Source organism: Rhamphochromis longiceps, linkage group LG2, assembly GCF_057381845.1.
Source record: "Rhamphochromis longiceps isolate RC_006_pf linkage group LG2, R_longiceps_female_GT1.1, whole genome shotgun sequence".
Taxonomy (NCBI): Eukaryota; Metazoa; Chordata; class Actinopteri; order Cichliformes; family Cichlidae; genus Rhamphochromis; species Rhamphochromis longiceps.
In genome coordinates this window covers 8,249,922-8,538,279 of record NC_140558.1, presented here as the reverse complement: position 1 = coordinate 8,538,279, position 288,358 = coordinate 8,249,922, and the positions used below count along the sequence as shown (strand labels likewise).

The window sequence follows — 288,358 nt, the reverse complement described above, 5'->3', positions numbered from 1 at the left end:
ACGCTTGGGGCTGCAGGGGTTTTTGCCGGAACAGCGAGAGAGAAAAAAAATAGCCCCCAGTGACCTCCGAGGGCCATCTGAGATAATAAATCCATGACCCTGAGTTCCGGAGTGCTTTGGGCAAGGTTGGGGTGGCAAATTTCCCACTTCCACAATATCATATGTTAACGGTAATTCCTTTTAACCAATGTGTAATGGCACAGGAATGTCTTCTCCCCAGCCTCATCTAGGCCTGGTGGAATCTGTTGAAAATGTGTGACAGCTGTGAAAGTTGGCTAGCTCCAGCCTGTGAATGTATAAGATTTGGATGCGATTCAGGACCGAGGGGTGCAGGGTGAGGTGCGCTGAGGGAAGGAGGTAAGTGACGGTGGAGAGACTTGTGTTGTTATGGTGAAGTTCACTTGCCTGCCTACCGTCTCTCTGTGTTTTGCTCCTCCTTTTCTTTGACTTTTCTTTGCTCCAGTGTAACCTTGTTCTTTTTTTTCATCCATGACTTTGAAGAGAACCAACTAAAAAGGGAGACAGAGTGGATAGATGCCACGACAATATTTAATAAAGCAGGATGTCATCACTTTAATCTAAATATACTGTGTTGCCAAACAACACAATTCTATGTATCTGTTCTTGCTTTTGCAACAACAGCTATATAGGGGTCAGATAAAAATTGAGGGGCATGTTCTGGGGGCCTCTGGATGTCTGGAGTTTTGATCTCCTCCATACCTGCTTCATGCCCTGGAGGACGGTGCTGTGGCCCCCCCACACCCTCTAGCAGATCATTACATGAAGGAACCTTTTAAAAAACAAAAAACAAACGCGTCCATGCTCACAGGTGTACACACGGGTGATCACACCCACAAACTACACCCTTTTTGGCTCCTACCTCAAAGCACACTGTGTTCTGTTGATCTTATGTGCTGCACAATAATGTTTAATATTTAGTATTTACTGTCATATTCCCATATATCATTGTGATGTTGTTTATTCTATTACTCTTGTTCTCTTCTGCTTGTTTTCTTTTTTCTTTCTCAGCAGGTGACCCAGGTGATTGATATATGCATTTTTTTTCTTCTTTTTTTTCTTTTTCTGCTCATTCTGTTGGTTTTTGGTTTTTGCCCTTCTCCCCCGTCCCTCTTCTCAGCTGTTTCTCTTTCCCTCTTTCTTTCTCCCCTTCTTTCCCCCAGTCAAGTCTGTCCCATATTCAGTAAGTGAAAATAAAATAAACAATAAAAGGTGAATCAAATGGACCATTATGGCAAGGCTGGGATGGTCAATTTGGTAAAGTAAATCCGTTGGGCATCTTTCTTTGCCTTTAGACAACAATTCTGATGCAAAAGAGCCAAACGGGACAGGCAAAAAAAAAATAAAAAAAAAATTGAGGGGCAGATGGCAGTGAAGTGGTGACTGGGGCCACTGCACCAGCCCCGCCCACTACCCTCTGGGTAATGCACCTGCCTCCCAAGGCCCTGTGTGTGTGGTGATATGTTGTGAACTGTAATGACTAGGGTGTTATTATAAAGGAGGGTCGGTGCATGAAGTACAGCCAACAAAGCCACATGAATGGCCTTAGGCACTGTGACCTACGCAACAAATGTTGCAGACAGCGTTGTCTGTGTCAAGCTTTGACAAGCGTAACCACACCTGAGACTGCTTTCAGCCTGCTACCACTGCCATTGGCTTGTGTGTTTGTTGCTCCTCAGCATGTTGCAGGAGTGCTGTCACACGTTGTCACTCTCATCCAACCCAGATGTACTTTGGCACCATAAGTTGGCACCAAATATTTTACTGTGAATGGGCACTCAGTAGGACGGTCAGTATCCTACAAAGTATCAAGTATTAAAAAGTATCAGGTTAAAGGTCCTTTTTATAGCTGAAATATATTTCCTGTTGGTTTAAGTGGGGTAATTTAAATAAAGAGGGGATATAAAATGTATTCATTACAATTTTATGCATATACTCCACTATGCCAATTGTTCATTTTGTTATTGGATAACACTTCAATCAAAGGTTTCAAATACAGTTTGTCAAATGTTTGGGTGGATGTGTAAAATGTGTTACTGAATCTGCATGTGTATATAAAGCCTAGTGGATTAAGAAGGCAGTGCACACAATAGATCAACTGCCATAGGTACAGAGTTTAGCTACCTAACAGGGTGTCTTTGAAAAAAGCATTACCTTAGTTTTCAGTTGCTTTCTAAAAGACCACAAAACACATAACTTCCAAGATTTTTCACAGTTTCGCACACTGGTTCACAAGCAGTTTAAATAATGATGACAGAAACTAACTGTTCCAATGGACAAGGTTGTTGAGACAAGTTCTTCATCATCATTCTAGAAGGAATCCTGAAAATATGCTAACATGCTCAGAGGCTTAATTTGAAAATAATATCAAAATGTTTTAGTTTGGAATTTAGTTTAGACTTTGTATATCCTTAAGCAAAATCCCATAAATTGATTGCAATGGGAGGGTCTGGAAGGCATTTCATAGGTCACCTTTGATAGCAGAAATTTAAATGTTTTTCCAGTTGTTGCAAATTCTCAAGCTTGTCAACAGACAGCTGTTACCATCTGCACATTTGGAAAGAGGAAAAGCTCTGGGAGGAAAGAGGCGGGGGAGGGAGGGGGAAGTGTTGCTGGATCTTTGCAGATTCCACAGTGATTAGGAGCAACTTCTCGTAATGTCTTTGAAAGCGTTCTTGAGGATTACTAATTGGATTAAATAGAGCCAATGACATATATTGCACGTTTCAGCACTGTTACCATGTAATCTGACTGTTTATGGACCTCATTTTTTTAGGATTTTGAAACACCATGTTACAGTCAACACCAATAACTTATAGCTGTCAGATGAAGTTTGGGAGGCAGTAGGTACAAAGTGCCGTTGTGATTTTGTCGTGTTGTTTTTTCATAGGTTGTCTGTCACCCAAACAACATTGGTCATGGTCATTTACAAACTTTTTCTGTGGTTTTGTTCATCAAGATTTAGGTATCTTTAGTGTACTGGAAGTAAATCAGAATATATACAGAATATAGACGTGCAAATGATATACAGGCTGAGATGCACTGGATAATTACAAGTTCATTGTTCTTGCATAGACACTAAGAATTTACAATAGCTAGTTTTTTTCCTGTTTGTTCACCACATGTAAATGGAAGAAACCAACTGCAACAATTGTCAATGGATCTCTGGGATGTGGCACTGGTGAGGCGCTCTGCCACCCCTGCCCTACTGTCATAATCAGCCCAAGAGGCAGGATTTGGGGGCTGTAGCATCAGATAGTATTTCTCCTGGGCCAAAAGGCAAGGCCAAGACAGAGAAGTCTTTGTTGCACCCCTCTAAGAACAGCTTTCACTTTGCAATTGTGAAAGTAATTCCCAAGCTGTGCCTCATGAGCCCCCAACCCCACTCTGCTAAAATTGCAACCTGGAATCGGAAAGACCTTTCAGCCATGGTTGCCTGGTTGTCAGTTCTCAGTGAGTGCACAGTGCAGAGATAGTGTTGCATTACTAGAGAAGCTGAAGTTTCAATGCAGGGAAACTGTGGAAAAAGTTGTTAAATGGAGGTTCGGTTGCCAGATTAAACACCAAACACCTGTTTGATTACTCAAGTGAAGATTAGATAAAACACAGACTTATAAATCCTATGTGAAGTCTGGGAAAACTATTAAAAACACGCTGAGGCTCCTCTGCAGGAAAACACAAGCATCAAGCACTTTAAAATGAAATGATCAACACATTGTCGTTTTCAGCAAGAAGAATACTTTTGTCTGAGAAGAATCTCAGATAAAGGTAAAAAAAAAAAAAAAAAAAAACATTTGACTATTTCATGAAAAATCTTAGCTCATTTTGACCTTGGTGGTAGGAACGCATTTCAAAAAAGTTGGAACAGGGGCAACAAAAGACTGGAAAACTAAGTGGTATTGAACAGAAACAGGTGGAGGAACATTTTGCAACTGATTAGGTTATTTGGCGCCAGTAACATGTTTTGGTATAAAAAGACCATGTTGGAGTGGAAGAGTTTCTCTGAAGTGCAGATAGGCAGAGGCTCAGCAACCTGCAAAACATGTGTTTACAAATTGTGGAAAAATTTTAGAATAATGTAAAATTGTGAAGAATTGGAATATGTCATCATCTACAGTACATATTATCATTATACATAAAGATATGTTTAAAGATTTGCTCACAGAGTTTTCTCAAGATTCTCTAAATCTTGTATCATGGAAATAAACTGCATGTGTTCAGAAAACAACTGCAACATAATCAAACAAAAATACCACAAAGAACATCCAGGACAGGAGCTAGTTTAGTTAGCTCCGTGGGTGAGTGGGAGGCAATACACCACACGGCCAGAATGCAGTCTGACCTGTGGTCCTTTGCTGTGTGGCTTCCAATTCTCTCTCTGCCCAATTTCCTGTCTGTCTTCACTGCTCTGATATCAAATAATAATAGGATAAAATGCCCAAAAAACTACTTTAAAACAGGAAGACCCAGGACTGTTGAGTAGCCAGAATCCTCAATCAAACAAGAATGGGAGAAAGTTCTTCTTCTTAATCTTTAAATGTGCTAAATATGCTATACTTTATACAACTCCAATGATTGTACTGCTGTCTTTCTTGGCCTGGACGCTCTTCTAATTGAGATTTTAACAAGCAGATTATACAGCCCTACATATACAATGACTTTATGAATTAACTACTCCTTTTAGTCAGTTGTATATTATTATGTAATATGTTCCAGACAGTACAGGACTGTGTGCAATCTTAAAACGTGTTTAGGACAAGGTGTAACCAGCTGACCAGCACTCATTCAGTGTTCCATATATAATCATGACAAGAACCATGTGTACCAGTTTATCATGAAAGAGGTGTCGTATATCTTTCCACAGTTTACAAGAACAGCAGAAACTGGTTTTTGCAATCATCTTCCACCGTTAATCAAGCTAGTCATTAGTGTGATTCACACACATGGGTAGAACAATGAAAACTCTTCTGGCTCTGGTTTTGAAATCTTTTCAGCAGAACAAGCAGATTATCACACAATAGTCAAGATGTGAACAGTAAAATTTCAACAATAACAGAAGTGGGAATGTATACCAAGCATTTTTTTAAAATATCAGTTCAATTCAGTTTTATTTATATAGCACCAAATCACAATAACAGTCGTCTCAAGGTGCTTAATATTGTAAGATAAGGACCCTACAATAATACAGAGAAACATCAACAATAAGAAAAAACCCCATGAGCTAGCACATTGGCAAAAGTAGGAAAGACAAACTCCCTTTTAACAAGAAGAAACCTCCGGTAGAACCAGGCTTAGGGAGGGGCATCCATCTGCCATGACCGGTTGGGGGTAAGAGGACGGGAAAATGACAATAGACATGCTGTGGAAGAGGGCTGGAGATTAATAATAACTAATGATTAAATGCAAAGTGGTGTTTAAACACACAGTGAGTTAAAAAGGGTGAGAGAAGGAAAAACACTCAATGCATCATGGGAAGCAGCCCAAGTCTGCTGAAGTATAACTACGAGTGGATTCAGGGTCACCTGATCCACTCCTAACTATAAGCCTAAGACTATAAGGAAAGTCTTAAGCCTAATCTTAAAAGTAGACAGGTTGTCTGTCTCCCGAATCCAAGCTAGGAGCTGGTTCCACAGCAGAGGGGCCTGAAAGCTGAAGGCCCCTCTGCCCTGTAGCATCTCAGAGAACATTAAATCAATATGGCGGCAATTTGTAGAAACCATCGTACAGTATTGATAGGTTTTGATGTTCAGAACTCCATTGGTATACTTTACATCCACCGAACTCTTTCATACATCTCTTGCATTGTGTTCCAGGTGTACTGCCATGCATTCACCTGCCTCCTCTTAATTTCAAGCAATATTAGTTTTTGCAAATTTTATAATACTGTTAATAAATGCCATTCATCGCTACACTTACATGTAACCCTAACAGAGGTTGTAACAGGTTACTATGTTTTGGGCCTAATTTGTTATGTGAGAATGCTACATGGTGCAGCTTTAAAAGCAAAGTCTGTGTGGTTCGCATTTTTCAGAAGCCTCAGTCAAACTGACGAGAGGGCAAACCTGAAGACAAAGTTTCTGTATTTGTCAATTTAATGTGACCCACCAAGAAGTCTTATCATTCAGCACTAATCCATCCACAGTGTATTCCCCCACTTCCTACACAGGATGCATTCCTGGCTCACCACACCCAAGATCATTGAAATGAAAATTCCTGTGTCTACGCCAAAAGGATCCAGTTGCCACAGATCCTTTTATGGCACATCACCTGATTCCATGGCCAACGGAGGTTAGAATGCAGCTTTGCCAATGCTTAGAAGTGTATGAAACATGGATGCAGTATGTGGGGCAATAGTGGTTCAAACCCCATCTGCTGAACACATGATACCCTGACCCCTTTATTCAGATGTAAAAGGTACAGAGCTCCCCATTTCAAAGTATTCTGTGTGCTTCTGTCTACATTCCTGTATGATTTGTCTGACTACTGAAGAAAGAGAAAAAGTCTCATCATAAAAACAAGTTGTTTAGGACATACCAAACATTTGTGCCCTAGGGTCTATAACTTGATGATCGGGGCATGCGTAAAATGCAAAACCCTTACTCGATTAAAATTTTGTGGATCTCATGTTCATGTTCAATGTCTCCTGCACCTCTGGACAATTTTCAACACAGTGACTATTTTTAACTCTCTCAGTGAAGTCCCGTTGCCTTGAACTTTTACATCTGCACTGGATACTATCCAGTATGTCAGAAAGGCGTTCCTTCAACATTTTAATCTCCAGGAAGTGTAAGAAACTGCTGAGAGAAAACTTTGGCAAGTGGCCTGTTTGGTGAGTGAAGATCATTTGCACAGCCAAAAAACTCGCTGCACTCTGTGCAGGCATGAGACGGAAAGCTGACATGCAACAGTTTTCTCTGAATGCTCTGCCTCAGATACCTCAGGCCCATCTAATGGAACTTGGCACTGACATTGTCAATCTAGGGGATTAATTCACTATGCATGACCCAGTAAATGTTGACAGAAAATGCTCTTTGACTCCCTCTTAACTCACTGCTGCGAGGTGTGGAAACTGTGGGTTTTTCACCTGAAGACTGAAAAAAGCCAATGATCCTCCATAAAAATGCATTGTAGTCAGTTTGAAACAGCAGATGATCTTTGCTTTCTATGCAAGTGTCAGATATGTGCTGAGAGAACTGTGCAAGTGGTTCGAATCACTTCCAGAAAAAGCAGCTGCACTGAAAGCTGTCTGGACATGACTGAGAAGATGACCTTGAATGGGAGACTGGCCAAATTTAAATCACGTAAGGCTGTAAACCCATGCTCTGCATCATCAGTTTTCAATGCACACTCCACCAAAAACCTCACTGACAGGTTAAGTGTGACCTGGATTTTTAGAGTAAAAAATATCAAAATTACAGCCAACTCTACAGAGTCACACTTGAGACTTAAGAAAACATCTGGGTATTTTCCACAATAAGCAAAGCTAGAACAAACAGCATTACAATTAAATCATTTTGTCTTTCTGGCAAAGTATGAGTTACATTTGATTTTTATCACAGACTGTGAAGGAAAGATGTGGTCCATGTCCTTTTAGATCCAGCTCACTTAGAAAGAAGAAAGGCTGTATGTTTTGTGCATCTTCAGCACCACACGGCTCTATTAAAGATGTCTTTCTGATCTGGAATCTGATTTGGCCCTGCAGACACAACAATAAAGCAAGTCGACTGGTGCAAGGATCAGTTTGAAAGGGGAAATGGGATGACACACTGTTGCTTTCCCCCTTTTTAAACCTTCATTTGGACCTTTACTTGTTCTCTTCCATTTTTCACATAAGCTTCATATATTTTTTGATAGGCTTTACTTGTGGCCGTTAGAATAATCAAAGGTATGTTCGTTGTAGTGGTTAATAAACTAGACATTTGTCACTTGTTTCACTTTTCATGTTTCTGTTTTCGAAGACAAGCCTAGCTAATGTTTATAAACAAAATTTTGCATATGAATATACAGAAGAAGATGAGGAAAAAGATTTTTGGTTTCTATTTGTAGCCTCTATTTGATGGTCTTTTGGCCCCATCCACGTAAAGAGTGCATGTAGACGGGGAAAGAACACACTGGCTAAAATGCAGTCTTGAAACCACTACTATCATCTGACAATGATTTAACTTTTTATTAGTTTCTTTTGATATATCTGCCTTTACAGGCACCTCCAAACAAGCCATACTTGTTCGTTTTTTTCTAATTGTACTGTTACAAACTGTACATTTAACATGCTAACTGAGGCTTGTAGAGATATTTAGGTCTTTGGGTTTTTGCAAATACTCTGAGCATAGCATGGTATGACTTTGCAGGTTGAGACATCCACTCCTGGGAAGCTTCTGGCATTGTGCTAACACAGAGTACACCCGAATCCTTCAGAGCAATATTGTGCCATCTTATAAAGGGGGCCACATGGATTCTTCATTAAGTGGTGACTTGCTGCCAATCAATTGCATCCAAACAGCATCACTGATTACTACTTATCCTCTTAATTCCTACAGAACCAGTAAGGGTGTACTTTCACAGGGTTGGATAATGTCAAGTGACTTTTTATAGGACTGTTGAACTTATTTGTCAGTCTATCAGTTTTCCTTGGCAGAGTCTGTCTCGCTCACTGTTCCTGCTGAGCAGAGTTCTTGCTAAAACAATTGAGACTATGAAATGGAAGATTATGAAATGGTGCAACCACTCTATTAATACATTTTAATGAGGGGTTTTTTTTTCAGTCAAGAAATCAAAAGTTTGGGCACCCTAGATAATTTTCATGATTTTCTTTCATAAATCATTGGTTGTTTGGATCAGCAATCAGCAGATGAACACAATGATATTTGAGAAGTGAAATGAAGTTTATAGGATTTGCAGAAAGTGTGCAATAGTTGCTTAAACTAAATTAGACAGGTGCATAAATTTGGGCTGCCCAACAGAAAAATTACATCAACATTTAGTAGCTCCTCCTTTTGCAGAAATAACAGCCTTCAAACACTTCCTATAGCTTCCAATGAGAGTCTGGATTCTGGTTGAAGGTATTTACTTTACAAATAAGTAAATACAAAACATCTCCAGTTCAGTCAGGTTTGATGGTTTCCGAGCATGGACAGCCCGCTTTAAGTTAGATTTTCAATAATATTCAGGCCTGGGGACTGAGACGGCCATTCCAGAACGTTGTACTTGTTCCTTTGCATGAATGCCTTAGTAGATTTTGAGCAGTGTTTAGGGTCGTTGTCTTGTTGAAATATGCAGCCCTGGTGCAACTTCAACTTTGTGACTGATTCTTGAGCATTGTTCTCAAGAATCTGCTGATACTGACTGGAATCCATGCGACCCTCAACTTTAACAAGATTCCCAGTACCTGCACTGGCCACACAGCCCCACAGCATGATGGAACCGCTACCACATTTTTCCGTGGTTAGTAAGTGTTTCTCTTGGAATGCTGTGTTCTGTTTTCACCATGCATACCGCCTCTTGTTATGTCTAAATAACTCAATTTTAGTTTCATCTGTCCACAGCACCTTATTCCAAAATTAAGCTTGTTTATCCAAATGTGCTTTAGCATACCTCAAACAACTCTGTTTGTGGCATGTGCAGAGAAAAGGCTCCGTCTGCATTACTGTCCCATACAGCATCTTCTTGTGCAAAGTGCGCTTAATAGTTTAACGATGCACAGTGACACCATCTGCAGCAAGATGATGTTGCAGGTCTTTGGAGCTTGTCTATGGGTTGACTATGACTGTTCTCACCATCCTTTGCCTCTGCTTATCTAAGATTTTCCTTGGCCTGTCACTTCCGGCCTTAACTAGAACTGTCCCTGTGGTCTTCCATTTCCTCAATATGTTCCTCACAGTGGAAACTGAGAGCTGAAATCTCTGAGATAGTTTTTTGTATACTTCCCCTAAACCATGATGTTGAACAATCTTTGTTTTCAGGTCATTTGAAATTGCTGATCCAAACAACCAATGATTTATGAAGGAAAATCATGAAAATTATCAGGGGTGCCTAAACCTTTGCATACCACTGTATTAGACATTAATGATAAATATCACCTTTGGTGTCAGTGATAATGAATCAAAAGGGCAGCTCTCCCGAAAACACTGGTTTTACAAGGAGATAAGAAAAAGAGAAAATTCCTCCTCTTCACAGTAGCTTCAACAGAGAGACTGCAGTCACAATAAAAGTTGTGATTAAGCTGTGAGTAACTTGTATTTTCTAACCCACAGCTGGATACAGCGAGTTCAGACTTGCTCTCAGAGAGAATTCAAGGCCACTCTCGGAAATGTGGGAGTAGATTATATCTGTATATAAAGTGTATCTATAGAAAAATAAGGGGTGGGGTAAAATTGCCATAGATATTGGCTAAATAAACACACAATGTTTAAGTTTATTTTTCTTCCAGGTCTATCTTTCCCAGGATGTACCACCATATATGTTTTTCATCCTCTTTCTTCCTCTTGTTTCTGAGGGTTAAATAAAAGATGCTTTCATCTCCCCCGTCATCGTATGGCAATGAATGCTCTTGCATGGAAATGCATCGTATCTGATTTCAGCTTACAGATCCTGATGAGCAAAAAAGCATGTTCCAAATCTTGATTTAAAACAAGTGCGCTGCTAAAAGCATGGAGGAAATCACTAATGAAAACTTGGCATAAGGTAACCACCAATATATCACCCTCTCATAAATGTTACATGAGCTTTTAATTTACAACATTAAAACATGCTACGACTGCATTACTATTTACCTTTCCATATCCGATAGCCCCGGACAGTTGCCATGGGGTTTCAGTCATATCCAATCCCGGCCCCTTTGGCACACACTCTTATCTCTGTTTAAATATCCGGTTACTTCCCCCTCTGGTCCAGACACACAGAGACATGTCATTAAGAGCAGTATCTCTCCCCAGCCCAGGCTTCCTTCCTGTGCATGTGGTGACGGATTGATTTTCTCCGGTAGGGATCCACTGCAAGAAGTATTCATCTAAACAGGTTATTTAATCCATCACTGAGTATTCAAATGGCAGCCAACAGGAAATAGGAATGATTTCACTTTCTATAATTGTTTCCAGAGAGTATTTCAGCCAAGTGACATCACTTTGAAATAAATGGAGTAATCACCCTTTTTAGCATTTTTTCCAGTAATTTAGTGTTACTTTAATAAACTCGGTTGTTTTGGAAATTGTGTGATTTAATGATTCCATTTTATTGTGGAATTAAGTCATACTTAACTTATTTAAGCTCCAATAGTCAATGTGAAATTGCAAAACTAATTTAAAAGTTTGATATTGTAGCGTCCTGTAGTTTCTCTCAAACCATCTGGAGTGTAGCAAAACATTAAAACACACTCTGGTCTTCTGACTTTTCAGTCACTGGCTGCTGTATATCAGTGAAACTTAATTGCAGCTTTTTAGAAGGCTGTCATCTTAACTCATCCCAATCTAATGCCCAGAGCATCAAATATGGTCATTTTGTCAAAGTCATAGTTGTCTGTGCAGTTATACACCAGGTAATGACAATAGTGAGACTGCACTCACTCCCTGCTTGTCAGATATGGACACTTGGAAGGACTCCTATGAGTCAGCTCTAAATTATTTAAGTAAGGTTCAGTTTTCAGTCTAAAGGGTTGAGGAATATATTTTATTTATTTATTTTTTGCCCAAGCATATCAATGGGAGGAAGTACATGCAAAAGTAAGAAGTAAGTAAAAACAACCCAAATCAAAGTGACATCTTTGCTAGTTTAAAGAGCGTACTGTGCAACACCAGTAGCATCTGATAGAACAGCTGTATTTGGTGCTACTAAGTACCGAAGTGACAATTTTGTTAGTTTAAGCATTCCGAAGATTCAAAGTGCGTTTGGTGCTTAGAAATAAAACATTTCAAACTGATGGGACAAAATATGCCATGTGTTATGAGTGAAAGTTTTCAACAACCACCAGACTGGATTTTGGTCCTTGCGTGCTTCGAGTATTAATTGTAGGTGTACTCAGGTCATGAACAAAACATTCTTAAACTGAACTGTGTCAGCAGTGTCCCCTCCTTCTTATTTCCAGTGACTGAAATAGGATAGAAGTCAGTGCAGTGTTTTTTTATCTGAAAGAAAAGTCACTTCAGAAACTACAGTTTTTTTCTACATGGCCAGTGCCCATGTTTATCCTCACTGCTTTTATTTTATTTTACAGGATTGGATTAAAGTGAAAGTCTCACTCATTGCACATTTAGGGCTAAAAAAAAAGATTTAAGATGCATTTTTTACAGTGGAGTCTCGGGTCTGTGGCTTGGCGTCTGCTCTCTGCAGCAGCCCTTGGTACCCACAGGGGTCAAATCTCCCTCCTCTGTTTCTGAAAGAATAGAAGCTCCTAAGAGAAGCCAACACTCAAGTATCTCCACAAATCAATGGAAACACTTCCTCTGTCCTTGTCCTCCACAAGCACTAAGGACATATTGAATGCAGTATTTTATGTAATACATTCCTGCGTGTCCAGTCTGCTTGTAAATTTCGCATCCAGTGTTAAGGGTTGATGTGTTATTTATATGGGTCAAAACCTTGAAAGAGCTTGTCATACAGCATTTTTAATGCTTTACCAAACCCCCCAGTCATGCCTATGGAACTGTCTTGAGTCTATGGGGACAAAGGGTTGCCCTTACAGCTATCCACTGTACAGCTGTGGGGAGCGAACACACCAAAGACCACATTCATCTAGAGGTATAAAATTTTCTTTCAGCACCCCTGCTCTCCCAGAGGTTTTGTCACGATCGTGTTACATGTCCAAGCCATAGGAGCTTTGGAAGGGGGGGGCAACTTTTGCACATCTTTATCATAAAAAAATGTTCGCCCGTTGTACAGATGCCCTGGAGCTGAACTCTTAGGGAGAGTAAATAGAGGGGGGACGTCTATGCAGGCCTTTCCTTCTCTTTCAGCTGCACTAATGATGTTGTGCCGGGCCACAGCTGTTTCTTCATGGCAGGTGTGCAAGTAGGAGCCACAGCAGACTACACTCGGCCCGGATCGGAGGAATGCCAAAAACAAGACGGAAGGAGAGGAGACAGGGTGCATAGTGAGGCGGTGAAACGAATATCCACACAAGATACAGCTCCCCAAGTGCCCACAAAGCTGGATACAATATTCAATTGAAAATTTCCCCTCAACACCTGGCTACCAGCATAAGTAGGATATTGATGTGGGTCCCGCGCCAGAGCCCCACAGCTTGACTCATTTGAAATCCTCTGGCGATTTAATGCGGTATTTAGGCGAAATGCTTGGACAAGAAATCGTCTGGAGTTCTTTCCTGAGACAGGGGACATAGCCAGTATGCCTCGAGTATGTGCTCCGCTGATCTCAGCTATGAGGATAGAAACGGCCCCAAGATCATTTCCTGTTTGGAACTCTATTGGATCAGCAGCGCAGAGGGGAAAATATGAACAGAAAATTTGCTGTGTGGCTTGGAAATCATGGTCGACATTACCACAAGGCTATTGTTAGACACAGAAATTCAAGTTGATGGAGTGAAAGCAGGAATTATATATAATATATTACTTTAATAAACACAAAAACTACCATACATGCAATGAAAAACTTGCCATTTTGCAATATTTGCCAAAAGGGATCCATGGATTTGACTACAGCAAAAAACAAAAACAAAACATGCATATCATTCTGACCTGTAATATTTATTATCTCTTCTCCTTTCCAGTCTGATATGTTCTACTCAGTCATGTCAAATAAAGCAGTAAAGGCTTAAAAAAATAAATCTTTAGAAATTGCTTTTGGGTAGAAAGGGAGACCAGAGTGAAGCCTCTGTTCTCCCTTGACTAGCGCCTCTAGCTAATATTAAAGCCGAGGCCATACGTGGTAAATATTAGCTTTTCTCTCCCGTGTTGACAGTGTGTGCTTTTCCACACACACGGAACAAAGGTCTGCCATATTGCACACCCACCTGGGAAGTCAGATGGGACAGAGTGGAGGTAGGTGTTCACTGCTTAACAGTGGTGGCTTTTCATTGTGTGACTTATGATTATGCAGCTGAAAGGCCCCCGCAGACCGGATACGTAATGCTGATAATTGGAACAGGAGGCTCATTCTATTGCTGCTGGGTGCAGAGTAAACTGTGAGGGTCACAAGTAAAAATATTCTTTATAAAAAATATAACTCAGGATGCATACAGCCCCATAGACAGATAAAATAGTTTTCTCTGCCCACTCAGATGTTTTATTTACCTACCTGAAACACTTTGCTTGAAAAAGAGGCTAAAACTAAGAAGAAGAAAAAGGACTTTTCTCAACCATAAGAGTTTTAAATGTGAACTTAAATGCACATATATATGTATATTTATATATATATGAAGGGAAAGCATTCATCGTTCAGGTGTAAGCAAACAAACTGTCCCAGCATGCTTCTTGGCTCAGAGCACAGGAAAGGTCAAAAGTCAGTTCCTGAAAAGCCAAATACCAACAGCAGAGGTCCTATCAAAGTGGCAGTCCCTCTCCAATTCTCTTCCTCCTCCAGCCACCTTCCCTAACCTCCCCACCTCATCCTCCCACTTCCTCCCCACCTTCTTCTCTACCCTCTTTGGCCTGCCAGTGTGGTTTGCCTTGGCTGACTGATAATAAGAGACACAAAAATCCTCTTATCCCCCCCTTTTCTCTCCACTGAAATGAGTCACTTCCTTGCCAGGGCCTCGATAGCTGGATCACTGCCAGGAGATACCCTGCTATTTATTGCCACATTTCCACCCCAGAAGAGGGGAGCCTGGGAAGGCGTTTTCAGAGGCGTCCACACACACACACACACACACACAAACACTGAAACTTGTGTGCATCCACACAAATAAAAGTCCACAAGCACATCCACAAAGAGACACACATGCTCACACACACAGAAAAGCCAAGCACGCGCACACACACACGCTCACATACACACATAAACTTCCTGGCCCGGTTTAAGCATCCGACAGGACCCAGAACACGTTCTCCTTGGATTCCACGATTGATGTTTGCGTTCCTCCCCCGAGCAGCTAGCCTGCCTGCCTGCCTTTAAGGTCTCAGTTTTCCATGACGTCCCACCGGGTTCCAGAGAGATTTATGACCCGTCCCCGGCATTTTTCAGAAGGAAATGGCCCTGCTTTTTCTGACCACACGTACGATGTAACAAACACAGTCTTGTAAGGAGGCACACAAACAGTCTCTCATTATAAAAACAGCTACAACTAGATCTATAGCTTGACTATAGTCTGCTGAAAGTATGCATAATCTTTTTACACAGATGTTTTGCAGACAAATACCATCTTTCACCTCTATATCGTGTAAACACAGAGCGGGAAATCATGGCAGAAGACGCCTGCAAAGGTTTAACCGACTATGCAAAGTTTCATGTCGAATTCCTTCGCATACGTGGAACATAATAACCAGGGGTCAGTTCGTATAGTCATATAGTGCTTTACGGCACAATAATACACACACAGTCACACACAACCACACACACAGGATCCTTGTGAATCCAAAACATTCCTTTCAGCTCAAGTTCAGGCACATCCCCTAATAGAGGGGTTTGCATTTTATTCATAGGCCCTTCTTTGGAATATGGCTGCTTTATATCTATCAGCCTAGTACTTGTTGAGCCTCTTTCTTCACTACACTACATTGTCCTTCCACCATTGCTTTGGAACGCAGAGGATTGTGATTTAAATGGCTTTTGAGTACTCCTAATCCACCGGAGGCACATAAGTCACACAAAGGTAGCTCCAAAAGGCCGGGTGAATTCCACTGAGCAAAGAGGAAGTCTTAAATCCCAAGCTTCATTTAAATACCACTGAGGTGACTTATGAATGGAATGATTTTGACTTGTGTGTATAGATGGCCCTTGATTCAGTGTGATGGCCTCAGGTGGCTGGAAATAACACTAATACAGCGTGACAAAGGATGTGGACAAATAGAAATTCTTTGCTTCTCTTTGCTATTATCCAGAGTGAAAGAGGAGGAAAGGTGTTGCCAGTATAAAGTATAAAGTGCCACTTTGGGAAAGACAAAGACACGGAGACATGTGTATACAGATTCAGCCCCTAATGCACTGACAAGCACGTAGATATCAAAGATTTATTTCACATTTGTTTGTATCCATTTTAAAGACATAGTTACCAGACGTTTCCAAGCTATAGGTCCACCATTAAAGGATTTGGAAGTCAACTTTCAAATTTCTTTAGCAGATTTACAGAAATGATGTTAATATGGAAAAAGAATGTAAAGTTTCTAATGAAATGCTCCATAAATTGATGTAGCCCAGGTGGTGCAGGGGACCAAAAGAATGACCGACCATGCTTTAAAACCATTGTGCAAAATGTGATGTTGCGTCCTGAGTTCCTTTTGTGCTTCACTGCACAGACCTGTTTCAGAAAGCATGCACAAAACCTTATTCTGCAGCTCATTTAAGCCTCCTCTGGTTCCCAAAGGGTGGGGTTCTACCACAATCAACAGGACAATGTTCTCACTATGAGGAGGTTTTCATAATAAAATCAAAGCATTTGAAATGTAATAACGAAATGTCGTGATTGACAGCTTAGCTGACAATATCCCAACTGTCTTATATAAACTCCACCCACAAGAAGTGGTGGCTTGGTGATGTGATGCAAAACCAGCATCTAAATTTAGCAACACTAAGAATCACAATTTTTCTCCTCCCTCCACCTGTCCTCCTGGGAGCACCAATGAATATAATATTTTGGTTGTATGTCTAAAGAAAAAGCACTGTGGCAGCTTTCATCAAACAATGATATCACTATGATAATTAACTATGCCTGTCTCTCAAACCTATCTAACACTGCAGTGACGAGCCTGGTGAAGATGCAGTGTACAAACCGGGCTGATTATCATCTGATTTGGTAGGTTTAATGCATCTTGACAGCTAGGACAAATGATCAAACACTGGCCTTAAGCATTTAACCCATAGATTTTTAAACATACCATGAAGGATGTATTAACAGGGCTGTATTTTTTCTAAGAACGATTTGAAATAGAATCACTTGATCTTTTTCTTTTCTTTTACATTACTTTCTTCTGTTTCTTCTGATGATCTTGGTAAATCAGCGGATACCTGATTTATTCAAGGAGACAAACATTTCCATGAAAGATTTTCAGTTCCATCAGCTTTGCTAATTCAAATACCAGACATACCAGATATAATCATACATTTCTCCATACAATGCAATGTGTGAGAACAGAATCACAAGTAGGAAACGCAAAGTAAATAAAGACATGGAAAAGGTAAGATAAAGAAGAAAAACAGGACACGTAGGGCAGGAGTCGATTGTAGAAACCCAAAAGGTGGAGGGTGGCAGCAGGTATGGAGGAGGTTGGCGGTTAAATAGAAAGAACTTGAAATTTATTGTGCGCTTTCTTCGGTTATGGGAGCCATCAAGGTCAATTTCTTTCTCTATGAGATAAGATCAGTAAAATGAAAGCTCCTAGTGTGACTGGAGGGGGTTAACATATTTACTGGACAGAGATCAGCAGGGGTTTTTTTCTTCTTCTTTTTTTTGTCTTTACCTTGTTCTGGGGCAAAAACAGGAGACCTGCTGCTGTAACGGGCAGAGAAAAACTCCATGCTGAGGGAGGTGTTAGTGTAGCTAAAAGTTTTTTAGCTATTTTTTTCATGGCTGACCAACAAAAAAAATAAGTGCTTTTTTCATCGCAAGTAACAAATTGCAAATAATGAAAATGTCAACATAGTGTGTCTTCCGTTCGAAGCAGCCTTTGGTTTTGAACTCATGATAAGGTTAAGCTATAAACAGGCTCAGGTTATGTAACCATAAACCATAGGAACAGTAAATTACATTAGCTGTACGCTAATGAGGTGCAGGTATTTCAAATCAATTTGCAAGCTAAAACCTGCAATCAAACAGTAATGGTCTCGAGTTATGATTGTGTACATAAGTGCCATTTTATATAGTGTAATAATCTGTGCCACTATAGTGATGCTTTTTTAATTTTATCATTTTCATAGGAGATCATTTAACTCCACGTTGTCTTACTTTAACGGTGCTTTGCTCTTTTGAATCTCCGGGATTCACTTTTAACTGTGAGTTGAAATTTTATATAAATTCAATGTGTGTTACATTTAAATTACATTTTATAATTTGTATGTTGGGTTGGTCCAAATTGACTATAAAGTTTAACTGAAAGGATATTAGTTCATTATGCAAAGACCCTAATTCATCTGATTGCATAACAGTCGATATAATTAATATAATTTCAGCCCCGAAGGTGACAAAAGAAAAAGTCCCGTCTATAAATCACATTACTACAGGCCTAAACTGCATTCTAATGAATGTTTTGGGAAATCGGTTGGAATAGATTTTCTCCTAGATGAGATTTGTTTTCTTGGCATGTGTCACAAAAACATTTTTAATGAGTATATTTTTTTCCTGTTTTGCAACTGTAGCTCATTTGTAGGCAACAAATCAATAAATAAACAAATCAGTTGAATAAATCATCACTGAGCCCTGCATGTTCTACAAGTGCCGGATCACTAGCTAAATAGTTTTGGTGTCTAAACTTAACCACATACTGGCTGGGGAAAAAATTAACAAATGTCTTTAAACAATTACCCCACACTGAGCTGAACCCCACATCCTCTGAGTGACAGTCAAGCTTTTACCTCATGTCTCCAAAAGCCCCCACCAACAATGTGCTTTTATTTTGGTAAAAACAAAATTAATCACATTCTTTATCATCAGGTAATTTTTTGCAAAAGTTGCACTTCATGCAGTTTTAAGTGATTTTGGTAATATTTACTGACAGCATGTTGTTTACAAAGACAGCTCACTAATAATCAGGGTCTCGTAAACTAATGTGCTTTATCATTTTGTGCAGGATTTTCCAAAGAGGTCAGTTATTTGCTGGGATCTCAAAGAGCACTTAAAGTATAGGCGCCCACTGTGATGTTTTCTAAGTGCTTAACAGCTCAATCTCTCTTAAAATAATTACTCCTGAAAGGCAGAGATCCATCACAACTGCTCCAGTCTGAAAATTGCCCTCAGATGGGCACACACATACGCACGCACACAAACATAAACTTACACAGAGTGAACATTTGTAAGCCATTATATGACTTACTTCCTTACTTCCCTTCCTATTTTGCATCCTTTTCTTTTTTAAAAAAACCTATAGTCTGTAAATGGTTATGAAGGATGTGGTTGTAAACTGAGTAGGGTCTGAGTATATCTGTGTGCATCTTTGTGCTTTTTGCACCGTGTACATAATTCAGTTGCATTGGCGTTATAAATGTTGCATTCACTAGCAAAGTGGGGCGTTCCAGAAGAAAGGTTCTGTTCATTTAGCACGATAAGTTACTGACAGTTCCAAACTTAAGATTGGAAAAGTTAACAGCTAATGTTTAGTACACACTCTTCTGCCCTAAAAATTATAATCTTTAACTGTAAGTAAAAATTGGAAATTCTGTGAAGCTATTTATTAATTATTTTATTTTACAGCCTCTTTTCTGTCCTCAAACTGGGGTCCCAGGACCCACGGGGGTCCGCAAGCCATAGATTGGGGGTCCTCGAAAATGTATACATGTGAACATCCAGGGTTGAGCTAATTAGCAAAATGGACATATATTCAGGTCAGTCCACTTCATCAAATAATGCAAAAGCTAAACCAACTAAAGTGAGAAAGAATGACAACAGCTACCTCGAGTTTGGCTTTTGGCAAAATATGCTACTGTCAAATGTGAGCTAAAGCTAGGCCCAAATTGGGTGATGCAACAGGACAACGATTCCAAGCACAGCAGCAAATCTACAACTGAAAAAAAGGATCAAGGTGCTGCAATGATCCAGTCAAACTCCTGACCTCAACCCAGCTGAATGTCTGCAGCAGGAACATGAGAGATTTACATAAATGAATTCCTGCAAACTAATCCTAATGTATTTTAGATAGCATCTTTTCATTGTTTTTTATACTTGGTTGCTAGCTAAAGATTAATTTCTCTAGCTATCTTCAGCATAGCAACTGTGGACTTTTTTGAACAGCCACCATACCCAACCAACAAAAAACACTGACTTATTAATAGCAACTTGGCATAATATTATTAATAGCTGTATTAAATATAATAACAGTGTATCCAGGAGACTTCTGTGTTAAAGAATAACACTGATTTTAAATAACTTAAATGGTAATGTACAGAACGGGGAAAAAAACCTTCCAGAAACAGCTGCAATGCAGTTTTTTCAACAAGATTTTAATGTATGGTGTCCTTAAACCAAAAGAGCTGTAATCTGAGTTTTTTGTGGGCTAAACCTCCAGTACTGTCAAACTATCCTCCACTGGGAGATTAAATTAATACTTTACTAAACTGCTGTGCTCAATATACCACTGTGGTGGTAACTGTTCCAGTAAAAGTGAACCCTTTCAAACATATACTCAAGGCTTAAGCATTAGAGTCCAAGCGGCTGTTGTTGTGAAGGACTGCGATACAGAGCTAGTTAATGTTTACCCAGAAAATATGTAATTGCAGACTTCCCCCTAATAAACTGTTCCAGAATGCAGACCACAATCCTCCTCCTGTAACATTATTATTATCTACAGCCCTTGCGAACCACTATCCCTCTCCCTCACTTGCACAAATACGAACACGCGCACATCTTCAAATATACAGCGTTGAAATATATTTTACATTGTGACCGGCCAATGCACACAGAACCACACTTGAAAGAAAGAAGCAGAAGGAGCTAGTGTTTGCATATTTCAGAAAGTTGCATGATTTAACAAAGTGTAAAGTGTCAAACATTACACAATTCTTTTAAGTTATTCACTTTCTGCACTTTGAGTTTTGTTTCAGTGAAAGCTGCCAACTAACAAATAACTGAAATCTAATCTGTAGCTAATTATACATGACTAAAGTATTTAGGCCATAGTAGTTATGCTCTTTGAACTCTACATGATGAAATGTGTTACAGCAGCAAAGGACAGACAGCAGTGCAAAATCCATTTCTTTGGATTCCTTTATAAAGATAGACACAAAGTAAAATACAACACACATCCTTCTAGTTATTTTTTATAGTGTTATATATGCAATAATTGCTATGATATCACAGGAAGAACTTAGTGACTAATAGAGCTATTTGTTAGACTCCTACAGTCACAGTAGGGAAAACAGTGATTAGAGACCATGGCAGAGCCAAACGTATTGCAAGCATTTGCACTTGTGATACTGTTGCCTTTGAAATGGTCGATCAAGATGATGATAAAATGGCAATAAGAAGGAGTTAGTCTGCTATCAGTTTGAGATTGAACTGGGTCAAGTTGAAAATTATATGCAATCTGTAAAAACACAGAGACTGACTGTGATGAATCACCGAAAATAACACATCTGTTGGCATCTACACACAAATAGACACCAGGGTCTTATATTCAGATTTGAGTCACAGACCTTAAACATACATTGAGAGATTCCTCCACAAATAGTGATGTTGCACCTGTTTGATGGTGATTTGAGTGCAAAATGACATTGCACATGGTAACCTTGCTTTTATATAGAAATATAACCAGTTGGCAACCAGCTGAGTGGAGTCTCCTGTTGCAAAGAGACAGGACAGATGAGTTGCACTCATTCCTGCAATCTAGCTCAGAATGATTGCAACATCTGTCTATGTTTAGAAATTAGACAGCCATTATTTGCAAACCTTCCAATCCATCTGCCAGCAATGTCAGTCAGTCCAAGTCAGACTGTGGTTGTTTGGAGACAGGTTTCCTCCCACCAGGCAACCTGTGCAACTGCCTTGCAATTGAAAGTAGATGCCTTTTAAACTCTTTGGTGGGTTTTTGGTCCAAGCCACAGTAGGTAACTGTGGTCACTTGATGATGGCTGACGTAGTTTGGGGTGTGTTGGAGTTTAATACCTTTTGTGTTTGTGCTGCCTCAAGAACATCTAACTGCGAAGCAGAGTAAACACACTTTTTCTTGTTTGTGTTCTAAGAAATATACATTTTGCAGATATATGGGCTTGTCACAGAGTCGGTGATATTCGTGAAATGCAGTCTTAGGGTTTCGTCTGGCAGTTGTGGAAGAATGTTAATATATAGGTCAGATAAAAAATAAAACTGTGTGTTTCCGGCCACGACTGTAATTTTTAGACCACAAAGTAACACCGAAGATCCCAGCTGAGGCTGAGGTTGGCTGACGTCACTTACATTTAAGATTACTGTCGATACTATGTCTTTAAAAGACTATTTGGAGTGGAATTATTTTATTTTTACATTCAAGTTGAGCTTTTTGTCATGTTGAACTGCAGCTGGCTCCTTCATTTTCTCTTTTCCCATCCCAGACTTAAAGTTTCTGTTCTGGTTTCAATATAATAAGAATAGGCATCTGCCTCTAAGTCTGCTCAATTTAACATATAGAGACAAATTGCATTACCTCAGTCTGGGAACCACATAAACAACCAACGGCCGCCATATCATTAGTAGGACTTTCCATTGTAAAGTTACCCAGCTTTTGTCAATCATCAAAAGTATAAAAGCCTCCAAAACACCTATGATCAGAAAAATAGGAATGCTTCTTTCACTCACACAGTAAAATGCATCTAGAGAAAAAAAAACCCTCTACTGTGCAGGCTGGTCACTTTACTTATAGTCGATGTTAAAACACACACAAAGATGTGCACACACACTGTTTATACAAATGTGAATAACAGTAAACACTCTTGGACTGTTTCCTTAAAGCTTCATAGTGTTTTTGGAATTTGTACAAGCAAATTAAATAAAGTAATTGTGTTCAAATGACAGGAAGTTCAAAATCTCCACACATGTGACCAGTGGCTACATGAAGTAAACATCCGTGGTAGACTGCAGTTCGTGGAGCGTTTCATATTGAGACACAATACTGGAAGGATGCCCTACATGTGATTTTTATTTGCTGCTTGATGACTCAGCAAGCACTTGGATCACATAAATTTCATCTTAATCCATCAGATTGCTGTTGTTATACAGTATTTTATTCAGGAACAAACTGATCAGCTAACTATTATGGCTAACAGGGAGGAGAGACGGCAAACTGACTTGAACCTACCAAATGTGGTATTCCATCAATAATTCTTCCAAGATTATGAAAATCTGCAAAAGCAAAATAATGATTATGTTGTATGTCTGTGGTGGTTGTAGAGTTGTAGAGGCCTCAGTTTCATTATATTTAAATATGTGCTATGCAGTTGTGACATAGTCTTGAAAGCTAAGGTATGTAATACCTATACGATGGCTTCAGAAAGTATTGTTTACATGTGTTTTTATCACATTAATCTACACCCATTACCCTATAATGACATATGAGAGAATTTTAGGATTTTTTAGTGAAAAAACTGAAACATCACATTTATGAGAAGTCTCTATGCCTTGATTGAAATCTAGTAGTGACAAAAGTAGTAATTTAATTGACTGGACATGACTTAGAAAGACAAAGACCTCTCGATAAAAGGCCTCACAGCAGGTAATGGACATCAGAAAAAAAAACAAGCAATGAGGTCATGTAAACTGCTCCAGAGCTCAGTGACAGGATTGGGAAAAATCACTATAATGACCAGGAACCCAATTAACCAAAATGAGCTTGAGAAATCCTGTTTGAAGATGAGACTAAGTTCCAGAAAGTCAGTCACTGCAACCCTCAACCAATCTGGGCAGTTTTAAATGTTATGTCTGAAAGAACCCAGGGACCGCCTATTAACTGCCCATAGCATTATAACAGTGAAACATGGTGGTGGCAGCATCATGCTGTGAGGGTTTTTTTCAGCAGCAGGAACTGGGAAACTGGTGAGGGCTGAAGGGAAACTGAATAGAGCAAAGTAAAGAGATGTCTTCAATGAACAACTGTTTCACAGTGCTCAGGACCTCAGACTGGGTCAGACTGAATGATGACCCTAAGCACACAGCGAAGCAAACACAGAAGTGGACTAGGGACAACTCTGTGAGTGCCCTAGTATGGCCCAGCCAGAGCCCTGACTTCTAGAGAGATCTCTAGAAATGTCCATGATCTTCAGGCATTCAATAAAGAAAGAAACTCATATATTTCTGTCATGGAAATCACCCTTTACCCCCATTCAGAAACCACTTTCTGCAAAAACAGTTCCCAGTGCCATCCACAAATCCAGAGTAAAGCTCTACCTGCAAAAAAGAAGCTATATATGAACATGATCCAGAAATGCTGCCATCTTCTTTGGGTCTTCAAGTCTCATTTAAAACAGATTGAGGCAAAGTGGAAAACTGTTCTGTGGTCAGAAAAATCAATGTTTGAAATTCTTGATTGGAAAATACTGACACCATATTCTCTGGACTGAAGAAAATAGGGCCCATCCAGCTTATCAGTCTTCAATTAAATGCTTGCATCTCCGATGATACAGGGGCTCATTAGTATCTTTGAATAGAATAGAATAGAATAGAATAGAATAGAATAGAATAGAATAGCCCTTTATTGTCACTGTACATGTACATTGTACAGTTTGCATCTCTGCTTAGGCACCATCAGTGCTGAAAAGTATAGACAGGTTTAGGTCTTGGGTGTTTAGGTTTTAGATAACATATGCTCCCATCCACACGATGTGTTTTCTCAGGAAAGGGCATGCATATTTTAGACACATGCTGAAACTATTCCCACAGTATGGCTTCAAAGTAGAAGAGGGAACATGCAGCAATTGAAAACATTTGGAGCATCATGAAACAGAAAATACAACAAAGAAGACCCAAGACTGTTGAGACGCTAGGATCTTTTAGCAGATTAAAAAGATGTGACTATAACCTGCTCCCAAAAGGTGTTCTCCTCAATTCCCAGGCCTTTAGTGGCTGTTGTTAAAAGAAGAAAAAAAAATTAAGATGTTTTCTATTTTCTGTTGTGAATAAAATATGGGTTTATGAGATCTGTAAGTCATTGCATTTTGCTTTTATTTACATTTGACACAATCACCTTATTTTTCATTTTAATTTTTTTGGGAATTTGGTTTATAAAAAAATTTAGTCTTGACCATAAATTATTTTGTTAATAACAACTTTAACTCATCCAAAGTAAATTCTAAATTCTAGTTGTAAACTAGCCAACACTATAATCAATTATCTAAACCACCTTTATAAATGTTAAGCCAAATGTGGCCACACCTGAGAGATTAAATGTGAAAATCTTAATCGGTGGTACAATTTCATCCAAAAGGAATCACAGCCAAAACTACAAATGTACAATAATAAACTAGAAGAATTAATTCAAAGAAAGCAAAAGACATAATACAAGGAGAAGGTCAAATATGAAGCAATAAGGCAGAACAGGTGAGGATAACAATAAAATACAACAACCGCATGGCTTCTGATGCCAAAGTCAAATACAGAGAAGGGAGGTGAGGTCTGTGAGGAGCAGTGTTTTTCCTCCTCTCTCCCTGTGGGAAAAACGGGGCTCGGGACATGATGGCATCCCACTAAACACTGAAAAGGGGCGGGTGGTAGTGGAGTTGGTAGTGGGGTGCATTTTCTTTCTTTCCCCCGCCTTTCCTTTAACTCCACACTGCCTCACTGCCCTCAAGTCCACCCCTTCCTTGAGCCAGGAGGTGCTTGTGAAGTGTGTGTGTGTGGAAAGTGTTGGGAGGGGGCTTTTATTGAAACCGAACAGAGTGGAACCTTTCGCATTGTCTTTCCTCCTGCACCCCACCCCCTCGCTGCCTCACTCGCTGTCTCCCTCCTTCTTTCTCCACGGACAAAGAATGCCCTGAATGCCTGGCGTCTCCTGCAGTGTCAGATAACTAAAGGATAGGTGGAGTGGTGCAAGGGCCATGGAATGAAGAAGGAGAGGTAGAAGAACAAGTTGGATCAGAAGAATAGTTCACTCGATTATTTGTTAATCTTATATTTCTAAATAATCTTTCTATTCTTCATATGTTGCCAAGTCCTCATAGCTAAATGATGAAATTACAAAACAAGGTAGCTATACCACCTGCTATACCACCTGCTCAGACAACCAAACTAGTTTACCTTAGTTTGGTCAAACATGGCTAGAGACGGGTTAGCGACCCCTGAAAATGAGTTTTTCCTCAGTGGCAAGTGATTACTTGGAATGGCTGACTGTTACTCTGTGAAACTGTTTGCAAAGAGGACACTTCATCAAAAAGTTCCTTGTGATTGCTTTGGTCACAAGAAAATGGGTGTGGTCATCTTTGGTTTGCATGGAAGACACAGACTTGTCTACAAACACTTACTAACTGACCATCAAGCGAAAGTGAAATTTAAAAAGTGCAACACAAACCATAAATTTATGCACCCTATACCGCTTAGCAACCAATTTCCCCAACCTCAAGCAACCACTCAAATATGTCTGGAGAATACAACTTTATTCCTAACAACCAGTGGTTATCAAGGCATCACTGAATGGTTTCTAGGTCCGCATGACTGGACCTTTAACAGTGTCCTGGAATCACTCGCAACTATTCACGGAATATTAATTTTTCCATAATGACGGATGATTGCCAGGCAGTTGCTAACCAGTCTCTAGGCTTGTGTGACTAGCGCCTTAATTATAGTTGGGGGAAAGATGAGCAACCTGGTGGAAAAATATCACAAGCTTGACTGACATGACACATGAAAAGAGTAGGTAAGACTGTCAGACACATCTTATTCAACAGAATGCCTCAAATAGTAGGGTGTGAATAAATGATCAAAGAAGCATTCAGCAGAAATTGAAATCTGAACAACATGTCAAATTGCCTTGCAGTTTTATGTGTGTTTTGCCACATCGTGAAATGGTTTAATGCATACTTCTCTTAAAAATCCCTCCATTTTTTAATTAACCAGTCTGGGCTTTTGAGAATACCAACAGCAGTATATTATATTGGTGCTTCAGTGTAAATAACAACACCTGACAGGATTCTTTCACCAGTGTGTGAATGTGTGTGTGAATGGGTGGATGACAGGTTGTGTAAAGCGCTTTGGGGTCCTTAGGGACTAGAAAAGCGCTATACAAATACAGGCCATTTACCATTTACCATTTAGTGTTGATGTTGTCAAAGCTGCACCTGATATTTCAGGGATACACACAAGGTATTTCTTTGGCATTGGTGCCCTGACACAAAACTATCAAGAAATGTCACTTGTGCACATGCAGGGTTAATGTATGGGGTCAAAAAACACATATTAGGCTTTTCCTAAACTTAAACCTGTGTGTTTAGTTAGTAAAAAATAACCAAACAGCAACAGAATGGAAAAGTAAAAGGAAAGAGAAAATAAAACTAATCAGCTAATGAAAGAAAAGTGAAACAAAAGCTTCCAAGTATGATTCTAACTGCAGTTGTTTTAGTCAGCATGCTTACAGTAACATTCCAATCCAACTAATTAGGCACAATGCTTTCCAGGCTTGCCATTTTAGCTTAGCTTATCAACATGGCAACGTGATAATCAACTCAAAGTTATGAGCTACTGTTTATATTCTAAAAACCTAAAGTCATTAGGAGTCACCATCTTAGCACCATTAATGCTGTACCAAGTTTTCTTTTTCAGTTTTTCCTTAAACCAAGCTATCCTGTATTTTGATATTTTTTAGAATAAGTGTCAGAATTGACTTGCTGATCTTGCAAGAAAAACTCAGGCAATTACCAAATCAAATTCTGGGGTCCTCATATTCTCATTAATGGACTTTGGAGACCATCTGTATATCATCCAGTATTTTTCCCATAGAGTGTTGGACCCACAAGATAGATCAGCAGGGCCTGAAGTCATGAGGCTAGTATAGTCTAGACAAGTGGCAGAACCCCGATATACTGAAGGACAAAGTATTAGGCTTGGTATGGGTCACACATTTATGCACAGATGGTCCTTGAGATCCTCTCCCAACTTGAAACAACATTTATGTCACATCATCATTCATATCAGATGCTTTCTAAAAGCTTCCCTGTAAGTCTTTGCTTTCTTTCTGAATAAAATAATCCTTGCCATTTCACTGGCAGCAACAACTTTTTTTGTTTTTTGGCAATGTGTGTCCCTCATGGTGATGACATAATTTTTTTGAAAGAGCTGAATTGGACTAATCCTCTTTTGCTTTGATTAATTGTGGGAGTAGATACTTGCGATCCTTAATTTCATGCACCAAAATGAAATCCAATAACTCATTGGGTTCTCTGTCGTTTCCCCCACTGAACAGCTCCGAATTGTTTACTGGCAATGCTTAAGCGCATATTTCACTTGTCATTTATAACATTTGCCAAAGTACACTTGTGAAACTACAAGTGCGGTTTTAAAATTATGTCCTGTGAGGTTTGACATTCACGTCTAGAAACACTCACATACTCTTTTTCACATGCACACACCCACTTAGACACGCTGCATCCCTATCATATAGTGAATGTAATGGGTGACTGTACTAATTGCTGCAGCACTCCAAAGCAACAATAACAACATGGCCTCACAACCACATGAAATCATCTTATTCCACAACCAGTGTGTACAGAAAATACCATCCATCAAGCTGTCAAACTAACCTCATGCACTTTTCTAAAGGTGGAAGGAGAAATTCTCCGTCGCACACTGAATTATGACTTAACCTTCACAAGACACCATCCATTACAGGCTGCAGTTAGGAAGACACAAAGTCAAGCTTGACTTGAATAATTAATTTTGATTCAGTGTATTTGGAGCAGAGGATGGGAGGGTCTTATGATAACTAGAATTGGTCCAAATGTGCTTTTAGCACCAGAAGAGTCCAGTGATTTTATGTTCAGATTATTTTAGATTATTAGTAATGATTGTACATACCAGACCAGTAAGAAAAAAATAAGAAAAAATAGGATTTGGATTTGGATAATTGTAATAAGAACTACAGCACCAGTGCCCCATGGATAAGTGCTGCATTCGTGCACATTAATGGGGTGGATTAAACATGGGAACACCTCAACTACACAATAGTAAACATAGATCAGCAAAAACTTAATTAAAAAAACTTTTAATTTATTGCAGAGCTATTGTTTTACATTAGGGGCACATTTTACAGGTGTACTTAATAAATAGGCAGATATGTGTATGATTAAAAAATATACTTATTTATAATAACTGTATTTTTATCATAATCAACAGAAAGAAAACTTTTTAAACATGTCAGAAGGTTCCCAGGATTTTTTTTTTTTGTCTTCAGTAGAAACTGCTTTTGAAAACTATTCATTATAGGTGAATGGGTGTTGATGATGACACAGTTCTGGCCAAATCCTAAAACCAGTCAAGGACCACCAGGTGGCGTTGTGCAGACTCCATTGCTTTGGTGCCATTTGGCAGGATACCACCAACAGTGGCTTACCAGCAGAGACAGGAAGAAAGTTTGGCTTAGTGTTGATCGCTTGCGAGATACATAGCTGCTTTGCAAATGGCCCGTTCCACAGAGGAAAACTACTATGCTGGAGCATTAAGCTTTTTTTTATAAGTAAATCCGAATTTCTTTCATCTGTTGATCAAAACCATGGTGGGCTTGTGATACGAAGAGTCTGTGTAAAAAGAGTCGGGTTGGATTCAAGGGGTTCTGTGGATAAGTTTGGACTTTTCTGCAAAGACATTATCTATCTGTAGCTAAAAGTGGGAGTAGCATTTAAAGAAAAATTATAAATAAAACAAAGTGTCTTTTAAAAATTACCTTGTTGTTGTTGCAGTGCAAAAACAACGTTTGTGAAAAGCAAGATTTATTTTTATTTTCACGATTAGTAAAGGGAAACTTTGTGAGTTACATGACGACAGCCGTATGGATGCAGCAGACACACAGTGCTTGTATTGAGAAATAATCAGGCTGCACTTTTTCTGTTTTTGCTGACATGAGATATGATCTGCAGGATGGAGAGGGAAATCAGAGGGAATGGTTGAGAGCCAGAAATTAAATGTGCATGTGCATGAGAGTGTGTGTGTGTGTGTGTGTGTGTGTGTGTGTGTGTGTGTGTGTGTGTGTGTGTGTGTGTGTGTGTGTGTGTGTGTGTGTGTACACAAACACTATCACATTTTACAATGCTTTGTGTCCCATTCCCCCCTCCACCGGACTGGACTCTTAAAAAAGGACTGAAAATCAGAGAGTGTAACCTCAGGTCATGTGCCTCACTGCCGGCCTATCAAATACACAGTAGTTAAATCAAATGACTAGAAAGTGCACTTTGAACTCAGCCTCTGGCTGAGGTCTCATTCAAGCAGAAATGTAAAAGTTCCTGTCCTTGGTGGGGCCCCCTGTTCAGAGGTGTCCCCATAAAAGACTTATAGCTGGTTACAGCGGCTTGGAAAGAAGCCCATAGATGGCCCAACAAGCCTCGACCAGCATTATTTCCTACCGGTCTCTTTGTCTGGTGAAGCCTTTTTTTGGCAGGGTTCCTATTGCAGCGCTCGACTTCCCATTGAGAAAACAAGGCCCCCCCGCCACACCCCACTCGCCCCCAAACCACCCCTCCACCCACCTCCCGTGCATGGCACTTGCTATTCCACTTTGAGCTGCAAAAACCTGCATTTCAGCCCTTCTATTTTTTAAAACAAATTTCTTAAAGCTTATTTTTCATGTGATATTTTTCTTTATTTTTAAGTATTACAAAATGCATATTTAGCACTTATGCTTTCCTCCTCCCCTTCAGAATTGCCCGTGTAAAATGAAATAGCGCCTCCCGGTTATTGTTTTCACTGCTTTTTTATGAATGGCCCATGCAATCAAAGTTCACTATTGTTTTATTGTGGAGGTAATTTATCAGTGTTCCAAGAGTTAATGGTTTCCTTGCCTGTCTCAACAGCTTGTAAAGACCTGAAGCTCTTAATTAAGTTTGAGCACAATTTATACTCAACTGATAATATAGAGTTACCCTCTATTACCATACAAATTACCTTTAAAAAAAAGTTCTGTAAACAATTACAGCCACTTAACTTTATTCATCCCTTATGAACATTTTTGAGCAGAAATGACTCTTGGATGGTGCGCTGAGTCATTTAAAGTAAATGATCCGCGGGTTTAAAACAGGCTGGCATGGTTTGGCATGTCAGTCACAGTCCACAAGCAGAGCACAGTAGCACCTTTCCATGTTGCTCAGCTGCCTGTCAGCAGCTACATTAAGCCATTACACAAGTGTGGAAACCGCCCTCGTGGTTGGCCCACACCGGCACACATCCGCTCAGGGATACATGCCATAATTATCCCCCCACTTCATACTCATCTCCCCTGGTAACTGCAATCATACAGACCAAATAGCTTGGGCTAATTCATTACTTTGGTGGAGGGAAGTTGGCTGCCTGTAATGACACCAATTGCCCTGACCTAAACGCTGTAATAGGACCTTTCGGTACACTGGCGAGGAAATGGCTGCAATTGAGGCTCTTCCACTTCCTAGCAACCAAAGCTTGGGCCTACAATTTGAAGGGGGAAATGCTTCACATTACCTGTGCCCCGCAGCTTGAAATGCAACCTAATGAAGGCGAAATTGTACGAATTAAGCAGACTTCAGGGGGAGGCAACAAACGGAAAAGTGGAAGCATGTGTGTCAAATGGGTTTTGTAGTTAATGCAGTGGCTGTCTAACAGCGAGATTAGAGCCAACCGGAATTTGCCTGGTCGCGTAATCAGGAAAGACCAGAGGGGAAACAAACACAAGCAGTCTGTTTGGTCCCCACTGAACACAGAGGTAGGAGGAGGAGGACAAGAAAGGTAATGGCGGTAGTACAGAGGAGGGAGGGAGGTTCTCACTGCAGTTCCAAAGAGTAGAGTCCAATACTTTACAGCAAACTGCAATGGTTAGTGTTTCGCAAGAGTGACCTGGGTGAAATATTATTAGCAAATACTTTTTATGATGTTTTATACTGCTTGGGTGCCAGATGGAGAGGCTGCACAATACTGGACAAAGCAAGGGGGGGAAGAACATTCAAACAAGCAAGACAAAGTGGATCTTTCTCAAACTCTCAAGATACAACACACTATCAAAAGCAAAGCTCAGAAGAAGAGACTAGAAAACCAGCTAAAATCACCAATGTTGCTAATACAAAATCAGACGTGCTTTTTAATAATGATCTGCGTGTTTTGAGCGGTTGCTTACACGTAATTACAGGAAATTCTTTGGATTCAGCTGCTGATTTTGGGACCTAACCCAAAAAAAGCTAATGTAATAATGAAATTATAGTATCTTTTGATCTGTAATTCAAACGCAGCTTAGATTAGGTAATAGAACCTACAAAAGCAGATATTTCAAAGCAGATACAGCTCTGTAAACAAATTCAGAACAGCACTGGTATAATCAAAATGCACAGCACTGAAAAGAAAACTGAGCTGTATGCACACTGACATGCTATCCTCACACAGCATTACCTCAGCAAACACCACAAAACACAGGTTGGCCCGGTTTTAATGCTGGATCACATCTCGACTCTCCTATTGGTTGGCTCTTAATAAAAGCAGTGCTCTTTCTACAGGCTCATCTGTTGGAAAGCCTACCTGTGGGATGAGGTAGGGATCCAGGCATCTGATTGGTCAGGAGATAACATTATCTGGCTGATCTTCAGTCAGGCAGGATGAGGCCAAGCGCTGATGGAGCCAAAAGAACATTCCCAAGGTGGATTGGTGAGCAGATGGAAACCAGGAGAGTTCATCCTCTTGTCACAGTCCAGGTGAAGGCCTAGGTGAACTTCCTCACCCCTGTAAACATACAATATTTGCATGTCTTCTGTTAAACAGTAACAAAAGTTTGTATTGGTTTGTTTGTTGTTGTACACGACTGAGTGCAACTTTCTTAAACGTCTTGCAGTATCGCAGGTGCAGTCATTCTTCAAGCTGTCTCTGAGATCTTGAAAGCTGGAAATAACTGGAAAGATTAACTATCTGGAGTCAATTTCTTTTCCATTTTGAAATCATCAACAGGTGAAACTGTTACAGGCTTAAAGACATCAATGGGAAAACAAAGAATCCCAATGAGGTTGGCTGTTGATAGATAAAAACCACTACTCCCAGTGAAATAACCTTGTGAAGCAATTTCAGGTTAATGTCCTTCATCACTAATCTCCACAGGAAACAAGTGGTCTTTCAGTCACTTTAGAAACTGATTGTAGAATAAAATGTTTGTGCTTCCTGTTTTCAAATACACACGATGCTGTTTTTGATCTATGTAAACCAATGGAGCGTCACTTTTTGAAGAAGAAGCTATTCGATTTGGTAAAAGGTGCAAAGGGCCTGACTGTGCTGTGTTTTGGACGAATTGATCAGGGAGTAGAGAAGTTCAAGTAATGCATATGAATACAAAATATTAACCAAAACAAGAAAAGTTTGAACCTTTTTAGATGATAGGTTTGACTTTTCATATTTCTCAAATGAAAGAAAACGATTTCATTCAAATCCTGGTTTAAAAAATTATAATAATAACTGGACTTGTAGTGGTGGTCTTCATGCTGCCAATGGCCTACTTAGTAAAACAGCTGGGGTCATTAGTGGGTCAAGCAATGCTGCAAAATTTAGTTCCAAAGTTTAAAACATTTCAGAAGGCATATGCTTTGAATTTGAGATTTCATATTTTAGTCTTACTGGCTTTTACAGGATTTTTTTTCTTCATTATTTCTTTATAGGACACACACAATTCTCATTATTCTCATGCAACGCACTGTGAGGCCAAACTGTACATACACATTCACCTGTGCAATCAGAAGTACTTCTACATTCTGTTGGGTCAACTCAGTGAGGTAGGTTTACCAAGGGGAAAATAAAAGACTTTTTGCAGCATTTGAAAAAATAAAAACATGAAACTCCTTTTTTGTATTTTCCATCTGCAGGCTGAGTGTTTAGAGCCACTACGAAGTGGGCCAGAGCAGCAGAGGAGCCCACCATCAGTCACTTTTGGCTGCTTCAAGTCACATCACATAAACAATGGCATTTCATGGGTAGAGACTCATCTTCCTTCCTGCCTGGCTTCCTGTCGATCGTTCTGCCTGACTGGGCAAACTCAATGTGTCTTGCCCCCCTTGTCTTCCTCCTCCTTCACGCCACCGTTCCAGTCACCCAGTCCTATACCAGCAGACCTCCCTCCCTTTCTTTCTCCTGAATCAGACTGTAAAGTTGATCAAAACAGAGGAAGGGAAGTCAAAATGGGGGAAAAGAAGGAATGATACATTACCAAAACACTACAAGAGGCTTATGTGGAAGTGGAACATAACATGTCAACAAGCAGGCTCTATTGACATGCAGATACTAGGCTGAATGCACTGTTTGACACCTACAGTGCAGTAAATTTTAACCCCGCCCACGACCTCTAGCTCCTTTCTCATGCAAGCCCTTCAGACCAGATTGATGATAGTGGTGCACTTCCTCTGCAGGGAGCGTGACCTTTGTTTGAATAATTAGCTGACCATTGATTAGCCGGTCTCATTAACATCCAAGTCCAGTTGTCAACTGTGCTTCCCGTCTGGAAAATAGTGAACTGCTAAATAAGTTAAACTAACATGAAATAAGTACTTATATATAAATCATGATCGTTGAGAAAAAACAAACAAATTCTGAATTTAACATGTGATCATAGCTCCAAAAACAAGTTATGTTTTATTATATTCTTTACATTTTAATTTTACTCTGTATTCCTGTTGTTGATTAAGGATTACAAACTGCAAAAGTACCAAACCAGAAAAAATCGTGGGGGTCTTTTAAGATACATTCATCTGAACTTACTCCTAATATCTTCTGGAAAAACACTAACAGAAGTAAATCATTCTGTCAGCATAATATTGATATTTATAATCACAGGTGTCAAGGCAAAATTGGCTTTCATTTCATGACTTCTGCAATGTTACTCACTTTTAGGACCTGTAAAGTCTTATAGCTTTGGTAAGGTGTACTTCCTGAGGATGCAAGATAACTTATCTGGTTTATAGACCTATTTGGGTCAATACCAGGTCGACATGTCTGGTACAGAGTCAGAGAAAAGCAGAAACCTTTAGCATTCGAGCTCAATTTCATCTAGTCAGGAAAATTTACTTGCCACTTTAATGGCAACATAACAACTTTGTTATCTGCAGCTTGGATCGTGGATTGCAGACGGAGTCATAAAGTCCAAAGAATAACTTAGAGCAGCATGACTGACATCATCAACCAGCACGTCCACAGATCTGAGGAAAGCGTGATGAAGAGCACTTGTAGAAGACCGTTTTTTGTGTCTCTGTTTAGTGTTCAGCTCTTGAATGTCTACTTGTGGGTCAAGTTCAGTCCTGCACAATATTTTGGGGAAATAAAATGTTCTTTCTGCATCTTTTTTTCTGATTTTCAATTTTCCTACAGCAATACAGCTCAGTGTCCAAGAGTTATATAAAATAACTAAAAATAACAAAATAACTGCAAACCAGCATTTTTTTATTGTCAGCTATCATTTCAGAGTTATTTCTTTATATTCCTTTATAATATTTATCCTTTGTCTTAAGGTTATGGAAAGCATTTTATTGCATCTGATGCCAGGTTAATACGAATCTGACTTTTGCATTCCTTAATATCTGTTGCATGTCAACTCAAATTAACTACTGTCCGGGAATGCATATGTCAGACTCATATTAACCTGGCATCAGATGCAACAAAAATATTTCCTTGACATAAAAGTGATCCCATAAAGAGAAAAGTGAGGGGAAAAAACATAAAGAGGAGACATAGAAGCATTTATTTTTTTTTAACTGCAGGCATCCAGCCTTCCTTTAGTGTGAGCTCGTTTAAAGTTGCACCTGTATAGCACGGTGGGGGTACGTCTGGAGGCTTGATGTGGGCGCAGTATTTTCTCGACCCCCTCGGGAAGGGAAAGAATTAGAGGGAGCCTTTGTTGTCTACACTAGCTACACCTCATATACCTATATTTTTTTTTTAAAGACACAAATACAAGCGAGCTGTCTGACTCAGGCCCCTGACTCCCCTCAAAAATCAACCTTGGCTGAACATCTCTGATATTCCTGTAAAAGCTAATTGAGCATTTGATTGTGCCTAAACTTGAACGTGGTTGTGAGCGTTGTGCTGTCGTAATGATGAGGCACTTCCAGACAGCTGGTTTCACTTTTTCGTTCACTCTCTTCCTCTCTCGCTTTCCCTTTATTTGACCAAAGTGTTCTTCTTTTGATTCATCCTGAGTGATGGTGCGAGATTCGCAGGGCAACTGAAGTTTCCTTTCAACTTCTCACACAGCCTCCACAGTTGGCCATCTCCTGAGCAGGACCCTGGAACAGATGCAGATGAAGAAGAAAGAGCACTATAGGCCCCTGCGGAACAAGCTTTCCATCTGCTTTTCACTGATTCCCAAGGGAACAAAAAGTATAAGTAGGGCTTAGGATTATTATAAATCCAAGATTTTAAAGACATTTGTGGAACTCAATCCTTGTGACACCAATCACTGGTTTGTTGAGTACAATTTTCACGTTTTTTTGGAGTCAGCAGTGACAATATTTCAAGGTCATCTTTAGAATGTATGAGTGCATCACACAGAAGCTGCTACCTGTGTAATTAGCTGCTGATGCACGGTCTTCTTGGACAGTCGATCATACAACAATCCATAAAATTTGTCAGACTTGTGTATTAAAACTGCTACACCAAAAATATTGTTAATAAGTCCAGTTCAGTGGCATTAATTAGCCTCAGAGGTGATGCCTGGAAGGTAGCTAGCAACTTTTGCAGCACACAAAGTGACCTGGTCCCTAATAACGATAGCCTAAAGCCTCAGTACAACTGATGATATCTATAGAAACCAAAATAATTTCTGGTAACAGGATGTAAACATGTTATTTCCACTGCTAGACTGAGCATTTTAACATGGATGCAACTTCCATTGGTGAATGAAATTCTAGTACTTTAGTAGTCTTACACTTAGCACTAACTAGCTGATGCCTTGCTCTGTGCATTGTACATGCACACTTGCAGCTTACCATCCAACTTTGCTAATGTTAGCTAATAACTTGTTTCTTCACTTATGGCCCCAGAAAATAAATATGATGCTTGATGTTGAGGCTTCATAATGAGGAGTCCAAAATTCACAGTTAGCATCACAGTAGCTAGGTCCATTCAAGGAAATTCAATTTCTGGCACTTGGCTTTGGTTACATTTTCAGCCATCTGCTTCCATATCATTACAGTTTGTACGTGAATCCTGCGATCTGATAGCTTATCAAGTAGTGCCAAATTTGGCTAAAGTCTGTCTTGGTTAGAAAAAAGCAATGTTATTACCTGTGAGAATGGTTTTGCTAGGTGTCTTTGTCTGTTTTGTTTTTGATCCATGAACTGTAAATGTTAGAAACCAGAAATCAGTTTTCATACATCTATGATAAAAGAAAGATACCACAACACATCTGCATAACACAGTCTTCCAAAAATATGCTGTGCTTTTCTAGCTGATAGTGCAGGCCACAACATGACATATGGCAAATAGGGAAATTAGCATGAGTCCTAAAATACTCTGGAAAGAAAAGTTTAGTATGAAATGTTAAAACTGCCTTTTTTTTATCGGGCCAAACATTCCCGAGGCCCTGTGCTGCCAGGACAGCCAACTGAAACATATTATCTGCTGCTGATTTACTCCCCTAAAACCTGGAACGACCAGACCGGCCTGCACAGTAGTCTACAACAACAATTTTAAGTTGCAAGGAAAATTACTTTGGAAATTTGGGTCCAATAAGAGAGTTTGGAACCCACTGAGGTGTTTTATCTGTTCCACAGGATGGTGTGCAGTACTGCATATCTGCATACTGTGGTTCTGAATATATAATGGTCAACATCCCGTCTTGCTTTGCTACACTGAAACTGCTTTGTGTAGAAAATAGCCAACTTCGCCCATCTGCAACTTAACACTTGCACATACAACAATCTGGCTGGGCAGCGAGGTGGAAAAGAATTTCTCCTGGTGGTACAACAGCATTTCTGTATATTCCCACAGAGCCTGTATATGTTCTGCTAGGTGCCAATCATGCAATAGTTAACCATTTCAGAGCCTTGCAAGGATTGTGACTGACAGGTCTGCTTCTCTAAAGGGGTGTGGTCTCGGAGAGTCAAGCTGGGTTGTATTATGGAGAGACATACTTAATAAGATCTACAGCAGAGAAAGTGGCTGGCCTGCAGGTCCAATTTCCCCTTTGGCATAATAGTGCCATTGAAACACATGGAGATAGAATCACACCTCTTGCTGGGTTTGAAATTGAAATGTTAAAGACTGGACAGAATGGGAGTTGAAATTATTGATGTCTACTGGTTTTTTAATACATACAAGAATGCAAACCTGTAAGATAGAATCAGATAAAACAAAATTTTGGTTATCAGTGTGGAAACTTTGTGCTTTTGCCATGTTTGTTGACCCTTTTTTTTTTCTCACCTGCACTTATTTGTTGCTTGAAAGCAACCCTCACCACTCTGCATGAACACCCCCCACAATCACAGAGATCTGGAAAAAGAAATTGCCTTGATGAAAGTGGGAGCTTCAGTGGTCCAGCTCTGTAAATCCTTGACACATTTCTAGAACCCAGTGCTTTATCCTAAGCTTAAAATCAACAACAGATAAGCCATTTCTGTGTGATTCCTCTTTGATCTAGAGGCCCTTTTCCCCCACCCCTTCAAGGAGGGGAGGGTTCGTCAGCTTCCTGTTAAGACCCCCAACCCCCACTCTGGATTTGGGGTTTAGAGACCCTGGAGGCAGATGAGGGAGGAGTGCAGGACCCCTGCCAAACAGATGCCCTCAATCTTTCCATTGGGCTTGATTCGATCACTGTAATAGGCTGACTGTAAACAGTCAGTAATGCAATTATTTGAAGTATTTCAAAGGAACTTAATGCAAATCTTCTATCATCTATTTTGACGAGCAACTATTGATTTAAACAGTGGTGTGGGAATCTGTTCTGCTGTGATTAGATGCAGCACTACTGTCTGTCACATATCACTTTTTAAGGGTTTGAATATGCTGTTCATAAAAACAAGGGGAGGGATTTGACTCATTTTAGTTCAATATCAAGTTTTCTGCACATATTGTACACCTTAGAATTTCAGCTTTGAGATAAATGGTTCAGTTGTAAAGTATTTTTTGCAAGAGACAGGGAGGACAGGGTAGAAGAGAGAGGAACGTGAGGTCAGCTCCTTTATAGAGGTAATCAGAGTTGTCTTCCTGTCTATTCTTCTTCTATTCACAGCCTGGCTTTGGTTCACAAAATGAAACTGGACACCAAGGTTTTTGTTATGGGTTTACAGCTCAAGAGCACAAGAAACAAACAAGCCAGCAGAGAGAGAGAGAAAAGGGCTGCTTTTTACCTGAAGTTGTGGCATGACTATAAAACTGCCACTAAAATTAGAAAAGGAGTTTACAAAAAAAACACAAGTTGATTTTTTTCTCAGATTTGTTCCTTTAAAAAACATAATAACCAAGTGGTTTAGGCTTGTGTTGAAACGAATTAAACTACTTTGTGAGGTTAAACAATTGAAGAGCACAACCACAGTGGAAAAAGAGCCAGCGTTGTGGGTACATGTTGTGTCTCATATTGGGAAACTACCTAAATTGTACTCAGGGGGTTGAGGGGTGGGAGGGATTTGTAGTGTTTGATAAGGTTTCCACACTTTTAAATAATGTCACTGAAATATCAAAAAAAAAATTTAAGCAAAGGAAACAGCCTGACAAAATATAACTTACTGTAAACCACTCAGGGCTCTATGAGTGTAAACCCATCAGCACCTGTTTATTTCCTAAATTTCCCTAAGACCTGCTCAAACAATCGTTTCAAACATCAAAATGTTGTGTCTGCATCAAATATTTATAATACTATTAGTGGATGTTATTGCAGATGTAAAGCAAATATGAGAGAACAGTCTTTGCTCATTACCTATCCTTCTTGAACTTGAGCGCAGGGGGAGCTGGACAGTCCTAGGAGGAAGAGGCTGTCTGTTAATCCCTGTGTTTTAACATTCACTTTTATTTGCTGTGTCAGAGTGTAAACCACTGATTACTGCTTGCTTTAGTAGATTTTCATCTCCTTCAGACTAGAACTGGATATTTCTAAGAAACGGGATCAAAACCTGCCTGATCCCAAGTTCCACAAAGATCAAAACATCTCAGCAAGCCCACCTGTTGGTCGACCACACAGCAGCCTCAAAGGTCCACTGATAGTGTAGGAGATTAAAGCCTATCTCTGGAGTGGTTCATAAGGGTGGGAGGGGGGGTCATTGGGAAAGGAAGAAGGAAGAGGCTTTTTAAGGGTCAAAGGGTGAACATCCGGCAACTGGGAGGTTAACCATCGTATTGCTGATGGAATGGAAGCTTTAGGGGGGAGGGGGGAGGGACAAGGGGGCTGCAACTTCCACTCAGTGACTGGTTGACTGATGAAAAAAAAAATGAAAGTCCCTCATGACCCCCACCCTATTGCCCCCCCCAGCCGAGTAGAGCCGGACGGGACTAAAGCCCCCCATTGTTGTGCCCTCATACAGGATCACCAAGGTCCTGGCAGTATGAGAGGCATGGGGGGTTGGGTAAAGGATGGGGCTGTGGGAGGGGATGAATGGTGTGTGTGTGGGGTGTGGGGGTTGTCCCGCCAGCTCAAATACAATCGTGTGATAGGACTTGGCCCTATCTAATCAAGGGCAGAAGGTCACTTCCGAACAACTGGGCAATAAAAGATTATTTCCAGCCACATAACAGAGGAGCCGTTGAGGAGGGGGGGACAGAGGGGGGAAGAGAGGCTGTCTGTGACGAGAGGAAGTGAATTGAAAAAAGCCAGCAGACGGGAACCATCTGTCTGGATGCAGTCTAATCTTGAAAAAAAGGGAGAGAAAGAAGGGGGGAGGGAAGGGGGGGGGGGTAAAGAAAGAGCAAGCTTCCTCTTCTTCCTTGCAGAAAAATACACACAAATCTATTTATCTTTCAAACTATGTACTTGATGTTCATGTGTGATGCTTTTTGTTAGCCTTCTTTTGAGCTATCAAAAGGGAAAAACAGAACAAACGTGCTTGTAGGGGGCCTGGAATGCAACACACAAGATTGTCCCCTGGGGCTGTAAAAAGAGAAACAAGGGTGTGATCTTTTATTTGTGGAGGTGATTTTTATGTAAGGCAGGTTCTGATCTTCATCATTCTTGTCTGTTGCTGTCATTTTCACATATCCCTGGCTATAAACTACAGTCTTTTGATTATCTCTTGAATCGCTGTGAGCACATTTGGGGATCAGATCTAATGACTGTTGACAACTGCTGTTTCTAACAACAGTCTCCAATAAGAGCAACAGTGAGACAAACACCCTGCTGATTTAATTAGTGAGCGGAATACAAAATCACAAGTGAGTCTATTGGGGCCTGTGAGAACTGGCCCCAATAGACAGGCTTTTGCGCTAACTTTGCAAACACTTGGAATACTGATGAGTCAATAGGAACCATTGATCAAGAGCAAGTCTGTAGCAAAAATTATGCCAACCATTAATTTCAAAAGGAGCTCACCGAAAGATTGCCAAGCGCATTACACTGTATTGATCCATCAGCCTCCTCCTTCATAATAGACATCACTGTCTCCAGCTGGTCTTTGTCCATAAAATAGTAGACAAAGACAAGAGACAGGAAGGAGGCTCGGTTAAGAATGAGGCATCAGATGGCTTGTGATGCTGCACGGACACGTACTAAGTTAAAGGGGTGGGGGTTACATTAAGTTCCTGTGGGTGTGTGTATACCCAGAAGCAAGTGCTTAAAAGGGCTCAAACCCCAATGAAACACATCCGTCTTCAATAGTCCAACACCTGATAAAACACTGGGTTGTACCTACAGGCCCTTTATAGCTCCCAATGAGGGAAGAGCCCGCTAAATAGGTGCTGCACTGGTCATCTGACCAACAGGAAACAGCATCTAAATGTAGTTTTACGTAGTGCCACACAATACAAAAGAGTCTTTCTTGCTAATTGGATTATTTTGGTTTAACTTTCCCAGAATTTAATACAGTTGTCACTGTGACTTATGATTTAATTTGAAACAGGGAATTAACATTTAAGTGTGCTGCTCAAAACAGGAAACTGTTTAGGGGACTATTTGTTTGGACAAAGTGGTCCCATGTTAAAATGTTAACGTGTATTTTTAAAGTAGTAGCCACAATCAAACAAAAGCCTATTTACTCTCGTTGCTTTGTGAATTTCAAATCTCCCAGGTGGATGTGTCATTTGGAAAATAAATGACAAAGCGCAACAAAGGGGTAAATGAGAAAATGTCGTATTGTCTAATCTTTCTGGACATAGAGGTCAAGCAGGGTAACTGCAGTTATTTTTTTTTAAGTAGAAGTCTCTTTTTCTGGCTTTTTAATATCTATCTGTTGGCTGAAAGGTTCACATCTTCAGCTTGGGGAATTTTAGGTTAAATTAAAGAACCACAAGTTTTTGTGTGAGAAATTACTTCTTCCAAATCTTTTTTTTTTTTTTTATCACGTCAGCACTACATGGCAGTCAAAGCAAAAACATTGCTGCGCACTAAAATGTTTATATTTTGGAAAGGTTTTCATCTGACTGCAACAATATACTGTATTTTCCCCGTGTTTGGATACAGTAAACTCTAGTAATTCTGACTTTATCGGGACCTGCACTGAAATCTTTTATGGATACCTAATATCGTTCTTTTGTCATTTTAATCCTGCGGCGGCTGAGTGTGGATGTTGGAGCAGTTTCTAAACACTTCAACCCTCTCACATGTCGATCCAGGACTCTGAGATCAACAAAAACCAAATATCTGAGGAGATAACTTCCATAAACTTTGGTCGTCATGCTGAAGTCCAAAAAACCTGCCTTCCCCTCCAACATCCACCACCCCCATATTTCCCTTGATTGCTAATTTATATTTATATGCCATGAGGGGAAATAATGAAAACCAGATGAGCAGGCAGAGGAAAGCTGAAGCAAGCCTTTTGGTGATGAATGCTGTGGAGGAGGATGACTGTTTATAGAGTATATCCTGCTCCACTGTGACCATGCCGGCAGCAGTGCCCCGGCTAAGAAAAGGACTGTCCCAGTAGGATGTGTGGGTTGGAGCTTCCATCGTGACTCACTTGGTAGTCATGCATGTTTGCACTTGTATGGCCCCCAAAAAAACCCAAAGCTGCAGCTTGGGACCCGCCAAGCCTGACAACTCCAAATAGCATTACGTGGGTGTGTGGAGCAGCTAAATTTACTCTAAAACAAGTGCAAAGAAGGGGAGGAGGAGGAGGGGTGGTGGTTGTTACCATTTTTGCCATTGAATTACTTAATACTGACTCAGAATTCATATCTTTTTTTTCTCGATGGAGTGCTAGTCGTGTGACGAGTAAAATGTGACGCAGTTACGGAGCAGTTCACGTGGCAGGATGACTGAAAAGTGAAAGAAGCCATTCATGGGCCTTGAATGTTATTTTAGACACCTCAGCTGATTAGATCAGAGATTTAAGAGACGTGTTGCGGACTTAACAGAGCCAAGTTCTGAAAATGGTGGGAGTAGGATCTGTTGCCTTATTTGGCTTAGGCTGGAAAATATCAAGTAAACACTGTCTTCCTGTTCACCGCCTTCTGAATACAGTGTAGATCTTTTCCATCCCCCTCATCCATAGTGAGGAACGATAATGAAACCTGAAAAAAAAAAGAGGCCTCCTATTGTATGCTATCATCTAAGGGCCAGGAGCAAACAGGGCTCAAATTGCAGCTGTGAAAGGTAACAGGAAATTGACAAATCGCTAATCCTAACTACTCAGAGCAACAAAAGGTACATTCCACCAAGAAAAGCCCAGTGAGTACTCACCACCAACTTGAAGGGATGTTTTTTGTTTTGTTTTTTCATGTAAACTTATGATTAAAATAAGACTGTATGCTAGTGAGTTTACTATTACTTTTCTCGTCTTTAAAGCGCTTAAATAATTATTCCTTAAAAGTGCCAGAGCTTTAACAGTGGGTTCTAGTTTACTTTAGCTGAAGACGTTTTAAATAATCCAAAGATCCGAGGCCTGCTGCAAACAGCAACCAAGGCCACTGCGATCACTTGTAGCTGATAATAGACACGGTTGTGTTGTTTTGTCGCCAGCGCTGCAGCTCTCCAAATTTAAACTGCTGTATATTTTTTCCTTTGTCCAAGAGAATTTCCTGTTCACCTTTTGTGTTTCCCCAGCTGCTGGTATTTGTGGCTGACCAACCAACTCTCAAAGTGATGATCTCATCTCTTGGGGGCCCGGAGGTGGAGAAGTGCGCGGGTGTCAGTGGTGGGGGTGGAGGGGTTCAGTGGACTTCCCACGTGATAAATTCACTGACAAAAAGAGCTGGCCAAATGGGGGACTGCGGGTCACAGTGGGGGCTGGATTGGCCCCTGTCATTGCCTTTAGTGCAGGAACCATGCCATAAAAGCCCAGCATTGATAGCCCCGGTTTATTATCTTTGAACAGGTGGCCCCGGCTACTCGTAATGACCGCTCTCATATCTGATGGCACACACTCTTGGGTTTGCAGCGCGGAGACCATTTGGGAGTTTGGGAACATCCTGATCTGGCTGCGTTAAAGCCCAGGGAATAAACTACAGTACATAGTTTGTGGTGACTTGTTGGCGGGTGAGACGAGAGGGGGGTTTAGAGGGAGAGCTACTTCCTGTGAGCATAACTCACTCTGAAAACGTGGAGACTCTGTTGATGCTAGCAGCTTCGGGGCTAATCATGTCAATGACCTGTATTGTTTAGCTTTCAAGGTTACCGAGGAGAATCGCAGCAAAGAAGCCCTCCAAGAATGTAAACAGTCACATTTTGAGCTACAAGCTGTTTGTACTCGTAGCTTTAAAGAAAAAAAACAGGAATTCCACACCCAGCGTGAACACACACACACACACATGCATACACACATGGAACAGTGATTTGCTGTTCACCACTGAACTCCCAACTTAAGAAACAGACCCACATTCCCTTAAAAATCAGCCAGCGGCCATCCATCAGATTTAGTTACTGCTTCTCAGCAGGGCAATCAAGACACCAGACAGTGCTATTTTTTCATTAATTAATATATTTTCTGCGTTAAAGTTAACATAGTTTTCTTTTGTGCCACCCTTTAATTTTTCAGTAAGTATTTGATATTTTGTTATATTCAGACATGAGTAAATTTAAGACTGTCTCTTGCAATAAATATCATAAAATAATAGAGCTTCACATAATAAATATTTTTTTAACAAAAAAAATGTTTAACAGACATTTTTTTCTTTTAAAAAATAGCCAGAATTCCTCTTATGGATTTTTGAACATACAATTTACACAAGATAAAAGGAAAACAAAAAACATCGGAGAATATGCCACAGAATGTGTATGAAAGGTTCAGATGGGTGGAAGGAGAGAAACATATCCAAGTGGAGAATACTATGAGATGGATGTGCTTTCGTTAATGCAAAATGAGCATAGAAACCACGGTTTTAGTGTGGTAGCAACCAATAAACTCAAACATACCTGCTTGCTATGAATACCAGGTAACAGCTACATAATTGCCCTATAGTAGATCGTCCTTCACAGATTTGGTGAGAGGCAGATCCCACCGGGCACACAGACCCGGAGGAAAGTGCCTACCTAAAACGGAAGAAAAACTTTTCATATATATATAAAAAATAGTGTTAATGAGGAGCTGAGGATAGACATAGAAACAGTTAAGGCAAACACTGGTCTGTAAAAACATGGTCCTGATCCAGAGAAAATAAAACTAAAAATAATCGAGTGGTTTTCGTTACTCCTTTGCTTAGCTCCTTAGGGTTCTGCAGCGAGGAGGGGAGGTGGGTGGGAGGTGCTCAGAATGTCTGATAAACATTAATTTGTGACTATCATTATCATTGTCATCATAAGATCCGTTTCTAGAGTCTCCTGTGCACAGGCAATCACTGAGACCTTGGGAAGCGATCAGGAAGGCTTTTCCTGGGTCTGTGGGGCCCAGCTCTCCAGTTTACAATACACAGTGTTGGAGTTCTTGCAGCGACAGCCAGGTCTCTTAACCCGGTCATAGCAACCCTGGCATGCCTTCAGACACCCCTTGACAGGTGGGTAGCATAGCAGACAGGGGAAGAGTACCGACATTAATCCCATGCACAGGAAGCGAGAGCAGCAGTGGGAACGTGACAGTGAACAGGGGTGGTCAGCACATGAATCCCCCTCATCGTCATTGGAGCAGTGGTAGAAGATGCCCTTAACAAGGCACATACACGTGCCGTGCTCCAGTGCACTCTCAGCAGAGCAGAGGCACTGGCCATTACACGCCAGACATGAAGGCAGGCTCCTGGGTGCTGTGCAGTCGGTGCACTTGCACTTCCCACAGCGCTCGCAGATGAACTGGTGCCCAGCAGCAGCCACCACCTCGTTGCCAGAGCCAGAAAAGTCTGATTTCCCTTTGCCCTGGGGCTTGAGTGGAGCCTCTAGTGGAGGCTGGTAAAATTGAGGTCCCTGCTGGGGCTGTAAAAGGGCCTTGGGCTTCGGCTGAGTCCGAACAGGCCGATCCACTCGGTGGTGATGCTGTAAGCTAATGCCAGGTCTGGTGGGGGGTGAGCGTGCCAAGAGTCCCTGCTCAGAGGAGGCACTGCTGTTGCTCCCTGAGCTGGCGGCGCTTCCTGTGCTAGTAGAGCGGCTGAGCCCTGGTGCCCGAGGCCCACCATACTGCTGTCCCCCAACCAACACACTGCCCCCAGCATGATGGTGGTGACCTGATGACCGGTGCTCATAATTGTTGTTCACATTGACGAGGATGACCTCGTGAGTCCTCTCCTGCTTTTCATGGGGTCTGGAGACCATCCGGGGTGCAGGGGGCCTCCGAACCACTGAGGGTCCCTCAGTGTACTCGTTGCTAGAGCGGATGGCCTTGATTTGTTCCAGAGAGAAAATGCCGGCATGCTGGAACTCCCGCTCGTAATCCGACCTCTGCCGACTCTCTAGGGAAGGCTGTTGGATCACCACTAATGAACCGCCAGGGCCATGTTGACTTTGGAGCTCCATCTGGGGGAATCACCACTTCCGACATTCACCGTGGACATGCATCGGAAAACCTGCCGGGGGGGGGGGGGGGGGGGGGGGGGGGGGGGAGAGACAAGGAAGAGGCAGGAGATATGATCAGAAACAGTCAAGCAAAAAATAAAAATCCTTGTTCTAGGAAACACAGTCCTGATGGAAGAGGGGTTAACACAATCCCAAGTGTTTTTGGATTCAGAAATAATACTAATAAAAATCTAATACTAATATATCATTACAATCATTCTTGACGCATACCATAGCAGTTATTGCACAGCTATAACATAAGATGCTGACCAGTGTTTATAAATAAATGACAAATAAATAAGTCTTTATAGTTAATCCAGACCAACTGTCTTCACCCTGTCAACATGACAATATGTCACTTTTGAGCCCGTTAAGTGAGGCAACCCGGGAAAAAGTTGACTATTAACAAGACTTTTTGTACCTTCCTCCCCAACAGGCACACATCTAAACTTCAGCAGGCCCTACAAATACTTCCCCTGCTCATTTACATTTGTATGACTAGTTAACATTTAAATGCACCGCGGCGACGAAACGAGGACACTATCCAAGGGAACTAAATGAGCTGCCTCACTTAGTATTCTATTACTACATCAAAAAGGATTTCAGGGAAACGGGGACAAAAGTAGAGCTAAAAAACTAAGGTCAGATCAAGTTCCGACAAAATATAGACGGCAGTTAAAAAACGCTCGAAAATCGTCAGATTAAAACCTTATTTCAGTTCCGAGAAGCCCCCAATTTTTGAAGTCAATATGAACACACACACACACACACACACACACACACACACACACATTTATATATATATATATATATATATATATATATATATATATATATATATATATATATATATATATATATATATATATATATATATATCGTATTTGTATTTATAGGAATACGATTAGGAATTTGAACTTGAGTCTTTGGGGATGTTATTAAGCACAGCCGACCTGCAGGAGGCCGAAACTTACAGTTTACAAAAACATAAAGCCTAGGTGTCCCGTGAAGGGCTCCTTAAAACTATTAACGATTAAATAAAAATAAAAACTACTACAATCAAAGCAGAAAGATCGATTTTGCGGCTTTGCACATAAACAAACTCACGTTTCAACTACATTAAAAATATTTATCTATACATTTAATAGTCTATCCGTCAAATGGCGCACTTTAAATAGGATCATATGCACAGAACGCGCTCACATGAGAAGGCGTTGTTTGCAGTAATAAAAACAGGATCTTATAAAAACCAGAGCCGGAGATCAAGAGACATTACAGGACGCGTAAGACGGGCAAAACTTATGAATGAAAACAACCGCCATGGGGGAGGGGTGTTTGTTACAGCACAGCCTCGGAACAACACTGGCGTGGAAATCCATCAACTTCACCAAGTAGTCGCGATCAGTTCAACCCACAGCGGATTCTTTATTTCATGGCGAACACATGGAAAATAAGACGAAAAGTCTTTGCGCACAGCAAAACATTTGGACTTTATTGCTGCAGCGGCGCTTTCTAGGTAGCTACGTGCCCTACTATCGGGCAACAAATGCCCTAAAACCAAAGCAAAATGCGCAAAATAAGCGTAAAATCACTAAGAAAATGCATACCTATATGCAAGCATCCATAGCGTCGAATCCATCAACCAAATAATCTACCAAAACTCCATCCAAACGGAAGGGGCAATGTCCAGCTGTAGATTATGAGGTCTAATGCATAACATTCAGTCTGTTAATCCAAGTGCGAATGTATCCCTTTGCGTTATTCCCTTTTTATTTATTTTTTTCGGTTAAGTCGTACTGAAAAGTTCAGCGTGTGTTACGCGTGCATCTGTCCCAAGATAAAGTAAATCCACGGCGGAGCTCTGATGAAGAAGGCTGAGAGGAAAAAATAAATAAATAAACACGCGCGAGCTTATATCCAAAAGTTGCTCCTCCTCGCGTATCTGCTGAGAATTGTATTTGAGTTCTGGCTGTTAGTTATTGTTGCGGGATATCTGCGCTCTTGTGCAAAAGCGTCGTTATGTTGCAGACAGCGGTGCGCTCTCTTCTGCTCTGCGGGCCTGTTCAGCACTGATGAATGGGGGCTCAGGGCTTAGTGTTTGCTCGACAATCCAACTCCCATTGGCCAGCCACTCCGCTGAAAAAGGATACATCGCATCCGTTCCTGATTCATTGGGCAGATGTGGAAGGCCGGGCGATAGAGATGTGTGCACTGGTTAAGGTGGAACGGCTTTTTAAAAACGCAAACGTTGACTCAACGAGGGGGTTAGGGGAAGGAAAAAAAATACTAGTTTCCGTTCTTGTGGGTTATGATTAATGGTGTGAATGAGGGTGATGTGACTAATAGTGACGTATTAAACGCCGTATTTATTTATAACATTGCTGAGTTGTCATTATTGGTACCATACACACGCATCAAAAAAAAGGAAAGAAAACCACTTTACGTAGATTCAGAATTTCTGATTTATTTATTTATTTTTTGTCCATGTTTCGAAAAATGTGCACCCAAATACCACGATGGTCCTTATAAGCTGAAAAATAAACCGCATATTGTTTCAAAAGGGGCATTTGATATATTTGTACTGGGCACAAAAAATATTTTTATAGGATTTTAGAGGAAAATATGAGTAAGATTAACGACAACAACATCAAAGGTAATTATTATAGGGTTTGGATGAGAAATATAAGTTTAATAAATATGGTTATATTAGGTTAAATCTTGCCATGTCAAGGAACCTCATACGAATAGAGAAAAGTTTGTTATAGAAATAAGAAAGAATCATATATTGAGTAAAGTAGCTCCTAAACTGCAGTTTCATCGTGTCTGTGCTCTGTAGCTACCTGTTCACTGCTGTGAAATAGGGATCCATACACATCTAACTCATTAGTCTCTGTGAATTAAATACAGACTCGAGCCCAACCAGTTTCTGCCCACACAGCTGTGTCATTGTACAGACAACTCACAGAGGAAGCATCAACAGGATGTCCTCTGTCCTCTGTGGAATGTTCCCATTACGCACTAACTCGTGTCATCAGAGGAAACACAACGTGTGGCAATGAATGTTCAGTTTGTACGATTCTCTGATATGAAATCACTATCAGAGGAGTTCTGTGTTGATTTCTGTTTGGGCAGCGGTGGGGTGGGGATTTGCGGGGCAGTGTGCGCTGTAGCTTCAGACCACCTTAAGAAAAAAAGCTGCCCTGCAGCCAGGGGGGAAAGGCTCCCCTCCTCACTCCTGCCACCCCCCTCTTCTCTGTTCCTGACTGTCTGGTTTGATTGGTGTCGCGGATGCGCTACATCCGGATCCATGAGAAAAGGAAGTTCAATACAAAGTCAATTTATCCTATTCAAATGGAAAAATCAATAGATGAATGACCCCCAGTGCCATTTCGGGTCAGCAAATGTTTAAAAAAAGAATCGAACAAAAAGACCTGCGGAGTGTAAAAGTGACTCCGCGGTGCAATAATAACTTAGAGGTTGTTTGTTTTTTTCAGGCCCGATGTAAAAATGTAGCTTCTTGATGATAAAGAAAGCCCTGGTAGACCGACAGATGGCCGCCTGGATCCCTGCTCTCAGTGGTCTGAAGTGCGGACGGAAATCTCACGATTACAGCAATTAGTTGATTTTCCATGGGTAGATGTGATGAATATACCAGCCCGGCTGTTTTTTCTCCCCGTGGATGCGGAGCAGCGGTTCACCAAACTCGGGGTTTAGGAACCATCAGGGGTCCTTGTCTAATGCTGCTATTTAATTCCATAGATGTCCATGTGCCTGTGGAATATTCTGATTAGAGGGCTCACACTGCCCACCAACTGTATAATCAGTTAGACAACGTTTTTACCAATTTAGATTTTATTGCAGCTTTACCCAACATGTCCTGAAAACGCAGAAAAACCTGTGATTTGACTGGAGGAGTTATTCAAAATCCAGAAGAGCCACAACTCATAAATTACACAAAGTGGAACTGGAAACATGTAGGACGGGCAGATTTATAGGTGAATGTTAAGCTACAACAAACCAGAGCATAGGAGGTATTTAAATCCAATCAGATCTATAAGACTGCACTGCTTTAACGTGATTTGGGACGTGTTAGTTTACGGGTTTTCTCAGCACGCTGATACTGCTGTAAATTCACGGCTGGATGTCTTTAACAGTGCAAACTACCACACTGGCTCACCACTGTTATATGGGATTAAAATAAGGCAACCAAAGACAATAAGTGGATCGATGACAGTATGAATACATTATCATTTTTATTTGATCAAACATGACAGCACACCATATCCTTCAAAGTCAAAAAATAAAGCAATAGTGTCAATGCTGCAATAAAAACAGAGTCTTATTTTAAAGTCAGCGATTTACAACTGATGAGATTCTTTGGCCTAACGTTGTGGTTTGAAAACATTTAACACTGTGTAATGAAGCAGACTGGTACAGTTAACACATATACACAACTCCAAACTAATAAAAAGAAGAAAATCCTAATTTTGACTTTTTCCATAGCTGTGTGGTCAGAAGAAACACAGGCCACTGTGTTGCTGCTGATAGCTGATATACGACTGGATGACAGAGTCAGGGATTCGGGGCTTCACAGTGTTCAGGGCACTTTCAAAGTGTCTGGCTTCGATGTGCCGAGCTTTGATGTCCTCTTGCAGGGCCAGGAGGGCAGCCTCTCTACATACTGCAGTTATCTGGGACAGGAAACAGACACAGTTACAGTCAGCAGTCAGGCAAAGCACTCCATCCACTGAGCACTACTGAATCATATGAGGGGGCACATTTAGATGCTGATCGATGTCATGATAGACTAGTCATGTAGGTTGATGTGCTTCAGTAACAGAGCAGTAATTTAGTAAGAAAATCATACCTCATATCTTTTATGACATATAAAAGAAGAATCTGAGAGAGTGTTTAAGAAGAGTTTGAACAAAAACAAGATGAACACACTGTTTTTTGTTTCAAGTTTAGAGTTAATTTGCAAAACAACAATGAACCATGGTGAGTTAATTTCATAAAATGTGCTTCACTGCAGTTCCCTGGTGTAGTTTTCCTTCTCAGTGCTTGTCCAACTTTTCTGATCTGCCATGTCTAAAATATAAATACAGGCATTCTCCTGCAGCCTTGTTGCTACAGTACTGATGGAATTATGCAATGGCATGGAGGAGTGCTGCAGTCAGCGCAGGTGACCTTTGAGAGAGATTCTGCACACGCCAGAGGAGTGACTCACTTCCGAATTGGTGGCGATGGCTGATGAAGGCCAGGCACCTTTCCCAGCAGTGCCAGCCTCCTCCCTTTTGTTGAAGCATAGCTTTGTTCTCAGCCAGTGTAGCTTACACAACTCCCTCCAACTAGAAAAGCCTCGCAGGAAACTATTGCTGTACAACCACTGATAAGGTCTGGTGGGAGGTTAGTGGGACAGGTAGTCATGTGATCCTGGAGAGCTGTCTAATAATGAATGGTAAAACAAGGCATGTGTCCAGGGAAGAGACTGGCCACCCCCCTACAAGTACAGTATGATGCATGCTGGGTGGTATGCAAGTTGATTTTCTTTTTTTGTTTTTTAAACAATGAGCATTACTCAAAAATGGATAAAGGCATCGACTGACAGAGAAAATGCACTTACATGTAAAGATAAGGATACATTAAATCAGCTGATATCACCATGATGCATTTAGGACATCATCCTAGTAAGGTAGGCTTCAATATTTAGTAGAAAATACATTTTGAAACACATTTTTCAAAATGACAGTCATGGCGTTTTGCAAGGCATGAGAGTAAAATGAGGGGAGATAGCTGTCTGAATGTGCTCTGGCCCTGCTAGCATGCATGGCTCAGGACAGGTGCTTTGCAGATGTCAGGATGTGAGGCCCATTTCCCCCCACATTCTGTTTCAACCCAATGAGCAACATGATTTAGGCAGAGTAAACACACGGGGCTGGGTTAATTTTGTATGAGGGCTTCCCATCATTCAAGTCGTTTAGGCCTGTCAGTAATAATGATGCAAAACAATGAGGCCATGTATCCCAGTTGCATGTTTACAAACGCACAGCGGCTGAGCGAGCGAGCAGGGAAGAGGGCAAAAGAGAGAGTGTGAGAAGATGCCACATGTTGAACAATGTGATTTAGTATTGTTTCTAAGCAACATCCATAAACAGGAACAGACAAACATGGCTGGACAATCAAACTGTAATTTCTTATTTACAGTGAAACTTGACTTTAAGGACATGTTAGCTTTCCTCTTCCTCAATCGCATGATTCAATGCTTAATAATTATTTGCTTGTTTACTTCCATAACACTCCTTAGGTTGATTAGGAAAAAAAAGAAGAAGAAGAAGAAGAAGAAGGGGGAGGAGGAAATATCGCTCCTCTGAAGTACACAACCGATACATGCACGCGCGTGCGCACACACACAGGCCCCTTACATTCATACTGGCTGGGTTTATGAGCTGTTCTGTGAAGGCGATCAACAAGCCAGTGTTTCCTGCTGTGTGTTTGCCTGTACAGGCCTTGAAAAAAAATTAAAGCCACAAAGGCAAACAGGGTGAGCGAAAGAGCCAGTTTGTTTGTAAACGTGAAGGCATTTCCAGGCCGGAGCCAAAAGTCCTGTGCCGACTCCCCTCCAGGACTACCTTGATACCCCTAAACACCCCCAAAAAGCAACCTACCACCCCCTAAAGATGGGCCCCCTGTGCTACTGAGAGGGAAAAGAGGAGGGAGGCGAAATCTGCAAATGCACAGAAATGAGATGTGCGTAGGGGGTTTGGTGGCGAAGAGTGCTGACTTGTGGCAGGCCAAATAAATTATAGATCTCTCTTTTTTAATGTTATTGCAATGCAGACTTTATTTTTCATTCCCTTCATAAATAATGTCAGCAATCACTTAAATATATGGAAAGGACTAAGCTGATGCATTGCAGTGGCTGCTCTCTGGTGATGTCTTCATGGTGGTGGCGTGTCGCCAGTCATAAAGGCAAAGCAAGCGAGAAAAAAAAAAAGTAATCATCAAGGACCTCTCAGTTTGAAGACGTGGTAAAACTTGCTGACTCAAAATGACCCAAAAAGTCTGAGTCAAAGAGGTTTGATGACGAAGCAAAAACTGTGTAAAGTAACAATTTGTACAGTAAGGTCCTTCATCTGCCTGCTGGGTTCAGGTTAAAGGCAGCAGAAAAGTGTACTGTAACGAAGACCATAGTAGACAGTATCCATCTATATTCATGTATTCGTACATGAATTATTGGCAATTGAAGAAGAATCAACTCAGGACATTCGCCAAAGTTGGCCTGTTTTTCAGATCTGGCAATTTAGGACAGGAACCAGCAACTCTTGAGCTACAAGTGGCTCTTTTTCCTCATTCTTTATTGGCTCCCTCTGAGTTTGCCAAAAACTGATCATGAATACAAAAATGAACAACGGTTATTTTTAAAGATTTGCTCGTTTTCAGCAGCAAGGCTTGATCAGTGGCTTGACTCTAGTCACAATTAAAGTGAAACTTTATTATCAAAGTAAGCTACTTTCAGTTAGATTCATTTGTACTGCCAAAGACAGTCAGAATGTATTAAATGTAACAAAAACAGAGCAATAATGCAATAAAAATAACCAGTTAAATATCAAATACTCACATAGCCCACTGCAGAACAGTCACATCGGGTAAAAGATTTTAAATCACACATATTAATAATGTTGATAGACTAATCTATACTTTGTAGTCACATTCATTAGCAGCTCCCTACAGATTTCCTGGAGCACAAATTACTCAAAAATGACTCTTCTGGTGGTAAACATTTCCTGAATTTTCCAGAGAATTACTTTCACTGTTCTTGCAAGAGGCTAATCTGGTATCACATGAACTTACTATGTAGGTGCCTGCAGGGTAGGGTAATAGCGAGTGTTTAACATCTGAGCAAAATATGCTGTCCATTTGTATTCCTACATCCAGCCCCACCAACCAGGGTCAAGGAAAGTACCAGACACGTTACCTACGTGAAAGCCGTTTTGAAACCAAGCTTTATGAATCTGTTCAAGAGTGTTAGGCTGCTATGCACAAACAAGAGGAAATTAAATTTGCACAAAACGGAGTAAGGATGAAAGAACATGGAAAAATGGACAATAAAAATAAAATGTAAAAAAAACAAATTAGTATAATTGAAGGTGGACACGTTAGACTTTAGCCAAGCTGGAAAACCTATGCTTGAAATCCCATCTGTATCCGTGTCGCCACCATCGAAAATGTGCCGAATCCTTAAAACAGTCATTCCGCCTTAATAAAATGTCAGCTGTGGCTCTTTGACTGTAGAGCTTTAACATGGGTCGCTGGAAAAGTGATAGTCAATTGCAGCTCCTGCCACATCCTTGTTTCCACATATTCCTCTAATGACAAGTTTCCTCTCGTGGTTCTAAGACCTCTTTAAAAACCCAAAGGTCACATGCTTCAACCTACAAACATTTATTTCTCAACACTACAATGTATGCAAGGACTTATAGTAGGTTTACTGAAAAGATGAGAGAATTTATCGTGATTTCTCAGAACTACTGTAAATTGCATGGCAAATTCAGTGATGAGAGTAGCGAGACAGAGAGGGTCAGGCTCCCATAATGACATGCTTTGTGGAGGCTGGCAGGCACATTTACTTCCACAGGCCTGTCGGTCATCTGATGCTGACAGGAAAAGTAATTTAGATCTTCTTTTGATCTTTAATTGAACATTTACATCTTCAAAGAAAGAAAGAAAGTCAAAATGTGATTCTTGGTCAAAAACACTTAAAGTTTGATTTAATGTGGAACGTGAAGAATGTTCAAAACTTACACTCAGAAATTTATTACAAACATCATCTTAGAGGGGGCACATATCTGCAGACTGGAAAAATTATTCTTGAAAGAGCAGAAATAAACACATAGTTTGTTTTTCTTACTAAAAGTTCAAAAATGACATACTGCACTTAAAAATGTAAGAAAGATGAACACTATTGTCCACAGTACTGAAAGGTGGCCTATAATGCTCATTTCTAGCTCTCTCTATATTTTTTCATTTTTGGTCTCTAGTAGAATTATTTTTCATTATTCATGTTGGCCATGCTGAATATGAGGATCCATGACTAACTATAAGGGAAAGCACAACAGTTCTACTTTACATATACAAATAGAAAAAAGTGGGAGTAAGTACATTTGCAAGACAACTTATGTGAAACCACCCACTCTCCTTCGCTAATGATTCAGATTTTTCTTATAGCTGTGAGAGCTTTGTGGCTGATAGAAAATGAAAAGCCTATTTATTAGTTATTCATTTACATATTTTATACATGTTTCTTTATTATTAGTTAATATCTTTATGTTTCAAAATAGAGAGTATAGGAAAAAATTACTACAGGAAGAAATTGTAATAAATTTTGATTCAGTCTTGCGTTGTAACAGATAAAGCCAGAGGATTTTAGCCAGTGAAGCCATCTTAATGGGGTTACCAAATGAGGATGGGCACTTCCAGGGCTTACTTTTGCTCAAGGCTGCTAGCCACCTCTGGCCTCCTTGTGCGCTCAGTCATTAGGGTACCACAACATGAAACCCTGGATACAACAGCAGCCTTTATGCCCCACTGGTCACTGTACTGCACCTCCATTCCAAGCCACAACTACACCCTATATCATGCCGTTTCAGTGCACACTTTTAAAACATTGGATATATATATTGTATGTGGAGTGATATACTACGGCACATCCAGCACTGTATGTGAGGTCTTGTTGTCCTTCTAAGACAACGCAAAACTTTATTGACTTGCGAGAGGAAATTAAGCCGTTATAGCGGCAAATGGTAACAAGATACAGCAAAGAATAACAGAGTATAAATAAGAACACGGCAAAGCTCAGGTTAAACAAACACACCCGACACTTTTTAGCACTAGAACATGGCAGGAAACGCATATAAGTGGAATAAAAAAGTTATTTGAATATCAACATTTCCATGGAGATGGAAAACAGTAATCGTAATAATCAAAGCATACTGTGGTCATGGAAGAACTGGAAGTGAGACAGCACACAGATGGACGATACCGAAAAATTGAAGCGGTAAAATAAAGTTAAAGCTTACACTGTTTAGACACTGTGGAAAAAGTGACTGCATGTCTATTGACACCTACGTGTCTAAGGAGCGCTATGAGCAGTGTATAGTGACTACACTGTACAGGTGCAATGTAAAGAAGAATACAAACCTCGTACAAAAAGTATAAAAAGATGTAAATTTGAATCTGAATGCTTAACATTCGAGTATGCGCACACCACAAATGCACTGTACACATACACATCCAAACATGCAAACGCCTACAAAACCACCAAAGCACACTGTGACATATATTCTACACGTACACAGCCAAAAAAAAAAAAAAAAATCGGTAGTTTTCTCTGCAGTATTTCCCTGGTGGGGGTAAGAGGGGGGCGCGTGCCATGAGACAACCTGTTCAGCACGACAAAAATAAACCCTTCTCGAGGTGGAGGAGAGGGGGGAAAAAAGCTTGTGACTGCTGGCAGCACATACCAGCGTTCTCAGGTCAAATCTGTCTGGTGTACTTTTCGCTTCCTACTTCAACAAAAGCGCTCAGTGAGTGTATCAGACGGCCTTAATGAAGGGCTTGTTAGCCGGGCTACCGGCAGCAGATCCACTAGACCCGGAGTGTGTGTTTACTATCAATCGCCTTGTGTCTACAGCGGGCTACATCCAGTCCCCCCCCCCCCCCCCCCCCTCCTCCTCTCTCCTGCCTCACCCGCCCGCCCTCCCTCAAACACAAACGGCCACATTTACAGGAGCGAGCCCCGACAACTCCCCCTCCACCCCGCCTGCCACAAAACCTCTCCTCCATCACTCCACAAGTCCTGCACACATACACTGCAGTGCAGAGAGGCGCGGGCACACACCCTCTCTGAACACATTGCACTTTCCTGCACTGTGCAGGCATGTGAGCACACATATGCAACACACAGATAAGGTTTATGAGGTCAATATCGAAAAACGTACCCCAAAAAAAGAAAAGCTACACATGCGTCCTCACATGCATGTTTAGACAGAAATGCATGTGCACATACACATACATGTATCCAGTACATATACATATAGGTATTAACTTCATGCAAAGACCTACATTCTTGGTTACATAGTGTTTCGTAGAGCAAACATTTGCATGTTTGCTTAACAAACTGTTAAACGCTCATTTAACCTTCAGAAGTTGCAGCTAGAAGAAGCAGCTTATTCTTTTATCTTCATGACTTACTTATAGGTCATAACTGTAAAACAAGAATGCAGAATAGGCCACAAGTGCAAATTCTTAATAATCAATCCTATCCATAGGTTTGACTAATATTAGGACTGATGCAGAGCTGTCATACCTGATCAACATTTTATATATTTTTTTCTAAGTGAATACAAACAAATAGGGGGCAGTGATTATAATGAATGTATCTTTAGTTTTCTGCATTAATCAATTGCTCAATAAGATATCAGAAAAATAACGGCATTTGTTCATAAAAATTTCCCATGTTGATGTTTTTAGGCCCAAGTTGACATCCTGCGATATCAGTGTTGACTGCAGATTTTTGTGCTGTAACACAAGACAAAGGGAGTGGGGAGTAACTTACCTTGAAAATATATCCAATCTATAATTAAATATGAACAAAAAAGGAAGAAAAAAAATGTATAACTGGAGTTTAACTGAACTCATAAAACTTTGTTCACTCAGGAAGAAAACTAAATTAAACTTAGGCTCAAAGAGGTGCTCTTATTCAAAATAATCACCCCTAGCCCCACCACAGTATCATCCCCAACCCCTTTACTGGAAAAAAAAAAGGGGGGGGGGTTTCTGCATCCAATTTTCTTGGAGGAAATTAAATAATACATAAATCAAACGACGTTGGGGGTGCAGAGCCCAAACTCTTAACCAGAAATAAAACATTTCATCCTCCAAAGAAGCAAAGAGGAAGTGTCTGCAGTGACATGCTTCTGCCAAGAGAAACAAGGCCTGACCACAACTCCATGTGAAACCTATTTAAGATTACAAGGCGAGAGTGAGAGAGGAGGTTAAAGAGAGGGAGGTGAGGTTAAGCATGGAAGGAGGAGAGTCACGTGGGGAAAAGGGAGGGGGTGGGGGGCGGTGGGGGGATGGAAACATGGCACATGATCATAAATAACAGAGCGGAGGTGTGTGAGCTGTGGATGAACGTGCACATGCTTGTGCTCTCAGCAGAGGAATTTAGATTCCATAGAAAACTCCGATGATGAAATTGAACTCGTGCGGGCTTTCCTCGCCATATGTTACGGCTGAGACAACAGACATCAAGGAAGATATTACATATGTATTCCAGCAGGCAATCAACTCCAATTTTATGCTTTAAAATATTGGTGTTTGTAAAGTATTAACATTTTTAGCCTAAAATCTGAATAATGCCACGATGTTCACACTGTGTGGAAGACACAGTGGAACGTGGGACACTGTACTTCAGACTCTGGGTGGCACTTTTCAAATGTAGAGCCATCATTGTTTCCCTCTAGAGAAAGTCTGCAAAGTGTGTGCTTAATTCATTTTTTAAAAGTTGTATTTTATTGCATATATTTGATTTGATTTTATTGCATCACTGCCTTCATTTCACTCCCTGTTCCTGTGTAGCCAGTCAAGACAATTCTAAATGTCTGATTTCTGACATGGTCAGACTTCTCCCCAGTATTGAACTTTACGTTATAGCTTATACTCCTTGGACCTGTAAGTGTAAGCCAACTAACCGCCACGGTGACAGGTTATGACCATTAAAGAGAAAGTAATGTAGTGTAAATAAAAGTAGAGCAAATAAATTGAACAGATCAGTGGGGAAAAGTAGTTGCAACATGCCTTTCTTTCCTTCTTTTTATAAATTGTTGATTGCTGTAGTGTATATAACACAGCCTGTAACATAGCCTTGAAATTAAAGAAGGATTAAATATATACCAGTACTCAAACTGATATTATGTTATTATTTATATGACAAATGAGATATTTTTTTTCTTGCTCTTTTGTACAGATTACAGATTAGTCCCGCTACCTCTGCTTGTTATCATATAGTGAAAATCAGATAGAGTGAAAGCTCTAATAGTCACTCTGTATTCACTATGCAAATAAAGAAACATTTTCTGAACACGTAGGAAATGTTTGTAATGAAAGTGGTGGTTTTTCCTCTGTTAGATGACTCACTGATAATATTAAGAAACCTCCTACAAATACCAAATAACTTGCAGCTCAGGCGTTTCAGTGTTATCATATTAAGCCATTGTCCACTCTATGTTTTGGAACGACCCATGTGGGATAGCACCTGTGTTGGGGCTACACCCTGTTAAGGTGTTGTACGTGTGTGTGTGTGTGTGTGTGTGTGTGTAGGGTAGCATTGCTGGGCCTCGCCTTTAAGGGCACATTTGTCCTCACCCCTTAATCAGATGAATGAAAGCTTCGCATTCTCTGTGGACTTGGGAAGGCAAGGATGGCATATTTACCAAACACGCCCACAGTGAAGTGACCTGGAGACAGCTGTGATTGGGTACGTCTGTGCATGTGTGCGTGTGCATGTGTGGTGTGTATGCATTTTGTAATGCCAAGGCAGGTGAAACTCCAGATGTGTCATATGAACATTTGTCTTTCCTGTTTGCTTCATCTTTCACGAGATGCATACTACCTGCATATACACAGTGAATGTTCATGTTATAATAATTTGTTATAATATACAAATTTTCCACATGTGGGACTAATAAAGGTTATCTTATCTTATCTTATTAGTGGTATTACAACACTATACACATACATTATATACAAGTTCTAAATTTTAAGGCTTCTGAATGTGCTATTTAATATAACTAAATTTGCAAATCATTAAAATAAGTTAGACTGCAATTATTTAATTTCCAATAAATCTAGTTTTTAATTAAGGGACAGACTAAATAGGCTCTATAAGGGAGAGTTACCTGAGAAGCATAATATCCTGTCTCATGTTCATATACTAAATATGAAGTTACCGTGAGCAGCCGGCTAATTTAGTCTAGCATAGTGGGAGAAACCGCTAGCCTGGCTGTGTCCAAAGGCAACAAAATCTACCCACCACTGTAAAAATGACAAATACCTGTTTTACACAGGGTTAAGAGGCAGATTATTTCTTGGTCCTGATAATTTGCCAGACAACTGGACTCCAAAGAAAGAGAGTCTCCAGGAATTGAAACTGAATTAATGGTGTGTTCTTGTCACTGTCCATTTCCTTTTTGGCGTCCTCCTCTAGTTTTATTAGCTACTTTCAGGTAGGTAAGTGCACCCCTCTCCTCTCTTCTGTTTCTCCACAATTTACCATCTTCCTCTTCACGTGTCTCCTCTCTGTCCCTTTCTATGTTCCTACTCTCTTGCTCAGTTTCTTTCTTTTTTGGCTTTTGCTACCCACGTTCTGTCTTCTTTCCTAGCCAAGGGAAACAGCATGTTGGGTACGCTTAAGGGCTTATATTTCCCAGAAAAATTCAATTGGTGCTCACCATGTACTCAGACATAAACCACAGTGAAGGCTTTATATATAAAATGTAAAATCAGGGGCCAATTGGAGCCATTTCTCTCGCTGTGACATCTGGCCTTTTGCAGGCCACAGAAGCTGGCTGGCAGTAGCAGCGAGGGAAATGTTTTCTTTTTTAACCTTTCTAAAAACAACATGTTCACAATGTCAAGAGGTAACAGGCTTGCTGGGAAGGAAGTGAAGTGAGGTGTTTCACAGTCATGGAATTGCAGGGGTGTGAATGGCTTTTTCCTCGCAGCATTTGTTAAGCGCTTTCCATATCAACAAAGACTGCGTCTGAGTGACAGCGTGACTGTGTCGGCGGCGGTCGGTCAGTCACACAGAAAATAAAACGCAGACACATGAATGCAGTCAAGACAAGAAGTTAGAGCATATTTCGGCAAATACCTGCCAACTTCAGACCAAGTCAGATGCACTTTCCACAAAAGCTGACAAGTTTATTTGATGATTGAAGATCTTTTTTCTTTTTTTTCCATGGCTAATATCTGATTCATACATTGTGTAATGTCACTGTTATTCAAACAGCAACACGTTTTTGTTGATGCATTTTTTTTGCGCCTGTGTCCTTGGTGATAAAAATCTTTGCAACAACAAATACCAGGCCATAAATCAGACAGACAACACAGAGCCAGAGGAGGAACAGCCACAACCACAACAGGTGTTAAGAGGAAACCATTTGTCTTCCTGTGAGGGTGGTTTTACTATGTGTGTGTGCGTGTGTGTGTCTGTCACAATACAACAAGGCTGTACTTACAATCAATTTTTTTTTTTTTTGCTTTTAATAGTCGCATTGCAGCTACTGCAGATACTGCTCGCCTGCTCAGGTTTCTATTTTTAATGAATAATTTAAAAAAATCAAAACTACTTTTATATATTACAGAAAAAACAAATCACTGCTTCATCAAACTACATCATAATACACTCTGACTCAGTTGACTGGGGTGTGCAAATGTGCTTAGCTATCTTGTAAAGGGGAGTATTAAGCTTTGCAGGCTGCCGTTGATCTGCCTTATTTGTATGTCCCGCATTGGAACAGACTTGCTCTTGCCAGTGTGGAAGAAGAAAAAAAAACATTAAGAAAACAATTGCGCCAGTGAGTTTGAATGGATGTCAGCCAAGCGTCCCAGACACCTGGGCTTGGACCAAACAGCTCTCCCCCTGTTGGAGCGAAAAGACCCACCGCTATGGAGGTCGCAGCCGGTCAAAGGCATCTGTGGCTGAACACAAAGATATTCTGATACGGCTGAGCGCTGCAGCTTGAAGTTTTATTAAAATGCCTGAACAACCGTCCCCCAACACACCCCCTTTTTTGGACATGAATGTTACAGGGCTGTGAGATCAGCAGGAGGGCACCCAGCAGGGTTGGTGCTGCCTATCACTTGTTGCCACCTCTACGTGATCTGCATCTAAATACTTTGAGCTGTGTCCTTACTGTGATCATGCTGAGAAGTCTTGATATTTAGCTTTTTCTCAGCAACTTGTCAACATCTGCCAAATGCTCATTACTGCGGTGTTTTTATATTCCACTTCACGGAGGTCACTTTTCAATCAAGCACCACGGGGAGGTCTGTGACATCCAATGTTAATAGAGTACGAGCTGCGCACTCAGGGACTGTCATTACTCCTTTTAATGACTCAGTTCATTTCCTGTTTATTCAAAACACGTTGGAGAGAGAAAAACTTCAATACTGAGCATCTGTGGATTTTTCCAAGGAAAGAAGCCCTAAAAGCAAACTGAAATTTCCTATTTGCTCGGTTATTAGCAAAAAAAAACATGTATTTTCAAATAAATTTAGTCAAAGGCTGCTCATGTTTTAGGTCCGTGGCCCTTTCTGCCTTCACTTGTCTGACGATGCAAAACAGTGACAATCTGCACTGAAGCTTCAGGGAGCCAAAGCTCTGTCATGGAACCCGTTTTTCTCGTCTGGTAATCACAATAGTTCAAGAGTTCATTGTGTTATCCATTTTCAGTTAAGGTGAGGGTTACTTAGCCCTAATCAATCATTCACTCAAGTCATGTATCAGACACATTTATGCAATTTGTTTTTTTTAGCAGAAGCAGTTAAAACCAGCTTATTCCTACAACTAGCTGTGCAAAACACTGAATCCCCTTATCCCCTCCTTCCAAGCCATGATTAGCTAGATTGTCATTTCTACCGAGGAAACAGGCTGGGGAAACATACCTATAACTGAAAAAAGTTCCTGTGGGGTTATGTTAGGTGTTACCCTAAATACCACTTACACATCAAGACTAATATGACATCTTCCTAAAAGACGGAGGAGAAAATGTTGATTTAATAAAGAACATTCAGAGCTTTGAATGCCTTTCAGACCCCACGCTACTTTTATAATGCTGAGGTCCAGGCTCTGGGGCCAATCGATAAATTATAGCGTTTGATTGTTTTTTTTAGTTTTCTGTCCAAGTTTTACTGCATTGTCCATCTGTTTGGGATCATAGTCATGCTGAAAAAAAGTTATTGCCATTCAGATGCCTAATGGTTTTGCATGGTGGATCAAAAGCTGAAAGTACTTTTCTGTGTACCATATTTTTCGGACCATAAGGTACCGGATTATAGGCACACTGTCAATGAACATGTCTGTTTTCATACATAAGGCGCACCGGATTATAAGGCGCATTAAGCGAAACAAAACCGTCAGATAAGTCAATCTTTACTGAACTCGTTCTTCTTGCTTCCTGCACTTCCGTACCATTGATTTATTAACGCTGCATTCTCTCGCAGCTGCTCTATTCCTGCGTTGTTGCAGTATATTAATGACTAACCTCGTATTGTGGATGGATTATCTCAGTTGTTCTCCTGACTGAAGTTTGGTCTGTTTACAGCATCCTGCCATATGACTGCATTTGTCCCTAACCATCGGGAGCCCTCACATTAACTTTTATTGAGTGAAAAAAAAAATTAGCATTCATCCTCCAGCTTCACTGTGTTTATGTTACAATCAAGTAGCAAACATATACCAGCTAGTGGAACTTCGGTAACCCTACAAAAGTCAGCTGTTTAGTTTTCTGTTTTCATTTATGTTGGAAGTGATAGGTATATCATGTTTAGGTGGAAACCAGCTAGCTAACTTCCTCTCAGTGATGCTGCAGTGTTTGTTTGACTTTGGGACCTGAACCAGACGGAGTTTTGGACCCAGATCACTCCGCGAGGCTCCTGACTATGGTGGCCATAATGCTACGACAATCCATCAAGCGGTGCAGCTTCGTAGCTTACCAAAGTTGTAATAAAACATTTTTTGACAGATTTTTTCATCATTTCGAGGTCAGTAAGCACAACCAGAATTCATACATAAGGTGCACCGGATTATAAGCCGCACTGTCGATTTTTGGGAAAATTAAAGGATTTTAAGTGCGCCCTATAGTGCGGAAAATATGATAAATCCATCAATTCTGGCAATCTCTCCAACACCACTGTCCGAAACCGCAAACCATGACAGAGACTCCACCATGTTCTACAGACAGCTTTTTAAATGCTTGAATGATTCATATGTCAGCGTTAAGTGGTTGATCGGGGGAAAAAATCATAAAACAAAAAAACAAGAAAAAAACCTGAAATTTTTACTGTTTTTAAACAAATGCAAAGAAAGAAAAACAAAACAACTTTTGCCCTGATGGCAAACACTCATTCTGGAACGAACATTAAAGGAACACGAAAAACAGCTGTGAAATTTGATATGGCTTCTTTTTCTTCTTCTTTTAAATTAAGGTACAAACAAGGCCTGGAACTGACTTGGTACATCTGACAGGGTGCAATAAATCCCCGGGGTCTTTTCCTGTCAGGACTTGATCAGAAAAGGAAAAAAAAAATAGCATCACACTGTTTTTCAGAAGCAAGTTAAGCCCTTCTTCTCCTTCACGACAACACTCCGATTACAGTATCAAATGCTGCTTCTGTTTGGAGGAGCGATGGCAGAGGTGAGGAGGGAAAGCCAGAAGCAATTTTCTAGGATGAGTGTGAGTTAAAAGTGTGTTGAGGGGTGTTGAGGGTGGAAAGTTTAGTGGGAAGCTGAGGCTTGTGAAACCAGATGTCACTCCAGGCAGGTAGGAAGACAGGTGATTTTAACAAGCTTCTACGGCTGAGCAGACAACTACTGTGACCTCTTGAGTGACCTCCACACCTCCTCCTCTCGAGATCCTGCCTCCTCCTCCTCTCAGACAAGTTTGAAATCCCAAGAATGTAATTAAAGTCAAAGCTTCAAGTCGTCATACTGCCATCCCTGAGGACTGAATTGTACTGAATTCATCCATTTGTGCATTATTTCAAGTTCTATGTGAACCATATTTGATACGATAATATATATAGTAAAATATTCACTATAAAATTCCAGTTTTAGTGGCTTAATGACTGAAGAAATTGGACAACAATCAGGTGACCTGTGAACTCTGAACCAGATGGATAAATCTGGGGTGAACATATACAAGAGTTCACCAGTCTGAAACATACTGGATACTTAAACATGTGGTTTTTTCCCCCTTTTAGTTAAATAAACCCCATCAACACCAACATTTATTTAACGAATTACATTTTACTGATAGAAAATGTCTCAGCATGTCATCCATTCTTTTGAATGAAACTGAACTTTGCAAGGCCAGTGCTGCTGAAGAGTGAACCATTTTGGACTAGCATTCAGCCGTAACCAAAGCGCCATGATGACACCTCTATACGACCAGTAGACAGAGGGAGTGTGAGCTGAGCATGCACTCTAAGGAAGTGCGAACAGTCAGAAGGGAGAAAAAGCAGCGACAGTGTGTATGGAAACTAAAAGTGGACTCTGCTTAGTTGCCTCTAGCTTCAGTAATTATCTTGCTGTTGATTTATGAGGTTCCAATTTGTCCATTTTGGTCCCTGCCAGCATGAGCTCGATGCATTGCTGACCAGTGCTGTGGCTCACCAGGCTGCTTGCAGCATTGCCAGCAAGCATACCAGTCATTCAGTCACATGGAGACGGAAAGGTATTGCTACCCATAGAGTTGTAAAAGTTTGACCGGACTAGATGTGTGGTAGATTATTACAATGCTGGCTGAAAAACATACAAAAATATGTTTTCCATATTTCCACTGATTTAATTTAATGTTTGAAAGCAACACAAACATATCTGCTGCTTTGTCATTGCTTTGTCTGAAAGTAAGAGTGTTTGGACGTGCCCGAAAACCATCAAATAGTTCAGTAAGTTTTATGTTAAGCATGCGTTCAAGACATTTGTTCAAAAAAAAAGTCAATTCTAATAATGTTTCTAACCATGTGCAAAAATGTCCTGCCTCATATAAACAAAAGTTTTTTTTTTAATGTTTATTTAAAGTTGGTTTTCTGTCAGGGGGAGGTTTATTCTTGTATGTTGAACAAATTGGATAAAAATGAAAAAAGTTAATAAATTGTAAACAAGAAGTGGTTGTGAGCGCTTGTGTCCTGGTTGATTACTCTCCCCACTTCTTTTTGACAGCAAAGGTCCTTGAGCTATCAACAACGCAGACGGATCGAGTTTACTGTAAACTGTGGTGGATGTTGCCATTCTGAAGCATTTTAGGATTTATGGAAGAATAGTATGCAGGTGAAAAATCTTTTTTTAAGAGTCCTTCAGCATAAAGGCTGTGTGACCTTTTTGCACAAATGTTTTATTAATGTTCCTGTTCATTTGGGGAGCTAGTCACGTTGTCAGCAATCGACATATGTGTATATATCATTTACCTTTAGACGTGCTGTATTTCTTCACTGAAGCTTTGAAGCTTTTTCTTTCTAAACACACATCTTCAGTGCTGTGATGTGTTATCTGTATCCTGTTTCCTCACAAACTTCCCCTCAGTGATCAGGGGAGTCTAAAGTTTCATTTAATTTAATATGATCTATAGGACAGGTACGTAAAATAAAATGCAATGGTACAACAATGGTGAGACTTGGTTTTTTCCACCTATGAACTCTTATCAGCTTGACTGTGGCATGCCTTTGAATTTTTGTGTGGTTTCAAGAGCTCAGTGGCAAGTGACTGCAAACCTCCATTCCACAGATGAGACACTATACCAGAAACCCCGGTGTTAAACACAACACCTGATAGTAAGGGATTGGTTTCCTAACTGCATACCTCCTCCAGGTGTACGCCTGCTTTAGGCTGATTTTTAGGGTGGGGGCTGACAAGTTGGGAAGGAGGGTAGATGAGGAGTCTCTACTATAACCTCCTACTGCATATAGGGATGTCAAAAGTAAAAGACAGTTGAAAGAATAGTAAGGAAAGAGTGGGGTGAAAACAAAACAAAAAGGGCCGACTTGAACCCAGGCCCTAGCAACAGCCTTCAGCATATGGACCACCTGCTTAACCAGGTGAGGTGCACTGACTGCGTATTTGCGTGCTTGGTTAGTGAAATCATCTCAAGTCATATAAACGTTTTATCCTAAAAAAATTAAGAAATGTTCTTTGTCCTGTGTAGGTGTGGTCAGCGGAGTTTTGATTGGCAGAATGAACCCAAGCAATCGGCGCAAATGTATATTTGTTTTAAACTTCAGAGCGAAGTAAAAAATGGCCTCTTCAGCCAACTGTCTAAAAACAAAAGATAATCAGCATACATCAATTAAACAATGAGAAAAACAGCAGGCCTCACATCTGATAGGAGATGAAAACGTTTGGTCGTTTTTGCTTGTGAAATGACTCACTTCATAATATTTATCACTGCTCTACAATCCAGATCAAGGGTTGGGCAAAGCCTGAGGAGTCTTGGTTCATATGACATGTTGTGCAAGCGTAGTGGAAATCAAATGTTGTTTGCAAATGCTCCACATAGCGAAACTGACAGGCCGAATGAGATAATTGTTTAAATGTGGGAATAATAGAATCCATCCATCCGTTTTCTGCTTCTTATCAAAGTCCAGGTCACTGGGGCAACAGTCCCCGGACCTCCCTCTTCACAGCCACTTTGTCAGACAAGAGATGTGCTTTCTCCACCGTGTCCTGGGTCTGCTACAGGGTGTCCTCCCAGTCGGACATAACTGAAACACCTTACCTAGGAAATGCCAGAACCATGTTTGATGTGGAGAAGCAGAACCCCGAGAACAAGAAAGGATGAAGCCCTTGGTCAAAGGCTGAGTTGAGACACCCAAATTTCTGCTACCCGTGTCTGTGATCTCAATCTTTTGGTCACTACCCACAGCTTGTGGCTTTAGATGAAGATGGGAACAATGATCGGATAGTAAACTGACTGCTTCACTTTTTAAAAAGCGCTTTATGAATATTTAATTGGGTGCTTGAATTAGAAAGTACTGAAACTGAGTAGAAAGAGTATAAGCATAGCTCCATTCACTTCAACAGACTGGTAAAACATCCAGATTACTGCAGACACTGCACCAATTCATCTGTCAATTTTCTACTTTTTCTTCGACCAGAGACTTGAACTCCACTTCACTTCCAGTTACTCATTCCCATCCCGTTGTAGACACACCACCCTTTTCCATCAGAGAACCATGGCCTCAGGATTGAAGAGCTATTTCTTGTCCCAGCCATTTCACACTTCACTGCAAACCACCTGATTGTAAGCTAGAGGTTGTTGCTCAATTAAGGCAACAGAAGCACATGATCCACAAAAGTCTGACACGAAATCCTCAGTCCACGAGACACATAATAAACTTATGAACAGAACTGGTGGCAAGGGGCAGCCCTGGCTGTGTTTAACACCCACTGGGAATGATAACCATGCTCTTACAGTGGCTGGAAAGTGATGACCAAACAATCCCAACTCCAATCACCATTCTGCTAAAGCAGGGATAACCGAGCACCTTTTAAGACAGTTTCTCCTGAAAGGCTTGTTTGCTCTTGTGCGTGGTTGTTAATGTGTACTAGCAGTTTATGGAGTGAAGTGGGTGTTGTTTGAGCCATACACTGAAACCCTGAAGTTCTTAGACATTACCTGACTGAGATGCATTCAGAAAGAATGTCTGACTCAGTTGGTTTTGACATTAGCTGGTCTTTAATCTACCAGCTTTTTTGTGATGTTAGATTGTTTATGGCAAAGATGATTACACAGTGGATTTGTCCGGCCTTTGACATGCACTTTCCAAAGTGCACAGTGGGTAACTGCGACGTCTAGACCTGATTCTCCTCATATTGTCTTGACTTCATGTGTTAAATGAGCTTTAGCATACTGGAAACTTCATTTGCATGCATCTCAAATTATAGCTAAAGAAAAATTGCACGTAATAACACACAGTGGTATTAAGTGACAAACATTTTATTTCCTATCACGTCTATAACTTTTCAAGCTGAATTAAAGCAAAGTTTTACAATTAAGATTAAGATCTATAAACAGTATAAATTTGAAGGTCAAGAAAAAACAGGGATTTTTAAAAAAAATATCAAAAACTAGATCTTACAGAGGAAACAGTTTATTTTGGCCAAATTGTGATGCACTGGTTTCACAATTTCTCAGAACTTGTGAGTTACTTGTGCCATGGAGAACAGCAGCAATTTCTCTGCTCGAGACAATGTGAATCACGCGGGAGACAAATGCAGGGAGACAAATCTGTTACACAAAGAACTGTTTGTACGATTTCTCCCGGTCTGCTGTGAGATCACGAGGGTGCTCTGTGACACAGTACAGACACGATGCAGACATCACAGAAAAGCACAGTAACATCTTTCTGCAATTCTGGCTACACTCACAATTTCTTATTACGTGCCAGAAGTAGTAAGAATGGTGTTGCAAAACAGCAATAAAGCATCGATTTCTAAGTCAAAGTTATTCTTTTAGTGGATTGAGTCTGACATGTGGTAGAGAGATGCAGATATCCAAACAATACAACCTGCTGGGTAACTGCATAATTTTTTTTTGTGTCCCAATTGTCAATTTTGGTAACTGGTAATTTCAAGAATTTTTGTGTGTTTGCAAAAGACATATTGTCCCCAACCAAAGAAGACCATAGTTGTGATTTTATGTGCATGCAAAAGATATTCCTAAAGCTCACCTCAGCTCCGGAATAATTGTTGGTCCGAGTCACCAGGTGGTCAAGAGACACATTTTCAGCAACAGGCATATTACGAAACTGCAGAGAAAATATTTCCTTTCGAGTACGCGCATCTGGAAGCGGCACGTAGACGATTCGGTCGAGGCGACCTGGACGCATCAGAGCCTGTGGGACAGAAAAAAGACAGACAGCATCTGTTTTAAGGTCATATTTCAAAAATTGCGACACATAAAGGGTTTTAAAAATGTTTTCAGCATTATTGCTTTATTTCAACAGTGTTTCCTTTGTACATTGCCATTCTTATGTCACAAAAATACTGTCATGACACTATGTTTCTGACCTTTGACCTTATTGCTGGTTGCTTGTTAAGCTGTGAAAAAATAGTTCAGTCCACTCCTGAAATAATTGTACACCTATTTAAACAGGACTATAAAGCAAATGCCTGATATACAAACTGTGAAATTTGAGATTTCCACTTCTGGCGTCAGCATGGAGACAATCTCCCCGTTATCTGATAAACCTTCCACTTCCTACAGATCACATCTCTGTGACCCCAAAACAGTCCTTGAGTACCCAAAGCTGCCGCTGTCCCGCTTGTCAGACGTCATTAAGTGGCAGGCGCCTCTCAAACTCAGACAAGCAGACAGACTGACAAATATGTCCTGCCTCCATCTGCTGTCCTCAGCCAGGCCGTGACAAGCTGCAGTGTGGTAACCCATTTGACAAGCCAACTAGCTGAGGAGCAGTGGGTTTGGGAAAATAAATGAGCACAGTGTGAACTGGCATTTATTGGTAGCAATGGAATGAACTATAAACAGAAAACGAACATCAACTGAAACTCAAAGTTTCTTTGTTGCTATTCTCCTAAGAGTCAGTAAGTCCTGAAGGCCCTGGCTCTGAGCCAGACAGGCCACAGCGGGGCCAGACTCTGGCCTGTGGAGCCGAGACAGGAGATACTCACAGATGCAAGCCATACAGGAGGCCATGTCAGGAGTGATCAGTGAAGGTTGGAGGGACTGGACAAGCAGCCTTTGAACTGTTAGATACTGCGCTTCTACCTCTGCAACTCTCCTCTTTTACTTGCAAAGAATATGAGCATCTACTGTACGTCATGTCATCCTGTATGTTTGAGTAGGAGAACAGAACAATCAGCACATGCTACGAGTTCAGCTAACTAGTGCATAAGCACTCTGTGAATCTGGGTTTTAATAAGGTTGATATTTAACTCACTTAACAAGCAGAAATGCCAAACATCTGCAAAACCTATATTCCATAATTTAAAAAAAAGGGAACTCTAGGTGCATAGAATTTTCCAGCTTAAAAAAATGTAAGCAAAAAAAATCTTTTCTGCGTTTCATTTGAAGACCACCTGCTCGATAAGTGTCTTGGAGGAAATTTCAGGTTTGGAGTTTTGTTTTACGGTTTGCTATATTTCCCCTCTGGATAGCAAATTCCAGTTTACTGGGGTGATGGATAGTATCCCAGCCTTTTATCTACTGGTTTTCCTGTACATGTGTATGGAACATGAGAGGACAGAAACCGGAGACGAATGTTAGTAGCTACCTTTACGTATCCACAACAGAGTAATGGGTGACAAAGGAGCCGTGGCTCATGACAGCAAACGTTCTTGCTTTTCAGGTCTCTCGACTCTTACGCTTGATTACAGAAAGGTGGGTGGCTATCTGTGACGGTAGTGTAACAAAATGGATAGAGAGGAATAACACCACCCTCAATCGAAGCAGGAAAGGGGTGGCTGCTGCGGTGACATGCTGGGAGATAGATGGACGGATGGCTGGAGGGCTGCAGTATTAAATCAAAGATGTAAGGGCTTAAGGCCTAATAAGGTGCATCTGGCAAAGCAATTATAAAACAACACCTGTGGGATCAGGTTTGTTATTATGTTTCTTCCTGTGGGTTAACATATATTGTTGGTACAAAACTGTGCTCGAGGCGTGAGGTGATTGTAGTGGGAACTTTAATCTGTGATTGTTTGTCACAGCAAGTCAAGCCCGTTGCAGCACAGTATATTGCATTATGCAGAGGACGTGCCAGGGACACTTCCTGAGTTGCTCTCCCTGGAAGTATCGGGCGGCTGCATGCCAACACAAACCTGCTGACCCCGGACTAAATAACTCAGTCACTCCCACACACGCTGACAAACACATTCGCATATGCAAGCGTGCATGTAAGCACACATATATTCCAATAAACTCTCCTTGGACGGATCGTTTTAATTTCCGATCCATTTTCCTAGTGCAAAAACACCACTTTGCACTTTATCAGCTATTAATTCTCTCCGCACACATAATGGAGAAGTGCCTGTAGCTTCCAGGCACTCGGGCTCCGAGCGTTCCAAGACGCTCCCGAAAAAGCAGAGCCGACCCTCAGCTTTGAGACTGCTAAACTCATCTGACTGCCCTGGAGGGAAAGAAAGGCTTTTTTTCTTTCCTCCCAGCAAGAGCAGGGGGCCCATCCATCACTTAACAAGATATACTTCCTGTTCTCAAGGATCCGGGGGAGGTGGTGGTGGTGTGGAGGGAATAAGAGGAGGAGGAGGTAAGGAGGGGGGACCCCAAAAGACAAATACTTGGCTTGGCATGTCGGGCAAGCGTTGACGGGCTCTTTTCGTAATGGCATCATTCCACCTGAAGTCTTGGCTCCGTTGGCAGAAGGCAAGAAAAAAAGGAGTCAGGCGAGGAGATGAGAGAGGAGAGGACAAAACCAGCCAGACCAGGGCACTCAGACAACCCACTTGAAAGGACAGCAGGACCAAAGCCCTGCAAACAAACACAGATAAGTGGTGTGGGAGACAGCAAACCACCACAGACAAAACCCAGTTGTATAAATTCTCTGCTGTTCTAACATGAGTCTGCATGACGGATTGCATCCACCTTGTTGCACCACTGACATGATAGGCATCATTACACACGAGCCATTAGTAATTAGAAATGCCCCTAGGTAAAAAATACCAACCACCTTTAAGTCAACACAGAACCATTTATATACCACTGAATCTAGCAGAGTGTGCACTGTGGACTTAACCTCAGCAAAATGTATGTTGCAACGCTGAGAAAGTTTGGAAAAACATGTGGATCAGTCAAGCTGATTAAAAAGCAAACCAAAAAAAGACAGAGAGAGACAAGAGAGAGAAAAAACTCATCCATGCTTTCTGCACCAAGTTTCACTGCCGATAACAACAGGAATCATTCCAAGGCATTGCAATCCTCCACATGAAGTGATTACCCCCTAATGACAGACAACTTCCTATCTGCGAAGGCCGGTACCTCTCCTTAACCAATGAGGAATGCTGGGAATCTTTTCCTTAGAGCGTTGTTCCTAAGCACATTCTTGGCCAGCTTCAATCTGACCCGCTCTGAGCTACGTCTACAAACTGTTTACAAACGGACGCCCCCGCAATTCAGGTGTCTTATTCTTAGATAGAAACTTAGACTTGGTGTGACTAAATCAAGATCAAGATCTGCTTTGTTACTCACGACGCCTTCAGATCAAATGAAAAACGAAATGAAACACTGGGTTTGTGAAACTGAACATGATGACTAAGTTCTTCCCTGCACATCTGGTGCTATCTCTGTTTTTCCAATAAGCTGTTTTCAGTGGCACTTTTTAAAATGTACAGCATGATAGCAGGCTGTCTGCATGAATGAGAGGTTTGCCTGAGGAGACATGAGTTGACTTTGTTGCCTGCCAGAAGGCATTTGCTGTATGTGGCTTCCTAACCTGTCAGTCTGCAATCCTTAGAGGCCTTGGTGAGTCATACCGACTCGGAGATGGGCCACCCTGGATTTATTCCGAGCACACACAAAACAGAAAATGCAGAAAGCACGATGGGAACACAGAGCTCACAGAAAGGTCAGCATTCAGACGCAGTAATCTTAGATACAATGCACTAGCCGAATACCAGTAAATGTTACAGACTGTCAGGTGTCACTGGTATTCTTAAAGTCAAGATTGCTGTTATATCTGTGAAAGTAACACAAAATTGGGAAGATGAAGATTTTTTGCAACAGCTGTGATTCAGTGGATGTCCTCTTTCAGAAAAATCTGGTTTACAAAGTCCCAGCTCAGGAGCAATTTCCACAAAAACACAAATCCAGAGCCAGTTTGTTTCTTTCACAGTTTTCAAGGGAGCTTCCTTTTACAGATGAGAGACCTACTGAGCCTCACATCGATTGTGCAACATGCATGAGTGGAAGACTGCGTGGCATCTGTGGCACTTCCGTGAAATGTGTTATGTTCTGATCCTTCCACAACATGCCAATCATTAATCAAAGTGCCTTACCTTTCACTTGCTAAAGTGCAAAAAGGGAAGGAATTCAGTCAGTCATACCTGGGTGTGTGGCATGTCACATGCAGCAGCAAGTCATTAAAAACACTGCACCAGTGTTTTGTGGACTGTACTATGTGCAAAAATCAGGCACCTATAACCTTAACGTACTGCAATGATTGCTAGAAGAGTTATAGTTATTTTATGGATATACATTTCCGTTGTTCAATTTATGGGAGAAGGAACGACTTCCTCTCATATTTCTACCACAAAGTGAACCTGACTTGGATTTTTTTTAACCACCTGGATTCAACATATTCCTTGTTGTTCCCACTAAACTCTTGCAGAGAGTGGCCTCATTGTATAAAAACCTCTCCAAGTATGTGAAAATACCCTTGAGCTTTATTTCGTCACTCTGATTTATGTCAGAGTACAAAACAAGCTATCAGCCGGTTCTGTTTTTCAAATCCTTCAAATCACGCAAATCCGATTTGCATCTACAGAACATTTTGCCCAAGCTTCCTTTCACAAAGGTGACATAATTCTGATCGAGGCCACGCTGTCTTCAGAGAGACACTGGACCTTCTTTATGTCAGTCTTGATTTCGACGTGAGAGAGGATCAGAGAGAACTGGAGCGGAGGGAAAGAGAGAGTAAATCAAGGAGAGAGGGGAGGGGACAGCAGAGCAGAGAGGGATGAGAATGACAGAGGAAGAAAGTAAGTATGCGGTGAGAGGTGGAGAGAGAGAGAGAGCGAAAGAGAGGAGTTGGCAACCGCTCAAAAACATGAGAGGCTTTCACTCTGGATTTTGCCCTTGAGTCAAACTTGCATCCGGCAGGCGAGGCCACCGTGTCCAAGAACCAAATAACTCTGCCGCTGTTAACCCCCGCTGTCTCACATACTCGTGCACAGCCAAGAGGAAGTAAAGATTTAGAGTTTTAAAATAAAGTATAAACCATTTGAGCAAGTAATATTTTCTTTTAGAGAATAAAAAAAATCATTTTTTATCACGGAAAAAGAAAGCCGTTCGGGACAAAAGACACTTTTTTGAAATATTTAAAGCATTTGACTCCAAAATACTGTATGAACTATAAACTTTTACTCTTAGGGCCGCACAGCATAATAAATCAAGACATTTTCATCAAAGATAACATTTATGACTTTTTATGCCACCAAATGGAAGTCATTACTTCCGTTTCTATAGCAGAAACTCATCTAATTTTACAATATTTGTATATAAAATCAGTGGTGATTGCACCTTACCTGTTGACAGAAATAACACCCTGTGCCTACAAGTGTGTAAATGGTGTATAGAATGTGTTCCTTCACAAAAGATCGTGGGTTGGGTTCCAATAACACTCACTAATCTGGGGTTTTGTTAAAAGCCTCAATGACTGTTTGAATGCTTGCATTTCTTGTCCTAAAGCACAGCTTTTTTAGAAATGCCCCAGAGCGCCCAGATTTCAGGAAATTAAATTAGTTTGCTGTTATTATCATAAAAAATGACCCAAATTTTCCTTAACACACAGGCAGATGGTGTTTTTTCTAGAGTGTTGTGATTTTAGATTTTTATTTTCTTTTTTAAATTTGTAAACCAAGCAGGAGGCTCAAAACCTAGAAACAGTGCAGTCATGTGCATGCACAGTGTAACTGGGCAAATAATTATTACAGAATTAGATATCCCACCTCTTTTACCTTTTATGTGCGTTGTGTAAGCAGGTAAAAGGGCCACGATCAGGGAAGGAAGGGGGTAAAGAAGTAGCAGCAGCTGTGTTGTTGCTTCCTTTGGGTTTAGAGGGTGGGGATGGGGGGTGGTGTCAGCCTTACACCCCTACAGCTGTCCTGGAGGTCCACGATTGTGTTGAAACTACACAAAATGGCCAGCCCTCACACCTCAATGAAAATAACACTCTTTTTGGAAGGAGTAGGTAGGCAAAGTAAGTGCATGTATGTGTGTGCGTCTGTGTGAATGAGTGGAGGTGGGGGCGGTAATTGTCAAGCAGAAAAAAAAGTGAAGAAAAGCAGAGGAAATAAGACCATGACCATGTTGAAAAGTCGGCTCATTGGAGCCCAAAATAAAAACGCAGTAAAGCGCCTGCCATAAAACACATGTATGTTTGCTTTACAAAGAGGCGTTTCCTGTGAGCTGTCCACAGTTCACAGTTCAGTTCTATGCAGCCTTGCCTTTGGTGTAAACTCATCAGGGTCTGGTTTCCATAATGTGTGAGCACCCTCCAAACTCCCTGGTCCAGTAGCTGCCTCAAACAAATCAGCAGCCACAGCCAATGAGCAATGTTTCCCTACAGACACTTTTTCTGGCGTAATCCATTTGTCTCAATCGTGGCTTTGAGCTTGCAAGTGCTACTGTCACCCTCTGGTAGACTGCTGGTATTCTTGTAGAACACATGCTTGTGTGTCCATGTGCGTATGGAGAAGGGCCATCCAACAGACACAGCCAACAACAACAACTTAAACCTGCTGATTGCAGCACCACTATAAAATCTGAAACTGTGCCATCGCCCCAAGTTAGCCATATATAAAAAGGTAAATCACTGAAAAGCAAATACAACACATTCAGTAAAGAATTTGTGCAGTCTTCATAGTAAGACTGAAGTGATTATTTGATGGAGACATTTATCCACTCATCGTGCAAATAAAGACTCACTTTAATGTCATAGATTAAGAAGATTTTCTTTCTCACATTTCACATCCACTCACTGTTTGTTTATACATCACTCTGCATTTAATTACGAATTACTATTAATCTCTGGCTCTCTTTCACAGCATATCTTTTGTCCCGTCTCCCTCCCTTCACCCTCAACTGGTCACTGCATGCCTGCCTCTCCATCAGCCTGGATCTGCCTGAGGTTTCTTCCTGTTAAAAGGGAGTTTTTCCTTCCCACTATCGCCAAAGTGCTTGCTCAGAAGGGGGTCATCTGATTGATGAGATTTCTCTATAATATTGCAGGTGCAGGGTGTTTACCTAACAATATCAAGTGCCCTGAGGCGACTGTTGTTGTGATTTGGTGCTATATAAATAAAACTGAACTGAATTAAAATTAAAGGCAGTCAAGAACGGCAGATGCAAAGATGTTTCACAGAATTTCCCATTAAAACTAAAACATATCTATAAAGAATTTCATGAGCTGCTTAAATATCCTCTACAGAGGTTAAGTACAGTGGGGCAAAAAAGTATTTCGTCAGCCACCGATTGTGCAAGTTCCCCCACTTAAAATGATGACAGAGGTCAGTAATTTGCACCAGAGGTACACTTCAACTGTGAGAGACAGAATGTGAAAAAAAAATCCATGAATTCACATGGTAGGATTTGTAAAGAATTTATTCGTAAATTAGGGTGGAAAATAAGTATTTGGTCACCTCAAACATGGAAAATCTCTGGCTCTCACAGACCTGTAACGTCTTCTGTAAGACGCTTTTCTGTCCCCCACTCGTTACCTGTATGAATGGCACCTGTTTGAACTCATCATCTGTATAAAAGACACCTGTCCACAGCCTCAAACAGTCAGACTCCAAACTCCGCCATGGCCAAGACCAAAGAGCTTTCGAAGGACACCAGGAAAAGTATTGTAGACCTGCACCAGACTGGGAAGAGTGAATCTAACATAGGCAAGCAGCTTGGTGTGAAAAAATCAACTGTGGGAGCAATCATCAGAAAATGGAAGACATACAAGACCACTGATAATCTCCCTCGATCTGGGGCTCCACGCAAGATCTCATCCCGTGGGGTCAAAATGATCATGAGAACGGTGAGCAAAGATCCCAGAACCACACGGGGGGACCTGGTGAATGACCTGCAGAGAGCTGGGACCAAAGTAACAAAGGTCACCATCAGTAACACACTACAACGGCAGGGAATCAAATCCCGCAGTGCCAGACGTGTACCGCTGCTGAAGCCAGTGCATGTCCAGGCCCGTCTGAAGTTTGCCAGAGAGCACATGGATGATACAGCAGAGGATTGGGAGAATGTCATGTGGTCAGATGAAACCAAAGTAGAACTTTTTGGTATAAACTCAACTCGTCGTGTTTGGAGGAAGAAGAATACTGAGTTGCATCCCAAGAACACCATACCTACTGTGAAGCATGGGGGTGGAAACATCATGCTATGGGGCTGTTTTTCTGCCAAGGGGACAGGACGACTGATCCGTGTTAAGGACAGAATGAATGGGGCCATGTATCGTGAGATTTTGAGCCAAAACCTCCTTCCATCAGTGAGAACTTTGAAGATGAAACGAGGCTGGGTCTTCCAACATGACAATGATCCAAAACACACCGCCCGGGCAACAAAGGAGTGGCTCCGTAAGAAGCATTTGAAAGTCCTGGAGTGGCCTAGCCAGTCTCCAGACCTCAACCCCATAGAAAATCTGTGGCGGGAGTTGAAAGTCCGTGTTGCTCGGCGACAGCCCCAAAACATCACTGCTCTCGAGAAGATCTGCATGGAGGAATGGGCCAAAATACCAGCTACTGTGTGTGCAAACCTGGTAAAGACCTATAGTAAACGTTTGACCTCTGTTATTGCCAACAAAGGTTATGTTACAAAGTATTGAGTTGTATTTTTGTTATTGACCAAATACTTATTTTCCACCCTGATTTACGAATAAATTATTTACAAATCCTACCATGTGGATTCATGGATTTTTTTTTCACATTCTGTCTCTCACAGTTGAAGTGTACCTCTGGTGCAAATTACTGACCTCTGTCATCATTTTAGGTGGGGGAACTTGCACAATCGGTGGCTGACTAAATACTTTTTTGCCCCACTGTATGTGGCTGAGGATAAAAACATCTTATTGCACCCCCTACCTAAATACACGCATGTAGAAACATGCATCTGTAGAAAAACTCCATCTGCAGCATGCAGCAACACTTACACACCTCACACATCCCCATCCTGCACACATACACGGAGGCCCCACTTGCGCGGAGAGACAGACTGCAGGTGCCAGGCCCACCTCAGGGTCCCTGCCGGGCTCTCGTTAGGCCTGGTGCCATTCAGGCGGCTCCTAACACGCAACCCTGAGTGCTTTGTGTTTCTCTGACAGCCCCTGTCGTCCTCTGGATGTAGTGGTGAAAAAAAAGGAAAAGAGGAAAACTTCAGAGATTAGTGCTTTGAAGAACTTGACAGAGAGTCACTGTATGGCCTTGTACAGTTTTAAAGGAGTATGACAGTTTTGTTTGACTCATTTGCAACAAAAAATATCATAGTCTCTAACATTACTGTTATTTACACATTTTTTTCAAAGAATGGCATATATATCACTCCCAAAAGAATTAACATTTACTTGTCGGGGTATAAAGTTGCTTTAGATAAGAAAGAAAATGACCACTGATATTCCATCGTGTCTTTTTAATGCTTAACATTCACACAGTTGCATGCAACCTTCTTTGGAGCCCTTTTAGGAATTTTACATTGGTTACGCTGCCGATTTTTCACAGCAAAAAGGGGCTTACCGGTAATAGAAAAAAAGCAACAAAACAAAGAATATCTGTAACACCAAATTGTATTTATTATTAGAAATGTAAACTCTTCTGGTGTTAAAAACAGTCCCTCTTTATTATCAAGTTAAACCAAACCAGAACCCTAATCCTAAATGGGTCATTGGTACATGATAGGAATTCAAGGCTTTTCAAATAAGATTATAAATGATCCAAAAGAAGACTTAGACAAAAAAAAAACTTTGAAGAAAGAAATCATGTTTTCATAAACATCAGTACCAGCATCACCAGCTTCACACTTAATACCACGATCATAGTTATTTCCACCTCCATCATCTCTATCGCCCCAATCATCCACAACCTCATGAGTCCCTGCAACGGAAGAGATAGCTTCTCCCACAACGACCTGTTTGCAACTGCACTCTATGCTTAAAAACAAAAGGCTTTATACTCCTTTATAAGTGTGCACGCACGAGTTCACAAAAACTCACACACAGAGAATTTAATGCTCACATATGCTGCCACTTGCAGATACTTAACAAAGAGAAAAACATAAACAGGCACGTTGCTGAGTGACAGACTCGACTCAGCCAGATCAGTTTCCACTTCCGTGAAATCTAAACATTAGCTTGTTTACCCTGATCCTGAGCTGAGGCTGGGCCTGGGTGAGAGAGCAGAGTGTGTGTCTCTACCTCTTAGTGTGTGAGCGTAGGTCCACAGAAGACAAGAAACAGGGGGACATGCTATCAGAGACAATACCTCAAAGGTGGAGGAAGACGGAGAATAAAACAAAACAAAAGAACAAAAACAGTATACAGCTATTCCCTCTAATATTATGTAACCCATGATGTCTATTACATAGCTGTCAGGGGAGAGCAAACTGTAGAGTAAAAGCTGTGCTTATAGGGTTGGTTAGAAACTTTATTAGGTATGCTTTGCTATTACTGGACTGCACCTCCTTTTGCCATCACAACTGCCTTAAGTCTTCATGGAAAACAACGAGGTGCCGGAAACGTTCCTCAGAGATTTAGGTCCATATCGAAATGAGAGCATCACAGAGTTGCTGCAGATTTGTTGGCTGCACATGCACAATGATCTCCCGTTCCACCGCAACCCAAAAATGCTCTATTGGATCGCGATCTGGTGACTGTGGAGGGGATTTGAGTGCAATTAACTCATAGTCACGCTGAAGAAACATGTTTAACAAGTTTAACACGTTTTGGCTTTGTGACATGCTGTGATGTGCTGCTGGAAGCAGCCATCAGAGGATGGATACACTGTGGTCATACAGAAAGGGAAATAGCCAGCAACAACACTTAGGTAGGCTGTGGAATTTACACGATGCTCAGTTGCACCACCAATAGCAGCCTGAACCACTGATACAAGGCAGGATGGATGGATGGATGGATGTTTGCCATGGCAAGGTCCCTACAATACAAATGTTACAGCAGAAATCAAGACTCATCAGACCAGGAAACTGTTCTAATCTTTACCACTTTTGGCAAGTCTATGTAGCAGTCTGGGCATTCTCCTCTGACCTCAGCAAGGCATCTTCGTCCATATAACTCAATGGATATTTACTCTTTTTTGGACCATTTAGAATTTAGAGATAAAGTCAACCCCTCAAACTCATTGTAGTACTCCTCACATCAATCCAGAACATTTCTTGCTTTGCGGTAGAGTGCATTATCCTGCAGAAAGAGGCCACAGCCATCAGGGAATATCATTTTCATGAGAGGGTGTACATGGTCCAGAGTAATGCTTAAGTAGGTGGTTCACGTCAAAGTAACATCCACATGGATGGGAGCACCCAAGGTTTCCCAGCAGAACATTGCCCAAAGCATTACACTGCCTCCAGTGGCTTCTCTTTGTCCCATAGTGCAACCTGGTCCCAGGTGTTCCCCAAGTAAGTGACCGACACATACCCTGCCAGCCACGTGACGTAAAAGAAAACGTGATTCGTCAGACCAAGCCAACTTCTTCTGTTGCTCCGTTGTCCAGTTCTGATGATCACAGGCCCATTTTGGCAGACCACACTTCACTCCCCACATACATCAGTGAGCCTTAGACGCCCATGACCCGTCGCTGGTTTCTCATTGTTTCTTCACTTTTAATAGATACTGACCATTGCAAACTGGGAACACGGCTGCAGGAGATGCTCTAACCCAGTTTTCAAGGTATCACAACTGAACCCTTGTCAAACTCGCTCAAATCCTTATGTTTGCCTATTTTTTCTGCTTGTAACACATAAACTTTGAGGACAAAAAGTTTACTTGCTCCCACTGAATCCCACTCGCTAACAGGCGAGTGGTAAAGAGATAATCAGTGTTATTCACCTCACCTGTCAGTGGCCATAACGTTATGCCTGATTTGTGTAGTATAGATATATTACAACGAAAGAAATATCCTCTGACAAGCATATTAGAAGCTCTTGCACAAAACTTCTTTACAAAGTGTTAATCTGGGCTGATCTACAGAAGTAACTTGCTGGTTTTCAAGCAAAGTCAACAGTTAGTTGATTCATTATAGGTGACCTGAGATGATGGGCCTTCTAAGCCTAGGCAACTATGAAGAGGTTAATATTATAACAAAGTTTAGATCCAACTCGTAACCTAAAACTCACGCAAGAGTTTTATTATGAATTTATATTATATTATTATTATGCGCAATTTTATTACTTAAACTGCATGTTTAATAGTTTTAGCTATAGAAAACCCAATTTTGCTGAGTTTCTGTTTATCACTACATTTCCTACAAAGTACAGTAAACAAACAAACCAAAAAATATAATGACTACAAAATGCTTAATGCTGTTTCCTTCAAAAAAGTACCAGTTCCTTTATAACATATTTGTGTAGTGTTTTTCAGGGTACTCTTGCTTGTTCCAAGCATGAACTTTACTACAGCGTCTTACTTTTATCAGATTAAGATGAAGGCCTTTCTTGTGGGCATCAGTTCTTCTTGTTGCTCAGCAAGCGCCTCTCTGAATAACACCAGGAGCTTCCCTGATGACACCGTATGGAGGATAATCTAAATATTCAACGTGCCTGAAACCTGTGCACAGTACAGTAAATTATTTATTTAAGGTAACACTTGAATAGACCACCTTGATGGCACCAGTATGAGAACTTATTATCCAACTGCAAACCTTCCATATACATAACTTCATATGTATGAAGGTAATAATAATAAAAACAAGAAGAAAAAGAATCCTTTATTGCCTTTATGTGTTCACATATAACGAAATTTTGTTTGATATCTATATAAATGCATACATACATACACACAACCAACACTATAAAACATTTGAATGCACACTATTCACATGTGCAGGTGTGCAGAATAAAAATGTGCAGAAAGTTACAGATAGAATTTAGATGGATTTCATAGCTCTGGGGAAGAAGCTGCCTCTCAGTCTGGTGGTGCGTGTTTGTATGTTCCTGTACAGCTTTGGAGAAGGAAGCGGTATATGCAGTCCATTGCCAGGGGAGGTGGGGTCGGCAGCGATACGTCTAGTCTTCTTCTGGATCCATCCAGTGTGTAAGGAGTCCAGATGTGGGAGTGGACTTCCCACAATCCCCTGTGCTGTTTTCAGAAAGTTCTCCCAGCCAAGTTCTTTCTGTCTTGTGGTGTGCAGCTGCCGTCATACTAAGCCAGAGGATGCTTTCCATTGTGGCTCGGAAGAAATTCACAACCAGCAAAACAGAGTCTGGTCGGTTTTAGCTTCCTGTGGAAAAATAGCTTTTGTTGGGCTTTTTTCACCAGGTGCAATGTGTTGAGCAACCAGGTCAGGTCAGATGTTATGTGGAGACCCAAGAACTTGATGCTGTCCAGATGCTCTACTGCCTCCCTGTGTATGAGGACAGGAGCGTTTCCTTTCTTCCTGGATGTCCTGCTATCCACAATGAGCTCCTTGGTCTTGTTGGTGTTCAGGATGCACCACTGTGTCAGGTGTTGGATCTCCTCTCTATAATGAGTCTCATCATTGTCTGATATGAGACCCACCATGGTGGTATCATCCACAAACTCCACAACTGTTAATGAAGTGAGTGGCAGAACAATCATGAGTAAAGAGAGTAAATAGGGTCGGGCTGAGCACACAGCCCTGTGGAGTGCCTGTGTTCAGGATCAGTGTGGAAGATGTCCAGCTCCCCACTCGCACCACCCAAGGCCTGTCGGAGAGGAAATCCCTGATCCGGTGGTAAAGTGATGTCGACAGGCCCAGGTTATTAAGCTTCAGAGCCAGCTTATCCGGGATCACTGTGTTGAAATCCAAGCTGAAGTCAACAAATAGCATCCTAAGATAAGAGTTTGGATGTTTGAGGTTGGTCAGGGCTGATTGCAGTGCTGTTGAGACAGCATCTTCTGTTGAACAGTTCCACCTGCATGCAAACTGATGGCTGTCCAGACCAACAGGGATGATGTTGTTGATGTGCTTCAGAACGTGCTTCATAATTACTGTTGTCAGGGCGATGGGGTGATAATCGTTGAGGCAAGAGAGAGCTGATCTTTTTGGTACAAGCTCAATGATAGAGGATGTTAGGGAGACGCACGATAATGTTTGCAGCTGTGCAGCAGGACTTGTTTATGTATAGCGCTAAATCTCCGCCTTTGCATTTAGCTAAAGCTGCAGTCCCATCTGCTCAAACAGAGAGTACCTGTCTCCTCCACCGGGATGTTGTTATCCCGCCAGGTCTCTGCAACAATCGCCACACAGCTGTCCATCCTGCATGAGATGATCCTTAGCCGAAACTTGTCTGTTTTCTTGGCGAATGACTGAGCATTAGCGAGGAAGAGACTGGGAAAAGCCGGTCTGTGTGGGTTAGCATGTGGCTGAATGCGCAGGCTGCTCCTCTTACTCCATTTTTGTTTGTGATGTCTCCTCCGTCTCTTAGGCCCCAAATGGGGGATTGCCGGTACATTTTCCCAGTGTCCCACAATTCAGGCCTTCCATACTGTATTAATGCTGTCTACAACACCACATAAAATCCATGATTTTCTGTCATAACTTATTTGCATCACTAAGCAACATACTGGCATACGGTCTTCTAATTTGGCATGTCTTTAAAGGAAAAAAAAAAGTTTGTGGATGAATTTTTTTTTTTTTTTTCTTCTTAGAGAGGCTCACCTCTACTCATAGAATTACAGTTGGTTACCAATACTTAATTTTACGTCGAGCCTGGCAACCAATCAATCTGTTTCAGAAGGGCAGACAAGAGTAAAACTAGGGTGTTATTTACAGATGGCAGAAAGAGGTGGTGTAGTAACGTATAATATGAAAAAAATATTTTAAACATAAAAGCCTGTTAACATAATTTAATAGACCCTTAAAACAAATGAACGTGTATGAGTTTAATTTGGTCACTTTGATGTTATATTTATATCATTTTCTGCTAGATTTGGATTCTTTGCAGTGACAAATAGCTATATATTTGCCTTAAATATATAATCTTAAAAATCTCATTAAGTTAGCCAATTCCCCTGAAAATGATGTGGCTTTCCTAAAGTTATTTATAGCATTTGAGTACAGTTGAACCACATCCTGCTTTTATGTACTACTGCAATATGCACAATAAGAGCTGTGCGCTAAATCTAATCTACAACATCAGGGCAATTAGCCACCTACTGCAGGAGATAACAAGACAGGGAAAGGGGGAGGGAGGGAGAAAAAAATCCCCCACCCAGCATGTGAAAACCTGTGTCAGATTTCACCACAGACAAGGTCACCCGCTCTTGGTCTTGCCTCAATGCCCTGGCTTGGTAACCAGATCCCATGCAGGATGGCGACAAACCTGTTTCTGTTATAGGAGAGGTGCCCACTTGGCTGATTATGTTTGCAAAAACTTTACACTTTTATTTTTTTCCGCCTTGTTTTTCTTTACACCCAACCTTCAATTTACCTGTACAGGGATCTGAGGAGTTGAGCATAACTTTGTACAGCTGTGAACACCCTGGGAACACTTTACACACACTTGTGGATACAAACACCAAAAAGAAGAGAAAGAAAGAAAAATCTTGTTTTAATTCTAGAGCCAAAGCATCATCATCGGTGTTATGCTACACAGCCAAGTTAACACTTGGTATGTTTGTAATTGTGCTGCCTATGAAACTGCACTGTAATCCCTTCCAGCTGCCTCCCTCACTCACCCATCCACCTTCCTCTTCCCCTCCTCTTCCCTTTCAGAGAAACTGTAGCTGAGTATGTTTTCCATGGGCCCTGGTGGATTCATCCTGTTGACAGCGCCAAGCCTTTTATGCATCGAAAACACAGTATTCCCTTTCAGGTGAAGAGACGATGGAAGGGAGAAGGGGAGCTGGGTTGTGGGAGGTAGTGGTGGTGGGGGGAAGCCAAGGACGGTCCCTACAACAGACCTCAAACTTCAAAATCTTGGTCCTCATCTCTTCACAAAAAGAGAGTGAGAGACAGACAGTGAGAAGGGAGGGGGGTGAGGGATCAAGACAAGAAGAAGGGGAGGCAGGAGAGGAGGAGGGAGGGTAGAAAAAAAAAACAACGGCACAAAGGAGTGCGTAATTAAGACAGGAAATGGGAGAAGAGAGGAGGGCTCTGGGGGCTTTCAGAAAGAGGCTGGCTGGGGTCGCTTTTCCAGAGAACGGAGGAGTGGGGCTGATACCCGAGCTGTCTGAATGGAAATCAGATAATCTGTTAACACAAGGCATGGCCCAGATCCTGCCTGCAGACTGACATGGATAGGCCAGTTCCTGTTCCAATCCGCTGCTGTGGCACAAAGTGTTGCCAAGGCAACCAGCTGTTCCAGCCAAACTTTGCTTTCTCTCCGAGCCGGCGGCAAAAACGACAGGTGGGGCTACAAGGCTAGTAGAAGCAGCTCTGAGGTGCTTGTGAAAACATAAAGCTGGTTCAGTGGTGAGAAGACACGGTGGTAGGAATTTAACCATGCACAAGAAATTCTGCTGCAGTGACCCACCCCTCCAAAAAAAAAAAGAGAGAAAAAAATAATTTGACGGACATGCGTTGGGCAGGTGAAGCATCGGGCAAAATAAAGATATTACATTTCTTGCCCGGCTGGTGGAATTTCACTTTGTACCACAGAAAAGAAGGAGAAAAAGAAAAAAGCACCAGAAATAAAATTCTAATTTGCCTTATTGTATTCTGATATTTTTCTACTTATTGTGTGGATGTGGTATTGACCATAATCTGACTGATCTGTGTAAATTCATTACAGGTTATGCATCATAAAAATGAATTGTTTCTGCTCCCAGTTTCATTTATTCATTTGAGACATAATGCCAACTCGATTTTTGGTGCCAAAGAATACTAAATCTCATATTACTCCACATAATGGGTAACACAGAGCAAAGTTTTTTATGGAATCGTCAGATGGGTGGCTCAGTACGAGTAACTGCATTGAGCTGAGATTTGAAAATTATTACTAGGACAGAAAAAACCTCTGACCATTCAAACCTACTGAAAAAGCACGTTGACTTAATGCTGCTCTGATCAGTGCAGGCTGCTATCGCTGTCAACTAGCCAAATTGTCCCATCTGGTTAAAAGATTACATTTTGAGCATGTCTTTTGCTCCTAATTCAAACACATTCTACATTTACACAGTCCGAAACACTACAGACAACTCCTCAGCCAAATTCAACAGTCTCCCTTTTCCACACTTTCCTAAATAGAAAAGTTTACAACTTCATGCTCATTTACATTTTTGTGTGCTTTGTCACAGTATCCTTTGCTGCTGCTCTGAAAAAGGGCCAAAACCAACTGATCTACCAAACAGTGGTGTTGGTCCCAATGAGGTGTTAGGATCAGACTCTCCCAGCAGCACTATAAAAGTGTTATTTACAATGATTTGTACAACTTTATAGATTCCCCCGAAGGTGAATAGGAGGCCAAGGCTCTAAATCAAAGCCGGATAAAGATAGCTATTTCAACCTTTTTTCAATCTGAACCAAGCTCATATTTTAGTGTGGCGACTTAACAACAAGAAGGAACAAATCTCAGGCAATAAAGCCCTACCGCTAGACTTGCGTTGTTTCCCCAGACTTCTCTTTGATTATCAAATATCTGAGCAGAAGGAGATGAAGGGGGGAAAAAAACGAAGAAAATACACCTCCTACAGGACCTCCACCTCTGCCCCCACTTCAAGAGCAAGGCGGTGCGACATGCAGTGGCGTACCACAGCTCAAACTTCCCCTTCCTCTTGAGGGGAAGCCATTTTATTGTGTTCCACTGAGATAATTGCCAATCCCTTAAATGAAAGGGTTTTCTCAGTCCTCTGGTAATTACTAGATACGCAGCAAGGGTCTGGTGAAGGAGGGGGGAGGTAGAAAAAAAGAGAGAGAAGAAAACATGACAGGCAGGTATTAAAATTCAATGGGTGGGGCAGGAAGGAAGTCGAGAGAGGGATGTGTTGAAACAGAGAGAATGAGGGAGGGCTAGAGGGAGGGAGGCTTGTTGTGCTGCTGTAGCCTCCGTTTTGGGGTTGAGGAAGGACATGTTTATGGTCTGAGGGTTGGGCCTATTTTTTTGATCCGGCAGTGCAATCCTGTGCCAAGTGCCAAAGACACATCTGCTTCTGGGCAATCTCTTGCCATAGTAAGGTGATTTATGTGGTGATCGCTGACCTCTTTTCCTAAATCACTGATCTTTTTTTTTTTTCTCAGAGCTTCTCATCAAATTCAGAGCAGCTGAGTTGAGCTGAATAACTCTTTCAGACAGCACAAATTACACACTGCACTTCCTCTTCAGTGTGTTGAGGAATGTCTCTTAGCGATGATGGAGAGATTGAAAACCAAAGCAAAGCGTAACTGCACATGTAGTCGTACACCTCAAAGGTTTCTGGATATACTGGCAACGAACGGAGATGTGAATCACGCCAGCTAAACACACAGGGCATCTGAATAATTGTGGGGTGCAGTCATTGGAATTACACAGTTATTAATTATTGCTCTTATACCGTACGTTGGAAAATAGAGCCAAACTTTGGTTTCTCCTTAGTGCAGAGCAACAACAAAGACACAAATGTTGATTGTAGGGTAAACTTAAAATAGAAAACAGCTTTGTGATAAATTACTTCATTCATTGGCATGCTAGCATGTTTTTTTTTGTAAAAGTCAGTTTTCCAACATCAAAAAAGGTCTTTATAAAATGTTATAAAGATGTAGTTTAATTGTCCATGCATATATTTGGCAAAACAAAAGTTCTAAAAATGCGAAAATAGCATTTGCAATTTAAGAATCACTTTGAGTAGAACAATGGTATAGACGACTTGCTGTCAAAAGCAGTCAGTTGCTCCGCAGCTCTACTCCAATGCATGTTCTACAAATTTAGGAACTTACAGCATTACATTAGCATGCATTATAGCCTAAGTTTATAGTCACATCTTGCAGACAGAGACAATCTGCTAAGTGCACATGAGCCATTGTGCAATTCCTAAAATCCTGTGGTGAAGTTGTCCTGTAGTGCAGACAGGTATGCCTACTTATCAAATGATCTATTTACATGCCAGCCGGTATCATTTACACACTTTTCCCCTATGGTCCTGACTCTAGAGAATGAACGTTCAGAAGCCCGGAGAGGCCCCAGGCTTGTCAAAGACTCTCCTGTTGAGGTTCTGCTGGCCTGGTGGAAAAAGGTGTGCTCTTAGCTTGTTATGCGACACGGAGGGGAGACAGGCCAAAGGAAGGTGAGGAGGTATAGGGTGGGGGGTCAAGGCATACAACAATGACCCCTCTCAAGGCAGGAGGGCCCATCAGTTAAGTGTGTTTTTCTGCAATTTGAGAAAGTGGAATCTGGTCAAATTGGTGTCCTCTTGAGTTCCGACTGCTTAAGTTATGTGAGTGGGGGATGGGGGCTGACAGGATAGGGATAAGCCAAGGTCGCGTATGAGAAGGATGGTAGTGCCTTAATTGATAGTTTTAGCCCTTCCAAATGCAGAGAGAAAGCCACAGTAGAGCTAAAGAGTGTCATACAAGGTCTAACTGGCCATCTCTATGGCAACGACTGGGTGGGGAGTGGGGTGAGATCTTCCATTTATGGATGAGATTGGATGTTGGAAATGGATACTGGAGGGACAGGTTAGCACCGTGAGCTAAATAACACACTGATGACACAAGCTCACCAGGCTGAGGCAGCTTAAGCATCTTTCAGTGGAGCAAAGCGATTTGATAGGGGGGGTTTATGCAGAGGGTCAAGGGACATCAGGGCATCACAACCATAAATATACCCCTAAATGAAAACCAAGATGGTGGTGACTTATAGCCAATTAGTCTAAATTAGTTCTACAGAAGCTCTTTGCACCTGTGAAAAGATCTTTTTCCTAATATATATTTTCACTTACATTTCCTTTCTTTCTTATATCCTTTGAAAATAATTAATAGAAGACAGTTTGATAAGATACAGTGGAGGGCAATGTTATGGAGTTTCACTTGAGTTGACTTGATAAAGATTAAAAGCAACAGTAATCCAGAGGGATAACAAATATGGTTACATCGTTCCCTTGACTCACTGAGTAAAGACAGAATCTCCACCCAGTTACATGTTACATTTATGCAAAATAATTGCCACAGTTAAAATAAAAGTATCAGATCTAATACTGCCTGTTGAATGGTAGAATATGCTTTTCAAGCCTCATAAAATAATTAAAAAGGCTTCAAAGGGCACCATAAAAAGGTTGAGAGCTGTTATAATGAAAGGAAAATTAGATCAAGAGATAAATACAGCTTTTGTATCAGGCTTTAAATATCTTAATATTACATCACAAAAGTTGAGAATATTAGCTTGGGAGTTTATGGGGATTGACTTGCTTCTTTTTTATGATACTGTAAACAGAAAAATGTGTATGATATCCAGCCCTAGTACTGTGCTTGTACTGTCATAAGGACAAGGGCTTAAGTGTAGCCAGTCCTAATATACTCTAGGAGACAAAAATATTTACTTTGTGTACTACTAGCAACTCTTGAGAAATACCGCAGCATGATGTATAACTGTCTTTCTAGGTTTAAGTGGGTCGGTCACCTGATGATGAAAACAATCAATCACATAAAGTTGCCCCATCAACACGAGGCATTTAGATATCTCAAAGCAATAACTGCATTATGTACAGTCCTTTTTTTTTATTTAGCCAACTTAGCAACACCCTGTTTGCAGAGACATACATCCTTCCTTTTACAAGGGGATATAATTTTACAATCTCCTGACCTTGGGTACACGGAGTGAAACACAACACCGCCCACCGGTCTATTTCTGTATTTGTCTTACAGTAAGCTGCCTGTAATTGAATCATGCTCTCCAGGACTATGAAACATGAATGGTGCTGTAGACACATTAAGACTTAGCTACAGTGGTTAAGAATAAGGTATAATCTTATGCTACCATGTGACTTGACATGTTTGCTTTCTCTTCACTTTGTTTTCATACCTTCAAATAAAAGGGTTTATGTGCAAAATTAGGTTCTTTAGCACTGGAAAGCAACTGATCCATAATGAGATGATGCCTTGAGATATTCTTTTCACCCATTTCACAAATAGGCTCTTGGAAGTTGGCTTTTTATTCTCTTAATCCTAAAAGATACCTATATGGAAATCTCTAATAGCAAAACAAGCACACTGCATGGTTAACATCATCATGGTATATTTCTCATGACTCATATCTGTATGCCCTGTTTTTTGACAGATTATACCCAAGGGGTATTCATTGGAAGAAAAGAGACACACAAAATGTGAGGACACAAATATCAGTAGAGGTCAGCTGTGTTTCTAACTGATGTGAAAGAATGTGAATGTGAATAAAGGGAAGAAAAAAAACTTCCCAACCGATTCCTGTCAATCTGTTCGTAAGAAATCTGTAAATTAACCACACCTTTAGTTGTGTAACAACTCCGGATCTGGGTGATTCCCTTTGGCAAGAAAAAACAACCCTCAGTTTCTAAAGATAGATAAACTGGTCTATTCGCATCCTGTCAGCTGCTTAATCTCCACACAAATAAACCACAAACTGAAAGTCACTGGCCTTCCAGTAACGAATCTCTGTTCCTACTAATTTGTCATAAGTGTGAATTACTATTTCCAGGCATTATTCCTAACTTAGTTATCCCTTTCATTTCAAATGTCTTATCACAAAGTGGGAATGATAATAGGTTAACGGCAAATAAATGTAAACTAACAGTCCGTGTGTTATGTTATTATTCGTCATGTGTTAATAGAATTCCTCAAGAATCTATGAAGGTTACTGGGGAACTGGGACATTCATCCAGTTTGTTCATTAGTGAACAATTCGTTGTGGAATCAAGGTGAATATCATAGTATAGTCAACAGACGTCAGAAACTTCCCCAGCAAGCTGGCCTCCGGGTACTATTTTGGAGACCTTTAAAAAACCCCACACTGGAAAATTCACTTCCCTGTTACTGCAACTATCGTGCATGAGTGCTACAAGACTGCACAAAGGCTGGTGAGAACAGAGGGACAGTGCATCAATTACTATAAAATTAGAAGTTATTTGGTGCCTGCCATCTGTTTGCAATTTTAAGTAAAATCTATTCTAGGGGGCAAAAGTCCTCTGAGATAAGCATCTTTGGGGAAAAACTCTCTCAGATGAGGGTCCCCAGTCTAATTTGTATCCATTAGCTATATTTATGTCTTCTGCAGTGTAGTTAAGTGTTTGTGTAAAACCTGTTGGTAATAGCATTTACAGTAATGCATATATCTTGAACCGAGTTAACTTGGGGGGTCTTGAGGATTTGAAGGACTGAAAAACAGTTCTATCGCATATTCGTTGTGCATTCAGGTTTAGCAGGCTGTTGCAGTCCGGGTTGTGATTAGGGCTTTGATAAGTCATTGTTGATGGACTGTGGAAAAGCGTTTTATCACTGGAGCATAATAGCGTGCATAAAAGGCATGAACCTGTGCTGAATAAATAAGAGGCAGCACACACCCACAGAAAGACAAATGTGTGTACCCGCAAGCACATGCACGCACATATACACCTCATCTTTGCAGCGCCTTTCCTGCAGATTATCTCTGTGAAAGAATGGCGGGATCTATGGGTCTTTCCCTCCTCCCTGCCTACCCCTCCCCCCCCCCCCCCCCCCCAACACACACACATACACACACACACACTACTGCTAACTCAGTTTTTCTCTCTTCTTCCCTCCTTTCCAGTCTCATGTTTTCTTCTGCCATATTCCTTCTTGTGCATCTCTCCGTTTCACTCTCCATGCCTGAGTGCAAGGTGAGAATCACAAAAGGAACACCTGGCAAACACGGATGTGGTCCTCCTCATCTCATTGTCACACCACCCACTCCAACCCCCCCGTTGACTCCCTTTTCAAAGAGGCACTCGCAAGAATGGCAAACAAGGCTTTCAGCAGCAGGAGGAAGGAGGAAGAGGAGGAGGAGGTATACCCCACTACCTTCACCACCACTCACTCCCTTCATCCCTCTCCTCCCTCCCCAGCTCGCCTTTCACACGCCAGGAAGTGCTATTCAGACCAGGAGCTGCATGTACATGTTCCTCTCAACCAGTATCACCTCACTTCTTTCTCTTTCTCTGTGAGTGCACACACGTGTGTGTGTGTGTGTGTGTGTGTGTGTGTGTGTGTGTGTGTGTGTGTGTGTGTGTGTGTGTGTGTGTGTGTGTGTGTGTGTGTGTGTGTGCACAAGTATGTTTCTATGCCTTAGAACAAGAGAAGAATGAGAGAAATAGATAAGACAAAGGAAAAAAGGAGAAATGTAGAAGCAACTACCAGTCAATCAAATTTTTGTACAGATTTAAGTGTCTTGTTGTGAGAGTTCAGATTATGTTTCAAAACCTATATGATCCATGTAAAAACTTCCAAATGTTCAACTTACAAAGAATATACATCTTGTCCTCATCTTGATCAACACAAGCAGAGGCAAGAAAACTTTCCATTGAGATAAATTCAATTTAAAAGCAACACAAAGGACTGAATTATGAGGCTTTCACGTCTATCTTTGCTGCAGCCTGACACTTTAATGGCTCAACAAACACTACTATCAGTCTGGGAGAGTGCCTTTATATATATCTTAATACGATGGCCATGCACACTTTTTACATTTTTAAAACACTGCTTTGTATTTAACTTTAGTTTGACACTTAAGGATTAACCACATGCTCTTCAGGGTCATGCAAATATTATATTAAACTCATGCTAAACACCAGCTCTTGCTTATATTTTGGGTTGGACCTGATGTTTTAGTTTTTTCAATCACAGAAAACCTTATTGGTTTCGGTGTTTGAGTGATATGTTGTTATGGTTTTCAGCCAACGTGGTGATAAAACATGAGAGGCCCTTTGGCCTGCATACAAAGCCCTCATTGTAAAAAAACGAACATGCTGAAGCTAATATGAGTTTTTACATAACAGTGATAATGACGAGCAATGTAACATGACATTTGCCCATCTGCTAAAGGTTTCACATAAAAGATATTTTGTCTAACATAAAAACAAAAAAACCCCACATGCACACATGTTAAAACAGTGCACGAACCAATTTGTATTTATCATATCTCCCTTATGACCCATGCAGGACAAAGAAAACTAATAGCTGAAATTTTAAAATCCACGGGATAATTTCGCTTTTGATCAACTGAATATTTCTGCAGTATAAACTTGCCATCAGTGGGAAATCAGAGCCTGGGCTACAAAAGATGTCAAAGTTGTCTTTACATTCATTTGCCTCTGTAGACAACAAGCTATTGACCAGATGTGGTCACCGTTTTAAAAATGGCAACACATGGCTTACAACAGAGTGTAAACACACAGCTATCGTCAGAATACACTTGGCGAACCTTAAAAGATAATTCACACAGGAACTCATGAGGATGTGGCAGGAAAATTTGTTATCATAGAAAGTTTTCAAAACCAGGATATTAGATCACAGTGTTGTACAGCTCACTAGGCTCAATAAATTGGTTTTACATATGAAAACAAGTCAAATTAGTTACACCAAATTTCACTGGTTTGACAAATCTTGCCTACTTTCTCACCTTTTTTACACCGGGTCAGTTACTTTTCAAAGTGGTGCTTGACCATTTTGTAAAATTGGAAAATAAATGTCTAGATATCAGGGTGTGATGATTTCAGCAATCCAGCACCGCCTGTTTGAAGAATAATAGGCACTTAAGGCCTTGGATTTTTGGCCTCCTGTTTGGACAAAACACGTTTTTGCTTCCGTGAAGGATGATGGATACTATGAACACATTGCAACAATTTCTGTTGTAATGTGTTAAATCTTGTAATGACATGCCAGTGAAATCTGGCACACAAAGGTTTTTACTTTTAGTGCATGTGTTCTTTAAACTATACATTTTTTGTGGGGTGTGAAAGGACCCATTATTAAAATTAGCCATTCAGTCCTGCATGACAAGTTCTCCCTGCTGAATGTGCCTGCTCTCACCTGCACCTGGATCACTGACTTCCTGTCTGACAGGAGTCAGCATGTGAGACTGGGCACGTATGTCTCACACTTTCAGTCCATCAGCACAAGTTCTCCTCAAGGCTATGTACTCTCTCTCGCTTTTCTCCATGTATACTAACGGCTGCACCTTAAGTCACCAAACGTGGCACAATTAACACTGCACAATGGATTCATCATTCAAGGATTTTTTTTCCCCCCCAATTTTTGTACCAGTGTTTGCACCATGACACAAAGACAAATTCTTTGTTTGTGTAAAAACTGTGCAATAAATGCAATTCTGAGTAGGCTACTAACATTTTCAATAAAGTCACAAGAAACCACAAAAAATATGACTCCTTTCATGGTAACGTCACAGAGCTCCCAAAAGAATGACACAAAACTGTCAGGAAGGCGAGGCCTCAGCCTTTTCTCCTGTCCTACCATCTTTTATAAAATCACGATAAAAGGAAAGAAGAGGGAGAAAATAAAGCTGGGAAGAGAAAAAAGCCTTTGTTCATGTTGTTTGTAAAGGAAAGAATTAGAGGTTAAACATCAGTAGGCAAGTGAGCCATTCTTAATGAGCTCCTTTCACGTTTTAGTGCAGGTACCAGTATGTTATAGCTTTTAGTTTTAAAAAAATGGAAAAGAAAAAGTTGTTTTCACACATTTCCCGCTCCCTGTTCTTAACAGTCAGGGGGAAATGTGTGGGAAGTCTTTGTTAGGGTCAGGATGTTGTTATGAATCAATCACCCACCTTACCCCCTTCTCCAACTACAGATATTAGAGCTATCACAGTGAACCATCAGCAGCAGACAGCCTGCATATATTTGGGTAGAGGGGCATGCAGGTGAGGGAGTGTGGTCTGTGTATTATATTGGATGGTGGGGGTATGCAAGCCTTTTCATAACTGAACAAGTCAAAGCAATCGGCTAATTAAATCTACTACAAACTAGAAGAACTACGTAAAGAAATACTCATGTGAAAAAGAACTTTTTCACAGGGCTCTGTGGGTTCCTGTGAAAAACTTGCCTATTTATTGCTTTTATTGGAATTAAAAGGGTATGTAATAGCCAGGCGCTGCTAATCAAATACAGCAGATTAACCGATAATCAGCAAATACAACCATCGCTATTAAAATTATAACTTTTGGCACTTTCTGCTCAGGCTCTACTTTTAGAGTCCTCTTATCTCCCCAGCCACTTTTAATAAACTGAATTTAGAGAAAATCTGTTCAAATGTAGCAACTATATATCGAAAGTACTTGGCCACCCCTGTAACCTTCTTCAGTGACATGCAAATCAAGAAATCTTCATCATAACTTTTCTTTTGTGAGGCTAGCTTCACATCACCAGAAATTATTAGAAAATACTTGAGAGCTATGTGTTTCACTTACACGAGTGCAAGCTTGCTTCAGGAAGATTGTGACAGCTTTACTACACTGTCAAGTATTTATAACCTACAACCTTTTTAAAGCCCCTAACCCAGGGCCCAGTCTGCCTCTCTCTGTCTGAGGCCCTCACCAGAGCAGGCCCCTACTGTACTGTAACTCTACAGTAATTCGGGCTCTGTAAATCTCTCAGTGACTACAATCTTTGTGTGTATAAGGCTCCAACTGCTGCTATGACAACAGATGACCCATCACAGTCTTAAGAGCGGCTGTTTGCCTGTCAAATTTAACCCTGGCTCAAAGTTCGACTAGAGGTGGTTTTTTACTGTCACAGAAAAAGAACAGAAAAAAAAAAAGAACGGTCATTTCAGGGATGGAAAGTGGTGCATACCATAAATAGCTTGACTTTCACAGCTAGAAATCCCATTTTCAGTGGGAGGCATGTCTTTTTTTCTTTTTTGGTCTGTGTGCGGAAATGACTATTTATGTACCAAACACTGTGATGTGTAATTTGGGAGATCTTGTTTCAAGCCTTGTGTCTTGCAATTTAGATAATATACTACTTACGGTCTTATATCCTGTGGGTTGTTTGGTTTTATTGACACCCCCAAACACACCATTTTTCTTTTTAAACCCTCCTTAGTTCATTCTCTGAAAACCACAAGTCTCTGGTATCTCCATCTAACAAATCTCTGGTGTTCATGACAGGATAGTGAAGATTTATATGCAGTATCTTCACTTTTGTTCAATTTTAGCATCTCCGTTTACACTGACCATGCACAAGAAACTGTTTCTTCAGCAGCATATCTTCTGTATGATTACTTAATTCAATGTGCTGCTATGTGCTGTTTAAGACATTTTCTCCTTTATCTGTGCAGCAGATTTCAAGTTAAGTTTTTTCAGCCACCTACATCCACACAAAGGTCTCAGAGCAAAATAACGTATTACTTTTTTTTATGTTGTTTTATGACAGAAACTCTTCAGTCAAAGGTGTGCACTGTGTAAAAAGTAGCATGCAAACAGTTTTTCCAGTTATCTTCTCCAGCTATCATCTCTATGCTTCTCAGCGGGACTGCTAACAATAATTTATGCACACTGACAGCCATATGGTATACTGCTCTAAACCTCCCCAACACAGAGCCACCAACCAAGGGAGAATAAGAAAAAAGGAAAGACAGGGCCTCCTTCCTGCTATCTCAATGAGAATTCAAACATTTCAGACACGCTGGCAATCGCTCCCATATCAGTATTAAATCCCTGATTGAAATGTTTCCCTTGAAAACTGAAAGTGGTCTCTGCATCTATAATTTGACCATACATCTATAATTTGTCCATATCGAGTAACATTTTATTTATCCAGCCATGGACCAACTGTGTTTGGGCACATACGGACAGTAATTGCACTGTTGGTTATGTGACTGATTCGGGGATATGAAGCAGCATGTGCTGCCACAGATGGAGGTGGAATGAAGGGTACATATTTGCCACTTGAAATAACTATAATATAGCAAGTGGGGGGTTATGTGGTGAAAAGAAAAACTGTACTATATGATTCTGGATGGCTTGTGTAGATCTGACCACATTTCAAAGTGAGACTATTACATATACAGAGCTTTAGCCTCAACTTAAATCTCCTAAAACCCATAAGAGTAACCTGCCAAGGATCTATCTGATTTTGTTATCCTGACAGACTTTTTGCAGCACACAGCTTTGTGTGTGCTGCAAGAAATCTCCTTATTAAGTCACTTCTTTTCTATACTGAAGAGATGTTAGAAGAGATGATAGCAATATCTCAATGCATTTAGGCATGTAGACATGGTCAACATGATTTGCTAAGATTTCAAGTAGCCAGTTCTCTTGTTGAAAATACATTATTAATGTAAAGGTTCAGAAGAACTGGCCAGACTGCTTTGAGCTGATATGAAGGCCACTCAAAAAACTGTTTGTTACAACCAAGGTACGCAAAGAGCATCTCTGAATGCACAGCACACCGATCCTTGACGCATATGGGCTACATATGAAGAACACACCAGGTGCCACTCATGCCAACTAAGAACAGGAACCCGGGGCTACAATTCACAGGCTCACCGAATGTGGACAGTACACGTACCCCTGGTCTGATAATTCTCAATTTCTGCTTCAGAATTTGAAGTAAACATCACAATAGTATAAATCAATCTCTCCTTGAAATAATAGTTTAGGCTCTTGGTGTTAGTGTAATAGGATGGGGGATATTTTTTTGGCACACTCTGTTCCACTTAGAACCAACTAAGCACAGAGATTTCTTAGCAAAACAGGTTCTCAAAGTAGTTTCCTCATTCCATTGAGGGCTTAATTATTGGTAAACCCGGACTAGTTCAAATTGTTTCTTGTAAATACCACTGGTGTTACTTTGTGCTATCAAATAAACAGACCATCAAGACATCATGGATCAAACAGAAATTCCAATACGCTATGATGTATCAGACCATGGAAATAAAGGTTGTCGGATAGCTAGGTATCTGAAAGACCAGTCTTGATTTACAAAAAAAATAATAGGAAAGAATTGTTGGCAGCTTACTTGCTTTACTGAAAGCAACAGTGGAGAACACACAATGGGTGGCCTGTCTTTGGGTGCTAGCAAGCGAAGCCTTCAAACCAGACAGACGACACAACACCTCCAGCATGCGTGCAAAGATTTCAGCTGCTAAAAACTATAGTGACAGAAGGTTTGATAACCCCTGGTGAAGAATCCTAAAGACAGAAAACATTGATGACTTAGTTTCAATCAAGGCTGTATTTACTTGTGTGTCATGTACTACCATTTAATGAGTCCTGCACACTTAGGTTAGTTACAGTGTCACAGTGTTTAAGCTCATTTAATCAAATCTTGCACTCTTACTCTACATGAGAGTTTTTCATATTGGGGCGACCTGTGCTACCAGTTGAGTTTTCACATTCAGATTCAAGCAGATTCAATGACTGCAAGCTTGGGGTCACAGGAGTGCCATATGTCAAACTAAGTGCTTCCTGAGGTTAGCCAGGTGCATACACAAAGTCAGTGTCAACTTTAAATCATGTTACTAAATGCCATAATGCATTCCATTTGAATGTAAGAAGAGAAAGAGTGACTATAAACTCAAAGAAATTAGCACCACATAGATTATTCAAGTCATTTACTTAATTCTCTTAACCAGTCGAGTAACATAGCCCGAAAACATGCAATTCAATTGAATCCCTTGTTTGTTATTTTTCCATCTTGTTGATGACATTATACTTAAGTGGCAAACACCAAAAGCAGCTTGAAACACAAATATATTTCACAACTATTTGGTGAAAGCAAGCATTACAGGAAAAACCTATCAGGAATTTAATATTGGTATATGCGGTTTGGTTTGATCTTTACATGCCTAATTGGAAGTGTTATTTACAAATCAAGATTCCCTGTCCCGAGGCTACAGTGGAGGCAGTTTGCACAAGTCAATCAGCAGATTGCTTAAACAGCATACTGCGCCACTTGAGGCAAATATACCAAGAACAGCTTGCTCAAAATGGAATACATAATTTATAACACATGTGTTATAAATTTTATGTTTTCCATGTAAATTTTAACAGATACTATCCAACTTATCTACTCTGCTTTATCTTAAACATTGTCTAAATCCACATTATTACAGCTTACCATATATGGTCCTACAGTATTCATGGAACTGCATATAAAAGATTAACATAAACAGAGCACTCTGGCCATCGCCAGTCTGGTTTCTTGAAACTGCTAAACATGCTAAATGCCACTATGAAACATGAGTTTGCACACATATGGTAATCACAAAGACTCCCCCAGAGCATATTTTGCTTTATGTTCTACTTAACTATCAATGTGACTATAATTTACCAAATAAACAGCATGCCGCATTAAATATGACTTTAAACTAGTGACTGAGTTCATAAATATATTAGAGAACTATTACCAATCTTCATGAATTTAGTTAGCAGTAGGAGAACTTTTCTATGTAATTCTATATAGTCACTCTTCCATTAAATAGTATTGCCCAGTTTATTTGTAGAAAGAAATAGAAGTGAGTTTCACAGTCAAAGTGCAAAGTGCATCATAATTTTTTATCTTGCCAGGGAATTTTAATAATTCACATCTTCCTCTCGCACCCCCTCCCCTCTAATCTTATCTATCCAATTCCCATCCTCTTTGATGGTAGTACACTGGCATAGACACAGGGGGTGGGAGTTGCTGTGCAGTTGGAGGGCCTGGTCTTGGAGCCCATAGAGACCTAATTGGTGCCCCCACCCACCGTCACCACCAATACTACTAACCCCCAGAAAACCCCATCCCCTCCTCCCCATCTCTTCTATGGTGTTTATCCACTAATTGGGCCACTTCCTGAGACAGAGGCCAAACAGGGAAGAGAGGAATGCATGGCAAAAGGCCACTCAGACAAGCTAGCGTCAGGGTTGGGGGGGTGGGGGTGGGATGGAGTGAAGAGGGGAGAGTACGGAGATATATAGGCGCAAAAGACAGCCTAAAACGGACTCTCTCTCTCTTTTCTTTTACTTGGAGGAGGGTGGAAGCACACACCCCTGTTTATGACATAACATTTCATACTCCACATGAGCACTTCCTGGCACAACAGCTCAGTAGCTAACAGTTAATAGTGAGTGCTGGCTGCATGCAAGCCTTTGTATTGCGACTTCCACCCTGCACTCTCACTACTGAACAGTGGGACTGATGGGGGGGAGAAGCACATAAGTCACTAGACTGACAAATGGGATGGTTCATGCTTGTTTTTATCCAGGTTGACCATCTATGTGCTTGGTTCTGTTTGATGTACGAGCCCTTTGAAGTTGGCCTGCAGAGTCTATTGGTGTTTTCCTGGGGTTAGAAGTTGAGCCCCTGCAGCATTTAGGTCTTTTCAGCCCAGTTAAGGGATGCCAGATGAGTATCTCCCCCCCCCCAGTCCCATGACACCGTTTTCTGTATGCTATATGTGAAGGGTTACCCGGGCCACCAGGGTGTTCTCCATTTATCAGAAAACGTGGAAGAAAACCAGAAAGGCTGCATTTCCTCAAAAAGTGGAGAAGGCCGTCTGCTTCAAACGCAGGTGGCCTGAAAACAGGTTTTAATTCTTTACAAAGTCTCCCTCCGATACGTTACCATCAGCTCTTCTGGAGTTACCAAGTTATACTAATTATACCAAAATAAGCAACGACCTAGTCTTTATGAAAATCACTAATGTAGTTTGAACCTCGTTTCAAATATTCTGTAATTCAACAACAGGCTGAGCATGAATATGCATCTCCGTGTCTGAAGATTGGGACAGTCAAAGGTATCTTTCTGACTCGTGCTGTCACAGCATGCTGTTTTATGTCACAAAACCATGAAACCACCAAGCCACAGTAAAATGTTACATTTGTTCTTTGCATAAAAAAAGTACAATGTCGTCATCTAATGCCATCGATACTTGCAATCAGATAGTTCTGAGAAGAGTGATCAGAGTGAATTTAAAGACCTGGTGATAGCACATAGGCAAAAAAAGGTCATATGGTGGCCATTTAAACAGGGAAGACTGAAATGCAGCTGGACTGGTGAGAATGACTCTGAATAAACACTCCAGACTCATCAAGAGGAGGGGAGGAGGTGGAGGTAGGGAGGGAGGCAGGGGGCCAGACACAAACCTCTTCCTGTTGTCCTAAATAGCTACAATCAAGGGAGTGTTATCTCCCCCCAAACTTCCTGCCCTATCAGCTCATGGGGACTCTGAGAACAGGGAGAGCCAGCTGGTCATAGAGCAAACATGGTGTTACATCACTGGAGGCCACTGACAAGAGACTGAATAGTGATGAAAGATGCATATTTCGGTTGCAGGCTTATCAGACATTTCTAATGACATTTTCCTAAGGCCAGAGGATCTTTAAATTCCAAGAGGATTTCAACAAATACCGTACAGTTCTCGGAGTAGAAGGAAAAAGCAGCATTAACTACATTAAAACATTCATTTGAGCATGGATTTCTATTAAATTAAACACGTTTACCAGTGAAAATTAGAGACATAAAGTAGAGTTGCTTGTGTCACTACAACATAGACCAATTTGTTTAAAAAGTACATTCATATTCTGTACAGGGATATCAAACATTTTAAAAAAGTCAGAGTGGGAGATAGAAAAAGAGAAGCCATTATGAGCACAACTGCAGGAGGTGTGTGACGTTTGGCTGCTATCCTTAGTCTATTGGCAGATGTGATCCAGTCTGCAGGTGGCGTGCAACAGCCCCGGTATTGGCCAATGGCACTCCAAAACAGGATGTCTGAAACTCCCCAGGCTTGGGACTTCCTCTCCCGGAGCGCCACGGCCTAGAGTTCAGCCAGCTCCCAGCTCAGAGGAACGCATTACAGATCTGGCACGTGAAACAGTCTGCTGCTCACAACTCAACTCAACTCAACCCCACCCCCCTCCCTTTCTCTGGCCCAATCCCCTCTCTAACAATTTTAAACTACAGAAATAGTCCCCCTGGTGCTTTTCCAGAGGAAAGAGCTCTTTTTCTATTTGCTCAGTTTGCGTCAGTGAGGGCATCAAGAGTGCACCCTTTACCCTGTTAATGAAACTAGGCCTCGGCAGCCAACGTACCAAATTAAACTCAGTGGGCCTTTCCAAAACAGCAGAAAAAACAGAGACCTTGACGTGAACCTTGATAGCCCTGACATAGACCACAAAAGACTATATTGTTCACTTGTGGATATACACATCATTTATGACTATAAAGAACACGCAGGACTCCCAAAAGAAACTTTTTAATGATCCATATTTGTGTGCATCACAAAGTGTTCTGGATCACAAACACTGGATTTTATTTATATTACCATGCGGCCACAACTTCCTGTTTGTTAAAAGATAATATGTTGCTTGCAATATCGCTGGGCTTGTAAACTGTCAATTTCTGGCAAAGGTTTGAAAGACATAAATACCACCCCCCCGTACTAGTACTTCTCTGCTGCAACTGCGCATTACTGGATAACACTAAAGGGGGAACGTTAGCTTAAAAGAGCAACTACTACTGGGGAAAAAAGGCCAATCTGAGAAGTTAGCAACATCCTCTGTCCCTTTACATAAAGGCATGATTTCTTCAGTATCTCCCTATGTGCCACCTACCCATTTGGATCCCAGTGACTTCATTAAGATGGCACGTTGATTGCCAATGTGGTTTCAATCTCACCAAAACAGTACATAAACCCCGCAGGAAATGCAGCTGGGTGACAGACTGTCCTAAAATAAAGAGAGTTAGAGAAACAAGGAGTCCGGGTGTGTATGTGGGGCTGAGGAAAATAAAACAGATGTGAGGTGACGCAAAAGAGGTGGGGGCATGATTAACGATGCCGACACTTTGAAGACAGGAATACACCTGGCGACCATCTTGTCTCCGTGGGCCCTGGACAGACGGGAATGCTTTAGTGTGTAGGAATTAGGTCCTACTCATCTCCCAGCTTTAGCACGGAACCACCGGCCAGATGGGGACTAAGCCAGGGGGATTGCAAAGGACTCAACGAATGAGACCCAACTGCTGGCTCAACCAACTGCTCTGCTGATTTGGCAGCTTACTTACAGAATGATGGATAGTATGCTAGTCTGTCAGCTAGTTCACTTCCCTTATTGACTATGATTGTGTTAAATCCAACCATACGACTGCACTAGGGAAGACTAATGAAGTGTCTTGTGTATTTTCCAGAAAGGATACTGTACACTTCCTGGCTTTGCAGATCCACAAACACCCATTGTTTTATAGTACCTTGCAAACAATAAATATCAGGCACCTGAAGGCGCTCCTGTCTGCATAATCCTAAATATACAAGCGTAAAAGCCTCGACAGGAGGATCACACACACACACACACACACATTCTTCCCAAAGCCATTTTCTATACCTAAGCACCTTGCCCAACTTTTGCACGCACCATCAAGCTGGCTCTGATGGATGACTCAGAGTTCAAAATCTTACCCACAGACTGGAGTAGTCAGGGACTGAACCATCAACCTTCCAATTGGTAAACGACCTACTCTAACTTGTGAAACTATAGCTCATGAGGTAAAGGCTTGTAAGGTGTGACAGGGAAAGTGTCAACACAAAGCTACATTTGAAGCTAAAAATGGCCTGCGGCACTATTAAACCTAATGAGTGGGTGGACGTGAAGAAGATGGGACTGTTATTGTGGCACGAACATCGTGTCTCCTCCTTAGGTTGTCTTTGTAAATAATTAGTCTGGTAGTCAAGCAACTCCACAGCAGACCCTGAGGGCTAAACAGCTAGCAGTGTTGTCATTACTATGTTCTCTTTGAAGACACCAAAGATGGAGTCTGACCATTCGCTATGCTTTTCATGCCATATCTGAAGACGCCCAGGATTGCTTCTGGTGACAAAGCACTAATAATGAATACTTTGGTGTGCTTGATGAATGCCTGGGGAGCCGAACTTTGACATGAGGCAGTTTTCGACAGGATATATGCTTCCATTCTTTGACCTGATTGAAACACAGAGATCTTATTTCACTTGGAACATATCTTGTATGTGCAATACTAGAAACACAAATACAAAGCAGACAAACTCTAAAAAAGAAACAAAGAAAGAAAGAAAGAGAGAAAAAAAGAAAGAGTGCATAAAAACAATGGCTCAAAAAACTAAAAAAGCACATACATACATATAAAGAGTAAACGAGAACTAGAAAAGTCAACAGAAAAAGATTTTTTTTTATAATATTCCAGTTTTCAGTTTTTTAAATGACACCTCAGCATTAAAAGCAATTTGCTACATGAATGAATAAAGCCTTTATCACATTAAATAATGTACTGCATTCTATAGAGTTTCTGTGCACTTTCCCTAGGCAAAAAACCCCCAAAAACTTCTCTTTGCATGAATTTGAACAAGTTTATACAGGTATCCTGACAAATTTAGTTAAATTGATGTTCAACATCCTGAAAATGAATTAAGCTACATTAAAATGTCCACACTGACACTTACAAAAACATTCAGTAATGGCAGCTGGCTGAAGAAAGAACATAGGAGAGAACAAGTAGTCCATGTACATGTGTCATGACCCGGTCTCTATAAATATACAGACGGTGGGCCAATACCCACAAAACATGCCACAAGAAAGAATGGTCCTTTGCAGCGGGTGCAGTGGAGAAGGCAGCAGCGAGAGCTGTGCTCCAAGCAGGTTCCAAATCAGCACTTGGGGAGAGCAAAACACATGTTAGCTATGTTATGGTTAGAATTAGCATCCCTGGTTTTCAGCGGATGTGGGTTTGATCCCTTTGGCCTCCAGGCTCAATCAAGTCAATCTAAAATTAGTGGGCTGCCTCTTTTTTCCGGAAGACAGATAATTCCCCGTTGATTGTGGAGAAGGAAAAACATTGAGAAAAGCAAACATGGTAAGAAATGTGGAGAGTGGGCGACTTCACAGCATGAACGCAGCACAGTTACGGTGTCTCTAAAATAGTGACAGGTGCAGTGACCAGCTGTTGCCAATAAACATATTCATACTAAAACAGGAACGGGAAAGCTTTGTGTAAACGTTTAAAGCACCAAGTATTTATCGGTGTGGGCATAATGTCTGTAATATCAGGGAAATGAATGCTAAAACTAGTTTATACGACTCAGTCACTTTGTAAATGGTAAAAATGGAGGGGTGCTGCAAGGGCAATTCCAAATGGTGCTGTAGGGTGGAAACTGCCAAGAATTTATCTGGAACTGGGCAACTCATCAATGGGCTACTGTGACTATGACCAAGGAAAAAGGACACAGTCAACTGTGTTTATATCCTTCAGCAGTGCCCCTACTCTGAACAATGTGGCAAAGCCCATACTGGCGTGAAAGGCAAATAAGGCCTTCTGGCCACTAATTACAGAGGGGCGCTGGGACCGTTAGCTCCAACTGTTTCAACATGCAAATCACATCCAACTTGGGGGCAGTTGGCTTCTTAGAACACAACTGTAAAACAAGGCCTGTTTACTTGCTTCTGATTTGCTTGAGCCCTTGCTTTTTGTGGAAATGGTACAGGGGTCAGTACTCAACAAACGTCATAAACGTAAAAAGTGAGACGTAAATGTAAGCTCTTATTTTGTAATCTGCAGGTTAAAGGTTTTGGCCAAATTAAAAGAAAAAAAAAAAGCTGCCTTCTGCGTATCTGCCTGGCTGTATTTCAACATATTTGAAAGTGAAAAACACTAAATGATACAGCCCCAAAGTAAGCATTAGTTATCACTGGACTATGAAGAGCTACACTCGCATCTCATTAGTATGCATAAAATAATACATGGGAAAAGAAAAAAGGAAAAACAGCAGCCTTGGCTGCTGATGTCATTGGATTCTCAAGTGTTTTTCTGTCTCTCAAAAAGAGGAAAACTGACACAAGAAATATGTTGTGCTGTGCTATCCTGTTTTGTACATTTCCTGAAATCCAAGGTGTAGGGTACAGGAAAAATCCAGTTCGAGAGAGAAGGTCAGCCTTCAGCATTTGAGGTCTGGAAAAACCATTAGTTGGAATGGAAGGAAAAAGATGAGGTCTAAGTTATTTCCTCTCTTTTTCCCTTTTCTCTCCATCATTTGAGAAAAAAATGGGGTGGGAGGGGTGCCTTACTCCCCTTTGAGTGTCATCGTGCTGAGAAGGAAGCCACGATAAGAGGATTCAGGACAAACTTGTATATTGTGACAGAACGGGGCAACTGAATGCTTGATATATAGGTTCTTGCTTTGCTGTCTTAGACGTCACAAAAAATGCCTAGTATCCTGAACATGTGAATGAATACCTAAGTAAAGGCTCATGTACGCTGGTTGTATAACAGCTTAAGGTGGAAAGTTCCCATGAGGTGTTAAATAATCACCTGTAAAACAATGAGAAGAATTGGAAACAGGAAGCTAAGCTTTATATAAATCTGGAGAAGGCACTGCATCACTTTGCCTTTTCAGTCAATAATAATGAAATATTTCAGGCTTTTCATGAGATTGCCAGGGAAATATATGAATGGATTTATTTGTATTATATTTTATTTGACACACTTGTCAAGTTTACGTGCAAAAGAACAAGACATATCTGCGTATCCTCATTTTACACACAAAAAAAGCACAATGACAAGTGCTCTCAGTCACTGCCAAACGAACACCATTATTCCTGAAGCATTTTACAAATACTGGCCGCTGCCTTTTGTGGGCCCACTGTTCAGAACAATCCTGTGGCTTTCCTCAGGTGCTCAACATTTCCCTGCAGCTTTCCAAAGCAAGCGTATTGGTTAACCACCCAAACCACTCGAGCATAATGCAATCTCCAATTCACAACACACAAAATGTATTGGCAGCATTCCACTGAACCTAATCCAGGAAGTGGAAACATTTCTCCAAACAGACTCTTGTTGAAAACTTCTAATGAATGGTTTCTCATCTACTCTGAATGATGTAGAGTCTTAAAGATTTTTCCAAATTTCCTCAGTTTCTCTCTCTCGTTCTTTTTTTGTTTTTGTTTTCCTCATTCCAACCTACCAACAAGAGAGAGGGGAAGACGGACAGAGCTGCCTCTGTGCACAAGGACTTTCCAAACACAGAAGGCAGCTGTGCTGGAATGTGCAAGCTCTGAAATTATGGCCCTGGCCATTGCTAAAGAAAATAAAATTGATGCAACCTGTAGAGCATGCAGCTTTTAATTAGTGGCTTCCGTCTCCTAATTGGTTGCTCTCCGTTTCCCTCCGCCTTAATTCGGGATCGGACCAATTGACCATGCTGCATTTAGTTTGCTGTGTTTGTCTTGAGAGAAACCACACACTGTAATCAAGACATAAAATGAGCATTTTCAAGGGCAGCACAAGCAAGTGGGTGCAGAAAACAGTCAACCCCATTCCTTTTCAGTTTTCCCCGTCTTTAAAGAAATACGTTTGTATGGATTGTGAGACCAACTGGAGGAAAAGCCTCTGGATTATGTTGCGAATGTTAAGTCATGCAAAAGGAAAAGGAAGAAAAAGCCCCAAACTACACTTAAATTCTTAGAGATCATAAAAAAGAAGAAAGATATTTTTATATTTTAAAACACCAACATGTAAAATGTCATTTGGAATCTTTATATACTTCTGTTTCATTATTATACAACTCCCACTGATGCTCCATTCATGTGGAAGCTGAGTCCTTATAATGGTTTCTGGAAAGTACATTAACTGAATGCAAAAGTTTACCCATTACCTAACAACTGAGTCATGTTTATTGCATGCAACAAAAGCTAACTGTGAGTAAAAACACACAGATCACAAAGCCAAAGCTTACTGTGGTATGTTTATTGCGGGGTATGTGGTCTTTAAATGGTTTTTGTATCAAAGCGTAGACGAGTAAACGCTCCCCATGTAGCTTTCCATTCAAGGTGTGTGGGTGAGTAATGAGACTCAGGTAAGCCAGAGCTGGACATCTTACTTTTGTCATATGTTGATTTGCTTGACACGTCCGAGGTGGTAAAAATGGCTTAAAAGCATCATCGGCAAAATTGCTAACACAGAAATGAGGCTATGGATGGCTGACTCCAAAATATTTTTGATTTGATAACACAAATGAAATCTTTTCCAAAACAACTACTGCTGGACTTTGAGTATACTGGAGAGATAAGCGTGGGACACAACCAGAAAAAATAAATAAATAAATGAGGACACAGGAAAAGGAGATAAAAGCTGGGAAAAGAGCAACCGTTTGGCTGCTGACGGCTTACAGCCGAGCTTCAGGGAGCAATCATTTGAGGGTCAGGGACAGGTCTGGTTGCCTGGCACTAGTGGATTCACACTCGCGCACACACACACTCCCTGTGTCATCCTCTCTCATCTTTACCATTTCCGCTAGCCAACAAACACATTTCCTTTTTACAGGGGAAACTTCAGGAAATTCAACTCTGCACAGAAAAGCTGTTTTCCACACAACAGTAATGAGAGCAGATTTGAAAAAAATTTTAAACTGAAAAATGAGTAAATGACATCAGAATTATTTAAATTACTTCTGTCACTTCTGGCATTTCCAGGCATTTATTACTTAACTGAGCGTATCTGGTATGATTGTTTGCATGTATTTCCCCATGAGCTGGAATAGCTGCAAATTGCAACAAACACATAATTCTATTTCTGCAAAGCAAAGAAGCAAAGAGCTCTGTTAAACATCTGAGAGCAAAGATAATTCCAACATCTAGCGGTGAAATAAGACACTGACAGATGTAAGCAGTGCCTAATTTATGAGGGGCAAAAAATAAAGGAGGTTAAGGGAGGTGAATGGGGAGGGGGGTACACAACTGGATATGTAATAAAGGTGATAGCGATATGTGACACAAAGACGAAAGATATGGTGCTAAAGAATTCAAAGAAAGAGTTGAAGCTTCCTCCATTCTACTTTCTTTTTGTGACCAGTAGGTTTAATGGTCAAACATCCTTCTCTCTCTCTCTCTCCTGTCTGTTTACAATTACCGTACCGCGAATGAATCTTCCACGAATGACTGCTCAACTGGCAGCCCTTACTAGCCAGGAACAAGGGAGCTATTAGCAGAGGAACTGAGGAAGGAAGGAAGAGAGGAAAGCCAAAGGGAAGGCAGTCCAGCGCAGAGGCCCAGGGAGGGAGAGGATGAGAAGGGAAGGAGGGAGGCAGGGAGAGAACAAGGGGTAAGGCTTAAAGGACAGAGGGAGGGAGATGGGGAAGCAGTGCAGAGGGATCGGTGGTCTTTAATAGCAAAGAGGGGAAGGGCAATGGTGAAGGAGGGCTCATCTCCCTGAGGCTGTTCAACAGACGTAAAGATCCAAAACAAAGAGAAAGACGACGAGGAGGTGGAAGGGACTGCTGCATCCCTCTCATCCTAACCCACCCATCTTCCCCCCACCAGCAAGAAAAGGAGATGAAAGAGATTAGTTCTGGGGTCTGCCCTGAAGGGACAGTGGACAACCTCTGAAATTATTTCATTTCTCAGGCAACAGGATTTAGAATGGGACCTCCCCATGGCCCTTTGACACGAGAAATACATGAGAGCATTTTGTGGGTGGGACATTCTCTCAACCTGCTCCACCCGCAGTTCGACCCAAGTCAAGGGTTTTTTGGGCCTAACAGTGCTTCTGGGGACATCCTGACAGTCATAATTTACTTTGACTTCAGAAATGACAAGGTGGGAAAAGAAAGCACTGTTACCCTTTTTTGGAACACCTTCTGTCTCCCCCCTCTCGTCCCCTCTCTCACACACGCACACACACAACAAGGTGCAATCCCAAACCTAAGATACAGCCAGCCTTTCACACGGTCATTCATCAAACAGAGCTGGTGAAAGAGGAAATGAGGTGACACCCTGCCATCATCCTCTTTCCGATGCATCTGCCAAGTCCTTGCAGCAGGAACACAAGGCCTCAAAGCCCTCAGACATTTTTTGTCTCACTTTATTACTGTGTCTCTGTACCTGACGTCATGGACCAGACATATTGCAGCAATTATAAAACAGAAAAAAAAACTATACTTACAATTAGAAACGGATTTATTTCCAGTTTGCAAAAGACACAGGCCACTCTTCTCCTCACTTAATGTTACATATTGAAAAGCACAATGCAAAGACAATAGATAAAAGTCACAAGCCACAGAGATAAGTGGTTTAAATCTTTCAAAACAAAAAAAGGATACTGTTGCAACACTGCTTATGTTTAAGTCAACTGGTGTTCAAAGTAATAATAATGGATTGCATTTATATAGCGCTTTTTGGGGCCCTCAAAGCGCTGTGCAATTCCACTATTCATTCACTCTTACATTCATACACTGGTGGAGGCAGCTACAGTTGTAGCCACAGCTGCCCTGGGGCAGAGTGACAGAAGCGAGGCTGCCATATCGCACCATCGGCCCCTCTGACACTTCACCAATCGCCTACTGGTGATGGGTAGGTGAAGTGTCTTGCCCAAGGACACAACGACCGAGACGGGGCTCGAACCGGCAACCTTCCGGTTACAAGATGAACCGCCAACTCTTTGAGCCACGATCGGCCTGACCAATGAAAGCTCAATCAGCACCTATAGAGCCAAACAAAACATAATGTTGTAATCCTAATATTAGCTAATTATGTCCAACACGAAAAAGAGAAGCTGTTGAGACCGTAAACCATCAAAAAGCAACCGCAAGCTAGACTAATACTAATATATTGTGGCTGCAGTATAAGGAAACAACTCCTGCTCTGACAGCCAAATGGTCATCCTCACAGAAAGGTCTGATGGGACTGATTCCATTTCATCTACAATGGGTAACCTAATCCCGATGAAGATGACTGAACCCGACAGAGGATATACATTGGGATACCATTACTCCGTTGGCCTCTCCAGTGCGCCTCTGAAATGACTGCACTAAATAATAGTCCGTTTGTTTAGCCATTCTCCTAAACAAGGCATTGGACCTGTTGAGGTGAAAGGGAAAAGAAAAGAGAGCACAAATCTGCTTTTTATCACAGGAAACCCAGGGTAGCTCCCTTAACCAAACCCCCACCTCCTCCAATCTTACACCTTATCCACTTGTAAGCGTCTCTTAATGTGGTGTTGGGATCCCCGGAGCAGAGAGCCAGGCTCAGGGGGCTTCAGCAGGGGATATTTGAAACATACAAAGAGGGTATTATTTGTTGCAACCCCCTGTTGGCCCCCTACCAGCTCCTATTTTGTATGTGGGTCTGACTGTATCCTGATGGTGGTGAATGATGACTCCTTCTTACTCCATGTTTCTTACACACGCTAGAACAAGATCAAGTAGGCTCGCCAACTTTCCAGATGGATCTATATATATATATATATATATATATATATATATATATATATATATATATATATATATATATATATATATATATATATATATAAGATGAACAGGCACATGGGTCAATACATGAGCGGGACACAGAAAGGAATTGGCAAGAATACCAGAGGCGCAAAACACCAGCTACTGGTAGACAGAACAATCAGCCGAGACTGCAAGACCAGACTGACCAACCTGTGCACTGCCTGGATTGATTACAAGAAGGCCTATGACTCAATGCCCCACAGCTGGATACTGGAATGCCTAGAATTGTACAAGATCAATGGGACCCTAAGAGCCTTCATCAGGAACTCAATGGGGATGTGGCGTACAACACTAGAGGCCAACTCCAAGCCCATAGCACAAGTCACCATCAAGTGCGGGATCTACCAAGGAGATGCTCTGTCCCCACTGCTGTTCTGCATAGGCCTGAACCCCCTCAGTGAGATCATTAACAAGACTGGCTACGGATACCGACTACGGAACGGAGCAGTTGTCAGCCACCTCCTGTACATGGATGACATCAAGCTGTATGCCAAGAGTGAACGAGACATCGATTCACTGATCCACACTACCAGGCTATACAGCAATGACATTGGAATGTCGTTCGGACTGGAGAAGTGTAGTCGGATGGTAACAAAGAGAGGGAAGGTAGTCAGAACTGAGGGGATTGAACTACCAGAAGGCAACATTGCAGACATAGAGGACAGTTACAAGTACTTGGGGATCCCACAGGCGAATGGGAACCATGAAGAGGCCGCTAGAAAAGCTGCAACCACCAAGTACCTGCAGAGGGTCAGGCAAGTCCTGAGGAGTCAGCTGAATGGTAAGAACAAGATCCGGGCCATCAACACGTACGCCCTGCCCGTGATCAGGTACCCTGCTGGGGTAATAGGCTGGCCAAAGGAGGAGATAGAAGCCACTGACATAAAGACAAGAAAGCTCCTTACCATGCATGGAGGGTTTCACCCCAAATCCAGCACCCTGAGGCTGTACGCTAAGCGGAAGGAAGGGGGCCGGGGACTGGTGAGTGTCAGCACCACAGTCCAGGATGAGACAACGAACATCCAAGAATACATTAGGAAGATGGCCCCAACTGACCGAGTGCTCAGTGAATACCTCAGGCAGCAGAAACCCAAGAAAGAGGAGGGAGACGAGGAACCATCATGGAAGGACAGGCCCCTGCACGGTATGTACCACCGGCAGATAGAGGAGGTGGCTGATATCCAGAAATCCTACCAGTGGCTGGACAAAGCTGGACTGAAAGACAGCACAGAGGCACTAATCATGGCAGCACAAGAACAAGCTCTGAGCACAAGATCCATAGAGGCTGGGGTCTATCACACCAGGCAAGACCCCAGGTGCAGGCTGTGTAAAGATGCCCCAGAGACAATCCAGCACATAACAGCAGGGTGCAAGATGCTAGCAGGCAAGGCATACATGGAACGCCATAACCAAGTGGCCGGCATAGTGTACAGGAACATCTGTGCCGAGTATAACCTGGAAGTCCCGAGGTCAAAATGGGAGATGCCCCCAAGGGTGGTGGAGAATGACCGAGCTAAGATCCTGTGGGACTTCCAGATACAGACGGACAAAATGGTGGTGGCTAACCAACCGGACATAGTGGTGGTAGACAAACAGAAGAAGACGGCTGTAGTGATCGATGTAGCGGTTCCGAATGACAGCAATATCAGGAAGAAGGAACACGAGAAGCTGGAGAAATACCAAGGGCTCAGAGAAGAGCTCGAGAGGATGTGGAGGGTGAAGGTAACGGTGGTCCCCGTGGTAATCGGAGCACTAGGTGCGGTGACTCCCAAGCTAGGCGAGTGGCTCCAGCAGATCCCGGGAATAACATCGGAGATCTCTGTCCAGAAGAGCGCAGTCCTGGGAACAGCTAAGATACTGCGCAGGACCCTCAAGCTCCCAGGCCTCTGGTAGAGGACCCGAGCTTGAAGGATAAACCGCCCGCAGGGGCGTGCTGGGTGTTTTTTTTTTATATGTATTATTGACATACTTACATATATATTGGTCTCTATATACTTTATACTTTTTTTAAATGAGATGCTTTTTACATTTAATTTTAATGCCTAAACAATGACTGTGGTGTATCTATGTGTCCATAAGATTAAATCATACTGTTGTCAGCATATTCCATTTCATGTTTCCCCAAAAAACTTCCCATAAACTTCAGTGTTTTCCTGCTGAATATTTTATTGGTGTGTGGGTGCGAGTGCCTTCTTGCAGGCAGCCTTGAAAAATGATAAACGATCCAGGAAGGCTTCCTCGAATATACATTACGCCTACTATGGTTATCAGATGCCAAAAAAGTAAGATTTTACAATTCTCTAAAGCCTTCACAGTGACAGTCGTCCTGTTTTTTGTTACAGGCAACACAGGATGCGCTTCATATCGCTGTAAGCTACCAAGCCCTGTGTGATAGCATGCATTTGCTCTGTCATGGCGAATGACACTGCATTTTTAGTCAAAGCTCTCACTGTTGGCATACCACGCTGTGCCGAGAAACTGGCCCCATTCGAAGGGACTATTTTAGATTAGTTTATTTGTCACTCAGAATTTAGCCTGGAAACACAACATAGCTTATCTTATTGCATTTAAACTAAGCTAACGTAATATGAACCTATGCATTTGGATTAGTCGGCATAACAAAAACTCAAGTAAATTTGAATCCTTGCTGAAATCACGTAGATGATGTTAGTTTGATATCTTTAAAAACATAAACAAACAAATAAATAATAAATTAATGTTAGGATGGAGCCAGATTCAATAAATGAGTGATTCTCATTCGTTTTGTTCCTTGTAGCTGACACTTGTCCAACCAGCTTGACAGAAAAATGTAGGCAGAGATTCCTTCAAAACAAATTTACTGGACAAAAAGTCTTGCGAACAAGATTCTTTCATGGTGAGTGTCCCCTTTAAATGTTGCATAAAAATTGTGAGTTTGTTTTTTCTTTTCTTAGTTTTCTTTAAGCCATCCAATCGAAGGAATTTTTTGTAATTAAAGCTGAACCACTTGTTGGTTAAAACACCAACATTCCATGGTTCCAGTTTAAATTTTCATTTTTCATAAACTACTCCTTTTATGTGGGTGCTGCAGCCTGCTGGGAACATCGACTCTTTCACTCTCATCAGAGCTGTAAAGTCACTCGTCAGAGGTTTTTAAAACTTATACAGCCGACTCATTGGCAGGAATGCAATTACAAAAAAACAAAGCACCTTAGCTAAGTTCTCAACTGAAAGATTTACCTGTTGCCTGATAGCAAAACAACAAGTCACAGCTGCACTGCAAGACAATCAGCCACAACAAAAAAGAGCATCCCTCTGACTGATCCAACCTTGCACACCGACAACTGGTTTCATAAATGTTTGCGATGTTTATCAGACACAAATAGCAGAACCTGAAAACAAACATTTACACAAGGACACGCTAGTTACTGACGGACTTGAAAGTGGCCCTTAATTGTGCGCTTATAAAGCTCACGGGTGAAGAAGAACACGGATAAACCCTTCTCTCGTGGTGTAAATTCTACAGGAAAAACAGAAAACGAACAAATGAATTACTGCACAAGACAGAAATACTAAACTGCGAAAGAGGAAAAAAAATATGCAAGCTCTTCAGCAGTGCAGCAGGAGAGGGGTTAGGAGTAGCGTTTATGAGAATAAACGAGATTTCCTGAACTGAGAGCATTCCAAGGGCGCCGGTGGTCTCGGCTTGCCAAAAGGCAAGACGACACATGCTGGAGATGTCTGCCAGGTAGCAGAGCACAAAGAGCCCTCATTTCCTCCCTACCCCTCCCTTACTCCCTCCTTTCCACCCCACGCACACCTCCCTCTCCCATCCTCATGTCTCTTTTGCTTTTGCTCAATGCCAACTGCAGGAAGAATATTTAAAAACACACACAAACCGAGATGTGTTGGATAAAAGCAATACCACAAAAAACAAGCAATGTCTCACTAAATATTTGAATTTTATGTTTGTAAGTGTGTGAATATGAGAAATATGTTGCCTTTTACCAGAAAATAAATTTTCTTTGCAGAAAACTTGCGTCTAGGCTTGGATAACCAAATTGTGGCCCTGCAGGATTTTTTCTATGTCTGGTTGGACTGGAGGCTTTTTTGTGATGATATTCTTGGATGCACACATGTGTAAGCTGACACTAATACAGCCCTTGAAGTTTGATACTTGCCTGGGGATCCTGCTCCCCCAGTGCCCAAACACACAAACACACACACACGCAGCTTCCCAGAGCTCATCCATGCCTCGGTGGTATCTCATTTCTTGTTTGCAAAGACATACTCGCACACTTTATTTTGCAGGTTAGCAGTTTTACTAACCTGCAGGTCAAAACTCTCACTCTGCATTCTCATTACCAAATCTTGGAAACGTTACCGGGACAGGAAAGAGCGATTCTCAAACAGCGAATCATACCAAAAAATAGAATAAGTGGTAAATGCAACAAAAAACCCCTTATCTCTACATGAAAACAGCATTTTGAAGCACAGCTATCAACAGCTCAGCTCGGCTTCAGTAGGACACTGAACTGTGGCAGCAGGGCTCTATTCAGAACTGTGCAGTCAGGAAAAAACAGTGAATAAGCTCTAATCCTTTAAGACAGCACCAATAGAGATTCCATCATGCTTGGCTCGTCACGAGAGGAGAGCAAAGCTTGGGAGATGATAACGTCAGGCCAACACAAAATAAAATATGGCCTGTTTTGACTGCCTGGCTTATAGTCGGTCTTTTAGCTAAGGGTAGTTTCCTGTTGAGTGGAGGCATGGCTCAGGTGGAGGTTTCTACTAAAGAAAAGGCAAAACAAAAGGTATTCACAGAGAGAAACTGAGGATCCTCCGATGCCCTGTTGTGAGGCCACATAACAAAGACTGAAATGTTTTGAGTGTTCAAGAGAGGCTTTCGATACTTAAGTGAAGAAAGCCTTAATGTACAGTCTTTATGGAAGAAGGAATTAAGAGGTATTCATAAGAGCCAACACAGAGAAGCAAAAGCACAGCATGGTTCAGACGTATGCATTTCAAAAGCTTTTCATTAGGTTACTTCACCTTTGAGTCAGATTAGCCATGAAAAAATCAAAAATAACCAGTTAAATAATTCATTTGACTGAGAGAAAAATATAATAATTCACAACAATTTGGATTTCAGATGCTGCTGATATGTTTTAAGGTAAAAAAGTTCCCTTAAAAAGGAAAACGGGCTAACAACAGAGCAAAATTGGCCTAAGGAAGCCTGTGATACCTTTAGAATCTCTGGTAAAAGAAGACATTTTCAACTGCTTCCTTATTTCCCAAAAGGTCGCCATAACGGACGGATCTGCATATTTGATTTGGCACAAATTTTATACCAGATGCCTTCCTGATGATTTCTCTGGGCTTGGAAACCACACTGAGCGCAGTGACCCCCTGAGCCCGGGTTTTGTGTCTCCTTCCTGAATTGAAACCAGGACTCTTTTATGTGCAAGGCAACCATTCAAAAGCTCCAGTATAGTTACTAAATGTACCTTGAGGTGGGTTTCCATGATTAATATGGAATTTGGCCATTCACACTTAACTGGCAGTCTAAAAATGATCAAGGGAAATATAAACATTTACGGTTTCTAGATTCGCAGAGACGATGATTTGCAGTCGGCATATCTACCACTGTCACGAATGCAGATTGCAGTTATTATTAGATAACTTATTTGATGCTTTTTCATTTCATGAGGTGGGAGATTCTACCATTTTGGTTCGCTAAACAGGTGATAACAAAAGCATAAACCAGCACAATGACCTGCACAGATGAATGGAAAGCCACAACAGACACAGAAGCACTGAATGCAGCAGAGAGGAGGAGAGGGGAGGAAAAAAAAAATCAAAGCTACACTTAACTAATGCCTGAATATTTAACAAGTGGCCCACTAATTACAGTCTGGTGGAATTCATCTGTGATTACAATTAGCAACATCCAGACTGGCTGGGAAAACACTGGCAGATGTTCAGGCTGCTCGAACTGGCGTGATGTCAAGTGTTTACTTTGTATGACTCCTGCTAAAGCCCGGTAGGCCACAGAACGGCTTAATGAATGGACTTTGATCAACATGCTCCATATACTTGGTCAAACCTAGGGCCAGGTGCACTGATATACACATGAAATGAGAATATACTTTTTCTTTTGATCTGATTACAAAATACAAATGTTTAACTTTGTGGATCTTGGATTAGAAAGGACCACAGATTCTACAAAAACATAGCTACAATTATGAATGAATAAAAAGTTACACATTTATAAGGTCAGTTACGGTACTACAAGAGCACAGAGATTCATGTGTCCTCATGTTTCCAGTGCCAGACATCATGTGGTATGACTTTTTGGACCAAATCAAAAAACTCTAGGCATAGCAGTTACATTAATTTATAGAGACAACAGTGCACAAAGCATCATCATTACATGCTTTTAAATAATATAACAAGTACACTACTCCTTCCACCCTAAGCTCATTTTTATGTGCCAAAATGTATTCTGTGTCACATAAAACATGTGACTGTTACCAGCCACAGAAGGAATTTACTTTATAACATTAAAGGCTTCTTACACGATCCTTTAAGCACCAAAGGCGTTTTAACACTTTTGAACATTTTCATTTCTTTACTTTAAAGTAGGATCGACAAGTTTTGAAAAGAATTGTCAAGAATCTTGGCCCGTGTCAGTTTTGGCCCCATCTCCTGTTCAGAAGTTACACTACAGCACAGAAGACTTTGAGAAGGAGGAGTCCGTAAACATGAGAGGGCAGAAAATCGAATACATAACGGTTAGTGACTAAAACACACTGTGATCTGGTGGGAAACAGGTTTCAAACGCTGGAAAATGTCAACAACAAAAAGGCTCGATGACAAATGGATGCCACTGACGCTGTGTACTCTACTTGTGACTCAACGGATCATTTTTGAGTCATAAATAATCTTTGGGTTTTTGTAAAATAGAAAGAGGAATCTGGTGTAGGTGGAAATTTGTAAGTTGCTGGGTGCACCAACACAATACTTATAAAATATAAATATTAAAAACACTCTCATGTCTAATAATAGCAGAAAGTGTTGACTTGTTGAAGGATAAACTCACCCACTGTAATTTCCCCTACAGTACTGAACAGCAACGTAGACATGCTGCCCTTTCAATTCTAATTCTGCTGCCTCTGTTTTGTTGTGGCCCCTTGTTCAGATAAGAGCCCAGTTGGTAACTTCTGGTCACAAACAAAGACCCATCTGCTAGCAATCTTCTCCACTGTAAGTAGCCCTGCCTCCTGATAGCATGGATAAAGCCTAGCACACATTAGGGCAAACAAATGGGCTTTTCAGTGAAACAACAGACCAACACTATCTTTCTGAGACAAAAGTAACCCATGGGTTCACAGCAAAGACAAACTGTAATGGGGAAAAAAAACTATCAAAGCATCATTTTACCGACTAGAAAAGGGGCTTCTGGTTTGTGAGTGTGTGTTTGTGTGTACAATAAACAAGATGGACAGCTGCTCGACAAACAGAGTGACAGGGGGTTCTTCCTACTAGATCAGCCTGGATAAATATTCCTGGTGGTGCTAATCAATCACCACAGCTCAGTCATAGTGGGTCAGAGGTGGGCCTGGGTGATTGGCGCAATACAAAGGAAAGAGGAAGTGGGAGAGTTTTTTTTTCTTCTTAAGCTGGAGGGGGCAACGGGGGTAGGATGGTGGTGTTTGGTGACACGTCATCATGACTGCTTTATGACATTTCTTACACAGACCCTTTTCGTGCATGTTTGGGACAAGAACAGGCTGTCCCCGTTTGTATGTTTTTTTGACAAGGTAATAATGCACATTCACTTTATTCATGCTGGGTGCTTGGGGGCATGTGGTTAGATATCTACGGAGTTAAGCATCAGGTTACGGTATAAGATTTCTGAAGGGTTTATGATTGCAGTGTACCTATGGCACATATTTAACACAGAAACATAAATCCACTGTTGGGCTTGAGAATCAAATCAACTGCAGGCATCTACAGTTTAACTCCTAATAGTGTGTAAGAAACTGTATGCAAATATTAAGATAATCTGTTGTTTTATGATGAAGAAATGCAACACATACATGACAGTTTACTGAAAGAAAACAATGGAAAATCTAAATCTAAATATAGTAATCAATAAATTGGTCTTGGGTTAGGTAATTTCATAAGTAGCAGTAAGTAAGGCTGATTTAAACGTGTTAATGTCAACATATTTCTATACTAACCTCCTAGGACCTGGCATCCACATATGTGGACATCACATTTTGGGTTATTTAGACCAAAATACTCAAACACCCACTTACCAGGACATTATACTGCTTCTGTTCTATCTAAATTTAAACAAATGTTCTCATATGTGGAGCTCATTTTTCTTAGAAACAAAAATTAGGTAAAAAAAAATAAAAAAATAAAAATATCTGGTAATTCTTTGTTTTTCATTCTTCAGGTCAAATATCCCAATCAGCTCAAATATCAAAGAGAAATAAAAAATGCATGCCGTGGAAGAGTTCGGGTCTTAGGAGGTTAATTTAAGTGAAATCATAAATCGTGGATCATTACAATCAGGTGTAAACTTACATTTTGTTTGACAACATGCTTTGATTATGCCATCATGACATGATATGCTAGAATCCTGCGTCCCATTTGCCTCGGAGCTCGGAGGGACATCACTCCCAAGTAAGGAAAAAGCAAAGAAAATCAGGATTTATTTTACTCCTTAGCAAAGTAAATCCATCCATTTGTGCATCTCAGAGCATCACTCTAAGAGCATTTTTAAGGAAAGAAATGACAATTTCATTTTTCCCAAAAGAGCTGATAAGAACCATGTGGGAATCTATATTTAAATGATTATATTTTTGCTAAACTGCCTCCTCAATATACACTTACCAAAGATGTGTTGCAGGTCTTTAACTGACTAAATGAAAAACATTATTTACACAGACATTAAATGGAGAGCACTAAAACAACCGGATAAAAAAACTAAAACCTAAAATGTTGTGTAGGAGCTGTTGAGAGATGGACAACAGCCCTGCTCCTTTCGAGCTAAAATAAACACCACTTTCCCCACTCTCTTTCTCTCGCCATCCCACTCAATCTGTCTGTCAAACAGCTGAGGCCCCCAGGAGGCCTCCACTGCACCTCTAACAGCCCACAATAACTTCATTGACACCAAGGCGTCCCATTAATCTTCATTTGTCCTATCATATCCTGCCATTGGCATGGAAATGTCTGCCCATCTCCGGCTTGAAGTGACAGACAGCGCCGGTGGTGGCGAATGAGCGGTAAAGAAGGGTAGGGTGTTAAAAAAGTAAGGGGTGAATGTGGGGTGCCTGTCTGTCCATTTGGCAGCTTCCGTTCCTCATTCAGATGACTTGAACCTATGAAAACACACACGTTACACATGCAAGCACGCACACACACTGTGTCGGGGGATACTGCCAGCAGGAGGTAATCTGATTTCTCAGCTGCACGGGGGACCACTTCCTGAGAGGGAGGCCAGCTTGTACAAGGACGCCTGGGGTTTCCCATCTGTGCACCCAGGGGCTTGATTCCCCCCCCCCCCCCCCCTTTTTTTTTAAATCTTTCTTTCTTTTAGACACACACATACACACTCTCACAGTTCTATGCTTAGTATGTTTCTTTAGCAGTGATACCACTAAAAAGCGTCTGAATTGAGACTGCAATCAGTTGTTGCTGAAATTTATTTTGGTTTTACCATCACCATAGTGATGGATCAATTTTCCACAAGTGGGCTGTTTGAGCAGCATGTTATCAAAAAGTCCTTACCAGTTTATAACAACTAATCAATATATAAAAAAGTGTATTGATCTGTTGATCCGTTGCTGGTTGGAGGAACAACAGCTTTATGTAATTTTCTTCCTGTTTACTTAATTCAGCAATATTTTAATGCTTGCCATGTTAAATTAGGACGTGATACCGTCTTTTAAAATGTGTAACATCAAAGTATTTTTTAAACTCAATATCGGAGGACACCCTACCGCAAAAAAAGCAGAAGAAAAACTGAGAAAGGGCTGCCTGTGCAGAAGCTTACAGAGCACGGCGACATTCTCCTTTCCTGTGTCCTTCTTGACAAGGCACAGGCTCAGTCTTTGATCAGCACTCAGGAAATTTCATTAAAACAGAGATGGGTGGATACCAAACACAGGTTTTGTGGAGAAAAGAGAAAGGAGGAGATAAAAACAGAGGGAGGCTAAGGGAGAAAAGACGGGAGTATGATCTTCAAATTGTCAAGGAGAGGAAGTAGAAATGACAATGAGACAAATGTTTGACCTTTACTGAGTTTTAAATGAAGCAAATTAAACGTAAAGGTAAAGCGGTTGTAGATGTTTAGCGGCTTGGCTTGAGCTCCCAATCACTAATGCTCCCAATCCCCGGAGGCTAAAATGAAACGAAGAATTTATTATATTTGATGACCTCATCATATTACAGCCTAATTTCTAATCAGATATGTGAATTGGTTTGGGTCAGAAAGAGGACAAAAAAAAATGCTTTGGCAGCAGTTATTCCACTAAAGTAAACTAAAAGGGTAGAAGCATGAAGGTAGATCGAGTTACTTAGAACAATTTATTATGGATGCAACTGAAACCATATAAAGTGCACCACGACGTACTAATGGCATCAGCATCCGAAGAGCAAGTCACAGAAGACGGAGCGGGGCAAGCGGCCTTTAACCTTATCAATCACGTACAACAAAGTAAGGGAGGGAGAGGAGTAGACAAGGGAGACAAACTAAACATCTCCTCAAGCTTATCAATCATGGACCAAAGAGGAGGATGGAGAGATGAAGACAGAGAGCCGGCGTCTGTTTACCTTATCGATCATGTCAGGCCGGTTGGTGGCAGCCAGAACGGTGACGTCTCTGAGCTGCTCGATGCCGTCCATCTCTGTCAGGAGCTGAGCCAGGACCCGGTCCCCCACACCACTGGAACCAGAGGAGCTGAAGGCATGGAGAAGCACAGAAGATAGATGAGCGAAAGAAGATGGAAAAGAGAGAAGAAAGCGATGTGTGGCTGGATGATTAAATGGATAACGGAGACAGGAAAGGACGTATATAAATTACCTCGAATCGGGTGAAAAACTTAATTATTGAATTACTGAGTGTTAAGTGAAGTACAGCTAAATGATGGATGGGAAGGGAGGAAGAACACCATGACCTGTAAAGGTATGAACGTGGAAAGGAGGAAATGCACAGAAAAGAAATACTCGGAGCAATGAGAGTAAAGGATAAGGGATAATGAAGTTACATGCGTGATGGATGAATGGGAAGATAAATGATCCAGATATGTAGAAGAATTCATCCTTTTTCTCTCAGGAGTGCGGTACAACACATGCTGAAAAACTTTATCATCCATCACAATATTTACAATTCTACATAATCAGGAAAATTTGCCAGTTCTTGAGTACTTGAAGGGAACATTTGACATTCGGCAAGCAGACACTTTCATTAGCACAATACTTCTTTCAAAAAAACTGGCAGCAAAAGCGAGCTCTCTTGCCAATGACGTATTAAACTGAACTCAAAACAAGGCAGCAGAAAACAGGCAATCCCTCTATAATAAAGCAGCTCTTCTTTGGTTGTTAAATACGTCCCTTTGTTTGGACTTGTGAATATCTTGCCTCACCTGAAGTCAATGTGATGAAGAAGCGAAAGCCGATCTATGCAAATATTTCATGTAATTCAAAGGTAAACCAAAGTATTGAGATGCTCTACTGAAAATGAGTCAGAGAAGGGTAAAAGAAGGAAAGACAGGCTGTTCCCTTTCACCTAAATGGAGCAAAATTTAAAGATTGAGCAGCTTCCAAATGTTAAAGGGGTCAGTGAATGAGTAAGGTCAGCCATCTGAGGCTACCTGAACATCCAGGAACAGTTTTTACCAAACAAAACTTTATACATTGCAGTGACGGACCACTTCGTCCATTGCAACAGTGGGACAGAAGAACTGCATAATAGCAAATCGACAGCTGTATCGTAAAAAACAAAAAAAGCTCATCGTTGCATTAGTCACTGCATAACAAGGTGGTTATTTTCCATAACACAGTGCAGACAGCTATCCCTCCAAGCTCAAACACACACACACACAGTCTCTGTTGACAGGGCCAGCGGAAGTGCCAGACGTCATTAGCACAGACAAGGCTGCAGAGGAACACAAAAGAGCTCTGTCGCTGAGATATGAAGGGAGACAGAAAAGGGGGTGGGGGGAAGGGGGAGAGACAAAGTTTGGGCGAGGGGAGATGCCAAGGAAGCTGCAATGAATTGGGATGGCAGCTTGAAGAGAAAAGTAGCAAAGGCGCAAGATGAGAAAAGTTATCATGGGAAAATAAACAGAAAAAAGTCATGAGGAGGAGAAAAAGAGAAACTGAACAAAAAACAAGCTGAGGATGGGACGATAAAAACAAAACAGAGAAAAAAAAAGGAAAACAGAAATAAAAAGGAAAGCATTAAAAGGTGCTATTATGTGGGAAAAAACTTATCAGAAGTAAAACCAATCACTCTCTGCTTCTCAAATTTGGCCTCTGTTTCCGTCTTTCTTCAATTTTCTTCATTTCATTTCACCAGTTTAGACTCGTGGCAGGTAGGCTGACAGATTTACAGGTGTTTGTCCTGCCTCGAAAAGAAAAACGCAATCTCTCACACACGCACGGGCTCACAATCCGGCAGAGACTGTCTGGTTGTGTCAACAGTTTTAAATTCTTGCCGGCATGCGCGAGGCACTTCATTGATTAAACATGGCAGGAAGTGAACACCAATAAATAACCTTTACAGATCAGCGCTAAGTGCATTTTTAAAACAGTGAGTGGGCTCAAGGCACACATCCAGGCAAACGTCGATCGTTGCCACCTCACAGTTGGTTCTCGTTGAGATCAATCACAAAATTGGACATGGAGATAATGAGAAAGCCAGGCTCAATCATATCGTAAGAGCCAAAATGCTCGTCAGTCCCGCTGGCAAATGGATGAATCAAAGTTGCAATAGTATATCCTGTATGCTGATTGCAGCGCAAGAGCCAAGACTGCATTATAAGTCACAAGCTCTAAAGCTCAGCCTAGTGAAAGGCCTAGCTTATCAAGTCTAAGACTAAGGTCAAGGGAATATAAGATGTTAAAAATTCAACATCTCATGAGCGGAAGCCCGTTAACAAAAGTACAGTTATCAAAATATGTTTTGTCTTAGAAGCAGAATGTGATGCTTTGACAAAGGGCCCACTCACAAAGGTTACAAAGACTGCCCATTGGCCTTTCTCTGCTCCTTCCTACAACTTAGTTTCATCGGTTGGTTTAACCAGGAAGCTTGCTGCATATTTGGCCTTCCCCATCTGCTGTGGAAGGGCACAATGAAGTGTTTGTGCGCCTCCGGCCTGTGTCCTCTGTCCGCCCCCCCTCCCTCCCCCTCGTCCTCTTTCCTTTAAGCCACAGATGTTCCCAGTGCCATCCCACTAAAGCTCCTCCAGACAAGACTGTGTTCTGTGTTCACCGGGAGTGAAAAGCCGCAGAAGTTTGAGGAGACACGACGAGAACTGAGTGGCTGGCTTGGATAGTGCAGTCATGCAGACTTCCTGGGATGTTTGCGCTAACCCTCATATGAATTAACTGTGAGATCTGCGGGGGGTCAAAGATTAAGGCTGGTGAACTAAAGCCGACCACAGTGATGATTGTGCATCATCATGACTGGACAAGGAATGAACAGAGCAGAGGAGGAAAGGGGGGGGGGGGATTATTATGTACGAAGACTATGAAAAGAACATACTGTACCTTCCTCTTTCACTTGCGAGAGCATCAATCTCGTCAAAGAAGACGATGGAGGGAGCGACGGCCCTCGCCTTCCGAAACACCTGCGAGCAGCGTCAGCAACAATAGAAAAGAGGAAAACAGGACAAATGTTTAACCGGACTTGTGAATCACTCCCAACCAGAAGTGCGCACAAACATACAGAGGAAATACAACACTCATTAATGCCATGAATTACATCTCAGGTCATCCTTTCATTGCGTAAACAACCAAAAATATCCAGAGCATGGACGGAGGAAATAAAGAGGCCAGGAAATCAACTCAGTTTGCATAACTTTCTGCTTACACAACTTATATATATACGTATATGTAAATGATAAAAAACAAGGATGTTAAATGCACATACCTCTCTCACAGCTCGTTCAGATTCCCCAACATATTTACTCAGTAATTCTGGGCCCTGAAAGAAAAGTTTAAAGCGATTTAAAGTTATTCAAGCTAGTCTAAAACGTGACATATTTACAACCTGAAATGCTAAATTATATTAACTAATACTCAAAACACTTTGATGTGGGTTTTATTCTGTCCAGAAAGAATTCATTTGCCTTAATTACTAGCACCTTTATGACTAATCATTCCTTTTTTATCCTGAAGCTTCATCTGGAGGCAGTCCTGTTAGCATAGCTGTTTAAACTGTGACCACACAGCAGCTGCTTCTTTGTCACATCTTTTGCAGGCTACAAAGAGCCCGGTGAAAAACAAACAATGATAATACAGCGTAAGAATGTTACAGATTACAGCAGTGCGTGCACGTGTGTGTGAGTGCGTACCTCCACAGTACTCTTTCGATGTTTACTGGACACTGTGTACTGCTTTATGCAACACCTGTGGTTCACTTGGCAAATAAACAGTACTGTTTGCTGCTGCGGCCTCCCTTGTTACTGTTAGTACAATAGTGCTACCAGTACCTACTATGAACGCCACGATAACTGTAGCTGGCATCACAACCTACCAAATTAAATCTCGGGCTCATTCTCACAGATAAAATTTAAGGTTTGTAACCAAAACCAAACACTGCATTGGCTCAGCCAGATCAAAACTGTGTGCAGGACAGCAGCCAAATTTGTCAAGGTTTTTACCCAGCCTTGCTGACAGTGATAAATGAGCATTTTATTTCCATTTAGTTGCAGTTTCTTCCAACTGGAAGACACTAATTCCTCCAGATACCACTGCTACTAAGACCACATCCACACTCTGCCGGTTATGTTTGAGAGGATACTTTTTTCCCCTCTTCATTTTTGGCCTCCTGTCAGCCTAAAACCAGAGATGTTTGAAAATGGTTTCTTGAGTTTTCCCTCACAGCTTGGACAGTTACATCTGGGTTTTTACAAGAAGCATGGAATATACTTAAGATATGTTTAAATGCTCTGCAGCAGCAAATCAACTAATACTGTACTAGGAAAGCATCTCACTGACGCGTTCAATGTCAGTATGCTATTGAAGAGCATCGATCAGAGAGACGTTTGGCATAACAAACAACCTGCTTGTTCAAATAGATAATTACTGGAAAGCATACGCTTGTTATTTCCTGACAAAATAGGAGGCGATTAAGCCATTTCCGGCATTTCATTGTGGATGAGGGAATTGTGGACGCTAAAAAATGTACTCACTTCATTTAATTCTACTTAAACTGCTATTATGACTAATTTTACTCAAATTACTACAAAATAAACCTCCAGTTCTCTCTCTTCTTCTTAACTTCCTAGTCCTTTTCTCCCTCATATCTCCCTTGCTCAGAGCAGATAAACATCCACTCAAACCTCAGAAGAACTTCCTCCACTGCAATCCACCCTTTCAACGCCTCTGGGCTCACCGAGGAGACGACACTTAACTCCCAGCCCCTTTGTCTCCTGCAGTAAGTGAGGAGGTTGACTCATTAATCCCTGGTTCCTCACTCTCTGTTGTAGAGCCAAAGGGTGGACATGGTGAGTTTAAAACCATTGACAATGTAGAGATATGAGCAGTCTCCGTATGTGTGTGTTAGTGTGCACGTATGCATCTGTGGATTTGAGTGGATTTGAGTGGCTGCAGCGAGAGGAAACTAAAATTGACAAGATGATAATAGGGCTTTTCACACAGAGGAAACAGACTGAGCCTTAAAGTATCCACATTTAAATCTGGATAAAGTATCTATGTCAAAGCAACCGCTACTCTGGAAAAACCTGATAGTGTTATTTCAGATGGTGAGAGTGGCTTTCAGCAGGAGGGACAGGATGTTTTTACCCTTCTCACTGATTCTTTTTGTGACGACTTGAAACTTGCAGCACAAGATTATAATAAAACTCTTTAAAAAAAAAAAAAGCAGTAACTTTGTATCAAATGCTAGAAATAGTCACCAGGACTAATGTGCGTGCACAGACATTAAACAACTCGTATTCCTCTGGATTATATTTGCTCCATTAAAATGCTATTGCACATTGAACCTGATTATTGTAATTAGGAAACAGCACGTTTTGTAATTTTCAGGGGGATATTTGTTTTTAGAGTAAGTGTAACAACATTTTTGGTTTCTACAGTGCTACCCTTTGTTTTTCACCAACTGCCATAAACGTTGTATCCTCGACCCCAACATCATGCCAAAAGGAGCACTGCCTTCCGTCGATCCCAGAGGTTTGCGACAGGATTTGATTCGGGTAAAGACGTTGCAGTTCACATCTAGATTTGCTCCTGGCTTAATGGTGCCACTTGAGAGCTTCTGTCTTGGCTTTTTGTCTTCATGGCAACATTCTTTAAAAATATTCACTGATAACAATTCAGCAAGCTGATCAATCAATCTCTGTCAACCGTGCTTGGAGGGCAGCGAGGCTAACGTGGCAGAGAAGATGGAGTGATGAATGAAAGAGGATAAACACGGGGTCAAAGGGCAAGCAAGGAAGCTCTGTGCAGAGGAAGCTGGCCCGCCAATCTGCCTTCAGGTCATTAGGGAAACATCACCACTGCTACTTCAACACAAATGATATCTCAGTGTTCATTTAACTCTTACATCTCACTGACAGACTAGAGATAAATGTCAGTTAAGTGGAGTTCCCATCTGCGTTTGTGGTTTCCTTTTAATGCAATTATCTGACAAATCATATGGCCCCGTGTGTGTTTAATGGTACTAAGAGCCCATTTTACTAGTTTGTGCTCATTGTTTTGGTGATTGAAATTTTAGTATTTGCTTCTTGCATGTCACTTATTAGCTGGTATCTGTGTCTATGCAACGCACCAGTACAGTCTTTGGATGAAGGAGTGATCTACACATTAGCTAATAACTTAGCACTAACCTTCTTGTCTAAATAGGGCAACATCTACCTCCAAAAAACAAATATGATACGACTGATTGATTTCATTGTAGTAATTTCTTTTTTTTTGTATACAATCTATGCTAAAAACGTGGAGTTGTGAAGCAGGTAACTTGGTGCAAACATCTTTAAATTTCAGTGAAGATGTGAAACACAACTGTTCAACACATGCACGTTAAAGGGAGGTAATTTCACTAAGTTCTTCCAGTTGGTTTCTGAGGGAATGACAATGCAACGTACATAAACACTGCTGTTACTGAGGTTCCGCTAAAAAGGCTTGGACTGGGAGTTGAGATTGACTCAACAAATCACCCATCATCTAACTAATGGCTGAGTCATATGCAGTGTTTTGGCAGAGCACTCAACCAAGAATATGATATGAACAGGCACATCTGTAAAACATTATTTGTTCATATTTATGTATGAAAGTTTGGAAAAAACAGCAAGCTTTGGCCCAGTGCCTTTTTTGATTTCAACTCATCATCCATTGCATAACAGAAAAGCAAAATTCTCTATTAAATCTCATCTAAAGAAAGATAGCAAAGGATTATTCTTAAGATTTCATGGAGGAAACTCACTTTAATAGCCAGAAAGTTGAGCCCACTTTCATTAGCCAGAGCCTTGGCAATCATGGTCTTCGAGCAGCCCGGAGGCCCATAGAGAAGAACGCCTTTAGGTGGCTGGATCCCCATGCGGGTGAAGGCCTCTGGGTGCTTCAGGGGCCACTCCACTGCCTGCTTCAGTTTTAGCTTCACTTCTTCCATCCCACCCACATCTGACCAGCGGACCTGGAACGAGGGAATGAAGTAATACAATGTTTTTTGTTTTTTGGGGGGGAGGGGGTAAATAGTTACAAATGTAGTTTAATAATGCAGCTCTCTAACAAGTTACCGAAACCAAGGCATGTTCTCTTTATCCCAAATGACTTTCAAAATAAAATACCTCACACACTAATAACAAACCTTTTGTTATAAATGTTCAAGGAATGAAAAATAAATTCCATCCATCCATCCATTCGCTTCCACTTATCCTTTTCAGGGTCGCGGGGGGCACTGGAGCCTATCCCAGCTGTTATAGGGCGAGAGGCGGGGTACAGGGATAGGTTAATTGATTAATCCAAATTGCCACATAGGTGTGAATGCGGGAGTGAATGTGAGCGTGAATGGTTGTGTTAGCCCTGCGACAGACTGGCGACCTGTCCAGGGTGTACCCCGCCTCTCGCCCTACGACAGCTGGGATAGGCTGAAAAATAAATTCTTTAGTATAGGTAATACAACAAATATTTAGTGTTTCATCTTTAGACTGTTTTAAGCTTTCAGCTGTTATCATGTTGTGAAAGTACTCTTCTATCCCCTTGCATTTACGTCTCAATGATGGAATTGACAATGAGTCAAAATGACGATCTTTCAAGTTGAATTTTATTTTGGGAAAGAGGACCAAGTTGCAGGGAGGAGAAAAATTTGGTGAGTAAGGTACAGTAAGAGAAGATTCTATTGATGTGGCCAAAAAAACAACAACTTGTGTTTTCAATTTGTTGTACATGACAGCATGATGGCTTGCTTCTGTTCTGCTGAGTGTCCTCCCTCAGATACCCAGGATTGGGTAATGTGTTAGGAACAAAAAGATGTCATTTCGTGGACATACAAACATGTGTTTGTCTGCATGGCTCCTGGAAAGGCTAAAGTCCAACCTGGTGGCATCAGTTAGGCTGAAGCATAATGCCCCAGAGGTTTTCCATTGGCAAGCATGGTGGCAATTCTTTCATTCTCCAGGAACTGCCTGCATACTTTCACCACATGAGGTCAGGCATTGCCATGCACCAGTGCACCAGGAGGAACCCAGGACCCAGTATACTAGTGTATCTGAAAATGGGCCCAAGGATTTCATGCGTTGTCTAGACTGTACAGCTCCGTGCGTTCCTCCATGGATATGCCTTCCCAGACCATCACTGACCCACCACCAAACTGGTCATGCTGATCAAGGCTACAGGCGGTATAATGTTCTCCACAGCCTCTCCAGACCCTTTTACGCCTGTCACATGTGCTCAAGGTGAAGGTGATCTGTGAAAAGCACGGGGCACTAGCGGTACACACACCTATTCTGGTATTTTATGGCAAATGCCATTTGCCACGATGCCAGGCTGTGAGCACAGCACCCTCTTGAGGACGTCAGGCTCTCAGGCCATCCTCACAAAGTTTGTTTCTGTTTCTTTTGTCTGTCATATTCACACCAGTGGGATCCAGGTATCCCCTCATGCTACCTCATAATACCATTGACTATTATATTGACTATATTAAAAAAAAAAAAAAAAAAAAAAAAGCTTTCAGAAAAGATGAGCAGGGAGAAAATATCAGTGGCCTCCAACTGTAAAACCATTCCTGTTGCGGAGACTGTCTCACTGTTGCCCCTCTAGTGCACCTGTTGCTAATTTCATTAACACCAAAGCAGCTGAAAGTGATTATAAACCCCCTTTGACACTGACCAGATCAACATCCAGAGGTTTAATTGACCTGATGCTAGACTCTGCATATAACACTTATCAGTGAACAGGCAATCGAAGAGAAGTTAAAGAAGAAAAAGAGGCAATCTTAGTATTAGCTGAAGCAGATTTAGAAGAGTCTGGAATCCAATCAAAATGTTGACTAAAACACCTCTGGTTCAATGCAATCAATCACCCAAACAATAACATGCAATCAAGCAAACTATATATGTATCTCACTGGCAGAGGACGAGAGTGCCCAAACTCTAATAAATGCTCACCATTAGTCCTTTATTCCAATATAAAGCTCAGACTCACATAATACACTCAAATACAAACACATCGCCAACAATAAGTGCAACAGACCAAATAAACTCTGATTGCACACTGATGTCACTGATGTTCTCATGTAACCCACAGGAAGACCTTTTTAACTTTCTGACCACACGAGTAAATCGCAAAGAATGTCAAGTTCTTCCAAACTGTTGACAGGGGTCGGGTGGAGAGGAGAGAAATATAAAAGCATATTTGGAAAGAGATGGAGGAACTGAGGGCTTGGATTGGGGAGACTCTGGACAGAGTGAACAACAACAGAGCGAGTCTGCCAACAGCTGTCTGTCTGACAGATGGAAGGAGGGAGGAAGGGAGGGAGAGGGTCCGGCAGTGAACAACCGGAGGAGATAAAGCAGATAAGGAGACAGCCTCATCCAAAAGCCTCTAAAGCCTTCCTGTCTCTTTCTTCGTTACCAATTCTTTCTTCCTTATGTTTCACCTCTTATGCTTCTTTCGGTCTGCATCTCCTCTCATTCTTTTTTTCCCCCATCTCCTTTTAGATCCACTTTCCCCCACTCATTCCTTCCTGTTTTACTTCTGTCTTTATCTATCGCACTGCTTTTCTGTCCTCCCACATTTGGATTTGTCTTATTACATTCACATGAACGAAAGAGAGAAACCTGTTTTTTTAGGAAGTCAAACAATGTGTCCATATGCAATGTAGTACAGCTGGATACTGTAAAATCTACACACAGTAGTTCAGAAATAGCTCCTCTGCTTCTAAGCTTATTTTGTGTACTGGTGACATAAGATGCTGTCACCAGCAGGGGCACCTTCAGATTGTTTTTCATAAGGGTGGCCATATGAGGATCACTAAAAATATTGGGGTGGCACACGCTGTGCCACCAACCTTCTGTCTGTGTGTGTAAAAAAAAAAAAAATAACAAGTTAACCCTTTAAGACCTACCATAGAACCAAGTCCGCCAGAGCTTATATTATATTTTTACATGCTGTAGTGCCATTTCTGGGAGCATTTCAAGTTGCTATACATCAATACAACTGTTATAGCCCATATTTTAATAATATGTATGCATTAAGTCCATAGTAACCACATTAATTGCAAAACAGTGCAATAAACTACAAAAAAAATGAAAATCGTTTTTGGTTTTTTTTGCATATATTTCTACCTGGAGAAATTTAGGAGGTTTATCCCTCAAAACTTAAAATACAAAAAAGTTGCAAAAAATAGTTTACAACAACAGGGAATTTATTTTGAGTGTCTTCATAGTTTTATTTTTAAGATACACCAATTTCTATATACTGCAGGAAAAACGAAAAACAATCCTATGATGCAAATTTGCAAAGAAAACAGCATGTGCATCAAAATAAACTATTTCCAGCAGTGCAATTCGAGTTCTAAGCATCCCAGCAACTATTCAGAAAAGCATAAAGTCAAACATGACTTTATGCTTTATATACGTTTTTGTTCCTGCAAGCGCCTTTTATGCAATTTTTGCAAAGCTTTATGTGGAAGGAAACTGTGACCTAGGACAAGCTGATGGCATAAGATGTAAGTACAACTCCTCCAGTTTCATATGCAAAAAAAAATAATTGCGCTAGCTTACGCAGTTCCGGTTCTACAGGGATTTAAAAATAGTTACGCAAAACAGAGCGTGCCCGCTCCGACCGGTTTTAAAGGGTTAATGTTTCAACTCATTGTAGGATGCCTTCTTCTCTTGTGCTCATGTTTATTAAAAATATTACCAACATAGGACAGTCTTGCCAGGAGGGGCCAGTGCCCCCCCGGCCCCTCCTTGGTGGCACCTCTGGCCCTACCAAACTTGTTTCTACATGTATTTTTCATTTGTACCTTTAGACTGACTGTTAAAATAAACAGACAGGCTCTAGTTAAACAGTTTTCAGTTCAAGTGCCACAGGTCTGAATTTCACAAATAATCTAAATGCAGAAAACACTCTGAATACTGAAAACTTTTAATTCTTTGAACTCAACAATGCGATGTGACATGTGAGAGTAAAATTCAACTGAAAGCCAGTGCAAAGTGCATTCAAAATGTTCCTTGATCCTGCACATAGAAATAAAAAGCCATAAAAGATTTAAACATGATCAAGCTCCTCCTCAAAGTTATTTTCTTCTGCATCTCTGGAGAGCTTCCATCACTACTAAACCACAAATTTGGGCAGGACCAGGGCAACTGTTGCTCATCACCAGCACTACTTGCCAGATTTAGTTCCCCAGAACTTCATCCACTTTCCCAAAATGAAATTCAAATTGAAGGGTCGAGGTTTGATACAGCGAAGGAGATCCAGTGCGTACTGCAGAGGCACAAATGTGAGTGGTTAGGATGGGGCTTACAGGGAGCAATCTTAAAGTAACAGCTGTGCTGGAAGTGCCGCGGTGCCACGCACGGAAACAAATTCCAACCAGATATGGCTTTTTATTCACATTAGGAGGCAGAAAACTCTATCCTCTCACCCCGTGATGTAGATATTGTTCGTCTCCACAACAAAACAAGGTTCCACTGAACTCTTCATTACTAAACACCAGTCATTCAAGCACCACCTGTTGAGCACCAGTCAAATTTTCTAAAAAAGAAGGTAACCTTGTTACTGTCAACAAGTGCAAAAGCTATTTACATCTACCTTCCTACCTTCTCTTCCCAGAGCTTTCTATTTTTTATATCTCTCCACTCATTCCTTTTTCCTCACTTGACCTTCTCACTATCACCCTCTCTCACTCTGCCTTAAATACATGCTCAAATCTCTTTCCCTTCCCCTCTTTTTTTCCTTTTTACTTCCTATTCTCTCCTCACAAGCTTGTCCCCCCTCACCCTCCCTACTGCCCTCCATCCAAAGGTAACACATCCCAGGCCACCGGCGCCGTCTCCGGGGAACAGAGCACCTAATGGAAACCTGGCGTCTGGCCACATACTGTAAATACCGAACAATTTATGGACAGCGCTAAGCGAGCGAGAGAGAGAGGGTAACGGATGGTTGGAGGGGAGGGAGGCGAGGAAAGGAAAAAGAGAGAAAACAGTGCTGCAGAGATGAGAAGATAAGCCGAAAGTAGGTAAGCAAAGCAAAATGCCCATTTGAAGCCCCAGAGAGTAATGAAATGAAATAAAAAGTGAGATAAGGTCATCTGTAAAACACGGGAGATTGAGGGAACAGGTGAGCATGATTAGAAAAAAAATGGAGGGAGACAAAAAAAAAGGAGGTTTTTGTGACATACATTACACAACATTTATAAAAGAAATAATTAGAAGGCAAAAAATGATAACTGAGCAGCTTTGTGCTGATACCGATGATATTTAAAGCGAATGACGTGAATTCTCCAACTACATGCCTCGGCTTTTACTTTTTGCCAAGTTTTGCAGTGTTTATGCAGTCATTCAAACTGAAATAGTATCATTACTTTGTGATGTTTTGCAACTCCGAGAAATTATATTAGACAATAAGGGAACAATAAATCAGCTGGATATTACTTTTGGTGAAAAAAGGCAAAAAATTGCAGGGATGGTCCAAACATTTTTCCTGGCCTCATTGGCTGCATTTATTATTTACATGTATGAGTGCAGCATCGGGTCACAAGAGAAGAATGTTTTCTAGAACTTTGCAGTTTTCCTGGAAGTTTAGGTCCCTGAGAGTTTTCGATGATTACGCTGATGACACAGGTAGACACATATTAAAATTGGCTGGAGGTACAATGATTGAACATTTCCTTTTCAACTGCAAACAACAAACAGCTGCTAGGGTCAAATGCAGAGAAAAAGCATGTAAGCCTCCAAATTAGCAGCCACATCCACAGGCGTTTAATTACAAATCAATTATTCCCATGTTTCTATCAAAGAAGCAGATGTGCAACACAACTTTATGCACTCATCTTCCCCCCGTTTTTTGTTTTTTTTAAGTTGCCTCTGCAGACTCAATGGAGTCATTGTAAGAAATAACAATAAAAAGTCACATTAAGTGTAAGCTGCCTTTTGTCACGAATGAAGTGTTTGTGGAATTAGAAGGCAATGTTTTGACTCACACCTCGCTCTGCTGTGTTTCTCCCCCTTCTTCCCTCTCTTCCTTTTTGTACGAGACCCAGTTATTATCTTTTACTGTTGTTTTCTGAACTTTACAAGGGGCCTTCTCAAGCTCGGGTCCTTTGATGGGGCTGTGAGGAGGGGTGTGGGGGACTTCACAGACAAAAAAAAGTCAAGAGAGACAAGGAGTATGTTTAAAAGGAAGAATAATAGGCTTGTTATACAGCTGCCAAATAAAAATATTAAAGCCAGGCTATAAAGTGGAAGATGTTCATTAAAAAAAAAACTGGGTAAACTGAGATAGTTTGAAGAATTTCTCATCACAGAGCAAACAAAGGATTAAATCAAACTTCTGATGTATTTAATCATAAATAAATGGTAAATTGAGAGGCATATTCTGTAAAATCTCTAGATCTGTGATCTGAGAAGGTTTCGGAGGAACTCGAGGCATGTACTTATCCGGCACCACTGGAAGTTTCTTATATAAAATGGATTAGAAACAAATGTTTGCACTCATGTGGATATAATCAAGTCCGGGGCTCTGCGGCTGCCCTTTCAACTGAGCTGTGCAAGGAGAGGAGAAAAAAAAAATCCAAACTCAAACTCACTCCTCTCTTGTTTCCAGGAACCGGCCACAAGGACTGAATGTCTCTGGGCGAGCTCAGTGCAGAGTGCTGCAGAGAAAAGGGGAGGCGGGTGGAGGTGAAGGGATAGGAAGGACGTTTCTTCTTCTTTTCGCTTTCTCTTTTTTTGGTTGCTGGCAGGAACCGTTAGCGACCCGATCTGCTTTCAATTACCGGTGGAGGATGATGTTAGCCCTCTTCCTGTCCGTTATGTCTTGCACATGCAAACTCCAAAACATCCTGGAGTCTCACCACTGTCCTCTCATCTCTCCTTCCCCTCTGTCCCTCCCCTCCTTTGCTCCATTTTTCTCCCTTCATCCACTAAGAACAAGTGATTCATCTTCATTGTAGCGGAGGGTAAAATGGCCACGGGGTCATTTCCACTCTTCCTCAGCCTGACCCTCATCTGCTGGTAATTCAGTGGTCAGAGAGTAGTTAAGGGATTGTTTCATGTGCATTTAAAAGGGACAATAAAATACACAGGAAGACCGCTGCTGCTGCTGCTCTCTTTGAGCTTTTCTCGCGATTCTGTTTAGTTTAGAGATTTTCATTCTCCTTTCGATGAAACAAAGATCGAATGAAACAAACCAGACTACTTCCTCTCATCATCTCATCCAGACTGTGTCATTATGAATGATGCCATAAATAAGTCAAGTATGTGAAGAGAAGGTCTCTTAATTTTTCCCAGACTACTCTTTGACATCCAGCTCCAGTTGAAAATGAACAAACAAAAGTCTTCATGCGTTTCTATGTCCACATGTGAGTACAAGCCCAGCCTCAGAGCTCTGTCCCTTTAGATTTAACCTGGCACTAACTGACACTTTCATAATAACAATCTGTTAAATGTCATGAAGTTGACATAGTGAGAATTTCAAAGGCATTGCTCATGACTTGAACGGAAGCGTGGCCCAACCGGAGGTTTAAGCTGATCGATCCCCAGAAACTCTTAAGATATGAAATTAATAAGTTTATATTCAGGAGCAATACATTAAAAACAAATTACTGACCACCTTTCAGAGCATTTCAAATCCTGCTATGTGGTACAGATCATCCTAGAAGTTTGTGCTCCGGTTTTTGTGAGTGAAATTCTTGTGTTAGGGTAGTTATTTGATTAGCACTAATTAGCAAGTATAGTGTCTATACGTCTATGGTTCAGCTGGCTGACTAAGCTTGCTAGCCTTAACTGATAACTGATAACAGCACTCCAGTCTCTCTTCTCATAAGGCGAGAAAGACCTAGAGTGCAGCTGCTCAAATGTTGAGGTTTTGAAATGCAGAGTTGGAAATCAATGTGTGACGTCACCACGATTACGTCTGTTATACAGTTTGTGGACAAGGAATAATCACGTCAGTGAGAGTGGTGATCATAGTGGAACATTTAGCAACTCAAGAACCAGATTTCTTTATGGCGTCAGCAGAGATATCTGTTTAATTTAGTTTTTACGGTGCCTGTGCTTCCTGTCTGTTGCATAGCAGACGTTGCACTCTCTGACGTTAGCTCGCTTTTTTTCCTTATTTCCTTCTTTTGGCTCTATAACTGGAAGAAAAACACTCAGAAGCTGTCACTATAACTGCAGCTTAACTTTCACTCCCATTAACAGTTGTTAGCCTATTTCCAAAGGTTAGGAACCATTTCAGGAACTAATGAACCCAGGAGTTAAATTTAGTCACTATGACATCATTTGATGTTCCTACTCTAACAATTTTACATCATGGACCTACGAGAATGATTAAGGGTGTTTTGACACCTGTAGGTCGTTTACTCCTGTCTGAATCAGTTGATGAGTTTGTAAACTTGTAGCTTTTCCTCATGATTTGGTTTCTTTCTGCACAGAAAAAAATCCAAAAGAACTCTGAGCAAACCAAAACGCGTCACTACAAACCATGTGAGCAGGTTCAGTCGGCTCATTGGCCAGATGTGTCTGGAGCGGAAGCAACAAAAGTAAATACAGGAAGAAAGTGCTGTGTTCTAGACTATTGGAGATCACAGAGGTTTTATATTCACAGCTAGTTGCTAGCCTGTACAGATTTTTGCACATCTATAGTACCTTTCCACATTCAGGATACAAAGCAAACGTGGCTACAGGAAGTTTTTTAGCTTAAACTTGTAATATATACCTGGTAGTTGGGTCGGACCGAGACTCTTTTGGAAGAGTTGATTACTGTGTTCACACCTGCACAAACGAACCAGCCCAAGGGAGAAAATGAACCAGATTTCAACTGAAATGGACTAAACCCTGCATGTGCGAAAACACCCTACCTTTGGAGTTTATGCCAAATGGCCAAATAAAAATTCCTGCTAGAACAGGAGCTTAGCTTTATAGTGCAATCTGGAAGCATCAGCTTCTACTAACTCCAAGATCAATATGAGGGTCATTTCTTATAGATGAGTGAATTTTTAAAAAGATATGTTTTTCACCTTTAAGAAGACAGACAGATGAGTCTAAATGAGCTTAAGTCATGAGAGAATGAATGGAAAAAACAAACAAACAGACTAGTTGTGTAAGTTAATGTACCTTGGGGACATCAATAGCAACCTCCCTCATGGCACTGGGCTTCACTACAGACATGGCCCACTGGAGGTCCTGCAGAGTGACTGTCACTGTCCCCATTAGCTGCTGGTCAGACGGTGGTTGATGGGAACCTCCCAGTGCTCGCCTCAGTGCGTGCAAACCTGCACAGAGAAGGTTTACATCAGCTACTGTAAATCTGTCACCGAATCAGAAGTGGAAAACAACTTCATGCTGAATAAAGAAAAAAAAAAAAAAAAAGAACTGACTTGACACAGGTTTGACCTGAAGGGAAGCCTTTTTGTTTGACGTATAACAACTTTAAAAACAAAACGAAAAAAGAAGCTTTCCCTGAAAACATTCAGGCTGACATATTATAGAAAAGATGGATCATTTCAAATTCAAAAAGAGTTCTGGATCCACTGCCTAAAAAAGAAATGCTTGTGCCATTTTTCTTCAGTTTCATTCCAAACCCATATGCACCAAGTCCGTTTTTTTAACTCAAAACGTTCAGGCTTGTACTTGCTGTGATGATACACACCTAGTGAATGCAAATCTTAAAATGAACGCTAATTCCCCTTTTGACGGTGAAAATAATTGGGCCTGCAGAGAAAAGTAAGCAGGCAGAAGGGAAGGAGAGTGTAATTGAAGAGCTTAAGGTTTGAATGCCTTTAGTCTGCAACTGAATAAAAAGAAGATAAGAAAACAAACACTGATGTGTCAGTATCAAAAAATGAGCCTTTGTTTCGCTCTGCAAAAACAGTCAATGCAGAGTGATCTCACGAGGAAAACAGTCTGGGCCGAGTTAGCTTTTAAAAATTGTGAGGTGATGACTGACATAGAGCACATACTTCTGAAGAAAAGGTTAGAAAAAATTATTTATTTACTGGAAAGGTCATTAAACATGCCTGCTAACCATAGAAAGCCGCTCTGTCTTCTATTGTTGGATGCCGAGCAGCTGCGGTCAAGTGCCTTATTTAGAGGAGGCTAAGCAGCACTTGTAAAGGGAACTTAGTTTTCTTTTTCCTGCTTTTCCACAATCAGTTAACAACCACAGTTGTTATCTGTGTCACGGGGGAAATGAAGATTGATTAAGGATCTTGTTCTGAAGCACGTTCTCAACAAAGGATGTTCTTACACTTTTTGTTTAAACAGAATCTGTTGTTTACTTCAAAAGGAGCCTGATGTACTGTACAGGTGAAATTAGAACTGTGCAAACATCGGCAGTGTTACTGCATGAATCGGATCAGTGCACAAGGATTCCAATTGGTCATGTACAGTTTTAAAAACCTTCCAATTTACTTAAAGTGTAAAAGATTTGCAAGTAGGCCTAGGGTCAATGCTGCTTGCCATCACTGCTAAAAATGTAAGGAGAAATGCAAAGAGTAAAGCAATGACAGCATGCGAAACGCCATGTGTGGATCAGCTTGCATCCAGCTGTGGAGATTTAACCCCTACAGGTGGGAGGACAGGTCTTCTCTGAGTTAATTACATGCTAAATGTGGCCAATGATTAGTAGTTACAAAACCAGCCCACAACCACGTTTCCAACCCCAGTGTTGGGTAACAGTATATTAAACACACAACCGTTCTCAATGCACATGTGCACATATCACACAAACACACTCTTGGCTTCCTCTTCTGAGCAACAGGGTTGGGGTGGAGGGGGTCTGGATAGGAGACGGAGTGGAGAGGGCTGTAGGGGAACGGACGTGGTCCAGGGCTTGGGGCCAGAGAGCAGACGAGAGGGGATTTACGATCAGACAAGAGTGCATCCTGTTTATATTTTCCAGGACCCGTCTGACTAGGCAAGGGACAGACAGACAGACAGACAGACAGCGAGGGAGAGAGGGGAAGAAGAAGAAGGAGAAATTCAATTATTGGAAACGCATTTGTCTTCGGCCGAGCTCAATGTGTTCCCCAGTCCCGGCTCCCTGGTGTATGATGCATTTTTCACGCCCCTTCAATCTTTATCCCCAAACACCCACCCTACTTCTTACTCTCAATCCCCAGAGCTCTAAACATCCCATCATTCCACCTGGCTGCTGCTTCAGCTCTTCATCTGCGATAATGCTTCGTCCCGGCGCTGCTTAGACTGCAGAAAAACATCTGGTTTGAGTGGAACAGACGAGGCAAGACAGGATAGGATGTGGAAGGAAGCTGGGGCGAGGAGGGAGATGAGGAGCACCAGCCACAACACCATATGCACTAACCCCAAACCAAAGCTGCCTGCCCTGCAAAGGCAGTGGGGCCTCAGCCTCTATAAATGCTGAGAAGGTGATGGAAGAGGGCCAAAAACAGGATTAACTGCTGGGTTCAGATCTTCTTTGAGCTTAGAATGACCACGGAGATAGAATGATTTTGGACTTATAACTCTATAAAAAGTTGATTATTCATATTTTACACAGATCAGAATAAATAAACCTATATATAATGGGTAAATATAATAAGCCGCTTCTTCAGTGCATCTCTCATTCTGAAGATGAACTCCAACTCCACCAACTTGGACTGCTGCTGCTGATCACAGTCTTTGCTCTGCTCTGCAGCCTTGTGGCACATTAACCAGCTCCCTGGTTGGGGTGGCTCTCAAGCTCAGAGTTAATCTGTGAAGTTGGAACATGTACAGCTCCAGGATGAGAGACTCAATCAGGAAGAAGCCAACTGTCAACAAGGACCACCACAATAGCAACCTGGCCAGTGATACAGCCAGAAGGTAAAACACAAGACGGAAAAAGCCAAGGGTGGTTGGCTAGGAGCAAATGAAGTTTGAAAATAAGAGTCAGGAGACTGTTCAGATGTTCTCTCAGATGGATTAAAAATAAAATAAATAAGGAATCACCAAATATACTTGGACAGCCTCTTAAATATACCCGGGCAGCTTGCCCGAGCACAGAAAATGTGTCAGAAGCAATGTAAAGTAACATAAAAAAATAATACACTTATGTTAAAACAAAGGCAAAAAGCAACAACTATGCAAAATCACATTAAAAATACTTGAAGAAATGCCTTCATACTTCACTTTCTGCAAGGTCATTAACATCAGATTTTTCTGCACATTTCTGTGAAGCTTTTGTCACCACGTTTCAATCCTCTGTCCAGCAGCTAAAGTGAAACGCTCATCATCTGCAATAAGCTTTGACAGACAGCTAATGTTAAAGCTTCCAGTTAGTGGTGTGGCTGCATACAAGCACTGAAAAGAAAAGAAAAAAAATAACATAGCTGACATATGTTTAATAAATGTTTCATCAAAAATCATTCGAAACTGTCTGGATTAAATGTAACACTCTGCCAGAGGCAACGAAAGGCTTTGCAGAGAATCGTCTGGCCGAAGGGAAAACAGAGTTCAGAAGGCGCAGAGCTTCAAATGCAGCCTGGAAGCCCAGAGGGCGGCGGAAACTTGATTCAACAATTTGACTTTAACATTTTGCTTTAGGGATTCTCTTGGCTGACTTCAAGCACACATTTGGTTTAGTTATGAAAACATCCGATGGGAGGAGAAGAGGGGAAAAAAAGAAGAAGCAACACAACACAATTTAATCTGAACCTTCTGTGGACTCATTTCCCTATTCCTTTCTTTCCTTTTTTTCCTTGCACTCCTGTTTTCCAGAATGCTTCACATTCACTAAGGGTCCACAGGGAATTGAAAGAAAAGGGGGCCTCCTAAATGTACAAGAATGCACATTTGCAAAACATCACACCAGGGCCTAAAGTAGGTATGGAAGTGAGAGAAGACCTCATTTCCCAGAGCTGGCATTGGAAAAAAAACAGAGGAGAGCGATTATTTGGGTTTTTTCCCCTTCCCAGGGGCACAATCTTAATTGCATCCGTCCAAAACAGACCTTGCCCCAAATCAAGGCCTTCTTTTCAGGGGTCACATCCTTTGATGCTCACACCAAACTGATCTGTCAACAACAGAATCAAACATCTGAATACCAAACATTACTTGGAGACACTTTAACATGTGAAGTGGCCAGAAAAAACATCAAGATAAGATATGCATTAGATTATTTTGGAGCTAACACTAAGTTACAACAGCCAACAAGTAATAAAAAAAATCAAAAACTTCTATTAAACAGTAGCATGCAGAGAATGTAGTGAAGTTAAGCAGTTTATGTGCGTCTATATATTGAGACAACCAGAAATCTGAAACAGTGTCCTAATACTATAATAGTATTTCCAATCGCAAAGGGTGAAAGAGCAGCTAGTTTATGACGAATCTGTTTCTGCAAAATTGAAGGCAATTAAAGTATCATAAAGATTTATGCCATCCCATGAATATTGCAAAGGTCATTTTAATGATAGCTCAATTCTACTAGCAGAAAAGCAGGCAAAGCCACTTTATGGGTCACCCTTGAGGGACAGAGTCTTTGACTGTGCAGAGTCGAGGACTATGGGTAGCCAGGACTACGTAGTCAATACAGACACGTCAGCATGCAGTCTTAAAAAAACAGCAGTAAAAGAGATGACGTTAAGCATAGTTAGACTACTTCTTAAGTGAAAAGTTGGCTTGACGAAGACAGAAAGTGTCAGCCGAGTTCAACACAAAGACGTGTGAAAAAAAAAACTCATCGGAAGCTTAGAAGCACAGAGAGCAGCTACGGTGGAAAGTTTACACTGCTTTTAACACTCGAGGGGAGTGTTTAAAACAAGCACAAGGATAAATAAAAGTAGCAATGCTAATTGTTCCACATATTTTTGATACTGCCACCTGGTGATCGTGCACAGCCACAGCATGTAAATGACTGTCTGCAAAGACTTGTGCAGCACCCTTGATGTTCATGAACAACCTCTGTCAACTTCTAAAAACCTTGAAAACCCCAAAGTTTCTACTTTGAACATTTGAGCAGGTTTTCAGTACAAGCTTTTTGTTCATGCAACTACAAGTCCACTCAATACAACGTTCGAAACTTTCCCTCGACATTCAGAGAGGAAGAAACACAAGAGTTATGTGGGTAGAGGTTAAACATTCCAGCATGGAAGATTAAAAAAGGGAAACCTGACACAGAGAGAGCATCAGGGAGAGCAGATCATCACCAACAACAGAAGTGTACTCGCATATCAACACTGCATTCGACATTTCAACACAGAATAATCAGAGCTATGTTTTTGTGTTACGGTGCATTGTGTGCTGCTGCACTGAAAACCAATGAGGTTGAGCTGAAGCTCACCAGCAAGGCCGGCCTCGAATGATTGCAAAATACTTTGAGCATTACACCATCACAAAAAACCACAGGAACGTTTTCATTACTCGCCGGGGCTTCCGGAGCACTCTATGCACCTGTATTTACAATACCCAACATCTGTTCCCGGAACTGAAACACAGCAATAATATGTGCTCTTGAAGTACACACACAAACACACAGACACACACACACACATCACTGTCACTGGGAAAAGGTATGTGTCGGGTTTTAGGAGCACAAGCAGCACATTTCCGGATTTTATAAACAGGGGCCTCAAATAAACCTCCCATGCTGATCCGACTGATATTTATGTGACCTGTACTGAAATCCCTGAAGTGTCTTTAAAAGGACAGATGACTTGGGAAAGGCACTTTATAAGGCAATGCTGCCGCTGTAAACATCAGTGAGCATTTAGCACTGTTTGGCCCATTTAGTCTTCCACGGCAAAATTTATGTCAAACACACAAAACTCTGCTGGTTTTTGCTGCCGTTTTTCTTCCTCGTTTCTACAGAGCGGAGTAACCTCTAGTCCCCATTTCCTGTGTCTCATGGCCAGGAAGATCAATGGTTTGGGTTTAAAAACGCTCAAGTGCTGAATATTTAGGTTTAGGGGATTTTCACTAAGCGTGTTGGCCAAATCACTTTGCACATTTCCCGTGTAAATCATTTAGGCCATTTAGTTGCTAAAGTTTGAGTTGTTAAATATCGAGCCTGATCTTTGCCGTCAAATAGCAGGCTAACCAAAAAGCTTTCAGCTGACACAGTGGTGCATTTTGTGTTTATTATTCCATATAATCAATTTTACTGGCCCTTTTTGCTCCAGCAGGCTTCCCCTGTTTAGAGAGGCTTGTAAACAGTGGGTCCGGATGTGGCACAAACCAAACAAGCATGCACCGGCATACACACGTTCAAATAGACGTGCACACTCACACACGCAATTTGCACTGTTTAGACTGTGGAAATGAGTCATCTGCCAGCACCGGGATCAGTTGAACACCAACAGGACGACAGAGAGACGCCCGGAGTCTGTCAGGCTCCGCGAGACCACATGGCAGCTTCCAATACCACGCAGAACACCTAGGGGGATTCATTATGAAAAAGCTGTTTTGCATAATCTCTGGTGGGCTGGAAACACGGTCAAAGTAACATTTAGGGAAATATGAACACTAGAACTCAGCGCATTTGTGGTTATACTGGAGGAAGCTTTTGTCAGGGATCTTGTAACAAAACATAAGAAAGCATCCTACACTGTAAAGACACGCAACCCTATTTGACCGTTGCTCCTTCTTTTATTCTATATACAATTTATGCATATTGCTAATTAATTAAATGTGCAGGTTCTGCCAGCTAAGGTTTATTCTTACATAAATTTATAAAAATTTTATAATTTTGGCCTAAAACCTGCAATTCCTTGAGGCTAACCAGGAAAGCAAGTCAGTCCCCATGCACTCCCATATTTATATGCTCAAATTTAAAACTGAAATAAAAGATGTTTACAATCTGGTACAATACCCTTTTGTTTTTTTCCTCTAAAACTACTTTCTCCCTTCATAATAACTGAAATACGACTGATGGATACTGACAATCAGCAGTTTTTTGGCACATTTTTCAGAGGAACTATCTGAGAAAATATGACTTGCAGCCAAGTTAAACGTAAAACAAGTAAAAAAAAGCATTTTCAATCCAATTGTGTTTGTATGGCACCAAACCACAACAACAGCCGCCTGAAGGAACTTAGTACTGTGAGGTAAAGACTCTACAATAACAGAGACAAAATCCTAAAAATCAAGACAACCTCCCCACAAGTGAGCACTTGGCAACAGTGGGAAGGAAAAACTCTTTTAACAGGAAGAATCCCCCAGCAGAACCAGGATCAGGAAGGGGCAGCCATCTGCAGCGACCAGGTGGGGCTGAGGGGAGGGAGACGGGGCAGGATATGCACTCTTGCATTTGGTGAGTAAAAGTTTTACTTTATTGTGTCTATTAAGGTCTAGCAGGCTACCAAACTTGCTAGCTACAAAATGAGGCTCCAAAAAGAGAATTCACAAACTAGTGCACAATCTCAGATGGGCTGCACTGAGCTTTTATACAGAGAGGACATATTTAAAGTGATAAACTAGGAAACATGAGCCATCAAATTTATCTTGGACATAGGAGACCTACACCCAGATCCCTTTTTTTCTCCAATTTTAACATTTATTTTAATTCAATTTGATCTATTGTGAAATAGAAATATAAAAAGTGAATCTGTCTGTACAAGCAACCAGTCAAAATGTTGACTCATCAGCTCTTAATAGTTAATTTTGGGTGTGTCACATGCTCTATTATAATACATTTGGATAATGGAAGCTTCATTTAAATGTCTTTAAAAATGCATATTAGTTGTGAAAATGGATGTTTTGCATGTGTTTTAAAGCAAATCTTTTCTATTATAGAACTTCAACTACACTCAGCTCAAACATGGAACTGCTCCTGCAGCTAACAAGAAACAAATCTGGGACTTGTGTAATGTCTCCATCTAAGTTAACCTGTCCTGCAAGAATGTGCATGCTGACACATGTCTGACATGAAGTCACAGTCAGAATGATGTGATGAGGAGCGACAGATGCAACAGAAAAGCTGTCAGAAAAATGCTCATACACAGAGTTATAGGCGTGCAGCATGGACATTTTTCTGCTGTGACTAACTCAGTCCAGCAGATCTTCTTAATGTGTACATGAATCTGTCAACATCAATGAAACTATGATGGAGGCCACGTTGTCAACAGGGAGAGAACCGCGGACAGAAAAAAGTTTGATTCAGAAATCCCAAATTTAAAAGAGGAGGGAAAGGAGATAATTAGTTTAAAGGATTGCGAGTCGTTTGGCTAATGAACTTGCAAATTCTAACTCGGGGATTCTCACTTCGGAAGATTAGAGAAAAAAATATATCCTCAGATGTAAATTTGGACAAGAACTCAACAAAACATTTAAGAAGGAACCATTCAGCTATTTTCACCCTGCAGATAAAAATCAGATCTTTGTATCTAAACAGAGCTCAGTCTGGTTACGCTCCATGCTGACTCCACATGAACTGGCAGCTACGCTTGACTGTACCTGCACAGCTATACAGCATTTGACCATGAGAGGTCCTCATTCACAGTTGCTACAGTTAAGAGGTTTCATTTAGGGTTTTCAAGGGGTTTGATATTTTTTGTTACTGGCAATGAGAGGATGGTGAAATGTAATCAAGTACTTAGTTTTGAAATGTTCAGCTTTAATTCTACTTCTTCTGACTTTCACTTTTTTAGAGGGACTTCTGTCCCCCTAAACAGTGTGCAAACAGTACATGAATGTCAAATTCTATTACTGTAAAGGGAGCATGAATTCTAACTGTAGAAAATGAAGACTATTTTAACAATAATGCATGTCAGTCTTAGCCCACGTGAACACTTCACGAGGCTTTCAGTCAGGCAATAGCTTGCTTAGACATTCATTTATTTTTCACCCATTTGTGTCTTAAATGACAGACAACCGATGATGAATGATGACAACCTCTTACCTTAATTTAAAGTTTGTGCAAAGTAAAATCAGAGATTGGCTTCTTAGCACATTATACATTCAGTAAAGAAGAGCTCCAAACTGACAACTCCCTGAAAACAGCATAAAACTGATAAAAAAAAATATTGCATATCTATAGAGTTAATTAAACAGGATGCCATCCAGATTGCCTGTTTAGTGCATGTAGGCTGATGTAAGAACAATCAGAAACAGGAGAAATTCTTTCCCCAACAAGTTACATTTTATGTACTTTTACTTCAGCGGCATCTTTCTGCGATGTTTTAAACTTTTTTATTACCCAGAGTTGAACTGTTTTAAATCAGACCTTTCTCAAAAATAGTTCAGTATTTTCTTTTGCAATTAAAGAATAAATATGTGTGTACAGCAGTCAGAGAAGCATCATGATGCCTTCTCAATACTTTGATGCATTCTTGTTTTTTCACCCCCAGGTTTAAAAATGCTTCTTTCATTAAGTTTAACCTGAATTCCATTGGTCAGTGCCCGTGATGTAAAGCACAGTTTTTCTTCATAATTTGTGCATTCGGTGGAAGCTTAAAAAGGGATTTCAGGTGACCTAAGTGAATCGCACTTTAATACATCTGGCATGAGCGTGCTCATGCATTACAATGCTTTAAAAACTGGCAGATCCGTGATCGACTGTAATTAAGTGCTCATTATATAACACATCTGTCGTCAAGAAGTTTCTGGGGCTCAGTATAATTCAGAGTGGACAAACAACAATTTCCCTAATGACATCAAGATTTCCATGCATTCTTATCCACACACAAAAGAATCAAACACACACACACAAACCCTTTGACTTTCCTAACATATGAACAGCTCATGTAAATAGTCTTTCATTAAAGAGACTGGAATTATTTAAAAGGCAGGATAATGTGCATGTGTTTGTGACTGCATCCATTATAGAAGCCACAAGTCCGTACGCGTGGATGCTTTAATGCAGCTGTGCAAGGTGGATCTTTCGCGTGACCAGAGTATATTGGGCTCGCCATGATATATGTTCCCTCAATTTTATTTTTCAGGAAGCGGTACATCAGAGTGTATGCTTCCTCAGCAGCTCATTGTTACCTGAGCAGCACGAGGAAACAACTGCAGTTCCGATTTGATGTGTTTTTATGCCTCTTTTGTTCCTTTCGGTACAAAGCAAAATAGGAAAAAACAGATATCAGCTTGCGAGTTCATGTGTCTATGTTTTCTATGGCTTTATGTGTCTATTTATATGTATCCAAGCAATTTATAGGGATAACGGTAATGTGGTTTGGATTTTTACTGAAAATAATCTGCAACTTGCAAATAAACTGTACAACTGATTAATGTATAAATACTTGTAAATTTGAAATAAAATTTTTAGATGGGGGCAATCACAAAACAAGATTGCGGTGCATACAGCAGACAGTTTTGCCTTCATTTATACATATGAAATAGGAATCTGGGCATTATCACATAAAAAAGGTATATGCAACTCTGTTCAAAGAAAAGCGAAACTATCTTAGATCTGGTCACCTTTTTTTGCTCATTAAAAGTCCTGTTCTGACATTCTGTGATTCAACTCACAGTGAAGTCACTTGGTAGTTAAATTTGATGAATGGGGTGTGTGTAAGATTTCAGTGGTGTGAACTGGCATAAAATGCCACGCTGGCACCAGCCACAGTGGAGGTCAGTTGCACCAAATAATCCCCCCACAGAGATCTCAGGATGTTACAGTAGAAGTCATGTTCCAGTAAACGTCTGCTAGTCACGATTACGTTGCCTATTAAAATTGTCGACGACTAATTTAATAGTCGACGCCTCGTTTGAAGCTTTGTAAGATCCCAAAAGACGCAGGAATAAGTAGTAGGATTTAAGAGTGTAATAACGGACTGAAACAGAAGATGGCAGCACTGCATGTACAAGGATGCCAGCTGCCGTTAAACCCCGAAGAAGAAGAAGCAGCGTCCGGTATCGTAGCTGTGTCCAAATTCAGGAACCGTGCGGTCCTGCTCAGTTTCCAACAATGGGGCAGCTAGTTAGTTTTCATGTTACTCTTATTATTCTTTCTGGGTCACAAAATAAACGTTTAACATATTTTCAGGTGAGAATGTAACTGTGTAAACTTCAAATATCTGCTTGGTTTATCAAGACACCACATATTTTCAAAAGCGCTCCGACGTTTTCAGAGACGTCTGTTACCCACTAGCTCGATAGCTAGCCGGGGTTCAAGGCTCAGTAGAGCCGGTGAGAACACCGGACTCCTGGCAAATCGTTTTCAAACCCACCAGTCTTTCGCTACTCAGGTTAAACATGATATATAAGTCACTTACATAACTTAAAATGTTATTGTTTGGCTTTTTTCAGTATTTTATTTGTTCCTGATTAAATTGGTTTGGCTGAGATTAAAGTTATAGTTTTTACACAGCTGGATAAATGTCAAGCAGACAGCTGATTATCAGAAGTGTGAGATACTCTATACTCCTGTCCTGTTATATTTTAGATAGCAAGGAGCAGACGGCTGCGCTTATTAAACTCCACCAAGACAATCTGCTAATTTCATTACAATTTAATAAACTATCATCTTGTCTTTATTTTTAGTTAGCACATACCTTAAACAGTTAAAGCTGTAAGCTAATGATAGTTATATAAGAGCAGATGCATGCTGGTGCAATAAGCTGTAGGTTTTACATCCAATGGACGCATGATCTGATTAGTCGACTCATGGAAAAAATAATCGGTGACTAGTTGACTATCAAAATAATCGTTTGTGGCAGCCCTAAAGGGGAGATTAGCCAAACTTAAATCGGGTAAGGTTCTTGCTCTTTTTCATGACTACAGTAAGGTGATTGTTTTTTAGTGCACCATAGAGCACTTTGGATTTTACTAGATAAACTGCCACTACTTCCTTTCAGTTACAGTTGCATTACAATCCCGGAAAACGTGTTATACAGTAAAATCCTCCCCTAACAGAAAGGTGTATCATGGGAAATTATATTGGAGTTATCACACAAAATGGGAAAGGACCACTGTGACCAAATCACATGCTGGAGTCATGCCATGCTCCTATTTGTTGCATTGACAGCCAGTTAAAAGATGGCATGAATGAGATAAATCTATGATGGTGTTAAATCTAGACTGATATTTATCAGTTTGAACTTTAGACTCAGCCCCAAATTTCCGGTGAATGTCTGAGAGCGCTTTAGCTATAGATGCCTCGTACTCTAACCAAGCATCTGTAACTGAATTTATATTTTATCTCAAGCGGTAAAATGAAAGAAAGAAGTCATGAGTGCATTAAGAGTTCTCCTGTGGCTTTTTTGTTGCAAGGGCTTTTATCGGTCTTGTGATTTTGGTTTGGAGATTTTGGGGAAACTAGCGGTGTCGAGCGGGGTTGGGGAGGTTGTTGTCTCCCTCGGGGGCATGTGGGGGTTTCTCAGAAAACGCTGCCAGTCACGTCTGGCCCTCTGCGGACAGTAAATTACGCTCATTGCCGGAATGCTTCCACACAGCAGCCCAACTCCCTCCGTAGCTGGAAAGGCAATACGCCACATACCCCGGCGGTGGGACCACCCAGGAGGCATATGGGGTCACATACACACACTTCCACAGAAAAACAAATAAGCATGTGCTCAAACAATCACATATACCCCCACAATCAAGGACATGCAGGGCAGATACACATGTATATAAGCCAGTGTGTTTGTCCTCAGGGATATGAGGTGGGATGGTTTGTGGTGCTAGGGGTGAGGGGGCACAGGAATTTCACAACAAGTGGTGGTTTTTGTGGCATTTGGATCCCAGTGAGAGAAACCGCTGAAACTCCCAACTTCCTCTCTGGCAAATATCAAAGGATGCTTGACCTGTGTGTTCAAAGGAGCTGTGGGCATGTCAGGCACTCCAAGAAAATGTCTCAAAAATTGGTAAAAATAATTTAGATGGAAATAATTCACAAGTTATTGTGGTCTGGGCGACATTTTACAAGGAAAACAAAGGTCAAGCGAGAGAGGGAAAAACAACATGAGGCCTAGAATGCACCTAGAGCTCAATAACAAACTGTCAATCACTATTGTTTGTTGGTCAGATACCTCAGCCCACGGGGCAAACTAAACTACAAAAAGATGGAGAGCAATTCTGGGCCGGTTGCCATATGCAACTGTGTTTTGTTTTCCTAAATTATGTTGTTTTCATGAAGTGCAAAGAGGAAATCAATGCAAAGAGAAGCACTGGTGTTTCTTAACAGCTGCTTTGAGTGGCCATAGATGTCCTTGGTTTCCGTGACATTATGAGCAACAGTTTACATGACTATCAAAAGCTACAGCTACAAATCTGGGAATGATATTTCAAATCAGAGTCTAACGCTTGAAAATATCCAGCTTTTTTTTGGCCTGACAGATATCAGTAGATATGTAAATAAAGGCGTAGCCACACCAATAATCCAAAATGTTTTTGTGTGCTATTAGGTTCTTACAACTTGGAAACAAACATTTCAACTCTCTAAAAGAGAGCAAAGCAGTGTTTACTTGCCCGCTTCTTTGCCAACAGCTGCGAGATCTGCTCCTACGTAACCGTGAGCGGCGTCTGCCAGCTGCGTCAGCTCCTCCTCGGTGGCGCTGCACGGCACGCATTTCAGCTGCTTCTGCAAAATATCTGCCCGCTCTGCAGCACCAGGAACTCCGACCTGCCGTCACGAAATCAACACAGAACAGCGATTTGTATACCACATTTTTTGTACTCTGTCCACGTACTCAGAGCCTCAGAAGAAAGTTGCGCAATTAAGTAGCAATTCTTCACAAACAGCGTGACGTTGATTGGAAACACACTGCAGTCTCTCTGATAGTATGTACCTCCAGCTCTTTGTCAAAGCGTCCCGGCCTGCGCAGAGCAGGATCAATGGCTTGGGGTCGGTTTGTGGCCCCAAGGACCAGCAGCTGACCTGAGTGACCCTCCTACAAAGAGAAGAAAGTTGGATCAGCTAATTCTGAGATAACAACATAGTAATTTCATAGTAAGACCTGCTCAGCAAATGTTAATTGATGAACTAAAAGTCATTTAAAGCTTGACTCACACAGTTGGTATGTATATTCTGTTGTTCAAGTGATCTGGTTAATTAACACTGTGATGTGTTTGACAATCAATTTTTTGTGTGTTTTTTATATTCTGTATGAGAAGAGATGGCAATTTAAAGTAGCCCTTTTGCATTTCTCATTTTATGTCGTATATAAACTATTACAATTCTGAATGTTCACACCAAACATGACTAAAGTTTCAAATCATAAAGTCAGCCTATGTAAAAATAACCATTATAAACCAAAAAGGCCAGAGTGATCTAAATGCCTCAGTTTCAGAGTATTTTGTTTATTTACTACTGAGATCCAATATCTTTCATTATTGAGACCTGTTGAGATATCTCAGGCAACCAGCTCTAGCTGTGAGCACAGAGACTCCACCCACCTGTTGTTCAAATCTCCCATTGATGCACTCAAACAGAAGAAAGTTACCTTAAAAGGAGCAAGAAGGAAGCTAAAACTGATCCCTTTCATACAGTGGATGAACTCTGGGGCCACAACAAGGTACAGAATAAGAAAAAAAGTTTTTTAAAAAAACCTCGAATCATACAGAGCAACTGTAGGAGACTCACAATTTAAAATTATAGCGCATGGAATATAAATAATGCAAATAAAATGTTTCTGTTAAATACATTCACACAAAGGGGTAGTTTTCAATAATGCAGTAAAGTTTCGTTGTTTAATCTGCCCAGGTGCACGGCAGCTTGTGGCACCCACACTCTTAGATTAGGTCAAATTTAGTGGTCATCAGTTCAAGTTTAAGTCCACTTGTCAAACTCAGCCCGCTGGCTTTTAGTATTTCATATGTCGAGGACATTTTTCAAAGCTTGAGAGATTTTCTGACCCCAGCCTGATGCTAAACCTGGCTCACTTCTGCGTTTCCTGGGGTGGTTTGCCTGCAAGATGGGAAAAACTTTTTCCACCTTTTAACACTGGAGACAGAGTTGAAACACAAATAAATTACAGTGCAAGGAAGAATGCCGTGGAGCAGGAAGTGCTTTCTCCACATTCCACAAACCAATCAGCAATGATGACCTTGGTTTGGAAAACAGACAGGAGCTGGGAGCAAGAAGGGAGTTGGTGTATCTGTGCAGTATCACCAATCCACACCGCGGCCTTCTCTGCCTGGGGACGGGAAGATTTAGTTTGCTGATAAAGTTACGGCAAATTGTCAGCTCATGGCAGCCTTGGGTGATTTCTTTCCCAGACTCCCACTGGGGGTGTGTGGGGGAATCATCCTTTTTCTCATCAGGCACTAACACAGAGCTCAGAGGACAAATGGCACCCGAGAGATGCAACCCATAGTGTCTGAAGGGCGTCCAGCACGCAGAGATGGTTTCTGCATGACAATCTGTATTTGCAATGAGGGCATATTAGGATGGAGCCACGTTTGGCTGCGGAAAGACAAAGTATAAAGACATGTGTCTACTGAACAAGCAGTTACTGCTCAGTTTAATCCCAGCCTTCTAGCAATAATCATGCTAATGTAAAACAGACTGTTGTATTCATGTATAAAGAGAAGAAATGTGAGCATCCTTTATGTGCTGCAGGCTGGCAAAATTCAGAGAAGATGACTCAGTGAGGTTCCAAAAAACTCAAACTTAAAAAAAACCTTAACAGCATATAAGGTTATGCTCAAAAGAGCTGCCTTTAGTTTAATGCGGAAAACATTATTGCCATAGTAGAGTACAATTACTCGGATACTTACTGAACCAATCCCATCCATCAGAGTCAGAAGAGAGGCAACAACTCGTTTCTCCACCTCATTCTGAGCTCCCTCTCGCTTTGGGCACAAAGCATCCAGCTCGTCAATGAAGATGATCGCAGGCTGCCTATCAAACCAAGTCAAATGTGAGAAGCACATTGATTTATTGAAACATGTGAAAACGTAAATGGAAATACTGCGCAGAGGGCAAAATATTGACTCTTTAGGCAATTTTTTGACATAGAAGTCATTATTTGATGTGTCCATCTTTATTCTTCATCATGGTCAAGCTTTCTCGTATTTTCTTTAATGTGTCTTTAGAAATGGTTCTGCAGGCTACCTGAAGAAACTTCAAAGCTCTTCTTTGGATGTCGCTTCCTTTTTCATCCAATCTGTATCAAGATGATCCCACACTGCTTCAGTGATATTTAGGTGCATATTTAGTCCATGACTGTTCCACTGTGTTTTTTCTATCCAGGTAAGTTTTTACAGCATAGGCAGTGTGTTTGGGATCACTGTCGTATTCAAAAATGAAGCTAATGCTAATCAGAAGCTTCTCAGATGGTGTTGTACAGTGGCTCAAAATCTGACAGTACTTTTCTGTTTTCATAATTCCATCAATTTTGACAGGATCTCCAACATCACTGGCTGAACTGCAGCTCTGAACCATGACAGAATCTGCACCACGTTTTACACATGACCATACTTCTCTCCTAACCTCGTCTCTACACACTGACAATGACTTGAACCAAAACTGTGAAATTTGGATTTATCACTCCATAAGACCTGGTGCCAATCTTGTGCAGTTAGGCACGCTTCGGTCTTCATTTCAAGTTTCCCTTCCTCTTTTTAAAACAGACAGGAAGATGGCGACATCATCCCACTGAGACCATTTCTGATGAAGCCTTGCAGACTAGAAGGTGGATCAAATGAAGGATTAGATGTCCTTTGTGAGGTCTTTGCTGGATTTTGCTTTTCATTTTTAACCTATGTCCCAGTATGAATGATAAATATGATAGTTCCACATCAACTGTGAGAGACCTCTGCACGTTTATGAATATAATAATGTAATTTAACATAAAAAAGAGAATTTAGAGATTTGCATACACAGAACTAAAAGTGACATACTATCTTTATGAGTATAGGCAGCTCAGCGAAAACTTACCTCTGAGACGCTTCTGTGAATATTTGTCTCAGTCTTGCTTCTGTTTCACCGTAAAATCTGCAAAGAAATGAGACAACACGCTTCTTTAATTCAGTGAATAAACTTTCCTCATTTAATCTGTGGCTTTGGATCATGTGTAAGGTGGTGAGTAAAATCTTGCTGTCATGGAAACAAAGTAAATTTTCCCCAAAATAATCTGCTGGGATAGAAATATGGTGCCATGAAGTTTTCAGGCTATATGACCATACTTGCTCATGATTTCTGGGCCATTTATCACCGTCATGTGGGCTCCAACTTCACTGGCTATGGCTCGTCCAATCATAGTTTTTCCTGTCCCCGGGGGACCATACAGAAGAACTCCTCTTGGAGGTGGGATCCCTGTGGTAGACAACCGCTTAAAATTAGAGATCTGACATTTAATGAGAGTCAGTAAATCTAACTGTAACACCTCACATCATAATGACATCACTGGGGGTTAGTTTACAGCATGGTATAATCTAACATACCATATTTGGAAAACAGCTCAGGATGTTTCAGTGGAAGTTCGATGGTCTCTTTGATGACATCCAGCTGACTACTGAGTCCACCAATCATGCTATACGTGACCTTTGACCCCTTAGCTTCTGCATCTGGATCTGTTTGGCCTACTCTGCTTTTAAATCTAACTTTAGTGGAGCATGACAGGCAGTAGAAGGTGTCAGTACTCAAAGCACCAGCAGGAGGTGCTGATGAGCTTTTCTCTGCCTGCTCTAAGATGAGTGAGCTCTCCGGACTCACAGCAGTGTCTACTAAACCTGCTGAAGGATTCAGGGAGTTGTGGGAAGGAGCTACAGGCTGCGAGGAAAGGGAAAGAGGCTGGGCTTGTCGGCATGGAGTGCTGGCTGCAGGACCGAGCTCTCTAGGTGTGTCTGTTGTTGCATCGTGGTTGTCATCAACAGACAGCATGCTGAGCTGCAGGGAGAGTTCAGCTGATGTGGAGTCCAGCACAGAATTCATCACAGAGGACTCTTCAGTTTCAGGACTCGCTCCCAGGAGAGGAGCTGGTCTCTGGAGGGTGACGCCATCCTCCCCTTTTATGGTTTCAACCCGAAGGCTGCAAGAGCGGCCAAAATAACTCAAGGAAACGACGTTCCCAGGCAGAACAATGTTCCCAGCTAATATAAGAGAGACAAATACATAGTAGTTATTCTAATAAAGGAAATCATCTGCTTGATTATATTAAATTAAAGTACAAGCCATAGAATCTAAAGTGCATGGATATTTTATTTTATTTTACTGTACAGCAGAGAGGGAAACGAGGCTTGTGCATTTTCTGCAAAATATTAATAGCTTATAGTATAGTAGCTTATCCGCCATAACACATAATACTCTTTTTAGTGTATATACTATACAGTAAAAAGACAGAAAAATGCAAAGTCAGGTGTGTAAGAAGTACACACTTTCTACTGAAAGGTCTCAAATATTTCAGATACAAGATGAGGTGATGAAGATGAGGCAAAAGGACATACCCAGAGATCTCAGGAAGAAATCCTTGAATTCATCTGTTTCTAGTGTTTCATCTTTTGACCTGAAAAAAAGTTTCAGGTGGTTGATAACTAACTGGAAACATTTTTCTCTCAACTTCTCAGTGATTACTGACATTTGAACTGCAGTTGCATCTTGTTTCCAACAGATGGGGGCCTCGGCCTTCTGCTGGAAAGAAGGCCGAGGCTTCTATCTATCTATCTATCTATCTATCTATATGTATTCACCACAGTAGAATTAAAAGAACAACAACAAAAATAAACATAACTTTCATTAATGTACAATATATTGTAGGACTCATTAGACTGGATTTATGTTGCTGGATGTACTTAAACTGGCAGCTGTGTGTACAGTTACTGTAGTTTAGCAACATTTTGAGTATAGAGCAAACTGGAATGATAAATATATGTATACAGACTTTTTCCTTTTTTTTTTTTTTTAAATAAAAGCAAGGTAAACCTTACCTGTTAGAGAGAACCACCTCTTCAGCCTGAAGCAAGGGACCTGTTATTGGGTGAAGCATCAACTCATCCCCTGTCTTTACTCTCAGGTTGTTCTGAGCACACTTCTGCAGGCCAACTTTTCCACCTGGAAAGGAGGCGACTGGCCAGGCCAAGCATACCTGAAAGTATCACAAAGGGTGTCAGAGGAGAGGAGAGGAGAGGAGAGGAGAGGAGAGAAGAGAAGAGAAGAGAAGAGAAGAGAAGAGAAGAGAAGAGAAGAGAAGAGAAGAGAAGAACCTCCTGTTGTCCTGTGGTACTCGTCAGCAGCACGGGCCTCCCGATGCATGCGCTGGCTGATTTCATTGAGTTGAGGCTGAGTTGGGCTAAAGTTGATCTGCAGCTTTTGGGTGTTTTGTCATCAGCTGTGAAGCAAATTAAATAAAAATAAAAATAAAAATAAATAATTCAAGAAAAGCTTTTAGAAATGATGGAACTGCTGCATATGTTCCCAAAGCAAAAAATAATAGCATTACGTTTCAACTCATGGTTCTTACATAACTTGAATGTACTAAACTTCTTTTTGTGTTCAGCAGGAATTTTTTTCATGAGCCTAAACAAGACAAACCACTTTCCCAAATTTCATACATGAACTAGATTACCTCAGTGAAAGGTAACTAAATAAAAAGCATTTGATTGCTGGGTGGTGCTGACACTGTATTAAAGTGGGTTTGACCTGAAACACTGTTTACCTGATTTGACGATGCACTAGTTTGTTACTGGTAGGGATTTTTGGTAACAGTGTTTTCATAATTTCATGATGACTTTCAGCTCTAAAAGACAGATTTGTACTTTCCAGGTTGTTTCTCCTCGCTAATAGCCAAGCTTAAGGTTTTTTTCATGGCTTAATTTTTTGTGCAGATGAAAGATTCAGAGTAAAAACCAGATGTTACAACAGTGTTTTAGTTTAGATTCAAAAACATGTCAACAAATAAATGAAAAACAGAGAACTAAAAAAAAAAAGAGAGATAAGATCATGGCAAGTTTCTCCTACATCTGTAAACCCACCCACTCACTCAAAAAGCACAATGCATGCATAAAGTGCACTGTCTGGTGCTACCTGCATTTAGCAGTGCAATGACTGCAGAGCAGATGTGTAAAGTTTTGTTTCTCTACGTAATCAATGCTGGCAAAAGTATTTTGTTATGTAACACAGATATGAGGAGTTGAACTGATATAAGCCTACAAGCCCACCTGACACGTTGATTAGAGAATAAAAATGTGTTAGTAGCACAAAGCACGAGGTGCTCTGTATTATAATATAAACTCTGAGGGAGTCAACCATCTGCCATGATCGATTGGGAGATGAGAAGAAAGACATGACAAAACAGAAGATTATAGGCACAGTCAACAAACAAAAATAAAAGTAAATGGCATAAAACAGTGCCATAAAAATACATAAAGGGGGAAAAAGTGAGAGATAGATGGGAGTGGAGGAGTTCTCAGTGTATCTGTCCTACAGTAGACTGAGTCTATAGCAGTATAACTAAAGGATTGTTATGAGTCATCAAATACAGCGCTCATTATAAGCTTTATCAAATCTTCAAAATAGAAAGAGCCCAGTAATAATTATAGTGTGTTAGACTTAAGAACAAGTTCCAAGCTACCAGGGTTTCTGTGAAAAAGTTTTAGCAGCTATACCCCAAAAAGTTGACTCTGTTTATCTGGGCGTAGCGTTTTCAGTGGGAGAAGCGTTCAGAAAAACAGTGCATACTGGAGGTCATGCCCCAAAGAACCAACAGAACCACATCATCCGCTAAAAACAGAAGTGCTGTTCTGAGTTTCCCAAAGTGGATGCCCTCCTCAGCCTAGCCATGCCTTAAATTCCTGTCCATGAAAACAGGATTGGAGACACGTGGCAAACCAGGCAGAGTCACACCCACTGAAAATGTGCTTGAGTTTGTGTCAAGGATAAGGACACGCCTCTCATTTTGGTTACAGAAGGACCCAATTGCCCATAACAGAAGGTCTTGGACCCCATCCTCCTGCAGTACATCAGGTGCCTCTAGGCACCTAATGTACATAAGCCTTCTCTAAGTCTAGAAAGTGCACACAGAGTGCTGGTCAAGGCATTGCTCCTCCTGAATTTGAGGTTCAGCAATTTGCTGGAGCCTCCTTTCCCGCTGACTGGAATAAACTTCCCAGCAGCAGAGAAATTTCAGCACACTCTTACCTCACGCAGAAAGAAGGAAGAGACAAAACGAGGTAAGTGATTAGAAAAATGCAGGAATTGGGATAAGAGGTTAAGTAAGAACTATGTTTTTATTAGATTTGTTAAAGCAGCTGGACTGTTCTGGAGGGTGTTGGGAAATGGATGACCAGTGAATATAAAGAAAAAAGAGAGAGAAAAAGAGCCACAAATGCAAATCTAAACAATGCAAACAAGTTCACAAACAAATGCTGCAAACAAATGAAAAGAATAAAGGCACAAAGCTCAGAAAACGACTCTGGAGAAAAACAAATGGACCAGCAGCATCAGTGAGTACTGGTCCTGTGAGTGCAGCAAGCGCCATGCTGGGACTTCCATCTTCATAGTACAGGTAGCTTCGTTTGCATGGGGGTTATACCTGATTTATATAATACAGCCTGTTAAATGTTTAGACTCATGTCTCGTCTTCTTACCTTTTTCAATGAAGTCGATGACAGTGAAAGAGTTGCAGTTCAAACTTTTGCAGCTTCCTCCGTCGGTGCGAGATGTTTGCAGGCTTGAAGAGTCATTTAGGCCCTCTTTCAATGAGAAGGAGCTATCTCCTTCACTCGCTTTTTTTGTTTTGCTTTTATTTTTCTTTGAAGACATGATAATTGCAAAAAGCTTCTCCACGTGAAAGCAGAAACATGTGTAAACATCAAGCGGTGTCGTAAACTTCCTGGTTAGAGTTTAGTCCCGCCTTCATTTACCGTAAATCCACATATATACGAGCGCTTCCTGGCAGGTGGCAGCAGCACTTTGTATTTGTTTAATTCTAAAACACTTGTGTGTGGTATTTAAAATATATATGTATATAACATATTACAAAAATAAAAATAATACCTGAAAAATATTAACCTCTCGTAGAAAACGTTTCTATAAGATTGTAGAGGTCGAGAGAATGCAATGCGAAATTTCGCTGGAAAATTCTTTACTTTTACGTATTTGATTTTACAAGCTAGTAGAATCACAAAATGAAAGAAATAAAATTATTGTTCTTACTGCTTGGGTGCATTCTTAAATTCGGCATAGCTCTACTAAACAGCCAAGAAGCTCCGGATTTTTTGATAGCTAATGAACAGCAGATGGCACGTTAGAGAATGCAAAACAAGAGCTAACAATAGTTAACAATAGCTTGTAGCCAAAAAAGCCGATCACTTACAGAATTACATGGGTTAATTGGCAGATTCTTTGGCCAATTTTAACGCAATACCCATGCGTTCCAAGCTAAAGTAATCTAAAAGAATTGCGAAAGGAGTTTGGTTCACGTGTCAGGGCTGTTTTAGTGGTTCATTACGGTATTTATGCAATTTCCTGCACGGACGTTTACGCAACTGTACTAGACAGCTCGTTTACCGGCTGTCAGCTGAATATATTCTGCTTTTATTCGGTTACTTATCGTGTTACGGTAATATGGCTGGCTGTACCTTTGTTGCCAGACTTTTGCCGTTGGCGAGAGGCCGCTTTTGTAATAACATGTCTCTTCCCGTACGCACAGCTACCCGTGCCTTTTCCTGCACTTTAACTTGTTCACAGCTTCAGCAAGTCCACGGGGTCAGCGCTTTAACGGGGAAAGTGGACCGATTCGGTGGAGTGACAGTGAACCTGGCTGAGGTCGGACTGCCGGGTGACATCAGCGAGAGCTCATTCAGCGGTTTACTGCAAGGTTTGTCGCCCTGAACTCTGGCTGCTGTGTAGGAGGAGAGGGAAGGCAATGCGCGCATCCTGTTTACCCCAAAAGCTCTTAAATCATCAACCTGTCTTAACTAGTGGTCTGACAGTTATCTATAATAGGCCGGTACTGTTTGTACATAAGGTATTATATATTTAATGTTAAATTGCTCATAGCATCTAAGCCAAGGGAGCATGTCTGGGGTATAAAATGTTTTTAAAATATGTTCTGTGTTGTTTCTCCGAGCAAAAGCAATATTACTTTTAAAACATTGATACTATTGTTATTACATTGCAATTACTGAAAGTTCATCTTCGGGGGTTTACATGTTTTCATATGGTTCTTCTTTATTTTTTCAGCTCTCCCTTTCATTGAGCCAGCACTCGCTATCTTACTTAAATGTAAAATGAAAACTCTCAATGAGCAATTAAAAATGTCCCTTATCTATTTTTGTGGCTGCTTTAATCCAGTTAGCTGTTTTTCAGTTGTCCATCTTTAAACTCTACTCACATGAAAACTACTTCCACCAGAAACGTGTCTGCTGTTTGTCATTCTCTCTTTATCTTTTCACATCTCTCTCTTGAGATTGTCTTCACAATTCAATTAGGTGCAAATGCCTTTTAAAAGCTTTTCACTTTTTATTATGTCACTTCTGCAACATATTAACTGTTTCTTTATGTACTTTATAGTTTATGGGAGATACAAAATTAAACTGTATCTGAACTCTGCAGATTCTTTAGCTCAGTGGAAAGCAGAGGGGAAGGCAGCAGTGTGGCTTCGAGTACCCATCTTGCTGAGTCGATGCGCTGCCGCCGCCTCGGCTCACGGCTTCACCTTCCATCATGCCAGAAACGACTACGCCATGCTGGCTCTTTGGCTGGGAGAGGGGGAGAGCAGACTTCCAGGTTTTGCAACTCACCAAATTGGAGTGGCAGGTAGAGATTTCTGCCCTGAAAGTTAGGGGGGGGGAAACTCCTCTTGACTCTGGAAGCAGTTTTTACAGGAAAAGTCTCACCTGAGGTCCTTTTATTACCATTACAGTAAACTACAGTGGCTACAGCACATGTCTCAAAAATGCAAAGTGAGTCAGTGGGCCAGAACCCACTGGAAACCATAAGACTGAGTTATAAGAGAGTTACGAAGTGGACCTTTGGTTAAGATTATCCAATCAAACCAGTGGGTTCAAAGAGTAATAATATATATGCTAAAATACAGATAAAGTGTGGGTAATAATTATTTGACCCCTGCTGAATTTGTAAGTATGCTCAGTTACAAAGAAATGAACATTCTCTCAGTTTTATGGTAGTTTCATTTTAATGGAGAGAGACAGAAAATCAGCCAGAAATAATGAAAAAACACAAATTACATAAAAAATGTAAACAGATTTTTATGTCACAGAGTAAAATAAGTATTTGATCTCCAAGCAAAATATGACTTAGGGCTTTGTGGAGAAATCCTTGTTGCCAAGCACAATGGTAAGACGTTTGTTTGTTGGTCACAAGGCTTCCACCCATCTCAGGAGGGATGTTGGCCCACTACACCTTTAAAGTGCTGTGAAAAAGGTTTTTTTTTTTCTTTAAAAACATATTTTACACACTTACATGTTTCATACTGTGAAACAAATTATAATGATAGACAAAGATAACTCGAGTAAAGTGATGATTTAATTTATTAAGAGACAAAAGCTATCCAAACATACGTGGCGCTATGTGAAAAAGTAAAGCTAAAAACTGGTTGCGTCACCCTCGACAACAAGAACTGCAATCAAGCATTTGCGAGAAGTCTTTCTTTCACAATGAGTCTTTCACATCGCTGTGGATTTCAATCTAATGAAATCATCAATTAAAAACTATTTTGTATTTATTCAAAATGCCCTTTTTTTCTTTGTCTAACATTACATTTTTTTGATGATTTGAAACATGTAAGTGTGACAAAAATGCAAAAAAATAAGATCTCAGGAAGGTGGCTGACATTTTTTCACATCACTGCATTTACGGCCACTCTGTGGAAGTTCTCTTTCAAACATTCGTTTCGGTTTCTCATTATGGGGAAAACTCTCTCAGCGTTGTCCTCAGAAGCCTCTATGGCATTACTCCAGCCAGCATTGGCTGGCACTTGTGACGCTTGCGCCAGGGAGGTGCCACCCTCCCCCCTATAAAAGGGTGTGACGCAGCGTCACCCGTCATTCAATTTCCTCTTCTCGCTTCTTAGAAACCTCATTTCTCCTGACTGTCAGCGTTAGTGCCTGCTTAACTTTCCACTCGAGCAAGCTAACACCTTGGTCACCAGGTGCTAGTACGGCTCGCTTTTCCGGTTGCCTGTTCTTCACTACAGAGCCAGATTGGAGAGTGTGTTAGCTGCCATCACACACCTAGCACAACAGTTAGCTGACCAAGCTAACTGTCCTTGCTACACATGGTCACCAAGCCAAGTACCACAAGAGCTAGCCACCACACTAGCCAGGTCATACTAGCTCACCATAGCTACCCGACCGATTTAAAAAAAAAAAAAAAAGATCAGCGTTAGCTGTCCAGCCATTCCAAGCTACACCAAGGTTCCTTAATATGGCAGACTGTAAACCGCTTCCCAGAATTTGTCCCTGCAGATGCGCAATCTCAGGTTCAGATACACATGAGGCTTGTGTGATGTGCCTCGGGCTGCAAAGCGCCCACACTGGGTTCAGGCAAACTCTGCGCTTGCCTTTGTCGAAGGCTAGCCCACCAGGCTAGCCTGTCGAAGAAGGACCCAATGCTGTCTCCAATTGGCGCACCGATGGAGCACACTGAGTCAGCCACACCAGGTACCAGCTGGGGCAACGAGATGGATATCATCCTCCAGCTGGTGGACAGTGCTAAGGTCAGCTGTGAAGCTATGCTGTCTGATTCCCTGAAGGATAATGACGAGCTACTCATAGAATCCTCTGAGGGAGCATCGTAACATCTTGTTCAGACGAGGATGACAACGTTTTCTTTGCCCCTTCTGGTCAGAATACTGCGACACAAGGTCTGATTGTGATAACCCCGGCACACAGTCACACAGGTATGGAGCTATTTGCAAAACAGGCAGCTGAAAAGTTGGCAGTCCCATGGCCCACAGTGACAACGGAGACCTCCACCTCAAGGTACAAGGTTAAAAGGCTCCCTAAAGCAAAGCGCACTACTAAGCAGGTACTGCCACTTATCCCCGAATGCATGGACAAGGTCATACGCTGCTGGGCAAAGCCATTTTTGTCACCCAACCCCGTGCAGGGAGTAGTGGCATTTGACTGCGCTGGAACGAAGGAGAAGGGCATCTACCAAATTCCCATAGTGGAGAATCTGGTGGCTTCTCATCTCCACCGAATTTCTACAATCCTCCCTGGTTGACAAGGCGTATAAATCAGTTGCCACCACCGTGAGGGCATTGAACACCTCATCACTCCTGCTAGCCTACTCGGCAGAGCTCCAGGACCAGACTGCTGTGAACCCCAATGCTAGCAAGCTGTGGGAAGAGCTGGGCGTCATTACAGACCAGTGTCTCCACCTTACTAGAGCAGCAGTACAAGCGGCGGGCAGAGCGCTCAGCTCTCAAGATAGCTGAACTTGTTGGGACTTTCGGACAGAGAAAAACGTGACATTCTGGATGAAAGCATCAACCCCACTGGGCTTTTTAGGGACCACCGTTGCTACCATGCAAAGATTGTGTGAGGAAAAAAAGAAAGAGGGAAGGGCCCTGCAGCTGTGTCTCCCTAGGAAGACCCAGGCTGCACCTCCGTCTACGATCGCTCAGGTCACCAGCTGTCCAGCCGGCGTGCCGACATTTAAAATCCCTTGCCGCCCAGCTCCACAGGTTGCGGCCCAGTGTCCCCTAGGATCGCAGAACCCTAAGACCTACTGGCCTAGGAAACACGTCCCACCTGGTGCCGCTCAGGGTGCCCCACCACCAGCCAAGCAGTCAGACCACAAGAAGAAGCAAACTGCCTAACATCTCCCCACAGGGAGATCGGAGCCGGACCAGCCCGGGCTCCAAGTTCACTTCAGGACTCAGTATGGAGAAGTGTGTTCTGCCTCCGTCTTCCAGCGCCTGGGACTCGATTTGGATCCCGCAGAGCACATTCCAACAAAGAGACGAGACACTGTTCAGCTGAGTCAAGCGTGTCACAGTCTCACAAAAGCACACTGTTTATTAAAAACTCACCCCCTGCATCCAGGCATGTTGCCAAGGGCACAGGAAAAATGTGTGAAAAACACAGAAAATATGTTGAAAAACATAATGCCTTCACACCCCCAGGCACCACCAGGGTCGATTTCCTAAGTGGTGTCCGGTCCCATGAACGCTGGTCAAGCACGGGCCACCTGTGCATGCACTTTCGGGTCTGGGCTACAGGACCAGTTTCTGCCACAAGAGGGAGCCAAAGTCCCATGTACTTTGGAGTGCCTGACTTTGGGGCCCCTGTCAGCAAGAATAGAGAGATGGCGAGCTCTTGCTGTGTCAGAGTGGGTTGTGAGAACATTAGAGCGAGGCTACCATTTGTAATTCCCAACCACCCCTCCCAGATTTCACAGAGTGATTTTCTCTCTTGCAAAAGGCGAATCAGCCAGGATTCTGCAAGAAGAAATAACTACCTTGCTATCAAAGGGTGCAGTACAAGAAATACCCGAGGACCAGAGGTAATGAAGCTTTTACTCAAAGCATTTTCTCGTGCCCAAGAATGGAGGGGGACTACATCCGATACTGGACCTATCAGCATCTGAGGTCATACAAATTCAGGATGTTGACAACCACAACTCTGCCGCATGTAGTGCACCCAGGCGATTGGTTTACATCAATAAACCTGAAGGACGCATATTTTCACATCCCTATTTACCCGCCTCACAGAAAATTCCTGAGATTTGCGTTTCAGGGCAGAATGTATGAGAACCAGGTTGTGCCATTTGGTCTCCCATAATGGGAAGAGAGCGTACCAGGTTGACAGTGGATCACCTGATGGCTCTGGGTTTCACCATAAACTATGAAAAGAGTGTCCCGCAGCCAGCTCAGGCCATCTCTTTCATAGGAATAGCTCTAAACTCCTTGTACAGAGTGTGTCTCTCTGTGGACAGAGTAAAAAGTGAGCGACAACTGGGACTCACGACAGAGGGCTGCTCATATAAACTGGTTAGAATTGATAGCAGTGTTTCTAGCACTGAGACACTTTCTTTAATTTCTCACACTCTAACCAGAGTGAAAGAGAGAGGGCTAACAATGATATTGATTGCCCCAAGGTGGACGAGGTCCCATTGGTTAGCGGAGATTATGCCCCTTTTGTGGAGCAAACTCTTTCCTCTCCATCTCCGATGAGTCCTAGTCTCCCAAGCCAGGGGGGAGAGTTTTCACCCTCACCCCGAGCACCTCGCTCTGTGGCTTGGCCTGTGAGAGGTTGAATCTGAGGATGGCAGGACTCCCCCCAGGGTGTTATAACCACTATTCACAGTGCTAGAGGCCCCTCCACAAGATCATTGTATGAGAACAAGTGGAGGGTATTTGAGGAGTGGTGTGGAAAGTCTCACACTCTCTCCTTTCAGTGCTCTGTGACAACAATTCTCTCCTTTCTCCAGGAATTGTTAGATACTTTTCCACAATTAAAGTATATCTAGCTGCCATTTCAGCCTGTCATGTGGGCTTCGTGGATGGCCCAGTGAGCCATCACTAACTAGTCTACCGTTTTATGAAAGGGGAACAACGGCTCCACCCGGTGTCTAAATCTCTTGTCCCCACATGTGCTGGGGGCCTTTGTGCCCAAAAATCCTCATCTCCAATCCACCCCATTGGAGCTGGAAGCTTTTTGCCCTCCTGGGTTTTAAATGCACCTTAGAACACACATGCATCAACACTAAAATGAGCGGGTGGAGGGAGGTTTGGAGTCTTCTCTCACCCCCGTTCTCTGCGGCCTGCTGGAGCGGGGGGGCTAGGAGGAGGAGTTGGCCGTCGGACTGGGGTCTGGAATGTGGGGCCTCCCTGCTGCTGCGGAGTCGGGGCGGTCTGCTTCTCCCCACCGCAGGGAAAAGGGTAACACCACCTGGGTCTGGGTGCATTTCCCCCCTCCAGGGGCAAGGGTACCTAGACCCGGTTCGTAGAGTAAGCTTGGGGAGTGTGATCGTGTGTACAGCGTCTCTTTATGTCTGTCTCCACGTTGGTTGAGTGTGGAGTAAGTGCATATGAGAGCATGAGGGTGGGAATGGATGTTTGTATCTGTGTGTGCCTGTATGTCTGTGTCTATATGTCAGGTTGGGTATCAGATGCCACCTCTCTGGGGACATCTCAGGCCCTCCAAGGTTTGGAGGCCTATCTCCCCCCACCACCACTTCCCCTGCCGGTGGCGGACTCCCTCAGACATTGGTGCGTTGGTGGTTCTTTGTGTCCGGGGATGGGCGTCCAGGTACACACCGGCTCACTCCTTGGCGGCCGCTTATCGGGGCCTGGAGCCTGGGGCTCGCTCGGGCCACTGCGGAGGTGGGGTGCCCCCAGCCTCTCGGCCTCTGTTGGTCTTCCTTGGTCTCTTGTGTTCTGAGGGCCTCTGGATGTCTGGAGTTTTGATCTCCTCCATACCTGCTTCATGCCCTGGAGGACGGGGCTGTGGCCCCCCCCACACCCTCTAGCAGATCATTACATGAAGGAACCTTTTAAAAAAACAAGCACGTCCATGCTCACAGGTGTACACACGGGTGATCACACACACAAACTACACCCTTTTTGGCTCCTACCTCAAAGCACACTGTGCGCTGTCGATCTTACGTGCTGCACAATAATGTTTAACATTTGGTATTTACTGTCATATTCCCATATATCATCGTGATGTTGTTTATTCTATTACTCTCGTTTTCTTCTGCTTGTTTTCTTTTTTCTTTCTCAGGGGTGATCCAGGTGATCGATATATGCATTTTTTTTCTCTGCTTATTCTGTTGGTTTTTGTTTTTTGCCCTTCTCCCCCGTCCCCCTTTTCAGCTGTTTCTCTTTCCCTCTTTCTTTCTCCCCTTCTTTCCCCCAGTCAAGTCTGTCCCGTATTCAGCAAGTGAAAATAAAATAAACAATAAAAGGTGAATCAAATGGACCATTACGGCAAGGCTGGGATGGTCAATTTGGTAAAGTAAATCCGTTGGGCATCTTTCTTCGCCTTTAGACAATAATTCTGATGGCAAAAGAGCCAAACAGGACAGGCAAAAAAATAAAAATAAAATAAGAAGCTTTTTGCCTCCTCCTGTCTCCTCCCCTGAACAGGAGCACCTACATGCTCTCTGTCCAGTTAGGGCTTTGTGTACCTATATAGAGAGAACAAAGGCTTTCAGGAGGTCGGATCAGCTGTTTGTTTCCTGGCCTAAACCACATGTTGGGAAGCCCATTAGCAAACAATGCATTTCCCACTGGATTTTTGAGGCAATCCAATTGGCTTATTCCAGCACGGGTCTGTCACTGCACCATCTCTAGCCCACATTGTGTGGGTCCCCACGAGACCTCCTAAGGTGGCGGTCAGTTGTTCAGATGGGCTTATCTGGCAATACGGAAGTCTGCATATCCCCATAGTGAGACACCGAAACAAATGTTTGAAAGAGAACTTGAGGTTACTCTATTCCGTAACCCCCATTCTCTGATAACATGTGTGAGGTGTCTCACAAGGTCACCCTCCTTGCACGAAGTGAGGAAGAGGTGAATTTATCTTGAATGACGGGTGATGCTGCATCACACCCTTTTATAGGGAGGAGGGTGGACCCTCCCTGATGCAAGTGTCATGACTGCTAGCCAATGAGAACGGGGGTTACGGAATAGAGTAACCTCAAGTTTTGTTCTGTCTACTTGAACGTTTGCGTCCACAGTGTGTACTGTATCTTCTCCAGTATGAATTTCCCTGAATTGCCTTTTAGGGAAAAGGACAAGTTGCAGTGAGTCAAACTGGGCAAGTAGAACAGGTGTTTGTTGCCAAAAAAAACCCCCTTGTTTTCATTGTTATATGCCAGTGCTGGATTGCACAATGAAATTCAGCAAAGTTCTGGTTATTTCTGTCAAATGTTCTCCTTCAGGCAGAACTCCATCAGGACAATCTGACCCTGTGGAATGAATTCAGAATGCATAACCCTGTAAATGTTGAAAAACCTGCAGGTATCCTCTTGATTCTCTCTGTACAAGTCTGAGGTCCGTGGCAGATGTCCAAGAACAAGTGATCTGGATGATACTTGCGAGGGTCATTAAACAAAATAGCCGTAGAGCTGGAACCAATCCAGAAGTGTACACATTTAAATAAATAAAATTTTTTAGGTTTTCTGAGTAAAGCTGCTGAACTATTTGATCATATCTTGTCGCCTCCTGGTAGTTTTTACATCAACCTCTCAGTGGAAAGAGTTTGTGCTGTGAAAGAGAGAATCTCATCTGTGGATGATTGAGCCGAGCACATTAGACCAAATGACAATTGTTATGGACACAAAGTCTATGTAAACCCATCAGCGATGACAACTGCCCTCCGCATTTGTTTCCTAATATGATGAGTGCCTTGCGTGTTGCGAGTGGTTGTGTGACAGAATCTGTCAGATGTGACAAAAGATGTAAAAGTGTTGAAAAATCAAACTGTATTCTGCTGTCACTTTTAAATCACTTTTAAATAGCTAAAGCTGGAGTAAACTGTGACCTACATTTGGTGCTAACACAAAACACCAGTAGTTTGTTATCATCTTTAAATGGATAAAAGCTTGTTTGTCATTTGGGATTTGCATTTTTTAACTCTGGCTCATTTCACTTACGCAAATGGAAATTCACTCAGGACTGACAGTGAAGAGACGATCAACAGGAAAAGGAGTTGCTCAGCCCAAGTGCTAACTTTGTGATTGTCCAGCAGAGGGCAGAGTGCCATTCATACCTTTACCAAAGAGTAGATGCACTTAAAGCATGTCAGAACATGTCCAGAGCATCTTTCTGAGGAATGGGGACCAGAAACTCCCTTTTTTAGATGCCAGATTTGTTTGATGATGAAACTGGGTTCAGGAATCTGAAATACACAGCTGTTTAGATTCCAGTTTCCTTATGTGTGTGCTGACTGTGGCTCTTGATTATTTTCACAAAGATACAGCAATAGGGCCAAAAGTATAACTCGTGATTGGAAAGCAGTCATCCATTAAATCCTCTGTCATCCATACGCCTGATGTCCTGCCAGACTCAGATTTTACCCAATAAGAGAGTAAAAAGGTTATTTTTCACAACTGGTTCCTATCGTAGTTTTGGCCAGTACCCCAAAACAGTACTCACTAATAACACTGTCAATTAATGTCAGAAGTTATTTGAAAGTCATAATGGCCTTGGCTTTGACCCCTAACAAAAAACAAAAGAGTGAAAGTTACTGGGAAAAACACAACTGTTTTTCACATTGCAGAGCCTTTGATTAAATCTCTAAGATAACTACAAAGGTGGGCAGGGACACTTTAGTGTCTCCTCTAAACCTGTAGTAGTCTCTTCATTTTGTAGCTTGTTATTTAGGCAGAGGTTTCAGTTCCTTTTTATTTAAGCTAGGAAATTCACTTTGTTCAGCACACTTAGCAGAGCCTTTTTTCAGTGGTCCAGGTAAACTAATTTCCATGTCTCTGTGATGCAGTGGAAAAACACTTATAGGGCTCAAATTAACTGCCACTCTTCAATATATGTTTTTATTTCATATTTGTAAGTATTTTTTTAATTTCCATTGGGAAGGGAATTTGATTCTCCCTAATCAATCGCTACAGCGGCACCAACCTGAATCAAGCATTATTTTACATTAACATTGATGCCAAGTTTTATCTGTAGAAGAGGTAATCACAAGTAAACAACAATGCTGGGTGATTGTCTTGTTACTCTTTCCTTCTTCCTCTTCTTAGTTATTTCTCCTGCTTTTTCCTCCTTGGTTCCAGGATACAGTTTGAAGACGCTTGCCAACTGTTTTATATTTAAAACTTAGTGGGCTTGAAGCTCAGATTCATAATGACCTCATAATGTAAAGATAAGAGCATGAACCTGTAATTGTTTGCGATACCAAAGAGTAGTAGACAGTAGACAAAAATGTGTGAAATATGAAGTAAGTGGCTCAAAGTTTAACTATACAATTAAGTGATAAACAGTTTTTTCTATTGAATCCACAGGGGGTTTTTTTGTCTCGTACTGTAATTCTTGCTCCCCGCTCCTCATGACCATTTTATTTCTTGGACTGAGGGCTAAATAATGATAGCCTCCTTTAGCAGAAACCAGGCGTCCTCCTGCGCCATATGGCACAGGGACTGGGGATGACATCAATTTCCACTTGGAAGTCCAAGTCAAGCCTTTAGCAAGACACATCCCTCTTTACGCATCTGTGACATTCATTTGAGGAGGCTTGTCTTGGTCGGTCAGACAGAGCAACCGGAAAAGAAAGTGGCTCATTTTTCCTCCTCCTCCTCAACTGTCAGCAGCGCATAACTGCCTTGCTTAGTCACTAGCTGCTGAGAAACATCAGAGAAAAACTGTAAATGTTGAAGTCGGATGTCCACAAATTTCTCAGCTGAGTCACTCAGACTTTGTAACTGTAGAAAGTAAAGCAATTTGCTGTTCCACAGAAACAATTTTTAGTTAACCTTGTGTTTTTGGAAATTGTCTGAGTCTTGGTCTTGTTCATTTAGAAGATTTGCAGTTCATTAAAATTTGTTGTTTTCAGGAGATATTCTATATGTATGGCTAGTATTACTTTAAATTTAGTGCCGATGAGTAATCAGCTGATGTCAAGATTTTATACATTATCAATAGATCGCATCAATCCTTGTGTCTGACAGGTGTTCCTCATAAGGCTTTCTGCCCTGTAAATTTGCTGTATTTGGTACTGTCATCATTTTTTGAAAAAAAAAAGTGTTATTCAGAGTTGTTGGTTGTTTTGTTTTTGTTTTTCTTTAACTGGCCACTAAACCAGCAGCTACACTGTAGACTAACCATTCAAAAAATTACATCATAATTTGGTAATTTAATAAAATTACCAACTGGTTACATTGTGACAAATCTAAAGCTCTAAAGTTGCAAAGTAACCACTTTTTGGGCGACGTTATATTGATCTTTTATAGCTAATGACGTAAACACAACGTAAATATATCAAAATAATGCTATTGCAGTTTTTTGTCAAACACAGTTTACATTTTTTATACTGTAAATAGAACATGTTACAGTTTATTTTTATTATTCTTTTTTATTGTTTTTTAAATTGCTGCTAAACTAGACACAAGAGATGACTAGCATGTTATTACTGTCTTGCCCCGAACAATTGTTCTCTGCAGCAAAGCTTGTGATATGTTTCTTTATCTTGTCACTACATTACTGGATGTAATTCAGTATAATTGTGGGTCCTGATCTGTGGCTATAGACTGATTTAGATGTTTGCAGTGTGGGACCTCAATAATGTCAGTGCATACTGTAAATTCCTTTAGGATAATTACCTTTACAGTTTGCCATCCATCCATTTTTTTCCACTTATTCAATTCAAGTTTACAGGAGCGCCTCAAGCCTAATGTAGATGTTACAGGTGGAGCGGCAGGGTACACTGTAGACAAGTTGCCAATCTATCACAGGGCTAACACATAGTGACAGACAAGCAGATCGCATACAGTCAGTGTTAAGAGTCACAAATTAATCTAGCCCCACGCATGTCCTTGAACTGTGGCATGTTGGAGTACACTGAAGGAACACATGGCAGAACATGCAAACACACAGAAAGGCCCTGGACTGGATTTAATCCCAGAACCTCCTTGCTTTGAGCCAACAGTGCCAACCACCTCAAGTCATTACAGTTTTAGTTCACCAAATTACTCAAATCTTCAAGCTTGTCCAGCTCAGCAGCCCAGACTGTTACCATCTTGATGTATTTGTAGGTCAGAGATTTGAAGCAAAACAGAAAACGAACAAATCAGTCGTCATCTTCTGAAACCTGACAGCGGCCTTCTTCACCACATGATGCATGTGTTATGTGTCCAACCAAATGATTGGTTTTGTGCCAGTCTACCACCACATTTTGCTTAAAATTATTACGATTTATATGCAAAATGTGAACCAGCATATAGGGACACAGGTGCTTGAATAATATATAAAATTAATGTCTGACTGATTGTTTTGTCCAGGTGCAGTTGTTGATGAGTCCAGTGGAAAGGTCCTTGTTGTCCAAGACAGAAATAAGGTATCTGTTTGACTTTATTATTTAAATGCGCTATACACCTTATATCTACACATCTTATATCCTCCTAAAAGCTGATCTGTCCAATATCAGTCACACAAATGAACCACTGATGGATCAGTCATGCTGCTGTTAAAATGTGGATGATTAGTATTTGTTTATTTAGTAACTTGGGCCTCTGTTGACTCAAACCTTGGCTGGAAATCCATTCACACTTAACATAGCTCAACACAAAATTAGCTGACCTCAAGCAAACATGATGTTTACATGAGTTGAATGCACTCAAACAGTTCTGTGTGCGTCTGTAAGCTCTCACAGAGCCCTGCTGTAGTGCTCATGGTGTTTTGAAGTTAACTTACAACAGGCCTCTTTTGAATCCTCTTCGACACAGCTTTGTTTGCATTTTCGGATTGCTGGCAATTTTGAAAAGTGATTGTGTAATGTTGATGTCATTTGGGAACTGTTACTCTCATAAGATGTCCTTTATAAGATGTTAAGACCTTTTCAAATAAGCAGCCTAAACTAGTGGAAAATCTGATGTCAGGTAGTTTTGATCTTGAGCATACTATGTAACCATCATGGTCAGTTAAAAAGAAACCAAAATGAAATGCAGGACAGCAACAGCCAACTTCCTGAACTTAAGGTTTCAAACCAAAGTCTGACATTATGGTGGCTGTGTACATCTTTTATTACAGTCTGTGGTATTTTCCTTGTAATTAATAGAGACAGGTTCATACATTAAGATTGTCAAATATAAGGTCCTGGGCCCAAAAGCGGCCCAGCAAAGACTCCTATTCAGGCCACTGGATGGCATTGGAAAAAGTCGATGGCATACATTTTTGCCAATTTAGAGTTTTCTGGTAGCATCTTATTACAGCTCAGTGGTAACAGTAGGGTAACAAGGCAGAAACGAGAATGTATATAGAGAGTTTAAACTGTAATAATCTCATCGTAAAAATGTAATATTGACTGATGTTTAGGCATATTTGGATAGTATTACTATATTATAATGCTTGAATTAATCCTACATTAGGTTCCGAGCATTCTAATTTGTTTAAAAGCAATACTGTAAATATTATATGTAATGTCTGGATTATTAAATGGAAACATCTGTAGTAGTTTCTCTGTAATGAGCAGAAAACGGCTGCAAAATGCAAAGCCGCCTGTTTCTATTTGATAACATATCATATTATATGTTAGACAGATAAAAAGTGCTATCAGTTTTCCTCCTGATGAAGTCCTCTGTGAAGTAATTAAGTAATACAGAAACAATTAGGTGACATTAGAGTTTCTGTTTTTTCACTACTATCTACTATATATTTTGACATTTTCAGCAGCTTTGCAGATAATGTCAGTATTACCTGTGCTGGCATGCCACAAAACCAGCACATGAGCATGTTTGTTCCACAAACATTAACTGCAACACATGTACCATTGTTCACTGTCAAAGCAAAGTGGCAAAAGGCTGGACCTCTACATGCAAAAAACATCTCTCAAATGTCTGCTAGAAATAAAAGAAGTGATCAGTGCCAAACCCAACAGAAACTATTGCAGTCCTGATCCAAGAGGTTTGACCTATGTATGCAAGATCCAGATTTATTAACCCAGTTATTATACTGAGGTATAGGTACAAATATTATATTTAAAACATTTCTTTTAAGTTAAGAAACAGATCTTAACATATCCATATGTTGCATTATAAATGACAGATTTTGCTTACATCTAACATGTGCACCAGTCTACAGTCATGGGAGCATGTAATGTATTTTGTCCCAAAGCAGAGACGAGCAGTTAGTGGCCTGGAAGTGTAGAGAGTCTTCTATCTCCTCTTCCCCTGCTCCTCCTCCTTCTTTCCTCCTCCCTATCGAGCTGTTTACTGGAAACGAGCTTTATAACAGTCTGGCCCTTTGGCAGTAGAAAGTTCCTTACAGGCCGAGTCTGTTCAGAGCATGCTAAGGGTTATGAACTTCCTGAAAAGAAACCAAACTTTATCACTTTTGCAGGACAACTTACATATTCCCAGTGGGCTCAAGGTAATTATATCCATCAGGGAGCTGAATGAGGTAATGGTAAGAGTGTTTAACCATCATGCAATGACATTTACGCAGCATTTCTCGGTAGATTTAGTGTGAACAGATTGCGTACGGTCAGCATTCTTACAGCACTTCTTTGGAATGATTTTACATTCCGCTGCGTGTCCTTCTGTGGGGAAGAGAGAGACGCTCGACTTTTTAAGAACCTCAACAATTATTGTTACACAAAGTCTCTTTATTTCTTTCTACCAGCACACTTTAGAAACCGTTCCAAAAATATAGCATTTGGTTTACAATACATGAAAATAAATGCCGTAGTGCATTTGTGTTCCTCACAAAGAGAGGATCTGCAAGGGAAAAAAAGCGCAGCACATTCTTTAAGTAACTACAAAAATATATATACACAGACATCATAATTTAACCAGCAGCATACTGTCATTAAATATCAAAGGTAAGTGGTGAAACAGTTGTGGAAGACATACTTCACCACAGCAAATGTAAAAGTCTCCAGAGTGAGGAAATAAATCTAAAACATAACATGAAAGGATGCTCAGACTGGAGCATTTCTCATCTCATTATTACAGCTTGATCCATGGTCATTTTCTAACAGAGGAAACAAAATGTGGCATTATTAAGTGACTTTAGACTAAGACTGAAATAGACCTTGTTGCAGTGTACATGTTGATAATTATCTAAGATACATTTACAGCAGTGCCATATATCACAATTGAAGTTAAATTTGAACTTTGCTCTGGAATTTCAGACAAAGAATGCTTGGAAGTTTCCCGGTGGTTTGTCTGATCCAGGAGAAAATATTGGTGAGTGTCACGCTCAACAGAGCAAAAGAACTAATACAGTACATGTAGCTAAATTCTTTGGAGTGTAACATTATACTTAAAGATGATACATATACATTCATTTGAACTATACAAAATAAGGCACATGATATATATGCAAATTCTTCAAATTCACCTTTTCTTTTAAAAAGCAGCTTTAAAATTATGTACATGACCCAACCCGAAAAGCAGCATCAAATGTTCAAAAATATATGTGTATTTTCCTTTTTCCCTTCTTAACGCCATCTGCAAGGTAATACTGACAGTGGAATTGGATCATCGTTCCTAGATCAAAGTCTTTTAAATGCCTCCATGTATAAATGTTAAATAAATCTTTCTCAGGTACGACTGCTGTTCGTGAAGTGTTTGAGGAAACTGGTGTTCGCTCCGAGTTCAGATCTCTGCTAAGTATCCGGCAGCAGCACAACCACCCCGGTGCCTTCGGCATGTCTGACATGTACATCATCTGCCGGCTGAGCCCGCTAACCTACGAGATCAACTTCTGCACTCAGGAGTGTCTACGCTGCGAGTGGCTGGACATCAGCGAGCTGGCCAAAACCAGCGAGACCACGCCCATCACCTCTCGCTTAGCCAGTCTTCTGCTTCATGGCCTGGAGCACGGCTTTGATAAGATTGACCTCAACATGGAGGAGCTTCCTGCTGTTTACTCTGGGAGGTTTTACCAGTTATATTACAGACAGCTTCCCATACTGAAATTATAGGAGCTCCACAGATCACCTCATTGTAGCCAGATATGGTGAAGCACGGTTGTCACCATTAGTCAAATATTAAAAATGTATTTATAGCTGGACTGTTACTTTTGAAGAATTACAGTGTAACCGGTTGGATTAAAAACACACTGCAAATTTTAGGATGCTTTTTGCATCTGCATTGCTGCAGTTTTAAATGTTTTATTTAACACGTCTTGGTGGCCATGTTCAAAACCCAAAGTTGGCGGTCTTGTAATATGTATTAATCAATGATAAAAAATGACATCACTGTCAGAGATAAGTGGTGACTTTAGCTAATTTTATCTTGGTTCCAGTTTCATTTCAGAAATGGGAAAAAACTGCCAACTTTGTAAGTCAAAAATGAATTCTTTACCACCCAAACAACTGCCAGCAATGAATATAGGTTTTCCTCTCCATGTTGGTCATTTACATCAGCGGTCTCCAACCCCCGAGTCGTAGGGTACCGGGCCGCGAGAGTTCAGGCTCGGGTGTGAAATTTATGGTTTTCAGGGGTTTTATCGGTTTTTATAGTTTTTTTTTATTTTTATTGTTTTTAGCGTTAACTCTGTTTCTCTGGGTCTTTTACCATGTGTTATGAATACATTTTTTTTGGTACCGGTACTGGTTTTATTTTGTTGTATTTATCCGCGACGCCTTAAAGGCCGGTCTGTGAAAATATTGTCAGACATAAACCGGTCCGTGGCGCAAAAAAGGTTGGGGACCGCTGATTGACTTTTTCACAGTCAGTAATATGGTGATGACAAGGCAAAGCAATGTCTTTAAAATGTTGTGCTGGGATTTAAAGGTTGTGTTTCTTGCCGAACAAGCACAATCAACAGCCAATAATACAACAATTCACCAAGTCAACACTTATCTATTTAACAGTCCAAGTCCTACGTGTTCAAAAGGAGAAGAAATGCTTGGGTTTTGCTTTTAGTGTTTCTTCTTCTTTTAATTCAAATTTTATATTTTTCAGACTTCTATAATACAGTTAGATTATTGTCGGATTTAAACGTGTTTTCTTATTTATGAAAACACTCAAATATGCAGTATATTACCAACACCCTGCACTTAAACCCAGACTCCAACTTAGACTTTCATTAGGTTAAGGTTAAGCAGATAGCTGTTTTGAATCCTTATGGAGAGAGTTATGTTAATTTTTTTTTTTTAAAAACCCACTGTGTTGTACTGCTGTTTAACTGAGATGCACTAGGCAGCTGGCTCCAGTTGGTTGGTCTACAGTAAAATTCTGGTTAATAATAATAGTAATAATAATATTAAAATATAATAAAAGGTATGACTATATGGTGCTAATTTTAAAGTGAAGCTGAATAATTGCAGACATGTTTATGATAAAATAATAACTGTTAGGATCTAACAGTAAAGCTTCACAGCTATTTTGGGCAATGCTGATGGCTTGCTTCATTGCCGTCACATCTTTTCATTCAGACATCAGTATCTCTCACTCTGAGCCCAGATTAGCATTTAGCAGACATTGGGAGAAAGAGAATTGCCTTTTGACCCGGTCCAGTTTTGCTTCCAGACTTGTACTGGCCAGTCCGCTTCAGCGCCACGTACATGTTTGGGTACTTCCTGGAGCGGTAGGTGTTGTAGTTGTTGCTCTCGAGCCGCTCTAAGAAGTAGCACTCATCTGTTGCTCTTCTCTGTAGAGAAAGACACAGAAGAATAATGCAAATAAAATATAACTGTTATGCTGTCTGCAGTGGATTTAACTGTGCCGCTTAGGTATAATTTCAGGGGCTGCAGATTAGAAAGCTACTGGGACACAGTGCCACCTAGTAAACTTAGATCAACTCACGAGCTAAGAACCTAAGAAGACTGTGACACTAGTTTGTAATATAGTTTAAGATACTCTGTTTGCTGAGTAGCCTTATCAGTATCCTCTGCTTAAACAGGATTTCTGTATAAAAATCAATCTAAGGGGCATCTTGTTACTTACAGTGGCATTTCATCACATCCTTTATTTTGTATATACATACATATATATAGGAATTTTGAGTGAAAATGTTTACTTTAATATAATTGATTTAATGAAATATGATTGTTTAATATATTCTGTAATTAAGTTTCCACCTAAAATAACTTTGTAACTAAATGCAACCTTTATTTTGACTGTTGTTTATTTACTCTGTGATTTGTGGTAATAAACCCACTTATTTAATAAAGACAGTCATACCTTTCCATGAATATAAGGACAATGTGTGCCGTAGTTGAACCTCACTAAAAATAAACAAGTCATGATGTCAGTCAAAGAGAAACTTGAAATTAACAGGACTCTTATAGGAATCTTATTGGAGAATGCTAAAGATGACAATCTTTAAAGTAAATGGTATGATTCTTGTGTTGCCACGTTGTTGTCCATCTATTTTTACCCAAGATTCTTTCTTAGATTTGTCCTTTGTAGAAAACGTCTGGCCAAAATCATGCTGGGCATTGACTCCCTATGCTCGGTCCAACTAAACCCTTTTGTTTAGTTTCTGTTTTTATTTGACTGTGACTGTGCTGCTATTAGTCAGAAGACATTTTCTGGAACAACAACTCAGTCTACCTGGTTTAATTCACTGTGCAAAACTCCCAATAATAAAATGACTTTGGTCCTAAAAATGTGTTCGTGGAAATGTTTGTAGATCAAAGAATATTAAAACAAGGCACATTCGTAGCTGACAAAAGTGACACCTGTGTGGTCGTTCAGAGATGCTCTTCTGCATACCTTTGTTATAACAAGTGGTTATTTGAATCGTTGTTGCTTTCCCATCAGCTGAGAGCTGTCTGGCCATCTTCCTGTGATCTCTGGCATCAACGAGGCATTTTTGAAGCAGCAAACTGCTGCTACTGGATATTTTGTCACCTTTTTAAACCCTCAATGTGGTAAATATTCAGACCAGCCTGTCTGGCACAAACAATAACGCAGCCTTCAAAGTCACTTAAATTACCTTTCTATTCCAATCTGATGGTCAGTTTGAACTTCAGCAGGTCATCTAACCATGTCTATGTGCCTAAATGCACTGATTTACTGCTGGATGATTAGTTATACGCATTAATGAGCAGTGGAACAGATGCACCTACTGAATTAACCAGTCAGGGCATATATCTATTAATGTATATATTTGTGCAATAGGCAGTATTTGTTGATCATATGATTCAAAACAAATCTATCAAGATCCCCTCTCTTTCTAGATGACCCAACTCCAAAGCTAGATTTGGCACTTTCCAGACAAAGTGTTACATCAGCGTCAGTGAATTCTAATTTGCTTGACAACGACTGCTTTCACAATCTCTTGGAAGCAAACGGTAGTGCAGAGACCATCACGTGGGTCTTTTATTGAGCAGAGCGATGCCTTGGGTGGCATTCTGCTGCTGTAGCTTCTCATTAGGAGGAGATGCCTTTTGCAAATGACATGGATTTTATACGAGCCTTCACAACCACCAAACCACATCAGTCACCAACAGTTCACACTTCCACAATAAACAGCAACTGTGGCAACAGACCAGCATTGGCATGAAACTGGAGTGGTTTACTCACAGCAACGCTGAAACTATAATAGCTTAGTAACAGGGAAAAGTGCAGTTAGGAATCATTCCAAGACTAAATACAAGTAATGCAAGGCAGCATATCTTTAATTAGATTAAATTATCATTATTTATTTATTTATTTTAATATGCATCAACAGTCAACAAAGTAAAATCACTGGTTCTCATTTGTTCTAAAAAAAAACTTCTGCAATTTTTTGTTGCTTTTATTATGTATTTCCAATATTATTATTATTATTATTATTATTATTATTATTAATAATAATAATAATAAAAAATAATAATAATAATAATAATAATAATAATGTCTTTTTTTATTAAAAAAATAAGTACTGTTCAATTTTCAGTCTTTCAGACCCAAAATGCTTAATAATTTAAGTATTTTTAATAAAAGCCTGCAGTTATAATAATTCCCAATTATTAATAATAATTATTAACTACTCACATGCAGGTATCCACACTGCTGGATAAATACTCAGTATATTAGTGCATCACTAAAACTATTTGTATGGGTTTTTTTTGTTTTTTTGTTACAAAAAAGGAAACTTTCATATATTGGTTTTGGAAGATTTGGCAGAGATGACTTATTTAAATGTGTGCAGTTTATGTCTTTTGCTTATTGATTGCATTGATTGATGCATCTTGTCAGTTGTGCGTAACTGTGGTCTGTCATTGTCCCGGCTTTGTGACCCAGTAGTTTGTGCTTGCCTTGAATTGTTGTTTAATATTATGTCTTTTCTCCTTATATTTCTGAGTTCTCTGTCCCTTAATTTTGTTTAATTTAGTTCCATTTCATGTTTAGTCTGTCTTAGTCTTCCCTCTGTGTTCCACGTCCTCTAGTATCTAGTTTCTTGTGTTAGTTATTTGTGTCTCCCTGGGAAGTCTGTTTTGCCTCCATGTTCATTTGCCTGTTTTCCCAGTCGTGTGTCTATCTGGTTCCTGTGTTCTCTGCTATCTCGCCCTCGTTCTGTGTCTTCCTTGTCTGGTCTCTGTCTGTTTTATTTTGATAGTCATTGTGTCACGTGCCTTATGTTCAGCTTTGCTTCCTCTCTCTCATTATATCTAGTTTGTTCCAGCTGCGTTTCCACCTGTCACCCATCCTCTCATTATCTTGTGTATTATCATCCCCTCCTTGTGTGTACGCGTCCTGTTTACTTAGTCATGTAAGTTCTAAAGTTCAGTTTAGACGAGTTTTCTGTTGTTTGTGTTTAGTTTCCCGAACTCCAGCAATAAAGCTGTGTGAGTTCTGAATTTATCTCTGAGTCTGCAATTTGGGTCCGCTAACTGCCAGCCACACACACACACACACACACACACACACACACACACACACACACACACACACACACACACACACACACACACACACACACACACACACACGACAGTGGTCTACTATTATAATTTGAATGTTCTGATGAGTCCAGTGCGAGAGGCTATAAACTTAATTATTTTTAGAATGGGAGGATTTCTTGTCACAGTACTGGAAAATATTTGGTTTCCAAAACACTGCAACCTTAATGCTTCTTGTCACAGAGCTGTGAGTTTAATCAAGTCTGTTTCATACAGATTAGCAAAATCCTTTATGGAACAGAAACAGCACAAGCTTTGTTGATGGAAAGACCGATCCAAGTCACTCACCACTCCAAACAGTCGTCCGTCTCTGTTCATTGCCAGATATCGGTTTGCACAAATCCCTTTGATGACCACTTCTCCCACTGAGGTTGCCTGGAGTTGAAGCTTTACTGAAGATGAATTAGCAGAGACAGAGAGCAAGTTGTTGTTTAATGATGGGACGTTTAATCAAAGTGTAAAAGTGACTGCTGACTTTAAAAAAAAATGAATTTCTTCATTAAATCACAGCAAGTGTAACAGTGAGCTGTTAGAGAAACAGCTGCAGGTGCATTTCAACATTTGAACTGCAACGAGCAAAAAGACAAGAGGCATAAAACAGAGGAACGAAAATGCTGTTAAATTAACAAACAATTAAGAAAAAGGAAACCTTGATTAAAGGTTTCCTTTTTCTCATAAACAAGCCCACACACCATTTGAACCATGTGACAAGGTTATGTTTAAAGTCAATGAGCTTTAAGTTGCAAGATTTTCCTGACAAAATATCTGACTCTTATACTAGTAGACATTTTAACTTTCTTACTTTCCTTTCCTTAAGGGAGCTTATGTGCCAAAACAGGGACATGCCACTGGGAAAATCACCGCTGAGAGAACTAAGAGTCAGGCAAGTATGCCAAATACCTGGCATGCTCTCATATTTGGGTTTTGTTTCTTTGCCTCTGGACCATACAGGTAAGCGGTACAAAATCAAACCACCACAAAATCAAACAATTCCTGTGACATAACTTATGAATCCTGTAAAAACAGACAGTTACTTTAAAACAATGCATAAAGTCATATTTTGTATGCCAGTTTTCTCTATCAAATACTAAAGTTTTGGGCCAGTGAAGTCTCTGTCTTACTTAAAGGCGCAAGCCTTAAACTCAAATGTAGTTTTTTTTAAACTCATAACATTTTTTACCTGATAAATTCAGTAATATGTATATATTCTTTTCCCCATTTTTTATTTGCATTTTAAATGAAGACAATGAGTCTAATTATGCTGCGTTTAACATCTTTCAAGCATTACATCCAAACATCAGGTCCTGCTTCCTCAGTTGCTGGCAAATGATTTGTTGCTGTGGTTTCCTCTGTATTCATGGCACTGACTGATGCATGTGCCATGAATGAATGAAACATTATTATTAGCACAAATAGTTAAGTTTAATTACCAAAAAACACAGAATGGCATTACATAGTACCTGCAGGCTGTAAGATTGCTTATTCATGATCTTAAATGATTTATTTTTTTATTTCCCTTTTTAAAAAAGAGACATTGTTTTTCTTCATCCAATATATGCTCAGCAATCAAAAAGAATCCAGGGGCCCCTTGAGGTGAATAGGGGATCTCTTTAGAATGAGTCCCCATTAAGGGTAGACACACATCTGTCTATCATTAAGCTAGCTGTTTGGGTGATTCATGTTACAGATCAAAGAGGCAAAAAAAAAAATAGCAATTGGTCTGAATGTACTGTGGTGTGTTCGTTGTTCCTTGGATAGATTATGTGCTGAAATTTTTGTGAATGGCGGGAACCTGATCCCCGCTTCTGTAAAGTGTGCTCTGGGGTCTCCTGTTGTGTCCAGTTTGTATCAGAATTGACCCCAAGGTTCTTGGATCAAAAGTCTCTTACACAAAACACAAACGGATGGAGAAGAGTCCCATCTACATTAGCATGGAAATTCTACTCGAGGACCCTAGGATATATTAGGCAACATTTTTCATAACATTTCCTATTCTTACTGGCAGGTTTGTCTGTAGAAGCTGGCAACTCTATCCGACCCTTAACAAAAGGGCCATTGAGGAAGCACAGCTCAAGTCATAATAACTCTTAAGAACTATTTTGGTAAAAAGCTAAACGATTAATACTAATGGCCGTTGTATGACGAAGTGTGAATATATTCCTTCCTTAAACTTTCTCATGTCGTCTACAAGATGAATCTCTCCGGATATTTCATAAACACTTATAATGAAGTATAATTAAACGCAATTGAATTACCTATAAATAGCCTCTCACTCCTTGAACTGGCATCAGGCATTTGTTTGAAATGTCACACTGTACCTTGTGCAATACACTTCCAAGCATCCAAGCATGTGTTTTCCAAGGAAAAATCCAAATTTCATGTTCCTCTCCTCCCCTCCTATTTACAAAAGCTTAGGGCACATTTAATCAGTGACAGTGACGCACTGAGGAATGCTACAGTTGTCCATTAACGTAATCACGTTAATGTTTACCCTTTCTTAAAAAAGGGGGCGCTCAGAATAAATATTAATTCAATGTCGGCACAGATGACTGGTCTGAGGGTAAGATAATTTTTTAACAGGTTTTTATAATAACTTCATCAGCCTCAAAGACGCAGGAACTCTCAGATTTGCTGTCTTTTGTGACGTAAAATATACAGTTAACAGTGTGACTCAGCATGGTGATCTTCATTTGGAGCACTAAAAACATTAAGCATGTTCCATCAGAAGTCCCACTGATGAATAAAAACTGAGGCGTGACTCTTTAGTACTGAGGTTATTATACTTTCCAGAAGGTGACCTACACACATTTGGTTCTTAGTGTTCGCAAGTGGAGAATAATCATAATTCAAATGGAAAATTCACATAATCCCCCTATTATTTATCCACGATATTTAATTTTTTGCTTTGCTCTTTCTTCTCTGTTGCATGTTAAAAACAGAAAATCAAGAAGTGCTGTGTACTGTGTAAAGTGAAAAGAAGGAGACTGGAAGAACTTACTGTGGGGGTCGTTTTTCTCTCGTATTCCATCCACTCCTCCATCAGATTTTATCCTCAAGAAGAAGCCACCATTTTTACAGTACAGCCTTTTAGGGTCCTTGAAGTTCCCAGGAGGAAAACCGCTGCTGCCGCCGTCTTCAGGTGTAGCGGGAAGTGTTGTGATTCCTCCCGTGGCCATTAGGGTTAGGGACGTCGTCTCCTTCTTGAGAAGTGCAGCAGTTCACCGTGGCCTCTCACCTCCTGCTAACTGCTGCCTGTACCCTCTTACCCTCCTCCACACAAACTGATTCTGCTTAACCTCAGAGGTCAGCTTGCTTGAAAGGCCCCCCTCTCAGGGCAGCAAGTGCCCTTTGAGTCCTGAGAATTTGAAGCAGTAACACTTCTACGGACTCCTATGCAAGATCGAAATCTACAATTTGTAGACGCTTGTCTGCCGTTTGTAGAGCTGGCAGCTGCTTTGCCAGTGTACTTTGAGCACACTGGTAGGGGGGATGCATGCAGGTCGCTTCTTTCTTCTACTCTTCTTGCAATGGAGTGTTTAGAGCAGGGCAGCTGGCTTAGATCTGTGTGGAAGGCTTTCCCCTTTGGGCCTCAGTTCGCATGCGCCCTAGGAGCACCAGCACACACACACACATGCTCACGCCCACTAATGCTCACTGATTTAACCAACCCAGCAGAAGTCGGGAAAGGAGAGGAGGGCAAAGAAGGGGGACGTGCAATTTGGACTCTGAGACCCTTCGGAGAGCCAAGAACCACAGCAACCATGTGAACAGAACCAGTGTTTTCATTCATCCAGTCTGTTCAAGAGCAGGAAAAGAGGGACATAATAAGAAAGCCAACAGAGGCATCTTGGTAGTGATTCAGTAAGTGCTATTCATAAGTGAAAAAAATAACAATGTAAAGTAGAAATGCCAGTAGATGAAAAAGAAACCGTCACGAGCCAGTTATTTTAATTGCTATTCTCAATTTTCTCCAAACCAGCTGCCTGGATGATGAGTGATGAAAGTTATTTATCCAGGAGGAGGTCATGCATTTGTCAAAATAGGCACTTACTGTTCTGGGCTTCTGGGCAAACGTTACCACATCTGAAGCTTGTGTGGGACCAGTAGAAAGTCAGCTGTGCTCCTGGTTGACATCATGCTAACAAAAAGTTTTTGTTCGACAGTATCGGCTAAATGCACATATTATATACACATGCAGTGAAAAAAATATCTACCAAATATTATTAGTGATACACATTTATACCTGTATAGTACTGTACAGATAAAGTAATGACATAACAGTTATAACATTGACCTCACCTTACCTCAAGTATAAGCTCAGTCTTCAGGCTTTACACTTTTACATTTCTACATACACAGCACAGCCAGGGGACTAGTAAGGATGTAAATTGACTAGTACTTATATAATGCCTTATCTATACCTGTGTGTTTTCTAACATTCACACACACACAGATGCAAGTCGGGTTTTATCATCTTGCCCTTGGATGCTTTGGCATCAGGGATCCATATCAGGGATCCACCAACCTTCTACCTTAACTATTGCTGCCCATATAGGAATTTTCAAATCAGCATTTGTCACAATCCTGAATACTTATTTAAATATCTTTTCACTGGGAAAAGGTAAATATATGAGAGGTACAATGATGACATATGGATACACTGATCAGTCATAAAATAAAAACCAGCCAGATATCACGTTGGCACAAAACAGCTCCCATCCATCATAGCAAGGACACAGTACCACTGCGGTGTCTTGTAGTATCTGGCATATAATCCATGGTTTGGCACAGGACACTGGCTACAGTTCTTTCAGGATTGTGGGTTATGGCATGGGGCCTCCATGAATCAGGCTTTTCCAGTTTATTCTATGGAAGCTTTATTAGATGGGATCTGCAGCGCCTATAGGCAGGATTAGCATGTTGGGCTATTTTTTTATGTTTCAAACTGCTCTTGAACAATTTTGTGGTGTGGCAGAGTTCAGTATCCTACTATATCCTGCTGGGAGTCTGCTGCTGTCAGGGGGTGTCATTGCCACTGAGGGTGAGGGAAGCTCTGATATATGATATGAGAATATGATATATGCCAGAGAATATCCACATGAATGCTCAGAGCGAAGGTTTGTAGCAAGATGATCAACATTCAGCTTCAGTTCATTTACTTCAGTGGCATAAAGAATTGCTCATTTGGCACGCTTGTTGCGAGGCTGTAATCAGCAGCTTACAATAGGATGGCCGAACTCCTCACCCTATCTCTAAGAGAAATGCCAGCCACTCTTCTGAGAAAACTTGTGACACACTTTTTAAAAAAATGTTCAACTATATTTAAAAAATGCCTCAGCTGGCCTTTCTCCTCATAATTTTATATTTAAAGTTTTTTCATTTCCTACTTGTCATTGCCCAGAATAAATACTCCATCTATCTGAATCATCTCTCAGAGAGCCCTTGTTAAGTGATTCGTGCAGACAGAAAGGAGGTGGACTCACCCTGAACTCTCGGATGTGTCACCAGTTTTGGCGTTCCAACCTTCCTCCCCAGTGTTGTGTGTGTTACGTTATGTCATGCCCTCCCCTCTCAATGCTGCAACAACACTGAATGATGTCTGAGTCAAGACTATTCCGTCTCCACCGTAAAACCTTTGTAACACTTTTATTTCACTGAACTATTTTTAGGGTGTAATGAGCTTTGCTCTCTGTGACCTCAGAGGAAATGGAAGACCACGCAAGTCATTGAAACTGTCACCTCTAAAACACAACATGCAAAAAAGGGAAATTTTTCAAGACACCAACCAAATTGAACAGTGCATTGGGAGCAGTTCTTGAATTTTCCAAGTCGTAATCATTTTTACTTATCTTAATATAGGTATTGTATAAATAGCCTATTACAAATTTCTATATATGTATAAGTACTCTAAAAGCTGCCCAAACTGCAGACTTTCAAAATATTTATGTGACCTTTAGGTGATTATGTAGGATGGAAAGTGTTAATGAAAGATTTCCAGGATTCGAATAACTGACATCACCTCTGAAAATGTATTTTAAAGCACAGACACTAGTAAGACTTAACCCAAAACATTTACTCTGTCTGGAGGTGTTCCTTCTGCATCAACCATGCCAGTTATGACACAGAAAGTCATAAAAGAGCCGCACCTGGCACAGAAGCAGTGTCAGCATTCAATGTGAGCAGTACTAGCCAAACTGGAGACACTTAATGAAGCTTAGGCAAATATCATTAAGCAAGTGTTCGAAGACAAAGAAGCACAACAAAATTCAGCCCTCGAGCAGGAAATCTAATTGTGGGTTTGGATATGTAGCAGTATTTTTCCCGGCCTGAAATGTGTGCGAAGTCAACATGTGTTCAAGGATATGTATAACCTAGATCAGGTTAGTCATGATTGTTTTATTATAAAATAAAAGTAATGTTTAAGGGAATTTCCAGGGAGAATAGAGAATCATAATGACAGAGGACACAAGACCAAGTTAATTAAAAATAAGAAAAACTACATTTCTTGGTTATTCAACATAACTTTATTATTTATTATTTTTTTAATATAAGTTTTAGAAAGAATTCTGAAGACATTCAGAAAGAGGATGTCTCCCCCTTGTGGCAGAAAATAGGTAATAACATTTTTCAAAAGCCCTTCACTGTATTATTTACAGCATATTTTACAAATCACTTTGTTTAGGAAGAAAAAAACAGTTTGTCTTGTAGAGTGAAATCTTTTGCCTGAATATTCTACATGAACATCACAACAGCAAGAGACTGTTCTCGGCAATCTCAGTTTTTTGGTCTACGCCTGTGATAATCTCTGCATCCGTCTGTAAAACCAAGAAAACAAGATCTAAGGCTTTCCTCCATGCTTCCTGTTTCACGCTCAGATTATCATAGATTTCCACTGCTCGTGCTTCATTGGGTTTTGGTGCTGTGAAGACTTCATTATCCTGATTTTCACTGTTTAAGAAAAGTTGTGGGGACTTTGCAGCATTGCCTAGATAGTCCTGCAGTTGTTGGCACACCTCAGTCCTAGCTTTGACTTTTGAAATTCTTCCAGTGTTAACCATTACAGTGGATATGTAATCTATTAAACCATCTGCCATGAGGTCCAACACTACACGCCTGTAGTGGTTGGTTCCTCTCTCACCGTTCTTTTCTCTGTGACACATGACATGATACTCCACTCGCTTTTGTAGGTGATGAATGCAAAGCATTTCTGTCCCACACGCCCCTGGTAGAAGAGCTCTGTCTTTTAGTGCATAGTGTAAGCGATAAGCACAGGCCCAAAACTGGTCCTCCAGGGCCTGAAGCTTTCCATGTATAGAGCTTGTAAGGATTACTGTAACTAGCCCGCTGTTGCTGCCAGTTGAGATATTCACAGCCAGGGAGTACTTCTCATGGCTACTGAGGTCTTTCCATATTGCAACCTTTGCCCCAGTGCCAACATTTTGCTTGCTCAGTTGCGCAGCAAAGGTTACCGGAACAACTCCAGACAAGCTGGCAAATGTCTTCAAAACAGAAGCCTTCACATTTTCCACTACAAGTATACGATGCCTAAAACAGTGCTGAATCGCTTTTTCACAAGCGTGCCCATGGATTAGTATCAGGTTCACTTCCAGGTTCAACAGATGTGTCACAGTCCGTTCCACCCATTCGTCCTCTTTGCTTGAACTCGAAAAATCTATATGATCCCTCACACGGTGCATACCTGTCGGCCTGTTAAAGCCAAGATGGCGGTAAGAATGTGATAAATCTCCATTTATGAGAACAACCTTCAGTTGTTGTTCTTTTAAGTGATGAGCGACTGTAGCCTGTTCAGCAGATAAAAGAACAACACAGCCAAATACAACGCACCCCTGATCCTCTGGTAAACCAGGGAGCATACAAGTCACCACTTTAGTAATGTCAAACATGGGATAGCTCACATCTTCTTCATTAGTTTTTGACTGCATCTGAATAACTTCGACTACAAGTTTCATTGCATCATCACAACCATGACTCAGTCCCTCAGCAATGTGTACAATGTCAGGAAGCTTAGGCTGAGGAGACTGTAGCAATACTTTGGAGAAATCTTCAGACTTCATCTCACAAAAATGTCTGCTGAGTTTTATTTTTCTCTGTTCACCGACGGTCAGAGTCTTGACGTCAAACTTTATTGTTCCCTGCATGCTGCACAATGCAGGCGATGAATATTTGATGGGTTTCTTGGACACTTTCACAGCACAACTCTCTAACGATGTCACGCCCAGACCATCAATTGAAACGGCACATTTCCTGCAAGCATCCAGACATACATCCATCCCTTCAGACATTGCTGAGATTATGTTCCCTACTGAAATTCCTCTCTGAAGACAGTCCAGGGCAACACGGCTCCAGGCCCCCGCTAGGAACAGCAGGCATCCCGACCCTGTATGGTAGACCTTCTGGTGGGCTTGAATAGTCTCATAAACAAGCTGACCCACTGCACAGGTCAGCTCCATGGTCTCAATAATGCGAAAACACGAGCACACAAGAGCAGACTCCCCACTCTTGTCATCTTGGATAAACTTGTACTTTATACAAGGGCCCAAAGAGGAATGTGAGATTCCTGCCAGCGCCAACAGTTTCTGCAGTCCAATATGTTGTCGATGGTTTATGATTGTACTTCCCAACATCATTCGAGGACTGTGAACTGTAAAAGAAAATTTTTAAGTTTGGTCATTTCTAAACAAAAAAAAAGTCCTCACAAACATTTGCTTTAGTTCGGAAACATGATTTGTGTTTTTAAAGTAATAAGTCACAAGGCACAGTAACTAAGTATAGGCCCTCAGATTTCCTTTTCTATCCATCCATTCTCTTCTGCTTAACCTTATTTGAGTCACGAGAGGGCAAGAGCTGATCCCAGCTACCATAGGGTGAGAGGTGAGGTACACCCTGAAGAGGTCACCAATCTGACACAGAGCACACCTCCTGGAAATTCAAATTTATTATAAAGTATGGTACTGTAATCCTCAAATGATAAAAGATTTGTAAGAAACTAAAAGGACGCGGGGGAGGGGGGATTGCGGGAATAGCTTTTTTAAATGGCCCTATTTGTTTTTATGCTGTTTCTTTTTTTTTTTATGATAGACCATCTTCTACTGCTTCTTTTGCCTGCTCCCTTCAGGGGTCGCCATAGCACATAACCTGGCTCCATCTCTACCTATCCCTACCTCTGTCACACCAACCCACTGCATCTCCTCCTTCACTACATCCATGAACCTATATGTTGTCTTCCTCTTTTCCTGCCTGACCTAATCTATCAACCTGTTCATCACCACTGTGAACAAGAATGGGCTCAGAGCAGATCCCTGATGTAATCCCACCCCCACTGTAAACCCATCTGTCACTCCTACTTCAAACTTCATCACTATCCTCATAAATGTCCTACACCAGCCTCAGATACTTCTCTAACACTACTCACTCCCTCATGCAGTACCACAATTCCTCTCATGGCAGCCTATTGTATGCTTTCTCTGGAGCTACAAAGACAGCCTGAAACTGTTTTGACCTTCTCCACATGTCTCCATCAACATGTTCAAAGTGAACATCACATCTGTAATTCTCTTTCTCGGCTTGGAGCCGTACTATTGCTTACTGATTGTAAACTCTCTGGTTAACCTAGCCGGAACAACTGTTTTCCTTAGTTTAATGGCATGACGTCTCAACTTTACAGATATTGTAGAAAGTTCTAATCTAGTTAATTAAGGGTTTCAATCATTTTTATGCAGAGAAGCCTTAACCTAAGTCATCACTGTCAACTGAGCTGTTTTCACTGTCAGTGTGGGCTTTTTTTTTTTAAACAAAAAACAAAACAAAAACAAAACTCGTTTTACTCTGATAACAGCAATTAAAATAGCAGCTTGGCAAGTTTGATATTTTGTTTTTTTCCTTTTTTGTCCAGGGAAACCAAACGGTTCATAGGCCTTTCACCCCCTCATCACGTGTCTTTTAAGATTTAAGCAGTTAACAGCCAAGCACTACGAAATGGAAAATCGTATTTGCAGACAGATGGCAATCAGCATATTGACATTTGACAGATATAATGGGTGCAACCCACATATTTTTTAGAGGTAAAACATTGCTACTCATGAAAAACTGACGGGTATTAATTATTCCTCCAACACTAGCAGCGAGTTTTGTCAATGCCTGCACTTCACTCAGCATCTTACAAGTCAGCTTACAAGCTAAGCTAACAAACCAGAGACAAGTTTACTTCAAAACTGCCCGTGTCTGTACCTTAATCCAAGAGCAGAAACCCCCCCCCCCCAGAAATGACTCTGCAAAATGACGCTGTAATACAAACTTTTTACTATCCTCAATGAGTATACTTTTACCTTATTTCGATAGTGTACGAGGCATTTATATTACGCCTGGTCCAGCTCAACCGATTAAACACTGCGCATGCGTTTTGTTTCCTAGTTGCTGGGCGACAACAAACTGTCCGTATGATTGGCTGAAACTGTTTTAACCCGCCTACTATTTTTTGTGATTGGTTAATCAGGTTTCGTCAGCGTGCTTTCATCATTTGTATTGGCTCTCTCGGATGTCTGTTCACAGAAAAACTACACAGTCGTTGCTACCTGATTTGTTGACATCAGACCATCAAACAAAACAGAGGTTTCCCCGTCGGGATCATTTATTCAAATGGTGTGCATTTATTTAATTATGTAAAGTAGCTTTATAAACGAATGTTTAATGAACATTTTAAGAAGCTGTGAGATTTGCCATAAAAAGCCGTTAGTTTTAACTTGATTCTCTTCGGTCTCCCGGAACAGCATTTAAGCTAGTTAGCACAATAATGACCTAAAATAAGATATGTACCGCGAGTCTCGTTGCTGTTAACTTAGTAACTTAATAGGTAGCTTTTGTGATGTATTAATATTGTATTTCATAGGCTTCAAGTTACCGGAAACCAACTTCCTCGGCTAGCCAAAGGAAAAAGACGGATTTAAAACACGACCTGACTGAGGAGCAAAAGCAAGAAATTAAAGAGGCTTTCGATCTCTTTGACACAGATGGAACTGGAACAATAGACGTGAAGGAGCTCAAGGTTGGCTTTCTAGTTAAATGTGTAGTGATAAAAGTTAAGTAAGGAAAACATACCGCGGTCACAACACCGCAGCAGCTTCAGTTTTCTTTACTGTTATCTGTGTCACAGGTTGCCATGAGAGCTCTGGGGTTTGAACCAAAGAAAGAAGAGATCAAGAAAATGATTGCAGACATTGATAAAGAGGGTTCTGGAACGATTGACTTTGGTGACTTTCTCAGTATTATGACACTGAAAATGGTGAGTGTTTTACCGAAAGGAACAAGAAAACTTCTCTGCAGTTAAGTTGGAAGTTTTACTGTCTGAAAATAGCACTGTCCTTAAAACTGTTGGGGCTAAATCAAGCATTTGTGTGTTGTTTCGACAGCTGTTGTTTTGGAGCAATTCTAAACATTGCAAGAATTTGCTAGATATAGTATCTCTCTCTCTCTCTCTCCCCCCCTCCCTGTCTCACACACAGACACATTTGTAAGGCTAGTGTATTTATGGGTTGACCCATGAAAAACTTGCCAAATCATCTCTGCCAGTGCTTGTTCTGCTTTTGACTCTTGTTGGAGCTTCTGGTACCTCAGATGTTGACAATCAGGTGCCTGATTGGCATCTGATTAGCATGGGTCCTGCTACAGTGAGCAAATACATCATGGCACCGTACATGCAAAGTCACCAACACCTTTATGGCTTTCCTGTGTCCTAAACAAATAGCACAGTAACAGTAGATCATAGAAAAAGGTTTTCTTCAGACTGAAAAAACTATAGATAACATTTAGTGTGGCCACCTGTTCTTTACATTACAAAACATATTTCCATTCAAGAGTTATAAAATATACTGCATGCACACTCTTTATGTCTGTGCTTTGTAAAATGTGCTTCACTTCATTTCCTACACACATTCTGCAAATTATGTTCATATTGGACTGCATTTGGAGCAAAATTTAAAAAAGAACATTTTGCATGTTTTTAATTTGTAATATATATATATATGTGTATTCATTTTTGATGAGAACAGAGTGAAAAAGACACAAAAGAAGAAATACTGAAGGCTTTCCGACTCTTTGATGATGACTGCACGGGAAAAATCTCATTCAAAAATCTCAAGAGAGTTGCCAAGGAGCTGGGTGAAAACCTCACAGATGCAGAGCTGCAGGTATAGAGATTCTTCATTACTTTGGAGTACTTACAGTTTTGCCCCTACCTGCCCCTGTGTGAAGAAGTAATCCCCCCTCCCCTTTTTAAATCATGAATTGATGACTCATCCAGAAGGTCACAAAGAACCGAGAACAACATCTAAAGAAAGTTCCAAGAGTGAGTTCTAACCAAAAAGAACATAAAGGTTATTCTCACAATTGCCAAAAATGTCTTGTTGATCTCCAAGACCTTGACGACACAAAAAGTTGAACTTTTTGGGAAGGCTTGAATCTCGCTACATCTACAATAAAACAAACAGCATTTTATAAAAAGTACATCGTAGCAACATCTGGGCCTGCTTTGGTCAACTTGACTTAATTGACGGAACTTTGAGTTCTGCTCTCTACCTGAAAATCCTAAAGGAGAATGCCTGACCATCAGTTCATGCCAGGAACGTATGCACACTCAAGTTATTCAGCAGGACAATGATCTGAAACACACCAGCAAGTTCACCTCTGATTGGCTTAAAAAACAACAACAAAGAAAACACAAGTCACGACTGATTAAGGTGCTTTGGCATGACCTTAAACAGGCTGTTCATATGGCTGAATTAAAACAGTTTTGCAAAGAACGGTAGGACAGACTTCCTCCACAGTGATGTGAAAGGCTGATTGTCTAGTTATTTCGAATGCTTGATTGCAATTTCTACTGCCAAGGGTGGTAGGACCAGTTAATTTACATAGCTTTTTTCCCTTAATTAAATTAAAAACATATAATCATTTAAAAATTGCATTTTGTATTATCAGGTTATTGAAAATGATTCCTGAGGTAATGATGTTCAAAAAGTTGGGTTTTGAGAAAAAAACCCCATCTTGAACAAAAACAAGATTTTGAATTTAGATTGTGATATTTGTAGTGGGTGTAAACTGATTTAATTTTTAACAGAGCGTTTTTCAGTTCTGAAAAATACAATATGGTTTTCTCCTTTACATAAAAACTGATAAGGGCTCAGTAATGCTGGGAAAAATGAAATGAATTAATAAGAACAAAGCTTTTCGTACTGCTTTGCTGCTCAGTACTTTGAGAGCCTGCAAGTCACTCTGCAGTAACTATTCATAGTGTAAAGATTAACATTTTTATATGTAAATGAACCGGTGCATCGCTTTTCTACTCTACTTTATATGCCTCATTCAAACACACACTCATACAAGCTCTTTTTTCCTACACACAAGTCCTTTCTGTCTAACATTCACATACAGTCGTACTCCAATGAGCACATCAGAGAGCAACTTGTTGTTCATTATCTTGCACAAGGATACTTTGGCCTGCAGACTAAACCACCAACCTTCCAGTTAGTGGATGACCTGCTGCACCTCCTGAGCTACAGCCACCCCAGCTGGCTTTGTTAAATATACTAAAGTACAAAAAAGTTGCTCATTCTGAAGGGGTCAGGTGGGATCCTTTTGCTGGTTTGACTGATTTTAAATTTGCTACCTCATATTTAAAATATTGTAGTACCTCTACTACAGTAAATTGTATAAGTGGTACAAACCGTAAAGTAATACCACATGTCCAGAAGCCAAGAATTTTTTATTTAAAGAACAATACATACTTAGAGGAACCACTATAAATACATTTCTATATAAGTACCAAACGTATTGTCTCTCTTCTCATATCTCCCAGTTCCTCTAATGTTGGTATGTTCTTACATGTCACAGTAAAATAGTAGTAACTGTATTATTTTAGGTGGGGTTTTCCTGGGTAACCTTTGCAGTCAAATGCCATGCATGAAACACAAAGTTACCTGAAGTCAGTGTGAGAATTGTTCCAGTTTGATGCTCTCACTTCCTTCCCTTTGCTACATCACATTTATTATCCTTTCAGGAAATGATTGACGAGGCAGACCGAGACGGGGACGGTGAGGTCAACGAGCAGGAGTTCCTGCGGATAATGAAGAAGACCAATCTTTATTAAACCTCAGTGTCTTAGAACCTTTGTATTGTAACTTTTTTTGGAACATTAGTTTTGTTTGTATGGAAATATTTTAATATGTTGTATCTTTGCACACGCTTTTATAAAATTGCAAAACCAATAAATCTATTTCATCAGAGATGATTTGTCTGTTACATTGTCATTATGAAAGCCTTTATTTAAACATAAGACTCATTGAGTTGTCTTTTTCTACAAAAACATAGAGTTATACAAAAATATGAATTATACAAATCATGTGCAAGTGTGATTTAGGATACACCTAGTACAGGTTAAAGAATCAGAATATTGTGAAAAAGGTTGTTTTGTTTTTTTGTGGAAATTGTGTTCTAAAAGATGAACATAATTTTATTATGTGTAGGTGAAATACACTTAGCAGTTAACTGGGACTTCTTTACATTGAGTTCCTGCATCAGTGCAGTGAGGCATGGAGGCAACCAATCCAAGCTGCTTTGATAAAGCAGCTCTCATTTTTGGATCAGGCATTTATCTATCCAAATGGAATGGATAACACAGGTTTACTGGCCAATCAGATACAATACTAACATGGTCAGCAACCATTTGCTAGTAATTGTGGCCTTGTGGGCAGGTCCTACTACAAAAGGAAGTCTGTGTTCCCTTAAAGCTAATTGGGAAATGGAAGCATCTTTAAAATCTCCTGGAAGATTTAAGACCTGGTAAATGGTAAAATGGTAAATGGCCTGTATTTGTATAGCGCTTTACTTAGTCTCTAAGGACCCCAAAGCGCTTTACACGTTCAGTAATCCACCCATTCACACACACATTCACATACTGGTGATGGCGAGCTACATTGTAGCCACAGCCACCCTGCGCACTGACAGAGGCGAGGCTGCCGGACACTGGCGCCACCGGGCCCTCTGACCACCACCAATAGGCAACGACAATGTGGTTTCTGTCCCTCTCCAGTCATCTTTGACACTCTGGCTTCCAAATGCAAAAATTGACGTGAAAAGGGGACTTTGGACCACTGAGCAACAGCCCAGTTCTCTCTCTCCTCAGCACAAGTATTACAGTTCTGCTGCTGGTTCAGGAGTGGCTGTGATATCAGGACTGCAGCCCCTTTGCTCAAAATATTTGTGCATCGTGGCTGTTGATGTACTGACACCAGCTTCAGTCCGCTCCTTGCGAAGCGCTTCCAAGTTTTTTAATCAGCGTTTAATAACAGTCCTGCAAAGACTGCAGGCATTCTTGTTGTTTGTGCACTTTTTATTACCACACTTTTCCATTCCAGCCAACTTTCCATTAATGTGTTTCAACAGCACTCTGCAAACTGCAATGGCATTTTCTTGCTTACCGTCTTTGTGGAAGGTGATGATGACAACTGGACAAATGCCAAATTAGCAATCTTCCACATATTTTTGCATGTACTGAATTTGATTTGTAGAAATTTACTCAACCGTTTTTTTGAGCAACATGTCATGTCTGTCAATATTACAACAGAAAAATAGTCTAGAGTCTAAAATATGTAAAGATTTTTTAACTTCCATAAATATCTGATGGAAAATATTGAGTTTTTTCGCAGTTTTCTAATTTTTTGAGATGCATGTACAATGCATCTCCTGGTTATAGTTATGTTTTCAGACTCAAGGCTGCTAATCTGCAGAAATAGAAGAGCGATGGTTTTGAAAATCTCACTGAAGGTGATTTCGATACAGTGCAGTAATAAGCTGCAGTGCATCCTGCAAAGCACAACATGCCAATAATGTTTCAGACAGTGAAAGTCATATGACTAAGTTGATGTTGACTAACCTGAATTATTTTACTGTAGACAGAAATGACAAGCGTGAACTTGAGATGAGTAACTCAGTAAAAGTCACTCTCACTTCTTGCTTCGAGTTACAGAATAAAGTTAATTTGTAGAAAACATGCAGCAGAGTGCTGTCCTGCCTACAGATTTGATCATCTTATAGGAAAGATTCTCCCCCTGATTAATTGTCATATACGGCGGAAGTCTGGTTTTGGCCAAAACACAGAACCTTGTTAAAATAAACAGGATACTGTAGTGACGTATTTTTCCGAACCATCAGACGGCTGTGTATTATTTTGAGGATGCTTGCCAGTGATTGTGAAAGTTGTGATAACCTGTTCTAGACGGCGAAGGAACATCGGGGTGGAAAATATGAAAAGGTTTCTCCCAAGATGAGATATCCATTTTTTGAAAAATATTCCACGCAATAAGAGTTTTCAATGCACAAAAAGCGAAAACACATACGAAGAACTTTTGAGAGCTACATTCTGAAGATTTAAACAGTTATTAACATTAACCTCCTAGGACCTGGCGTCCACATATGTGGACATCACATATATGGACCAAAATACTCAATTTTGCCCTACATAGCCTGATATCCACTTACGAGGACATTATACTGCTACTGTTCTATCAAAATTTTAAACGAGTATCCTCATACGTGGCTCTCATTCTTCTTAAAAACAAAAATAAGGTAAAAAAAAAAAATCTGGTAATTCTTTGTTTTTACATTCATCAGGCCCCAATATGCCCAAATGTCAAAGAGAAATTAAAAATGCATACTGTGGAAGCGTTCGGGTCTTAGGAGGTTAAGATGCATGTTAAAAAAGAACTTCTATTGAGATACATTTACAAGCAAGTCCGATGTTTAACAGAGATATTTTTATATTTGTTTTGGAGCAGCTTAAAATGCCAGAATATGGGATTTTTTTTATGGATTTCTTTCATTTTGTTTAGGTCTTGATGTGAAACTTGGAATTGATACAGATGAGCCAAATCAAAAGGCCAGTATTTCAAAGGCTCATTATATGTAACCCTCTCTGACTCAAATCCATCCACCTTCTTGGAGTTCAAAGCACACCACACACCAGGTGAGAGCTGAAAACAGTACCAGAACTCGCTTTGTGTTTACACAAACAGTTACTGCATGTATGGCCCAAATAAATTACATCCACAGTAGAAGACTGCTCTTTGGTTCCATGATTAGTGGACTGGCATTCACATGTTTTCTAGTCTTAATGACGATTTAAAGCAATTGAAAGTAAAAACAGCACTTAACCATACATTTATACAGCGCTTCATCTGCCTAACACCTACACATGATTTAGGGTCACCAGTTACCCTAGCACGCATGATATTGGACTTGGGGATAAAATCTGTGCATTCACAAACTCCAGACAGAAAGGCCCAAGACAACAAGGAGATTGAGACCAGGAATCCTTAAAGGCTACAGAGTACCTTCCTCTTTATACAATGCAATAACATTAAGAGTTTAGAAAGCTTTACAAAGGCAGAATTTACAATGGCTGTCAAGTCAATTCAGTTTTAATTTTAAAGTGTCAAATCACAAGAACAGTGATTTGATTTCAAAGAGCTTTCAATTGTAAGGCAAAGACCCTACAATAATATAGAGAAACTCCACCAATCACATGACTCCCAAGGAAAAACTCCCTTTTAACAGGAAGAAGCCTCGGGCAGAACCAGGCTCAGGGAGGGGCGGCCATGACCAGTTGGGGTGAGAGAAGGAAGAGATGACAAAAGACTTGAAATTAAATCTATCTGTTTAGTTGTGGAGTAACTTGCTATGAAATCTGTGCAAATGAAGACTTGACCACCTGAAAAACAACATGAGCTGTCTTTACTCCAGCAGACAACCTCTATTCTCCCTCCTTGAAGAATATAATAATTTGAAAGCTGTTTTTCAGGAAAAGAAAGGAAAAACGGATATCCAAAAGGATAACGTGGCCTCAAACACCCTCGTCTTGCTTTGTTTGCTCAACAGTTTTATTAGGAAACTACAAGTGAACACCAAACGTCATTCTGGGGGCACGTCTCGTCACCTGGTAGCCATTTTCATACGTGTCCAGGCACAAGTATCGACATTTAGGCTGCTGTTTTGAAGCATTCTCTAAATGTATATGGGAGGTGGGGTGTCTACTTTTATAACACCGTATACTGCTCTCCGCCAGCATAAAAGGTTTTTGTGTCATATTTAGAGTTGAGTTTAAAGGTTATTTTAAATTTCTTCCAGCAGTTAGACTCATCACTTTAATAACGGCATAAAAGAAAGAGGGTACTTTACCTGCAGGGAGCAACCTAGTTTGGAAGTGTAGGTGTTCAGACAGTGGATGTTTGATTTTAGAACAAAACTTTCCAATTGGAGTTTGATGTTTTGCAACAGTGTCAGTTTCAAGGCCTTAATATCTTCACGGCCCCTCAGCTGAGTGTTATTCCCCTACTGTTGTGGTTAAACAGTATTCACAGCTCATGGCCTGTTCTGTACTCCCACTGCTCTGCTTGTTGTTTTTCTCTTCCCTTCAAATGATCAATTTCCAAAACAGCTAAACCTTTTAAGTCTGGTCGTTGCTGGTAAAAGTCAATCGCATTAACTCTTAAAGGTCAAGAATGTGTCACCATTATGTAGGAAAGCTGTCTCGCAAGCCCCCTTTGAGTAAGATAAACTCAAGACAAAGTAATAACTGTCATTGTGCTTAGAAGAACTGACGGGTGACTGCAGCAGTGGTATGTTGGCTTTTTAAAGCTTCAGCTATTTATCTAAAGATATGTTTAGTTTTTGCAATATTAGACATTCTATTATTTACAATCTACTGCTATGGTGATGTGGTATTAGTTATAAAATTACCCTTAAAAAGAGCAATGTGAGTTTTCAGTTTATGAGTATTTTGTACAGTGGAGACACATTGTAGTTCTTGTATTATTTAAGGTACTATTTAGTCCTATTTGTATTTAGTCAAGTACAGTTAAGAAGAAAACTTGCATAGAAATCAATGTAAAGGCTATGATGACCTTCAAGATGTTGCAACAGAGAAAACCTATAGTTCAGATCTTAAGATTGCACACCTGACTCCCACACATGCCCTGCATTTTAATGCTCGGGGTTTGTGTGGAGATGCGTTGCCACCCCTTAACCACTTACCTTTGAACATATGAGTAGGTCAGGTGTGTTCTACTGTAGAAGAGAAAACCTTGGTTGACAAATGGCACGCACAAGCAGGTTTGGTAAACGGCATTGTCTTGCATCCCCACTGTGCCAGCAGCAAAGAACATGGTTTCAGAATTTAGTTCTAGTTCTTTGGTTAAATACTGCTTCTTTCCACAAAATAACAAAAAAATAGGTCACGTTGGCTCCTTTTCATTAGTTTTCCTATATGTCTTTTGTCAGATCAGTCACGGTGACCCGATTTATGCAGGTTTGTGAAAACAAAACATTTTGAATAACCCACTTTCCATCCTTTTCTGAGTAAATGACTGTGCAGAATTGTTTATTTTCATAAAATAATAAGCAGGGTTGGGCCAACCATTGGGATGACTTTGCAAAGTGTGAAAATTGCAGATTTCACACAGAAAACATTAATATTTTTATTTTTTTTAATTAAAAAATTGGTACACGGGAGTGGAAATGCAAGGAAAATATTTCTAAAGTTGAACTGTTTGAATCATAAAGATGTCAAATACTTTAGTTCTAAAATGCTCGATGAACATGTGAATATTTTGTGTCTCCAACGATGCTGTCACAATTTTTAGCATTTAATGTGCACTTTCAGCTTGTTTATACCTGTTTATTGTGTGTTCTTAACTAGTATTTACCATCAGGCAAGTTATTCCTAGGCTATTTCAAGCTGATAAAGTGTGGGAACCTACTTTGCAGCTGCTGACCAAACTCCTACAAAATTAGCCGGCTATGCGTGAGAGACTCTCTTTATGTGTAGGCCAAAGAAACCAAAGTTAAACTCTTCATTCTGGTTCTGATAACAGAAACTGCTGTCACAAGATAATTAAAAAACAGCTCGTTATGCAGTTTTTTATTTTAAAGCTTTTATGAGATTATCAGATAAGTCACTGTATTGAGCACTTTTTGTGCGATCTGGTCACACTCAGAAGGAAAAAAGAAAAATAGTTTAGCTTTCCTGTCTACTGGAATCAATATATGAAATTCCTCACATTTTATACAAGAAAACTTCCAATCAACTTTGTGGGTTACCATACTGAACTCTAATGCGCTGCAGGCTAATTTCATCAGCATCTTGCCGATGGTAAATTCCGGCTTGCTGATTTACCACTGGCCTTGTAAGCTTGTTTCGTTATGCTTCATTTATCAAACTTCATCTGTGATTGCTTATTTACCCAATGACAGTGTCAACAGGAGCCGAAATCTACATTTTGATATTACAAATAGCAGCTGGTATCATCTTTGAATGCACTAATGATGACTCTGAACAATAAACAATATAAACAAGCCTTGTAAACAAGCTGTGTCATCCCTTTTGTCATAGCAATGAACAAGACCAGAAGAGGCAATCCCCCACCCACGGCAGCTTTGTATCTTCCTGTACACTTACGGTAATGAGCATGCTCACATTTCATAATCATTGATAATCTCCTTCATTTGTCCTTGCATCTAAAACAAAAAAAGTCATCATGTTTCTCTCAGTCAGCATTTTAATTAAAAAACATACACACTTACTTAAAAAATGCCAAGATGCGTGTGTTTCATGCAAACTTTCAACCTCGCGCCTACTCTCTCCGCACCACGGCAATGCAAACTGTTCACAAAGGGGAGACCACAGTGTAGGAAATCATACTACTGCAAGTGGGAGTAGGAAGTCAACTACATTATCAAGAAGAAGTAAATAAATCTGCCTCACAGTGTCAAATGCTTGAAGTGCAAACACATGGTGAATTCATGAAGATCCTTTTAACTTTCATTTAAACTCCCTGAAGAGACAAAGAACACATCTTACATTTTGTTTTTAGGCCATGCCACCCATACTGAAACCATAATTAGATGAATTCACATTAGAAGAGCACGTATTAGACACGTATTTTATTTATTGTATGCATAAGAAGAGGTACACGTGCAATAAACAAAAACAAAACAAAGCTGTCATTTACGGTTTGAGCAAGCAATATCAAGTCAAAACAAAAACAAATTATGATACTGATGAGCAACAACTGTGGCCGAGCTACGTAATAATGAAATACAGTAGCAGAAAAATAGACAAATCATTTGTTGACAAAAAAAATCAAACATTTACTTTTGATTGACATCTGGTTTTAAGTCACCTCACACTGATAACTCGTGGCAAAAATGGTGTTTAGAAAAATGAACAGGGGTCTACTCTTAACCAACTTCAATAAACTGTAAAAGAAAAAAATACAACAAATGTTATTTATTCTTTATTTTCAGTGTAAAGTAAGAAAAAGGCACATAAGCATAACTTGTACACACATCTAATGCATTGCAGATACAACTGTTAAATCAGTCTCCTAATATGATGTCATTTAAGTAACACAGATTAAAATATTTATTCATTCTGTGACATCTCAAGCTCTCAATGTCAGTTTACACTAAAGTGACGTTAATCCAGCTTACCTATCGATACCAAGACATTCTAACTATTGTTATATTAATAACAATAAACTAATGTAATTTTAAGAGTTTTGTATCCATTAGTGAGATGTCATTACTGCACCAAGGTAAATACGTATGCTGCTCTGTATGCTCTTGTAGACATTCGGCTACGTCGTTGAAGACAAAGCGCGACTTGAAACAAGCCGCACTTTTTTGTCACTGTGTTTAACACTCTGGCTGACCACAAAGAACATTTCTCAGTGTGGCATGTCACGTCTGACCAAGACTGTTAGTCATCATTGAAAAAACATGTGTCAGTAGAGCATTGTTTTGCAAAGTTCCCTGGAAAAAGCTTGAGATGTTAGTTCTAGATATCTGACGATAACATTTCACTTTCAACTAGTTTTAAAAAGTTTTAATTGATGGCCTTTTTTCATAGTCGCATAGATCAATTAATGTTAGTTTTATGTCAGTTTGAATGAGTAACTACAGTACAACTAATCCAACTAACTCTTGTGATGCTTTGAAATTAAGTGCAGTGCCTCTGCTGTATTGGTGAGGTGCCTCAGAAGACAAAGTAGAATTTCAAAGTTTCCCTCACACATACAATTTTGTGAGAATCTGGTCAGGTTGAAAGCTAGATGTCTATTGTTATGCATCAACTTTTGCCAATTGCTTGCTCATAGTGTGTTGTCTTAATGTTGTTTTTTTCCTGTATTACTGTAGCGTCCTTATCTTACAATATAAAGTTGCTATTGTGACTTGGTGCTATATAAATAAAATTACATTTAATCGATGACCATTAACTAGCTGTAAATTCCCCAGACTATTCCCTACGCTACTCTTTTATTGGTTCAAGTGGGCATAACAAGTACGTTGTACCAGGAAACAAGTTATCTTAATTTCATTATCAATCGATACACAAATGCCAATATTTTTGTCATCCAAGGTTTTGTGGTGTACTTGTAGTGTGAGATCAAATGGCCATGTAGGTAATAGATGCATGTGGGAACCAAAAAAAGGAACAATAATTTGAAACCACTGGCTGTAGTCTGACTAGTTTTCTATTAGCTTTTAACCAGTATGCAGAAAGGAAGTGTTGAACAGGATATCTGTTGCATGGATATCCTGGTTAAACTGAAAAAAACTGGCTTCTAGCCCAGCAGACTTAACTGCCAGAATAACCGTTTAAAGTGAGCTTGCAGGGGGATAGTCAGTCTCAAACTGGGACCTTCATTTTTGTTAGACGACATCACCACATTTACCATTTTACATGCATTAGATACAAAAATAATAGAATTGCACTGGGTAATTTCTTCTGTTCGTCTTTAATTTACTCATATTTGTAATGAATAATATGTAACAGCTTTTTTCTCCCTGGCTGTCCGTTTAATCAGAATGACTAAACACAACTTTTAATTTTTAGAGGTATTTTTTTAAGATTGTTTCTGATTGGAATTGAAAACTGGTGAATCAATTAATACGTATGACATTAATCCAGATAAAGTATTAATGTAAAAATGTAAAGTAAAAATGAGGTAGATTTTCACTTCTTGAGAGGATTTTCCTATTACTGGTTTATTATTTAATCATTAATAAACATTTTGGAGTTTTTTTTACAACTTAAATAAGCTATTTGACAAAAAAATGGGGAAAATGATGCACAAAGACCGTTGTTGGACCTGCAACTGGAAAAAGAAGCTAAGAGCTATGAAATGTAAATGATACATCCTTATGCTTATGTAACACCTTGAACAATCTTGCACCTTTATTTCCACTGCATTTCTTTAATGATAAGGGCATTGTCCCTTATCTCCTCCACTAATCTCTATAATGGGGGAGGAAAGGTTTTATGAATTCCTCATGTCAACAACGCTGCTTTGTAAGACTTTTAGACGTAAAAACACAAACCAGCACACCACAGGTGGGTTAGGAGGGATTCTCTGGTGGTGGCCAGATGAGGAAATTCTTTTGAATTTTGAATCTACCTGAGGACACTTTTTCCTTTCTGTGTGCGCATTACAGAAGGTACTCCTGATAAGACGCTGAGGGTGATGCACCTCTTAGACCAGTCAGAGCCCCCACCCACCTGTTCCCTTACGCTGACGAAGAGAGAAAACAGACGAGAGGGGTTTTCTCTTTCACTCTCACTTCCTCTCTTCTGGTTGCCGTAGATTGTTGTAAAGATTGTGTGTATGGAGAGAACTTGTGCACTACCACTGACGGGGCAGAAAGACTGAGGTAGCATGAACATGGACATACTGACTAACCTATGATACAATCTGAAATTCCAAAATGTGTAAGTTGTGAAGTGGAGTAGATGACCATCATTAAATATGCAGTGATATTTCCATAAAAGGTTTCCTATGGCTAAAATATAACTGTGATTAAAGATTGGTTGTCATAATAATAATAATAAACAACAACAACAATCTATTGTAATAAAAATTGAGCTCATCGACTATGTCTTTGTCTTTTAAACACAATGACCTCAGAAGCGGATTTTAGTCATTATCTTTTAAAACTGCCCAATGAAAAGTCCCATTTCAGTGAAAGCATAAAGGAGACTTTATTTACATTTGGCATTGACATTCAATTGAACTCACAGACAATGAGATATAATATGGGATATAATTCAGATTGTCAAAATTTCACATCTCCTCATCCTCATCCTTTCTCATTAAAAACAGTGTGTCAGGAGTCAAAAAAGGAAAACTCTTTCTCTTGACCAAATTATTTAGAAAGTTAAAAATATGAAGGAGAATTCATGAGGACAGTGCCATGAAAATCCAATAGCATGGGTGCTTAATTATGCAATATTAATAGAAAGTTGCATGTTGTTTCATGCAGCCAACATGGTGACAATGTTACCTTAATACCAAGTTTGTGACTGTGATGGACAAAACAATGTAGTCAAAGTGGCAACAGAGCATGAAATGATACAGAGGCAAAGGTGTGTAAAGCTTTTATTTTTTAAACTGCATCCCAGTGATGATGATTGACATGTCTAACATCATGTCAGCACAACACAAACACAACCATACAAACAATGCAATCAATGATAATTCCTGACAAACAGTCAACAGTCAAGTCAAGCAAAGCTGAGCACGGGCTTTGTCGATCTTTCTGAAGTAGAAGGTTATACAGACCTATGCAACTTCTACAAATAAAAGTGAGAAATATGACTGCTGTTTTCTCTCACTGTGGTGAACCAATGCATCAGATGACTGACATAATGTGTTTGACATAAGCAAAACATACAAAAATTCCCAATATACAGAAGTGCTTTCGTGCCAGTGCGAGTTAAACTACAGACAATAAACCTGAAAGTGAAAGAAAATAGTAATTTTAACCCTTAATTCGGCATTCATAAACATCTTGTTTAAGTTAACCAGAATCGAGTGTTTATTCAATCACTTTTACAAGCTATTCAGTTTTTACACATGTGACAATAAAAAACTAAATATAAGTAATATGTGGTGTTGCTTATCCTTGGAGAATCTTCATTTTTCATTGCAATTTTCTTACATGTGTATTTTTAGTACAAAAAAAATATATTAATTTGAACTAACAAAAACACAAAAGAAAAGACAGGCAATCCAATAGCAATTACCTATACTCCTCATAGCTGTTGTAATATTTTTTTTAATATATGCATTTTACTATATATACACATATGGATAAAACTGAACTGTTGATCTGTTGCTCACCAAAAGTGGCAGCAACTAAGCTGTTGAGTTATTTGAAGAAAGAACAGACACAATCTTTTCAACCAGTTTTGGATGTGCCTTGAGAGTTACTGATAATAATGAACACCTAGGAACGACCAGATGCCTAACCGCCTCACCTACAAAAATAGTTGATTATCAAATAATTACAATGTAATTACAACATGACAACATTTCTTTAGAAAACCTCTTTTTTTCCCCCTGCAGACCATCATTAATCTGTGAGTCTGTAACAGCATGTGTCATCCTTTTGAAATGACGTGACGCTGCCAGCCTGCTCCATAATGACACATGCAACTGTTTCAAGGCATTTCATAAGCAGACCCTCTTAAGCCGCTGTACGTTTCCTTGATCTTGCAAGTGGACAAAGAAATGTGTAAGAGACAAAAGAGTGAAATAGCAGCATAAAGAACTACTCCGCAAATGTTACTCCAATATTAGCTTACTTCCTTATGCACTATGAAAATACAACATATATATATATATACACACACACATACACACACACACACACACACACACACACACACACACACACACAGATGTTTTTTTGTTTTTTTTTTCATGTCTCTTTGGTAAAACATTAACTCTTACAAAGGGTTTCCTGTTGTTGCCGAAGATATTTGTCCGTGTAGGTGGCCACAATGCAGTGAATGCATTCAGGTTGTCAATACCACACCTACAAAGAATACCTATGACACGGTACAAGCTTTGGCTCCACTGATTCAAAGTGAAAATGGGAAGTGTCGTCGCCGTTCCTCTAGTTTCCGGGTGAGTCGGGTGCACTCAAACGAGTTTACATTCACACACTAGTATCTATAGGCCCCACGCACGCGCGGCTTGACGCCAGTTTCGGATCACGTAGTGGTGACTGCCAGTGGAAAAGAAAATTTCATTACTCACACACTAGTTTCTGCAGTTTTCCAACTCTGTAAAAGTGGTTTTCCTGTGTCCTCAGGGATAAGTATAAAAAGGTAAGCGACACAAGTATCTGCATTTCCAGTAAAACTTGGGTAAAGCGTCTTTTGGTGAATCGGTGCCTGCTGCTGACACTTAACAATATGAAGCTGATTGTTTTTTGCCTTTTCACAATCTACTGTTGCTCTTTGGTCAAAGCATCTCCCATGGAGCGCAAAAAACTACAAGAAGTCCTTAGAGAGCTGAAAATGCTCAAACGCGACTTTCCGGTTAGTTCATCTACATCAACTTTTTAACTGCTTTAACTGCATTTCACAACTTGCTTTCTAGCAAACTAACTTTCATTACCTAATGCAATCTTTTTTGACTTCCTTTTGCAGAACACAGAACTCATGATGAATACTCCACCAAAGGATATTGAGGTAAGCAAAACTACTTTAATCTAAAATAATGCAGACCGTATGGTCACCACTACGATAAATATTGGTGGTTGCTTACTCATTGTTGTTATGCTCCCACTTACTGTAGTTAGTTTGTCAGGCGCCGGGTACTGTAGGAGTACATCAAATGATGTGTGAAATACCAAAATGTGCAGGGTGATAAGCAGCTGTAAAACTCGAAACTTAAAGGATAAAGGTCCAGATTTAAATTTCGCATCTACTCTTTGATCACAATACTTAAAAATAAATGACTGTCATATTAAGGAGCAGAGGAACTGTCATAAAACGTTTACAAAGTAAAATGTAAGCATTTAAAATTTAATTTAGCAAAAATAAAATCCACATAATTAAGTGTTAGACAGGATTAAAACTACATTATACATTTCTTAGTTTAATTAGAAACAAAAATACGACTATTATACAGAATATTTATTAAAACCTTGCACTATGAAACCATGCATTTTTGTTTTTCTGAGTTGATTTGACTAAGGTGAAATCCTCAAAAAGGCCATATATATTTCAATATTTATAAATAGAAATGACAATATTTACTTTAAAGGCTCTATAGCACATCTTAGCAATGAAACCTAAAAACATTTTGTAAAGTTTTGCAATGCTCTTGTGGTCAAATCCTACATAGTCTCATTATGTACCCTTTATATAACTAGACTTGTAAATGTTTATTAAGATGCACTGCATTACTAGTAAATTCTAATCAGCCTTCTTTCTTGTCAGGCTTATTCATTTTCATTCAGTGAGTCAACTCAAGAGTGTGCTCAGTGGATTTTTTTCATTTTCTCACAGCTTCCTTTGAGTGAAATGTGATGAGTAATCAAGCAGAGAGCAGACAAAACCATTACACTTCCTCACGCCACCTCTCAAACTGAGCATTTGACAGAATGCTAGAAAACTTTTGAGTCAATATTCTGTTTAACATCTTGCAAATTACAGTTTATCTCACACCGCGAATGATGAGGATTGCCAAGCATCTGATCTTGCTTTGCAAAACAAAGATTATGGTTTCAAAATGAGATCACAACACTAAACTGTAGCAATAATGATAAGATTTAACAATAACTGTAGCAGAATTTCTGATTTTTAAATGCAGCAAAACAAATTACGGCTAATTCGCTAGGCAGATATAAAATACTCAAAAAAACTTTGACCCAAGCTGGCTGAGTTCACGGGTGTCACACCACACTGGAAAATGAGTATCTAAACAGAAACAAGTGTTTCACATGGGAAAAATTGCATTGTACCATCAGCATTTTCATCCAGATTTTTGGAGGGAAACAATTCATACAAAAAAAAAAAAAAAAAAAAAAACCCTCTTTCACTTAACAGAAAGTTATCATTGAAATAGTGGAAACTCTGTTTGGTTCAGTTTCATTTTGTATAAAAATGTTTTTGTGTGCATCAGATTGGAAAGTCAACTACAATGAAGTCATGAAATGAAACTACAAACAATAGCTTTCTTGGAACAATATTTTTCCTTACATTGAAACAAAGAAAACTCATTTTCATAGCCAACTGTAAATGAAGTAGAACTGTGCATCAAGCTGTTGTGTTCCCTTTGTATGGTGCTCCGTGTGATATATCTCATTTAAAAAAGCAAATGTATTTAAAAAGACCAACCGGAACCCTGACATATATATATGTGTGTGTGTGTAAGCTGGGATAATCATGATGTCATATTCACCATCATTTCTTTTTCTTTTCGTAACAGGACTGCTGTTGTCTGACAGCCTTAACTTGCTTTCGGGAGACTCTGCTTCAACATTTTGGCATAAGTGGAAAATATCAGAAAAAACTTTACAAGAGTCTTAATCATACCCTTACTGTAAGTACATTGTTTGGGGTGGGACTCACATAATAATATACCTTAAGTCCTATTCTAAAGACTAATGTCAACATTTTAGTACACTGCATTTCTAAAACTGGCATATTTCTTTCAATCATTGCAGATCAGTGGACTGAACTTTTGTAACACAGAAACTTCTACGGTAAGTAAAAATTAGTCAGCATTGCTTTTTTTTCTTGATTGTGACTATTGTTTTTTCAGTTTGTACACAGACTCTTGTAGTAAACGACCATTTAAGTAAACTCCTTTCTTCTTTGTTTCTTTTTAGACCAACTGCTCAACCTGCCACTCACATCCTAAGGAAAAAGCATCAGAGTTTTTCAACAGACTGGAGTCTCTGGTTCAAAGGGTAAGGCTATTTCAGATATATTTCAGAAAGCTATACATAAAATACTAGACCATTTTGTTTTTACAGTAAGCTTAAAATAAAAAGGCTATGCTCTTTAATATGATCATAAATGTATTGATGCTTGTACAGCAAATTAAGTATTTATTTTCATCCATTTTTAGGGTCTAAGCAGAATCAACTGAGATGAGCTGAAGATCCATTAGCAACTTTAGAGAAGACACTACTTTGTAAAGGGCCAAGCACGTCGAAGATTGCGTCTTACAGCCTGATAAATATTTAACTTATTTATTATTTATTTATATTGAAGTGGTTAACTCACTCAAGCTATCAGGAAAGCTGCTCTGCTGCCACCTTGTGGACTTCGTACCCTCAGTCAGTGAGAGGGAAAATTAATTTATTCATTCATTTTGTAGTTCTCAAAGAATAGTTTAATAATGACATTTATACTGTGTATGAATTTCCTTAGTACATAAATTATTTTGTAAAACAACTGTACCATCTGAAAATATCAAATTAATTACCATATATTATTTGATGTGCCTAGTTTATATGAAGGACAGATTCTCTGCTTGTAGCAGGAACTGAAAGACAAGTGTTCCAATTTTTTTTATATTTTAGCAAATGGGCATTTTTTTCATTCTGGCAGTAGTCCATTGTATAGTTAACAAGTCGTAACTTTCTCTTGTCAACTTCATATAAAAGGCAGGTTGATATTAATAAAGACAGTGTCTAACTGTGCTATCAAACTGTATTTATGATATAGTTTATATGTTTAGATATTTATTGTTTAAATGTTTGATACCAATTACAAGTTTTTAGAATTACTTTTTTATACGTGCTGGACTAACTGAGAAAAATAAATATAAATGAAATTCACAGAAAGTGAAGAGAAATTGTGTTGATGTTATCCATGTTTTTTGGTTGTTTTTTGTGCTCGTATGACGGGATGTGAATGGGTTAACGAGGCATGTTGTTCAAAGTGCTTTGAGTGCTCGAGTAGAGTAGAAAATCACAAATAAAAGAACCAGTCCGTTTACTATGTTTTGACCTGACATGGTTCTGGAGGCACTTCCTGAAATGTAAAGATACATTTTCCAGGAGCTTAAGTTTAATCCAAGCGTTGCATTTGCATTCAGAAGCTGTAAAACAACAACATGTGATCAAACAAGCTTTGACACACTTGCAGCTATATCCAAAAAGACAGCTGGAACACTAGGAGTAGCTAAATCAATATATCTCTGAAGAAGAGAGAATTGGTAAAATGAATAGGTTGTCCTGGGTGTTCATGGAAGACAACAGTGATGGATGATCACAAAATCTTTCCATGATAAAGAACGACACCTTCTGGACAAGACTGTGTACAAGAGAGCAGAGGCTTGCACAGGCTTCTTCAAGGTTCAAACCATACTAGTTTCATAAAACTCTGAGCAATACTCTAGGAGTGGAAGCAAATCTTGTGAAAATGAAGAAGTGCCCATGACAACACAAGAACCATGGCTCTGAGACCCATTAGGTGACCACTGAGCACCTTTGGCCAGACAAGCTGAACAGAAAAAGCTAAAAATAAAAGGTGTGTAGACATGAAACTAAGATCAGCAGGAAGATAAAAGAGTAGTGCTCATGATCCAAATTACATTACGTAACCTGTAAAGCACAATGAAGGCAATGCCATGTGTAGGCATGCATAGCTTCTAGTGGCACAGTGTGACTAATGTTTTCTAAGGAGCTTGGAAAGAAAAGCATCTGGACTTCTTTAAGTTGCTTGAAGACGTTTCACCTCTCATCCGAGAAGCTTCTTCAGTTCTAAGGTCACATGGTGGAGAGTCCCAGATTTAAACCCAGTGGGAGTTTCCCCCCAACAGAGGGACAAAAGGACCCCCTGATGATCCTGTACCTAATCACATGAGCCAAGGTGTGAAAACAGGTGTGGGTCACAATCAGCCAGGGTTTCGGTTGAGCTCATTGTGAAACCTGGCCCCACCCTATCATGTGATTTCCTTGAGGTCAAATGGCAGAGGTGTGAGTGGGCGTTAAGGTGTCTGGGAAGGGATCTCAAAACTGGGTTATAGATGTGACTAATGTTTGCTGAAGATACAGTTAGGGCCATATCTATTTGGACACTGACACAAGTTCAGTTATTTTTACCTGTTTACTGAAACATATTCCAATTATAGTTACATAATGGACATGGACATACTCTGTAGACTCTCAGCTTTTGTTTCAGGGTATCCACATTCAAATTGGATGAAGGGTTTAGGAGTTCCAGATCCTTAATATGTAGCCATCCCCTTTTTAAAATGTCCAAAAATAAATGTAGAGTTGACGCAAAGGCTATTTCATGGGCAGGTGGGGGCAATTTTTTTGTTATGTCATTATTAATTAAGCAGATATAAAGCCTGGAGTTGATTTGAGGCGTATTTGGAAGATTTTGCTGTAAAAAGACAACATGTGGTCAAAGGAGCTCTCTGTGCAGGTGAAACAAGTCATCCTTAAGCTGTGAAAAAAGACAAAAAGCTATCTGAGAAATTGCTACAATACTGGGAGTGGCAAAATCTACCGTTTGGTAAATTCTGAGAAAGAAAGAAAGCATCGGTGAACGCACCAACGGAAAAAGACCTGAAAGTCTATGGAAGACAACAGTGGTGGATGATCACAGAATAATTTCCATGGTGAGGAGAAACCCCTTCACAACAGCCAACCAAGCAAACAACCCTCTCCAGGAGGTATGAGTATCGATATCCTCATAAAGAGAAGGCTACATGAATGTAAATACAGAGGGTTCACTTCAAGGTGCAAGCCACTCATAAGCCTCAAGAATAGAAAGGCTAGAGTGAAGCTTGCTTAAAAAGAAAAAAAAGAAGAGAGCATTAAAAAAGAAAAAACAAAACAGCATCTGGTGATGCCCATGAGTTCATTACTTCAGGCTGTCATTGAGTGAGCAAAGTGTTTTCAACCAAGTGTTAGAAATGAACATTTTATTTTCAGTTATCTAATTTTTCCAATTTTCTTGAACCTCTGAAATAAAGGGGCAATCTCTTTGTTGTTGTGTAACTGTAAATGTATATGTAAAAGTATGTTACATGTGAAGTCATCAAAGTGTGATAAGTAAACCAGGCAAGATTGTGGACCTAAACCAATGACCCTCTTGCCGTAAGGCAACAGTGCTAACCACTGTAACCAGTAACCGTAAAACTATAGTAAAAAATAACCAGATATTACTATAATCAAAAATACCAGCACTGATTCTAAGGAATAATTGTCTAATAATTGTCTTATGGCATGTGTAATCAAATATTGCTTGGATGGAGAATCAGTCGTTCCCATTAAAACTTTAATGTTAAGTTATGAAATGAAACAGCCTTTTACCATTAATAGGTCGCTGAAATAGCAGTTCCGACTAGGATATACAAAAACACAGGTGTCGAAGTCCAGGCTTTGAGGGCTGGTGTTCTGCAGGCTTTAGATGTGCTTTGATCCAACACAGCTGATTTAAAGGGCTGAATTGCCTCCTCAACATGTCTTGAAGTTGTCCAGAAGCCTGTTAATGAACTAATCATTTGATTCAGGTGTGTTGACCCAGGATGAGATCCTAAAATCTGCAGGACACCAGGCATTGAGGCCTGGAGTTCGACACCCCTGTACTAATGGTAGGGTAGGATTGTAATTCTTGAGGAGCAAAGATGAAGAACCTACCCACCACCAGAGGGCAGTATATTGGCAAGTGTTAAATATATATTAAAGTGTATTAAGACTTTCAAAAAGACATGAACACATAAAAATCCAGTGTTTGCTGTTCAAACCTAATGAAATCTTTTAGAGAATATCATAAATGTACAGATTTATGCTCATATAGTGTTTAACATAACATCAAACTTACGCAGCTTTAAAAAGGGTGAATTTTTACAAGTAAAATCCAAGTAATACATGCGAGTAACCTTGTTCTTTCTGAATTTTTCACCAATGTTTTTGAATGTTATGAACAGGTGGATTTACAGAGTTTGCAAATGTGGTAAAACCATGTGTGAAAACATATATGAGAAGAATACCACAGACTTCAAAGATCATGCAGCAACCTGGCAGGCCACTAAAAACTCTCACAATGACATAAGTGAACATGTTTTTTTTTTAAAACAGGTGTCCCCGCTACAAACATGGACTTCCCAGATGATAAAGGGGGATTTCAGCAAAACAAACTCACTCACTCATCTGTTTTAACCAAGATGAACTTCACACCTGTGAAAAAAAAGTCCTGCAGACCCTGTGGGTTCAACCACTAGAAAAAGCTTTGGTCAAGCACAAAAACAAAAACAAGAAAAACAAAAAACAGAACCACTCAAGATGATGAGTCATAACTACTGAATTGCGCTTTATTCTTATTCATTCAATATGATCAGCATACTTTAAAATATACTGATAATAAATGCTTTCTTGGATAAAAAAATTGGGGTTTTCTGAACCGTAAACAAAGCTTACGACAGGTGCCAACATCGCCTATAAGTGTCTTTCCAGGCAAAGAAGAAAAATATGTTTTGTGTAAAAGGTCAGATCAGCAACTCCCACAAATGGAATCAATTTTATGTTTCAAAGATGGTGAAATTTCCCTTTCTGGGTACAACACCAATTGTGATACTCTAGATGAGTGACAAATGGAGGGATTTTTCCTTTCATAAAAAACAAACAGCGCCACACCAGACCCGGTAAGGAGACTGACCACCAAGAGAAAAGATCTAGTGTTCACAGTCATATTGGGATCATATAAGAGCTGTACTACAAAGCATGCTCAAGTTATCCAGGTGTGGTGACCATAAAGGCAGACTTTTTAAGTGTTACACGATTTGTTCTCTTTTAATCTTTTAACATGGTGCACACCCCATGTGCTTCTGGGGAGATTATATCTGGCACATTTACTGTAATTATTTCGCTATGCTATTAGCAATACAGAGTGCAAAGTCTGAGAAGGTTTATAAAGTACTGATGCAGTATTGATATTGTTTTCCCAACACTGAAGACTAATGTAGCAAGTATCCATGATCACAGCTAACAGTATACCTACTATGTATGTATTTAGAACATTCATATTAAAATGAGGCTTACTCACTTAATCCACGATTCCAGTCAAAACCTCCGCTGACATATACATGCAAATTGGGCAAGTAGGAAAGTAGTTAAATATTAACTGCTACAACCCACACTGAAACATGGAGTTTTCAGTGTGCTCAGTCATAGGGGAAGTATTTGGAAAAAGAATCAAATCAACAAAAAACTACTAAAATAATTATCTCTTGTCTCCTGTGGGGAAGGAGGAAAGGATTTAAGGAAGGAAGAAACTGACTTATATAGAAGTCTACTTGTGCAGTAAGTCTTCCTCACTAACAAGAGGGGAGCATGATGAGAAAATGGAGCGAATACTTTGAGGAGGTGATGAATGAAGAAATGAGAGAGTAAACAGATGGAGGACAGTTAGTGAACTATGACGATGATGAAGATTGGAAAGATGGTCGTTTGAGCTGACATACCTGTAGAAATATGGAGATGTCTAGGAGAGAGGGCAGTGGTCTTTTGAACAAGATGGTTTAACAGAATCTGGTAGAGTGAGAAGATGCCTAAGAAATAAAGAAGAAATTTACTGGTACCGACTTTCAAGAACAAGGGTGATATGCTATACCTGTTGCACTGTTCCTTTGTTGTTTTAGACAAAGTAAATGATAAGGTACCACGAGTGGAACTGTGATACCACATGAAGAAGCCAGGAGTGGCAGAGAAGTATGCAAGAGTATGAGTGTGTGACAGTATTGAGATGTGCAGCAGGAGTGACAGGTGGGTTCAAGGTGGTAGTGGGATTACATCATGGATCCACTCCTTTGCAGTCTGAGTCTCCATGGACTATGATGTTTTTGCACACATCACTGGAATCTGTAATGAGAGTAGTGAGCAGACGGAAGAGAGCCTGGAGAGGTGGACAGAATGAGAGAGATCAGCATAGCAAGCTGCAAAGAAGGTAGATGAGTTGTGTGTAGATGAGTCTGCAAAGAGAGGTGAGGAAGAGAGTTCAAGCAGGGTGGATTTGGTGTAGATGAACATTGGCAGATTTGTGACAGAAGGATAGCAGAAGAGTGAAAGGGAAGGTCTAAAAGATGGTAGGGAGACCTGCTATGATGTACGGTTCAGAGATGGTGGCACCAACAAAAAGACCAGAGGCCGAGCTGGAACTGGTGGACCTGAAGATGTTAAGAGTTTTATTAGGACCAAACAGACAAGATTAGAAATTAGTATATCAAAAAGGACAAGTCAGGTTAAGAGGCTTGGAGAGAAAGATACAGAGCCAAAGCTTAGATGGTTTGGACATGTGCAGAGGGTAGTGGACATACTGGACAAAGCATGTCGAAGACAGAGCTGCCAGGCAGGAGGAAAAGAGAGAAACCACAAACAAGGTTTATGGATATCCTGAAGGAGGACATGAGGGTTGCTGTCATAGAGGCGGATGCTAGGGATATGGTGAGATTGAGTGGAAGAAGAAAGACTGTTGGAATAGATGGATGGATTTAGAGGTGTAAACAAAAAAAACAAAAACAAAAAAGCCGCACCATCCATCCATGAATCATCTAGGTCAAATGGCAGCAATATAAGCAGAGGCCAGGCCAGCCAGGCCTCCCTATCCAGATGCCCAAACCTCCTCAACTGGCTGTTCGGTGCAGAGGAGTAGCAGCTCTACTCTGAGCCTTTCCTGAATTACTGAGCTCCTAACTTTTATCTCTAACCACATAATTCCTGAAGCATTTAAATGCCATTACCAGATGTCGTCTGACTTTTACTTTCGATCCCTCTCATAGTCTGTGGTGTTTTTTTGTTTCTCTTTCCCCTCATCCTCCAACCAGTCATGGTAGATGGATGTCCCTCTATGAGCCCAGTTCTCCCAAAGATCTCTTCCTGTTGGAAGAAAGATTTTCCTTCCCAGTGCTGCAAATGTATGTGGATAGGGGATTATCTGATTGTTGAGGTTTACCAGATGACAGATAACATTAAGCACCACGAAGCAACTGCTATGCAGATAAAACTACATAGCAGTTGTGATTTTTTTTTTTTTTTTTTAACGTGCCAAAAATCTTGTTTTTCCTCACAAATTTTTTTAAAAACAGACCATAAAGTGGGCTTATGCACTTTGACAGATATTATTTGAACTTCTGAATGTTACCATTTTGATTATACATATAACCATTATATACACAGCTGTTCACTGGGTGGTTTTATGGTGCACATTTTGCTGATACATAAAAATCAGCAATCAATAAGAACTATTTTTGAAACCACATTGTGCACTTTACCTGCCATCATTAAAACAGGTAATCTGTAATAAAGGTTGGCTAAGTTCACTGTTCAAGAAAGCCTGGAGGATACTGATTCAGCACCAAACTGGTTTCGCTTTGATCTTTTAAGAAAACACCCCAGCGTTGCCAAGCTAAAGCAAACTTTTGCACTGCAATAGGGAATTGCCTTTTTTTAAACAGCTGAAACCACATTGTGCAGACTGCAAACAACCCAAGCAGCTGTACTGCAGAAAACATATGCATACATTAAAAAAAAACATGGTGTGTGCCTGGTGAATGCTTTTATGAGACCATCTCTATTGTGAGTGTCTTGATGTGGGAAAGTGCACAACAGGTTGAGGGTTTTTCCTACTGTGTCTGTAAAAAAAAAAAAAAGAAAAAAAAAGAAAGTACAATATGAATTTGTGAAATGCAAAAGGCTTACAATGGCTCATGTCTCCTTCAGATTTAGGAAATGCTAAATGATTAATTAATTATTTCCTTACAACAGTGGACAAACAGATGGCTGAGCAGACACACAACCTGAACCGCATGTGGCCACACTTGCAAACTAAAATATAAATGTTTTAAAAGTAAATTATACGGCAACAAAAATATAAATTATTTTACATCTAGAACGTGAAAACAAACTTCTGTTTTCTAAGTATTAGAAAAGGTTTGCACATTTCGGTGCTTTATTTCGGTGCTTTTTTTCCTGAGATGTCATACACTTTGGATTCTAGCCAATCATTTTACCTTTGCAAGCATAGTAGGCGGGCCCAGGTACGTACGTTCTTTTAGAGCAGAGCTACAGATTAAAAATGCCCAAGGCGAAGCGGTTAAATTCTGGCTGTACTTCACAGCAAAAGATGCAAACTCAGCAGCCTGCAACAAGTGCTTTAAGGTGATACTGTGCAAAGGAGGTAACTCCTAGAATCTGTTGAAACACCTGGCGACGTATAGCATTTTGTTAAAAGCCGAGAAATGCGCCGTATTTGATAGCTTGCTGCAAGACCTCACACCGTGCACATCTACTGCGGGTGGGTTGCCTGTTATCGGACCCGGAGTTAGCAACATCCCCCAAAACCCGAAGAGTAGAGTCCTGGCCCCTAGCCCTGCCAGTATAGCAGAAATGATGACGGATGATGATGCAGCAGCAGCCGTTCTTCTCTGCATGAGTAGCTTAATGTTGTTCGTGTGTAATTTACGTTGAGTACGCTAACCACGTTCTTAAATTAATGCATGTAAGGTGAACTAGCAAACACCGTCGTAGTTAAATGAGGCTGTCTTCTTGTTTGATGGCAGCTACTCCCTTCACCCTGGCCAAAAAGGTTAAAATGACCAAAGAAAAAGTGAAAAACAGTTAAACATGAGAGGTTTTTGGATAAAGTTTGTGTTTTTTTCCATTGTTTAAGCACTGCTTCCAGCCAAGAGTGATGCCATAAATCCCCTATAGCTGCAGAAAGGCTAACATTGTTATCTTTTTACAAAAAAAACCCCAGCTGAACATGAGAGGTTTTTGGACCAATTTTGTGTTCTCCATTCTTTAAGCACTGGTTCGAGCACCGTTTAAGCACCGGCACCATTTCAAAAGTACCAGTTTGGTACTGGTATCGGATAAAACCTAAATGATACCCATCCCTAACCAAGACACGAGACCACAGATTCTTCATGCGTTCCCAAGTACTTTCTCCATTAACATGTGTTCTCCACATTTTAGCTCTACATGTTTCACAGAATAACAAAAATAGATGCATATCAAAAGCTCATAAAGTGTTGCAATATGCATATTGCAACACTTTATCTACTAAAATGTAGATTTCACAAGACAGAGGCTCAAAGTCTTTTTGACAAGTGCACAAGCTTAGTTTTTTTCTCAAATAGGCATATTTGGTATTCAATGCTAACTTCTCATTAATACACCAATGAAAGAAAGCATTTAAGTTGTTTAATGGTATGATTGTACAAATGACGGTTGACCAAAATGCAAAATTCATACCTTTCCCCTCAATGAAATGATTACCTATGTAGTTCACGTTGTTCATAATAACTACTTAGGTTTAATACCCAACCCTCACATTGAGGGTCTTGGTGTAAGCTAGCTGGAACTTTTGTCATCACTTTCGGGGAATAATTTTGGTTTAATTTCTGACACTTAGTGCATATCACTAAGATAATCACAGATTCATTGATTACAGGTCCATGCTAAAAGAAAATGTTCCATACGCAACACATTCTTTTCAAGTTTCAGTTCTCTGAACCCGTCACCTTGAGATTACTGATGCCTATGAAGCTCAAGAAACGCCCAAACATAATGACTGTTCTCACTAATGAAAAAATGGTAACAATTACAGTATCTCACAAAAGTGAGTGCACCCCTCACATTTTTAAAAATATTTTATATCTGCTTAAGGCATAACACTTAGATACAATGTAAAGTAATCAGTGTACAACCTGTATAACATAATTTAGCTGTCCCCTCAAAATAATTCAGTACACAACAATGAATGTCTAAACTGCTGGCAAAGTGAGTACACAACTAATTGAAAATGTCCAAATTGTGCCCAAACTGTCAATATTCTGGTGGCCACCATTATTTTCCAGCAATGCCTCAACTCTCTTGGGCATGGAGTTCCACTGGAATCCTCTTCCACTCCTTGATGACGACATCACGGAGCTGATGGAAGATGTTAGAGACCTTGCGCTCCTCCACTTTCAGTTTGAGGATGCCCCACAGATGCTAAATAGGATTTAGGTCTGGAGACATGCTCGGCCAGTCCAGCACCTTTACCCTCAGTTTCTTTAACAAGGCAGTGGTCATCTTGGAGGTGCGTTTGGGGTTGTTATTGTTGGAATACTGTCCTGTGGCCCAGTTTCTGAAGGGAAGGAATCTCTGCTTCAGTATATCACAGTAAATGTTGGCATTCATGGTTCCCTCAATAAACTGTAGTTCCCCAGTGCAGGCAGTACTGATGCAGCCCCAAACCATGACACTCTCACCACCATGCTTGACTGTAGGCAAGACACATCTGTCTTTGTAGTCCTCACCTGGTTGCTGCCACATACGCTTGACACCATCTGAACCAAATAAGTTTATCGTGGTCTCATCAGACCACAGTACGTGGTTCCAGTAATCTCTGTCCTTAGTCTGCTTGTCTTCAGCAAACTGTTTGCAGGCTTTCTTGTGCACCATCTTCAGAAGATGGGGCGACAGCCACGCAGACCAATTTGATGCAGTGTGCGGCGTAATCAGGGTGCTGCCAGGCTGACCCATCGCTCCAGCAATGCTAGTAGCACTCATGCATGGAGATGACGCTGAGCATGTGCAATCAACTTCTTTGGTCGACCATGGTGAGGTTCGTTTCTGTGTGAAACCTGTCCTGTTAAACCACTATATGGTATTGTCCACTGTGCTGCAGCTCATTTTCAGGGTGTTGGCAATAGTCTTATAGCCTAGGCCAGTGGTTCCCAAACTTTTTTTGCTGCCCCCCCCCCCCCCTTTTTTTTTTTTTTTTTTTTAATACAAGAAAAATGTTCGTGCCCCCCTGCGCGCAAACACATCTTCCAACCACACGCCTATATTTTGTTTTCAAACTCCATTGCGGTTTATTTCACACCTCAAACATTTAGTAAACAATTAAGCAAATACAAGTAATCTTCAATAAATTACATGTGGTAATAAAATACACTACTAACTCTTTTACGCTACGTCCACACCTACACAGGTGTTTTTGAAAACGCAGTGGTTTCTATGTGTTTGGACCTTTCGTCCACATGTAAACGGCGTTTCAAATCACAGAAAAAGGAGATTGTTTAAAACTCCTTTTTTAGTTTACGTGTGGACGAGGAATACAGAGTTCGTCACGCAACGTCAAAGGTATGTGCCTTTTTCACGTCACGCATGAGATGTTTACATGAGATGAATTGCAGAATGGCAGATAGAGACAAAATACTGTTAATCTTACTATCTTCAGGTTTTACACGCTTACATACACACACACGCAGTTACTGTCCCTCCATTTAGAAAGGCAGAGGTGTCACGGTGTAATTATTTTACGTGTAGTTGTTTTTTTCCTGTGTAACAATATTCAACATTGCTATCAATGCATTTTTCAAAAAATGCCTCTATGTGCAAAATGGGTTCAAAAACATAAACAGCTGTGGGATACTGTTTGATTTGAACCACGTGAACAAATCGTGGCAGGAACGGCTTGATGTTATTTGTGTCCCACTGTAACTTTACAGTATAAACAGCTAACATCTCCGAAATGACAGGAGTAGTTAGTCATTACAACAAGAGTTTGTGAACTAAAAATCAAGAATGTGGGATAGAGCCCAGCGCTGCTCCCAACGAAGGGAAAACCAATTCTGCAGGGGAGACCTACCTTAGCACTTGTCCAGGTGAAGCCAAAGGGAAGATTTGTTCACCATATTTTCTAGTCTTTGGCTTAGAATGAAGTTGGTTTGGAAACATATTCAGCTATGCTTCATCTCCTGCTTTGCGTTTGTGTGGGCGCCTCGCCAAAAACCTGTCCATTATGGTAGCAGTGTCCAAGCGGTCTTTTTTTTTTTTCCTTTTCATACTGCGCCCCCCCACCCCCCCACCCCCCAGGGGACGGGCCCCACACTTTGGGAAGCTCTAGCCTAGGCCATCTTTATGTATAGCGATAATTCTTTTTTTCAGATCCCCAGAGAGCTCCTTGCCATGTTGAACTTCTAGTGACCAGTATGACCAGAGTGTGAGCGATAACATCAAATTTAACGTAACTACTCCCGATTCACACCTGAGACCTTGTAACACTAACGAGTCACATGACAACTGGGAAGAAAAATGGCTAACTGGGCACAATTTGGACATTTTCTTTTAGGGGTGTACTCACTTTAGTTGCCAGTGGTTCAGACATTAATGGCTTTGTGTTAAGTTATTTTGAGGGGAAAGCAAATTTATACTCTTATACAAGCTGTACACTGATTAAATGACATGTTTTAAAGTGTCATATCTTCAATGTTGTCTCATGAAACGATGTAATGAAATATTTACAAAAAAAGGGAGGCGTGTACTGTACTCACTTTAGTGAGATAGTGTATGTTTTATCCTCTAAATACCCAGCTAATAAGACACTGAGAAATACAGAAAATAAACACTTCCATGTAAATGTGTGTCTCAATTATTTCTGCAACAAATTTTATTGAAAAGGCAAAGAAGCAGAGCATTAAGGTGTTGCCTGAAATATATCGGAAATTTTGCAGAGCTGAAAATGAAAATATACTCGCAAACACCAGTGCTACCCCTCAATGTCCTACGAGATGCACATAGGGTATCAATTTGATGATCTTACGTAGCCTTGTTCTCGACTTATCACATTCAAAAGATTTTCAGAAAAAAAATGTAAAAATTCAAAAAAAAAGAATTAAAAAAAAAAAAAATTCAAATTCACAGAGATTTATACTTGTCTAATTTTTAGTAGATGCACCTATGGTGTAAATTTGAAAATCATACCTTGCCTCATTCTCAAGTTATGACATTCACAAACTTGGATGTCCACCCCACCCTCCCATCAGGGTGACAATACCCTGTAAACCTTTTACAGCTGAGGAGTAAAAAAAACCCTTCATGATAGTGTAAGGGAAAAGAAAAAAAAAATCCCTTTTTGGACAGGTGGTGGCGTGGGGGAGAACCACAACAATGCTTCGTCCCCTTTAGTGACGCAAGCTTGTGGGCAACATATAGTAAAAACAATGGACTAATGTCAAATTTGTAACAGATACCTGACTCAAATCAGGGAAAAGTCAGCAAAGCCACTATCTGACTCTATGCTGCGGTGGCCTGTGGTAACAACTTAAACAAATGTCTCCAGTGACATCAATACAATCACGGAAACCAAAATTTTTTATTTCCTTTTCATTCTTTCTGTGTGGTGAGATATTGTGCAACTTCGGTCAGTATGCAATTTTAACAACTTTATCCCACAGTGTCACGGGAAGTGAAACATGGACTCTTGCAAAAAGGCACCAGAGGTACATTTGATCCAAGTTTTGTTACAACTAAATGACATTAAAAATATTTAAAGTGACTAATAGTGACAGTTTTTTTTTTGCTAACAGGAAGCAGCAATCTGTGCAAAATGTCACTTATTCGTAAAAATGATCCTATTCTATATCGTATATTCAGGTAAAGAAATGCATAATAATTATTAGAAAAGCGCAAGAAGATGTTTCCTAATACGGATAAGATGCATTACAGGGCAATGCAGAATCCTAGTGGGACAGATGCACACAGTAATTGTGATTTGTGTGTACTTTATTTTCTGTACCCCTTATCTTCTAATGTCCCACACTAACAATAAAAAAACCCCCCAAAAAACGTCTAAGAAGTCCGGAAATCATGTGGGCAATATTGGTTAAAAATCATGCCTTAAAAATCTTCAAGATATATGGCTAAAACTGTTAAAGTCACAAAAAAGAAGATTTAAATCAGAGAAAGCTGTTATTGGACTGGAAAGTGTCCACTTTAAAAATATAATATGCATCGAAGTAAATAATAAAGTATTACTATATACTACATTGTTAGTACCAGGTTCAAATTCATTTTGCAATCATGGGTCAAAATCACAGTTAGCAATGCATGCAACTACACTCTCCATATTAAAGCAGTCATTTACCAACTAAGGTTTTAGTAAAAAGTATTTAAAAAAAAGTGTGTGTGTGTGTGTGTGTGTGTGTGTGTGTGTGTGTGTGTGTGAGTGAGAGAGAGAGAGAGAGATTGAGTGAGTGAGTGAGTGAGTATGTGTGTGTGAGAACAGAAAAGCAAATGAAAATGAGCAAAATGTACTTCAACTCATGGAAACTGCAGGGATGCCCCAAAATGCTATTAATTTTATGGATAGAAAATTTCCCCACCCTCTTCAAGCACATCAAAATCTTGTCCCATTCACCGTTTTTGTCTAATTCCTGAAGATCTCTCAAAACTGAAACCTAACTAAAAAAGTGTTATAGAGTGAGCAACAGTAATATGCCATGACACACTAAGCAGAGGGTGTCGACAACCTCTGTTGTCTGGGATTCCTAAGGGGAATCCCCAACAGTAGGTGAGCGTACGTGTAGGTGTCAACCATTCATCTGGCTTTATGAATTTTGATGTAAAAATCAAAGTTCTTTCCTTACCCGATACAACCTCAATATACCAATCTTTCTCTCTTTTATATTTTAATTTTGCATGTTGATATCAGAGCATCAGATCCTTTTAGATGAAGACCTTTGTCATCAAAGGATGTAACTGTTCAAACATGAGTGCAGCTTTTTAGTGCTCAGAGTCATTCTGCACCGCATGTGTATAACTGTTTTTTAAAATTTAAATATGTTCAACAGTTTAAAAAGGAACAGCTGCTCTGGCTAAAAGATGAAACCCAGTGTTAAAAGTTATAAATGTTGTAAATGTGCAGTCTTAAAGGTTGTGGCTCTTCATAGTGATGATTTTTAAAAAAAAGAAAAGAAAAAAAGGCCACCTAAATTCTCTGAAGGGAGGAAACCAAACCCCAACATCATTCACTTTGAACTCATTTTTTTTTTCTTTTACCAAGTCTGTACAGCGCTAGTAAACTAAACACTGCTGACGTGAGAAAGGGGAATATATATATATATATATATATATAAACTGTTAACTATGATAATGACCAAATAAGAAAGACGAATAAACTATTGAAAAACTACCATAACTCTGTGCCCACCTAGCCCCAACTCTGGGTTTTTACCATGCAGCTGACAGGGGAAAAAAAGCAGCATGATTAATAGGAAAAGTTACCTGAACCTACCCACTCACTTTAAGCAGCATAAATTAACCAGCAGTAGAGGGATGTCATCACAAGCCACTGGTAAAGCGACATTGCACATCTTCACAGCAAACGTCGATCCAGCTTTTTACAAGTCTATTATGGAGCACTACTTTAGAACTGCACTCTGGATGCTTTTTCTCATTGGGTGTTTTCAAGCAGCACCCACCTCCAATATCATGGACGAGATCAACTTTGGAGGACTACGTAAGAATGTCAAATTTGAGGTAAGTTAAAATTGGAAAGTGTTTGTTACATAAGCTATGTGCAAAAGGGAACCAGGACAAAATGCTGTTTTTTTAATATTAATGACTTTCAAAGTAATATTCTCTTTTTTTCCTTTTTTGTAGGGAAATATGACTTTCAAGTTTCCCAAAGATGTGTCGGTAAGGGATCATTTCAGCTTTGGTTCATTTTTTTTTTTTTTTATTCATGTTAATGCAGCTTTTATGAACTGTAGCAACACATCTTTTGCTTAAGACCTTGAGAAATCATTCTTCGTCTGGAAGACTGTCCTCTCATTTTCACCCTTTATTCTCAGACCTATAGGCAGCTATTGGGGGTAGACGCTTGTCTTGAAATGGCTAAAATTAAAATTTGATTCTTGAGCAATATTAATCTGTGATGGATTTTCAGTTACACTAGGACTGGTAAATGACAAGAGCTTATATCCAGCTATCCACGATCCTAACAACTGCTCTGTCTTCATCAGGATCCCTGCCTTGGTGAAGCTGTAAGCACCATCATGAAAAAACTGGAGCTTGCGAGAGAGCATGCCACCAGTGGGATATGGGAATTAAACATGACCCTCAACACTTTGGACCATGCCAATACTACCTTACCACATGTAAGGATTAAAAGTTTTGACTTATCAACTTACGTTATTAGATTTAAGTAACTTAAAAACAATGTTAATCTGTGCTTCTCTCCTCACATACAGAATAATTCTTCAGACTGTAAGACGCAAGAAGAGAGATCTCTTAACTTTGCAGACTTTCTAGAAGAACTTAAAACCATCATTGCCCGCATCAACTCCAAATGAGCACAGAACCTACAGAGTTCCTGTAGATGTGCTTTATCTTTATTATTTAAAAAATGCTCTGCACTAAAATGTGATGTAGTCTCAAACAATTCAAAGACACTGTAAGAGGTTCCTAAAAACTGTAATATTTATTCTATTTATATAATGCAACTATTTATTCTACAAATGTCCTGTACTTGTACTTTATCCTTATTATTTAAAAATGTGCTGCACTAAAATGTGATGTAGTCTCAAACAATTCAAAAACACTGTAAGAAGTTCTCAAATTTTTTAAATATTTATTCTATTTATATAATGCAACTATTTATCTATTTTGTGTGATATACTGGGATATTTATAATTAGAGCTATTTGTATCTATTAGATCTGTTTTGTTTTATTTTATAACTTTGATATATTGTATTATTAATTTAGATTAGTTGGTTACTGTTCTTGGTGTCTTTGAGCAACTGTGACCATGTAATTTCCTGAGGGATTAATAAAGTATTCTGATTCTCTGATATTTATGATATTTTATTTTCTAACAAAATAACAGTGACATAACAATGTGATGAATGCCATGCAAAATGACAGACATACAAGGCTTTGATAGAGGACGTGACAGCTAGACCACTGTCATTTACTGGAACTTTCACCAGTGTGCCCCATTTAGAATGCCAGCATCAGAAAGATTGGGAAGCAAAACCGTTCCCATCCAAGTAACCATATCAGGGGTGTAAGTGAACAGTCCACATAGCTTCGATTTGCTGGAGTTATTGTGAGTGCCAAACCCAGTGGTGAGCAGAGCACATGCAGTGTTCCTATCTGAACATCTATGTAAAATGGACAAAAAAAACCTGTTTTTATCTGAGAGGGTCCAGCCCTGCTGAGATATCTAATAAGAAGAGACATAAAAGCCACTGTAAAACAAAGTACTATTACTTTGACACTATTAAAGATATTAAATGTTATGATATTTCCGCTCAGCATTCAATACCATCATCCCCCAACAGCTGACCAGCGAGCTGGACCTGCTCGGACTCAACACCTCCACCTGCAACTGGATTCAGGACCTCCTCACTGAAAGACCCCAGACAGTACAGGTTGGAAAATCAAAGATCCAGCATCATCACACTGAGCACAGGTGACCCCCCTCGGGGATGTGTGCCGAGTCCGCTACTGACCCACGACTACACCTCCAGCTCCAACACAAACCACATTTTCAAGTTAGCAGATGCCACCACAGTAGAAAGAGTGAAAGGCACAGATTCCTCTTGTTCACATGACAGAGGACCTGTCCTGGACCAGTAACAACCTCAGCAGTGCATACACTTCCTGAGACAACTAATAAAGAACGTGCGCCTCCCCAAACCCATCCTTAACACCTTTTACAGAGGCACCTTAGAAAGCGTCGTAACCAGCTGTATCACAGTCTGGTATGGAAACTGCCACGCATCAGACCCCAGAGCCCTCCAGAGGACTGTGCCGATCGCTGAGCGGATCATTAGCACCTCTCTACCCAGACTACAGGACATTTACAACTCATGCTGCATTTGTAAAGCCACCAGTATCAAGGCTGAACCGCATCACCCCTCCCACCAACTGTCTACTCCTCTACCATTTGGAAGACAACTCTGCAGCATCAGGAGCAAGTAAGCGAGATTGTGCAACAGTTTTTGCCTCCAAGCAATCCTGAACACCATGCTGCCCTCTTCAACACTGGACTCACTTCTCAACACACTTCTTTGGACTACATAACACTCTCCTCTCACTTACAATACTTGCACTATTACATATTGCACTGTTGCACTCTGTGTACTAGGGCTGGGCGATATATCGAGTTTTTAAATATATCGATATATTTTTATACGAGATATGAGATGTGACAATATCGTTTACATCGATATAGTCTATGTTACGTTATAATTATACTTGTGGAGCCACAAGTTTACCTCTCTTTCGCCCACTTTTGCCTCGCCTCTCTCCTTCACTGAACACTACTCCCCCTCCCCCATCACTTCACCTGCAGGCAACGACAAGATGGACCCGGCAGCTATCAAAGAGGAGCTGGTCGGTAAAAAGAAAACATTTGGGGATTATTATTTTAGTGTTAGTGCGGTTAGCTCGTTAACGCGTTGACACTGTCCAGCCCCACGAATGGGACAATCCGCGGTAACTCGTTAACGGAGATTTGCCGCGTTAATGCAGCTATGGCATTAACGTCATTTTAATGAGATTAATGCTGACAGCACTAACTATTATTACTATTATTTGGAGTGTCAGATGAGCAACAGAATAATGTATTCTGTAGAGAATCTCGACTAAAGGTTGGCGCATTAGTAGTATTTTCCCCATTTACAACAGCGCCATGAAGTGCAAAATGAAGAGTGTGTGAAACTTTGGGCTGTATCCCAGACCGCGAAGTCTCCCAGCCTCCTGCCCCGAAACAAGCCACCTTACAAAACTCATATGCCGTATCTTTCAGACTGCAAGCTTACACTAAAATCCTTTCATTTTCTCAAAAATTGACAGTGCGCCTTATGTTTGAATTCTGGTTGTGCTTACTGACCGCAAACCGATTTCATGTGATACACACGGCGCTCAGCAATCTGTCAAAAAATGTTTTAGTACGACTTTGGTAAGCTCCGAAGCCGCACCGCTTGATGGATTGTTGGAGCATTACGGCTACCGTAGTCAGGAGCCTCACGGAGTAATGCATACTGTGCTTCAACGTAATATTACCGTATTGTGTGTGTATAAGGACCACAAATGGCACCTGTAAGAGACATGGTTACGGAGCGGATTTCAAACTCCAGGCTGTTAGTCACACAGAACTTGGGAACAGAGCAGCTGCAAAATCTGTGTCGTTGTTATTATGCTCAGCGTCTTTATATTTTACATTTTGACTGTGAGCTTTTTGTTATGCACAAAACCAACATTGTTTTGTTTTATTTATGGAGCATTATTATTTAATAAATGCTGATAATTTATTTCTGAGTAATTTTTTCATGTATATCTATGTTAATAACAGTGCCTGTGTGAGATTTGGGACACAGCTTTGACTAAGAACTCTCTTTTTGTTCTTACTTTATGGCTTTAAAAAAATATCGAGATATATATCGTATATCGCCATCCAGCTAAAGAATATCGAGATATGAATTTTGGGCCATATCGCCCAGCCCTACAGTTTACTACTGCATTTATTTCGTGTACTATTCTATTTATTCTTTTTCTTTTCTATGTTTATTTATTCAATACAATGCTATTGTACTTCTTCGTTTATTAGTTTTTATATATCTATATTTTAGTTTGTTTTGTTGTTGTTTTTTTTAACAGTTTGCACCTTTGATCCAGGAGGACGATATTTTGAGCCACTGCATACTTGAGTGTATATTGTTGGGCTGACAATAAAACTCCACTTGACTTGAGCGACTAAAATACCTTTATACAAAAGGGGAACCTGTTATTAACACTGCAAGCATCGGACAGCTTCTGCTTATCCACTTTGAGGTCACGGAGGAACTGCAACCTATACCAGCTGTCACAAAGTGAGGGATGGGGTACAATATAGACAGGTTTATCACAAGGCTAACAGAGAGAGAGACAACTACTCACACCAAAAGGGTATTTAGAACAATTATCCCAAGCAGGAGTACCTAGAGAGAACCCATACAGTCACAGGAAGAACACCTGAACTCCACACAGAAAGGCCCCAGCCAGCTCATAGATTCATAGATTCAAACCCAGGACCTTGTCGCTGTGAGGCAATAATGTCAACCGAGGCACCCCCAAAAGCACACCCAAGCTTTACTGATCTCCAAACATTTGTCACATTTAAGTCAGTTTCAAGGCCGTTATGCTATAATTAAAATGTTTTCTACATCAGTTGTGTCACTTGTATCATGGCTCATTCTTCTGTCAGGAGTATAAACAAAGAACTTTAGTATCATCATAAAAGTATAAAACAATAAATAATCTACTCCTAGGTCCACTTAATAAAATTAAACATTTACCAAAGAGTTAGCCCTTCACGGATTCCCTGTTACGTTTTTCCACTTTCGTTGTCTTTATTCTGTTGTTGTTCAGGAAAAACACTTTACACAAAACGCTGCTAAAATATTATCTCGCACGTCACTACTAGGTGCAATATGACAGCAAAAACTGAACTGTAGATAGACAGATGTTGAAAGATAATTTAGGCATTAAATGACTGTGAACATGATGTCCACTCCATGTGAACAAACTTGTATTAGCAGACACTGTTTTTCAACATATTAACATATTTACATTCATCTACATGTAAACTGTCTTATTTGTTCCATGGTGAGCATGTCCAACTGTCACAACTATGGCCTCTATGCCCCCTGATATCATTCTATCAGGGGTAATTCAGCTGCTGATTGTGTAATCAGTTTCCTAAATATGATTAGAAATGATCCCCAGGGTGATAGAGTTATTCTGATGTTCAACCTCCTCTTCATCCTGAGGATATTTTCTCTCTATCATTTTGTTATGATAAAAGGATAACATGAAAAAATGCCTGATTACAAACTTTCTTTTTGTTGAAGGTCAAATGAAGACATCCAGGCGACTTTCTAGAAGTCGAGTCAACGGTGAATTTACATCTCAATATTAGCACAGCTTTGATAATGGAACCTATTTTTTGCGCCAGGGACACTTTTTTGCTAATTTACAGCATATCATTTTTATCCCAGGAGCAACGTGACCGGAAATGAAGTGAAATGTTCCCTATTTACTAAAATCTGTAAAAAACTTTTAAAACTCCTTTCTTAGTCACAGTGTATTTGTGGAGCATCTCTGCTTTCTTTTCATCACCTATAAAAAAAAAGATGGCCAGCAAGCTTTTACCGTTGCCATTCAGCAGCATCATTTCTCAAATGTGCAAATCAATAGTGCCGCAGATTTTCTACCATGATTTTTGTCATAACATGTTGTCTTATGCCAACTTTTTACTCCATATGTTTTCAACTGCCAGTGAGCAGAATGAACAGTTAATACAGACATAATTTGCTCTATAGCTCCCCTGGTGGCTGGTAATTAATTACGCAAACCTTTTGGCAACCCACAGTTGGAACTTTTACCCCCCAATAGTGTGCAGTACCAAGTACTAAATGCTGTTTTTCCACCTTTTCTACTAACTAAAAAGACCCCCGCCCCAAAGATTCAAATTACAATCAAAAAAGACTGAACTGATATGCTCTGGATTGCTTTTTTTCCAAAGGGCAACTAAAAGGAACAATCAATTTAAAATATCAGTAAGATAAACTTAATGCGTGTGGTCTGCGTCTGGCACACTTGTGACGTATACTTTTTAATTTCCTAGAGTTCAAACCACAGTAAATCTACAAATTCTGCAGGCGGCGGTGGCGGCGTGGGGGGGAGGGGTGGATGATCCAGTACCACAAGGCCGTATGAGTTCACACTTTTTACTCAAAAGAAAAGTGTGAGTCATCGCAGGATTTTAAGGAGATATTAACTTCACATGGTGCTGGTGGACCTTTAAGTCATTATGGTGATAAACCCCACAAACACACTTTTATCTGATTTTTAAAGACTGAACAATCAAAAAAGGACCACTTAAGCAGTCTCCCATTTTTAGGTAACAAATGAGCATATTTGGATGTCTTCTACAACACTAGAGTAGGTTTGAAACGACCCCATAACACCTCTCAAACAAAGCGGAGTACATTTAAAGTTATTACATAGAGTTTTGTGACCTGCGTTAATGTAAGTAACAGTAACAGCATAAATAAGCACAAGTCACAGCTGGTAGGAATTTATGCAAACATTAACAGACTTAATTAATGAATAACAAGATACATACACCTGCTAAAGCACGAAAAATATCCGCAGACTATGGATCACGAAAGGATATCTGCCTTTGTTTGTGTTATTTCCTTATGAACACTAAATGATTTTTTTCTTATTATTTTAATTGAATATGCAGTTTTACAAAGACGCAAAGCTAAATGTCAAGTTTCCCCCTATCTCACGGTGGAAAAGAATTCTTCCAAACATCAAAAATGCTTGGCTCCAAATGTAGGACGCACTGATCAATCCTGCACACAAATACACAAAATTGACTAAACCCAAAACCACTGTGACAAATCAACCTAACAGTGATGACCATATGATTGCCCCATGAAATAAAAAATAGGTAAAAATTAAATATCTGAAAGTCCCCTGCACCTCTGATTATTTAACTATGCACTTGTACCACGTCTAAAATACAAACACAGAGCACTTAGCTGCTCAACGAGCTTTCAGTATTAACATTGGCAGTACATGATTGTGCCACATATGTGTGTGAATTTTTATTGTAAACTTGCATTTATATGAACTGTTTTATTAACAATATGCCGCATACAAATATCTTTACTTGTCCCACTCAAAATGATCTAATGAGTACTAATAAGTTTTTACACCTCCACAATGAGGCGATTCCTGTTTATCATGATAAATAATCAGCAGTTGGTGGTTCACAAAATGGATCCGCTTTCACAGCCAAAGCCTTATTTATTTTTGTTTTGTTTTCTAAAACATGAAAACCCAGTTAAAATGTCAGGGCTGTGTTTATGATAGAAAATATGTCAAGTTTATAGCAAGGATTCATTAAACAGAGTTCACAAAGCAAACAGAAAGCAAGAAACCCTATGAACCACAAAATAGACAGCCAACCCTAGTTTCACAAGAGCTTTACCATAGGCCACTGAGGGATTTTACCACGGTGCTAGTAGAATGGTGAAGAAAAAAAAATTCCAAGAGTCATCTAAAGGAAAAAAAGTGCTGTGTGCATTAGGCGATATAGAACTAATTCAGCCCACCCTTTCCACCCTAGCACTATATAACAGCTCAGAGGTAAGTAAACCAACACAAAACCTTCTCTAAACAACTTGCTCTTCACACTGACAAAACTTCAAGCTGAATATGAAGCACTTTATTAGGATTGCCTTTTGGATTGTTACTATTGCTGTTTTTTGCTTGAACACTCAAGGGAAACCTCTATCCAAACGCTCAATAGCAGTGGACGACTGGAAGCCGAACCTTTTTAAGAGCGTCAGCTGTGTAAGTGTCAAGATGATTTTTTTAAGGGGTTTGTAAAGTATCTGCTATGTGCTAATAAATACAATGTTTTCTTCTATATTTACAGATTGACGGTTCCGAATTCTATGCTCCTGTAAATATAGAGGTAAGACTATATTTGAAAACTTGCATTTACATTTTTTGAAAATTGTAGTGCTGCCAGAGACTTCTGTCCGTCACAAATAAAAATAAGCTGTATAGCCACTGTACCAAACAGAAGATGATGATGATAGGCTGATCAGGGAGTAAGAAGTCAGAACAGAAGGTGTCATGTTGGGTAGTCCCCATATGCTAGTTAAGCTTTTATAAACCACATGTAAAGGTTCTCTAGTACAGGAAATGAGCTTGCCAGGTGTCGATATTTCACACAGCTGAGGCTGCCTCTATTTGCAGCCACAAGCCTGTCTCAGAGCAGTAACAGAAAAATCTTTCTCTGTCACACACAGAAAGAATGCTCCCTTGAGGCACTGAAGTGCGTTATCACAGAACTTCACAAAGTGGCAAACGAGGAATGTTTAGACCCACACAAACGCATTCCCCAGGGTCTCGATACACTGGATAAGATCGCTAGCCAACTGAACTCAAAGAACTTGGTAAGTATTGCCCTATATTATACCAACGTATTAATAGCCTGTGAAAAAAGCTGACAAGATGAAAATTTAAACAAGTAGACTTAACTGACTTTTCTTCTTCCTAGACACAGCACAACTCCAGCAAATGTAGATGTGAGCTGTGGCCTGAAAAGAATTTTACTAGTTTTGTGGATGACATCTTGACTTTGCTTCACACAATAAACGCGGAAATTCCAAATTAGCTGTTAAGCAGCAAATAATGGACAGCAACACCTCATCTCGTATAAGATTACGTGACCAACCAATACTGTATAAAGAACTGTCACTCTATGTGATTAGCCACATTTATGCATGTCGAATGGAGCGATCTCAGGTCTATAGCTGTTTAAATGATGTAGACATTCTGAACACTGCTAGAATATATTTATATCTAACTTCTACAATACAATACTGCAAAGTTCTCAGTCAGTAATATTAAGACTGTTTTATCTAGACTGTAAAATTTCTTTATTTTCTATTTATATATTTATTATTTATGTTATTTATGCTGTATGGATGAATTATGTATGTTGGTGCTCTAAATAAAATGTAATAAATGTATTAACAACAATCTATTGGCATTATTTGAACATATTACATGTTATATTAGTGAGGGTAGATGTTTGAAATGGAAACTTCCGAAAGAAGAGCTCTGATGTATTTTCTTCATCAAATTTGAATGCATATTTGCAAGAATTTTAAGACATGATACAAAGTTTGTTATAGAGTCACATTTCTCCCCTTAATGTGAGAATGGAATAAGTGTTTCTGGCCTGTGTGGGAGTCTTCATTTCCTCATTGGTAAGGGCAACTAAACTAAGTCAGGCTGTCCACAAGAAGTTTAGGGATGGAAAATCTAGTCACATTGAGGTCATTGAGTAATTTTTGGAACAAATACTGTACATTCCCACTTTGCTTAACTATTTGTACTTAAAGCCCTTACTACTTGCCTAAATGGGTACAAAAATAAATAAGGAGTACGATGAAAGAAGCAGGAGACATCAGCTTAAAAACTCTTTAAACTATATTTAAATATGATTAGTTAAGGATTAGGATTCAACTTTATTGTCATTACACATGTATTCTAATAGCACTTAAGGTACTGGGAACTGTGTCCTATTTTGGAACTATGGACATAAAGATTCTAGTCATCTCGATAACTTTTGATAATGAAGATCTGAATTTGATTAATTAAAGCAAAACAAATATTTTTGGCCTGACATACTCAAACCATTTTCATGTCTTATGGATGTGGGAATATTGCCATCCTGGACCACTTAAACACTGTAGTTATAGGATGATGTGAGTACCCACAGCACTGTTATGTTGTTTTACAGTTGCCGTTCCCTCTAAAGTGGGCAACCAAACCAGTGAAATGTCTTTAATCGATTGGCAGCCGTTTAGGCTTACGATAAGGATTAAGGGTTCAGGCTTGAGCCACTCTACGTTATGCATGCACTTGGCCACATGATGACTCATCTGACCTATGCTCCATATTTAGATGTAGAGCTCTGTATAGGGGTTTTTGCTCTACTGAACCTTGAAGGCTTACTTATCTATCTAATAAAGGATTTAGTCACTTCAATCCTATCCAGTGCAGTTTGATGTATTTTCTGATAGACTCCTCCAGCTGACATAATCTGATCGTGTGCAGCATTTATATTACTGATTGGTCGATTATTGGGACTGAAAGTAAGCATTTCCGCAATTATTGGTATTGTTATCCTTTTGAACCACTTTCCAGCAACAGATTTGTTAATTTCAAATACTGAACTTGCATTGCCTCACTGTTCACCAAATCAACAATCTGATACATTCTTTTAAAAAAGGAATGCACTACCAAGCTCAGTAACACGAAAAGCCCTGAAAGACCACAGAAGACAACTCAAGTGAATTCTTTCCTTCACTGATCCAAGCATTTTACACCAACTGTCAAATATGGTGGTGGCAACATTATGGCATAGGCATGTATGGCTGCCAATGCAACTCCATCACTACCATTTACTGATGATGTCACTACTGCTAGAAGCAGCACGGTGAATTCTAAAGTGTACAGATCAATGCTCTTTGCTCTCACTCACTCAAATGCTAGAAAACTGATTAGACAGTGCTTTGCAGTGCAGATGGATAAAAACATGACAAATAACAAGCTGCAAAACAACCCAAGAGTTTCTCATGGAAAACAAATGTGGTATTCTTCTATAGCCAAGTCAATCACCTGACTCACCCCAAAAAAGTCAGTTTTTTAGATCCTGAGGATGAGCTTGAAGGGTCTTACAAATAAGCAGCAACTGAAGACAGTTGAGTTAAGGCCTGACAGAGCATGTGAATGGATAAAACACAGCACTTAGTGATTTCTATGCATTCTAGACTCCAGGCAGTCCTTGAATGAAAACTATTTTCTTTTCAAGTATTAAAAATGATACTTATTTAACAGGTCAAATAGGAAATTAGTTGTATCTTGTCAAATACATTTTCAATCTTTGTTTCAAATCCATTTCTCAGCACAGCATTTCTATCTCTTAGAAAACCCAAACAATTTCCATGAGAAGTTTTCAGTTCCGGTTGATTGCTGTGAGTCAATGAGAGAATTAGTAATTTGCTAACTGAATACAAACTCATTTGAACCCATCAAAATTGGTTCGGTTTATTGCATTCTCAAACCAGTGGTGTCAGAATAGAAAAAAAAAAATAAGAGCTTTTGCTGCAGCCTTGCATGTCTCTGAGAGCATCATCTCTGATGTGACTATTCTTCTTGGAAATCTGACTAGAACAAGATATCGAGATGAGGTGCCCTCGACTTGTATTTGTCTCATCCTTGTGACAGCACTCAGCCCTGTGGCAGAACAATCATTGCCCCTGCACAACCACAGTCGCGCAAGGTTCTAGGGAAACATATTAGACTGTATTATTCCCGATGTGGCTTCTGCTGAGTATGCCTGTAATGCACTGAGTGGACATGTATATCAGAGGCAGTCACAACCAATGACCATCAGTGCATGATGCATTCATCCAGGACAGGAATGGAGAGCAATTCCTCAACAACAAATCCAGACATAGTCCAGTCTATGGGTAACGTTTGATAGTTGAATAAACACAATACGATATCAAGCACACAAAAGGCATGCACGCATAGACATTTGATGACAACTAATTATAATGACAATTGTAGCATCCATGTGCACATCAAGATATGTGAAAATAATTAGGAATGAAGTATCAGTTTTTAATTATGTATTTCCAGCCACATCGTGTTCATATAAATGACTCCAACACAGTTTTAACTTTGATAAATATTCGCTCTATATCATCCTAGAAAATTCCATGTCAGTCATGGTCTAATTGGCATTCTCAGTTGCCTTACAGCAGGGGGGGCAACTCCAGGCCTTGAGGGCCGATGTCCTGCAGGTTTTAGATATCACCCTGGGTGAACACAACTGAATAAAATGATTAGTTCATTTCCAGGCCTTTGGAGCACTTCAAGACATGTTAAGGAGGTCATTCAGCCATTCAAATCACCTGTGTGGGATCAAGGACACATCTAAAACCTGCAGGACACCGGCCCTCGAGACCTGGAATTGCCCATCTCTGCCTTAAAAGAAAGTTGCTTTTGTTTCTTACACTTGTCAATTACTTATGTCTTACCATACCCTGAAGTACAGGTGTAAATTTCATCTACTGAAAAACAAACCACTTGAGCAATTTTTTTAACTGCAGCTTGGGCTTCAGTGCCCCAGCAATGAACCTCTTTCAAAGGACTTCCTTTTCTTATCATCGCATTGATATAAAATTCCAATAAACTGGGACTGCTTGTTTTTTTTCCTACCTATAATGGGTAAGTGGATGTTCCAACCAGATCCGCAGTGTGGATGGCACTTAATATAAAAACGAGCTAAATTGAAAGATCAGCGAAAATCTGAGGGAAAACACTTGCTTTTCTTTTACATGGTATTGTTCCATGTTCCAAAGTGTTTCACCCATTTCACGGAAGAAGCTATTTGTGCACTATTACGTCACTTTCTCATACTCATGGCTGTATTGCTGATATTTGCTGAACCTAATATTATATCAAGTTAATCAAGATTTTTAGCAGAAAACAATTTTAAAACATGCAATATGGTGCCTGCTTACTTCTTCACCCAGCTACTATTTTTAAAAATGCAGAATGTATTACTTTTCCTTGTGCAAAGCACCTCGGTTATGGGTGTTGCAGCTTCTAAGAGTTTAGGTCTTAAATGTTTTCACTGTGTGTAACCACATCAAGAGAGTTGCATATCCTGTTTATCTCTAAACCTACTACTATTACCTTAGTGACTGACTGAAGACAAAAAAAAAGAAAAAGAAAAGAAAGAAAAACAGAAGGCTTACATTGTGTAAATCTGCTTCTGTTTGGGAGGTCTTCAGGTTTCTCTGGCATACTCTGTAGAGCGTAATAACATTAGGCCCTGATACACTTATGCGAAGTTAACTACCTTAAAAAAAAAAAAAAAAACCTAAATAAAAATGACTACCAGCGTGTGGACCTCCATGTATTTGGAAAAAAAAAAACCCAACAGTGTACAGAATACTGCCTGACGTGGACGCGCATTAAGCATAGCTGTCATGAAATCTGAATTAAAATAAAATTAGTAAGGAGGATTTCTTCTTATTTACATAGGACATGACAATTACTTCATTTGATAATCTACAATTTGCCTATTTACTAAATAAAATATATGTCGATACATGTGCAAAATATCCTTGGCAGAGCAAGAAGGAGAATCATTTACATGCAGGTAAATGCATGACTTTAAAGTGCATTGACACAATATTCGATAAGCATTTTCCCTCATTATGTTTTCAAGCAAGTTTGGAGAGCAGTCTTACTGCTTCCTTAACTAAATCAAAAGCAAAAGTGTCAACCAAACTCACTGGAAGCTGCAAATGTGAAGTGAAGAATTTCCTCACCAGAACAATAAAATTGCAATTTACTGCAACTCTGTCAAATTACAATTAAAAGCAATGCAAGTTACAATCAGGGTTTGGTGCACTAAATTAAAAATGTTAGATCTCACACTGCTGTGCATATGATACAAAACTAGTAGCATAAAAAAGAAGACATACGTAGGAAACCTGGTGCTGTACATACAACTGCATAGCTTGATCCTGGTGCAAACATTCCCTGCATGCAGGCAATTCCTTCTGTTGGCTAACCAATGGCTAACACACCACTTCATTCACAAGGCTGCTGAACAGTTAGGAGTAAATGATCTGCTGCATCGCATGCACAGGAAACCAAAGCATTTCCTGTATGTGTGTATATATACACCATATAGAGAGGTAAATCAACAGTTTATCAACATAGAGGGTCAGCTTACCAGAATCTGGTAACAAACAACCTCAGTCTGCACAAGACAGTTTTTTATACAGTGCTTTAAATGCAATCTCATTTTAAACCTGTTCAAATAAACCAGCCACTTGCAGGAGCTTGCTATTTAAAATTGTAACACAAAATCAGTCATGCCTTTCTTGATGAAGCAAACTAGGAAGATGGCACTTTATTTTAAGAAATATGAATGGTGCAGGATGTTGGACCAGTCATTTGCTCTTTTAAAATCTAGGGAATGCACTACTTTATAAGAATTATGAGAAAACGTTATAGGAAATGCACAAACCACCTATTCGTACGTGGTGAATGTGTAATTTTTAATGCACAACTCTCTGAAGCAGGTAGTCATTTACTGCTGTTATAATAACATATAGGGTTTGAGGTTTTGCCCATAAATGTTCCTTTTAACAAATGCTATGTGCACACAAAGTTGCTGCAGGCTTGTCAGCTGGACATTTTGGTAGAATCTCCCATTCTACCAAAACAGTGCTCTTCTGGATTGAGATCTAGTATGTGTAGATGATTTTTAAGTATGATGAACTCATTGTCCTGTTCAAAAAATCAGTTTGAGATGCTGTAACCCCTAATTTCCCTCGGGATGAATAAAGTATTCTGATTCTGATTCTGATCTGTGCTTTGTGCTATGGTGCATTATTCCTGCTGCCAGTAGACACCGTGTACTTTAAATTAGAGATGGCACGATACCACTTTTTTATGTCCGATACCGATATCATAAATTTGGATATCTGCCGATACCGATATGAATCCGATATAGTGTTTTTTAATCAACAAAACTGTTTTTTAAATATCTTGCTGCATTTTGTATAAGTTCATACTCAAGTTTAAAACAACAACTACACTAAAGCTATTCTGTTATACCTGTATGCAAAAAAAAATATTTCATAGTTCAGCAATACTGATCAATCTAATAAACTTAAACCTACACCATCCTCCCTATTCTGGTATTTTAAAGAGTACTTAGCATAAATATTAAGCAACCTAACTAATAGGGTTCCAACTCCCAGCAACAACAAAAATAAATAAATAAAAAATAGGGAACCACCCCTCACACTCCACCTCATGATGCTTAATCGACGTAATCAACCTTAATTTGATGCAGTGTGAAAAAAAATGCACAGAAATCAATTATTTTTCAAGAAATATTAAATAGATTCAACATCTTTCTTCAACAAAATTGCAGACTGCACAGATGGTACCTTCCCAAAGGAAAAAGTACTATAGCTTACTAGGGTATATATATTAGACTTAATAGTTACTATATACAGTAATTGACTTCTATTCATTTTACATCAAATTAAAACTTTGGGTGTCAGATAATTATTTATTAAAAGCTAGACATTTTAAATGAGAATAAGAAAGAAAAGTATGTCTTTGTGCCCCCTTTTCCCTGTTAATGCCTGTTAGGTTTGTAGCATAAACCTATTCGCTGGAACGTTAAGACAATATAATTACACTGCTAAGCAAGACACAAATAGGCAAAGTTCTTCATGTTACTCGTGCACGGGAGAGAACCGGACAACCGCTTGACTCCAGTTGGTCTCGTCCGTCCTCCTGTAACACTGCCCTTTTATTGAGGTTACATGAATATGCATAGGTTCATTAACATACGACGTCTACATACAAACAAAGAGTACCTTGCCTGTGTGTGTGTGTGTGTGTGTGTGTGTGTGTGTGTGTGTGTGTGTGTGTGGACTGCTGATCAAAGGGTCAAACATCCTTGGTCAGGAAGAGGGTAGCCTCCCCCTCACCCTAGATGGTTCATCCTAGATAACACGGTGAGGAAGTCCTGCAGTTCATCTAAACAAAGAGCACTTAGACTAGAACAGACGTAGCTACGTTAATCCTACCATAAAACAATAAGACACGGTATGACCTCTCATGCTCCCAAAGTGCTGTCTAATACACACAAAGTTTGCAGACTATCAAGGATCAAAACCTCTACCAATCTACAACTAATTACAAAACTCTAAGCATATATAAGTAAATATTTCTAAGCATAAATGACAATCAACAATACAAATCTAACATTTCCCCCCTTTTTGACCTTTATGCTTGAAAAGTTCCCAGGTATGAATACCTCATGTCTGACAGTTTCAATGCAAACCTTTTTATACTCAGCATATGTCAAATCACCCTAAATTACTGAAAAGGTACACAGTTTAATAAATGTATTAGCAGTTATCCCATTCCTCATTGATCTCATCTCATGGCAAACTGCATCCCACAAACAAACAAATTGTTAATTTAATAGTGAAACTAAAAAAGTAACATTTTCAAAAACATCTCAGCTTGGTGGTGCTTCCTCCGGGTGTGCACATCACATGTCTCTCTGCAGAGTGGTTTAAGCTCTGCAGGGCGTCATGAATGTCTCTTCCAGTTGTTTCCATCACTGTCCATAGGACCAGAGTCCAAATGTATGTAGAATAGACATTCAAACATACCAGTTGGTTTTGTTGTTTGTCAACATGGGTCTCAGCTATTTCCAAAGCTGCAGACCTCTCAGCACTCTAGTTTTATGGCCTCTTACCAGCCCCCATCACCTGACTTCAGACCTTCGTCTTGTGAGGGGGATATTTATGACTCCTTAATTGTCCACGCTCTGCAGAGAAACACCTCTGTGGAAAGGGTGCAGGGTTCAGTTGTCTTACTGCTGTTATGATCCCAGCAGCCTTCAGAGTGTCATCGTATGCACAGTATAGTGGCACAGCATTAGGTGATGTTCATAGGAAACTGCTGTCATCACCACCATAGCTTCTGGTTCCTGTGCTTTCATAGAATCATGATGTCATCCCCGAACTCCTTCTGCGCTGTCGATGGAGCTTGGCACGCTCCCCTCATCCCACGAGTTTTCATGTTCCAACGCTGCTGAAGGTTTAAGGCAGAGCACGTCGTACACCTTAGTTGTCTTCCTCAGCGTCAATATTGAATCTTTCATTTTATTTAAAATCTCCTGGAAGCTCAGTAGCACAGCCCTCTGTGTGATGTCTGCTGTGCTGAAGATGATCTCTGATCCTCCTGAAGCCTCTCTCCTGGCCTCAGCTCCCATCTTGTGGACGATCCTCTCCTCTATTTTGCAGGCAGTTTCATGGTCCTTGCTGTGGCTCCAAGGTCTGATCTCATGATGGGCCCCAACCAGCTTGACCTTTGACCTCAACCACTGCCTGGCTGTCAGCTATGCCTGGAATGGTTCACGCTTCTCACTGGGCCTCTGAAGATTTCTCAGGAGATTACTGCTGCACCTGTATTTCCTTGCTAAGAAGAAAAACTTCTATTTGGAGAGCATGTCAACAATCATCAAACCACATTCTTTAGTTCAGTGAACTTCACTTATAGGCCATCAAAGCCTCATCTGAACATGGATGCACCACTTGCATAGGTTTAATACTTGTAAATAAACGGCTAATCACACAAATCACTGCAACAATAATAGTAAACATTGTTTAATGTTAATCCTTGCACTCCACCTCTTGACGCATGGACATTCCCATGCGTCAACTCACCAAACCTGGATCCCTGTCTTAAAGAAAAAGATTAGCTAGATCATGTCCCAGGCAACATCAGGGCATCTCCTCTGGAGTAGCTCCGTAACCCTGCAATAAAAGATGTTAGCGTGTGTTGCATATTAAGTTTGCTTAACACCTGGCTCTCCCAGGAGCCTGCATACACACCATCACGGCCTGGAAAGCAAAATCTGGAAGTGAAATCAAACTTCATACCTGTAAACAATTGTATCATAAGAGTAATAAGCATTCAACATCAGCAAGACAAGTGTCATGTGCAGGTTTTCTCAAATCAGTAACTACAACTATTACCCTAATTCACCTCAGACATGGATTATCCCATGTACTCTGTTAACATTAATGTAATCAGTGACTTCTCTTAAGCAAAGTCACTCCACTCATATATTATTATTATGGGTTCAAAAGTGGCCAGCAAATGAGCCCATAATAAACTATTCCATAAATACCGTAATCTCTTATTTGTTGTACTCATGTCACTTGTCCGCTTCAGCTGAATCTTCTAAATGCAGTCTCAGAAAAACAAACATTAGCAATACACATTGACTATCCTGGTGGGCAGGCGTCGGCCATCCACATTCCAGAGGTGCCATAAAACACCATAAAGTTAACACTCGCTGTGGAAAAAGTAACACTGGTCTCATCACAGTATGTCTCAAACTATATTAATTTCTCCATCAACATATAGCCTGTAACTACAGTTTTCTTCACACATAAACCCAGAAATCTTGTAGTAGAGAAACATACGCCAGTATTCCTATAAATCACATGATCAAACACATGAAGAACCATAATGCTGTAAAAACGAAAATGCAAATGTTAGCGCTTGCGCAGGCGTATGCATACTTTGTCACAGTTATCTCTGTGAGCACACAAGCTAGTGAATGACACACACATAATAAATTCACAGACACAGAAAATGTCATTTAAAATGTTAAATCATCACGCAACCTCAAGTGTTGCTGTCATCTTTCTGCTTCTGTAAAGGGAAGCACACACAGACTCATCTGCACCTCTGCCAGGCGGGGGTCAACTTCACACAGTCGTGTTACATCAGTAAAGTCTTGTCAGCTTTTGTCAGCTTTTACCAGTCAGTCAGTTTGTTTTCCTTTCACTCACTCATTCATGCATTCATTCTTTCTTTCTTTGCTGATAGTGGAACCTATCGTCGCATTTAGTTTCCACTCTCAGCAAAATGACGTCATTTCAAAAAGAAAAAGAAGAACTTTAGTTTGGATTACATCGCTGAATCCTTTTGGACTGGGACTGTCATTTAATAATTGTCCCAAATAAGTGGCTTTCTCCAGAGTCCATTTAAATGTGGAGAACTCACTTGGCACAATTGTCTTGACGACGTGTAACGCTTTTAATTCCCGACGTGCAGATCTGCTTAAAGAACAGAGATTATCAAACAAAACTTTCAGTGCACTGTGAAAGTATCAAAATAAAAAGGCCTTGTTAAGTCATGACACAAACTCCTCATCTCAGGAGGGTAAATCATACCATTAGCATGGTTCATCATACCATCATACTAATTGGCAGGCTCAACTTCACAACAAAAGAAAAATCATCAGCTAGATTCACTCCAAATCAACCATCAGCTGCACAACACACAACATAATCCTAATGTCTTATTAGCTATGAGTTTAATTACCAGGTCTGTGCTCTTCACTCATTTAGGCCACAGATCTATTTTATTCAATTTTCCTTTTCCCTTCATCATAAAACATGTGACATGCTGTCATGCACTTCACAAAACAGTCTGTTCTGACGTATTCAGAGTTGTGTATCTAAATACAGGATTCACTCGCACATCAAAGCAGGAAACTCAGTGTTTTAGAGTCTCTACTCAACACACAACAACTCCAACACATCTCATTCACTCATACTAGAATTCAGTCACCTTTCATTAATCTAAAACCAATCAACTAATTTGCATATCAGCTATTAACCCACCAAGTTGACAGGACGACAGAAAAGCATGTTCAAAATAGTATCACAAAAGACAATTTCCCTCATACAGTAAATTACATGTGCTGCCTCAATCAAGCAGGAAGCTTCTCCCAATTTACCATTTTAACAACTAAATTTATTGTCTGATCACTGGTTGGTCAAACCAGGATCTTTTTTCTCACAAAAGTTAAATTGTTGTCCTGCAACTTGGAGAGTCAATTTTTTTTCTTTAGGATAAATTCAGCATTTGATAACAAGTGTCTGCTAAATTGACACTATTGTAACACTGATGAAAGATAACAAGCTAATTTTCATTACATGTGTTTGTGTTATTAGGCAGGTCCAATGCATGTCTGTGGAGCTGCATCTCCAGCAGAGCATGTTCTTAAAGCTGCCTTTCCTACACACTTCTCTGCTATTATTTAATCATTTCTTAACTAATGTGCTATGAGTCTTCATGAGTCATTTTGTGTTTGGAATTGTTAGTAGGGTTAATGCATGTTCTGCTTGTGTGTGTGTGATTTTGTATATGTTTCTATTTTCGCAATGTTTCAGACTCCGTCTCAATTTTCCAACTTAAGCAGTCAGTTTTCTTTTCCCCAGGTTTGCTAACCCAAATTTTGATTTCCCACATTAAATAATTCCTATGTGTTCTCACCTAGTCTTCTCACTCTGTTGTCTTCTCACTCTGTTGTCCTCTCCCACTTCAACAGTCCAACAGCCGGCAGTTCTCCTTCAGCTTTGTCCTGTGTCCCACTGTCTCTTCTTGCCATTTTACTCCACAGGTGGCAAATGTCAAACTCCAACTGTTCAGTTCTCCTCAAACGTTTTCTTCACATGCACAGTGAAGTCACAGCCACTCTCACTATTGTCCTCTGATGCGGTTGACTTCGTGCTAGTGGCTGAAGTGCTGCTGCTGCTGCCTTCCTGGGCGACTTCTTAGCAGCTGCTGCCGGTTTCTTGGCTTTGGCCGCGGCGGGCGTCTTAGCTTTGGTCTCAGTAACCCTGTTCATCTTGAAGGATCCGGAGGCCCCGGTGCCCTTGGTCTGCACCAGAGTGCCCTTCGCCACCAGACTCTTGATGGCGGTCTTGACACGGGCCTTGTTCTTGTCCACATCGTAGCCTCCGGCAGCCAGAGCCTTCTTGAGGGCGGCCACGGACAGGCCGTTGCGCTCCTTGGAAGCGGCCACGGCTTTCACAATCAGCTCGCCCACGCTGAGGCTGACCTTCTTGGGCTTGGAAGTCATCGTCTTCTTCTTCTTGGCCTGAACCTCGGCGCAGGGCGCAGGGCGTGTTTATGATGGAGCCTTTCCCACCACAGCGCTGGCACGTTGAACGCATCATGAAGGGTCCATTTCTTTCATGTCGCTAGCCAGCATGCTAGCTGCATGTGGCTTGCCCGAGTCACTCAGTCCTTTTTGAGCATTTCAACATGCTGCCACCGCCATCTTGCTCGCCCCTCCGTGGAAGTCATCCAATCAGACAGGAAGATGGGTTTGCTTTCTTCTGCTGCTGTTTATCCACATTGCTGCTGCTTTGCTGGGACTTTTTGTGCTCAGGACTTGCTGCTGTCTCTTTATCATGGAGCTGCATTCCTTATCTTCAGGGAGGAGTGAGCTCGCTTGTGAGGTTGAGAAACACATGGCACTGTAAATAAGTCAGCCAGAAACTTGGCCTGCATGTTTCCAATGATGTTAAACTATAACTTTCTTCCGACCGCTGCATGTGGAAAATTGATTCAGGTCTGCTTTTCACCTGAAAGTGACAACTAAGACATTTCATTATTATCATCACTGCTTAATCAACACATATCTCTCTCTCTCTCTCGCTCTGTGTTTTTGTGAACAATCCTTTCTTAAAAGCAGAAAATGAAATTGTAGTTGTTTTTGGCTGATCAACACAAAACCTTTTTCCTATGATTATTTTTCTTTTTCACTCTTTTTTTTCTTTTTTTTTCGTTACAATAGCTGGTGACCTGCAGAATCACCGCTCTCACTCACAATCAAAGGCAATTACTTTTACACAGCGCACAAAAACACTGTGATGTCAGACACATTCACACTCACTTTTTCATCTGCATAAATAAATCATATGGCTGGAGATATGTGCCATGGTGATCCATAAGCATGATCACCAGTTTATTTAATTATTTTTAATCCAACAAAACAAATAAACAAAAACATGATGCTGATGCTACACACACACACGAGTCAAGGTGCAGAAAAACTGCTCATGGAAACGCTGCACACTCTCTGTTTCCCTCTCTTTGAGTAGTTCTCAGACAGCTCTTGATCTGATAATGTGTAGCTTGCTCATCAGCTCAAAAAACAAAAACAAAACTGCAACGCGACATCACACAGTAGTTGCTCTGCCCACAGCGGCAAAGTCTTACACTTTCATATTCAACTCAGCTTCTCCATCATGTACTTTTAGATGTTTCATACAGGGTTCAGCATTAGTTGTTTTCACAGGTGTGCTCTACATCTCAACAATGGCTCATAATAAGACGACAGTCTTCCACACAGGTCAAGTGCCTCTATGCACTTCATTAGTTTAAATATTTATCTATATCACTTCACCTCACATGTCATCGTACTGAATTTAAGCAACCACAAGCGTAATGTAGATGACTTTTAACAACTATCCACCTCAATTACGTCTATGGTCTGGCACACAGGCTGAAGAGTTAACGTTTTGTGTCAGCAAGGGGTGGGGGGACAGCCACCCACCAGAGCATAGCTGCTGATGTGGGCTGGCCTTCTCCACACGCTCTTCAAGGCTGGTGTGTTTTCTGAAAACTTCTAACATTTTAATCTCTTCCATTTTTAAGCCTGCGATTAACCGCACGGCTCAGGTCCGCGTGAAACCCGCGTGACCGCGCTCGCGTGAACCCGCGCAGCTGTGGAGCCGTCGCTCTCTCTCTTTTTTACATAAATACTTTGTGCTGCCAGGAGCAAAGTCCAGCACAAACGTCTGTCTCCCTCCGACTCACTCTTGGTTGCTTAGAAACCCATGATAACAACAACAGTCGGTGTCACAGACCACATGTTCTGCTCCGCACACACTCACACACAACAACAACAACGATGACAACAATGACAACGACAACAAAAACAACACAAAATAGGCCTATCGTCCAGCACAGTCTGGACCCCGCGGAACTTCTCAACGCCCCACAAAGCGGCGGAGAACTCACCTCTAGCCACACAAAGTAGCGAGGAACCTCTTGCTCCACAAAGTAGCAAGGAACCCGGGTATCGCTACACAAAGTAGCGAACTTCTCAACGCCTCACACAGTGGCGGAGACTGCACAACCACACGGTTATAGAGTCGGGCTCTTCTCAACGCCTCACACAGTGGCGGAGACTGCACAACGACACGGTTATAGAGTCGGCCTCTTTAAACTTACTTGGCATTGCTTAGAGTGTAATATCAGCCCGAATCCCGCCGACCGTCATTCATCGAGGAGAAAAGACAGACCGCGAATCCACAGGAACTTCCTGGCTGACGTCAGTCTTTCAGCGTGCCTCTCCCCCCCTCGGTGAATGCGATTCCAGGGCTCCGGCTCTCGAAGGACCAATTAATGATAGGTTTGTAGCATAAACCTATTCGCTGGAACGTTAAGACAATATAATTACACTGCTAAGCAAGACACAAATAGGCAAAGTTCTTCATGTTACTCGTGCACGGGAGAGAACCGGACAACCGCTTGACTCCAGTTGGTCTCGTCCGTCCTCCTGTAACACTGCCCTTTTATTGAGGTTACATGAATATGCATAGGTTCATTAACATACGACGTCTACATACAAACAAAGAGTACCTTGCCTGTGTGTGTGTGTGTGTGTGTGTGTGTGTGTGTGTGTGTGTGTGTGTGTGTGTGTGTGTGTGTGTGGACTGCTGATCAAAGGGTCAAACATCCTTGGTCAGGAAGAGGGTAGCCTCCCCCTCACCCTAGATGGTTCATCCTAGATAACACGGTGAGGAAGTCCTGCAGTTCATCTAAACAAAGAGCACTTAGACTAGAACAGACGTAGCTACGTTAATCCTACCATAAAACAATAAGACACGGTATGACCTCTCATGCTCCCAAAGTGCTGTCTAATACACACAAAGTTTGCAGACTATCAAGGATCAAAACCTCTACCAATCTACAACTAATTACAAAACTCTAAGCATATATAAGTAAATATTTCTAAGCATAAATGACAATCAACAATACAAATCTAACAATGCCCTATCGGCCCCCCTGGCTAAACTTTGCTAGATCCGCCCCTGCACAGTTACCAGCCGTCAGCTACGTAGAAAAAGATCCTGGAGTAGAAAGTAATATTAAATACATTCTAACAACAGCTGATCAAGCTTAAACGTGCTGCTGTTGTTCAGCTGCTGGTTTCCTCTTTCTGGTGCAAAGTGGGCCAAAAGCAAACTAGAGACACGGACTCGCGACAGAAAAGCCGATCAGCTGATCGTTAAGCAGTTTCATGATTGAAGTAGCAGCAGGAGAGGCAGTCGCTTGTTAAGCTTAACGCAGGAATGCTTTACAAACATTCAGAGATGGACTTACACACTTGCTTTACTTCTCTCGGGATAACTTTGTCGGTGATGAAATGCCAGGTTGCTAGCGAAGCTCCAAATGCTATCCAGACCACCACAGGTCCCGCATGCCACAGCCGCTCTATCACGTGATGCATACTGCTCCGACGTGCTAACGTTCTGAGGTGAGTTACGGCGTGTTGCAAGTTTTGTGAGGTGCTTTCGTGATATTTAATGGATCGGATTACATTTTTTATTTTTCTCCGATATCCGATCCAGTAATTTAGGTCAGTATCGGACCGATACCGATACGTAATATCGGATCGGTCCATCTCTACTTTAAATATCTGCAAAGTGAGGATTAGCCTAATATGTGGAGGCAAATTGTTCCATAGATTAGGTTATATTTTACTAGCTCGCCCCTGTTCTTAAGTCTGGTCTTTGGAACATGGAGAAGTACCTGATCACCAGACAAATCTCAACAAATTTAGAAACATTAAAGCCGTTCAGCCTTTAATGTCATCAAAATACAAAAGACTTAATGAGTTGCTATCATTTCCTTTCAGGGGCAAATAGATTTGGGAACCATCAGCGTAGAAGTGGATGAGATGCCATATCTTTTTGGGACTGATCCTACAAGAACTAAATATAAAACGAAATGAATCGGACTCAGAATAGAACCTTGTGGTACTCCACTTGGGAGCAGTGCAGACGGAGCAGTTGAGCCACCAAAACTGACCCAAAAAAAACCTCTCTGACAAGTATGATCTACTTGAAAAGCTGTACTCAATGAGTTTATATATCTAATTATCAACATTTGTCTAAGTGGCCAATATTTGCCCATTATATTGCTATGTGTTGCTACATATCCACAACCTTATAGATTTAATATTCAGTTATGACAACAAATCACTTACTAGGTTTATCTTGAACTTTGCTCTAAAGTCTTAGTGAAAGCTTGGTGATTTTTTATAAATAATTAAATAAAGAGCTATCCAACATGCACCTCAGCAATGATTTAGAATTTCAACAATTATGAAAAAAAAGAAGCTGAAAATTACTTTTACTTTGAGTGCTCGAGTAAGAAAGCACTATATAAAAACCAGCCCATTTACTATTATGTTATTGAATCAAATGTAGATCTTTCCTTTAAAGCGGCTTGATTGCTTAGCACAAAAACATGAGAGCCAAGCAATCTGAGGTTTTGGTCATATATCAGAACTAGCAAAACCACGCATGTCTGGTGCCATGTGCACCCATGATGTCCCACAGTAAGGGTAGACATAGAAGCTGGTGGTTGCCCTTACAAAACTGGCTTTGTGGTCAGTAACACCTTTTGTTTAGCTATTCCGTGCCTAATTCACAACCAGAAATTTAAAAAAAAAAAAAAAAAAAAAAAAGAAAGAAAATGTTGGGTCTGCGCTTCCACAGGCCCCGCTGGTTTAGAAACTCATTCCCGTTAACAACAAGGAAGCAAGACGAACATCTTTAACCGTTTTTTACTTGCTAGCAAGTAAGATAAGGCACCATGTGTGTGTATGTGTGCACGTGTAGCCACGTGTGTGTATATACAGTGGGGCAAAAAAGTATTTAGTCAGCCACCGATTGTGCAAGTTCCCCCACCTAAAATGATGACAGAGGTCAGTAATTTGCACCACAGGTACACTTCAACTGTGAGAGACAGAATGTGAAAAAAAAAAAAAAAAAATCCATGAATCCACATGGTAGGATTTGTAAAGAATTTATTCGTAAATCAGGGTGGAAAATAAGTATTTGGTCAATAACAAAAATACAACTCAATACTTTGTAACATAACCTTTGTTGGCAATAACAGAGGTCAAACGTTTACTATAGGTCTTTACCAGGTTTGCACACACAGTAGCTGGTATTTTGGCCCATTCCTCCATGCAGATCTTCTTGAGAGCAGTGATGTTTTGGGGCTGTCGCCGAGCAACACGGACTTTCAACTCCCGCCACAGATTTTCTATGGGGTTGAGGTCTGGAGACTGGCTAGGCCACTCCAGGACTTTCAAATGCTTCTTACGGAGCCACTCCTTTGTTGCCCGGGCGGTGTGTTTTGGATCATTGTCATGTTGGGAGACCCAGCCTCGTTTCATCTTCAAAGTTCTCACTGATGGAAGGAGGTTTTGGCTCAAAATCTCACGATACATGGCCCCATTCATTCTGTCCTTAACACGGATCAGTCGTCCTGTCCCCTTGGCAGAAAAACAGCCCCATAGCATGATGTTTCCACCCCCATGCTTCACAGTAGGTATGGTGTTCTTGGGATGCAACTCAGTATTCTTCTTCCTCCAAACACGACGAGTTGAGTTTATACCAAAAAGTTCTACTTTGGTTTCATCTGACCACATGACATTCTCCCAATCCTCTGCTGTATCATCCATGTGCTCTCTGGCAAACTTCAGACGGGCCTGGACATGCACTGGCTTCAGCAGCGGAACACGTCTGGCACTGCGGGATTTGATTCCCTGCCGTTGTAGTGTGTTACTGATGGTGACCTTTGTTACTTTGGTCCCAGCTCTCTGCAGGTCATTCACCAGGTCCCCCCGTGTGGTTCTGGGATCTTTGCTCACCGTTCTCATGATCATTTTGACCCCACGGGATGAGATCTTGCGTGGAGCCCCAGATCGAGGGAGATTATCAGTGGTCTTGTATGTCTTCCATTTTCTGATGATTGCTCCCACAGTTGATTTTTTCACACCAAGCTGCTTGCCTATTGTAGATTCACTCTTCCCAGTCTGGTGCAGGTCTACAATACTTTTCCTGGTGTCCTTCGAAAGCTCTTTGGTCTTGGCCATGGCGGAGTTTGGAGTCTGACTGTTTGAGGCTGTGGACAGGTGTCTTTTATACAGATGATGAGTTCAAAAAGGTGCCATTCATACAGGTAACGAGTGGGGGACAGAAAAGCTTCTTACAGAAGACGTTACAGGTCTGTGAGAGCCAGAGGTTTTCCTTGTTTGAGGTGACCAAATACTTATTTTCCACCCTGATTTACGAATAAATTCTTTACAAATCCTACTATGTGGATTCATGGATTTTTTTTTCCACATTCTGTCTCTCACAGTTGAAGTGTACCTCTGGTGCAAATTACTGACCTCTGTCATTTTAAGTGGGGGAACTTGCACAATCGGTGGCTGACTAAATACTTTTTTGCCCCACTGTATGTGTGTATGCATGTGTGAGAATGTGCATGTCTGTATGCATGTGAGTGCGTTTGTGTGAACTCCTGCCGACAAAAGGGTCCTAAAAGCAGGAAGCTTACTAAACAAGAAAAGAGAACCTTCACATAGGATGTCCCATAATAAAACACTACAGCCTCCCCCACCGTTCAACAGTCTGGGGAGGGGGTGAGAAACAAAGGAATGTCTTTGATCATGCTGCTTGAACTAAGACTTACAAATGTAAGTAACAATTTGACTCCAACAGAAAATTCACCATAAAAAATACAAGTGGCAAAAAAAATAGATATGAGCTTTGGCTGACATACTTTTATTTTTTTCTGTCCTAAGCTCTATGGCCATTTCCATCACAAAAGATACAGTATATGAACCAGTGAAAATGTTAATAAAGAAAGAATGTACTTAATATACAGTACATGTATTAACTGAAAGAAGCAAAACTAAAGACCAGTTGTGGTGCAATATTCTATGTTGGGTGCTTTCAAATTATTTTCTACAAATCTTTAAACGTATTTTGAAAAAACAAATTCTGAAACCAACATGCAGCAAGTGGTGCAAATGAAAAGTAGGCTGAACGTTTTGAACACAACTGATTATTGATCAACATTCTTCTTTAATGTTGTAACATTATTCACATGCTGAAGTTATCACTAACCAAAACCTTGTCTTGCCAGGAACCAAAGCCCTTCTGCAACAGGTACGCCCGCAGCACATTCTTGGCTTCCTGGTATGGCTTTGCCATCATCTTCAGTGACCCAAAAAATATATAGTATGAATAACAGCTTGGGGTTCTTTTTAAAACAACAACTCAGCAAGTCAGGAAACGGTCATTTAAAAAAGCAGAAAATACAATAAGCTTGTGTGGTGGTTATTTTAACGTGTTTAACAGCATTTGCTTTCTATTGGATCAGTGTACAGCAGTTTACATTGCTAAAATAAAGTTTCAGATTACACAGAAGAAGGTGCTGAGTTTACCTTGGCTTCTCTGTAGGTACTTGTGGCCAGCAGGTCCGTCCTCTGAGCCTCTTTGGCCACCAACCTGAAGCGGTGCATCATCGCTGCTTTGCACAGACGGCTTGCTAGGGCAGATCCACTCTTAAAGGGAGAGCTAAACACCAAATAAATAAATGAGTCTGAAACTCTAGTTATGATGTTCTAATACAGCCCGAGTTGAGTCAAAAAAGGATACTGCCTATAGTTCTCAATATATCTGGTAACATGTTAATTACATTTCCAAGTGGTCTAGTAAAAACCTTACAATAATCTGATCTTTCAATTAGTCATTTCTCGTATATTATTTAGGGTATACACCACCAGTCAAAGGTTTGGACACACATTCTCATTTAATGGTTTTTCTTTATTTTCATGACTATTTACATTGTAGATTCTCACTGAAGGCATTAAAACTACATATGAACACATGGAATTATGTAAAACAAAAAAAGCATAAAATAACTCAAAACATCCATCCATCCATTTTCTTCTGCTTATCCGGGGCCGGGTCTCAGGGGCAGCAGGCCAAGCAGAGAAGCCCAGACCTCCCTCTCCCCAGCCACCTCCTCCAGCTTATCTGGGGGAACACCAAAGTGTTCCCAGGCCAGCCGAGAGATATAATCTCTCCGGCGTGTCCTGGGTCTGCCCTGGGGCCTCCTCCCGGTGGGACATGCCCAGAAAACCTCGCCCAGGGGGCATCCTTGTCAGATGCCCAAACCACCTCAACTGGCTCCTTTCGATGTGGCGGAGCAATGGCTTTACTCTGAGCCCCTCCCAAATGGCCGAATCACCCTCTCTCTCTTTTTTTTCCCCTTCTGAATTGTACTGATTTTATTGAACAATTAAAAACACAACATTGCAGCTTCAAAAAACTAGGACATTAAATCATAGACATTAATTAAAAGATGTGTATATGTGTGGTGTATTTTATCTATGCACATGAATGTTTCTACGTTAATTATACACAATTATAATACACTTCTCCCCTCATGCTTATTTAGTAATTGTGTTTGCATTCATACTGTTTCCAAGCACAATAGATGGTGTTTTCTGGGATTTTTGTCTCTCCTGCAGTAAAGCCACAGTTCCCAGAGGGGTATCGCTGCTGCTCATCTTCTTCAGCAACGCCTCTACCTCCAGCTTTTTCATCCTCCTCTCGGTCTTCATTTTTCCAGACCCCTTTCCGTTGAATAGATGGAGAGCTGCCTAAAAGCTTCTTTTGGAGTGAGTTTCCGCCCAGACTCCTCCACGTACTCAATCTTGACGTCAGGCTTGCAGCCATCCTCCTTGAAGTCTTGCATGAAACCTCTGTATTCTTCTCTGCGGCTGTACTTGTCATCAAAGCCCATCTTGTCCTCAATGCACTAGTCACCATTGGGCAGGGCACCCTTTGGTGCTTTGACACGTGCTACTTTCTGCACTTGAGTGTCCAACAAACCCTTATTTTTGCACAGCAACAGTGCAGCAACGAGGCCAGAGTTGACGATGGGCTCCTCGTCCAAAATGGTGGCACAGGCTGTGGCAAAATCTGGTTGATTTTGCTCGTGATCCAGGTTAACTCCATCCAACATTCTCATATCAAGAGTCTTAACCTCCAGCATCATCTTTTTCCTCCTCCTGTTCAAAGTCCATAATGTCTTCCTGGTCCTCTGTTGCCTGACAGTCCGCATGTTGGGATATCACCCAGGATTCTGCAAAACTCTGAGGTAGCATTAAAAAAATAAAAAAGTTGTTCCTCTTGTCAGGATGGTCTTCGTTGTCATTTTTAACAAGGTTCTTAACCTGCTCTGCCACTTTCTCCCCAGAGTCTTTCAGGAGCTGCATTTGCTTCAGCTTCCTCTGCTTCTGCAGTTCCTGCTCTGCCTCATCCTCCTCAATTACAGCATGCTCAGGAGGGGTAAATTCCTCATTGTCGCTTATGTCCATTTCTGTCATCCTGATGTCGCCAGACAGCAGGTGGATTTCATGCGTCACCACCTTCTCCTCCTTCTTTACTTCTTGGTCTTCATCATTCTCCTGTTTGAGGCCTCGGCCACGTGTCCTGGAGCCAAAGTCAGAGCTGCAGGTGTCATTGAGGTGAAAGTCATCTGCAATGGATTTCTTCTCCTTCTTCCAGGTCTTCTTCACTCTATGATTTGTCTTTTTAAAGCCCACCATTTCCTGTGGTGTGTAGTACTCCGAGGTGATAGAAAGTGCAGGCATTTCCAAGGACTGGGTTCTCACCCTATCTCTAAGGGAGAGGCCAGCCATCCTTGGGAGGAAACCCATTTCCGCCGCTTGTAGTCGCGATGTTGTTCTTTCGGTCACTACCCACAGCTCGTGACCATAGGTGAGGGTAGAGGCGTAGATCGACCGGTAAATTGAGAGCTTTGCTTTTACGCTCAGCTCTCTCTTCACCACAACAGACCGGTATAGCGCCGCATCAATGCAGCCACTGCACCAATCCATCTGTCGATCTCCCGCTCCCTTTTCCCATTACTCGTGAACAAGACCCCGAGGTACTTAAACTCCTCCATTTGGGGCAGTCTCGTCCCTGACCCGGAGTGGGCACTCCACCTTTTTCCGGCTGAGGACCGTGGCCTCAGATTTGGAGGTGGTGATTCTCATTCCCACTGCTTCACACTCGGCTGCGAAGCGTTCCAAGGCGAACTGGAGGCCATCACCTGATGAAGCCAACAGGACCACATCATCTGTGAAAAGCAGAGATGAGATCCTGAGACCACCAAAGTGAAAGCCTTCCGCCACTTGGCTACGCCTAGAAATTCTGTCCATAAAAATTATGAACAGAATTATTGACAAAGGGCAGCCTTGGCGGAGCCCATCACCCACCAGGAATGAGTCCAACTTATTGCCGGCTATGCAGAACAAGCTCTTGTAATGGTCGTATAAGGACTGAATGGCCCGTAGCAATGACACCCCATACTCCCGGAGCACCCCCCACAGGACCACCTGAGGGACACTGTCGAATGCCTTCTCCAAGTCCACAAAACACATGTAGACTCAAAACATGTTTTATATTTTAGATTCTTCAAAATAGCCATCCTTTGCTTTGATTACTGCTTTGCACACTCTTGGCATTCTCTTGATGAGCTTCATGAGGTAGTCAACTAAAATGGCTTTTCAATAGTCTTGAAGGAGTTCCCAGAGGTCACAAGAACTTGTTGGGCATTTTTGCCTTCACTCTGTGGTCCATCTGATGCCAAACCATCTCGATTGAGTTTAGGTCAGGTGACTATGGAGGCCAGGCCATCTGGTGCAGCACTCCATCACTCTCCTTCTTGGTCAAATAGCTCTTACACAGCCTGGCGGTGTGTTTGGAGTCATTTTCCTGTTGAAAAATAAATTATGGTACAACTAGTGTGACTTCAATTTTGAATAAATCCCCAACAGTGTCACTAGCAAAGCACCCCCACACATTGACACCTGTTCCAGCATGCTCCGCAGTGGGAACCATGCATTTGGAAACCATCCGTTCACCTTTTCTGCGTCGCACAAAGACACAGCGGTTGGACCCAAAGATCTCAAATTTGGGCTCATCAGACCAAAGCACAGATTTCACTGGTCCATGCGTTTCTTGGCCCAAACATATCTGTTATTACTTTTTCTTAGTAATGGTTTCTTAGCAGCATTTTTACTACAAAGACCTGATTCGTGCAGTCTCCTCTGAACAGTTGATGTAGAGATGTGTCTGCTACTGGCATTTATCTGGGCTCTCATCTGAGGTGCTGTGGTTTCTGAGGCTGGTGACGCGGATGAATTTATCCACAGCAGCAGAGGTGACTCTTGGTCTTCCTTTCCTGGGACAGTCCTCATGTTAGCTAGTTTCATCATAGCACTTGATGGTTTTTGCAGCTGCACTTGGGGACACATTCAAAGTTTTTGCAATTTTCCAGACTGACTAACCTTCAGTTCTTAAAGTAATGATGGATTGTATGGGCTCAAATTGTGGTCATAAATATGTTGTACCTGTAAATCAAATGCGTATTTAGCTGATTGGTTCTTGCCATAATATGAAATTATAACAGTTATCAAATAGGGCTGTTCACTTTGTACCAACCTGACTTCTGCCCAACACAACTGATGGTCCCAAACCCATTAAGACGGCAAGAAATTACACAAATTAATCCTGGCAAGGAAAACTTCTGAAGCGAAAACTATTTCAGGTGACCACATCATGAAGCTCACTAACAGGCCAAGGGTTTGCAGCACTGTCAACAAAGCAAAGGGTGGCTACTTTCAGTAATCTAAAATATCACATATACTCAGAGTTATTCATGATTTCTTTCTTTGCTACACAATTCCATATATCTTGTTTTATATATTTGATGTCTATATCTACAATCTAGAAAGTAGCATAAATAGAGAAAAACCATTAAATGAGAAGGTGTGTCCAAACTTTTCACTGGTAGCGTATTATTTTAAGATGCTTCATTTTAAAAGTATAACTAAAATAAAGCATATAAAAATAAGTATCAAACCCCAAAACCCCTCAATTCTCCCAACTTCCTATACAGTGATTCTTACTCCTCTATGGTCTTGCCCTCCAGACCATCCACAACCTCCAGGGAGCTGTCTCCCTCGCTCCAGTTGATACCGTAGGTCAGCTGGTTACCGCCTGCATGACTGGAAGCCGCAGATGGCACCAGGCTAATGTGAGGCCTCATCATGCAATAGAACATGGGCAGCTTGGAGGTGATGCCCTCTACACGCTGGCTGACAGACATCTCCATGCCACGAATTTCACTACAGTCAGAGTCACCTGCAAGGTTGATTTAAAGTTACAAGACACAGAATCATATGTAGTTTCCTTCAGTTAGTGGTATCATTTTTTTATGACTAATCTTGCTGCAATCTGCAATTGTGAAGGTGTTTGACTTTGTTTGCTGCAAATATAGAGTATAACTCATTTTGGAGTTTCCCCATCCCTTACAGACTGAATCAATGTGGTCAAAGTCATTATGATTATGAAAAAGGAGAGGAAGGAAGAAAATTATTACTTTACCTTTGTAAAAATAACTTGGAAACTTGAGGATACACTACTGTGACATAGTGATACATTGTCAAAAGGACAACTTGGGGAATTTGTCAACTGTTTTTCACCTGCCTAAAAGCAGGTGCATACATTGATCTTATGTAGGGTTACACAAAGTTACAGAAGGAATTGTATGAGTATGAAATGTAGAGCCATCAGTTTGTTTCTTTGCCACATACAGTGGAACCCCGACTTACGAATACCCGGTTTCACGAAAAATTCAAGCTACGAAGGCACTGAATGGCAATATTTCTGCCTGTGTTACGGAAAAATGCCAGAGTAACGAAATCCGCTGGCTCTGATTGGCTGAGCCTACAATGCCCACAATGCCTTCTGAATCGTGTGACAACCCCTTGGCTTCTGTACTTGAGCTTCGCTGTTCCACTTGAACGACGTATTGTTGTTCTAGTTAGCAATTAGCCTATCGTTCAGCATCGCCTATCTCAAAACGCGCAATGGGTGCTTCGACTTAGGAAAATTTTCGACTTACGAAAGACCCTCAGGAACGAATTAATTTCGTAAGTCGGGGTTCCACTGTACTTTTAAATGACAGCAGGTACTACACTAAGATCTGTCTTGGAAAAACAATTTGTCCTATCTTTTTATGATGTGAAGTACACCCTAATAGAGTCCTCCCAGCCCTGAAATGAAATGAATCTTTAAGATGCTTGCTCTATTCCATTTTAAATTGGGACTGTGTGAGAGACTAGTGCTTTGTAAAAACTTTGTGAAATGACAAAAGCACAAGAACTGTGTTCATATCACTATTAACGGCAGTAGTGATTCTACTGGTGTATTTGGACTTGGTGGTGATGCACTTTTGCATAATGATAAAAAATAAATAAATAAAAATAAGAAAAAACAAAACAAAAAAAAACAGGGTCTCTCATTTGCTACCTCCTCATATTTTGGAAAAGGTAACAAATACAGGGTGATTCCCAACTACCCTTAAGGAGCATGACTGATTTTATTACTTGCCTATGAGGATGCTGTGGACATAGATGGGCTCGATAAAGTGGCTAAGCAAGGCTCCCTGGTATCCAAGGACCTGCCACTGAGTGATCTTGTCTGTTGTGGACATGCTGACAACTTTGGAGTTAGATTGATCAAGGAGTGATGAGAAAACCGAGAACACCTTTAAAAGAAAGTACACCTTTATACTTATGCATCAACACAGGTACAGGTGAATCATTTAGGTGTTCAGCAGATAAAAGAAATTAAACAACACCTTGCCCTCCACAGACAGGTGTAGGCTGATCTCGTTGTTAACTTGCCATGCTGACATGGAGAGTGGGTTCAGGCGCCTGCAAATTAAGCAGAAAGGTGAGAAAAATATTTCTGACCTTGAATAATATCTTTAGAGATATTATTTAGAGATATATCTTTCAAGATGTTATTCAAACTTCTATAACCCGAACTGTTTAAACTGAAGTTCTAATTAATTTAACTCTTAACCAACATCACTCACAGATAGCTGACATCAGGTTCTTCATGGACCACGTTTCAGCCGCATTCCAAAAACCAATGCAAGCTGCACTCACACACTCTGGTATTATCTTGGGTGCCTTTTGTTATGCTAACCTATGCTTCCTAGTGTCCTCTCTTGTGACTTAATGACATCCGTTTATCTCACAAGTAACTAATATCCAGTCTTTAAGTCTGACGTCATTAGCCCTGTGTGGGCCCAAACTTCGCTGCAGGTCCCTAAGTCACACGATCACTGCGGCATCACAGAGTTAAAAACTGTCTAAATCCTTTCATCTGTAATAAAATGATCAGCGTTGCTGCTCTACCAGGTGTAACAATTACATTTAACATCCAGGCATCCATGAAAACCAAATTTATGAAATTTAACGGAGTTAGAAGTTAGCAGGACGTTAGCTTGCTAGATTCCATCTAAATATAATATACCATGTTCTCACTGAGGGATTTCCGAATCAAATTAAGATGTACAGCTCTGCTATCATTTCCGACATAAATGAAGACAGGAAAGTAGACAGCAGTGACGTTTGTAGGGTTATATAATGATGTGCTACGTGATCGCTAGCGACACAGCTATGTTAGCATAATATAAACAGTGAAGCTGAAGGATGAATGCCAAATTTTTTCCACTCCATAAAAGTTAACGTGATGGTTGCTGAAGGTTCGGGACAAATGCAGTCACATGGCAGGATGCTGACCACACCGAACAGACCGAACTTCAGTCGGGAGAACAACTGAGATAATCCATCCATAATACAAGGTTAGTTATTAATATACTGCTGCATGGGCTGGTCTGTAGTTACATCGTAAGGTTTTAAAAAGTGAGCTTTAAAATGATTAGCGGTAATAAAAACAGAGAGGCCGACAGTGATCGGTGACTGTTTTTAGGGGCTTGTTGAGATCAAAAAGAACAAGATACAAAGCATGAAAACGTAAAAAACACAAAAGCCTTATTAAACGTGGAGTAGTTTGGGCACGGAAGCAGGATTCATCACGTCATCACTTAAAGACTGGATTGTTTAAAACTGATTTATCAGTATATGGTATGATATCAAGGTATGTCAGCTTCACATTTCTCTCTTTTATAATTTTGCCAGTGTAAACTAAGAAGCAAGAATTAGAGTGAGTGAGGAAAGTGAGCAGACATGTTACCATAATGAAAAGCACCCCCAAAATTTGCTTTGCTCATCTTTGTTTTGCGTTTTGGTGGGTGGAGAGGCATAAATATGTGGGAGGTTCAATCAAATGTGGTAACACGAAGTGAGTTTCAGGTATTTTAGTGGAAAATGTGTGTTAGACTTTGAGCTAAGCATACATGTCTCAGAGCTGTACTGCTTTTGCTGCATCAATCTGCTGCCAACTGCACTGTCAATAGCACAAATTGATAAAAAACTGGGATTTGATCATCATCCAACCTCATACAGATACATGTTAATGTGCTTTAACTAGAAACACTCAGTCAACTATTAAAGTTCATGCCTTTTTTTTTTTAGCATTTTCTGCTCAGCACTGTTGAAGAAATAGATCCAAGTCTTGTTTTCTGACAGTTTACCGGGATGGTGCATGTGCATAAAGATTCTGGTATTCGGGGAGTTTAACAACCCAGAACCACATACATTTATGAAAAAGCACAATAGGATAGTAGGGGAGTACAATCAGTGGGGATATGTTAACAGCGAGCGCACTACCCACTAACATTTGTCTCCATTCATCCACATTAAACAAAAACAAATAGTAATACATCAAGAAGCAATAAATGTGGGGTGACAAGAGCAAAAACTTGATTGATGTGACGTGATTGGGTTTTTTTTTTTTTTTTTTACCTCTTAAAATAATTTTCACCTGTGGACTGATCAAAATGTATTATTACTCTATAACCATTTAAGACAGAGGTGTCCAACTCTAGGCCTCAAGAGAGGGTGTCCTGGAGTTTTTAAAATGTGTCCTTGATCCAACACAGCTGATTTAAATGGCTAAATTACCTCCTCAACATGTCTTGAAGTTCTCCAGGGGCCTGGTAATGAAATAATCATTGATTCAGGTGTGTTGACCCAGCATAATATCTAAAATCCGCAGAACACCAGTCCCTAAGGCCTGGAGTTGGACACTTCTGATTTAAGATTTATGAAAATAAGTTCTTGCCTGTGAGTTTTCAGAAATGGTTCATGTGAACAGATTCTTATCTACATCATCAAAATAATGTTATATATAATAAACTTTATTTTTTTAGTCACGTTTCAAAACTAAACTCTGCCTCCTAAGTATAACAAATCTTTTAGTATGAGATTTCCATACAGCCATTAGACTTGGGCCGTATATGTTCCTCTTTCAGTCCATTAAATCACTGCTATTATCAGGACCAGGTCAAATATGACATAACTGCAGCCTCTGGCTGGAAAAGCACTGCACCTGACACAGTGTTAATTATGTATTGGTATTTTTCCTATATTAAACTGAGTATGAGTAAACTGCTAAACTGAGTGAGATGAGTAAGCCAATATTAAAAAGGTCATTATTATGCCAGAGCCTGTGTAAACCATTTCAGGTTCATGCTATGTGTTTCAGTCATTACTACAAAGATGGGTAAGAAGCAAAAAAAATCTGCTAAAATGTAGGTAACATATTTTTGTTCACCTGTTTTCAAAAGCGAGAGAGAAGAGGCGTTAAAGGAAATGAACTTCTGTGGGGTTAAGCTGATAAGCACTTACAGTTTGGAAGGGATCTGCGCAGCACCCTTTGGCAGTTGGTTGACATAGAGGTGAAGAGTTATACCACTCTTCAGGCTGAGGAAGCTGCTGCTGCTGCTTTGCTGGAAGATTGACTTCTGAGTGAGATTTGCATTTTTGCTGAAAAACATCAGCAGGTGCCGGTACAGGAACCTGCCAACAAGGAGATATTACTTATTCTGTGCAAAGTGGCCATAGATCTATGTAGTAACATTTTTTAAAAGTGAAAATCTGCAATATCACTAAATCTTGAAGTTAAAGCTACTATACTGACCCATTTGAGCATAATGTGAGGTTTGCTGCAGTTAGCTTACTTTAAGGTCTCCAAAAGACAAAGAAATACACAAGCAACATGTTTGCCCGCAGACCTCAAAACATTGCTTTCAGAGATCTCTTAACATTTAAACAGGAAATAAAGCCAGCCATTGTCAGACACATTTGCACATAAGCTCTTTATACATGATAGTCATTAATCTCTATATATTCAGACATGATAACGATTTCAAATTAAAAGTCTGCTAGAATTTTAGTGGACAAAACATTAACTGAAAACATTTGCAATCAGCCTATACCAAAGTAGGTCAGGACACACAAATGAAACCTTAAAAAAGGGAATGATTATATTTGATTGTATTAATGAACATGATTAACCCTTTAAGACCTACCATAGAACCAAGTCTGCCAGAGCTTATCGTTATATTTTACATGCTGCAGTCCCATTTCTGGGAGCATTTCAATTGCTATACATCAATACAACCATTATAGCCCACATTTTAATAATATGTATGCATTAAGTCCATAGCAACTACATAAATTACAAAAAAGTGCAATACACTACAAAAAAATCGAAAATTGTTTTGTTTTTTTGTGTCTTTTTACATATATTTCTAGTTAGAGAAATTTAAGATTTATCCCTCAAAACTGTAAGCACAAAATAGTTTCCAACAAGAGGAAATTTATTTTGAGTGTCTTCATAGTTTTATTTTTGAGATACACCGATTTTTTATATACTGCAGGAAAAACGAAAATAAATATTATAATGCAAATTTGCAAAAAAAAAAAACCAAAAAAAAAAAAACCCAGCATGTGCACCAAAATAAACTATTTCCAGCAGTGCAATTTGAGTTCTAAGCATCACAGAAACTATTCAGAAAAGCATAAAGTCAAACATGACTTATAAAAACACCAGTATAGGCTTATAAGGCCCCGAAGGTAAAAAATAAAATTTTCTACGAAAATGACGTCACTTCCGGTTTCGGGCAAGTAGTGGCGGCCATGTGATAGTTCGCCCTGACGTCTATTCCAACATAGGAAGTGTTATGAACAGCTGATCGGATCGGCAAAGCCTGTTTCTGGAGCTTGTTGCTGCAAGTGCTTTTTATGCAATTTTTGCAAAGCTGCATGTGGAAGGAAACCGTGACTTAGGACAAGCTGATGGCATAAGATGTAAGTACAACTCCTCCGGTTTCATATGCAAAAAAAATTATTGTGCTAGCTTACGTGGTTCCGGTTCTATAGTGCTTTAAAACTAGTTACGCAAAACAGAGCGTGCCCACTCCGACCGGCTTTAAAGGGTTAATGACCTTCCATGAATCGCTACTTTATCGTGGTGGAGCAAAGTCCCAGGGATCCCAGGGGCTATGTTATCTTACCTATCAGCAGGTCTCCCATGGCAAATCCTGGGTGAGGGATTAGACAAAGAGTGATTCAAAAAACCCCAGGAGGAGAAGACCCAGGAAAGAGTTCACTCAGGGTTACAGATCTGGGGAGGGTGCCAGAGGGTGAGCGACTGGTGGCCGGGCCTTAGACCATGGGGCCGGGTCGGGTGCAGCCTGAAAAAGGGACATGGGCCCCCCTCCTGTAGGCCCACCACTTGCAGGAGGCGCTGTAGGGGTGGATGTCCAAAACTAGCGACCAGGACATGGAAATTAGCGTTCTCCGAAGGGTGACTGGCCTCTCCCTTAGAGAGAGGAGTTCAGCCATCCAGGAGGGGCTCAGAGTAGAGCCGCTACTCCTCCACATCAAAAGGAGCCAGTTGAAGAAGTTAAATTGGCTCCAAGGAATGCTTGGTGTTACCCCAGACAAGAATGAGGAGGTGGGTGTGGAGGAGGAGGTCTGGGCTTCTCTGCTTAGGCTGCAGCCCGTGACCTGGCTTCAGCTAATTAGAAGAAGACTGATGTATGGATGGATGTATTAACGAACATCATCTACAATCTACACGCACATTGTAAGTTGGGGACCAAAAGTATACTCTGGATTTGCTGGTTGAACAGTATAAGCTAGTGTAAAACACTTTTGGGCTTTTTATTTTTTTTAATAAAGTTAGTTTTTTATTAAACAGCAAAAAAGTGGTAAAGACAAGTGAAGTGAGCTAAGAGATTAGCTCTGGTATTATTGACTTGCATCTGTGTCTAAATAACCATCATTGATAAATAGGAAAATGGTAAATGGACTGGTTCTTATATAGCGCTTTTCTACTCTGAGCCCTCAAAGTGCTTTATACATTACAACATTTTAAGAACACGAGAGTTAAGTGTACATGTATCCACTTAAACTGCTGTGTTGTACTGAGGTTAGAATGAATCATCTTTGGTTTAGTATGTTCCATTAGACAAACAATTACCGTTAGAGGTCTATTTATATCTACAAAAACCACAAGGTAAATGAAAAATATTTTTAACCAGAGTCTATAGCTGTAAAATATTAGATTTAGATAAACAGTGTGCAAAATATTTATTGGAGTAAAACAATCGATTACCACTGTTGAGAAAATGTTACAAATTATGATATTGATATTGTTGACATCACTCAGCCACGACATAATATCACAAGTAATTAGTGATTATATTATATTTTATTACATTGCAATGCATATAATATAACATTACAACATATAACTAATGGGTATTTTAAAAATCAGGTTTCAAATTTGCATGGGAAAAAAAATACTGCTTTCATTTTTCCATCATGGTATAAAGTGGAGAAAACCATTTGCTATAACGTGACATGACACATAAAAAAATATGGGTCATGGTTGCAACAAACCTCATAAGAGATCTTCTTGCTGTGACAACTGCGTGTGAATCATGCACAATCCTCCCGTTCGATGAGATACTCTCTTTTGTATTAAAATTACCAGTCCCAAGAGCAACCACTTCATATCCATTGGCTAGAGAAAGACAAAAGTGTGAGGAGAGGTAAATACAACATATTTACCTGATAGCCACTCAACATATCATTCTATAACATTTATATAACTCATGTCTGTTTCAGTTTCCTTAACAAAAGTATTGTTGTTCTATCTATAGCTACAGTTTTTTATCCATGAGAGAATTTTGTGCGACTCACCATTAAATAAGGAATTAAATTTTTAAAAAAGTACTCCAGGCCTGCCAAAAACAGCTCACTGAGCAGGTTTTTCCTTTCCTATTGATTGTTAAAGTTCAGCTGGATTTTGAGGTATGCTTTGGGTTACTGCTGTGTTATAAAAACAGTCATTGGCTGTCACACAGCACTAAGGCATAACATGACATGACCAGACCTATACCAATCAGCTGAAAATTCCAGTTTGGTGGGGAGAGTAAAGACAGCAGCATTAATTGAAGCAAACACTGCATTTTTTTTTCTTCACGCATACAGCTGTTATTTTCTGTGTATCTTATCTGCATATAGTACCTGTTTCCAAAGGACTCTGACAGAAGATGTCTCTTTGCTTACTTTACACACTGGAATTCTTTCAAAATATATTTTGGCTTTTACTCTGTCATCTTAAAGAAGAAATTCCAAGCTGGATGATTTTGATAACTTCCGTGCTCTTAAAGACCTCGGTCTGAGGAGCTTGAGATAATTAAGAATTTATCAGTACCTGATAAATGCTACCAGCTGACAGCTGTTCAAAAGTTAAATGAACAATATTTGTCTTCCCACTAAAGAAAAACAAACAAACAAAACATTTCCGTACAATAAACTACATGCTTTATCTCCCATCCCTGTACAGATTCTTCAGTCAATACAGTTTTTGTCTAACCTGTCAAGTTCTTTTTTCTCTAGGACGATGTCAGGAAGTGTCTTTGGCTCTAACATTTGTACGCTATACAGTAAATCAAAGCTATTGTATTTCAATGAATTGTTTTTGTGCAAAATCCAGCACTTAAAACTACACTATACTAAAAGTAATGTTGTACAATAATCTTAGAAATTAGATAACAGCAGTTGCTTATAGGACTAATTTACACTGCAAGGAATTAAAAACAAAACAAAACTGTTGTCAGTATATTCAAGATGAAGATTTAAATCAAGCATTCTAAAATCTTTTTTCCACTAACAGACTGGTTACCATCTATCGTTCTTACTTTGAGGTCTCACTTACAAGTCTGAAGAATGAATGCTGCTGTGGTGACTGCACATCCGGAGAACTCTGGGTGACTATTCATCAGTTTCGTGAGCTGATCCCTGACAGCATGTGGAATCCGCAGATTGACAAATGGCTTCCTTTCTGTACAACAGGTGAGATAAAGAAAACGACAGGTTTTCAACTTATTCATTTGTCAGTTCATTGTCTTTCCACGTGTCAGTGCAAACAACAGCCATCTCAAGGCTCTTCACATTTTAACATATACAGTGGGGCAAAAAAGTATTTAGTCAGCCACCGATTGTGCAAGTTCCCCCACCTAAAATGATGACAGAGGTCAGTAATTTGCACCACAGGTACACTTCAACTGTGAGAGACAGAATGTGAAAAAAAAAAAATCCATGAATCCACATGGTAGGATTTGTAAAGAATTTATTCGTAAATCAGGGTGGAAAATAAGTATTTGGTCAATAACAAAAATACAACTCAATACTTTGTAACATAACCTTTGTTGGCAATAACAGAGGTCAAACGTTTACTATAGGTCTTTACCAGGTTTGCACACACAGTAGCTGGTATTTTGGCCCATTCCTCCATGCAGATCTTCTCGAGAGCAGTGATGTTTTGGGGCTGTCGCCGAGCAACACGGACTTTCAACTCCCGCCACAGATTTTCTATGGGGTTGAGGTCTGGAGACTGGCTAGGCCACTCCAGGACTTTCAAATGCTTCTTACGGAGCCACTCCTTTGTTGCCCGGGCGGTGTGTTTTGGATCATTGTCATGTTGGGAGACCCAGCCTCGTTTCATCTTCAAAGTTCTCACTGATGGAAGGAGGTTTTGGCTCAAAATCTCACGATACATGGCCCCATTCATTCTGTCCTTAACACGGATCAGTCGTCCTGTCCCCTTGGCAGAAAAACAGCCCCATAGCATGATGTTTCCACCCCCATGCTTCACAGTAGGTATGGTGTTCTTGGGATGCAACTCAGTATTCTTCTTCCTCCAAACACGACGAGTTGAGTTTATACCAAAAAGTTCTACTTTGGTTTCATCTGACCACATGATCATGTATCATCCATGTGCTCTCTGGCAAACTTCAGACGGGCCTGGACATGCACTGGCTTCAGCAGCGGAACACGTCTGGCACTGCGGGATTTGATTCCCTGCCGTTGTAGTGTGTTACTGATGGTGACCTTTGTTACTTTGGTCCCAGCTCTCTGCAGGTCATTCACCAGGTCCCCCCGTGTGGTTCTGGGATCTTTGCTCACCGTTCTCATGATCATTTTGACCCCACGGGATGAGATCTTGCGTGGAGCCCCAGATCGAGGGAGATTATCAGTGGTCTTGTATGTCTTCCATTTTCTGATGATTGCTCCCACAGTTGAATTTTTCACACCAAGCTGCTTGCCTATTGTAGATTCACTCTTCCCAGTCTGGTGCAGGGCTACAATACTTTTCCTGGTGTCCTTCGAAAGCTCTTTGGTCTTGGCCATGGCGGAGTTTGGAGTCTGAGGCTGTGGACAGGTGTCTTTTATACAGATGATGAGTTCAAAAAGGTGCCATTCATACAGGTAACGAGTGGGGGACAGAAAAGCTTCTTACAGAAGACGTTACAGGTCTGTGAGAGCCAGAGATTTTCCTTGTTTGAGGTGACCAAATACTTATTTTCCACCCTAATTTACGAATAAATTCTTTACAAATCCTACCATGTGAATTCATGGATTTTTTTTCACATTCTGTCTCTCACAGTTGAAGTGTACCTGTGGTGCAAATTACTGACCTCTGTCATCATTTTAAGTGGGGGAACTTGCACAATCGGTGGCTGACTAAATACTTTTTTGCCCCACTGTAAGCTCTAAAATGTTAGATACTGCCCGAGCAACCACTTGATAACAAAGGGAAGAAAGAATTCCCTTTTAACCGGAAGAGACCTCTAACAGGACACGGCTCAGTAAAGAGCATAAAGTGGCTAAAAATAATAAACAGGACAAAACACAAACTATGAGAGAAAGAAAAAAAGTGCATCACAGGAGGTCCACCAGCAGCCTGAACTTGTAGCAGCTTAATGAATACAAACACAGCATTTTCAAGCCATCATCATATCAGTGAGAGGTTCTCTAACTATAAGATGGACTAGCTTGGTAAGCTGCTTAAAACCCAGAGGGAATAAGTACTTGATGCCTCCTATGGAGATGTAGAGGAACTTTCACTAACATCTGTTTCAGCTCAGCTAAAACAAGGACAGACATAGGAAATCTTCAATAACGCCTGTACTCATTTGTTAGATTTTTACTTAAGTTCATTATTGTATCCAGATTTGTATTCATAAAAACTCTTTTAAAGATACCTTTTCCATTTTTATTTAAATGTACTCAAATTTGTGTGTACATTGTGACTTGTTGAGCTATTTTGCCTTTTCATTTAGTATTTTCTTTGTTGACCTATGATATTTTGTCATTGGTTGTATTTACTACTTTGACACACTAATTTCCCTACTTTGGTAGTTAATTAAAAAGTACAGCTTATCCAATCTCATCTTATGCAAGGCTAGCTCATGGTTGTGTGCCCCTGAGCTAGCCTGACTATTAGCCTCTTCTTTTTCCTGTAGCTTTCTTAAGCTTCTTCTTCTATTTTCAATTTAAATGTACTCCTTTTGTATAATATTTAACTCACTCAGCTATTTGTCTTGTCATATTGCATTCTCTTTATTGACCTACGATATTTTATTTAAGCTATCTTGTCACATGTTGTGTTTACATTTATGGCTGTTGTCAAAGTAATTTCCCTACTTCGTTGATAAATAAGGTAGAGGTTATCTAATCAGATCTTGAGGGATTGTTCAGGGACAGACGTTCCAGTAGTGAGTAGTGTTATCAAAAGGGAAACATGAAGTAATTGTGAAAGTAGACAGTGTGTTTGTCCCCCAAATTGAAACCAAGGACTTGTTCAAAAGGACCTGCTCTCATTACAAAGTATTTAAATAACCAAGATATGACTAGATAAGTAAAATGAATCATATGACTAAATTTGTCTCTGACCTTCAAATTAAACATTGCTGTTGTATTTTAGCAGACAAAATCTATAAGGCAGGAATGATATCGCATAAATGACATGCATGCATCAGCAGTGTACACCCAATCCAGCTCGCCAGTCTATTGCAGGGCTCACACAGAGGCAGAAAACCATACACAAACACAATCACACCCTAAGGCCAATTAAGAATTGCCAGTTAAACTAAGACACACGTCTTTGGACAGTGGGAAGAATCAGGGCACCCAGAGAGAACACCCAAGCATGGGGAGAACATGTAAACTCTACATACAAAGGCCCCAGCTGGCCGGACGACTGCCCTGACTATATCTATACCTATCCTAAGTCATAATGTATATCCCTAACTCTATCCAACATAATCATCCTTAACACTTAGCCAGACCAATGTGATGGCAATGCCAAAGACAAAAAAAAGGTTATTGCACTTTTAAAAAATAAAATGTCAGTGGTCTCAAATCAAATTATGCAACAATAAAATATGGTCTGTGTGCTACGTATACAGATGTGTTCAAAATATTACTGTTAGTGTCATTTACTACAAAATATGCAAACAGAGAGGTAACAAGTCAGTCAAAGAATATAAAATCCAGAATTACCGAGCATGGCTCTATGAGCATGGCTATCAGAAATGGCGGGCTCCTCTTTTACTGGCAAAGGTGCAGGGACATCCAAGGCTAAAGCAGGCAAAGAAGTGAATGAAATGTAAAATGTTTAAATGTGCATTTTTAATGTTGCCAAATTAATTGTCAAAAATCGGTGGTAAGACTGGCTCGAAGAACATTTACAGCCTTACATTTACTTAATGTACAATAAAAATAAATAAATAAATGTAGCAAAAAGCTGTGTTAAATGGTGTATCCAATATTAACAACAACCGCAACAACCAACATCATAAATACTGTAAAAAAGTAACATGTGCATCTCAGAGTCTGCAGAACAAACACTTTATTTTCATCAAATACTAACATGATGCTTCAGGAAGTGCAGATTTCAGACTCTCCAGGGTGGGCTGGAGATCCTGAAAAGCAAGCTCCGCTGCATTCAGACGAGCCTCCTTCTTTGTTACTCCTATACCAGTCTTGTACTGTACTCCATCGATCACAGCGCAAAAGGCAAAATAAAGCCCTGTTGTACTGGCTAATAAAGAAAAAACAGGAAAAAGTCATGAATTTTACTACAATCATACCCCAACATCTGGCTGACATCTTCTCTGTCAGCCACTGTGCATAACAAGAAGTCACAATTTGTGAAGATCCTTCAGTTTGTATCCAGTCTGAAATGACATCAGCCTCTAATGACTTAGCCTCTGGCACAATACCTTAATTTCTTGAACAACAGTTTTTTTCTCTTTCTTTGTATAAAGGGGTAAATAACAAAAGGAAAAAAAATCTAGCATAGACCTGATCTTGTGATTGCATTATAAATAAAAAAATAAACTGCATTATTCTAATGTATTTCCAAGTTCACTTCTTACTTGAAAGACCTTAAAACATTGCTGCTTTTACCTCAAAGATAAAAACAGTAATATATAATGATAGAATACAGCTATGTATTCTATCATTATAAACAACGCCATGTGGCATTGTAAAGCTGTCTGAATAGATTATGTGAAGACGTCTTCATAGATGTTGTTAAAGATTTTAGATCTGTATTTGAATGGCACCAGCATGCTCGGAAGATTTACCTGGGGCTACTGTCTCCTTCATTTCCAGATGGAACTGCAAAGTCTGGGCAAGCTGATGGAGCAAAGATATAGCATTTGTCTCTCCATTCCTGTATCTGGCAATCAGTGTTTTAGGAGAGACTTTTGGTCTTCCATCATGACCTTAGTAGGGAAAACACGAAAAAGCAGATTCAAATTTTAAACCCATATAGATTCTATTTGGAGGCCTGCAACAGAAACCACAACTTAAAGGGGCTGAAACATTGATTATCTGGAGCACTGTGGGAGCTGTATCTGGAGTAGATTAACTTCTCAAACCTACCAGGTTTAAAAGTGCTTTTCACTTGCTGATCAAAACCTATATTCATGTTAGATGGTGATCGGGTTGGTCCTGATGTCGTTGGCAAATTCTTCTTGAGAATTTGTTCAATACAAGTTCCTCTGGAACCCCCAAATGATCCACCAGTTCGATACATCCTGCCAAATTTCACCAGTTCTGAAAAGAAGAGAACAGCACTGTTTGACTTAAAGCCATGTCTTATCAACCACATTTATCTGAACAAATAAAGTTTAAAGGGTTCCCTTATAGCAGGGGTCTCAATCTCCAGTCCTCGAGGGCTGGTGTCCTGAAACTTTTCCATGTGTCCCTGTTGCAACACACCTGAATAGAATTAGTAGGTCACTAGCAAGACTCTATAGAACTTGACTGCATGCTGAGGTGGTAATTCAGCCACTTGATTCATGTTACAGCATCTCATGAGTGAATGAACATGGTGGAATAAAAATACTTTTAGAAGTACATTTTTCCAAACACTTACATTTACTTAAATTTACTTGAGTAGGGTTTGAGGTTGCCAGATAAGCATGAAGTAAAGTTCTATACCCTTGCTAATGACCTACTAATTTTATTCAGGTGTGTTGTGGTGTTCAGGACACGGGTCCTTGAGGACTGGAGTTTGAGACACCTGCTTTAAAGGTTTTAAATGCAGAAAGTTCCCAGTCTTTAGGCACTTTGCTACCAGCAGCCTGTTACAAAAGCTCACGGTTTGTTTCTTTTTGTTTTGGTTGAAACTATGGACAATTTCAAAGAGCTGACAACAGTTTGACAAACATACAATAGTTTTACACCTACAAGGTGATTTTCAAAGAGCTATTAACTGAAAACTTGGAATGGCAAACTTGACATCTTTTGGCATGAAATGTACTTTCTTCTAGGGAAGAAAAAAAAATGCCCAAAGTACACAAGTGGAGGCCAAAAGTGAACTACAGCAGATGTACAGTATCTGAAAGTCATGTCCCCCCCCAAAAAAAGAGAGGAAAAAGTCCAGCAAAAACCTGATACCGACTGGAACTGTCAGTAACACAAAACACATCTTATGAAGTGATGAATTCAAATGTAAAATTTTTGGTTCAAATTGTGATTGATCTGATAAAACGTGTTGGAGGCTCTGTCATGGTTTGAGACTGCATCTAAGTCAGTGATGTTGGTGATCTTTTCAAAATGATCAGAATTATGAATGCAGATCAGTTTTTTTAGATTTGGATACACAATCACCAAAGCATCTGATTCACAACGGCTATATTTTTCAGCAAGACAATGATCCCAAACACACTACAAGTACAGCAAAATGATACCTGGATAGGAAAAAAAAAAAAAAAAAAAAAAAACACAATAGAACACCCAGAGACATGGATTGGCCTCCCCAGAACCCACGCTTCAACATTACTAAAGCAGTGTGGGAGAGCACAAGAAAGGGCAGCGAACTGACATGACATGAATGACATTTAAGAAACCTGGAGATCTATTTCTTTAGACTACCGAAAATTTCATATATATATATATATATATATATATATATATATATATATATATATATATATATATATATATATATATGAGAAAGCTTACCAAATACAGTTCAGACTGTCCTGATTTTCAGAATGGTGGTACAAACTATTTGTTGCCTTAAACACTCTAAAGAGATATGTTTGCACATATTTCACTTTAAAAAAAAATATAGGGCTTTTTAACATTATGTATTATGTGTTTTAATTTTTGCTCTTTTGTTTTATCTATTGTTCTTAACTTATTTACTGCACAGCACTTTGGTCCTGTGCTGGCTATTTTAAAGTGCTTTATAAATAAAGTTGGATTGGAAATTTCAATAAATCGCTCCATTCTTTCTCCTTGCAAAATATAACTCAAGTATTTATAGATAGGCCAAGCGTGGGCTAACTGCTAAAATGCAATTTTGCTAATTGCTAACATTATTTTTTTTTCTTTAGAAAATAATTTTAGCGCTTTATCTTTAACAATAGATACAGAAAATTCTTTACGTTCAAAAAGAAAATAGCTTAACGGTTAAGGCCCTTAACTTGAGGGTCACTGTCGCTTTAACATTTGAGATTTAACTAGCTAGCTAGCGTGCTTTAGGTCAGAGTTCTGAACAAAGTCGCTAATCTTTACATCTTCGCTTTAAAACAAACCTAGCCAAGAAAACTCACTAGGCCCGCTACATTTACCCACCTGATATACTGTGTACATTAAGCTTTGAGTTTTGAATTATATATGTAAATGTGACTACAAAAAGGGGCAAACACGTTTTACCTGTGCTGACAACTTTGGACGTAGTGGTCGCCGTCAACTTGTGAACGTTCTTGCTTGAACGTGGGCGTTGACGGTTGATCAGGTGACACACGCTGTTTGGAAAATGAATGATGACGTTAGCTGTAAGTTTAGGTGCTACGTTTTTGGGAGGTTTAATACACATTGTAACTTAAGATCGATGTTTGAGGTAAAAAAGTGGCACATTATTTATTTAATTTGGAAAATAATTTTACTTTTGTACCCTTTGTACTGGACAGCAAGTGTCCATATTTCAGGAAGCAGAGGGAAGGGGGTGAAGCAGTAAAACTGTGAAAGGTGGAGTCAAACCTGGAGCTGTCAGGAGATGAGGTGGACAAAGGTCAGACATTAGAAACAGGAACTTTCACCTCCCTTTCACCCATAGGGAAATAACTCACTTCCCTATGGGCCTCATCCAACCCATCACCTGACAACACTAAGTATGACTTAGTAAAATCCTGAAATCCTGTCTGTTTCACTGAGCCCTCTGACATATCATCAGTGGTCATGGTTAGTGCCATGGGTGATGTGACCTAACAACACAGGATCAGTTGGCTGTTAGTTGTAATCAGTGGTGCATCACAGACAGACTTAACTATGAGAAGTTATTTGCTAAAATGATGTTTCAGTGTTGTTTAGTGTTGTCCATTTAACTCTTTTATTATTCATGACATAAAAACTATATACATATATGTAAACCATTTAAATATATATATATATATATATATATATATTTTATATATATATATATATATATATATATATATATATATATATATATATATATACGTGTTAATCAAAAAGGGGCTTCTCCCTCACCTCCCACTGGCCTCCGACATGTTGACAGTTGTGGTATATTTGTATACAGCAGCAGTTTCCTTCTTCCCCCTTTCAGATGCACACTTGCTGATAACAGAGATCACACACCTACTCTCGCTGCCTGCAAACCTTCAAGTATCCTTATTGCGTAAAGACAAAATCACCTTGCGTGTGTCTTGTTGATGATTAAATTAGCGGCATAGGAATTTCCTTACATGTAGCTCACTCAAAATAGTTGCTTTGTTTTATCACCTCACACTGATAATTATGGGTTTTTGTACTGTCTCTTAATTGTTTATCTAAAGAAAAAGCATGGTGTCATACAATGACAAGAAGACACATCAGAGCATTTGGCCTCATCTTCAACAAAAGGAAGTGTATTCAGCAACTGTTGATTAGATTTTAATTTGCTTGTACATTAGTTAAAGTTTAATATCCTTGATTAACAGCCTGCAAGTCAGTAATGGAAATAAGAAAAGTGTTGTCCTGACCTAGTGCCCTGAAGTTCATATCTGAAATAACTATTTCCTATCTACATTTGATTTGAGCCTTTTCTGTGCTATTATATTTTGTTTGAGTCATTCCTATTAGTACTAAAGAATTAAATCGCTACCTCAGGTATGACAAAATTACAGTATATTTATAAATAAGTCGCAATTCGTACAGACGAAAGTATGTACACAGTGTCATTTCCCTTTTTGTTCAGCAGAGTACACTAATACAAGTAGAACAGAGTTTGCTTTCTTTTTCCTTGTAGGGTCAAGGTGATATATATATCCTGAGCATAACATGCTGTGGTTCTGTTAGGGACTACAGCTTATAGCTAAAGGGAAACTGAACTGCTTATCTTAAACAGATGTAGTTTGACATTTATGCTTGCTTGCTTCATTGATTGATATGTATTTCATGTAGGTTCGTATCAATCCACAACTAGCTTCCAGTAAGAACAGCTTACCTGGAAACAGGGCAGGTACATACATTGCTCCATAGTAAGGTGACAAAACCTGCCTGCCAATGTTTCAGTAAACACTGAGCTGCTTCTTCTAATTATAACATCTATAGCATGTATCAGGGCTGCTGCATATCCATTTGCATATCTTTCTTTGCCCACTTGGTGATCACACCTCAGTGGCAAAGTATAGTAAGTGCAGTGGGTGTAGATGCCTATGGTTGACATTCCTTGTTTGCAGGTAACAGAAATGAAACTTTTGGTATGATAAGGGTCAGTATTAAAGGCTTCTGATGTCAGTATTTTCACTTTTCCCTTTGATGTATAAAGTACCCTCAACAGGGACATTGATTAGCAATTCCGAGAGCATAAAAGTAAAATGGAACAAGCAGCCTACAGGCAACAAGCAGTGAAGGTCACCACAGGAACAAATATGGTTTGCCACCCCCGCAGACTGTAGGGACAATCTTAAAATTACTTCTCTAATCAGTCACACTTGAAAAGAGAAAGGGTGCAGTCTGAAATGAGTTTGCATGCTCCATCCCCCTGTTCCCATAAGCAACTAAGATAAAGGAAAAAGATGAGTCACTCAGGCCTTAACCACAGGTTTTCCTATTAATGAAGCTGGGAGAGCGGTTGTTTTTGCTTTGTTTTTCTCATTTTGGAGACAGATTTCTTCCAATTTACACACATGTTGAAAAGTGCGTATTTAGAAGACAATCACTTTATAGCATCTGCCGTTTCCTAATTCAGTTTAAATACTAAACCTATTTCTAGATTTGTAACAAAGCAACGGGAAGATATTTAAATAAGTAGGTTGAATGGGTCAGGAAATAGTAACAGCATAAGCTTTTCATGTTTCCCCTGCACTATCCTTGTGCAGTAGAGAAACATGTAAATGATAGAAACAAAAATAGTGGGAGAAAAGGTTAAAAAGTAAATGTATCTATTGCGGGACTGTTTGTTGAGTGCGGAAAAATCACTACAGCTTCGATCGGAAATGAAACCATCAACAGTGGAAATATTTGGTGTTATTAATAACTTCATGCACGTCTGCACCCTCTTACCAGTTTGGAAAAGCTAAACCCCAACAGAAAGCCAATAAAGGTGGTGGAATTTCCCCCGCTATGTGAGATTTTCAGGACACCACTACTGCTATCAAGTCTTTATCTTTTTTACATTCAACTTTTGCAAAAGACATAAAAAATAAATAAACACCAGATTACAGTAGGGCATTGCGCAAGAAGTCATGACAAACATGATCTGATGTAATTTGTAGGTAGACCACAAACACTTGCACATGCAGGGGGAATATGCAAATCAATCTTCCATCATTGGTCTTATTTTTGCTTCCACCCACATGCAGCGATGATCAGTATCACCAGTAGTTCTTCTAAACTGACCTTTAACACTGTTTGACTGTCTTAGGTCACTATACATATATATATATATATATATATATATATATATATATATATATATATATATATATATATATATATATATATATATAAACTAAACACACACACACACACATATATATATATATATATATATATATATATAAACTAAACACACTCACACACATACACACATATATATATATATATACATATACATATATATACACACATACACATACATATATATATATATATATATATATATATATATATATATATATATATATATATATATATATATATATATATATATATATATATATATGTGTATGTGTGTATATATATGTATATGTATATGTATATGTATAAACACCCAGCACGCCCCTGCGGGCGGTTTATCCTTCAAGCTCGGGTCCTCTACCAGAGGCCTGGGAGCTTGAGGGTCCTGCGCAGTATCTTAGCTGTTCCCAGGACTGCGCTCTTCTGGACAGAGATCTCCGATGTTGTTCCTGGGATCTGCTGGAGCCACTCGCCTAGCTTGGGAGTCACCGCACCTAGTGCTCCGATTACCACGGGGACCACCGTTACCTTCACCCTCCACATCCTCTCGAGCTCTTCTCTGAGCCCTTGGTATTTCTCCAGCTTCTCGTGTTCCTTCTTCCTGATATTGCTGTCATTCGGAACCGCTACATCGATCACTACGGCCATCTTCTTCTGTTTGTCTACCACCACTATGTCCGGTTGGTTAGCCACCACCATTTTGTCCGTCTGTATCTGGAAGTCCCACAGGATCTTAGCTCGGTCATTCTCCACCACCCTTGGGGGCATCTCCCATTTTGACCTCGGGACTTCCAGGTTATACTCGGCACAGATGTTCCTGTACACTATGCCGGCCACTTGGTTATGGCGTTCCATGTATGCCTTGCCTGCTAGCATCTTGCACCCTGCTGTTATGTGCTGGATTGTCTCTGGGGCATCTTTACACAGCCTGCACCTGGGGTCTTGCCTGGTGTGATAGACCCCAGCCTCTATGGATCTTGTGCTCAGAGCTTGTTCTTGTGCTGCCATGATTAGTGCCTCTGTGCTGTCTTTCAGTCCAGCTTTGTCCAGCCACTGGTAGGATTTCTGGATATCAGCCACCTCCTCTATCTGCCGGTGGTACATACCGTGCAGGGGCCTGTCCTTCCATGATGGTTCCTCGTCTCCCTCCTCTTTCTTGGGTTTCTGCTGCCTGAGGTATTCACTGAGCACTCGGTCAGTTGGGGCCATCTTCCTAATGTATTCTTGGATGTTCGTTGTCTCATCCTGGACTGTGGTGCTGACACTCACCAGTCCCCGGCCCCCTTCCTTCCGCTTAGCGTACAGCCTCAGGGTGCTGGATTTGGGGTGAAACCCTCCATGCATGGTAAGGAGCTTTCTTGTCTTTATGTCAGTGGCTTCTATCTCCTCCTTTGGCCAGCCTATTACCCCAGCAGGGTACCTGATCACGGGCAGGGCGTACGTGTTGATGGCCCGGATCTTGTTCTTACCATTCAGCTGACTCCTCAGGACTTGCCTGACCCTCTGCAGGTACTTGGTGGTTGCAGCTTTTCTAGCGGCCTCTTCATGGTTCCCATTCGCCTGTGGGATCCCCAAGTACTTGTAACTGTCCTCTATGTCTGCAATGTTGCCTTCTGGTAGTTCAATCCCCTCAGTTCTGACTACCTTCCCTCTCTTTGTTACCATCCGACTACACTTCTCCAGTCCGAACGACATTCCAATGTCATTGCTGTATATCCTGGTAGTGTGGATCAGTGAATCGATGTCTCGTTCACTCTTGGCATACAGCTTGATGTCATCCATGTACAGGAGGTGGCTGACAACTGCTCCGTTCTGTAGTCGGTATCCGTAGCCAGTCTTGTTAATGATCTCACTGAGGGGGTTCAGGCCTATGCAGAACAGCAGTGGGGACAGAGCATCTCCTTGGTAGATCCCGCACTTGATGGTGACTTGTGCTATGGGCTTGGAGTTGGCCTCTAGTGTTGTACGCCACATCCCCATTGAGTTCCTGATGAAGGCTCTTAGGGTCCCATTGATCTTGTACAATTCTAGGCATTCCAGTATCCAGCTGTGGGGCATTGAGTCATAGGCCTTCTTGTAATCAATCCAGGCAGTGCACAGGTTGGTCAGTCTGGTCTTGCAGTCTCGGCTGATTGTTCTGTCTACCAGTAGCTGGTGTTTTGCGCCTCTGGTATTCTTGCCAATTCCTTTCTGTGTCCCGCTCATGTATTGACCCATGTGCCTGTTCATCTTAGCCGATATGATGCCTGACAGGAGCTTCCATGTAGTACTGAGGCAGGTTATTGGTCGGTAGTTGGAGGGGACCGGTCCCTTCTTGGGGTCCTTGGGGATCAGGACCGTCCGGCCTTCAGTTAGCCATTCCGGGTGTCTCTCGTTAACTAGCAGCTGGTTCATTTGTGCTGCCAGACGCTCATGGAGTGCAGTCAGCTTCTTCAGCCAGTAGGCGTGAACCATGTCGGGCCCTGGTGCTGTCCAACTCTTCATACTGGAGACCCTTTCTTGGATATCTGCCACTGTGATGGTTACTGGACCCTGTTCAGGGAGGTCGCTGTGGTCAGCCCTCAGATCCTCTAGCCACTGAGCATTGCCGTTATGGGTTGCATCCTTCTCCCATATGCTCTTCCAGTATTGCTCCGTCTCCAGCCTTGGTGGTGCTGTTCTCTTATTGTTCCCTTGCCACTGAGAGTACACCTTTGCTGGTTCTGTGGAGAACCAGCAAAGGTTCTCCACATATATATATATATATGTATATATATATATATATATATATATATATATATATATATATATATATATATATATGTAGCCCGGATGGGAATTTGGGAGTAGATACTCGTAATTCCCATGGACTTAAATGCCACAGTAACATAAGGTGTTCACAGTTAATATTATGTGATTTAACTGTACTCTGAATGTAATTTGCCCTGTAATATGTCACAAGGTAAATACAGGTAATTAGAGCAATGAACCTGTTATGTTAATCATAAAGTATTATTTTATGGTATGTAACTCTGAAGAGAGTTAAAGTATTGTTCAGAGTTCTAATTTTCTGGAGGCCCGTGAAGGTAGCATGAAACGGGACCTGTGTATCTGTTGTAATGGAGGAAGAGAGGAGAACGGCATGGAGAGATGCACGAGGTTAGCTGAACCAAAGTGAGAGACTCAGCTAGTTTTACTGAAGTTACCTAGCACAAAAGAGTGTCGGACTAGAAAGCTAACCGTGTGAGAGCTTCGCAACAGAGTGTGGGGGAAGTGACTTTGTGTTCAATGGTCGCACCACCGTGAAAAAACTGTGTTTCCAGCTACGACCGCCGAGGCTAAAGGCTAGCCCGGACTGCCTGGCTGCGCCACGGAGGCAGCCGCTATGGACTGTCGGAGAGCTGGACAGTGACTGGCTAACGCGTTGTAGCAGAGACAGCATCCGGTCCGCAGGGAGAGCGGAGAGTGAATTTAGTTTGGGACTGGCGAACGGAAACCTACCGAGCAACTGAACTGTAAGTTGGACTTTCGTGCTCTTACTGGGGAGAAGAGGATTTTTCTCCATCGTCCGGCGTGAGCAGCAAACAGGCCTGCAACAAGTGTGAATGTGAGTGTGTGTGGGGCCCATGTGTGAATATTGTGTATCTAGTGGATTATATAGCATATTTTTGAGTGTACATTCGTGAGTCACTTACCAAGAGGTGATAACATAATTTGTGTTGTTTAACATAATTTCAAAGGGAAATATTTCATTTACACAGCATGTTTCATTTGTTTATGGAGCTGGATATCATTTGAGTTGAGTTAAGAAAAGGGTGTTTTATACATTACTTTTTCCTGCCCTTACATTCAGTAAACGTTTGGTTTGTGTTAAAGAGTTGTCTGGGGTTGATTCTTTTACTACTGGTTAAGTCTAACTTGCAGGCAAAGGTTTACTGATAGTTTCCCTGATTCCTGTCTATACCAGAACCTTTTTGTGGTATCTAGGCTGTAACGAACCTAACACCCCGCCTAGGGGGTCCAAACTGAGGTAAGTGGATTTAGACTCCGTATCACGGGTGGGGTGCTACATATATATATATGTTTTCGTCTCTTGCCCACCGATGCCTTCTTGTTCCAGTAGCCCACTTTTTTCGTGGAGAAGACGGCCGTAGTGATCGATGTAGTGGTTCCGAATGACAGCAATATCAGGAAGAAGGAACACGAGAAGCTGGAGAAATACCAAGGGCTCAGAGAAGAGCTCGAGAGGATGTGGAGGGTGAAGGTAACGGTGGTCCCCGTGGTAATCGGAGCACTAGGTGCGGTGACTCCCAAGCTAGGCGAGTGGCTCCTGCAGATCCCGGGAATAACATCAGAGATCTCTGTCCAGAAGAGCGCAGTCCTGGGAACAGCTAAGATACTGCGCAGGACCCTCAAGCTCCCAGGCCTCTGGTAGAGGACCCGAGCTTGAAGGATAAACCGCCCGCAGGGCGTGCTGGGTGTTTTTATATATATATATATATATATATATATATGCTATGTAGTACAATGTGTCAAATACAGATCTCTGTGTTTAGATTCTGAAAGCAGCCTATCTGCATAGTTCATAGTAAAAACTAGCATTTAACAGTAGAGGGCAGTGTAAGAACGGAGATAAAAACAAAGCATATGTGGCAAGCTGAAGGTTACACAGAAATCATGCTTTCTTGTCCAAAAAGACTTTGTAGTTTAATTTTAGATAAGATAATCATCAATCATTTATCATCCGCTGGGTTTTGGAAAAAAATATCTAGTTATTAGTTAGACAGTAGCAGATGATTCAGGTTTAAACTAGCTCGAGGAGATGATACAAGTTTCTGTTCATTATTGCTTCATTGCAGATAATTAAAGGCAAACTCTGGTAAAATGTGGGAAAAAAACCCATACATTTAGTTAGGGTAGGAGAAAATCAAATGTATTGTGCCCCCCCAAAAATTGAGAAAATATAGTACAGTATGCTTTTTTTAACTTTCAAAAGTGTGTCCGTTATCTATAAGATGTAAATAAATCAATTTAAACATTTATTGCCATTTTCAATGTTAGTTTCGATAACATTGTTATATAGACTTGGAAGGTCATACTTTATAAAGAGAAATTGGTAAAAATTTCCAGCACTCAGGTCTTAAATATATGACATAAACACAGGTTCATATCTTTATGTGTATGACATACACATAATGGGTCACAGAGAGCTAAACTAACTGCTTTACTAGACAGAGTGTCCTCAGACCATCAGAAACCAGAGCCTAGTGCCCCATGGCTAACGCATGTTTGCTCTGACAGCACCCTACCATTGATAAATAACAGCAGCTCTTCTTTAGCCTGCTGGTGTAGTCGCATTCAGCTGGAGCTCTCCAATGCGTCTCCACAGCCAAGATTGAATCTTCCCCATTCATTAGACTAAGTGGATGAGGCTCTCTAATAGGGGCTCCCTTCCCCTCAATAATTGCCGTTGATTGGCGTAAATTAGACCCTAGTTGCCAGACGAGTGATTCTCGACGACGATAATCCGATTCCCAACTCAAACTAATAGGATTTTAACTCTGGCTTTGGCCTAATGTCCGTCTGCAAACCCTGGCTATGGCCCTATGCCCCATCTAGTCGACGTCCTCTGGATCATATCTGGACCAGGCCAAGCTGAGCTGTAGTGGTGTATGGATTCTGCGGGTTGGGTTGGGGGTCGGGTCATTCGTGTTCGCTGCGCCATGCTCTCAGTTACTCATTCCCTGCATGACATTCTTGGCATCAATTGGTCATTCATGTGTGTCACTTACATCATCTAGGGAACATGCGTGTGAATGAGAGTGGAGTCTGCTGAAGAAGAAGGCGGATGTTGAGTGTCTTGAGCTGGTTATACCTCTAGTGCAGGCCTGGATTCTGTATGACGAAACCAGTGAACTCTAATTTTTGCGAGACAGCATGAATAGAATTCACAGCATAGACTTCACTGCCAGGCGCCTATGTTTTATTTAAAATGCAGTGATCTGCCAATGCTGGATATGTGGTAGATATAGATGACTGGTACTATTTGGCTCCACACTGGTTCATCACAATAAAAAAAGCTACTCTACAATAAATTACCAACAATAAAATGTTACAACATCTTCAGGAAACACAGTAAATTAAATATTTATGTTCAAAACCACTTACATGATTCATACAAGTCAGAAGAATAGGCTACAGTATGCGAAGACATTTTCTGAATTGCGAGTTACCAGTGCTGATACCACTTTACTGAACAAAGAGATATTCACCATTTAAGAACTGTGAATAGAAACTAATGTGCTCCTTTCCATCTTCAATGCTTTCAGTGCTCTGTTATGGAATTAAAAAGATGTAGAAACACCACCCAATCTTTATATCTAGCTTCAATTACCAGTCTGGCACCTTTTTATGCGCCTTGTGTACAGCATGAAGTCTATAAGTGGAACACACTGAATTTTCTTTTGTCATTCAGTTGATAAGGGGACGGTGCTACTACTAAGGCCTGAGGTCTAATGAATCTCCACTCCATTACCGCTGAATCGGACAGATTGCTCTCCCGGAGAAATGAATTGAGTTTTTTGTATTTGTGAGATCATTCTCCCTCCATTAACTGCTCTTTATCCCGTCTCTTCATCACAGGCAAATCAGGTTAGGCAGCCATGATTAGCTGGGGTGGCCTCCCTTTTTAAAAGGTAATTGGGTTTGGCGGCTCAGCTGATAGTGCCATTAGGACCAATAAAGGCTGGGCTTGGCTCATCGAGTGAAACAGATTCTTCAGCAGCAGATGGCAGACGGAGGGAGAGGGCTCTGATGCATTGAGCCCGAAAACAAAGTTTGTGTAACCAAAGGAGTTTGGGGGCATCCTCCCTGTGCATATACCCCCACCACTCCCCCACCCTCCGCTCCCCCAGCCAGTTTAATATTTTTTGTCTTTTTTTGTAGTGTCAATAAGATATCTTGAAAGTGGGCAAGTAATAGTTTTTAATGTGCTTAACACTGATTACAAAATGATATGGCCATTAGACTGTGATTTTCTAAAATTGAGATAATTAATCACTCGTGCAGAAATGTTTTAATGGACGACTCAGGGCTATGATGCCACCAAGGACTGAAGAATGCTTCTGGGAAATCAGCTTCCCTCACAACAGCGTTGCTTAATACCTTGTTGTTGTTAAAGTCTGTAGACCGTGGATTTTCAGTTCTATTCCACCTTTTATTCTCAGAGTTTGCACCTGAACTTGTTGATATGTGATAATATTAATCAGCAGCTGGAGAATGAAGACACACAATGCAACGAACAATCGATCTCCTTCAGCTGTATCACCTCCTGTCATCTGGACTAAAGGAAAGGTGAACTTGCCAATTCCGAGAAGTCCCGCAAAGCCCCAGATAACCTTACTGCATCTGGGGCTTTGTCCTATAGGAAAAGGTGCATTAGTGGTGACAGGAAAGCCGATGGGGACTGGTGCTGATGGGAGATTTAGACGGCTGGAGGTGGGCTTGTGTATTATGTGGCCGGGCATTGCTGTGACTGTCTCCCTCTTATCTCTTCCACAGAGGAGGTCCGATCCCCACAGCTCCTCTTATCTGCGAGTGAGGGTTTTGTTTTTTTTTCCCCTTTCCTTCCCGTAATTTCCCCAAGTTAGTGAACTGTTGCGCTGGTAATATGAAAGGTGACTCTTTAACCTTTTTTTTTTTTCATGTCAACCAATTGGAAAGTTCATGTAAAGAAAGACTAGGAGCAGGAGTAGTATCATCTTAAAATTATTTGTGGGAATTGACTTCAAGACGTACTGCATTCATAATGTGATAAACCAAATTTTGTATTTTTTTTTTTTAACGCCAAATCAAATAAACCCGGTCAGTGATGAGACATTGCTTATTTTACTTTGTTAATATGTTTTCAGAACCCTTTGTCAGTAAAACATTTTGACTGTACAGAGAAAAGAAAACTGTAGAAAGGAAGTGGAAATGCTGTGATGCATTTTGCTTCTGTAAAGCCTGCATACACACAGTGATGTCTTGCTGAAGTATAACCAGAGGGCTGTGGTACATTTTCACCTGTTTGACAGAAAGCTCTTTTGACTACAGAGAAGAGTAAAATGAGCAAATATATTGGAAATGGAACAACCCATTTGTTTTCTGTAAATCTGCTTCTGTGCCTGCATACACTTAGTGATGTATTGCTGAAGTATAACCAGAGGGTTGTGGTACATTTTCACCTGAGAGCTGCACATTTCCAGGCCTCCTAAATAAAACATTGTGTCACCAGGCGCCGGTAAGTGTCCCTCAAAGAGCAGAGGGAGGAAGGGCAGGGTAAAAAGCGTCCAGGTTAAGTTGTTTGAAAGGCCCCGGGTATTAAGAGGCATTTTACACTTAAGAAGTTGGTTTCGCTGGGTTTTCTGTTTCCCCTCTTATTGATTGATGCTCAACTATCAATGCATAATAGAAAAGCACTCAGAGCAAATGCAGGGTTATGGCCTTGGGAAGGAGTCGGCAGACGAGACTGCAGCACCCCCCCCACTCCAATGCCATTATTGGCCCATAAAGGATCCCTCGGGAAGGCCACAGTGTTCAGATCAGCACACACCAAATACCCAATTAAAAAAGGCTTTAAATTCCCTCCTCTTTCCTGGGCAAAAATCAATCTGAATTCAATCTATTCGGCTAGGATTCCGACAGAGCAGGTAATTGCCCATAATCGGTCAGCTAGGTGACAACAGCTTAAAGGAGAGACACTAATACAATCAGGTATTTGCTTTCAACGCCCGTCCTGGGCCCAGCCTTTGCCTGTCGAAAAACAGGTAGAGTGCAGTCTATGTAGCCGTCAGACAAAGGCGTATATAAAATTACACAAGTCTTCTATTGTCGGGT

At 40.5% G+C, this 288,358-nt stretch overlaps 8 protein-coding genes, 3 long non-coding RNA genes and 2 pseudogenes across 12 annotated transcripts; 4 read left to right on the top strand and 9 right to left on the bottom strand.

Moving 5' to 3' along the window:
• Nucleotides 1–32,525: 32,525 nt before the first annotated feature.
• Nucleotides 32,526–34,058, top strand: LOC146676938 (uncharacterized). The gene is made up of 3 exons (XR_014907291.1): nucleotides 32,526–32,643; nucleotides 33,592–33,705; nucleotides 33,796–34,058. It is a non-coding gene; the product is annotated as an uncharacterized LOC146676938 (long non-coding RNA).
• Nucleotides 34,059–35,505: 1,447 nt separating this feature from the next.
• On the bottom strand, nucleotides 35,506–38,458 carry LOC146676937 (uncharacterized). Its single transcript, XR_014907290.1, has 3 exons — nucleotides 38,342–38,458; nucleotides 37,204–37,257; nucleotides 35,506–36,204 (listed from the first exon to the last, which is right to left on the bottom strand). It is a non-coding gene; the product is annotated as an uncharacterized LOC146676937 (long non-coding RNA).
• A 6,498-nt stretch (nucleotides 38,459–44,956) lies between these two features.
• On the bottom strand, nucleotides 44,957–49,156 carry spry1 (sprouty homolog 1, antagonist of FGF signaling (Drosophila)). The gene is made up of 2 exons (XM_085416804.1): nucleotides 48,581–49,156; nucleotides 44,957–46,984 (listed from the first exon to the last, which is right to left on the bottom strand). The coding sequence occupies exon 2, from the start codon at nucleotides 46,932–46,934 to the stop codon at nucleotides 45,852–45,854; it is 1,083 nt and encodes a 360-aa protein (XP_085272930.1). The 5' UTR covers nucleotides 46,935–46,984; nucleotides 48,581–49,156; the 3' UTR covers nucleotides 44,957–45,851.
• A 2,055-nt stretch (nucleotides 49,157–51,211) lies between these two features.
• Nucleotides 51,212–161,418, bottom strand: afg2a (AAA ATPase AFG2A). The gene is made up of 17 exons (XM_085416748.1): nucleotides 161,157–161,418; nucleotides 158,775–158,899; nucleotides 158,499–158,656; nucleotides 158,019–158,077; nucleotides 157,017–157,664; nucleotides 156,759–156,888; nucleotides 156,511–156,567; nucleotides 155,349–155,472; nucleotides 153,419–153,520; nucleotides 153,099–153,252; nucleotides 139,869–140,026; nucleotides 130,508–130,717; nucleotides 126,992–127,045; nucleotides 126,610–126,689; nucleotides 123,670–123,796; nucleotides 70,482–70,646; nucleotides 51,212–51,664 (listed from the first exon to the last, which is right to left on the bottom strand). Exons 1-17 carry the CDS (start codon nucleotides 161,329–161,331, stop codon nucleotides 51,485–51,487), a joined length of 2,706 nt encoding a protein of 901 aa, XP_085272874.1. The 5' UTR covers nucleotides 161,332–161,418; the 3' UTR covers nucleotides 51,212–51,484.
• Nucleotides 161,419–161,495: 77 nt separating this feature from the next.
• nudt6 (nudix (nucleoside diphosphate linked moiety X)-type motif 6) lies at nucleotides 161,496–178,150 on the top strand. The gene is made up of 5 exons (XM_085416775.1): nucleotides 161,496–162,388; nucleotides 163,126–163,329; nucleotides 174,499–174,554; nucleotides 177,348–177,402; nucleotides 177,763–178,150. The coding sequence occupies exons 1-5, from the start codon at nucleotides 162,136–162,138 to the stop codon at nucleotides 178,140–178,142; spliced, it is 948 nt and encodes a 315-aa protein (XP_085272901.1). The 5' UTR covers nucleotides 161,496–162,135; the 3' UTR covers nucleotides 178,143–178,150.
• A 1,479-nt stretch (nucleotides 178,151–179,629) lies between these two features.
• On the bottom strand, nucleotides 179,630–186,847 carry fgf2 (fibroblast growth factor 2). The gene is made up of 3 exons (XM_085416791.1): nucleotides 186,055–186,847; nucleotides 183,345–183,448; nucleotides 179,630–179,815 (listed from the first exon to the last, which is right to left on the bottom strand). The coding sequence occupies exons 1-3, from the start codon at nucleotides 186,230–186,232 to the stop codon at nucleotides 179,630–179,632; spliced, it is 468 nt and encodes a 155-aa protein (XP_085272917.1). The 5' UTR covers nucleotides 186,233–186,847.
• Nucleotides 186,848–189,498: 2,651 nt separating this feature from the next.
• On the bottom strand, nucleotides 189,499–193,458 carry bbs12 (Bardet-Biedl syndrome 12). The gene is made up of 2 exons (XM_085416762.1): nucleotides 193,403–193,458; nucleotides 189,499–191,718 (listed from the first exon to the last, which is right to left on the bottom strand). Exon 2 carries the CDS (start codon nucleotides 191,702–191,704, stop codon nucleotides 189,800–189,802), a length of 1,905 nt encoding a protein of 634 aa, XP_085272888.1. The 5' UTR covers nucleotides 191,705–191,718; nucleotides 193,403–193,458; the 3' UTR covers nucleotides 189,499–189,799.
• A 139-nt stretch (nucleotides 193,459–193,597) lies between these two features.
• Nucleotides 193,598–197,350, top strand: cetn4 (centrin 4). Its single transcript, XM_085416737.1, has 5 exons — nucleotides 193,598–193,715; nucleotides 193,963–194,118; nucleotides 194,227–194,355; nucleotides 195,122–195,259; nucleotides 197,125–197,350. Exons 1-5 carry the CDS (start codon nucleotides 193,713–193,715, stop codon nucleotides 197,212–197,214), a joined length of 516 nt encoding a protein of 171 aa, XP_085272863.1. The 5' UTR covers nucleotides 193,598–193,712; the 3' UTR covers nucleotides 197,215–197,350.
• Nucleotides 197,351–208,864: 11,514 nt separating this feature from the next.
• il21 (interleukin 21) lies at nucleotides 208,865–212,943 on the top strand. 2 transcript variants are annotated; one of them, XM_085380700.1, is made up of 7 exons: nucleotides 208,865–209,292; nucleotides 209,435–209,505; nucleotides 209,617–209,658; nucleotides 211,403–211,516; nucleotides 211,641–211,679; nucleotides 211,806–211,886; nucleotides 212,048–212,943. In XM_085380700.1, the coding sequence occupies exons 2-7, from the start codon at nucleotides 209,443–209,445 to the stop codon at nucleotides 212,066–212,068; spliced, it is 360 nt and encodes a 119-aa protein (XP_085236826.1). In that variant the 5' UTR covers nucleotides 208,865–209,292; nucleotides 209,435–209,442; the 3' UTR covers nucleotides 212,069–212,943. The 2 variants fall into 2 exon arrangements, with proteins under 2 accessions (XP_085236826.1, XP_085236820.1); XM_085380694.1 differs by having other exon boundaries at nucleotides 208,865–209,505.
• A 32,911-nt stretch (nucleotides 212,944–245,854) lies between these two features.
• On the bottom strand, nucleotides 245,855–248,075 carry LOC146676929 (histone H1-like; annotated as a pseudogene).
• A 1,285-nt stretch (nucleotides 248,076–249,360) lies between these two features.
• Nucleotides 249,361–250,837, bottom strand: LOC146676928 (uncharacterized). Its single transcript, XR_014913066.1, has 2 exons — nucleotides 249,963–250,837; nucleotides 249,361–249,902 (listed from the first exon to the last, which is right to left on the bottom strand). It is a non-coding gene; the product is annotated as an uncharacterized LOC146676928 (long non-coding RNA).
• Nucleotides 250,838–254,653: 3,816 nt separating this feature from the next.
• On the bottom strand, nucleotides 254,654–276,290 carry adad1 (adenosine deaminase domain containing 1 (testis-specific)). The gene is made up of 13 exons (XM_085380686.1): nucleotides 276,254–276,290; nucleotides 273,968–274,141; nucleotides 273,667–273,807; nucleotides 272,949–273,119; nucleotides 272,579–272,656; nucleotides 268,950–269,075; nucleotides 267,626–267,749; nucleotides 264,563–264,733; nucleotides 261,601–261,676; nucleotides 261,351–261,507; nucleotides 259,865–260,099; nucleotides 255,323–255,455; nucleotides 254,654–255,092 (listed from the first exon to the last, which is right to left on the bottom strand). Exons 2-13 carry the CDS (start codon nucleotides 274,119–274,121, stop codon nucleotides 254,979–254,981), a joined length of 1,680 nt encoding a protein of 559 aa, XP_085236812.1. The 5' UTR covers nucleotides 274,122–274,141; nucleotides 276,254–276,290; the 3' UTR covers nucleotides 254,654–254,978.
• On the bottom strand, nucleotides 256,205–258,195 carry LOC146676927 (U4/U6.U5 tri-snRNP-associated protein 1 pseudogene; annotated as a pseudogene).
• Nucleotides 276,291–288,358: the final 12,068 nt, after the last annotated feature.

Excerpts from the sequence above, each read along its gene's own strand:
- il21 (XM_085380694.1), top strand. The coding sequence starts at position 209,380 with ATGAAGCTGATTGTTTTTTGCCTTTTCACAATCTACTGTTGCTCTTTG. Across the intron at positions 209,659-211,402 it reads CTCCACCAAAGGATATTGAG|GACTGCTGTTGTCTGACAGC; the intron begins GTAAGCAAAACT and ends TTTTCGTAACAG. Across the intron at positions 211,517-211,640 it reads GTCTTAATCATACCCTTACT|ATCAGTGGACTGAACTTTTG; the intron begins GTAAGTACATTG and ends CAATCATTGCAG.
- bbs12 (XM_085416762.1), bottom strand. The coding sequence starts at position 191,704 with ATGATGTTGGGAAGTACAATCATAAACCATCGACAACATATTGGACTG.
- afg2a (XM_085416748.1), bottom strand. The coding sequence starts at position 161,331 with ATGTCTTCAAAGAAAAATAAAAGCAAAACAAAAAAAGCGAGTGAAGGA. Across the intron at positions 123,797-126,609 it reads CTCGCAAGTGAAAGAGGAAG|CTCCTCTGGTTCCAGTGGTG; the intron begins GTACAGTATGTT and ends CCATGCCTTCAG. Across the intron at positions 51,665-70,481 it reads ACAATTATTCCGGAGCTGAG|ATAACTGCAGTATGTAGAGA; the intron begins GTGAGCTTTAGG and ends TTCCTGTCCCAG.
- cetn4 (XM_085416737.1), top strand. Across the intron at positions 194,356-195,121 it reads GTATTATGACACTGAAAATG|AGTGAAAAAGACACAAAAGA; the intron begins GTGAGTGTTTTA and ends TGATGAGAACAG. Across the intron at positions 195,260-197,124 it reads TCACAGATGCAGAGCTGCAG|GAAATGATTGACGAGGCAGA; the intron begins GTATAGAGATTC and ends TTATCCTTTCAG.
- spry1 (XM_085416804.1), bottom strand. The coding sequence starts at position 46,934 with ATGGAGCTCCAAAGTCAACATGGCCCTGGCGGTTCATTAGTGGTGATC.
- nudt6 (XM_085416775.1), top strand. The coding sequence starts at position 162,136 with ATGGCTGGCTGTACCTTTGTTGCCAGACTTTTGCCGTTGGCGAGAGGC. Across the intron at positions 162,389-163,125 it reads ATTCAGCGGTTTACTGCAAG|ATTCTTTAGCTCAGTGGAAA; the intron begins GTTTGTCGCCCT and ends TGAACTCTGCAG. Across the intron at positions 163,330-174,498 it reads TCACCAAATTGGAGTGGCAG|GTGCAGTTGTTGATGAGTCC; the intron begins GTAGAGATTTCT and ends TGTTTTGTCCAG.
- adad1 (XM_085380686.1), bottom strand. The coding sequence starts at position 274,121 with ATGTATCGAACTGGTGGATCATTTGGGGGTTCCAGAGGAACTTGTATT. Across the intron at positions 269,076-272,578 it reads TGCTCATAGAGCCATGCTCG|AAAGGAAGCCATTTGTCAAT; the intron begins GTAATTCTGGAT and ends CCTGTTGTACAG. Across the intron at positions 260,100-261,350 it reads TGTCCACAGCATCCTCATAG|GTGACTCTGACTGTAGTGAA; the intron begins GCAAGTAATAAA and ends TCAACCTTGCAG.
- fgf2 (XM_085416791.1), bottom strand. The coding sequence starts at position 186,232 with ATGGCCACGGGAGGAATCACAACACTTCCCGCTACACCTGAAGACGGC. Across the intron at positions 183,449-186,054 it reads AGAGAAAAACGACCCCCACA|TAAAGCTTCAACTCCAGGCA; the intron begins GTAAGTTCTTCC and ends ATTCATCTTCAG. Across the intron at positions 179,816-183,344 it reads ACGGACGACTGTTTGGAGTG|AGAAGAGCAACAGATGAGTG; the intron begins GTGAGTGACTTG and ends CTTTCTCTACAG.